The sequence below is a fragment of the Hemiscyllium ocellatum genome, chromosome 7 (genome assembly GCF_020745735.1).
Source record: "Hemiscyllium ocellatum isolate sHemOce1 chromosome 7, sHemOce1.pat.X.cur, whole genome shotgun sequence".
Lineage (NCBI taxonomy): Eukaryota > Metazoa > Chordata > Chondrichthyes > Orectolobiformes > Hemiscylliidae > Hemiscyllium > Hemiscyllium ocellatum.
The window spans coordinates 74,195,085-74,472,230 of NC_083407.1; the positions used below are offsets into that span (position 1 = coordinate 74,195,085).

Consider the following 277,146-nt stretch of genomic DNA (forward strand, 5'->3'; position numbering starts at 1 on the left):
TATCCACAAATAAAAAGAGTAAAAGCCTCTCTAAATATCTAAAGAGAAGTTAACAGAGTGACTGTTGTTCCTACAGATAGTTAGACTAGAGTATTAATAATGGAAAGTCAGGAAAAAGCAGAAAAAAAAGGGTAAGTGCATCAGCCTTCACAATAGAGTATACAAGTATCATCCCAGAAGAAGCAATAAATCAGGAAATACAAGAGTGGAAGGAACTCTGGAACGTCACAATCACCAGAGAAATGGTACTGAGTAAACTGGTGAAGCTGTGGGTTTATAAATGACCAGGTTCAGGTGGACTTCATCCTAGAGTCTTAAAAGAAGTGGCTATTAGGATAGCTGATCCTTTGACGTTAATGTTTCAAAACCCCTTTGATTTGTGGATGGTCCCATTAGATTGAAAGACAGCACATGTAACACCTTTATTTAAAAAGGGAAGGAGATGGAAAGCAGGAACACAAGGTTGTTAGCTTGACATCAGTCTTAGCAAAAATGCTGGAAGCTATTATTAGTTATAGCAGGTCACTTGGATAAGTTCAAAGTAGTCATGCAGAATCAACATGGTTTTATGAAAAGGAAATCACATTTGACTAAGTGAGTTCTTTAAGGAGGGAACACATGCAGCGGAGAAAGGAGAACTGGTTGACGTATTGTATATAGATTTCAGAAGTCATTTGATAATGTATACCATCAAAAGTTATTGCATATTGTAGGGGTCAACATAATCGTATGCAAGAAAGATTGACTGGCCAACAGGTATCAGAGAGCATGTTCAAATGGATGTTTTTCAAGTTGGCAAAATGCAACAAGTAGTGTACATAAGAATCGGTGCTGGGACCTCAAATGTTTACAATTTATACTAATAACCAAGAAAGGATGGTAAGTATGGTTGCAAAATTTGTTGACATCACAAATAAAGGTGGTAAAGTAAGGAGTTAATGGCACACAAGGCTACAAAAACATATTGCTATATTAAATAAGTGGGCAAAGATCTGGCAAATGGAGTATAAAACATAGAAAAATGTCCAATTGCCCATTTTACCAAGAATTTTTTTAAAATATCTAAAAGGTGACAGAGTGCAGAGCTCTTAGATGCAGAGGAATCTGGATAGCCTCACACATGAATCACCAAAAGTTAGTATGTTAGTGTAGCAAGTAATTGGGAAAGCTATTAGAACATTCTTATTTATTGCAAAAGGAATGGAATACAAAAGTAGGAGTTTAGGCTTCTGTTGCATGGGGTATTGGTGAGGCTTGAATATGGAGTCCTGCACACAGTATCGGTCGTTTTTTTTTAACGAAGGATGCAAGCAAATGTGTTCGATGTAGTTCAGAGAAGGCTTACCAAATGAGGAACAGTTGTACAGAGTAGGCTTGTATCTGCTGAAATTCAGAAATGTCTTAATTGAAAAAAATTCCAAAGAATGCAGAGAGTCATTGAGTACTAAGGCAGAAGTAGATAGTTTCTTGTTAAGTGAGGGATTGGAAAGTTATCAAATGTAGGCAAGAATATGAATTTGAGGTACTGTCTGATCAGTCATGATCTTATTGGATGGTGCATCAAACTCAATGGATTGAGTGGCCTACTGCTGCTTCTGATTTGCATATTTGCAAAGCAATGCGAAGTAAATGCAGCGAACAACGAAGAACATACTAGAGGAAATTGATGTGAAGGAGTGAGGGTAAGCATCAAATCTTGATAATAAATTTAAGATTTTATTCAATGAAATAAATTGAAAATGTACTGTGAAATATCAAATGTTTATAAAATGAACATGAAAGCTGATTAGAAATGGGATAGGAAGGGAATTATCACCAACCTATGAAATGGTATTGTTGAAGTTAATTTTGTGTTGGAAACAACACAGGAATGAGTTTTGTAGCAGAATTGTGGATTTAGGCATCTGAATAGATGCTAGCCATTCACTGGGAAAGTCAGCAACAGATTTGGAAAAATGGTTTGATTATGACATGATAGAAATATTGCAATGGATGTTGTTCTGCAGTTTTATCACAAGTTAGAACGTTAAGCAAATAATATTCACAGAACAAACAAGCCAACATTTAATGTGTCTGTCTAATTTTTAACGAAGTTAATGTGAGATATGCATAACAGCTTATTAAGATGAGTTATGCATGCCTGATATTACATTCCAGACTATTCTAGCACAATTTTACTTTTACATACTTCAATCGTAATATAAATATAAATCCTTATTTATTTTTGCACCTTTTGTCGTATTTTGCTGCTTTATTGTCCTCTACTGATCCACGGCACAGCAAGGAACAATTTATACCCCAGTTTACACAAGATACATTTATGGTAGATCAAAGCATGCCCCTGCATTCTAGTTGTCATCCTTCATTACTGTAAATTAATATTTCAGTTATATAAGCCAGAATGTCCTCTACTGAAACGAAACTGAAAAAAGGGTACTTGATAATTTGATATCTGAGTCAGCTTTGTGCATGCCTTTGAATCAGTTTGGAAGAGATAAAACAAAGTAGATACAAAAGACTGGCCACAAGATAACCAACATAATTGTTTTCTGGGGAAGGGGGCGAGAAGATTTGAAATTAAATGTAGTACTCCATGTTAAGAATTCCAGAACATTGTCTTCAAATTTCTCATTTGTATATTTGAACAGAAATAAAGATATCAGACTGTAAAAAGGGCATCATAAACAATCTGAAATTATATGGTGATTAAAAAAAACGATACAATCGGCTAATTGCACAACTATATTCAACCTGTGAAACATGCTAAAATGTACAAGGTATTTTACTGTGGATTATTGTTTGGCTTGAAGATCAAATTCAAACTAATGATTTTTTTGGACATTAAGTTACAGCAATTTGTGATCTTGTAAACAGCTTTTCAGAGAGAAAGCTAAAGATGTCGTGGATATTTAACTTGATAAACTGATTTAAATTCTTTGAATTAAGATAGAACCCAAAAGTAGCCAAAATTAACTTGATTTAAATATGAAAGTTGTATCTTTCATTGATATTTCACACTGAAAGAACTCATTTGTTCTGGTAAAAGCTACAGCATACAACCAACCCAATCTGAAACCAAGCTATTTGACTTTCTCCTCTAAGCATACAATTGTATTACCTTTTAAAGCCAAATTCACATTTACAAGATGATAAAATGGGCTTTCAAACTTTATCTAATAGCTAAACTATTCAAGTTACAGAACGTTTGAAAAATGTCTAATTCCTTAGTTTTCAATTAGGTTACTTTGGGATAAAGGGATTAAGGATTTAATTCAATTTCCCCATTTTCTCTGATGTAGAACACACTAAGCTCAAACTGATGTCATCTTTATTCCATGAGTGAACTGCCTGTAGAACAAAAAAGGCTGTTCTAACTGTTGAGTACAGTAATGCCTTTTTACCCATAATACAAAAAATTAACACTGTGCATACACAGACACATCCAGAACGGGAGGCCTGTACACTGTCCAGACTTTGAGCTGTTTAGAACCACAGTCTTCATGGTGCTGATCAAAGTGTGAACCATCTGGTTAGCTTCACAATAAAAAAAATCACCAAACTCTGCTGCCAGTTTGCATGATCGTCAAAAAGGGACATTTTGTTGCTTTGTCCTGTTTACTACTTCTCTTTGATGTAATTGCGCTCAAAATGTTCTTGCTAACATTAAGTATTGGGGTTAATTCTCATTCAGACTGAATTTGGCTCTAGGTTTATCATTGCCACAATAAATATGCTCTACCTGACAAATCGTACCTTATTTGTTTAAAGTAACCTGGTGATGAATAACATTACTTTACAACAGTTAAAATTCTCTTGAAAATATGCAATAATACAAAAAATATGGCTGTTAGATCTCTTGAAACTTCCTTGTGAATTCAGCATACTTTTTAAAAGTTAAATTTTGCCAAATAAGCACACGCTTAATATCGTAATTAATGTTAATAGAACCATCCACTTTCAATGCATTTCAACACTTTGCAGACAGTAAAGCTCTTTCTTTAGGACTGCTCTGGAGGCTCCTGAATCTAATGTGCATTAAATATTGTTGGGAGTTTAAAAGAGACCTGATGTTTACAACTGTAAAACAGACTGGTTCCTGACTATCTAACTTTACACACATCAAATATTAAGAATGAAACGTTGGAACGAGACAAAATTCGAACAAAAATTGTTCATTGTGATGTCTTGAGTTTCTAAACCAAAACACCAAACAGTCCACTGAAACAAAACACAACTTGCTGGTCGACTAAAATTTTCTTTGTTCTGTTTTCTGAGAAATTCTCTAAATCATATCCAAGATTAGATCTTTGGTGGTGACTATTTAAACAAATTAAAGGGCTGAGATAAACATTATACAGATAATCAAATCTTTATTACATGGCATCATGCTCTTTCATCAGTTTCAAAAAAGTGAAAATGATCACACAGAGCTGAATTTTCCCAGCCTCTGAATGACATGGGTGACAGTGAGTTGGTAAAATCATGGCAAGATTCGAAAACAGGAGTTTCTCAATGTTTTAAAAAAAAGTTCCATTTGTGCCAAAGGTTTTAATGACAAGACAAGAATCCTGCTTATGGTGGAACAGGCTTGAACATTGTCCAGTGAGCACCTGGATCATTCAGAGGCAAGGGTGCCTATAACATTTGAGTCAGGGAGTGGGTCACTGTCACTCCTGCAGGTCCAGAGCAAGCAGTTTAGGAATTAGTAATAAGTCAATCAGGGAGCTACACAGAATTTAGTTAGGGGGCCTGTTCACAAAGTTAAGGAGGTTATCACACACCATTGCTGTGTTGGGAATGCTCAGGAAGTCAATTGTGGGGATTGGAGGCAGCAGGGGGATGCAGAAGGGAGAATAATTGTGAAAGAGGGTAACTCAACATGTATACGTCGGTAGTGATTACAGAATGGGAGGGAAAGAAGTATTGCATATGTTGGAAATCAGAAACAAAAACAAATTGCTGGACAAGATCAGCAGGTCCGGCAGCATCTGTGAACCAAAATCAGAGTTAATGCTTTGGGTCTAGTGACCCCTCTTTTTTCCACAGATGCTGCCAGATCTGCTGATCTTGTCTAGCAATTTGTTTTTGTTTCCGATTTCCAGCATACTCAGTTCATTCAGTTTTTCGTTTATACTTAAATGGTTGCCATTAGGCTAGTATTTTTAATTCTTGATTTTTGTTGAACTCTACATTCCCCATCTGCCGTGGTAGGATTCAAACCCATGGTACTCGGAACACTCGCCCAGGGTTTTGCATTATTAATCTGGTGATGGATTACCAATGCCTTATTTTCACTAGGGACATCCAGTCCCTGTACACCTCCATCCCCCCATCACGAAGGACTCAAAGCCCTCCGCTTCTTCCTTTCCCGCTGCACCAACCAGTACCCTTCCACTGACACCCTCCTTCGACTGACTGAACTGGTCCTCACCCTGAATAACTTCTCTTTTCAATCCTCCCACTTCCTCCAAACTAAAGGAGTTGCCATGGGCACCCGCATGGGCCCCAGCTATGCCTGCCTCTTCGTAGTATATGTGGAACAGTCCATCTTCCGCAACTACACTGGCACCACCCCCCATCTTTTCCTCCGCTACATCGATGACTGTATCGGCGCTGCCTCGTGCTCCCACGAGGAGGTTGAACAGTTCATCAACTTTACTAACACCTTTCATCCCGACCTGAAATTCACCTGGACTGTCTCAGACTCCTCCCTCCCCTTCCTAGACCTTTCCATTTCTATCTCGGGCGACCGACTCAACACAGACATCTATTATAAACCGACTGACTCCCACAGCTACCTGGACTACACCTCCTCCCACCCTGCCCCCTGTAAAAACGCCATCCCATATTCCCAATTCCTTCGTCTCCGCCGCATCTGCTCCCAGGAGGATCAATTCCAACACCGCACAGCCCAGATGGCCTCCTTCTTCAAGGACCGCAGATTCCCCCCAGACGTGATCGACGATGCCCTCCACCGCATCTCCTCCACTTCCCGCTCCTCCGCCCTTGAGCCCCGCTCCTCCAACCGCCACCAAGACAGAACCCCACTGGTTCTCACCTACCACCCCACCAACCTCCGCATACAACGTATCATCCGCCGCCATTTCCGCCACCTCCAAAGGATATATTTCCCTCCCCTCCCCTATCAGCGTTCCACAAGGACCACTCCCTTCGTGACTCCCTCGTCAGATCCACACCCCCCACCAACTCAACCTCCACCCCCGGCACCTTCCCCTGCAACCGCAGGAAATGTAAAACTTGCGCCCACACCTCCACACTCACTTCCCTCCAAGGCCCCAAGGGATCCTTCCATATCCGCCACAAGTTCACCTGTACCTCCACACACATCATCTATTGCATCCGCTGCACCCGATGTGGCCTCCTCTATATTGGGGAGACGGGCCGCTTACTTGCTGAACGCTTCAGAGAACACCTCCGGGCCGCCCGAACCAACCAACCCAATCACCCCGTGGCTCAACACTTCAACTCTCCCTCCCACTCCACCGAGGACATGCAGGTCCTTGGACTCCTCCACCGGCCGAACATAACAATACGACGGCTGGAGGAGGAGCGCCTCATCTTCCGCCTGGGAACCCTCCAACCACAAGGTATGAATTCAGATTTCTCCAGTTTCCTCATCTCCCCTCCCCCCACCTTGTCTCAGTCGGTTTCCTCTAACTCAGCACCGCCCTCCTAATCTGCAATCCTCTTCCTGACCTCTCCGCCCCCACCCCACTCCGACCTATCACCCTCACCTTGACCTCCTTCCACCTATCCCACCTCCATCGCCCCTCCCCCTAGTCCCTCCTCCCTACCTTTTATCTTAGCCTGCTTGGCTCTCTCTCTCTTATTCCTGATGAAGGGCTTATGCTCGAAACGTCGAATTCTCTATTCCTGAGATGCTGCCTGGCCTGCTGTGCTTTGACCAGCAACACATTTGCAGATGGATTACCTTCACTCCATCACGACAGGGTGGGGGAGGCAGAAAGGAACATGAAGGTTTGAGGGAGTTACTTAAATCAAAAGGCTGATTTCACCAAAATACCAAATGTTTTGTCTTCCATTCTTATTCAAATTGCAAGTGAAAAGTAGCTACCACCTTATACTTTTCTTTCTGGCTCTAGTAGCACCCTCTACTTGTGAGAGATGTGAGGTGCTTCAAGGGCAAATCACACTAAACAGACTAATACAGAACTGGTTAAAAATAGGTGTCAGCAGAAATCACGAACTAAATATCTTGGCCACCACATCACACAAGCTGTAAAGATTCACCTTAATTTCAGTCATGTTCTATGGTTTCATAACCAGTGCAAGAGCTGCTCGCTTCACAGCCTGGACTGTAAAATGTCAACATCATTATCCTATACACCATTAAAGTTAGTATACATGGAAACCTCTACTGACATTTATTTTTCTCTAGTTGGATTTCCTTGCATCACCCATGGCCAACAGGGTCTGCCACCAATCTTGACGTAAAACAGGCCATTAGGTATGAGAGAACAACCTGGAGTAATACATACAATATATGAGGGTTTTTTTGGAGTTTGAACAACAGTTCTGGTGCTTCACAACATCATGGGGTTATTTTTAGTAATTTATCCTTAAAAATTTTTGGGGTGCCCACGGATTAATGGTTTACAAAAATGAACAATATTGGCTGCAGTGCCCATCAAAAGAAACATGGATTTCAAGGTTAATAACTAAATAACAACATGCTAGCAGGAAACCAGAACTTTGTAAAGAGGAAAAATCTCACGTCAATGTTTTATTGCCTGAAATCCCAATGAAATTCTGTTCATCTGTTATTGCACAACTTTTGATAACCATCTAATGAAGAGATGGTTCTCATAGGCTACGACAGTTCAAGCAAAATGGAACGTTGAGTGATGTCTCTTGTGGTGCACAAACACAAGGCCAATGGAGTGCTATATCTTGTAGCATAACAGCCTTAGCTGTTTTCATTAAGGGAAAGTCTGCATGAAAAAATCCACTGTTCTGTCAGCATCATGGAAACTAGAAGATCTTTTCATTGGCCAATATTCTATCGGCTATACACTGAGCTGCCAACATCAATATGTATTTTTGCATCAAGGCTTCTGGAAGTCTTTCCTTACTTGTTTGTGTACCTACCACAGTGATGTTATCTATCCACACAACTGGCTCGTCATGCCTGTGGTTAAAAGTGTTGCATTGCTAAGCATTTATTCCTCAATCCAACATGGTATGCAAAGTAGACTGGTGCTTGCTTCAAATAACATTTCCTAGATAATTTCCTACTTAACCATGTTGAAACATGAAGTATTAATGGAAAAAAACTTGCACCGATGTACCCTGAAACATTCACATCCTCATCCATCACATTAATGAAGTACTGTTGAATTATAATCAATTTTGTAATATAGGGAAACAAATCAGCCAATTTGCACATGACCAAATGGTAATGACATTAACACCCATGTGATCTGCTTTTGGTTAAGCTGGTTAAATGAATAGGTACTGGCCAGGTTACCAGATTACCTGCTCATCGTTGAACAGCGTCATCAGTTGATAAACAAAATCATAGTTTAACATCTCATCTGAAAGCTCACACCATCAATAATATTACACACACTTCAGTGCTGTGAAGAAACAGCCGTCAAAATCATGTGGTTAAGACTTTAGAAGACAAGATTTCAAAGAACAGAATCCAAATTGAAATTGAGTTGGATATCTGATCAAAAGTTATTACCAGTTAGAAAGTCATATCCAGAAATAATCACAATGTGTAGTATGTTAAATTCATTCATTCTGAAGTTGAGTTCAGTCACTTTTTACAAAGTGCTCTACTATTAGTGCAAATTCTGGTAGCTTCTTTGTATCTATCCTCACATAGTAATACACATCGATAATGTTGCTCTGTATTTAAATTACTAATGCGGGCAAGTGCTCTGAAAGTGGGATTGAAACTTCAGGTCTATCTATCTGGTGAGGGTAGAAAAATATTTACCAAGCACCATTCACCATCTCAGGACATGCTAAAGTGTGTTACAGGTAATTAAGTACTTTTAAAGTGCAGTTACTCTTAATGAGGAAAATGCAGCAGTAAGTGTCACACAGCAAACTATGAAAATTGCAACATAGTAATGATCAGTCTTTTTAGTGAAATTGATTGAACAATTAATATTTTGCACCTGCTCTCGAGATATGTCTCAACACATTTGAACTGATTGATTAAATTAACTATAATTCCCTCCTTGAAATGATGGCTGTTCTGCCTTTGGATTGTGTTGTAATTGTCACTGTTGAGGGCAATATATCCTGAACAATGTCATGGGTGGCTTAACTGGGAGTGGCTAGATTCATGAATGCAGCAACTTCTGCCCAGAAATGGTTGTCCTTTCTCTTTCATTTGAGTCTCTCCTAATCTTGTTCTGAATGATGGAAACCATGTTTAGATATTCTTCTCAAATGACTTAAAAACATGAGTCAAATAGTGGAAAGCACTGATGTTACATTTTATGAATTGAATGTGGCCAATTTATTTTATTGTCAACTTGGTTTTGAAACCTTTGATTTTGATACATGTTGGTTACATGCATCATTACAGGCAAATGTATGGATTGATAACAGTAAAGGCCAAAGTAAATTCCAAAGCATTGTGCTTTAACTCTCTTGCAAGATGTTAGCTTATTTTCCATGCTTTAATGTCTCTGCATAGGTCTAGATATTGAATGATAAATCACATTCTCAAAGTACTTAGGTTGCCTTGAGGACAGCAGCTCCAATACCAAGAAGCTCAACATCATCCAGGACACAGTAGCCCACTTGATTGTATAAAGTGATGAATGGGGTGCCATTCACATTCTTCACCACCAGCACACTATGGCTGCAGTTTGCACAATCTATAAGTGCATCACAGCAACTTTTTCAGCAGCAGTTTATAACCCTGCAATTTGTACCAGCTGGAACAAAGGCATATGAGAACGCCACTGCCTGTAAGTGCCTTCCCACATCATGCATCATCCTGATTTGGAAACTTATCACCATTCTTTTATCTTAGATCAGATCAAAATCCTGGAATTCCCTACATGAGAGCACTATGTGTACCTTGAGTATACTGACAACGATGATTCAAGATGATGGCTCACCATCATCTTTTCAAGGATAATCAGAGATGGGAAATTAATGCTGGTTTTGCTTGTATTGACTGTAACTGATGAAAGAATAGGAGAAGACTGTGCATAGAATTTGAAAGGGTACGGTTTGAGCTCAGCAGATAAAAAGGCTAAGAGCATTAAATCAATGTCCTTGCTAATTTTCTTTTATTAAGTGAGGCTCATTAAACATGGCATTATTTAGTATTTATCCCTGATGTTCCCCAACTGTGCAGAATATTCCCAAGATAAATAGTTAACCAAAAAAAATGACTGTCTCACTGACCAACAGAATATGCTTCGAAACAATGGAAAAATTAGATGTGAGAAACAAAGTTGTGCAAGTTTGAGCTGATATTGGAAATGTATTATCCATTTAAAACATTGGCTTTGAACACCTTTCCACCAAAAAACATGATAAAAATGCTCACTTACCTTGATGGCTTTTCTAATGAGTCAGCTCACGCTCATACACTCAGTTACAGTCCCTAAACCAGTCAGTATATGATCAGAACCAGAAACTGACCCCCACTCCTCTGAACCAATCAGCATATGGTCAGCACACAATCCGCTTTTCAGAAGCAGTAAGTATGATTACTCCTTGGCACTGAGCACATGATCAGCTCAAAGACAGTGAGCAAAAGACTACTGCTTAGCAGTGAAGACAAATGCTCCTGAACCAGGCAGCATGATTATTGTGGAAACAGTAAGAAACAAACTGTTCCTGAATCAAATAAACATAGGACAGATGTTTCATCCAGGCTAATTGTTTTACAGATTTATTTCCCAAACTGTCAAAAGCAGTGCACAATATCATGAAATTCTAAGCACAAATAATGTTTGGAAATCATTGTTGGAATCTGGCCTCCCCCACAAACTGACCACATCTTCAAATTAAACTTAGAGCCATGATAAGTTTCCATGAATGGATCTCATTTGAGGACCTTCAAGCAATATACACTATTGTTCACAATACACATTTAACAATTTGGATGAAGGAATTGAATGTAATATCTCCAAATCTGCAGACAACACTAAACTGGATGGCAGTGCGTGCTGTAAGAACGATGCTAAGAACTTGCAGGGTAACTTGGACAGGCTGGCTGAGTGGGAAAACACAACATGATGTGGATAACTGAGGTTATTCATTTTGGTGGGAAAAAACAGGAAGGCAGATTATCTGAAGGATGGCAGTTTAGGAAAAGGTGAGGTGTGGAATGAATATTCCCAACATTGGAGAAATCCAGAACTAGGGGTCACAGTCTAAGAATAAAGGGGTAGGCCATTCAGGACTGAGGAAGAATTTTTTCCACTCAGAGTTGTGAACTTGTGGAATTCTCGACCACAGAAAGCTGCTGAGGCAGTTGTTAGATATATGCAAGAGGGAGCTGGACACGGCCCCTGTGACTAAACAGATCAAGGGGTATGGAGAGGAAGTGGGTGTGGGATATTGAAATTGTATAATCAGCCATGATCATATTGATTGGTGCTGCAGGTTCGAAGGGCTGAATGGCTTACTCCTGAACCTATTTTCTATGTTTCTTAGCAGCCTTTTGATATTAAACTTTTCTGTATTATATGTGACACTAATATGCATTTAAAATTAAAAACCTAATTACAGACCATTACAATAAGCAAATGGTTTTGTACAGTTTCTTTACGTCATTTTCAATAACTCAGGTGATATATTAGACATTGATTAAAATGTTCATTTTTGAGCATTTATTTCCAGCTGCATTAATAAAATTGCACTGGATTATCACTCAAATATCTTAAGAAATGTTTAATTACAACTATTAAAATGTTCTAAATGCTTCCTATTGCACTGGTTGACAGTAAACTTTTACACATGTCAATATGTTAAATGAGTTTAAACAGAACTCTGAGGAGGAAACAAAACTCAGATAACAGGTATAATTTTGAACACAATCTGTGCTCAGAAAACCAATTGCTACTAAAGTGGATGTTTTGGCCATGACTACTCTTGAGATGAGGTGGTTATAGTCTTTTAATGTGAAGGGGATACACAAATTAGATCAAAAATAAAAAGGAAGGAGAGTAGCAAGTTTCTCTGAGTAATTTCAAAGTCATTGTACGTAGGTTTACAATCAAACATAAAAGCTAGCTCAGCCTCTTGAATTCAGTGCTTCAGTTTTACCCATTTAACATTAATAGTCTATAATCCAACTGGTTTTGTATCAGACTGAATGTGTAATCATCACTTTAGATCAGCTGAATAACTAAGCATTTACATACATGCACCATTCTGTCAAAATCAAGTAGGTATTACATTTAAACAAATAGACATTCTTTGTTGTGAATGTGAAGTAACCTGGTGTTTTATTGTTTGTTATGGAAGATACACTAAAACTTGAAAAATGTAAAACATATAAAAGAGGTTAAGGGCTGCCATTTTATCAATATGTGATAAATATTCATACAATCATACCATACAACAGGGTACAATGGTAGTGTGAGTTTCAACAAGCTCTCCACTGAAGTTAGTTTTATAAAAAAAATTATACTATGCTTTATACAAACATCACTTCTGTTGTTCATAGAGTAATGCGCAGTGGATTGCTAGAATTGTTTTGGAGGTTTCAGCATTCCTATAGAATTTGTAGATATTACATAATGTATTCCAGAGTAACTAATATAGCAATTATTTAAAATTAAAGGAACCAGAATTATCATAATAAATCCACATAAATGCAAATAATAACCCAGCTATCCCATTTACCGTCAAAGAAGAATGACAAGGACAATTTTTTTCTTGCCTTATCTGAAATAATTTATACACAGAAGCAAGAACATCATCTTCAAATAACAGCTTGATGAATTTTCCTCTGCATTTCAATACTTTAAGGAAGATGTCTTCAAATCAGCAGTTTCTTGTACACAACTGCTTTTTTAAAAATGTAATCAACATTGTAGTGTAATTTAAACAAATTAGCTGCTATTTTAAAGTAAAATCATTCCGCTTTGCCACTATTCAGCAAATCGTCAAGCATACCAATAACATAATATAAACCACTGCTCTACAATGTATGTTTATGAAAAATGATTCCATCTCATGACTATAAAGTGAAACAATTCTACAGTTATTAGCTTGTAAACCAGCACTGCAGAACATTTAGTTAAATTGCCTCCATTAAATACCAATTTATGCAGATGATGTGACACTTTGCTTGTAGACAGCATGGTAAGCATTTCGCAGGAGGACATAAGGAAAGCAAGATTCCAGCAAGTCCATTGTCAGGAAAGGAGACTCTTGTACAATCTGAGGAAAATTCCCAACATATGTCAGTGATAATTATATACAATGTGACATTTCAATCAGTCTTTCAAACAACCAAAGGCAGCCAGACTGTTGCTATGCTTATACAGAAGTACAAACAAACCACAAGAAGCCACAACAAAACTTATGTTGGCAGCTCAGCAAAACCACCAAAAATATTACAAACACTTTGTCTTTACAAGATCATGCCGTGTAAAGTGCAAAGTTAAAATAAACAATGTGGGTAATTTTTCAAACGCAGCCAAGCTGGTTGTTTGCAGATGGTCTCATGATATAAAACAGGACTGCCGAACGCAAGTAATTAGCCTGGGCACCTAAATTTGGTTGGATCTAAATATAATTGTAATATAATTCGACTTGTTAACGACAATCTCTCTAAAATCAGGAAAAAAGCTTGTAGGTTTAAAAAAAACTGATTTACTGTACTATTTGGATAGGGTTTACAATTACAATCAATGGTGCATTCTGTGACTACAGGAAATCCCCAGGTTATGAACGAGTTCCATTTTTAAATCTGTTTGTAAGTCGAATTTGTATGCAAGTTGGAGCAGTTAAGTACAGTTCACATCTAGTATCAATTAGTTATATGTTTGTCTTAGTATAGAGTATATATTTTACCTAAAACATTTTTAAATATAATACAGTAATAATAAATGTAACTACAGTACAATGCAGTGTTTTGAGTGTTGTGCAAAGTCGTCCGCCTGTTCATTAGTACAAACCATTGTGTGTAACGCTACTTTATTAAAGTAATAGGCTTTACAGATATCTGTTCTTAAGTCAAGCATTCGTAACCTGGGGAAGGCCTGTATTTACAATAAGCGATAGGCCAGCGTAGTATTATTCAAATGTTGCCAATGGACTTCAGAAGCACCAGGTCATTGGAATTTGAAGTTAAAAATCTTACAACACCATGTTATACTCCAACAGGTTTAATTGGAAGCACTCTAGCTTTTGGAGCGACGCTCCTTCATCAGGTGATCACACTGCAAATGTTTGCTGTAAATTCTGTTACGACTGAGCCCTCCACTATCACCTGATGAAGAAGCGTTGCTCCAAAAGCTAGTGTGCTTCCAATTAAACCTGTTGGACTATAACCTGGTGTTGTGTGATTTTTAACTTTGTACACCCCAGTCCAACACCGGCATCTCCAAATTGGAATTTGACTGAGCTACAAATGACTCCACAAATTCAGGTTGTAAAAATATTTTGAAAACAAGATGACTCCACTAAGTTCTAGCTGAATATTTGGCACAGGCCCAATGGGGACATCTTTTGCCAATGTTCAATTTCAATAATTTTATGAAATTTCTACGCTTTTAACATGATTGTACACAAGCTTAAAATGTACCAACACAATACCTTGATACTCACCATATCAAGCAGAAGATAAACAGATTCTCTGTTTCTAGTAGTCGTTTTGTCAGTCTCTTGACCTATTTTTAGCAAACTTGAAGATGCAAGCTGGAGAGGAAACAAAAAAAAAATCAGCTGAAGTACACCTAGTGTGCTTATTTGAACAGTGTAATTTTAACAAAATAGTGTCAATAACCAATTTATGCATTTAAGAATCAGAAACAACCAAAATACGTTTTGGAAACATCCAATCATAAATTATGTTAAAATGGCCACTTAGTCAAATAAAAATTCTGTACATAAACACACATCTAACAAATAAAACAGGGAATTAGAAATACAAATTTTGTTTAAAGATTATGATGCAGCAACCATTACAGAGGTCTGGCAACTATCTATGGTGTAAGGCTACGTATTAGAACATAGAACATAGAAGGATACAGCGCAGTACAGGCCCTTCGGCCCTCGATGTTGCGCCGACCGAGTCCTACCTAACCTATACTAGCCCAATAACTTCCAAATGCCTATCCAATGCCCGCTTAAATGAACATAAAGAAGGAGAGTTCACCACTGATACGGGCAGGGCATTCCATGAACTCACAACCCGCTGTGTGAAGAATCTACCCCTAACATCTGTCCTATACCTACCACCCCTTAATTTAAAGCTATGTCCCCTAGTAACACCTGACTCCATTAGCGGTAAAGGTTCTTAGTATCTACCCTATCTAAACCCCTAATCATCTTATACACTTCTATCAGATCTCCCCTAAACCTTCTCTTCTCCAATGAGAACAGCCCCAAGTGCCTCAGCCTTTCCTCATAAGATTTTCCTACCATTCCAGACAACATCCTGGTAAACCTCCTCTGCACTCGTTCTAAAGCTTCCACATCCTTCCTATAGTATGGCGACCAAAACTGCACACAATACTCCAGATGAGGCCTCACCAGAGTCTTATACAACTGCAACATGACCTCAGGACTCCGGAACTCAATTCCTCTGCCAATAAAGCCCAGTACACCATATGCCTTCCTCACAGCACTATTTACCTGGGTGGCAACTTTCAGAGATCTGTGTACATAGACACCAAGATCCCTCTGCTCATCCACACTACCAAGTAGCCTACCATTAGCCCAGTAATCCATCATCTTGTTATTCCTACCAAAGTGAACGACTTTGCACTTAGCTACATTGAATTCCATTTGCCACATTTCCGCCCAGCTCTGCAACTTATCTATATCCCGCTGTAACCTACCACTTCCTTCCTCACTATCCACAACTCCACCGACTTTTGTGTCATCCGCAAACTTGCTTACCCAGCTTTCAAGTCCTTCCTCTAGATCATTTATAAAGATAACAAAAAGCAATGGTCCCAAAACAGATCCTTGTGGTACACCGCTAGTAACTGCGCTCCAAGATGAACATAATCCATCAACTACTACCCTCTGTCTCCTTCCAGCCAGCCAATTCCTAATCCAAATTCCTAATCCATTCTCGGCTCTTGAATTGTGAGAAAGCTCAGGAAATATGGGAAAGGGTAAAGTGAGGCAATATTGATGAATGACAGAACAGCAAAAATTTCAGGATTTGAGGCAGTAGAAACATTGTGGCTAAAGAACAAGAACAGAAATAATTGCAAAACACCGACAGTTGTCCAAAAACCACCTGACAACAGTGATATATTGGGAGCTAATCTACAAATATAGGCATTAGGAAGGTGTTTAAAGCAAGAACCATGTGGTTGCAATGGAAGACTTCCATTTTTACAGTTGGGAAAGGCAGAAAATCCAAAGTTCTAGTAAGTATTGGATCTGTTTTATATACTGGTGTTTCAGAACAGACAACGTAAAAGGCCACATAGGGTCTACTGATAAACTAAAGATCAAAATGAGCGATAACTTGTGAACAGTGACCAGAGTATAACTGATCAAGGTTAGATCTCATGGAATATAGGGAGAACTAACAATTTGGATAGAGAACTGGCTCGAAGGTAGAAGACAGAGGGTGGTCGTGGAGGATTGTTTTTCAGGCTGAGGCCTGTGACCACTGGAATGCCACGAGGATCGGTGCTGGGTCCACTACTTTTCATCATTTATATAAATGATTTGGATATGAACATAAGAGGTACAGGTATTAAGTTGGCAGATGACACCAAAATTGCAGGTGTAGTGGAAAGCGAAGGAGGTTACCGCAGATTACAACAGGATCTTGATCAGATGGGCCAATGGGCTGAGGGGTGGCAGATGGAATTTAATTTAGCTAAATGCGAGGTGCTGAGTTTTGGGAAAGCAAATCTTAGCAGGACTTAAACACTTAACATTAAGGTCCGAGGGAGCGTTGCTGAACAGGACGACCTTGGAGTGCAGGTTCATAGCCCCTTGAAAGTAGAGTCACAGGTAGCTAGGATACTGAAGGCGGCACTTGGTGTGCTTTCCTTTATTGGTCAGATCATTGTGTATAGGAGTTGGGAGAATCATGTTGCAGCTTACAGGATGTTGGTTAGGCCACTCTTGGAATATTGCGTGCAATTCTGGTCTCCTTCCTATTGGAAGGATATTGTGAAACTTAAGGGTTCAGAAAAGATTTACAAGGATGTTGCCAGGTTTGAGGATTTGAGCTATGGGGAGAGCCTGAATAGGCTGGGGCTGTTTTGCATGGAGCATCGAAGGCTGAGGGGTAACCTCTTAGAGGTTTATAAAATCATGAGAGGCATGGATAGGATAAATAGACAGTCTTTTCCCTGGGGTGGAGGAGTCCAGGACTAGAGGGCTTAGGGTGAGAGGGGAAAGATATAAAAGAGACCTAAGGGGCAACTTTTTCACGCAGAGGGTAGTATGTGTATGGAATGAGCTGCCAGAGGAAGTGGTGGAGGCTGGTACAACTACAGCATTTAAAAGGCATCTGGATGGGTATATGACTAGGAAGGGTTTGGAGGGATATCGGCTAAGTGCTGGCAAATGGGACTAGATTAGGTTAGGATATTTGGTTGGCATGAATAACTTGAACTGAAGGTCTGTTTCCGTGCTATACATCTCTATGACTGTATGTCATCTAAAATCTTTGCAGACCAATGAGTGCATCTTTTCTGGAACATGTTTCTTTATTACAAAATTGCTAGGTTTTGTATCTCAAAATACTAACAGAATCAAAATGTGCTCACTCTGGGAAATGCCATGTCAAGTTGCCCATGTGTAAAAACTGGCTTAGAAATAATATTTTTTTTTAAATGTCTGACTTTGTGACTTGTTTTGAGTTGTAAAACATAGGAAATGTAATTGGGAACTGCACCCCCTGTCCAAATTAAAAAGATAGTTTTTTTTTCATTCATTCACGGGATGAGGGCGTTGCTGGCTAGGCCAGCAGTTATTGCCCATCCCTAAGAGAAGAGTCAACCAAATTGTTGTGGGTCATAGAGTCATAGAGATGTACAGCACAGAAACAAACCCTTTACTCCAACTTGTCCATGCTGACCAGATATCCCAACCCAATCCTACCTGCCAACACACGGTCCATCCTGGAGGCACATGTGGGTCAGACCAGGTAAGGATGGCAGTTTCCTTTCCTAAAGCATGTTAGTGAACCAGATGGATTTTTCTAAGAATTGATTTATGATCATTAGATTGTTCTAACCAGACATTTATTGAATTCAAATACCACCATCTGCCGTGGCAGGATTCAAACCCAGGTCCCCGGAACATTACCTGGGTGTCTGGATTAACAGTCCAGTGATAAGACAACTAGGCCACTTTCTCCCCGAGGTTAACATCTCACGAGTTCAAAATTATTTTGAAACTAACCATTTCCTTAAAGTTTGTCTGTTGCAACTGAAGCTCCTAGCATTGAAGAAAGAAGCTCCAAATGATCAATTTCTTTCCAAGGACAAGGTCTTTATGCAGAATTCAAATTTTGCCACAACATAATTGCTCCTTCCTTGAGTTATCAAAGTTGGCATAGCCGTTGGAATTAAACTGCGTAGAAACTCAAGACAGTATGGACAGTTACCACCTTCTACATCTTGCGTTTTAGAGAATTATCTTGTTAGAAATGAAGGCAATGCCAATGCAATGATCATTAAGTAACAGATTTGACAGGCAGTGAGCAATAATTGATGAAAACATGCTCATCCCTCCTCATTATTGAAGATCATCACTGATTAGAGACATGATTCATCAAAATGGTCCCAAACCATAAGTATTCTTGCACTATCCCCTTTTGGCCTGATGAGAAAATGGCCAACCAATAATCAATGGGACTGGAAAACTGAAGAGGCAAAAACAAATACTTATTTTCATATCATGACTCAGTACATCCTAACACATTGCTTTTTGAAGCACCTGAATAGGCAAATACTGCAGCAACAGAAAACTGAGGTAACAGGAGTATCATTAACTTCTGGGTGAATACAACCTTGCACCAATTTTAAGATCAGTTAAGATGACAGCTGACAATATGCTGATAGCAACCTTCAATATCTTAATACATCAAAGACAGTAGGTGAAAGATTCAAAACAAACAAGGTTCAAAAGAAATGACTAGTCTGTGTTGTATGATATGGTTTGCAAAGTTTGAATGGAAATAAACACATTACATTGGAAAACATTTATAGACTGCTTAGTATTTGTGGAAGTGACTAACGCACAAAATAAGGAATGAAGGTGTTAAACAATACTGATGAAATCTGTTCTGGCTCCATATATATGCAGTGCTGGTGAGGTCACAATTGGAGTACTGTGTTCAGTTTTGGTTACCTTGCTATAGGAAGGATGTTATTAAACTAGAAAGAATGCAGAACAAATTTACAAGGATGTTGCCAGGACTCAAGGATCTGGGAGAGGTTGGACAAGCTAAGACTTTCTTCTTTAAGAGTGTAGGAGACTGAGGGTCGGGATCTTATAGAAGTATATAAGATCATGAGAGACATGGACAGGGTGAATGCACTCAGTTTTCTTTTCCAGGGTTGGGGAATCGAGGACTAGGAGACATTAATTTAAGGTTAAAGGAGGATGATATGCATTTGGAATGTCCGGCCAGTGGAAGTGGCATTTGGAGAAATACATGGATAGGAAAGTTTAGAAGGATATGGGCTAAAGTGCAGGGAAATGGGGTTAGCATGGATGGACATTTTGGTTGGCATGGATCAGTTTGGGCTGAAGAGCCTGTCTCTGTGCTGTAACAGAAAGACAACAATGCACTAGCCAAATAAAAGACTCCCTGTGAGGTTTTGACAAAGTTGAATTGGAATAAAGAGCTAGTTTTAGCAAATTAGAAAATCAAGTTAGAAAAAACATTCTGAATATATTTCTCTTATTGGGTATGCTGAACAAGATGGCTCGTCTCTGTTGGCCATCCTGTTCGGCATTCCCAATAAGAAAAACATTTTTCAAGAAACTACATTGAGATATTTTAATAGTGCAAGAATTCTTTTGCATTTTCCCATAGGCTTTGGAGCTATACAATTGGCGTGAATACAGTGAGAACACTAATTAAAGCAATTTTTGTACCTTTTTCTGTATTACACTAAAAAAAAGTGATCATACATTTAGGAGATAGCTAGCCAATTTAAAATTTTATATTTATCCCTACCACTAATAAGAGTAGAAACGTGAAGAAGTAAATGGCAAAGAGAATGTCGAGAAGGAGAATAGAAGGATACATTGACTCTAGATAAACACATACCTGATCCAACACAGAATTCCAAAATACCAAACTACTTCACAGTCACTCCATTACACACAATCTGATCCAACCATAACATTTAAAAATAAATCTTGGTCCAAGCATAAAATGCCACTATTAACCAGGTTTTTAATACCACACTACATATAGTCAAAGAACTGCTAAATTTTACGAAGAGACAGAAGCACAATTTAGAATCTAATCACTTAGGTTAAAAAGTGTTGTTTAGACTGAATTACTGAATGAATTCACTGTACATAAATTTTAAAACATTACCTTGTGGTTTTTTAATGAATGGTTAAATTGGCTGCACTAACAGTTTTCAAATATTTGCAAAATGGCTATTTTTATCAGCAGTTTATGGAAATCCTGATTTAAACATAATCCTTATTCAAGCATAACATTTCTTGGCAATTTTGTGTTTATAATGACTTGATCCACTCTGTAGACTGGAGAAAATCTCTCAATTCTCAAACAGCAAAGTCACAAGTTAGTAAGATCTCAATGGGACTACATTAAATATCCTTCAGTTCCCCCCTATGCATCCTACTTCTATCTCATTTATCACTTACTATGAAGGACAATCTTCATGCTCATTATTTTTCTTACAGGAATTATTTCAGCATGACAATTACTGGTTTGTCACATGAATCGAACATATCATTACCTCAGGGCATTAGGTGTTCAGCAAGACTAGAGATAAAATTAAAATAGTAAAACAAAATAATGTTTTGTAAAATACTAATGTAAATTCCAAGAAATATTTTAGGAATACATTTTTTTAAAAATTTCCATTTCAAAGCAAATATAAGCAAAAGGTACATAAGCCTCTCAAAGACATAGAAGGATGCCCCAGTTAGCTACTTCAATTAACCATTATTTAACTGAACTAAAAGTGGAACCTATCTACAATACTGGCATATGTAATAGAAGGCCTTAACATGTACCATGGCTGGCAACACATTTGAGGAGTTAGTCTGCTGCCACTGTTGAGCTTTCTTGCTTTCACACGTACTGTTTCAGAAAAGTCAGGAGTCAGTTGTGATGTTACAAAAAGCATTTTACTTTGGGAAACTATTTCAAGCACACCTAATACAGGCTTATATGCAAGTGGAATGCAAAATTACAAACTGACTTCACAGAGATGGGGTCAGGAAAATTGTTTGTCAACATTACGAACTCGACAACCACGAGTGAGACTGCAAATCTAAGACCCAGCCACCTAATCTAACATTTAAATGCAGTTTTGGACATGTCAAACTATGATATTTTTTGTTAGTTATTACTGCAGTGTGATATGTATGAAAGCTGTTCAATAATTTATAGCGCAAGTATATTAAATACCCAAGTGATATCTTTATTTTCTGGTCTAATTGATAGAATTTGCAAGCTTGAATGAATGAATGACTTATTGTCATAGATCTAGGGGGATACAGTGAAAAGTGCTCGGTTGCCACAATCCTGCTCAATTTTGAGGTACAAAAGAATAAAGAGAACGAACTTAAGTAGGGTTCACCTTCATTGGCCAGGATCCCGAACACAGCTCTGGGACTTTTGCAAGGTCTCCACTCTGGGCTTACCACAGCCAGGAGCCCCCACTCCAGGCACCAACACTACTGCAGTCAACAACCTGCTGTTGACATAAAAGTCCATGTTCCAGGCCCTCCCCATCGCTGCAGCTGATGCTCTGCTACCATTTCATGAGTCTACACATTGGGCCTATGAGCTAGGAGTCACCACTGACACGGCTCCTCCCGACTCAGCTTCAGCGAAGCATCCACAAAGTAAAGCTGGATCACCTAATTACTAATTTGTTTATGTAATTTTTTTCCTTACTTAACAGGCTGAATTATAGCCTTTTTCATTCAACTATATTTTTCAATATAGGAAAAGAAAATCAGTAAATACAATAACAGCATAAATCAGGATCTCTGGCTGTCATACATAAAGGGACATTCTAAAAATGCTAGAAAAGGATTGCAAAAGAAAAAAATGAAGAGACAATTTCCAATAATTAATCTTCAAGTTCATAAATAAAAGCTTCATCTCTTCATCTTGCTTCGTCATTCACTGGCTCTAACCTCCCACACTATGGGATTACATTTCTGTAGTTGTATAGTATGCACTGCTTCAAAAGGTAGTACCTTACACTTTTTGGACTATGGTCAAGCACTCCCACAATACAAACTTTTTTTTAAAAACCTGACTGTAAAATTAACATATTATAGAACTCTGGGTTTATAAGAAAACTCAGTGAATTGGAGCTTTTTGACTTAACACAGTCACACTTTCAACTTGCAAGTTAGGAACAACTCAAAGGGCTGAAGGAAACAAAGATTCGTAATCATATCATATCTTTTGCATTTTTATACGTGCCAAGCAGATCATAGCCTATAAATTATTTTTGAAGTAAAATAAAAGAACTGTAGTTGCTGGAAATCTGAAGCAAACAGACAGAAATTGCTGGAAAAGTTCAGCAGCTCTGGCAGCATCTGTGGAGAGAAAATAGAGTTAACATTTCAAGTCCAGTAATCATTCTTCACAACTCCAAAAAGAGTCACTGGACTCAAAACTTGGAACTTTATCTTCTCTCCTCAGATGCTGCCAGACCCATTGAATTTCTCCAGGAATTTCTGTTTTTGAATTATTTTTGAAATGTTATTATGTAAAACCTGCAGTCATACTCTACATTAAGATTTTACAAACAACAGATTAAGTGTTTCACTTGATAATTAATGTGGTATGGTTGTGCTAGCTGAGAACAATTGTTGGCAGGGGAGCCTGAAGTTAATTGTGATCCATTACATCCACCAGAACAGCAGGTCTCAGCTGACCGTATCTTGATATATAGCACACAAATGTAGTTCAGTACTGTACTGAGCTATCACTTTGGGTTATGTGCTCTAGTCATAAAGTGCCTCTTAAATTGGCAATCTTTGAACATAATGGTATCATTACAAAATTAGCCTGAACTGCTATGTGGTAAACTTTGAAAATATGTACCTATATAGAGGCAAGTTACTAGTTCATTATTTCCCAATTAGTGTTATGTACCTTTTTTCATTTGTATCACAAAGAAAATTATTAACAGGAGCTAACAAAGGTTTAAGGATGTTGATACCAAATAAAACATTAAATATATCGGCTTCTAAAATTGGCACCACTGTTCTAATAGAGAGAATCTACTTGAAAACCGGATAATAACAAAAGACCATCACCCCTACATCTTGATTTCAAACCAATACAGCAATAGCTGAAAAACCGGAATGACGACAAACACAGTACAGACAGAAAATGGATTTTAACTTTTTTTTGGCTGCAGGTTTGACTTATGCCAGACAGGAGCTGAGGTGGCATTAATAACTGGAAAGTGGATATTGGAACTTCACTGTACATTTTGATTCACTTGGTTTTATTACCTGCCTTTCAGTTTTGAAGTATCATGTACTATTGAACTGAAGGGGTCATCTAGATTTAAACAAACAACCAGAATTTTACTTACGGCAAGGAATTCTTTAAGACGGTCTTCAATACTTCCTTTATGAATGGTGAACAAGGCAGCAGCAATTTGGTTTATAGCTTTGGCCAAACAATGAATATTGTTGCAATGCCCTGCATAATTAAAAAGAAAAGTTTTTTTTAAAGCAACAATCAGCATAACAGCTTAAGTAATATGTCCTGCGAGGTACATAGCATCCACTCCTGTTAATTGTTTTAGTTGTCCTAAATTTGATATGACACAGTAATGTTGACATGACAACAGCAACTCTAATTTCAAAACCCTGTTAAACCATACTAAATAAATGATATTTCGACCTCCAAGCAGAAAAAAAATATACTGGTAAGCTGAAATACAGTGAGATCACACTGGAAACATTAACCTTTTTCTTTCTCAGATGATTATGACCTTCTCCTCAGTCTTAATTCCCCTGTTTCGAGATTCTCAAAATGGTAATTTTAATGGTACTTTATGCCCTCTGCACCACTTGCAAAATTTACAGGATTCTTAACAAGTTGATTGTTTGTTTTAAGGAAAAGCAGCTGTACAGCACAAAATGGCCCTGGTTGAGATTCTCAATACTCAGGATCTTTCCATGTCACCATTCATCTTGTCAGGGTTTTGATCAATGTAAATTTACCTTAGACCAAAAGTAAGAGAACAATATTTTCCTATGCACAGCAAATAAAATCAACATCATCTCTCAACTAAATGATCAAACTTTTGGAAGCATACTACATAAAGACACAGCATAATAATTATTGCTCTGGATTGCACACTTTCATGTGGTATATAAAGAAATCCATTTCTTGAGGATGGCTTCACTCAGTTCATTGTGTATTATCCCTTAATGTGCTGAAATTCATTCCACTGAAAATATTTGCTATTCTGCATTGATACTGGATTTTGGACAGATCTATTGCCTTCTGTTCGCATGAATGGCACACCTTTATCATACTAGCTCATGACCTAAATAGAGAGCTGCTTCAGATGCAAAGATGAATAGAAAGGTCACAACTGCTCACAATCTGAGTAAATGATTTAAATGTAGGTAGAGGTTGTTCTGCTGTAACACGACAGTTGTGTTCCTCTGCACTATAGAAAATCAGACTGTAGAAGATCACAAATAGAAAATCGCTATACCTGTTCAGTAAAAGTTTGCATTACCTAAATGTCTGCTATTTGTCAATTGCATTATAGCCAATTCACACTGGTGAAAGGTGCATTATTGTAGAAGGACCTGCCCCAGTTATAAGATTTTCACATTTGCTGATGACATGAAACTAGGTAGGAATGCATGTTGTGAACAGAATGCAGGAAAACCTCAAGAGGCTTTGGACAGTCTAAGTGAAGGTACAAGATCATAGCAGATGAACCATAATGTGAATAAATGTGAAGTTATACACTTTGGTACAGACATAGAAGACAAATTGCTTCTTAAATGGGGAGAGGTTGGGACATGTTAGTCTGTAAAGGTACATCAGCATCCTTGTTCACAGACATTAAAAGCTATCATGCAGGTGAAACAATCAAAAAGAAGGCAAATGGTATGTTGGCTTCATCACAAGGGGATCTGAACAGAGGAATAGGCTCAACAGTCTTAATAACCTACTCCTGTTCCTATGTCCTACCTACAAACAATGCTTCTTTGTGTACTGCATTAAAATAACATTTCACTTGTCAGAATTGTCTTGTTAACCATTTGATAGCAAAGTAATTGCAGGAAATCAAGTATATTTATGCACCAAAAGATATATTCAATTTTTCACGCTTTACTGGACTCCCCCACTATTTATGACATCCTCAAAGACTGTTTAGTACAGATAGCAAATTGTCCTTAGGAAGAGAAAGGCAAATGCCTTCTATGACATGAACTGAAGAAGGTATTTCTAACATATTGAGGCTATGCCTTAACTGTGCTTTCTGAAAATGTAAGGCTACTTTGCTGGTACCATAAATTAGAGTCAATCATGAATTTGAAGAAACTTTCCCTTCATGAACCAAAGTAGCATAAAGTCATCCCCTTAATAGCTGCTCAAACACCTAGAGAGAACTAGTGTGGTTTAAATGAGCCATGTTCTTCAACTTGGGCAGCAACGAGATATTGCTAACAAAAGTAAAGTTACTACAGATGTTGGAAATCTGAAGAAAGAAAAATAAAGTATTGGTGAAACTTGCCAGGTCTGGCAGCATCTGTGGACAGAGAGCAAACTCTGAAGGAGAGTCATCTTGATTTTGAAACGTTAATTTGGCTTCTCTCTAACAGGTGCTAGTGAGACACTGGTACTGTTACAAATAGACAGCCCAACTAATTCCAGACCTGGATGTGACCTGATTCTATGGGGAGACATACTGACATAATAAAAGCTGTCAGCAGTCATTTACCGGCACAATGCTGTGTGTCATATGTGGGGAGGTAAAACAATAACATACAATTTTATGAACAGAATAACTTACCTTCTTAATGTGATGGCAGCAGGAAAACATTGGAAGAAATGAACCGAAAAAGAAAATATCAAGAGTGCCAGAAGAAATTAACCTAAAATATTTAACACTAGATTGGTTTTCCTTCTGATATACTGTGTGTGTGTGTGTGTGTGTGTGTGTGTGTGTGTGTGTGTGTGTATATATATATATATATATATATAGGATCACTGCCACTCAATTCACCGAGTTGGTAAAAGCTCAATTATATAGGTTTAGAAGGACAGTCCTATTCACTTGACATCTTTCTATTACTGAGTTTACTATCCTAGTAGGTGCTGACTAGTTTGTATATTGATAAAACTGAAGATGTGTCTGGAGATTTGGACTTTGGAAAGCCCAGTATAGTAGGCTCAGTATATTAATAAAGTTTGGAGCATAATAAAATAGAGCCTTTAGTAAGTTACAGTGGAGTTAAGAATAATCACTGAACACTTGACATTTTAAAATTTTTATTAGGAAATATTTCTACTATTTTTATTTAAACATTTACAGCATAAACTGCAAAACAATATGAATTTATAGTAATCATGTTGCGAATTAAAACTACATGGTATCCAATGCAGACAATTTACTCTGTCACTTGATTTTAACCTACATTTCTACGCATTGATGTTTTGCACTTGGTATCCCAGGACTCAATTTTTGACTAAGTGATACAACTTTGAGTGTGTATTGATGTTCTTGAGAATTTTTCCACGAGCCCACATTAAGATGAGCAATTGTCCTGAATAAAACTAGAATCATGGTCAGAGATTCTTACTTTCCGTGAAGTACAAATTTGAACCATTAGCAGGGTCAAGGAAAGATGTCAACAACTTTTGAAAAAAAAAAATCCTTCTCGCTCTCACGTACACACAAGCTCTGAATGCTGCAATCTAAACCTTCCCAGTTTCTTAGAAAGTAACCCACAAACCATCATTACCATTTTGAACAACTCCCTTTCACCAGTTCAATAATATTCAAAGTAACATGAGACATTGATTGCAAATATTTGTGTGTGGACAACTTGGGTGAGACAAGACATCCTTGGACCAGTTCCTGGTCCTACTCAACCTGCTTTTACTTGACAATGAAAAGAACATTGTAGTTAATGGGAAGAATGAGTTCATGTCTGGTTCCAAGCTCAACAATTTCAGATTTGGGCAAGGCTATACTTTCAACTGCTTCCGCTGTTTGCCTTCAACCCTGAAGAGCTGAAAATCTGATCTCATGGTTGTGTAAAGCAACATGAACCTAAACTTGAAGAGTTCATCTTTACAACTGTGATCACCAAATCTATTTCCGATAGATGATTAACACCACAATAACTGCAGATACACAATAATCATATATTATTAAAAAACAGCAAATAAAATTAAAATCTTTGCATCCATCACTTTGCCCTCAACATATCATATTGGAGGATCAATATTTACCTTCAATAGCAGGACTGTACTGAGACATAACATTACTGGCTAGAGTTGGAAGCGACACAGCAACAAACACCATGAGGAGGCAGGCAATTTTATATTCTTCCTCTGGACTAATGTTCTCTGTCAAGAATTGAAAGAAATATTAACTAAAATAAGAGTTTGTTACAAGCAAAAAAAACAATTACTCAAATTCATGTGCTTTTCACTCTTTTCTAAACTGTTCCATTAAAAATTCCAAATACACCTGTCAGGATATTTACTCAATATGAGCATTACTGAAATACATCGAAAAGAGTAAGTTATGTGCTGCAATGTGCAGCAATTCTGATGAAAGGTCATTAAGCCGAAATATTATTTGCATCGCTCTCCAAAGATGCTGCCAAACTCACTAAACACTTTCCAACATTATTATTATAAATGCACATCTTTCAGCAAACACATGTGAATTTAAGACATTTCACCTGAACATTGAAGCAGAGTTACATAGTCAGCACAGTCCAGCTGACGAGTGATATAATAGAATATTGTTGGGGAAAAAGTCCTGGAAGTAGAAGGAAAATGAAGGAAAACTAAGACTAAATGTGTAAATACTGAAGTAAAATTTGTGAAGGTCTTCAGAGATACTTCAGCAATCCAAGCACAGACTGTATGTTTCTTTGTATATGACTCGAGATCCATTAAGAATTACAACTTCTTCTCCAAATTTTAAGAGGTAAATATTTGGGAAAGCAGTCCCTAAAGGATGGAATTCTACTGGCAACTTGTGTTAGCAATGGTACATTATTTTACTACTTTAAATTTTCACTACCATTGAGCTTTTTTGCAGGGACAGCTATGGAAAGGTCAATAATCACAGACCCACAAATGGAAAATTTCTTCACTGCTTATTTATTAAATGCACCCACTGTCCTGGTTACAGGAAGTTACAGGTTTGTTTAAAATTTAATTAAGTCTAACTTACAGAGGTCATAAGTAAATATTTACAGCTGTACTGATACCCAGATAAAATTTCCAGCTTGTCTAAAAGACAGAAACCAGAATACTAATCAAGATGAAGAGCATCAGAATAGAATTATATTTTTTTTCCGTGCAGCAGTTATGAATCAACAACTTCCAGAACAATTGCACAGTCAACTCCTATACTGCCAAAAAAAGATAAAAGCAAGAATTTTATCTGTGCTTGTAAATGGATTTATGACTTCACAACACCATTAGAACAAACCCAAACAGAATGCCTCAACTCTACTTTCACAATACTTCATTCAGTACTCTATTTCACTTACTTCATTTTAAGAGCTTAGACTGCCATATTTCTGTCAAGTTTTGGGCAGTAAAAAGAAGAGAAAGTTTTAATCTCAATAGCCTGAGCTGACTTAAAACGTGATTTAAATTAACAAGTTTGCAGATGATACAAAGGTAAGTGGAGTGGCAGGTAATGTTGAAGAAGCAGAAAGACTGCAGAAGGACTTAGAGAAGCTAAAGATATGGTCAAAGAAGTGTCAGATGGAGTACAAAGTAGGAAAGTGTGAGGCCATGTATTTTGGTAGGAGAAGAGACAAAGATTATTTTCTAAACAGGGAAAGGTTTCAGAAATCTGAATCACACGGGACTTGGGAGTCCTGGTTCAGGATTCTCTTAAAGTTCAGCTGGCAATTAGGAAGGCAAATGCAATGTGAGCACTCATTTCAAGAGGCCTACAATACTAGAATAGAAATATACTGCTGAGATTGCATAACGGTCTGGTCAGACTGCATTTGGAATACTGAGAGCAATTTTGAGCCCTGCATCTAATGGAAGAAGTGCTGACCTTGGAGGTGGCCCAGAAGAGGTTTACAAGAACGATCCTGGGGATGCAGGGCTTGTCAGGTGAGCAACAGTGGAGGGTTCTGTGACTGTACACAATGGAGTTTAGAAGGGTGAGGGGGAATCTGATTGAAACTTACAGAATACGGAGAGACGTGGAAAGAATGGATATGGAGAAGATGCTTCCACTAGTAGAAAATGAAGTAGGACCTCAGAATCCTGACAGAGTGGAAACAGGCTCTTCAGTCCAACAAGTCCACATCAGTCCTCCGAAGAGTAACCCACCCAGATCCACCTATCCAAATATCCTATATTTACCCGTGACTAATGGATCTAACCTGCACATCCCTGAACACTATGGACAATTTAGCATGACCAATTCACCTAACCTGCACACCTTTTTGGATTGTGGGAGGAAACCGGACCACCCAGAGGAAACTCACACAGACACTGGTAGAAGGTGCAAATTTCACACAGATAGTCACCCAAGGCTGGAATTGAAGCTGGGTCCCTGGTGCTGTGAGGCAGCAGTGCTAACCACTGAGCTACTCCAAATGATGACCCTTTACTGCTGAGATGAGGAGGAATCCCTTCTGCTGCAGGCTGGTTAATCTGTGGAACTCATTACCACAGAGGGCTGTGAAGCCCAAGTCATTGAGTGTATTGAAGACAAAGACAGATACGTTCTTGATTAGTAAGGAGATCAAAGTAGGGGTAAGGCAGGGGAATGGGATTGAGAAACATATTCACGATCGAATAATGGCATACTTGTTTGGCTGAATGGTCTAATGCTGCTCCTACATCTTATTAGCAGTATGTCTTTCCACTGTACCAGCAAATGGTGCACTTCTATAGATTTTAGTTCACTTTTTAAAATATACAGTATACATTTGAGTAAATTCTGAGGGAATAAAGAAAATGTGATACATATTCATAGATATTTTGCATCGCAGGTGATGGAAAGTGCTAATTTTACTTACAGTTTCAATTCCCTTGAGTCAATTTTCATCTGATGCAGATTGGCAGGAAAAAATTGAATGAAATGATTTACTATCATATTCCAACTAGCTTCAGCTTTGGGAGGGAAGAGGAGGGACAGCTGGAAACAGGGGTATAGCCTCTTAAGTCAAAATGTATGGCGCTGGAAAAGCACAGCCAGTCAAGCAGCATCCAAGGATCAGGATAGCAGATGTTTTGAGCATATGCTCTTCATCAGAAACGTTATGGGGGTGGGGGGGATGTAACTGCACGGGATCAATGTCAATTTCACCAGTTTCATAATGTCCCCTCCCCTATCTTATCCCAGATTCAACCCTCCAATTTGGCCTGGCCTTCTTGAACTGTCCTAGCTGTCCATCTTCCTTCCCACCCAACTGCTCCATCCTCCACTCTAACCTATCACCATCACCCCTGCACCTTCATCTACCTATTGCAGTCCTGGCTACTTGCCCACCCCACTCCCTCCCCAGCCCCACCCTCTACTATTTATCTCTCAGCCCCCTTGGGGCCACACTTCACATTCCTGATGAAAAGCTTATGCTCGAAACATCAACTCTCCTGCTCCTCAGATGCCACCTGACCTGCTGCTTGTCCAGCACCACACTTTCTGACTGTGATCTCCAGCATCTGCAGTCCTCACTTTCTCCGAGTTGAGAATAGTTTCTTAAGTCTGAGACAGAGAGAAATGCTATGAATCTTGGAATTCTCTACCACAAGGAATTGTGGATATTTCTTAATAAAGATATTCAAACTGAGATAGACAGATTTTTAATGTCTCAGGAAAATTCAAGGATAGGTGAGATTAGGAAGTGGAAATAAGGCCAAAGATTAGCCATTTTGTAATGAACAGTAGAGCAGGTTGGAGTTTTGTCCTGCTCCTATTTCTTATACTCAAGTGGGGTGATGCAACCAAATGTGGGCACCACAGCATTTGAACATGTCAATGTTTTACAGTGAATAAAGAGAGAATTGAGGACAGTGTTTCCAGTGATGAGAGATTTTAATTATGTAGACAGATTGGAGAAGCTGTGCATTCTCTCTCTCTCTAGACAAGACAACGTTAAGGGGAGACGTGGAGAGGTGTTCAAAACCATGAGAGGTTCCATAGGCAGAAAGGTTGAGAATCAGAAGATACAGGTGTACTGTGATTGGCAAAGAATCAACATGAACAAGAAGATTTTCTTTTGAAAAACAAAGTAAGTGGATAAGGTTTGGACTGACTCATTAGTGACTTTCAAAAAGGATTTGGATAAACACCAAAAAGAGAAATAAATTGCAAAGTGATGGTGAGAGGGTCAGGGAATGGAATTAACAGAATGGTCGCTGTAGACGGTCAATGTGAACATAATGGCCAAAAAGGTAACTTTATATGACAGAAATAAATTTGAAAAGAAAACGTCTGGCTCAACACAATGATTCACTTGTCTCCAAAAGGAAATATTATAATGAAATGTGGTACTTTTGTTTCTCACGTGTATGAAATTGGACAAATTGAAGTCTTATTGACCCATTTACATAACATTGACTGAAATGAAATTCTTATTTACTGGTCTTCAATTTAAAAATATTTTTTCCAATATGCTTCATATTCAAAAACTAAAACAAACTGATTATAACAAACATTGTGTGCGCAAAAATGAATCAATGGTTCTAGAAGTTGCAAATACAATAAAAGGTGGCTAAAAAGTATAATTTTCTGTAAACTTTGTCCCGTTTCCACACAGTTTCCAATTAGGTGAGTTCCAGAGATTCTTTTTTAAGATCCTTGCAAGTGCAATACACAATTTTCCATTACCTGCTCTCTTTTAGCAGACATTTAATCTTGCAGTCAATATCAAATTAATGAAAGCAGAATTGAAAGAAATGTATTAATGACACTGACCATGAGACACTTGGAAATAATTCTGGAAAAGGATTTAGGTATACTCACTTTTCAGAAACATCAAATATTTTGTATTAAACAGTAAAAATATCTTATAGTTAGTATGATATCTCCAAACCCAGATACTCCAATTTCTGAGTTTTAGTGACATTGGCTTCAAATAATTTCCTTTTATGTTGGTAATGGTATGCCGATGAGTAGATTATTGCTATGAAATAAGAGAAAAAGCAGCCCACTTGCCCTTCAAACGTGCTCGGACACACAATACTTTTGTGGTTGATCTAACTGGGAAGGTAAATTTTCCTTTTAAATACTTACCTCATGAATAGGTGGAGCAAAAGTTCAACAGGAGGGGATGCTGTCACTGGGACTGTTGGGCACGTGAACAGATATATTTGGGCTCTGGCCAAACCAGAGACACTACATGTGTGTAGTGTCTCCCATCTGTCGTCCTCCCCAAAACAAAAATAAACTGTGTGGGGGGGTTGATAAAGTAAGACTTCTTTTTCAGTTATTCAATTTCTGGGCATTTTAGAGCAGAGAGGAATGGACGCTAGAGCAGTTACATGGTCCTCTTGCAGGATGGGGGAGGTAAGGATCACCACAAGTGTCCCTGCTCAGTTAGCCTGTGAGAAGTGCACCCAACTCCAGCTCCTCACAGACTGTGTAAGGGAACTGGAACTGGAACTGGATGAACTTTGTATCATTCAGGAGGCTGATGGGATGATAGAGAGGAGTTATAGAGAGGTAGTCACATCTAAGTTACAGTATAAAGGCAACCGTCAGGAGAGGGAAAGGGAATAAACAGACCGTGCAGGGACCCCCTGTGGCCATTACCCTCAATAAGTATACTGCTTTGGATACTGTTGTGTGTGTGTGGGGGGGTGGGGGGAACTACCAGGGCAAGGCCACAGTGGACAAGTCTCTGGCACTGAGCCTGGCTCTGTGGCTCAGAATGGAAGGGTAGAGAAAAAGGAGAGCGATAGAGAAAGGAGACTCAGTTGAGAGAGGAACAGACAGGAGATTCGGAGGTCGCAAGCGGGACTCCCAGATGGTATTTTGCCTCCTGGGTGCCAGGTCAGGGATGTCTCTAATTGAGTCTACAGGATTCTGAAGGGGGAGGGACAGCAGCCAGAAGTTGTAGGACACATTGGTTCAATGACATAGGGAGGGAAAGGAAGGAGGACCTGAAAAGAGTATAGGGAGTCACGTTGGAAGCTAGAAGGGAGGACGAGCAGAGTATTAATCAAGATTGCTATCAGTGGCATGTGATAGTGAGGCTAAGAATAGAGAGCGAGTACAGATGATCACGTCGCTGTCGGGCCGGTGTAGGAGAAAGTGTATCAGATATGTGGATGATTGGGATACCTTCTGGGAAAGGTGGGACCTGTAGAAAGACAGGTTGCACTTGAACTGGAAGGGCACCAATATCCTGGGTGGGAGGTTTGTTAGAACTCTTCAGGAGGGTTTAAACTAGATGGGCAGGGAGGAGGGAAATTGAGCTACAGATCAGATGATGGAGTAGGTAGTGAACAGCCAAATACAGTGTGCAGAGAGTCTGTGAGGAGGGATAGGCACTTGGATAGGACAAAGGTGCAAATCAGTGTAATGGGTTGAAGCCTGTCTATTTTAATGCAAGAAATGTCAGGAATAAGGGTGATGAACTTAGAGCAAGGACTTGGAATAATGTTTTTGTGGCCATTAAGTAGACTTGGATACCACTGGGGCAGGAATGGTTGTTGCATGTTCCTAGGTTCAGATGTTTCAAAAGGAATTTTTTCTGGGGAGGGGCTGTCAAAGTGGTGGAGTCACCGTGAAATCAGGGATAGCATCACAGCTGCAGAAAGGGAGATTGTTGAGGAGGGTTTGTCTAGAGAGTCAGTATGAGTGACAGTCAGAAACAGGAAAGGAGCAGTCACTTCATTGGGAGTTTTCTACAGCCCCCCCCCCCCCCAAAAATAGCAACAGAGGGTCTTGTCATGGATGACTTAAGTTCCAATCAAGATTAGGGAAGTTACTTATTTTAAGTAGTTTGGATGGAGCAGTTTTTGTCAGTTGTGTCCAGGAAGGGTTCCTGACACAATATGTTGATAGGCTGACTGGAGGGGAGGCCATATTGGATTTGGTGCCTGGCAATGAACCATGCCAGGTGTCAGATATTTCAGTGGGAGTGTAGTCTGGTGAGTGATCACAATTCTGTGACCCTTACTGTACTCATGGAGAGGGATAGGAGCAGATGATGCGGGAAAGTAACTAATTGAGGGGAGGGGGGGGGGGGGGGACTTACAATGCTATTAGGCAGGAACTGGGCTGTCTAAATTGGCAACAAATGTTCTCACGGAAATGCACAACAGAAATGTGGAGGCTGTTTAAGAAACACTTGCTGATAGTGCTGGACAGGTTTGTCCCATTGAGGCAAGGGAGGGATGATAGGTTGAAAGAACCTTGGGTTACAAGGTCAGTGGAATATCTGTCAAGAGGAAGAAGGTTGAGGAGGCAAAAATCGGACAGGGCTTTAGAGGATTACAATGTAGCCATGAAGGAACTGAAGAATGGCCTGGGGAGAGCTAAAAGGGAGCATGAAAAAGCTTTAGTGGGTAGGATTAAGGAAAACCCTAAGGCATTCTACACTTACGTGAGGAACAAGAGGATGGTCAGAGTGAGGGTAGGACTGATCAGGGATAATGGAGGGAACTTGCGCCGGAGGAAGTAGAGGAGGTCATTAATGGTACTTTGCTTCAGTATTCACTACTGACAGCGACCTTGACGTTTCTGAGGACAGCATGAAACAGATTGATATGTTAGAACAGGTTATGTTACGAAGGAGGACGTGCTGAAAATATTGAAAAACGTAAGGATAGATAACTCCCCTGGGCCAGACAGAATATACCCAAGGTTACTACAGGAAGCGAGGGAAGAGATTGTTGTATGCTTGGCGATGATCTTTGGTGTCCTCACTGTCCACTGGAGTAGTGCCAGATGATTGGAGGGTGGCATATGTTATTTCCTTGCTCAAAGGGAAGAGAGACAAACCTGGAAGTTATAGACCACTCAGTCTTACATCAATGGTGGACCAAGTATTGAACAGGATTTTGACAGACAAGATTTAGGATTACTTGGAAATCATAGTTTGATTAGAGATACTCAGCATGGCTTTGTGAGGGGCAGATCATGCCTCACAAACCTTATTGAATTCTTTGAGGTTGTGACGAAACACATTGATGAAGGAACAGCAGTGGATGTGGTCTACATGAATTTTAGCAAGGCATTTGATAAGGTTCACATATGGTAGGCTTATTCAGAAAATGAGATGGCATAGCATACAGGGAAATTTGGCTGTCTGAATATAAGAATTGGATGACCCATAGAAGACAGAAGGTGGTAGTAGAGGGGGAAATTATTCAGCCTGGAGCTTGGTGACCAGTGGGGTTCTGCAGGGATTGCTTCTGGGACCTTTACTCTTTGTGATTTTTATAAATGACTTGAATGAGGAAGTGGAAGGGTGGGTTAGTAAGTTTGCTGATGACACCAAGGTTGATGGAGAGGCGAATAGTGTGGAGGACAGTTGCAATGGGAAATTGGCAGGATGTAGAACTGGGCTGCTAAGTGGCAGATGGAGTTCAACCTGGAAAAATGTGAAGTACTTCACTTTGGAAAGTTGAATTTGAATGCAGAAAATAGGGTTAAAGACAGGATGCTTGGCAGTGTGAAAGAACAAAAGGATCTTGTGGTCCATGTCCATAGATCCCTCAAAAGTTACCAAAGTTGATAGGGTTGTTAAGTGGGCATATGTTGTGTTGGCTTCCATTAGCAGGGAGATTGAGTTTAAGAGTTGCAAGGGTATGTTGCAACTCTACAGAGCCCTGGTTAGACCACAATTGGAATACTGCATTCGGTTTTGGTCACCTCATTATAGCCAAGATGTAGAAGCTTGAAACGGGGTGCAGAGGAGATTTACCCGGGTGCTGCCTAGACTGGAGGGTATGTCTTAAGAAAGGATGAGGGAGCTATGGCGTTTCTCAGTGGAGCGAAGGAAGCCAAGAGGGGACTTGATAGAGGTGTGGAAGATGTTGAGAGGCATAGAGAGAGTGGATAGCCAGAGACTTTTTTCCCATAGTGGAAATTCTACCACGAGGCACATAATTTTAAGGTAAATGGAGGAAGATTTAGGGAAGATGTCAGAGATGGGTTCTTCACACAGACTGGTGGGTGCAACAAATGCACTGCTGGCTGTCGTAATGTCAGATGCATTAGGGACATTTAAGTGACTCTTCGATAGGCACGTGGAAGATAGTACAATGAAGGGTATGTAGGGTCGTCTGATTTTAGAGTAGGATAAAAGGCTGGCACAACATCGAGGGCTGAAGGGCCTGTACTGTGCTGTACTGTTCTATTTTGAATCTATCAGAATTATGATCAGGTTTGATTTTACTCTTGGGCGATCATGTGAGTGTACATATCCCCCACATCTGTGTGGGTTTCCTCTGGATCCTCCCACAGTCCAAGGATGTGCAGGTTAAACAGATTGGCCATGCTAAATTGTCCACAGCATGCAGGTTGGGTGGATTAGCCAATGGAAGTGTAAGGTTACAGGGATAGGGTTGGGCTGGATCTGGGTAAAACGTTCTTCGGAGAGTCAGCAAAGACTCAAAAGGGCTGAATACCCTGCTTCCACACAGTAGAGGCTCTATGAATATTCCTACCTAACATTTCAAGTTTGCACTAGAACTCCCAAAAATTAAGCAAATCTCCTAGGTGAAATTATGAAATGTCTCCTCTTGGAAGATGCACTGATTTGTAGCACATACCTGACTTCTGTGATGACAGAGCTACCACCAATGCTGGGTCAATTTCACATGGTAAACCAGATGCTGAAGAAAGCTCATACACATTCATTGCAACCTGTGTATTTTAAGAAACCACTTTTACAATCAAATAATGCAAACATCTTAGGAAGGAAGCTATTTAAAGAGAGAATATATGTTCTTAATCTTTTTAAAAAGAAAATCTATACTTCTACACTAATCGAAAAAAAATGACAAAAATACTTCATCACAATATATTCAAGCTAAACCCCTAATTAATTGTTGACACGAGCTTTAATAAAGCGATTGGATATGGTGTAATGATGGTGGTAGGAAATCAGAGAATCAATCTACTTACTTGGTAGGTGTCTTATTGTTTCTATGTTTGGCTATATTTATTTGTTGCAATTATTTAATAAAATTATGTTTAATTGTTAGGGTTTCCAATTCTCCAGGATGGACTGGAGTAATCAGGAATCTGAGATTAATCCCCAGGGTTTCGTTATGTAGGCAACACAGGACACAAATTATAGGAGCAATGAATGAAAGTTAATAAAAAATATTCTTCGCAAACTTTAATTCACTTTGCTGATAAAAATGATTGGACATAGTACAAAGCCTCTGATTGGTCAAGAAAGTTAATGAGTAATCTGTTCTCTTCCCTATAGGGCTGGGAAGGCAATGCACAAGTTAGGTTGCATTGTGTAAGAGGTCATGTGATGACAGCTTCAGAAATACATACTTAGTAGGCTGGCAATCCTACTCATCACCCAATTGGTGATGGTCAGAGCATATTTATTTTGTTAACCAGCTGGTGCTTGGCAAGTCCCTGTGAACTGTTTAAGAAAGATTTAATTAATAGTCGGACTAATGTTGTTGAAGTTCAATTGCTTGTTGGCTTAGTTACTTCTCTAATACCCAATGACATTTGCTGACACCAATTTCTTACATTTAACAGCTCTTCACCATTGTAATTATTTACAAATAGGGCTTCAGTTAAAAACCTCAAAATGAAAAAGCATTATTCAAGCATCATGATGAGAGGACATAACATTCACAGACAGGAGGTGTATACCATTTGCAAGAATTATGTTGACAAATGAAGATAGTTAAAATCTTACCGAAATTAAATGTTTCAAACTAATATGATAATTAGTTTTCTACAGTCTGCAGTCCTACCTAATGCTGGCCTTCATAACAAGAGGAATTGAGTATAGAAGCAAAGAGGTGCTTCTGCAGCTGTACAGGGCACTGGTGAGACCACACCTGGAGTACTGTGTGCAGTTTTGGTCTCCAAATTTGAGGAAAGACATTCTGGCTATTGAGGGAGTGCAATGTAGGTTCACGAGGTCAATTCCTGGAATGAAGGGATTACCTTACACTGTAAGACTGAAGCGACTGGGCTTGTATACCCTTGAGTTTAGAAGACTGAGAGGGGATCTGATTGAGACATATAAGATTATGAAAGGATTGGACACTCTGGCAGCAGGAAACATGTTTCTGCTGATGGGTGAGTGCCGAACCAGAGGACACAGCTTAAAAATACGGGGTAGACCATTTAGGACAGAGATGAGGAGAAACTTCTTCACCCAGAGAGTGGTGGCTGTGTGGAATGCTCTGCCCCAGAGGGCAGTGGAGGCCCAGTCGGATACTGATTAGGAATGATCACATTGAATGGCGGTGCAGGCTCGAAGGGCTGAATGGTCTACTCCTGCACCTATTGTCTATTGTTTAATCAGCACAAAAACAAATGACTCCAAATTTAAGCACATATGACCTAAGTCTATTAAAAATAAGGTTACAAACTATTCCTTTCATTTCTGGAGAAATTGCAGGTTTGGCAGTATCTGTGGAGAGTGAAACAGAGTTAACATTTTGGTCTGGTAGGACTCTTCTTCAGAATTAGTTCAGTTCTGAAGTGTCATACCAAACTCAAAATGTTAACGCTGCTACTGTCTCCACAGATGTTGCCAGACCTGTAGAGTTTCTCCAGCTTTCTCTATGTTTACTTCAGATTCCTAGCACCAGCAGTGTTTTGCTTAGTTTACCTTCATATCAGTTTCCCTTGGAATATGGTCCTTGAAATCCTCAACTGAACTCACAAGGAAGGGAATGTGGCATGACAGGACCTGAGGAAGATAAATATACAATGTATTAGATTTCAAGTAAAAGGACCACTTCTGTATTTTCTGACTGGTATTAGAGCTCCAGTATTTTGGGAGGAAATAGTGGCACCAAGAGGCATTTAGAGGAGGATCTTAGTATCAGCGAAAGACAGAATTCTATAAAGGACTTCTACCATCATAACAAGAATTATAATTTCAAAAGGAAACTAAATGAGCAATTGAGGAAAATAAACTTGCAAGGTTACAGGGTTAGTGAGGGCAATTGACTGGATTGCTCCAGAGAGCCGGCATTGATTTCATAGGCCAAATGATCTCCTCCTACACTATATTGACTCCATGCCCATGAGAATCTTGGATGTATTATAAGGGGTTGTTTCTGGGATGCAAGATTACTGGGACTGGGATTTAGAAATTACACAACATACAGGAAGACAACTCTGTACCATTTGGATTGGTGGGAACATGGTCTGGCCTCGTAAGGGTTAGACAAGGAAACAGACCTTGGCAGTGCAAATAACAATTGATGAATATTTCAACATGAAGGAGCTAGGGTGAATCTGTGAAATTTGGACCATTTTGGATCTTCATTAATCCACAACAAGTGTTTGACCTGAAATTGCAGATCTTGATAGCCACTGAAAGAAAAATGTTAATAGTTTTTGATCCCCCTGATCAGGTCAGTGGTAGCATTAGATAATAAGCACTTTTAACAACATATAAGCTAGAAATGCCATGAAGCATCAGCAAGGTAGCAGAGAAAGGCAGTAACAGCTCTGATTGTGACAGAAGCCTGATAACCATGGGCTTCAGACAACAACAGCTAGTTTTCTTATTCAACATTGCATTTTATCTGTAATTGGTTGCAGATATACCTTGTCAGCTTTTTCCTTCCAAGGTTAATTTACAAGCGAATACACCCAAAGTGGCAGTGGACCAATCTGAAACCAAACACCCCCATAAAGATAGTGGACCAGTCTGCTCAAGAGTGGGAAATACTATAGTACGAAGTAGCCCACATGCCACTTGCTAATATTACTTTAAGATTTATACATTGTTCCAACCGAGTGAGAAGGGGTGAACTGGCTCCCTTCTGCTCAACTTCCCTGATTGGTCACAAAGGTTGCAGTTCTTTTTGCAAAAGACTATAGCTAATTTTGATTGTAAAAGGTTAAGTGAGATAATAATATTTTGCTGTGAGCAATAGGGAGACAATGAACAAATTTTTGTTGAGTTAAAGAAAGAGCAAGCTTATGCATGATCAAATGTGAGGAAAATAGTTTTAAGAAGTAATAGCAAGCATACAGCCTTCATACAGTCACCGAGTTCACACACAGGTATGAAGTTAGAAGGGAACAGTATCCAAAACAAAAGACTGAAAGAGAACGAATGGTGTATTGCCCTTTGATAGACTTTGAGATGGAAGGTTACAAACGGAAGTTGATGTTGATTAGGTGTTTTCTTGAATACGTCAATAGTAGCAAGTATTGTAGTTATTGAAAATTCTTGCAGCTATGACTTTTATTCTATAGCTGTTTCTGTGGCTACTTTTACTGAGAGAAAACAATGGAAGCAGCACCTTTTCTTCAATTATCTGCCAAAACGCTCTCAAAACCTGCTTAGAAATACTCTGAATATCCAAGAAATTCTTTTGAGTTGGTCTGTCTTTGACAGCCAATGTATTAATACCGAGTAATGCAAATGCATACCTAAAACCGTGATGGGTTTTGATGGGTGTTCAGGTGGTTGGGACCCTGAGGGTGATTTTTGTATTTTCTCACCTCCACTTTGAAAAGTGGCCTTGCATTTTTAAGCAGTTTGACTTGTCCAAGTCTGACTTCCAACAATTCCAACTAGTTAAAAGTTTTAAAAAATGGAACCATCGAACAATATAGGGATATAGCCTAGAGATGATGTGTTCATTTTTTTCTTTTGTTTTTGCTAACTTGATACATTTCTACTTATAAATTACTGTTGTAGTATTGCCAAGCAACAGAAGATGCTTACTCAAGACATAACCTCAGCATAGTAAAACTTAACAACCAAATAGAACATTTAGGATGTATATTGACTTTACTTCAAAAAAATTGGTATTACTCCAAGCATTAAACTAAGTTATGATTTCATTCAGTTCAATGATGAGGATAGCTAGAACTCAGGCACTGAAGGTAGCATTCATCATTTGAATATTTGTTTAGTGCTTTATTTTAATTCTCATAATCCATGGGGCATTGCCTTAGACTTGAATTAATCATGAATATATTGCTTCAGCGTTAACAGAAGATTATAATCATTAAATTATTTGACTTGCTAGCGAGACGTGTAAAATCATTCTTTTGCTCTTGTTGCTGCTGCTTGTTTCCTGGTACATCTGTCTACTAACCCTTTATTTAAATTAATTAATGAAATGAGAATGTTACTGGCTGGGCCAGCAATATTTGTCCATCCCCAAATATCCTTCAGAAGCTGCTGGTGAGCTGCTTTCTTGAATTGCTGTCAATGATGTAATATAGACACATCCACAATGCTCTATGACCCAATTATGATGAAGGAACCGCAATATGGAATCACAGAATCCTGACAGTGAGAAAGCAGGCCATTTGGATCATGGTGTCCACATGAACCCTCTGAAGAGCAGCCCCCCCAGACTCACATGCTACCCTATCCCTGTAACCCTAATATGGTTCCAAGTCAGGATGAGAGATTTGATGGTGGTGTCTCCACATGTCTTCACATTTATGGTGCCTTTGTCTTTCTAGGTGGTGGAGGTCACAGGTTTGAAAGGTATTGCATAAGTAGTCTTGGTGAGGTATTGCAGTGCATCTTGTAGATCCAACACATTGACCTTCAAGCTGTCACTGTGCTTTTAAAGCTAAAACTTAGGTTGGTTTCACAAACCCCATGACAGTGTTCTCCCAAATGAAGATAATCAAGTCAAAGTATCAAACCCTCCTCACATAAAACCATCTGATAGATTGGATACTATTAGCGGTCTCAAACTACAATCCAGACTTCAAAGTACTGTACGATAAGGTGCAGTCATTATGTGTTGTCATAATGAGACTTGGGGAGATGAAAAAAATTAATTATCCATACTTGCTTTTAGATTTAAATTAGATGAAAAACAAACTCTTCATTCTAGATTTTCTTAAATGTGGATCCTGGGTTGCACTTAAACTCATAAAGTGATCTTATCCTTAAAGAGTTTAGAAACCACAATTGTAGATGGTACATAGTGCAACAACTGCTAGTAACAGAGGGAGTGAATCCTTAAAAAGATAGTTCGTCAATCAAGGGAGCTGCATTGTTTTCTTTGTGTGGAGTTTCCTGAACATTATTGCATCTGCATCCATCAAATGGGGCGCATTCATCAAAGACCTGACCTTTACCTTGCAGATAGCGGACAGGTTGTGTAAGGAGTAGGAAGCTGAGTTACTTGATGCCAAATTCCCAGCATCTTACCTGCTGTTGTAACCACAGTATTGATATGACTGCTCAGCCTCAGTTTCTAGTGGATGGAAACTCCCAGGATGTCGACAGTGGGGGAGTTCAGCAATGGTAATACCACCAAATGTCAAGAGGCAAATATTGCTAGTACTTGCCTGGCACAAGTGTTACTTATATACATCAGCCAAAGCATAACAGTTGACCAAGTCTTGCTGCATTTGGATACAATCTGCTTCATCAGGATTCATGAAGGATGCTAAACATTGTTCACTGAGGTTGCAGAGTCACATTTCTGATCTCATAATGGACGGATGCTCCTTGACAAAGTTGCTAAATATGGTTAGACTGAGGACAGTACCCCTGATGTAATGGCAATACCCCTACTTCAGAGCCAGGAGGCCTGGGTTCAAGTTTCAGCTGCTCCATCAGCGTGTGATAACATCTCTGAATGGGTGCAAAGAAAATATTTAACCCTGAGGAACCTCTGCATCGATGTCCCAGCAGTGAGATGCTTGACTCCCAAAACCCAGAGCCATCTTCCTTAACTGAGGTATGGCTCTAACCAGCTGTAATTAAATCGCAAGTTAAATGGCTTTGCTGCAGCCCCAACCAAGCATGATAGTTAATAGCGAATGTGACTCCACTATATTATTTCTGGCACCCACCATTATTTGACTGATGAGTAGACTGATAACCTAGTAATTAGACTGCATTCAATAGTCTTATGGACAGGACCTAAGGTAACTTCCCACATTGTTAGATGGATGCTACTGTTGTAACAGTAATGGAATAACTTCACTACAGGCCTTCAGCACTACAGCCAGGTTGCTGTTCAGATGCACAGTCTCTGCCTTATTCAGTACACTCAGTCATTGCTTGATAAGCTATGTGATAAACTGACTTGGCTGAGGAATAACTAGTGAGATGATAGGATCCTCAATAGCAGGCCAAGGTGAATCACCAAATCAGCATTACTGGTTAGACAATGGTTGTAAATGCCTCTTCTGCAGTCATGCATACCTGGTATTTCACAGAGATGCTCACATAGTCTCCTTATCATTGTTTAATTGTCTGTCATCATCCAAAATTTGAAGTGATAGGACTTGATGCAATATGTTAAATGTAGGTTTGCTTAGCTCTTTCTGTAGAATACTTTTTCTGCTGTTTAGCATGAATGCAGTTTCACTAGGATTGCCACCTCATTTTTAGTTATACCTGGTAAACACTACCATAATCCACAATGTCATCTGCAAACTTTGCCATAAAAATTGATGTTCCATTATTCAAATTATTCATACCTATAAATAGTGAAAAGCTGAGGGCATAACACAAATACCTTGATAACGCTACTTTGTGCACATTTCCTTATCTTTATTCATTATCTCAACAACCAGCCTTATCAAACCAAGGGCAATATATGTTTCAGAAGGTGTGGTGCTGAGAAGTGCTCACTGTACTCTCAGGCTTGGTTGTGAAAGTTTACTGCCTGAAAAGGTCAATCTACCCAGTGAAACTTATTGTCAGTTTGCAACCTCACCTCAGAGAAATTACAAATGATCAAGCAATTTGGTTATTTTTACCAGCCATAGACTGGGTCCTAAAATAAAATGTCCTCTCTGAGAAATTTTCAAACCAGCAAAATTATCTCAGGTTAGAATATATCAACAGATATATTGTAGCAGAAATAACTTTTCTAAATTTATTGATACCAGGTCTTCAGATCCTCATTTAAGGAATCCAGAATTATTGTGATGTGGATGTGGGTTTGTCAGGACATAAGCGTGAGACTATATCCCTTTTATATTTGATGAAAATTTAGTTTAAGAATAAATTCTAGGCTATAGTAGTAAAAGCATGACTATTCTTCTTTAAAATTATACACAATATTTAAATTCACTTTAAAAATTCTTTTGGAGATTCAGATAAAAGAAAAATAATGTTCACAACCCAGTATAATTTCTTTACAGTGTCTTTATCTCAACTTCAAGGGGAATTGATGATAAACCCTTTCATTTTGTGTTGTAAGAGGGTTGACCTCATATCGCTGTGTATGTACTAGCTTTTAGACCTTGATTGCTGTCAAACATACTTTCATTGTATACCCACAAATACATGTATATAGGTAAAAAACATTTTTTTTTAAGTCTAATCACTCTTTTTGCACAATTTTGTTTTTATGAATAGTTGAGGTTCACTGGTCTTTTGTCTGTATTTTGTCACGGGTGTTTAGTTATTTACATAGTCCATACAGCATTCAAGATTCTACAGGTTCTGCATTTCCATAGTGCTTTTTCCTTCCCACTAGCTTCTTGGTACTTTTTCAAATGCTGAAATGTAGTTGATCTTCATTCATTCCTTTTAATTTAATCAACATCTTAATTTCATTAAACTTAGTTGTTTCCTTCATATGTTCCAACTAGTGTTTTGTAAAGCTAAAGTATAACTTCTACCATTTGCATCCTAATCCTCTACATATGAAAAAAAACAGCATTCCATGAGACATTTTTGTTATTTTCTGCATTTGTTTATGGCATTTCAGTAATCTATTTACTTTGGACCTCTTTTGCTGCTAGTTTTTCATCATTTAGAAAGGATGCATGTTAGGTCCAAAGTGAAGGAGGACATCACACATACCAGCACTGAAATCAATGTGTCATCATTTTCCTCAATTAACCTAGGCAGTATCTCCCTGCAATTTCCTTATTCCATCTGCACTGTTTGTAATACTCACCATCCTAACTTGAAAATATATCACCATTACATGAGCGTTGCTGAGTCAAAATCCTGGAACTCCTTCCCTAATGGCATCGTGGGCTTACAGTAACTTGACTGAGCAGTTCAATACAACAGCTTCACCACACTTTCTGAAGGGCCAGGATGTATGGGTAATAAATTTTGGCCCAACCAGCAATCCCATATTCAATGAATGAATATTAAAAAGCCCTATTCATCTTTGTTATCAAAACGAGGTATATGGTTTTCTGACCATATTCATCCATGTCATGAATGAATGAATATAGAGAATAGTTGTGTTCAAACTGAAATTCATATGTGCCACCACAAGTGACAGACTGCCAAATGAACTATCTGCCCATTATCTCTATTCTGTTGCTCAATCAATTTCTTAACCAGATCAGGAATGAGTCTTTAAGAGCAGGAGCATCAATGTTAGCTAGCAGTGTTTTATTAGGGACTTAATCAAATGTCTTCCGGAATGCTGTAATTATCTGTAAACCGTCCACTATTTTAGTCACCTCTTCAAAAATTTTAATCAGATTTCTCAGGTACGGCCTATGTTTTGCTGTCTTTCTGATCAACTGAAAAATTTAAAGCTATTCAGTCACTTTATCCCAAATTATAAAAGCAGCAACTTCCTGACAATAGAGGTTAAGCTTAGCGATCTCTCACTCCCTGATATTCCTCTCTTTCTTAACAAAAAGAAATGTGCAACTTTCCAATCTAAAGTAATGGCTCCAAAATCACAAGAACCTGCCCCGTATTATGGTTAGGGTATGTGCAATGCTCATCTATTTCCTTTAAAACAACTTTGTCATTAAGATTGAGACCATCAGCTGCTGACTTCTCTCCTTGCCTCAGCTCAGACTCAAATCTTCCATTAGGTAGAAGCTGCTCTCACCCTGAACTGGCATTTATTTTTTCTTTTTTATTTCTCCTCATAGCCTCAGAGCTAATTTTGTCTACAGAACACACTTAACTCCAGTTCCAAGAAACTATTTACCACACAACTTCCATTTCTGGTTTACGTTATCAATGTTAAGTGATTTGTAAAACATAGAAAAGAGGAGTAGGCCACTGACCCTACAAGCCTGATCCGCCATTCAATATGATCCATACTGATCATCCAACCCAGTACCCTGTTCTCATTTCCTCCCCATTTCATTTAAACCCTTTAGCTCAAAGGACTATACCTAATACTTTCTTGGAAACAAATTGGCCTTAACTGCTTTCTGTGACAAAGAATTTGACAAGCTGCATGAAGGAAGTTCTCATCTTGTAAATGGCCCATCCTGTACTATTAAAAGGATGATTCCTGGACTCCCGGTTCTTGGGAACATCCTTTCTGCATTTGGCTGCATTATGTCTTGTTAGAATTTTAAAGGTTCCCATGAGATTAATCCTTCATTCTTGTAAACTCCAATGAATATAATCTTAATGGATTTTGTTTCTCTTCATATGTTATTCCTGCCATGCCAAGAATCTGTGCAGTAAACTTCATCCATAGTTAGAACATCTTTCCTCAAGTAAGGAAACCAAAACTGCATACAATGCTCCAAGTGCGGTCTCACCATGGCCCTGTACAATTGAAGCAAGTTGCCTCTGCTCCTTTACTCAAATACTGTGGCTATGAACACCAATACACCATTAGCTTTCTTCACCAGCTGCTACACCTACACACGATATGCAGCCACCAGTGTACAAGGACTCCCAGTGTCTTGGCGAATCTTACCTTTTTCCCAACCTACCACCATTCAGATAATAACTTGCCTTCCCGTTTTTGTTGGCGAAGTGTATAAAACATTGCCTCTTTGGAACTATTACTTTGTCTTCAAATCTATCATCTGTATTAAAAAAAACTCCTCCATTTAAGTCTTTTAAAATAGCATCACAAACCCAAACATTCTCTCCTTTCCCAAGTCTGAATGTGCTGTGGTCTCCGAAATATAAACCTATCTTTCCCACAAATCCACATTTGAACCCCTTCATTAAGGGTTCAGTGCCTGCCACAACACGGAGCATATCAAAGTCACAAATAACATCCATCATAGCATATAGTAAATTATTCTTCCTCCTCTTCCTCTTGACCTGACTGCATCCTCCGCTAACAGCAATGTTCCATTGTTCAGCTAAGTATGACACACCTAAATCCATTCTGATCAATCCAATCATAATTATCTGCAATGACTTCTCTTCTAGCTCTTAACACCTTTAAACTTTGAATTACCAGCTCCTGTCCCTTCAATCCAGTTCCACAAAACTGCTGACTTAATGAAATGAAATTACTCACCAAACATGCTGTTTTAAAATCATTTGCTTAGAGCATGTCAAGGTCCAAACCCATACCTTGGAAGTTTAGTAACTTCTAGACTTGACTAGTCTCAAGTCTTTCACATTCCATAAATTCAAGGTCGCCCAAAACTCGACTGTCCGTGTACTAACTCTCACTAAGCTCCAATCACCGAGCAGCAACATGCTGATTATATAATGTTGGTATCCAGTTCAGCAAAACATCAAAATTTTTAACTTCATTAAAAGGCCTTACCCTTCTCTGTACCCTCTTCTCACCTGACGAGGGCCTGTGATTTTGCGGGAGCGGACCGGCTCCATTGCCACTCCCTTTCAACCTGCTTGAACGCAAGCACGTCATAAATACATCAACATAAGGGGCTCTATTCCAGGAGAAAGTTCCAGTGCTCAAGATTTGATTGCAATGAGAACCTGGAGGGTTGAAGCTATTGGCTTTGGACAGCTAGAATAAATCCCACATGATATAATTCGTCCTTGGCCATATTCTCTCTGCACTGATGCAGCCCCATAGATCACCTAAAACCGTGCAATTTATGTGCATCAAGCCCTGCTAAAATATCACCAGGAAATGCTAGGAAGGAAAATTCAAGTGTTGGAAGTTCATCTCCCTGACTCTGCCTTTAACTCGAGGTTTCTGCACTTGAATTCTGGCTGATTATGCAAATCTAATTCTAATCACTTTATCATAGGCAGGTATGCTTTGTCTCCCAAGACCTGAACATTAGAGTTTTCTCCCTAAACCCCTCTCTTTATCGGTAAGGTGCTCCTTAACACTTGCATCTTTGGCCAAGCTTTTGGTTAAGTATTCTGATAACTCCTTCAGTAAATGGTGTCAAATTGTGATTAACATTGCTCCTGTTGAATGCTTTGGGATATTTTAAAATGATAAAAGGTGCTTTTTAATATGGTTGGTTTTCTTCTATTTCACATCTGCATGGTGCTCATTTCGTGACATCACCTAAAAATGCCACATTAGTAAACTAATGACACCAGCTCAATCACTTTTGTCGATTCTCCATTACTGCTAAATTATCAGATTTATCTGGTATCCTGTACAGGATTTATATATTTGTGTCATATCTATCCTCAAAATGTGATTCTAAGCTCATGTTAATGCCACTACTAACAATGCATACATCAATCTGTAACAAGGTTTGTGCGAAGATTTGTAGCTCGGGTGCTCGTTGTTGTGGTTCTGTTCGCCGAGCTGGAAGTTTTTGTTGCAAACGTTTCGTCCCCTGGCTAGGCGACATCATCAGTGCTTTGGAGCCTCCTGTGAAGCGCTTCTTTGATGTTTCTCCGGTATTTATAGTGGTCTGTCCTTGCCGCTTCCGGGTGTCAGTTTCAGCTGTCCGCTGTAGTGGTTAGTATATTGGGTCCAGGTCGATGTGTTTGTTGATGGAGTTTGTGGATGAATGCCATGCCTCTAGGGATTCCCTGGCTGTTCTCTGTCTGGCTTGCCCTATGATAGTAGTGTTTTCCCAGTCGAATTCATGTTGCTTGTTGTCTGCGTGTGTGGCTACTAGGGATAGCTGGTCGTGTCGTTTCGTGGCTAGTTGATGTTCATGTATGCGGATTGTTAGCTGTCTTCCTGTTTGTCCTATATAGTGTTTTGTGCAGTCCTTGCATGGTATTTTGTAAACTACATTAGTTTTGCTCATGTTGGGTATCGGGTCCTTTGTTCTAGTGAGTTGTTGTCTGAGCGTGTCTGTTGGTTCGTGTGCCGTTACGAGTCCTAAGGGTCGCAGTAGTCTGGCTGTCAGTTCTGAAACGCTCCTGATGTATGGTAGTGTGGCTAGTCCTTTTGGTTGTGGCATGTCCTCGTTCCGTGGTCTCTCTCTTAGGCATCTGTTGATAAAGTTGCGCGGGTATCCGTTTTTGGCGAATACCTTGTATAGGTGTTCCTCTTCCTCTTTTTGCATTTCTGGTGTACTACAGTGTGTTGTGGCCCTTTTGAATAGTGTGCTGATGCAGCTTCGTTTGTGTGTGTTGGGGTAGTTACTTTCATAGTTTAGGACTTGGTCTGTGTGTGTTGTTTTCCTGTGTACCCTTGTGGTGAATTCTCCGTTCGGTGTTCTCTGTACTATCACGTCTAAGAATGGGAGTTGGCTATCCTTTTCTTCTTCTCTCGTGAATCGGATTCCTGTGAGTGTGGCGTTGATGATCCGGTGTGTTTTTTCTATTTCCGTGTTTTTGATGATTTGAGGACTTGTGCCTCACTACACACTTTACATTCAACAACCAGATATACGAACAAATCAACGGAACACCCATGGGATCACCAATCTCAGGACTCATAGCAGAGGCCGTTATGCAAAGGTTAGAACAAATAGCCCTACCACAAATTCAACCCAAACTCTGGGTCAGATATGTCGATGACACGTTTGTAATCATCAAAAACACGGAAATAGAAAAAACACACCGGATCATCAACACCACACTCGCAGGAATCCGATTCACGAGAGAAGAAGAAAAGGATAGCCAACTCCCATTCCTAGACGTGATAGTACAGAGAACACCGCACGGAGAATTCACCACAAGGGTACACAGGAAAACAACACACACAGACCAAGCCCTAAACTATGAAAGTAACCACCCCAACACACACAAACGAAGCTGCATCAGGACACTATTCAAAAGGGCCACAACACACTGTAGTACACCAGAAATGCAAAAAGAGGAATAGGAACACCTATACAAGGTATTCGCCAAAAACGGATACCCGCGCAACTTTATCAACAGATGCCTAAGAGACAGACCACGGAACGAGGACATGCCACAACCAAAAGGACTAGCCACATTACCATACATCAGGAGTGTTTCAGAACTGACAGCCAGACTACTGCGACCCTTAGGACTCGTAACGGCACACAAACCAACAGCCACGCTCAGACAACAACTTACTAGAACAAAGGAGCCAATACCCAACATGAGCAAAACTAATGTAGTTTATAAAATACCATGCAAGGACTGCACAAAACACTATATAGGACAAACAGGAAGACAGCTAACAATCCGCATACATGATCAACTAGCCACGAAACGACACGACCAGCTATCCCTAGTAGCCACACACGCAGACAACAAGCAACATGAATTCGACTGGGAAAACACTACTATCATAGGGCAAGCCAGACAGAGAACAGCCAGGGAATTCCTAGAGGCATGGCATTCATCCACAAACTCCATCAACAAACACATCGACCTGGACCCAATATACTAACCACTACAGCGGACAGCTGAAACTGGCACCCGGAAGCGGCAAGGACAGACCACTATAAATACCGGAGAAACATCAAAGAAGCGCTTCGCAGGAGGCTCCAAAGCACTGATGATGTCGCCTAGCCAGGGGACGAAACGTTTGCAACAAAAACTTCCAGCTCGGCGAACAGAACCACAACATCAATCTGTAACATTGTTGACTTTTCCCCTACCTTAACTGTGATGTTGAAGCCTTCCTGCATGCTTTAGATCTAGATTTGACTACCTCAATCTAATCATCACTGGTATCCCACATTCTACACTCAACTTCAGATCACCGAAAACTGCGTACTTTATTTGCATAACGCCCTAGTGTATCATTTCAATTTTATAACATCTGTGAAGGATCGGAGGGTATTTTGTTGCAACACACACATTTTGGTTAACAACAGTTCATTGAAATATTCTCGAACATTTAACTACACCAAAGACACCATTTAATCACAGGACTATCATGATCCACTTGTCAGTAACCTCCTTAGAAAAAAAATCAACAGCACATCAGTCAGAACATGCCCACCTCAAATTTCGGCTCTCTTTGGTCAATACAGCTGATTAAAAAACTTAGTTGCTCTACATAAGGCTGGAGAGTTTGGTAAACTCTTTGCAACCGATCTTTCAATTCGCATGCCTATACTATCCTGGTTTCTCCCTGCCTCATGTCTGGAAAAAAATGGCGATATATTTCCAAATAATTGAGTTGAATTTGCTAGAAGTGACTATACTTTTGCTAACCTTTTTCCCCTTTGGCATCCCTTAATTCAATGCTTTCTTTTTAAAGATGCTCTCTTTAAAAATATGTTTGAGTAATGACAGCAATGCTAGCTGTTATGCAAGTTCAGTAATTCAACCATAATAGTGTGTCATAATATGGGCATATCTGTCAATACTTACATCTTTGAGTGCTTCCTGTGCTAGTGAGCGGAATGATAAGATAACACCAATTATTGTCATTCTCTTCAGTACGCTGTCAACCGCTAGATTATTTAGGGACAAAGAAAGAAGTGTCATTTATATATTTCATTCTTGAGACAGATCAGTAATGATACACAAAAAACGTGCCAGTCATTCGACACACTAATCAGTATCTGTTACATAATTTTTATTGCGTCATAAGAGTTCCAGCTGCCTTTCAGATAAATTGTTAATTACCCAATAACTGAACTTCGGCACATGACACAAAAACAATTACATGTGTGCATTTCTTCTGTTAACTAAGATTTTAAACTGCTTTCTGAAGTATTCTAATGTGAAATGAGAGTAGATCCAAGATGCTTTACTCATTTATCACAAAAGTTTGTCACACCAGAAAATTGGATTCAAAGTCTGTATCCAAGATTGGAAGAGTGTAAAACACTATCTTGAATTGAATTTGTTTTCAAGTCAAGAGTTAAAAAGAATTCAGTGACTTCCAGCTTCCAAGTGCACATTGTTTAGAAGACCTAGGTTAGCCCCTGTCTGATTGGTGTAAATGGATAAGCTGTTATGAAGCTATAAAGAAAGGTTAGTGTGAAACGGCTACAGTGTACCCTGACGTTAGGTAACAAAGTCAGCCAGGACAAGAATAATACTTTTCCTATATCAAAATCTGCTTTTAAACTGATTACCACAATAGCCTGGCAATTCTGCCCTTGAACATGGAGCTAAAAATTAATTTCCACAATTTCCTACCTTGCCTGAATGAAAGCTACAAAAACAAACCTTAGGAACGTATTACCATTTTCCAAAAAAGAGGAATAAAATGAATTGAAAAAATGAATATCCTGAACACTATCATTTGTCTTTCGTGATGTTGCTGATCAGGGCCATTCTCACTTCCATAACAGATGAATTTTCCAATGTCATCAATTATGCTTTGCCACAAATCAGCATGCAGTTAAGTAAATTGAAGGGTGTCTTCCCTTTCTCAAAATATTTTCACAGACTAAATGCAGCTAAAGAGTAGAAATTATTCAAGCATGGTAAACTATTAAAGGGTGGATTCCTTGTCTAACATGCAGATTGTGTTCGGTTATCTGGCAACATTCAATATAGTCAAGCTCAAATATTTCACAGTGAAGTAAAAGCATCGGGACTAACGTGCTTTGCAGCTAACTTATCACATTTAAGTCAAAACATTGCTTTGGCAAATAAAAATTACAGGTACATAAAGAACATGAGGGCGGCACGGTGGCACACTGGTTAGCACTGCTGCCTCACAGCGCCAGAGACCTGGGTTCAATTCCCGACTCAGGTGACTGATTGTGTGGAGTTTGCACATTCCAAAGATGTGCAGGTCAGGTGAATTGGCTATGCTAAATTGCCCGTAGTGTTAGGTAAATGGGTAAATGTAGGGGAATGGGTGGGTTGCGCTTTGGCGGGTTGGTGTGGACTTGTTGGGCTGAAGGGCTTGTTTCCACACTGTAAGTAATCTAATCTAATGAGGGACTTGTTAAACTAACGGATGCCGTCCTTACTGAGTTTTAGAAAGGGTTCTACCATTTTTGTCAAACCTCCCTTAGAAAAGCAACACAAACACCAATCTGAAACAGCAATGCCTGTATCAATGGCAATGGGCACGGTTAAGTAGTTTAAAAACTTACAATTATATGTGTAACAATGTGAAGATGAATGCTCAGCACGATAACTACATTGCAATGAGGTCGTGATTTTAAAATGCTTACATGGTTTGCCCAGTTTCTGTAACAGGAGAACATATGCTATACTCACAAGTTAATCTTTTGAAGAGTGCTGCCATCTGGTCCGGCTTGTCAAAACTGGTCCTCATTTGTGTTAGCACATCGACATTCTCCACTACTAATTTCTAGGAAGAAAAGATACTTAATATCAGACAGTTCTTCAGATAATCAAAATCAAACACATTCCAATCTGGAAAGGGAAACAAGACTCAGAAGGTCCAGATGATTCACAAATCTTCAATTCCCGAAGATTTAGAGTCTATAACATGAACACTTCAATGTTTGGTATGACTTCTGAAACAGATCATAATCTACCCTATTTCTTGGTCTTCCCACTTTTAATCCAAATTGAAACATAGCAGGATTAAACAAGTATCTGTGTTCAATATTACTCTTCTTTGTTCCTCTCCTCCTCAAACTTCCATTCCAGGATGGAACAATCAATGCCATGGAAACACTGAAACAGCACAGCAGATGACTAACTTGGCTAAACGTTGCATCATAAGTAACCTTTAAAAAAAAATACAGTTTAAAGAGATAACTTTCTATACTGTAGTCTAACCACAAAGGGAATGTTAATGTCTAATCTGCTGTACCACTTCAAAATGATTATATTTCATTACTTGTATTGCTAAATGAACCTATCCTTTCCATTTATAGATGTCAGCAACAGACAAGTGAGTACATTTTCACAGATAGTGACACTACTGCACTGCGCAAGCACTGATTCTTCATATCAGAACATGAAACAAAAGCATCCCCTGACAATTCTATTGTGGTGACTATCACAGTTGAACGCCATCAGCATTAGTATTTCTAATGAAGGTTGGGAGGAAAGTAAAGACACTGAAGTACTACTATATTGTAACATAGATGGAAATGTGTGAGGTGTTCCACTTGCTAAGTTGAGCATGCAAATTTTAATCCTGGCACATAGAAATTTCCACATTTATTATTTTATGAAGGGTAGTCTCATTCTAAATTGCAAATTTAATGGAAGTCTAGCTGCCCAACTCATTCCTTATATGTTGGCAGTCTTCGTATAAAGCAATTTTTAAAAAGACCAAATTTTAACTTATCAACTAGGTCTCCCCATACTATGCCAACCCATGTCATGGCCCTCCCCATTTTGACAGCAGCCACAAATGTAGGTTGGCCTGCTAATCGGGAGTAAGTGAGCTTTTCCAGCAACACATTTTCTGGCCTGCTAATCAATCTACTTGCATGACATCCAAAAGAAATGATATTGACTTGAGTCCAGTTTTGTGATGATTGGCTTTTGATTAGTTCTTAACAGATCTCAAGTCAAAACCTCAATTTTAGCCTCTGAAATAGTTCCAGAGCATATGGGGTTACTCTTACTAATGGCAGTTTCATGCTGAAGAGACAGTTCTGTCATAATTCAATGGGAGTCAGACATTGACTTTTAAAAGGAAATCAATTTTAATAAATGTTTTCCTCATTATACAATTAAAAGTACATATTTGAAGAGAATGAATTTCCAAAAATTTTCTTCCTTTTAGCTCAGTTAAATGAAAAATCTATGTTGAATTACTGAAAAGCCTTATAAAGCTGCAATCCTCTTTGTTATTTGGCAGAAACAGTTAAAACAAATTAACTATAATTGTATATTAAACACAAAATGCTGAAATGGAAAATAAAAGCTCAGAATTGACATGAATTCTCGCTTACGTTAGAATATTTTGTCCAAATCACACATTCTTCTGTTCTTTCCAAACCCCTCCTCCACAGAGAAATAAATTACTTTCATATGAAGGCAAAGGTTAAATGACCTTTTCTATGTAAGGAATACCAACTGCCAATAACATTTTCACACAATACAAAACACCCCTGAGGTTGATGGCAAATGAAGAATAATTTCATTTCAGAGGAGAATGCCTTGCACAGTCTGCAAGGATCACATTTCTCATGTCCATTTTTATCTGCAGGCTATTTTCAAAAAAGAGAAAGTTTCTCTATATTTTAGTCATTTTATAAATACAGCAATTTGAAAATAATGTTAGCATTAGTGCAGCATAGGAAAAATAAGGGTAACGACGGCCATCAATGGCCGATTTCTGCTTGCTAAGTCATACAGAGTTTGGTATTTTTAAACACCTTAATTTTGTTTTATTTCAGAAGAGAATGAACATATTTCATAATTCTACAATCTCACATGAAGTTTATGGAAAAAATTAAGATTAATGTAATTTAAATTTCGTATTTTAGTGGTCAATTTTTCAGGGAGGGGAGAATAGGAAACAAGGTCACAATTGCATACTGAATTACCATTTATAATTTTCAGCATCTAATGACTTCAACGGCAAACAAACATTTTATTGTACTTTTAATCAAGACTTTCAGGATACAAAATATGAAATCTTCCTCACCCCTGAATAATGTGGGCAATGGCAAGTCAGTTGGGAAATATATTATTGATATTGGGGGGAAAAAAGTAACATTTTCTATCCAAGGTTTTTCACAGCATCACGAGAAGCCACTAGCACATGGCCACTTGAATGCACTGCTCCCACATTATTACCAAATGTCACATTGTTGAACTGTAGGTTGTTATTTCACCAAGGAGGTCAGACTGACAATCCCTGACAAAGTTCGAGTGGGAAGTGTCAGCTCCAGCTGCTTGTTCTAAGATGGGGCTGCACCTAGTCAGTCATCCGCAACATCTCAGGGCATGCTCCATTGACATAAACCACCTACATCCCTCCTTCAAAGGGCAGCTAGCCTTACCACATCCTCATGGCACATTGCAACGAAAGTTGCATTATAAATGAGTTGGCAATCTGTTAACAGGCCATATTGCATGCATGGTCAGGCAACCATTAGAACAGAGTGCAAATCCAATTTTGTCGCTTGCTTTCTTAGTGCTCACTCACTATGTGCGTTTATGAATGCTCACCATCTCTCTGCCATGCTTGGGGTTTTTGTGCACACCTCCAGCATGTGAAAGCAGCTTACTTGGTTAACACAATGAACATGCTTCAACCAAAAGGTCAATCTCAAAGTCTCAGTGGACTAGTCCTCAGTGAGTTGGGGGGAAAAGTTGATAACCTTGTGCTCCCCCACAATCAGCCAAGGGAATGGTCTGATCTAAGTCGAAGAGCTTGGACATGTTCAGTTTGCCACTTGGGGTGGTTAGGATCAGGAGATTGCCTATCCTCCTCAGTCTGTGACACACTCAGTTTTCCAAGTCTGTGGATTACTGGTAAGTCAGTCATCTGCATAGAGGTTAGTCAAGGGTCTGGTCAGTAATCAGGATGAGTTGCTGTTCAAAGTCATTCGGGGGCTGAAGCACAGATAGCCCTGAGAATCTATTAACTTAAAGTTAAAGAGTACTATCACAAACCAGCTCAGTGGTGGGCAAGTCAGAGAAGTTAAATGTGGGAATTGGAGGAAGTATGCTGAGCTGCAGAGTAGACAATACTTATTATGGAGCAATTCAACATACAAAGCTGAAAGACAATCATGCATTGAAGGGACTATTGTCGAACAGGGATAACTGATGGTAAACAAAACATCCTGGTATGAACAAGGGAACAGTGCATCACAATAGTTGGCATTACCAAGCTGTAGCCCAGTGGCATAATTTGAAGAGATGAAGATTTAAATGAAACAGTTGCATGGAAATGTGCAAAGCATAGAAATTATGTATTTGACAGTGAGTGCAAGGAATGAACAAAGAGATTTGGGGATCAAGTAGTTAAAGAGGCTGAGCCCATAACTTACTCTGCAAAGCAGTTTCCATCCTTGTACAAAACCTAGAACTGAAAAACGGTTGCCACCACACCCAAAATGGTAGGAGTGAGGACAGTGTCCACTTATGAGCAGTGTCAACCTCTTCAAGAGGCAATTGCATCAATCAAGTATTTACATAATACGAGTTAAAGATATCTGTCTACACAGAATTCTGCATGTAAGATACATGCAGTGACCAACTATGTGGAATATAAATCCGACCAAAAGTAATCTTAGTAATGTTATTGCTCATTACAGGTTGATCTTAGCCATGTACGTGAAGGTGAAGTCATCCCGGTGACCTTACAAGTGGCACCAATAAGTCACAATTCATAAAGACAATCCAAGGGGTCTTGTGCTGCAGTTGGGCACTGTAGTGCAGTCCTTATTTTTGATGGCACTGGAGCAGTTAACAATAAGACTCAAATAAAGAGTTTCTACATTGTTGACAATTTTCTTAGCAAAGGTTAAAATTTTTTTCTCAAAGTTGGGAAATAATTTATAATTGCAAAACTTATTTCACCTTGTTTTTTTTATTCATTCATGGGATGACACCATCGCTGGCTAAACCAGCATTTATTGTCACGCTTAATTGTCAGAGGCCACCCCTAATTGCCCAGATGGCAGTTTAAGAGTCAAACACATTTCTGTGGGTCTGGACTCAAACATTGTTCAGACCAGGTAAGGATGGCAGTTTCCTTCCCTGAAGGATGTTAGACGTTTTCTTGACAATCAACAATGGATTCTTGATTATCATTAGATTTTTAATTGTATCCTATTTTATTAAAACAGAATTCAAATCCCACTATCTGCCATGGCAGGATTTGAACCATCGTCCCCAGAGTATTACTAGGTTTCTGGATTCATAGCTGAGTGATAATACCAGCAGGCGATCACCTCCTCTGTTTTTACAACTGCTCCTTCATTCTAGAAGAAAATTTAGGTTACACTCACAGGTTTCATTCATTAGGCCACACTGGCTCTCTTGTATTCAAAAATTACACAGTACTTTGGTTGTTTATTCAAAAATGAGAATGTGACTTCTTGGCTTTATATGACTGATTTCAACAAATCAAATTCTGAGATGATATTATTCATTCTAAAGGTAAGAAAAGCTAAGCATGACTTGGAGCATTTCACATCTTGAATGGAGTCTGTGCCCAACAGTTAACTGAAATGCTGTTCATAACAAGTCAGTCAGTCATCATTGATGCCAAATGAGTTATTGTAACCACAAAAGATAAAGGGCATGATGTAAGGCTACATATGTCATGTTGCAGACTCTTCAGAATATGCATCAAAAGGTTACTGACAAAGCTAGCTCGTGAAGTCAGACTTAACAAAATTTGCAGAGCAAAAGCCAAATCTTACAGAATCAAAAAACGTGGTAAACCAATCCAAATCAGTCTCCCATTCATTCTAGCAAATGTAAAGTAAGGTTGACAACAGATGTTTTACAACAGCACACAAATCTTTTGATGTGCTTAAAATTTACATCAGATAGTTGCATCAAACTTTAGAAATCCATCGACAAATTCCCATCACAGTAAAAAAAATCAAATTTTCACAATATTATTTTATAATACTATTTTTAAATCATTTTATCGAACACTAGCATGCTGCAATGAAACCCCTACCTTGAGTTCTGCCACCTGTGAGGAAATGTGCCACATCAAGCTTTCACTTAAAAATTTCATTCCATATGGTCCCAGAAGTTCTGAAAGAGCCCTCATTTCTGTGGGAAAATGAGTGTTGTTATCAGTCAGCATGCCATAGAACCAATAAATCTGTCATTAGATTGGTACATGCATTTTGTCAAAGATTGTCCACAATTTTGAAACATGAAAGAAAATAAGGGAATACATTTGAGGAACTCAAGTGTTGAAAATCTGTAAACCTCTACCATTACTGAATGCTGAAGTGCTAATAAAAGAGCAAATTGATGAGTTGAAAGATGGTGAACTCCATAAGGAGCATTTTTTTTTTAAACTTCAAGGAAAATTAAAAATGTGATTTACAAATAAAACAATGGAAGGAGAGAACAGAAACAGAAATAAAACTGTAGTAATGACTTGTTGCAGATGATAATGCAATTATATTGGTGCTTGTGGAAATTAGCTGTTATACTTTACAACAGTGACTATACTTTAAAAGTCAATAAGTTAGCTCTCTGTTTTTATATGTTCCGTCACCATACTAGGTAACATCATCAGTGAGAGTTTCCAGTGAAGCACTAGTGGCATGTCCCGCCTCTCTATTTATAGATCTCGGTTTCTTAAGGTGGGTGATGTTATTTCTGGTTCATTTTTTCCAAGGGGAGGTAGCACCCACTTCACATTCAATAACAAAACCTACAAACAAGTCAACAGAACACCTGTGGGATCACCAGTATCAGGGCTCATAGCAGAAGCAGTAAAGCACAGACTTGAACAAGCTGCCCTCTCTATCCAACCCAAATTTTGGTTCCGCTCGGTAGATGACACCTTTGTCATCACAAAACACAACAAATTAGAGGAAACATACATCATCAACAACAATATCCTGACAGGCATAAAATTCACAAAAGAGGAGGAGAATGACAACAGACTCTCATTCCTAGACTTGACAGTTGAATGCACAGTTAACAGAGCTTCATAGCAGGGTTTACAGAAAAACAATAAACACAGACCAAATACTTAACTTCAGAAGCAATCATCCCAACACACATCAATGGAGCTGCGACAAGACATTATTTCAACGAGCTACATCACACTGCAGTGGCAAGAACTACAAAAAGCAGAAGAAAAATATCTATACAATGTTTTCAAGAAAAACGGATACCCAATAAACACAATCCTCCGATTCCTCAGAAACAAACCTAAACAAGCAGACAAAATGCAACAAAAACCCAAGCCACATTACCTTACATAAAAGACATATCAGAAATGACTTCCAGACTACTCAGATCCCTTGGCATCATGGTAGTCCACAAACCTACCAACACACTTATAAGCAAATAATGAAACAAAGGAAACCAGGAAATTATAGACCAGTTAGTCTGACCTCAGTGGTGGGAAAGATGCTGGAGTCCATTATAAAGGATGAAATGACGACACATCTGGATAGTACTAACAGAGTCAGAGTCAGCATGGATTTATGAAGGGGAAATCATGGTTGACTAATCTTCTGGAATCTTTTGAAGATGTAACTCTGAAGATGGACAAGGGAGATCCAGAAGATGTAGTGGACCTGGACTTGCAGAAAGCTTTTGATAAAGTCCCACATAGGAGGTTAGTGAGCAAAATTAGGGCTGAAAATGTGTTGCTGGTTAAAGCGCAGCAGGTCAGACAGCATCCAAGGAACAGAAAATTCGACGTTTCGGGCATAAGCCCTTCACCAGGTATGAGGAAAGTGTGTCAAGCAGGCTAAGATAAAAGATAGGGAGGTGGGACTTGGGGGAGGGGCGATGGAGATGTGATAGGTGGAAGGAGGTCAAGGTGAGGGTGATAGGCCAGAGTGGGGTGGGGGCGGAGAGGTCAGGAAGAAGATTGCAGGTTAGAAAGGTGGTGCTGAGTTTGAGGGATTCGACTGAGACAAGGTGGGGGACAGATTACTACCTAAATGGAATTAATTTAGATAAAGGGGCAGTACAAAGACATCTGGGTGTTCTTGTACACCAGTCAATGAAGGTAAGCATGCAGGTCGTGAAGAAGGCTAATAGCATGCTGGTCTTCATAACAAAAAGGATTGAGTATAGAAGCAAAGAGGTTCTTCTGCAGCTGTACAGGGCCCTGGTGAGACCACACCTGGAGTATTGTGCAGTTCTGGTCTCCAAATTTGAGGAAAGACATTCTGGCTATTGAAGGAGTGCAGCGTAGGTTCACGAGGTCAATTCCTGGAATTGCGGGACTACCTTACGCTGAAAGACTGGAGTAACTGGGCTTGTATACCCTTGAGTTTAGAAGACAGAGTGGATCTGATTGAGACATATAAGATTAATAAAGGATCGGACACTCCGGAGGCAGGAAACATGTTTCCGCTGAGTGTCAAATCAGAGGACACAGCTTAAAAATATGGAGTCGACCATTTAGGATAGAGATGAGGAGAAACTTCTTCACCCAGAGAGTCGTGGCTGTGTGGAATGTTCTGCCCCAGAGGGCATTGGAGGCTCAGTCTCTGGACTCATTTAAGAAAGAGTTTGATAGAGCTCTCAAGGATTGTGGAATCAAGGGTTATGGAGATAAGGCAGGAACAGGATACTGATTAAGTATGATCAGCCACGATCATATCAAATGGTGGTGCAGGCTCGAAGGGCAGAATGACCTACTCCTGCACCTATTGTCTAAAGGATCGATTAGATATTACCAGCAAAAGTAACATCTTTTATAAGATACCATGTAAGAACTGTAAAAAAAAACACAACTTCGGACAAACGAGCAGAAAACTTGCCACCAGGATATATGAACACCAACTGGCCACCAAAAGACATGACCTACTATCACTAGTTTCCATATATACAGACAAAGAAGGACACCACTTTGACTGGGACACACACACATGTTGGACAGGCAAAACAAAGACACACACAAGAATTCTTAGGAGACATGGCATTCTAACCAGAACTCCATAAAAAAACACATTGATTTAGATCCTATCTATCCCTCCTTGAAAAAAAAGAACCGGAAATGACATCACTCACCTGAGCTACAAATCTTTTCAAAAATCGCTAATACTTCAAAGATATTTAAAATTGCTTCACAGCCAACAGTCTTGAAAAGGTATATATTAATACATGTACGCCATTCATTGACACATGGTCCAACAGATTATCAAGGAAGATGGGGCGGGGGGGGGGGGGGGGGGGGGGGGGGGGAGAGCGGGAAGAGGTGGAGCACGTGTGAGAATGTAAAATATTAAATCTTGTGCAATGTGCAGACTTCATACAAAAATCTGACCTTTGAATCTGGAACGCAATTTCTACATAATGGCAAGTTGCCATGAGTTTCTAATCAACTTACTTAAATCAATAAGTTTACAAGCGAACCTCAGATACATAAATACTACCAGTAATGCAAAGAAGAAAACTGGGATAATGAACAAATATGTTCATAAAATTTCCAAAGCCCACTTAAATGGAATAGAAGTAAACAAATATATAATTGAAGTTTTTCTTGTGACCTTTGAAATATTTCCTGAAGGAAATTTACTTAATTTTATAACTTTATAGTTAAATGTTAAGAATCATAGAGAGTCAGAGTCACGGAGCATGGCAACAATCCCTTTGGTCCAATTAGTCCACGCTGATCGTGTTCCTAAACTAAACTAGTCCCACCTGCCGACATTTGGCCTATATCCCTCCAAACCTTTCCTATTCATATACTTCTCCAAATGTCTATTAAATGTTGTAACTGTATCTGCATCCAAAATTTCCTCTGGCAGTTCACTCCACACACGAACCACTATGCAAAAAAGGTTGCTCATGTCATTTTTAAATCTCTCTCTTCTCGCCTTAAAAGTATGTCCCCCTAATTTTGAACTTACCCATACCCTAGGGAAAAGACTTTGGCTATTCATCTTATCTCTGTCCCTCATGACTTTATAAGCCTCTATAAGGTTGCTCCTCAACCTCCTATGCTCCAGTGGACAAAGTCTCAGCCTATCCATTCTATTTTTATATTTCAAACCCCTCATTCCCAGCAACATCCTGTTAAATCCTTTCTGAACTCTTCAGTTTAATAATATCCTTCCAACACAGGGCAATTGGAACTGCAGAGTACTCCAGAAGAGGCCTCACCAACATTCTGCACAACCTCAACATGACATCCCAACTCCTACACTCAAAGGCAAGCATGCTAAATGCCTTCTAAATTACCCTGTCCACCCTGTGAAGCAATTTCAAACAATTATGTACCTGAAGTCTTAGGTCTTTGCCTCGTTTGCCTTATAAAAACACAATACCTCACATTTATCCAAATTAAGCTCCATCTGCCACTCCTCAGCCCACTGATCCAATTGATCAAGATCTTTTTGCAATCTTAGATAACCTTTTTCACTGTCCACTATAGCACCAATTTTGATGAAATCAACAAACCATGCCTCCAAATCATTTACATAAATGACAAACAAAAATGGACCCAGTACTGATCCCTGTGGAACTCTGTTGGTCACAGGCCTGCAGTCTGCAAAATAAACTTCCACCAAATCCCCCAGTCTTGCCTGATCATATTTTTGATGCTGATCCAACAGTATAACAAATGTTGAAGCTCTCTTTCGTACAGAGTTAATGTCGAAAAATGCTCCAAGGAGCTTCACAGATGTAAGAAAAACAATAAAATCAAAAACAAAGCAGCACTAGGGATGATCCAAACAATGATTTAAAAGGTGAGTTTTAAGGAGGGTCCTAAAAAAAGCAGTTAAGATATTTACAGAGGGAATGACAATGCTGGCCCTGGACATCTAAGGTGTGCATTCACTAGTGTGGCAGAGGGAAAACAAGAGGCTAGAGTCAGAAAAATGGCAAGAGTGAATGAGAAGGGAGATTATCAAGCTGGAGCAAAGTGGCAGGGATTGAGGAAGCCATGAAAGAATTCAAATTAAAACTTAAAGCATTGGGATACCAGAACCAAAACAGGAAATCAAAGATGAGGTGATGAGTATGTGGAATTCCAGTGAGATACAAGTATTTTACGTAAGCTGAAGATTACAGATTGATACAGAGCAGAAGATGAACCAGGAAAGCAGTGGAATAAGTGATTGAGAGTGACAAAGGTTCTCTGATGAAGGTTGCAGTAGCAAGTGGACTAAGATATGAACTGAATCAGATAAGGATCCAAAAGTGAAACTAAGTAATCAGTAAACAGAATTCCGATTGATTCAGTCCATTTCAGAAGCTACAAACAAGAACATAATGAGTAATAGTGGAGTAGATAAAAGGAAATGGTGTTCCTTTAAGACTGGATTTTGACAATGCAGTGGTGGAGATGTTGATTGGGTGTCACCAACATGTACTTTGCAGCTGACTCATATCTAAAGCTGACATTACCATGTGGCTACATATAATCAACAAAGAGAAGAGGAGCAGGAGAAAAGATGCTTGGGAAAATTGAAATGATGATGCCATGGGTAAAGCATTTGAAGATAATTCCATGAAACTGAACAACAGAGGTCACAGGATGACAATTACCTTGTCAACTGTGACAGAGGAGAGATTGAGGAGCTCAAAAAGGAACATTACACCATAATCTCAGAAAACAAGAGTCTTTCATGCCTTCAATCTTTGGTTTATGTAGCAGTGGTCAAAACTGGACTGAAGCAAATTTTAATTATTTCCAAGAATGTGAGTATCACTAGCAAGGATCACATTTGTTGCCCATTCCGAGATGCATTTGAAAAGATGGTGGCAAGCTGTAGCTCTGTATTTTGGTACACTCACAATGTTGCTTGGAAAATAGCTGTAGGAGTCTGACCAAACAACTGTGAAAGAATGATAATCCAGTTCAAGGCCGGATGGAAGAGTGCTTGGAGGTGAACTTTCAACTGACTGGCTTCCCCAGTGAGTGGTCCACTTTCCTTCATGGTGGTAGGAGGCAGGGTTTAGAAGCTGCTGTCCAAGGCACTTCAGTGAATCCCTGCGATGAATCTTCTGGACGGTATACACTGCTGCCACTCTGCTTCAGTGGGAAAGTATTGAATGTAAATGTAAAAAATAGGAACTGAGAGAGACCATTCAACAAAATCATGGGTGATCGGTTTGTATTTCAACTTCTACATTCCCATCTACCCTGATAACTTCCGATTTCCTTGCCTGATAAGTAACTACTTACTGCTGCCTTAAATATAGTTGGTAAACCCACCTTCACCATTTTCTGAAGCCAAGTTCCAAAACTGCACAATACTCAGGAATAAAATTCTCATCTCATCTAAGGGGGGTCCCAATTTTAGAACCGTGATTCATATTTCAGGACTCACTTCCAAAAAGAAACATCCTTCCCATATCCACCTTATAAAATCAATCAGGATCTGATACAGCTCAATCAAGTCACCCCATATTCTTCTGAACTCCAATAGCAACAAGTTCAGCCTATTCTCATAAGACTATTGGAAATTTAATCTGGTTGATGGGGTGCCAATTATTTAGGCTGCTTTGCCCTGAATATGCCAAGTGGAAAAAAAATTCCATCTCACCCCCAACCTGTACCTTATTGATGGTAGATAGGCTTTGTAGGGTCAGCTCAGATTTTGGAGATGACAAGTCAAATATTACAGAAGAGACCATGGCTGGAAATGAATGTAAATTTGTCGAGGCAAAATAAGTGTTAAACTTTTGAGATGGGTGACAATAGCAGTTTTGAAAGTGACAAAATCTGAGAAAGAATCATTTACAATATCAGCTACAACTTGTGCAAAAGGAAGCTGCACCTAAGTTTATTAGAAATAGGAAAAGGCAAGATTAGCTGACAAAGAAAGAGAAAGGAGACAACTGACAGATTCAGGGATGAGGTAAGGCTCTTCAGGATACATCAGAGGTTCCTGAAAGAAGAGTCTCAAACGTAGAGGCAAATCCATGAGCACATAAACGACTATAGAGAGGAATTAAGTGATGATTGGCAGTAAAGAAACTGGAAGTTACCTTTGTTCTGGACGATGAGGGGAATGGGGGAGTGCACAACAGACAATGAATATTTTGAAGGAGAGTCAAGAAAAATAAAGTGCGACAGTAGGGAAGAGGTTAAAAAGTTATTTCAGATCTCATTCAAAGTTGAACAGCAGTTACTTTAAAACGTGCAAACAATGAAAACTTATTTTTGGACAAGTATCTTGTAGCACTAAATTACAGTTGAAATGAGACTTTAAAATCCACCCCAGTAATAACTGAAAAAAGTTGTAAAACATTTTTAAAATCATCCAAACGAAACTATGATTTTAAGGAACTGAACCGTTAAAACTTTAGTTTTGTATGTTAGCCAAAGGCTGATTTTATGGGATTTTTCTGTTTAATAATAATCTTTGCATACCAAAGAGCTATAACCACTTAACTTTATGACTCAGTTGAGACAGAAACATGCATTTAAAGGTTTTGCCCTGTTGATAATTCATCAGTAGTCAGTCACTTTGGTCGTATGTCAAAGATGGTGTGAAAATAATTCTGGTTATACTGTTATTTCATGAATGTTATTTCCCCCAAGTATAAACATGGTGTTGGTTATGCCTGCACTGATTGCATGCATTTTAATTCATGACTGGCAATGTAAATGTTGAGGAAACAGATACCATTTAAAAAAAACATCATCAGTACATGCCAGAGAACACTGGCAACCCTCAGCCATTCTGGAACAAAGTGTTTATGGACAAATCTTTTTCCAGTCAGTTGGATTATTTATTTAAGGGAGAGAATGCTTCATCCAATTGACTTGATTCCTACATTAAAATATTGTTTAGAAAAAAACACTTTCACTGCAGAATAAGCTGAAGCAATTAGAATGAGTTAGGTAGTTGAGATGCACTCTAAGGGATTATGAAGGAAGGGAAAACAAGTAGAATGAAGTTAGAGTTGACCTCAAGCAACAATATGGAGCTGTACAGATTCTACGCAGTCTAAATTACATACTGCTTTTGCACTAAATAGTTGCTTACAGAGGTGACTTTAGAGAGCTTGTATTTTCTTATTTCATGAGACAACTGATAAACAGATACATTTGGAATATTCTGGACCTCTTTACCCCAAACATCCTGTCCCAGTTCCACGTCCAGAGAAATTACTGAGTCCTCATAAGCCACAGAATTTGTAAATGAAGCAAAGACATTATGGGAGTTTTCTGGAACACACTATATATTTTTCCAAATAGCTTGTCTAAAAGCTCGATTGTTATTTCTGTGCAAATGGAAATTCAACTTTGAAATCTTTGCAATCAGATGCTTTCAAGGCAAAAGCATATCAAAGTCTTTTGCTCAGTTAAGAACAGGTTTAACAATCCTAAAAACAGAGACAAAGAATAAACTCAAACAAGTAGGACAGAGAATTCATTGTGCGCCTCAAAGGTAAAGCTATATTTTGTGCCCTTGTATTAAACTCAAGAACATACAATTCCCGTAGAAATCAAGTTTTGTTTTGTCTCTCATTTCAACAGCTGATCCATCTCACTGATATAAAAGTAATTCTGACTCCTGACTGTTATCTGACAGTCACTGATGGAAGTGTACTGGGTAGGCATTTAAAGGTAACATTTGGACAACTTTTTTTTTTAAGAAAGAGTACGCATCTTTGTCAAGTCTCTGGGATGTCTTGGAATGGAAAGAAGTTATTGGGAATTGCTGTGAGAAACAAGAGAAGAATCCTGGGTTTGTTGTTAAAACGTTTCTATTGCTCCATTTTTCTTAGTTCAAAATGTTTTGGAGACAGGGTGGCAAAAACAGCTGTTTGGGTAAAGCAATTGGGAAATCAAGGAACATTTAATGAAAACACCAGGACCTAACTGCAGTCAGCAACCTTGTAATTATTGGCAGTAAGCAGCAATGGAACCGTAGAGTGTAAAAGGTTAACAGTCAGGAGAAGCTGGAAATGGAGAGATCTGAAAGAGGAGACAAAGAGTTAAAACTTAAACTCCTTTATTGAAAACATTTGAAGTCACCAGTTGAAAATACATTATGGTACTTTCACAGAGGCTTCTTGGCAGTATCTGTCTGATTTCCGCTATTAATAGCTGGAGACAGGAAAACAGTGAGGCAAAGTAAGGTCACAGAGAAATGGAGGCATGTAGCGGGTTAAACAAAACCACTTTGGAAGAGGTATGGTAAGGTTAAGTGGTTTCTTCACAAAATGGAGAGATATTTGGAAGAAAGTGCTTCAACATATTTACCAGAAATGTCTGAATATTCCTCTGCATTAAATGTCAGTTCACTCTCCGTAGGCAGGTTCACAAATGCCTTCATGGCTGGAAAGTATGCAATGTGTCCATTGCTGACTTGTCGCAAAAGAGTTTCTAGATACCTGTGAAGGTGTACAGGTGGATTAGGTGGTTTTGAAACATGGAATATATCAATAAATGCTCTTTACACACATCATACACATATCTCAATACTTGCCAGTTGGTATATAAGCTAGTTATGGTAGGTTCACCATGACTATCTAAATGTTGTGTCTGCTGTAGAAGAACATTGTTAAAAACTCTGGTGATATCAATCTGCACGTAGTTTTCAATGGACTGAAGTACAGTCATGTAGGCTTTCACACTTGTGAGCAGCTCAGAAGGCTTGGCGATCTCTTGTGTTGCTTGATTGTACATAGTCATTCCCACAATTGATCTGAAATTAAAACGCAAGTGCAACCTTAAAAATAATAATTTATATCCAGAACTCAGATGCATTCTGCAACCAAAATAAGAACGATGATGTCTAAGTAAATGGCAACTGAACATTTTCACTACATTAGATATTTTAACAAATAATATCGCCACCAAATTAATCCTCTAAAACCATAATTTCAAAATGGATCCAGTACAATTTGCTAAGTAACTTTTTCATTTTACATTTTTCCACTCCTCTTGAACAAAATCTCTGTGATACATTTGGTGAGCCTATCAATGAGAAACTACTGAGTTCAAACAAACTATGGACATGCCTGACAATTAAATTAAGGACCATTAGCAAATGTATTAATGCAATAAATGTAATGTGAGAGAAATATTTCAGATGGAACTGTTCTTGAACTCAAGTGGGAATAATATATCCAATACAAGTCAAACTGATCCAGCAAAAACAATGAATGGTTTTTTAAAAATCGTAATAAGCCAAAAACCCGAACATTTGGCAGTCCATAAATTGTGTTAAGTTATTTTCGTTGACTGTAGCATCTTTAAATTCAGACAACATATTAAATTTCAGTTGAGTTTTTTTATGTTTTATGTATTAACCAAATTAATACAAATCTATAATAAAATTGAAGACTGAATGGATACTGAAGCAGCTGTATATTCCTTTTTAATATAATTGCAAATAAGATAGGTGGGAAAAGAAAAAATGTTTTAATCTTTAAAAATCATGTTAATATTCTTCCTTCTCTCAAGGCATTTTATTTTTGTTTGAGACATTTCTATACAGGACAGCTCAAGCAAACGATTGCCATGCTTGTCATCACTGTTAGCAAACTAGATTAGGAAAGGGAACAATGTGCCAGGCTCCATTCTTCCTGCCTTGAAGTTGCAGCAGAAATTCCTTAGATTAAAGAGAAAAAAAAGCAAATGGTGAGGTCTCGTCAGTACTCCTCTTCCAAATCTGAAGCCACTTAAATAACCTTTGCTCATTTGCTGATACTACCCAACTTCACACAGATATAAAATAAAATTAGGAATTCTATGTAAAGGCCAGGTGAAGCCGTACAGTGTGGAAACAGGCCACTCAGCCCAACAAGTCCACACTGCCTCATCAGAGCATCTCACTCGTCCCCCTATCCTCTCCCTGTGACCCTGCATTTCCTACAGCTAATCCACCTAATTTACACATCCCTGAACACTAAGGGCAATTTAGTATGACCAATCCACCTAGCCTGTACATCTTTGGATTCTGGGAGCAAACCTGAGCACCTGGAGGAAATCCATGCAGATTTGGGGACTAAGTGCAAACTCCAAACAAACAGTTGCCAGAGGGTGGAATTGAACCCGGTCTTTGGTGCTGTGAGGCAGCAGTGTTGACCACTGAGCCACCGTGCTTGCCCATGGTTATATGGCTTGACCTTTATTGACTAAATTGGCAGAGCAATTTCAAAAAAGATCAAATGGTCCCTTTAAAAGTCAATACACCTTGCGTTACTTCTTTCCCAAAACCAGGCTCCAAATATTCTATATTTTGAATAATGCTGTTAAAAACAACTAGGACTCAACTCTGATTCTATGCCTTTCCTGTAAGGGAAGGAACATCTGAGATCATGTACACAAAATCAAGGAACCAGTGAAGATGGTGAAACTGGTGTTTTCCATTTCACGTAGACTCATTCTTCACCATCTTGCCGTCAGTTTTATGAGCTGAATAGTTGCTAATTTCATATTTTTTCAATGACAAATTTAATATTGGCCTTATAATTTAGTGATCCTAGAATACCACATACATATGCTGCATTTTTCTTTTACAAAATTGGGTAAACATCTTACTTAGTAAAGCGTATTTCCAAATGTGAAGTCAAATACTCGCGTGGTGTAAAAGTGTGCTCCCAGACGACTAAATTAGGAACATAATTGATGGAGAAACAAAGCTCAGAGAGAGCAGTGTGAAGCTTGTCCAAACTGAAAAACAAAAAAAAATAAAAGATTTGGCTAATGCTTTCAACAAAAAATCCATAATTAGAAAAGTTATTTAAAAAATTGTTTCAACATTTCTCAAATGCCTCAAAACAATTCTTGAGTAATTGCATTAAAACATGATCGTTATGTAAACAAACTCATGTATGTAAAGCTAGAGTAACAGATTACTAATTAAATTGTCAGACTGCGTATCAAACAATTAACTTGATTTTAACCAATTAAGTATTCCTACGTTGAGAGTCACTATCTTCAGTTCCTACTACATATTGACCTGCTGCCACTTTTCTCTTTCAGTCGTTCACTCACACCAGACATTTAGTTCCAAAAGATAAGCTTTTATCAACATAACTGATCTGCCATAAAGGATGTCTATTCTCACCAAACCAGACTGCCTCAATTCTAGAACTGCTGAACTTTCGTTCGTGCCTTCCTTGTCCAACGTGATTCCCCTTTGCTCACATTACCCCAAAACTTTGGTGTGCATTCCTCTAATTCTGGTTGCTTATGTACTCCCAATTTTAATTGCTTCATTGTCAGTGGCTGTGTTTTCAACTGCCAAGGCTCTTCCAAATTCACTATCAAGACTTCTCTTTTCTCTTTTAAGATGATCCGTAAAACCAATTACTTTGCATAAGTCTTCATTGTGGAAGACACCAGCAGCATACCAGAACTTGAACAGTCGGGGGCAGAGGTGAGTTTAGGGGTCATCAACACAGAGAAGATGCTGAGGAAGCTGAAAGGTCTGAAGGTGCATAAACCATCTAACCCAAATGGATCACACCCCAGAGTCTTAATGAGATGTCTGAGGAGTTTGTGGCAGCATTGGTGATAATCTTTCAGTAATCACTAGAGTCAGGGAGAGTCCTGCAGGACTGGACAATGGTTAATGTAAAACCCCACTTAAGAGGAAGAGGCAGAAGATGGGATTTTATCGGCTGGTTAGCATGCCCTCAGTCATTGGTAAGTTTACAGAGTTCATTATTAAGGATGAGATTGCAGAGTACTTGGAACTGCATAAGATAGGGCAGAGTCCAGCACGGCCTGGTTAAGGGGCCAACATACCTGATAAATCTGTCAGAATGTTTTGAGGAGGTAATGACTAAGCAAGATGGTGTTATGGGCAAGGTACTAGCTCTACGGGCAGGTAGAGGATTGGCTGACAGGCAAAAGGCAGACAGGAAGGATTAAGTATTTTTTTCAGGCTGACAGCTGGTGACTGGTGGTGTTCTACAGGGGTCAGCTTTGGGACAACAACTATTCATGTAATACATTAGAAATCTGGATGAAGAAACTGAGAGCATTGCTGTTAAGGTTGCAGATGACGCGAAGACAGGTAGAGTGGACAGGTAGTGTTGAGAAGCCGGGAGGCTGCAGAAGGACCTGGACTGGCTAGCAGAGTTAGCAAAGTAGTGCAGATGGAAGACAATGTAGGAAAATGTGAGGTTATATACTTTGAAATGAAGACTATTTTCCAAATGGGGAAAGGTTTTGGTAATCTGAAGCACAAAAGGACTTAAGCATAGTCATAAAGTAGCTATCTACAATGGATATAAATGCAGTTTAACTTAACTAATAGTCTCAGGATATCACTGAAACAAGTAGAAAACTGTTTAATACAAGAAATCAAACTTCAGTGTTTTTTTTTCCACAATTTCTGACTTTCAAACACTTCTATTTAAACAATTAATCTGGAAAATATTGACTAAAGAAAATGACAAAAAAGTGACACTTGAAGATTCCTCACTTGGTAACCAGTAGCCTGTTCTTTCTCATACTCTCCACTCCCGGTTTCTCCCTTTCAGGTTCCCCTTTCTTTCCAGTCTGTTTTTTGGACTTTTTATTCACTGCTTGACTGATAGTCTTGGCACAATGTTTTGGCAATAACTGCAGAACAGAAAAAAACAAGCAAATGGAATCTTTAAAACAGCTTAAGAGATAAACATGCCAAAGCTAACACAATTGATATATGATTGAGGTGGGACTTCACATCAAGTGTACTGATTTTCTGAAACTCGGGTCCTGAACTTAATGAAAGCTAATTTTGATGGTACAGGACATGCACTGGCTAGGATAAGCTGGCCAAGGTTACTTAAGAGGTTGACAGTAGATAGACAATGATAGACAGTTAAAAGATTATATGGATGAATTTCAACAATTGTACAGCCCTATCTGGTGTAAGCATAAAACAGGGAAGGTGGCTCAACCATGGCTAACAAGCGAAATCAGGGATAGTGTTAAAAGTCATAACAGAAGGCATATAAATTTTTCAGAAAAAGCAGCAAACCGGAGGGCTGGGAGAAAATTGAAATTCAGCAGAGGACAAAGGGTTTAATTCAGATGGCAAAAATACAAATGAAAGCAAGTTTGCATGAAAAGTAAAAACTGACAGCAAAAGACTCTATAGATATGTGAACACAAAAAGACTGGTGAAGGCAGCTATAGGTCATAGAGACATACAGTTAGAATCAGGTGAATTCGTAACGAACAAAGATATGGCGGACTAGTTGAACAACTACTTCGGATCTGTCTTCATTAAGCAGGACACAAATAACATTCAGGAAATGCTAAAAGACAGAGCATCAAACATGAAGGAGGAACTGAAGAAAATCCTTATTAGTCAGTAAATGGTCTTGGGGAAATTGATGGGATTAAAACACTAAGTCCTCAGGATCTGTTGTTGCGCATCCCAGAGAACTTAAGGAATTGTCCCTAGAAATAATGGATGCATTAATCAAATTCCAGCATTCTGTAATCTCTTGAAGAGTTCCAATGGACTGGAGAGTACTCAAAGTTTGCGAGAAGATTTGTAGCTCAGGTGCTCGTTGTTGTGGTTCTGTTCGCCGAGCTGGGAATTTGTGTTGCAGACGTTTCGTCCCCTGTCTAGGTGACATCCTCAGTGCTTGGGAGCCTCCTGTGAAGCACTTCTGTGATCTTTCACCAGCTCGGCGAACAGAACCACAACAACTGGTGAGTACCTCATGTAACTCCACTCTTTAAAAAAGGAGGGAGAGAAAATCGGAAATTATTGGAAGGTTAGCTTGATATGAGTGGTGGGGAAAATGGGGGAGTCAATTATTAAAGATGTAATTACTGAGAATTTAGAAAGCAGTGACAGAATCATCCTAGTTGCATGGATTCACTAAAGGAAAATCATGCTTGATAAATCTTCTGCAATTTTTGAGGATGTGACCAGTGTAATGTACACGGGTGCATTAGTAGATGTTGTGTCTCTAGACTTTCAAAAGGCTTCTGACAAGGTTCCACACAAGAAATTAGGAAAGAAAATTAAAGCTCATGGTATCGGAAGTAATGCATTGACAGGAACAGAGAACTGGTTGGCAGATTGGAAGCAGAGAGTTGGAATAAATGGGTTATTTTCAGAGTAGCAGCAGTAACAAGTGGGGTGTTGCAGTACTCAGTGTTGGGACCTCAGATGTTCACAGTATACTTTAATGATTTGGACGAAGAAATTGAATGCATATCTTCAAATTTGCAAATGACACTAAGTTGGGTGCAGCGCGTGAAATGAGAAGAATGCTAAGAGGTTGCAGGGTTACTTGGACAGACTGGCCGAGTAGGCAAATACAATATAATGTAGATAAATGTGAGCTTATCCATTTCGGTTGCAAAAACAGGTAGGCAGATTATTATCTGAATAGTACCGGTTTAAGAAAAGGTAACATGCAACAAGACCTGGGTGTCACGGTGGAACAGTCACTGAAGACTATCAAGAATGTGTAGCAGGCAGTGAGGAATGCTGGTCTTCATTGCGAGAGGATTGGAGTATCAGAGTAAGGATGCCTTGCAGCAGTTATACAGACCCTTTTTGAGGCCACATCTTGAATAGTGTGCAGAGTTTTGGTCTCCTAGTCTGAGGAAGGACATTGTTGCTATTGAGGGAGCCCAATGAAGGTTTACCAGACTGATTCCTGGGATGGCAGGACTAACAAGAGTCAAGACTGGATTTAGTCAGTCAATCTTATACTTATACTCGTTGGATTCTAGATTAGTGGTGCTGGAAGAGCACAGCAGTTCAGGCAGCATCCAAAGCGCAGCGAAATCGACGTTTCGGGCAAAAGCCCTTCATCAGGAATGTCGTTGGAATTTGGAAGATTGAGTGGGGATCTCTTAGAAGCATATAAAATCCTGATGGGACTGAACAGACTAGATGAGGGAAGAATGTTCCCCATGTTGGGGAAGTCCAGAACTAGGGGTCATAGTCTAAGAATAATGGGTAAGCCATTCAAGATGGCGAAGAGATGACGAAGAATTTTTTCACTGAGTTATGGACCTGTGGGAGAGAATTTCACAGGAAGCTGTTGGGGCCAGTTCATTAGATCTATTTAAGAGGGAGCTGGACATGGCTCTTGTGGATCAAGGGGTATAAAGACAAAGCAGGAATGGGATATTGAAATTACATGATCAACCATGATCATATGGAATGGTGGTTCCCCCTATGAAGGGCAGAATGGCATATACCTACAATTATTTTCTACGTTTTGATGTCTCATATTTTCCAAAAAAGGTTAATTGAATTATTAGTCAAAAATTTTTATTGTGTTGAATCAAATATATGTAAAACATTCAATTCTTTGTTGGACAATTACGAAAAAGCTGCTAAATAATTTCAAGCAGCAAAACCTTAGATCTATTTTTCAAGAGACAATTCCATTTTTTTTCTCTTGACAAACAACTGACAAGTTTGTGTTTTCCATGTTAATTATAAATGCCAAGCAAGTGACAGTTTTCAACATTTTCCTAAAAACGAAATTTCTTTTGGATGCTCTAATGTTGTAATCCAAATTATTGCCCACATATCATGGATAACCAACTTTCTAGATTAACAGTAACTGTATAGCATATGTACTCTTGTCCTTTACTGATATTATATTTAAATTAGATTTTGAATTTTTCTTTCCAGGAAGAGTGTGGTGGCTAAAATAGAGAACCCAAAAAATAATTTATACTCTCCATCAGAAATATTAATTCTGCACCAGATATACCTTACCACATATCTGAACAGTTTATCGATAGATATTGGGGTTTTTAGCCAATGGAAGCTTGGGAGAGTAAGAATAATGTAAGAAAATCAGAAGTGCTTTTATTATTTTTGCAACAAGGAACAAAACAGTTTTTTTAAAAATTACCTTGAAAATGCATAGACAAAAGGAACAGGTCTCTACTTTTTTTCTTTTACTGATTAATTGTCGAAAGTTCTTATGGTTAAGCTTTTTGTTATTTTGTGTATTGCCCGAATGTGCAAATTTCATGTTATGAAAAAAGCAGTCCTAAAAGATATTTCCTTTACATTTTATATCGGTGCTGAGACATGCAGACTCTTAAATATCCTAATAAAACCAAACTACTCGTATATTGTACAAATATACATGTATCAATAAGCATTCATAATTTTCTCCATACCATTTTCAGTTGTTCCAAATGGTTTCCCTTTCCTTCATCCATAGCATGTACAGCTCATCAGTCTTATTTTGGCAGACAGCATGAGACTTAATCAATTCTTGCCCAGCACAACTCTCAGCATTGGTAGCATATTGGCATGGATAGAGAATTCACTCATGAGCATGAAATAGAGAGTGTGGGATAAGGAGTTCTTTTTTAGATTGGTGACCTCTGACAGTGGGGTTCCTTGGGAATCAGTACTGGACTGCCACTGTTTACTATATGAATGACTTGGAGGAAGGAAGTGAATATATAGTGGCCAAATTTACTGACAACACAAATAGGTGGGAAGGTAAAATGTGAGAGGGATACAAACAGCTTGAAAAATATTTATAGGTTAAGTGGGAAAAATGATGGCAAACAGAGTATAATGTGGAAAAGTAAAAAGTCGCTCATTTTGGAAGAGAGGACAAAAGAACTGCGTTGTTTAAATGAAGAAAAGCTGCTGAAACCTGCAACACAAAGGGGCTTGGGGATATTTGTGCATGAAATCTAGCACACAGATGCAACAGGTTATAGGGAAAGCTAATGGAATGTTGGTCCTTATTTCAAGGGCACTGGAGTACAAGAGTAGGGAAGTCTTACTGCAACCTTACAAAGGTGCTGGTAAGACTATGGCTAAAATACTCAAGAGCAGTTTTGGTCCCTTTATTGAAGAAAATATATAGTTTTATTCAAGACAGTTCAGAGAAGGTTCACTCAGATGATCCCTGGTTGGAGGGATCATCTTTGAGACAAGATTAAACAGGTTGGGACTCTACTCATCGAAGTTTCGAAGAATGAGAGAATATCTCATTGAAATATATAGGATTCTTAAGGAGCTTGACAGGGTAAATGCTGTGAGCATGTTTCCCCTCATGGGAGAGTCTCGGACTACAGCATAGTTTCAGAATAAAGGAGTGCCAATTTGAGACCAAGACTAGGAGGAATTTCTTCTTTCAGAGGGTTGTGAGTCTTCCTAACTCCTTGCCACAGACAACTGAAGGGGCAGAGTTCCCGTGTATATTATTTATGGCTGAGACAGATTCTTGATCAATAGGGGAATTAAGGGTTATGGAGAAAGGGCAGGAAAGTGGACATGAGGAATATCAGTTCAGCCATGACACTATTGAATGATGCAACAGGTTCGAAGATCAGTACGCCAACCATACCAGAAGAGCAGAAGAGAGTAGACGATGAGGAAGGCAGAGAGGAGACAGGTGCAAGAGACACCAGGGGAAGTACCTGTCAGGAACAAGTTGAATCTTTTGGAAACAGTAGAGACAGATGACACTGCTAGTCCGCGAGGTGGCCAGGTCTGTCAATCAAAAGTTGGCGTGGAGGCAGAGCAGAAGAGTCGGTCATCGCACAGAGCCATCTTAATAGGGGACTCCATAGTACAGGAACTGACTGGGGTTTTTGTGGCAGCAGGCGGGACTTAAGGATGGTGTGTTGCCTTCCTGGTGCCAGGGTTAAAGACATCACAGACAGAGTGCAGGAAATCCTCAAGGACGAGGGCGAAGAGCCAGAGGTGGTGGTACATGTCAGCACAAATGATGTCGGGAAGAAGAAGAAGAACATACTACAGCGGGACTTCGGAGAACTATGAAGGCGGCTGAAAAGCAGGACGTCCAGGGTGGTTATCTCCAGTTTGCTTCTAGTTCCTCGGGCTGGTGAGGCCAGAAACAGGGAGATAATGGACTTGAACATGTGGCTGGGGAACTGGTGCAGGAAGCAAGGATTTAAACTCTTGGATCACTGGGGTATATTTTGCAGTAAGCATAAATTATATTAGGGAGACGGTTTGCACCTTAATCGGTTAGGGAGCTGCATTTTAGCAGGCAGGTTTACTACTGCAACACAGCTACATTTAAACGAAGTAGTGGGGGGGGGGGGGGGGGGGGGGAAAGAGGGGACAGACTGGATGTTTAAAAAGGAAATTGAAGGGAAAGTTAGAACAAGGGAAGTCAAGAAAGACAACGGTGTCAATGAGGCAGAAAGTTCAAAAAGGGATCATGCTGTAAGGTTGAGTGAAATAGGAGTTGATGGGAAGGGTGGAGGCAGTAACAAATTAAAAATACTATATATGAATGCACGAAGCATTAGAAATAAGATGGGTGAACTTGAGGCTCTTTTGGAAATTGGCAGATACGATATTGTGGGGATAACTGAGACGTGGCTTCAAGTAGACAGGGCCTGGGAAATGAACATTCAAGGCTACACGTGCTATCGAAAGGACAGACTGACGGGCAGAGGGGGTGGGGTGGCCATACTGGTAAGGGATGATATTCAGTCCCTTGCATGGGAGGACCTAGAATCAGGGGATGTAGAGTCAGTGTGTATAGAGCTGAGAAATTCTAAGGGTAAAAAGACCCTCTTGGGAGTTATCCACAGGCCCCCAAACAATAGTCTGGATGTCGGATGGAAGTTGAATCAGGAGCTGAAATTGGCCTGTCGCAAAGATGTTACTAGAGTTGTTATGGGTGATTTCAATAGGCAGGTAGACTGGGAGAATCAGGATGGTATTAGACTTCAAGAAAGAGACTTTGTGGAGTGCCTCTGAGATGGATTCTTAGAACAGCTGGTACTGAAGCCTACCAGGGAGAAGGCAATTCTGGATCTGGTATTGTGCAACGAACCAAAATTGATCAGGGACCTCGAAGTGAAGGAGCCATTGGGAAGTAGTGACCATAATACAATAAGCTTCAATCTGCAATTTGAGAGGGAGGGGGTACAATCGGAAGTGACAATATTTCTGTTGAATAAAGGGAACTATGGAGCTATGAGGGAGGGGCTGACCAAAGTTCAATGCTGCAATACCTTAGCAGGTATGACAGTGGAGGAACAATGGTGGATATTTCTGTGTATAATGCAGAAGATGCAGGATCAGTTCATTCCAAAAAGGAAGAAAGATCCTAGGAGGAGGCATGGGATGCCGTGGCTGACATGGGAAGTAAAGAAAAATATAAAGTTAAAAGAGAAAAAGTATAACGTAGCAAAGGTAAGTGGGAAAACGGAGGACAGGGAAGCTTTTAAAGAACAACAGAAGATTACTAAGAAGGAAATACACAGAGAAAAGATGAGGTACGAAGGTAAACTGGCCAGAAATATAAAGGAGGATAGTAAAAGCTTTTTTTAGGTATGTGAAAGGCAAAAAAATGGTTAAGACTAAAATTGGGCCCTTGAAGACAGAAACAGGGGAATATATTACGGGGAACAAAGAAATGGCAAAAGAATTGAATTGTTACTTCAGATCTGTGTTCACTGGAAAGACACAAACAATCTCCCTGAGGTAATAGTGGCTGAAGGACCTGCACTTAAGGGAATTTATATTTGCCAGGAATTGGTGTTAGAGAGACTGTTCGGTCTGAAGGTTGACAGGTACCCGGGCCTGATGGTCTACATCCCAGGGTACTGAAGGAGGTGGCTCGAGAAATCGTGGCTGCATTGATGATTATTATCCAGATTTCGATAGATTCGGGATCAGTTCCTGCGGATTGGAGGGTGGCTAATGTTGTACCACTTTTTAAGTGGGAAAGAGAAAGCAGGAAATTATAGACCAGTTAGTCTAACCTCAGTGGTGGGAAAGATGCTGGAGTCTATCATAAAGGATGAAATTCCAACACATCTGGATAGTAGTAACAGGATAGGTCAGAGTCAGCATGGACTTATGAAGGGGAAATCATGCTTGACTAATCTTCTGGAATTTTTTGAGGATGTAACTCTGAAGATGGACGAGGGAGATCCAACAGATGTAGCGTACCTGGACTTGCAGAAAGCTTTTGATAAAGTCCCACATAGGAGGTTAGTGAGCAAAATTAGGGCACATGGAATTGGGGGCAAAGTGGATTGAAAGTTGGTTGGCTGACAGGAAACAAAAAGTAGTGATAAACACCTCCATTTCGGAATGGCAGGCAGGGGTATCGCAGGGATCAGTGCTGGGACCACAGCTTTTTACAGTATATACCAATGATATAGGATTATGGGATTAGTAATAACATTAGCAAATTTGCTGATGATACTAAGCTGGGTGGCAGGGTGAAATGTGAGGAGGATTTTAGGAGATTACAGGGTGACCTGGACAGGTTAGGCGATTGGACAGATGCATGGCAGATGCAGTTTAATGTGGATAAATGTATGGTTATCCACTTTGGTGGCAAGGACAGGAAAGCAGATTACTACCTCAATGGAATCAATTTAGGTACAGGGGCAGTACAAAGAGATCTTGGTGTTCTTGTGCACCAGTCAATGAAGGTAAGCATGCAGGTACAGCAGGTAGTGAAGAAGGCTAATAGCATGCTGGCCTGCATAACAAGAGGGATTGAGTATAGAAGCAAAGAGGTTCTTCTGCAGCTGTGCAGGACCCTGGAGTATTGTGTGCAGTACTGGTCTCCAAATTTGAGGAAAGACATTCTGGCTATTGAGGGAGTGCAGCATGGTTCACGAGGTCAATTACTGGAATGGCGGGACTACCTTACGCTGAAAGACTGGAGCAACTGGGCTTGTATACCCTTGAGTTTAGAAGACTGAGAGGGGATCTGATTGAGACATAAGATTATTATAGGATTGGTCACTCTGGAGGCAGGAAACATGTTTCCGCTGATGGGTGAGTGCCGAACCAGAGGACACAGCTTAAAAATACAGGGTAGACCATTTAGGACTGAGATGAGGAGAAACCTCTTCACCCAGAGCGTCGTGGCTGTGTGGAATGCTCTGCCCCAGAGGGCAGTGGAGGCCCAGTCTCTGGACTCATTTAAGAAAGAGTTGGATAGAGCTCTCAAGGATAGTGGAATCAAGGGTTATGGAGATAAGACAGGAACAGGATACTGATCAGCCATGATCATATTGAATGGTGGTACAGGCTCGAAGGGCAGAACGTCCTACTCCTGCACCTATTGTCAATCAGCCTACTCTTAATCCTATCTCTTATGGTCACCAACACAAAAAACTTATCAAACATCGAAAACTGCTACTCAATCACTGACTGGTAAAAATTAGGCTACTCCTATTTAAATATCCAAAACCAAGAAATTAGCCACAGGATTTTTTTTTGCCAACTGGAAAGTGTTAAATGTATTTTAAAAAACAATTATTCCATCAGAATGGTTTCACTTCAAGATAACAAGAAAAGAGGAAGAACCGGCATTTATGCAATTTTAGCAACTTTAGGACACTTCAAAACTTAAAAGCCAATGATTTGCAGGAAATTTGCAGGCTTAAATGGCCTTTGTGTGTGTTGGTAAAAATAGAAGCTAATTTATGTATAGCAATGTTCCCCAATGGTCATGAGATAAATGTAGTTAATTTTTGGGCAATATATGGGCTAGGAAACACCCTGTACTTCACCAAAAAGGCAAAAACTCGCACAAGACCACACAAAAAAAGATTAACGTAGGTACATGTCAAACTAAGTGTGCAGGCAGCTGGCATGATGCTTTCATTCTGCAGCCACTTTCAGCTGTACTTCAACCACTATAGCAAATCGAAAGACAGCTATTCAGTGACAAAGAGTATTTTCTGATTACATGGCTGGTAACACTAATGCACAATCTATGTGTACAATACTGACATTTCTACAGGATATTTTCAATTCCACTAGATAGATGGAACCTCAGTTTAATGTCAAAAAAGCAGTATCTATTCCCATCTCAATACTGCAAAAAAAAATACCAACCAGACTTTGTACTCAAATCATGGTGTGGGGCTTGAATTCACCAAAAAAAATCACAGTCAGTAAACTACAAAGGGAGTATACTGCCCACTGAGTCTGCTGGCTCTCTTGAGGAGCAATTCAATTAATCCCACTTCCCAAACTGTTTATCAAAACCCAGGAATCTTCTTACTTTTCTTCAAAAATGCAATTCCCTTTTTTAAGGCTAGCATTGAACTTTATCTACCACTTCTTATCAGGCACTGCATTCCGAATTTTAACGACTTATTGCATAAGATTTTCATGTCACCTCTGATGGTCATGAAAATCACCTTAAATGTGTACCCCACATGCATTTGAAAAGTTTTTCTTCATTTACTCACAAAATATTCAAGACTTTAAACAACTTTCAAATTTCGCCCCTTAGCCATATTTTCTCAAATAAAGACGAATCAAGTTTCTCTAGTTTATCTATGTAACATTGCTCTGTAGCACTTCTCTCTGAAGCTGCACTAGTAAACATTTCCTGTTGTCTTTCTAAAGCCATCCCATCTTTTCAAAAGTGTGGTGCCCATTATTGGACACAATATACGATCAAAGGCGAAACCAGGCTCTTCACAAGACTTTGCCGGCATTTGTGCTCTCAGCCTCTATTTGCAAAACTTGCAAGGATTGCACATGTTTTATTAAAAGCCATTTACAAAAGTTTTTGCACAAGTAGCCCCAGCTTTCTCTCTTCTTGCATCCTCATAAATTGTACCATTTCAAACTTTTTAGAAAGGATGTACTTTTATGAATTAATTATTGCGCAGTTAATGGTATTATTAATGCTGCATGTAGTTCTTGCAAGTCCAAAGGGCATAAATCAGAGTCTGACTCTCACTAGTAAACCATCCATCATCAAAACTGACTGAGTCACTCCACATTTTCAAACCTCAGTGCCCTTGGCAAAAAATTGCCAATACATGAGGACTAGCTTGGAAACCAAAGTTAACTTTGTTCAGTTTTCCTGAATCATCTCAGTAAAGTCCACTCACATGATGACAATCTATTTGTTCAGCCGTATCTCTGTTTCTTGCCTGACCAGCTTGGCTTGCTTTGGAGTTTCCTTTATTTCATTGGATGCCCTTTCTAAAAAGTAATCTTAACCCAAACAATCACCTCCTCTTCCCATTCAGTACTGACCCAACTACCTTCTAGGTCCATTGTTCGGGCATGCTGTAAATTACAACTCCCCTTCCTTTCAAAACTGGTCTCATAGTCCTTCCTCAGAAAACCCATGCTAGACCTTTCTGCCTTTGCAAACTATCACCTCACTCCCGAAGTGTTTTCATCTTCAAAGCCACTGAACACATTGTTGCCTCACTTTTCAATAGTTTTTTATCTGAATCAGTTTTTCAGCCCTGCCACAGCACAAGCCTTAGAAATATCACAAAACACATCCACACACTGATATTTCACCGAAGCTCATTTATAACCTGATCCCTTCTGCTGCTGTCGAAATGGTCAATCATGATACACTTCTCTAATATCTCTAACTGCAGTTGAACTAAGCATCTATGCCAATGACTGGCACAATTTTTACTTTTCTGATTGTAGCATAATCATCGCTAATAATCCCACCAAATGACACATCATCCTAACCTCAAACCATTTCTTCATTATCAAAATCCTGGAACTTCCTTTTTCCCAACACTGTGGGCATACCCACAACATGGATTATGGAAATACAAGGAGGTGGCTCTCACACACTCTGAGGGGCACTTAGGAATGGGCAATAAATGCTGGCCCCACCAGTGAAATCCACAGTGAGTCAATAAAATGAAAAATAATATCCTACTTACACATTTATCTGTGGAACCATCCTTCACATTTAGTAGTTGTGCCTTGTTAACAATATCTGCAAACATAGTCTCAGCTTCGAATTACACACTGATGGCAGCTATGTGCTAAGCACCCTGCCTGATTGTTCAGCTTCAGACTGCAATATGCCATCTTTTTGGTGAGGTACAGGATTTCTTTCAGTTTACCATTAGTAAGACAAAAGTTCCCACATTCCCAAGTAATCTTGTCAAGTTTTAACCCCTTCATGATTACCATCTCAGACTGAACTAGACTGCTCACAACTTATTACTGAACTGCCAACTCCATAATCTTCACTTCCAAAAGGACTACTTATTTTTATTTATCAAGTACTGTCGGTCTTAACTCATCTACTCAAAAACACCATTTTCGTCATCTGCAGACTGAATTGTTTCAATATATTCTCAGTCTGTCGCCCAACCTTTACCTTTAATTAACATTCGGTCATCATATTCTCTATCATATCCTGATCAAAGATCATCTGTAATCTTCAAGATCTACAACTTAAAAAACAATCATGCTTGCGCTTCTTTCACCTGTAACCTCTGCCAGCCCGAAAGTCTCCATCCCACCTGTGAGATGCTTACTTTCTTTTCCTTCCTTGGCAAGTGATACCTCCAGTCACCTAGGCTTCATGCATTGGAAATCCTTTTTCTCTTGCCAGTTTTCTGTCTTCAAAGAAAGGCCTTAAAATCTACTTGTTGACCAATTATTTGAGTGATCCTCCATCTCATTTCACCCATCCCTTTTTCTCTGGAATGTCAGCAAATGTTTTTCAATGTTAAAGGGGCTTTAGATTTACAAGTTATGCTCCCCATCAAAACACAGGAAGATATTTGAGTAAGTTATGATCTTGATATGTAAAGATATTGAAAATTCAAGACACATTCAGGATGGAAATGACTGGTTCACTGAGAATGTAGTTTCACAGCCAAACACTCAAATCCCAAGAATACTAGAAAGCAATTGTTAATTAACAACTTTCCTCTTTCACAGTTGTGCCACTATTGGGTTCAAAATAATCAAGGTGGAAATTGGATCACGTGACAGGTTCAGCTAGTTTCAAGCTACATAAAAGGTAAATAGTTTATTCCTTCTCATAAGATTACTTCAATATTCCAATAATTTCTCTAAGCTACAAAGGGATAAGAAGACAAGTAATTAACATTTTAGAAAATAACTATGACAAAAAACAGGTGTTTTGCAAGGTCTGATATAGAATTTCATAACCCAGTTTAAACAATGTGCTTTTATCCAAACCATATTTAAAAAAGCTGGAATCTTACCTGGTCACTAAGAGTGCACTGTTCTGTACATATGTCTGTGATGAGATTGCGGGCTTGCTTTGCCATTTCATCAAGGAACATGTTGCACAGGGACAGACTGCGATCTCCAATGTGATGCCTCTATAGTAATTCAGAAATTGACAAAACTGTAAATGCACATTGGAATACAAACAAATATACTGTATGAACTTCAGTTGGGATATTATAAATAGAAGTTAATGATTACAACTTCAAACTTTAAATAATAGGACATACCTGCATACTAAGTCAAACATAGTTTAGACCAGGCAAAACCAGCCACTTACTACAAATAAAATGCTCATATCAGATTAGATTGAGGAACTGCACTTCTGCAACCTCTCTTTTTAACACTAATCTAAAGTGAAACCTCTATACCTCATATCCATTCCACTCTCCCTTGGAAAGGAAAATTAAGCCCTTGTAAGGCCTGATGAGATATGATTAAGTGGGGTTATACATGTGGAACAACGTATCATCCGAGTGGTGAATACCAAATCAGCTAATACAAAATTTACCTAATTTAGGAGGGAAAACTAGACAACAATGCTTAGTAAACACATGGATTATTTCATGTGGCAGTCTTAAAAATAATAAAATGCAACTTAATATTAGTGACATGCTAAAAGTGTTTATGGAATGACCTTTCAACTGCTGGTTCTGCTTTTCTTTCAGCGAGATAGTAACAAATGTAGAATGCGTTAAGTTATGTACCACTTGTCATTGAACATCTGCAGTGCCAACAAAACACTGAAATCTCTACATAATGTATTACTGAAATGCAAATTGCTGCCTAGATTTCTTGAAATTTAACTTGACAAACTTTCAATGCCATTCCTGTATTAAGTGGCAATCTTTCAGGTCATTAACCCATCTCCCATGGTGGTAATCCTGAAAGGTTTGAAGCATGCCTGTGATATGTACTTGCTAAGATGAAGTACTCAAACAAAAAAACCTAAAGAACTGGTAATGCTGTAAATCAGAAACTGCTGGAAAAACTTAGGTCAGGCAGCATCTGTAGAGAGAAAGCAGAGTTAACATTTCAAGTCCAGTGACCCTTCTTCAGAATGGTCTCCTGAATGCAGCCATTAGCACTGTGCATAAATCTTAGCTCAATATTACAAAATGCTACCTGATTAACTAAGCTTGTAAATTTTAAAGGTTTGACATCTGTAATGTATCAAAATATAGTTGATGGTTACCTGCATGGACATAGTTCCTAGGATCTTTCAGAAAATATGACCCTCTTTTGAAGAATTAGATTAGTATCAAGGAGTATTATTGGACACATCTCCGCTTTTTTGAACATTGCAAGATATTCAAGAGGGGTGTGCTCTCATTGCTCCAGAGTAAGCCTTTTTCACTTGTGCCTCTATCTGCAATGCTTCTAATCAGGGAATAAAGGTACCCTCTGTTGTCTCAAATTTTCCCATCAGATTATTTCTCAATATTGGAGAACAGAACTCAGAAAATCAACAGCACATCTATTTTTGATAGTATTGAAGACTTGTGCAAGAAGTGAAATTTCTCCACATGTCCAAAATGCTGGAAAATAGCATCACTCTATTGCTCTCATCAATCATTATAATCAGAATCCCAAACTGCAGTGGGAGCCTCTTAGCAGTTTTGTTCTGGAGTATAGGATTTAGAAACACTGGTCCATAAAATGTGACTGCCTATTGCTGCAATGAGCTTTGACATGGCCTCTTGACTAGATTGGTGGGATTCTTAAAACAGCACCTGCTTTTGGCGTCATTTTCTAACCCTGTCATAATTTAGCATTAGAATAAACTTTCTAGGAATTCCTCAACAAGCCCATCAACAATGTTCTCCCACCAAAAGAAAACTGCAACAGTTATTGTTGTGACACCTCAGAGGTTACAAATTGGTTATTATACTGGTACCCAAGAATGAAATTGGGATTGACCCAGATATAGCCATGTTATTGCAGAAAGCATAACTAAAACTCATTGATGTAACCCAAGTCCAAAGTATTAACCAAAACTACTGGACACCCAGCCTGCAATTGATTTTCATTAATGGCCACTGGTTGGCTGAGAAGGAAATCATACCATTTCTTGGCAATTACTTCAAAGGTCATTCTGCTACAATGCGCATTTTGTCAATGCAAATTCTCTGTGACGTGATTGACAAATTGGGGACACTGTTTCAAAAGCGTGAACTTTTGAAGCGTGTATTGGTTATAACTTGATTCTGGCTCCATTAGTTTAAATGGTGCCGCTATTACTCGATTTTCTCATAACACTCAATTGCCCACTGGTCTCAGTGGAAGTTGTTGAATTACTGTTGTTTGATTTATCAATCAATACTATTTAGCTGAAACCATGGGAGCTTTTCAACTAATAATGTGCGATAGATTTCCCATGCTGGACAATAATAAGCAACAGGAAATGTAATTAAGTATCTCTTCAAATAAGCCCGATGAGAAAATTGAAATTAAAAAAAAGTGCTTTAAACTTCTGGTCAAAAAATTTCAAGTTTTGCAAAGAACATCAGGCAGGAGACACGTTTTGCAGATGGTTTTCAGTCAACTATTCCCATAACAAGTTTCCTTAATTCATTAACTGGGGATGCTCATTAGTTGCACGATCCAGTTAACTGCTTCCTTTGGGGGCATTGACATTTTCTTCCTTTATATTAAGACTCCCATTTTGTTGTGAAATTTCTGATGCCAGTTGAGATCCAAGTGATCTCTCAGTGTGCACAATTGGAATTTCAATAGTAAGTTGCCATCATGATAATACCAGAATGTCAAACAAACAGTGCTTCCTTTATATCACTATGTCTTGCCTTACATAACTGGTAACTGACATATTTATGTGTTCACTATTGACACACATCAGAAGCTTTTAATCATAACACTTTCCCATATTTACAGTTTCTCATCTTGACAGATGCCGAGCACAGCAATGCTGTGTATAACTGTAGCATTATATTCTTACTTTTATATTCAAATCCTTTTCTAATAAAAAGGAGAGCAGTCCACTAGCCTTCTTGACTGCATGCTGTACTGCATACCAACTTGTGACTCAAGCACAGAGACACCTAGATCGCTTCGCACTTTGGAATTCTGTGGTTGTTTTCCAATCACGTAAATTCGGTTTCTTAAATCTTCTTGCCAAAGTGAACATCACATTTTCTCACATGATAACTGCCAGATATATGCTTACTCAAACTTATTGCCAACTGTAACCTCCTTTTGGTTGTGCCACAGTAGAGTATAGCTACTATGTTTTTGCTCTCCTCACCCAAGTCATTGATGGAGATTATAAAATAGGGGCCCACAGGATGAGACCACTCATCATATTCTGCCAAATGGACAAAGACCTATTTATGTAATAATTTCTTCCAAACAAGCAATCTTTTCACTATGCTAATATGAGCCGTTCTGTATGATCGGATTCTTTTTCATCTGAAATTCTTTGCATGACTTTGAATTGCTGCTGGAACAATGTCTATTAATTAACATTCTTTTATTACATTGTAATTTGCATGTTTTGCACTTGTGCACTTTATGCTGCCCTTTGCATGATAGTGTAGTTTGTGCTGTTCATGTAGCGCCGTGGCCCTGGAGGAACATGGTCTCCTTTTTTCACTGTCAGTTGTATATGCTAGAAATGACATAAAAGCTACTCTCCAGTCCATATGATACACACTATACCATGAGATTCTATTTTCTGCAATAACTTTTCATGTGGTACCTTGTCAAATGCGTTTAGGAAATCCAAATACAGTACATCTACAGGCTCCCCTTTGCCTACATTGCATGTCCTACTTTCAAACAAATCCAGTAAATTGGTTAAACAATTTATTTTTAAAGAAACCAAGCTGATACTTTCACGTTACTTTCAAATTTTCTTTCCTCCATACGTGCCGCAATAAATTCCTCAATGAGAAATTCTAACATGTTCTGCAGCACAGATGTCAAGCTAACTGACCTGCAGTTGCTGGTTTCTTCCTCCCTCCCCTTCTTGACTAGATGAGCTATATTTGCTATTTTCCAGTCTGATGAATTTTTCCAGAATCCATGGAATTTCAGAAAATTAAAACCAATGCATTGCCTCAATAGCCACTGCTTTTAAGACTCTAAGTTGAAGTCCTTCTGGACCCAGAGTTTTGAGACTCCGGAACTCTATCACTTTATTTGGTACTGTTTCCTTATACTTGTAATGTCACTAGTTCTTTCTTCCCTTTCTCCTCTTGATTTACACCTATTACTGGAATATTTTTTGCATTCTCTATAATGAAGACAAAAGTAAAACACGTGTTCATTTCATCTACAATTTCCATATTATCAATAATTAATTACCCAATCTCTCACTTCAGAGTGTCAACACACTCATAATTCACTTTTAATTTCATAAATACTTGCAAAATCGCTTCCTATCCATTTTCACATTCTGGCTGAAGGGCTTCTTCTGTACCAAATGATGCTATAATTCTTTGATCCTGTCCCTGACTAAATGAGAAAACACTATTTTAAGTGGTGTAATTGTCTCCTGGCACAATGAACTTGCTCTTCCCTGATCCACTGTTGGGTCTAAGGTTCAGTTTATATCTCAAATTGACCCAAAGCCGAATTTCAAACACTTTCTATAGGTGTGTTTGCTCTGGATTACAATGGCATCCAGGAGTTCCCACAAGCTGCAGCAGGACATTACTTGTCCTGCCATTCTTTTAAGCTTTAATCTATTACAGAGAAACCTCGATTATCCAAATACCAATTATCTGAAAATCGGATTATCCGAAGGAGATCTCGAGGTCTCGATGGAAACATTACATCAAAGATGTGTTTCCAACAGTGATCGTGTCTTTTGTTCACAGTGATTAAACAGTCACCATCTCCAAATGACTGACTGCCTGCTCGATCTCTCTTCCCACACTTTCCCTGGAGTTCTACACAAGTGTGTACCCTAAACCCCCTGCCCCCACATAATCGCTCCAAATTTGTCCTGTACAGGGCAAAGGTGGAACCTGTCAAAAAAGTTGCAGTAAAAAGTGGTGTGCGCGCGTGCTATGTGGTGACGTACCCTACAAAGGCAACTACAGCAATCTTGTTGCTGGTGTCTGGTCCGGCTGCCCCAGAGAGGGGCCAGGAAGGTAGTATTGGAGGTGGGGTCTCATGTGCTGTGTGCTGCTGCAGTCTCCTGAACGAGGAGCAGACTTTAAAATCTCTGAGCCCCAGAGGAAAGGCGTTTAATCAATTAACCGAATAATTGATTATCTGAACGAAATACTGACCGCCCATCACGTTCGGATAATCGAGGTTCCCCTGTAATTGTTATTACTATTGTGTTTTTTTTAATATACAGTTTGACTGCACTACCAATTCACATGCTATGTCAGAACCTAAAAATAGAAAAAGTAATTAACCAATTAGTAGTAGCCTTTTGTAAAGCAAGGACCAATTCTAGTCCGCCTCAATTAATCCAGCTGTCTTCGACTTGGGATTCTTTTCTTGTCTGCTTCCGTGGGGGACACAGACTGCCTGTCTCAGGGTCCTCTCTCATTTGCGCCTCTACCACTTCCATTAATCTGCTAGTTGCATCCCCAAAAAAATCGCCAACAGGTTTGCTGAGAATAATTTACCTTTCATAAACCCATGTGAACTCTGCATAATACTACCATAGTTTGCCTAATGTCCTAATACCACATCTTTTATTGTGGATTCCAAGCATTTTCCCTACAGTGTGATATTAAATCAACAGATCTGCAATTCCCATTTTTCTCTCCATCCTGTTTTTCTTTAAATAGTGGGGTTATGTCAGATGCACAAAATTAATATCAAATGGTGCTCCACGAAGAAAAACTTTGAGCCGCTTGCCGTTTGAAGAATACATTAATAATTTTGACTTAAATAGGAGAGGCATGATTGGGAAACTTGCAGAGGATACTGAAACTGATTGGGTACTTGAAAGTGAATAAGATGGTTACTCACAGCAGGAAGGTACCAATAGTTTGTCTCACTGGGCAAAAAGGTGGTAAATGGAATTTAATCCTAAAGATCCAGAAGAGAGAGATTTTTCATTTTGGGAGGCAAGTAAATACATAATAAACTAGAGGGCTCTGAGAGTTGGTAGACGAAGTGACTGCATGTCCAAAGGTATCTGGAAGTGGCAAGACATGTTGACAAAGTGGGATGCTTTCTTTCTGTCTTGGGTGAGGAAATGAAAAGACTACAAGAGATGTTATGGTTAGGCAACATCAGGACTCATCATAGAATCCCTATAGCGTGGAAAATTGCAATTTTGTCCAACAAGTCCACACTGACTTTCCAAACATCAACCCCTGTACACACCCCTGTACCCTATTCCTATAATCCTAAATTTCCCATGGCTAGTCCACCTAACCTACACATCCCTGGGCAGTTTAGTATGGCCAATTCATCTAACCTGCGTATTTTTGGACTATGGGAGGAATCAAGAGCACCCAGAGGAACCCATGTAGACAAGAGAATGTACATTAACTCCACATAGATGCCAGAGGCTGTAATTTAACCCATATCCCTGGCGCTGAAAGGGAGCAGTGTTCACCACTGAGCTGCCTCAAGCAGGTGTGCTCTCAGTTCTGGTCATTACAGGAAGGACATCATTTCTAGCAAATGTATGGAGGTGGTTTGCCAGTATTTTCTGAAGGGCTTGAAAATTGCAGCAAAGAAGAAAGATTGAATCTGCTAGGCTTGTTTTCCTTAGAACAGAGGAAGTGGAGGAGTAACTTATTTGGAGTGTACAAAATAACGTGAGATTTGGATAGAATGGATGGGGGAAATCTATTTCCTCAATCAGTGAGCTCAATTACCAGGTATACACGTTTCACATATAAAGATAGAGGGGATTAAAGAGAAACTTTGTCACTTTTTAGTGTGGATGTCTGGAATTTGCTGCCAGTTTTGAGATTGTGACAGGATCCCTCAACACATTTAGAACAAACCTGGATCTCCAAAGTGCTGTAACCTACAAGACTACACAACAGGCACTATGAAGTGGGATTTGAATGGATGCCTGGGTTATTCGGTCAGTATGCCTGACTTGCCTCTATTTGCACTGTAACTTTTCCACAGTTCTATTTGCAACTTTGACATCTACACTGTTTCAGAGAATAAAGATTTGCTGCAAGATGGCCACCAATGCATTCTCTCTCAAAGTGCCTTGTTCAATACCTGGGTGTAGGTCAAATCCACGGAATTATTCCAAGATAAATCCTATTAATTTCTCTTGTTTTATATATTAAGTGATACCTTGCAGTGACTCTTTTACATTAATCCCTATATTGTCAAGTATATTTGGTGAGTTCAGTGTTTTCCTATGTGAAGGCAAACAGCTACAATACATTTATTTAATTGCTCTGCCATTTCCTTGTTCTCTGCTTGTAAAGAAGCCACATTTGTTCTCGCCGTGCTTTACTTTTTATATACACAAAGCAGTTTTTGCAGTTGGATTTTAAATTTCTTTCTGGTTGATTTCATTTTAATGTAGTTTCTCAATAATCTAGAGTTAATTTGCACCGCATACATTTATGCTTTCCTTTGTTTAGATGCAACAGCCAAGAATCTGAAAGAATTACATCATTTTCAAACTTTATGTGTGATTCTATCACGTATGGTCACTCTTTCCTAAAAACTACTTTTCAGCAAGATTGTTAATTTGGTCTCCTTCATTGCACCATACGAGATTTAACAGGCAGACCTAGTTGGTTCCTCAATGTAGTGCTCCAGAAAACCATCTTAAATGCATTCCAAAAGTTCACCCTTTACAACATTAGAGCAAACTAGATCTATAAGTAGACTGAAATCCCTATGATTACTGTATTACCTTTGTTACCTGCACATCTAATATTCACATAGATATTATGATTTACATTACGGATTGCTGTTCACTGGCCTACACTTAACTCCCAGTTTTCTTCCCATTGCTGTTTCTTAGTTCAACCCAAACAGATGCTATACGTTGAACTTTAAAATTATGGTCGTCTCTCAACAGTACTAATGCCCTCTAGTTAACAAAGCTTCCCACTATCTTTTCTCAGATCCCTGTCCTCCCTGAATTCTACACACCCATGGACATTCGGATCCCAATGTTGATTCCCTTGCAGTCACATCTCCATAATGGCGATCAGGTCATACGAATGATTTTATACTGAAGCTGACAAATCATCTGCATTATTGCAAATTGCAGGCAAAGTAACTGCAAAAATAAAGCTCATTTTTCATTACTTGTCTAAACTCTGGCCCCATCTGCTGGCACACTAATTTATAAACACTTTTTCCTGCAATACTCTGATTATCCTTACCTTCAATGTGACCTTTATCTAGTGCTATGTCATTACCCTTTATTTGCACAGTATTCTCCTGTGTGACCCTCTTCCTCCCTCTATTTAGTTTGGGGCTCTATCTACTTCTCTAGTTATATAAATCATTAGAACATCTGTCCCAGTACAGTTCAAGTGAAGCTCATACCAACAGTATGAGCTGGTGCCAGTGCCTCATGAACTGGAAGCCTCCTTTCTCACACCAGTTTTTCAGCCATGCATTTATCTCTTATTAGCACATGTCTGAAGTAAGGAGTCAAAGGTTACATTTGAGATTCTATTTTCTAACTTGGTGCCCAGCTCTTCAAACTGGCCATAAGACTTATTTTCTGGTCTAGGCAAAAGTGACAGTTGCAGATGCTCGAGGTTCGAGTCAAGAGGGTGGGGCTGGAAAAGCACAGCAGGTCAGGCAGCATCCGAGGAGAATCGATGTTTCAGGCAAAAGCTCTTCATGAAGAATGACGCTGGGAGCATCGGGGGTGGAGAGATAAATGGGAGGGAGACGGGACTAGGGGGAAGGTAGCTTTTTTTTCCCCTGGTCTACCCATATCATTTGACTATAATAACTGGATCTTTCCTCCTACTGCAAATTCTTGTTGAGCTCAGACCAGACATCTCAAACTCTGGCATTGTACAGGCAACACAACCCTCTGGAACCTCATTCTTGGCTGCAGAAAACAGTATCCATCCTCCTAACTACACCATTTCTTACTGTCACTAAATTTCAACTTATTCTCAGCTTCCCCCCATTATAATGGCTTCCTTTACCATGGTGTAATGGTTGGTCTGCTGATCCAAACCATGACCTGCATTTTTGTCCATTCAATCTACAAGAACTTCAAATGGGTTGGTCAAGTTCACTAGCAAAGGCTTCTCCATTCCATCAATCCCCTTATCTGCCTTACAGTCACACTCACCTGTCCCTTACCAGTGAACAAACTAAATTACACAGACCCGAGAGGTGTGACCATCTGATGGAACAGTGTTCAGGTAATTTCTCTCCTCCCTGATACACTACAATGTCCGTAGATCACTCTGCGGCTCAAAAGCTGAGCTGAAGCTTCTCAAGTAGCAGATAATTATTACAAATGTTGTTCCCATAGGTCACAGTGGCATCAAGGAAATCCACATGGTACAGCTATGACACATCACCTGCACTGGCACTGTGGTGCTCTTGTAATAGAACTGCACGCTCTCACTCACCAAATCCTGGCTTCACACTGTACAATCAAGTAGCACTAACTACTGCCTTTTCACTTCCATTTCTTCCACAAACTTTCTTTCAATCACCTCAAAATAGACTCTTTTGGCATGATCTCAATTTTAATAGAGAACTGGACAGACTTTTTAGTTTATAAAGGAGACTTGTTAGACTGTGGAATGCCCAAGTAGAATAAGTGGACATGGTAAGATTCAAGAAAAGATTAGATTAGATAAGTAGGTGAAGGAAAGAGAATCACAGGATACTGGAAGGCACATTGAGTTTAGTGCTGGAACTTGGCATGAAAGATAAACACTAACATGGACTAAATAGCCTGTATCTGTGTTGTAATTTTTTTGCAATTCTATGAAATCCATTTTCATATTTCAAATACATAAAGTAAAGAGGAGAACACAATAGGAAAATCTAACTTTGGAAGCATCTCAGTTCAGTGAGCTGGTATCAGCAAAAGACCATAAATCAAGATAAAGGGTGCTACAAGTTGTATTTAGGTCAATTTATCACTACATAATCTTTACTGAAGCAAAACTTGATATCTTGTAAATGTTTGCAACTGAAATAGAATAAAAACAACCTTACCTCTTCAGGACACAATTCATGAGTGCAACTCATAAAATGTGTGCAAACCAATGGGAAAGCAATTGAATATCGTGACTGCGAAGGCAACTCCAAGCACTGGTGAAACATCTTCTCAAAAGCACGACTGTAAAAACTTAAGAGTATTAAGCAATGTCAATACATTTCTACATAATTACATGAAACTTGATACAAAATTTCACGTTGATCCATTCAAATAAAAACTTCCCAATAGTTTCCTATATGTTGTGAAGCATTCTGTTCAAAGTTTAAACCTGACTGGACTTTGGTCAGGTATGGATACTGTTGGTTCATGATCACAATTTTACTACCCACACATTTTTAAAAAATTGTTAGCTATTTACAGTGCTCCTTAACCTTCACGCCAATCAGATGTGTTTAATTTAGCACTTGGAATAAAAAATTGGTTAAATCACTGAGTGGGTTACAAACCCAAAATACTTTAAAATAATAGCAGTTTGCACATATTAGGTAGACAGGAGGAACCGTTGCTGCTATTGTTAGTGTCACCATGGGTTACTATGATTTATGCTTCAACCAGTCTTTACTGCACCAATACGTTTTAACATCTGAACAATTTTCTCATTCAATGTCTTCATATAGAGAAGAGAAAAGGTGGCTGGCTGACAAATGAATTGCATACTGTATTCAACCTCAGTTTTGAGCTTAAAATCAATTCAGACTAACTGATTGAAAGTTAATTTTTGGCAAATTATAAAGACCCCAAATTCTAAGAATTTGCTAAGAAACCAGCAATCTGAAAGGTCACAGGAATGGATGATAATGGAAAATGTACATGTCACTTGGTAAAGTAGGTGTGCTTGAAATGGAAATTGCTCCAAACCAAATCCAAGCAAAAGCAATTTTGCCAGAGCTGAAAACAGTCATTAAATATAAACTGATTGATGATAAAAACGCACAGTGGCCAAAACTTAATTTCAGACTAAATTATAAAAGAGAAACAAAGCTAAATTTATGTTACCTGAACTAAACCTATTACAGCTTTCAATGCATAGTATTCTTTCGTTCCCTATGTTTAACCTCTAGATATTCACTGGAGTGTTTTGTATCACAACTCAGTTTTGTTGTTGCCATCTTTTCATAATTGCTATTGTGATTGGGATTTCATGTTTATCAAATACAGGATGGTCTGTTATGCAGATTTTGCATGCACATGCGAGTATTGATGAAGTCATGCGTAAAACATCAGCTGAGTAGAGAACAGTGACTGTGGCTGAATGGCTCTCAATATTTCACACAGAGAGGGAGGACTGGCAAGATTTAGTCAAATAGTTCCTGGGCTGTGACATCAAGACATGCCTGTTATGACAGTCTTTTGCCTCTGGGTCATTAATGGTTTCATGGAGAACACCATTAGCTTCAAAAGTACGTTGTTAGCCACACGCAATGTATTCACTCCAGTTGAGTGGTGAGGAGGCAGTGCACAGCAAAGTCCTAGTTCGACATCCTTTGCTCCTTTCTTCGGAGAAGAGAGCCCCACACAGTGCAGGAGCCAGTGTCAGCACTCACTTCATATTTTGCAGCTGCGACCAAAGCCCAAGTCTCAACATCAACAGCTTGGGACACACCAGGTACCTCAGAGTTTCTTACAGGAGAAGAGCAGCAGATGCCCTGTTAATAAAACTTACTTTCCTCAATACTTTTACCTAATTTATTTGTAAAGTTTAAATATTTAGAATAGCATCTCACTGTTTGATGTACTCTTGCTTTTAACTGTTTGAAATAGAGAGTTGAATCAAGTAACTTTTGCTGAAATACAACGGAATAAATGGATTTGGCATTTATCTTGCATTTTTTTTTCTTATATAGCCTGCTTCAAAAGTCAAATCAGCTTTGCCTCTGTCAAATACATGTTTCTGGACGAGATGATTCCAAATCCGGACCCACAATACAATGACATCTTAAGCATAGCACGATTGGACCGGTGGCAAAGTGCACTCCCAGGTGCTTGCCCATTTTCCCCAATTTACTGGAATAGAAAAGGGAAAAGGAGGGATTAGCATCCAACGGAGGCAGAGCAAAAGTCGATTCAGCTTTTAATACGGGTTCCAGAAAGAGAGATAGAAGCAAAACCTCCAACAAATAATTTATATGGAAGCTTTGGATGCGGCAGTCTAACTTCAAACACATATTACCCCCTTTTCCATGGGATTATGGCATTGTGTCATGATATGGGATCTGACATGGGCAATCAACTAAAAGATCGGACTAGAAAAGAAGACTGTGCTGGTGGCAGAGATTTTGATGATAGAAGTCAATAGAGCAAGAGGGAGATGCATCCATGTACAAATCCATGATCTTATTTCTCTTTCACCTCAGCTATTTTAACAATAAAGCAAATATCAATGATTTAATTCTGAATAGATTTTAATTAACCACAACTAAGCTACTTGATACAGTCAGAAAAAAAGATTTCACATAGATTTAGTAGCTTAGCAAAGAATTTTCTTTTCCTAAATTAAATCATTTATTTATAAAGGTGCGACATTGGCCTTCATGGTTAATTTTGCACTCCATCTCAAATGGTGCAGATTGTAGTTTTGAACACATGAAATTTGTAAATTTCAAAATCATTCAGATGTACTTTCTTTGTGAACATGAAATTAAAATCAACATACTTGATTTTTTTTAAACAATAGGTAGCTATGATGAAGGAATGCAAAATTTGCAGACATTATGAAGCAAACTATGGTGATATTGTGACAAATACGAAAATTAAATAAAAATATATTTTCTGAATTTGCACTATTTGAAAATAAGTAATCCGAATAGTCACTATCCAAATGATACTCGTGTCAAAATTCAGTTGCAATTATCCATAAGCTCCCATAAGTAACAATGAGATAAATGAGAACATATTTAATTTTAGTGACACTGTGTACGCATCTAAATAATTCCTATAATACCTGTGCTTTGTGCAGTCTCATCTTAAATATTGCATTGCTCTGTAGCATTCCAACAGTACTGGAGAGGTCAGTCTACATTATGTATTCAAGTCTCTAAATTAAGTTTCATTCCAGTGTTCTGACTCATGTACATCATTGCTCTCATTGAACCAAGCCTGACACTAAATAAAAACATTTACATTCATTTATCCAGTTCTCATTGGAAAACGTTTTAAGTTTTTATATACAAAAACAAAGACTATGTGCCTTCCCAAGTATCTACCAAAATGTTGAAGTTTGAAGCTGAGGAAAATAAGTAAAAAGTGTTTTCCCCTGTAAAAGAAATAGTTCCGCAGGTTTTTTTGTAAAAATATACACTTAAATTTAATCCACTCGAAAAAAAAACTTGAAAACAGGTATGTGAATTACCTGCTAAAATGTTTTCTGCTGCTCCGAGTATTATGGAGTAAATTAACAAGCTGTTATTCCTTGAAATGAGAAAGAGAACATGCACTCACCAGAAGATAGAGAGATCTGAAGTTTCCACCAGCATTTCAACCAAAGAATCCACCATTTTTGTGTGAAAAATAATAGTATTCATCATTTTTCCTAGTTCCTTGTGGTCAGACAGATTAAGAGAAGCCTTGGAAACACTGGTATATGCCTGAAACAAACAAATGTGCATTTTGGATCAAGGAGATCTTAAGGAGATAAAACACCATTTTACATTCACATGCCAATTTTCCACTTCCTGTTTGTGTTGTGCATGTTGAGTTTTCCAAAGTTAACTCAACAAACTAGTTCAAGATCTCAGCCAAGATATGACTGTTTAGGTCACTGTCACAGAATAGTACTGAACAAATGTCCAATCATCCTACTGCCCTTGTTCTAGCTCTTTACAAAAACTATCCAATTAGTTTCAGTCCCTTGATCATCGCCTGTAGTCCTGCAGTTTCTTGGTTAAATATCTCCCACTAAAATTTGACTACTCTTAGGTTCTGAAGGGTCACAGTGAACTTACAACTCTAACTTTCCTTTCTACCTCTAGCATTCACAGTATTTTGTTTTCATTCAATCAAGTACCTATTCATTTCCCTGCTGATACCCAAAGTTGCTCACAATACTTCAACTGGAAGCCAACCAATAGTGTTAAGCACAATTCCCTTGCTCATGCATTCTAGACCTCTAGTTAAAGTTAACAGCCCCATACACTTTTCTAATAAAATAGCATTTTCAACATGTTCTGCTATCCACGAAGATTTAAGCAAATGTGCCCTCAGCTATCTCTGATTCAACATACTACACCCTTTAAATGTATTGCCTTACCTAACTGTTCCTACCGAAACAAAATCTACTATAAATTTCTCCTTTGATATAATCACAAGAACAAAAGAAACAGCATCCCAAAAACCCATCAATAAGGCGATATGATCCCAGTTGACTTTATTACCAGTTAAGTCTGCACCTAAAATTAAATATGCCTTGGTAGAACATGGTTCTCTTTGTAAAAACATGGTGGTCTTTGATTGAATGTACATATGGCTGCAGATTTGGTTTCAACAATAGAACAGAAGTTTATTACACTAAAGAAATAAAAGCTACCTAAATGTAACAGTTCTAAAAATTTCAAAATACACTTCGAAACAAAGTTTCATCTGGTCACCAATGACTCAATCTAGAAAAAAAAAGTTCTTTCCCAACCAATCTGTTGATTTGACTTAACCGCTGCTTCGAAGTTGTGGACTCGTGAGCTGCGAGGTCTTTTCGTTTGACCACTCATGCAACTGAGATCGTTGAATATGTCAACAATCTCCTTCATGCTGCCTAAAAGCTTTTCAGTCTCTGGGATTTTGTTAATCCTTAATTATTGATTATTTTAAACTCCCAAGTTTTCCTAACTGGTTGCAATGCCCAAGTCAATCTATGTCACAACAAGGAATCCTTGCAAGACCATTCTACACTGTGGTTAAGTAGGCAGCCATGGATGTAACATTTAAACTGCAAAATTAGAAGATCACACTGATGATACGCAATTTATAGCACTAAATTACTGACACACAAATAGAATTCATTAGAAATTCATTAGACAAGAACAGTAAAGGCATAGTCATATTCTTAAAACTAACTAAGTGAAAATACACCAGTGACTAGAACCCTTCATTGTACCACAAAGGTAAACTTAACCATCCAGTGACCGCTAAAATGAAAATAAAAACACATACTGTAAGCATTCATACAGTCTCTCTAAACATCTGTAGGTAAATATAGATTTTTAACTGGGATTCTGACAAAACAATTCACTTCTTCTCTTCACAGATGATAGGGGACTTTTTTTTCTATATTTTCCAGATTTCTAGCATTTGAAATGTTTCTCTTCAAACTACCAATAGTCCATAGCATTCTAAATCACAAGTCAAATTTTGGCTTCTAATTTTTTTTAAATCAGCTGATTGTAACAAGGATGTGTGTTCATCCAATAGCAGAAAAAATATGATCAATGTAACTGTTCTAAAACTACTACTGGATCCAAATTGTGAAGAAATTTAACAAAGTTAAAATTAGTGCTTAGCTAACTCATCACATCTAGAGAACAAAGTTAAACATTAAAAAATAGGGGATAATAAAATTAAAGCAATCTGGATTTTTCAGTAAATTTTAACAAGTTTATTAATAATAAGAGTTAAGTAAAAAGATCATAGTTCGCAGCAGGAGGTACAGCTGTTTAGTGAGTAGCTGATATGTTTTCTTAAACTAAGGTTTAAAAGTCTAATAAAAAAAGATATGGGTCATATATCATGTTCCAATGGGATCTTCAGGGTGAATCATGGTTTTCAGAGCTTTAATTGCAGCTGGTGTCACTGCATTACATCCATGAGATTAGGTGTTTGGTGAATCCTGCATTTATAAATGTGGTCAAGTTGCAGTTCGACAGATGTAAGCAGGCAGGGAATGAGTAACTGCTAGACAGTCATGATAGTTCAGGCAGTCGGTGCACTAATCCTGAGACATCTCTCTTTCCAACCCAGTATTCTCACCTGAATATAAATGAGAGAGATGGTTCCTACAGGCAGTGTAGCCTGAAGCTAGTCCATATCATCATGGCCAGCTGGATAAAATGCAGGCAAAGATCGGCAAATCATAGTTAGGGCAACAGACCAGTAGTTGTGTTCCATTTCAGTACCAATATTGGTATAATGAGTAATGGAGTCTTGCAGGCAGAGGTTAGGGAGCAAGAAAACAAAGTTTTGGTACAAATCTGAAAGTAGTAATCTCCAGATTACTCCCAATACCACATGCAGGTGTATATAGAAATAGAAAAATTGAAGATGAATGTCTCACTGGAGAGTTGGTGCACGATGGAGTGCTTTGGATTCTTGAAACATTAGGACTGTTTGTGGGAGATGGGGGTTTGACGTTAAAGGTCAGATGACTTACACCTGAATTGAGCTGGGAATGATTTACTTGTGTTATAGGGAAGGGCTAAAACTCATTTGACAGTATACTGGAATCAGGAGGTAATATCAGAGAAGACTAACTAAACAGAGGATTTTCTGGATGATAAGAGCTGTAGAATAATCATGAATGGCTCTTTTTTGGATTGGAAGTAGTATATAGCAGGACTTAAAGATTAGGACCTCTGTTATTTCAATTTATCTTAACAAACTAGACTTGTGCAAATTTTGAAATTGTGCCTGTAAACCCATGACAAAATTTGGGAGTATTGTGAACTGTGAGGAAGATAGTGTTAAGTTTGAAGATGACAGAGAGAATGGTGGATAATGAAATTTAATGCAGAGAGGCGTCAAGTGTTTTAGTTTGGTCATAACAAAGAGAGGCAACATAAAGACTGCAATTTGAAATCAGTTCCAAGAGCACAAAAATCTGATGGCATATGGGCACAAATCCTTTAAGATGGCAGATTACTACAGCAATGGATAAACCAACAGGATACCAGGCTTCAGAGTATAAAACAATAAAATTACCATAAATTGTATATAACATGAGTTTGGTCAATTCAGAGCATCACATGTCAGGAAAGATGCGAAAACATCAGAATGGGTGCATAAAATATGTTTGAGAATGGCTCCAGAGATGGAGGATTTCAGCTATGTGACTAGATTGGAGAAGCTGGAATGGAAATCCTTAGACAAGATTAAGTAGAGATTTGACAGAGATGTTCAAAATCACAAAGTGTCTGGACAGTGCAGCTCGGGAATATTCCCATTGGCAAAAGGGATGCAGAATCAAAGGACACTGATTTAAGCTGACAGCAAAAGAGAAAAAAAAAGTTTTGTGAGAAAAAATATCCATGTGTGTATGGATAGGATCTGTAACTCACACCCTGAGATGGAGGAAGATTAAATTAAGACTGAAATAACTGATCTTTATCTGAAGTGAAAAAAAGTGCATGGAGATGAGAAAAAGGCTTGGAAGTTGCTCTTCCAGAAAGTCAGTACAGAAATCATGACCCAAATGGTCTCCTCATCTGCTGTTAACATTCTATGATTAGACAAATTGCAGATCAACATCAATGGCTGTGATTTCATTGTATAAATTGGGTTTTTATTAATAGTATACTTGATTTAATTGCTTGTACTACAGGTGGAATTTATAAACCCTAATCTCAATTAATTGTTCAATAAAAAAGCATTTCTTCAAATCTGCAGCATATTGGCCTTATTTTTCCTCTTCTGCTAGATAGCTAGCACTGACAGTCTCATTATGCATGCAATTACAGAAAAAAACACATAGTACAAGTTCTATGAAGTCTTGAGTCAAATAGTTATGTAACATTCAAGTATCACGACTGACAGTACTAAAGAGGCTACACATACTCAGAACAGTGCATGTTTGCTAATGGAGAGTTAAAAACAGATTTTATAAAATCCTATATCAATTCAGAGGTGAAGGAATTCTAATCTTTCCAGCTATTCAATTTCATTCACTGTATACAAGAGAATACAACAGTTAACACAATTCCTCCTCCTTAAAAAATACATTAGAATGCAAAATAGTTAAAATCATTTTGCTTTATTTCCCATGTAACACCATGTACTTTAATACCATTTACAGATCACCTGAAATGAGAATTTATGGACAGATCCTGAAAAGATGTAAAACAACAAGATAGGTCTTTCAAGTTCCTAAAAATATACTAATCGCAGAAGTTAATTCTTCTAATTAGCCAAATCATAATTTTTGCTTTGACTGTAACAGACAGAACATAGTTAGCTGGTGAACTAACTCAGGAGGAAAAAGGAAAATATGCAACAAGAACTTCCCTACTGATCTTATTAATTTTGCAAGTTACATTTGAGCACATATTAATATGCTGTTGCAACAACAGCATTCATTAAAACCACACTGTTCTTACCTGCAGCCGAAACCAGTCCAGTCTCATCCCTCGGAAATCAAATACTTCTCCATCTTCAACTGTATTATGAAAAAAATAATGTTTAGCATTACCCAAGAAAAATGAAATTTCACAGTGGAAAATAAAACAATTCTTGATTCAGCCTCAAAGTATGCAAAATATTGAAGTATCTGTTAATATACATCAAAAGTAGTGATTGGTTCACCTTGTTTGACACTCAAGGAAGTCATAGTATTCACAAAGGAAGACATAATGATAGATTCATCTTCTGGACACACTGAGAGGTTCTAGGATGGAAAAAAAATCAAAAAATATTCAATAATATCATTACTCTGCTTTTTAAGCAGGGATGAAAGGAATAAGATGGAAGGGAATTGCATAATAAATGCACTTTAAAAAAGAATTTCCTTTATTAGAACCAATATGACACTACAATTTGTTTGTTTTTGCGATATGACAGAGGAACTTAAATTCTACTGTATACATTATACAAGCAAGTTTAAAAATCTACAACACCAGAAGAAGAGCGCACACAATGTTTTTGCAATTGAAATGATTGTTTATAAAATCATAAGCAGTTTTACCATATACTTTGACAAGCAATGGTGAAACCTCCAAGCAACTGCATGGCCATGCAGCTTAGAGGGAACTTTGCTGGCTAGGATACCAGCTTTTTGATTGCTGTTTTGTGGGGAGAGGGGGGCAGTTTGGGGATGTTGGTGTCTTGCATCTAGATTAGGATGTGGTGGAGGGAGAGTAGTGTGTAGAGTGGGGTAAGGCAGAGCATGTGCAACGGAGGGGAGACTGGCAGTATCAGGTGCAGAGCAGATTAAGAGGGGAGAGTGTCTGGTGGCAGGGGCAATGGGAACAATACTTTGGCATGCTGATCGACATGCATAGAGCTTGCAGTGGCCATGTGAACATCTTTTAATTATTAAAATGTTCTTGAATAAACTATTTACGTAATTCCATCATAATCCTCTGAATTCTTCAAATTAAATGGAGATTTATGGATGTTTCCAGCCCAGAAGGTGCTGGAAGACTGGAGATTGACTAACGTGGTGCCACTGTTTAAGAAGGTGGTAAGGACAAGCCAGGGAAGTATCGACCAGTCAGCCTTATGTTGGTGGTGTGCACGTTGTTGGAGGGAATCCTGAGGGACAGGATGTATATGTATTTGGAAAGGCAAGGACCAATTAGGGATAGTGAACATGGCTTTGTGCATGGGAAATCATGTCTCACAAACTTGATTAAGTTTTTTGAACAAGTAACGAAGAGGATTGATGAGAGCAGAGCAGATGTGATCTATACGGACTTCAGGAAGGCTTTGACAAGGTTCCCCATGGGAGACTGGTTAGCAAAGTTAGATCTCATGGAAAATAGGGAGAACTAGCCATTTGGATACAGAACTGGCTCAAAGGTAGAAGACAAAGGGTGGTGGCGGAGGGTTGCATTTCAGACTAGAGGCCTGTGACCAGTGGAGTGCCACAAAGATTAGTGCTGGATCCACTACCTCTCTTTCATTTGTAGAAATAATTTGGATGCGAGTATAAGAGGTATAGTTAGTAAGTTTGCAGATGATACCAAAATTGGAGGTATTGTGACAGCGAAGGTTACCTCATATTACAAAGGAGTCTTGATCAGATGGGCCAATGGGCTGAGGAGTGGCAGATGGAGTTTAATTCAGGTAAATGTGAGGTGCTGTATTTTTGGGAAAGCAAATCTTAGCAGGACTTGTACACTTAATGGTAAGGTCCTGGGGAGTGTTGCTGAACAAAGAGACCTTGGAGTGCAGGTTATTGAAAGTAGAGTCACAGGTAGATAGGATAGTGAAGGCGGCATTTGGTATACTTTCCTTTATTGGTCAGAGTACTGAGTACAGGAGTTGCGAGGTTATGTTGCGGCTGTGCAGGACATTGGTTCGGCCACTGTTGGAATATTGCGTGCAATTCTGGTCTCCTTCCTGTTGGAAAGATGTTGTGAAACTTGAAAGGGTTCAGAAAAGATTTACAAGGATGTTGCCAGGGTTGGAGGATTTGAGCTATAGGGAGAGGCTGAACAGGCTGAGGCTGTTTTTCCTGGAGCGTCAGAAGCTGAGGGATGACCTTACTGAGGTTTATAAAATCACAAGGGGCATGGATAGGATAAATAGATAATGTCTCTTCCATGGGATGGGGAAGTCCAGAACTAGAGGTCATAGGTTTAGGGTGAGAGGGGGAAAGATATAAGAGAGACCTAAGGGGCAACTTTTTCATGCAGAGGTTGGTATGTGTATGGAATGAACTGCCAGAGGAAGTGGTGGAAGCTGGTACGGCTGCAATATTCAAAAGGCATTTGGATGGGTATATAAATAGGAAGGGTTTGGTGGGATATGGGCCAGGTGCTGGCAGGTGGGACTAGATTGGGTTGGGATATCTGGTCGGCATGGGTGAGTTGGACTGAAGGGTCTCTGTGCTGTACATCGCTATGTCTATGAGAAGAATTGTCCAGCAGAACCTTCACATTCTTGATCAATTCTTTTCGAGTCTGCGAGGATGAGGATTCAACAGGATGCCCATGTGCAACTCCTATCTATGCTTGAATAACTATCATCTGGCCATCAGAAAATCCAGACCAATACTTCAGTTCTGAACTGCCTAGTGATAAAATTGCATTATAATGTGTTGTCTAAAATGATATCAAAATATACAGAAAGCCCAAGAAGAATCCCACAGTCTCCTTATTCAGAATCCCAAATTAAACAAGTCTGATTTACAAATGACCTGTAATTCACTCACTTGAGGAATCCAACACAGTAACAGCAGTGTAATTTTCTGTAGAAGAAACTCTGACATTCAAATATCAATTTGCAGCTTTCCCTCCCACCTCCTAAATCCCACTACAACTGTTAATTCAAGAATCCTGGATATATCTTTTTTAATGATTAATTTCTTTCATTGCTGCCTCACTTTGTCTTGCATTGTGATAACCATTTCATTATCTCCTGCCCTGACCAGAGACCATTTCACTTTAATTTTTCATTGGCTCATTTCTGCACGTTTTGATGAAAGGTCCTAAGATCTGGAGCGTTAACCTGACTTTTCTTTCTCCACAAGTACTACCTGACCTTCAACATTCCAGTATTTTCCATTAAAATATCAAAGGACTTTGACTGATGCAGATATTAGTTTGCAAAGAACTAAATTAAGATCTCAACTGGAAACCAGTGCAGATTTAACTGGGTATATTTTCTAATTAGCTCGCATAACACTGGACAAAAAGAAGTGACCCCCAAACACAATACAGAGGCCATGACTAATTCATAATTTAGTTATATCAGTGTTGAATTTGGATTGTCATGTGGACATCAAAATGAAGTGGAACAAACTATTATTACAGGGCATTAACATCACTCCTTGTTGTATAAGCTATATTAATAGTTGACCGATTGTGATTAGTCAAGGTCATTATCATTTGGACTGAAAGACTAATTTCACAGCTGACAATATTAGAGTGGGCAATGAAGCAGCAATTTACTCAACCCAGTCTTCTGTATTCACAGCTCACAATGTGGTCTGCCCTACATTGGAGAGATGAAGCAATGTGGTCAGCACTGCTGCCTCACAGCACCAGGGACCACGGCTGTGTGTGAAGTTTGCACATTCTCAGCAATTCTTCGTGAGTTGTGTGTTCCGAGGAAGGGTCAGTGGACCTCACACAGGAGGTAAAAAACAAACAATGAGATAAAAACAATGACTGCAGATGCTGGAAACCAGATTCTGGATCAGTGGTGCTGGAAGAGCACAGCAGTTCAGGCAGCATCCAACAAGCAGCGAAATGAACTGATTCCTCTTCACAGATGCTACCAGACCTGCTGAGCTTTTCTAACGTTTTTTGTTTTTGCTTGGGTTTTCACTGGGTTCTTTGGTTCCCGCTCATAATCCAAAGATGTGCAGGTTAGATGGATTAGCCATGGAAAAAGCAGGGTTACAGGATTATGGTAGTGGGTGGGTCTGAATGGGATGCTCTTCAGAGGAGCAATGTGGATCAGATGGCTGAATGGCCTACTTCCACATTAGAGTGATTCTATGATTCAATGTAACATAGACTGGATGACAACTTTGCAGATCACTGTACTGTCTGCGAAAATGACTTGGAGCTTCTCGTTGCCTAGCTCCCCGCCCTGCCGTGTTTGCGCCATTCCCCCTGACTTCCCCCTCACTAAGGATGAACGATCAGTCCTCAGCAAAGGCCTCACCTTTATCCCCCTCCATCCACGCATCAATGAATTTAACACCTGCCGTAACGTTGAACATTTCTTCCGCTGTCCCCAAGCTTACTTGTACAATCAGGACTCCCGACCACCTTCCGAGGACCCTTTTGCCCACCTCCAACACACTCCATCCACCTGGACACCCCGTACTAGCCTATTACCTGCCCTTGATCTCTTCATTTCCAACTGCCACTGAGACATTAACTGCCTCAACCTGTCTACCCCCCTCTCCCACTCCAACCTCTCACTCTCACCCTCATAAACCGCAGCCCGCCACTCCCTCTGCTCCAATCCCAACCTTACCATCAAGCCAGCAGATAAAGGGGGCGCAGTGGTAGTTTGGCGCACTGACCTCTACACAGCTGAAGCCAGACGCCAAATCGAAGATACCTCCTCCTACCGCCCCCTCGACCATGACCCCACACCTCCAACACCAAACTGTCATCTCCCAGACCATACAGAACCTCATCACCTCAGGAGATCTCCCACCCACAGATTCCAACCTCATAGTCCGGTTGGAACAACCGCACCGCTCGATTCTACCTCCTTCCCAAGATCCACAAGCCTGACCACCCTGGCCAACCCATTGTCTCAGCACGCTCCTGCCCCACTGAACTCATCTCTACCTTCCTTGACACTGTCCTTCTCCTCCCCCCCCCCAACTGTTGGCTACACAGAACAGTCCATCTTCCGTACTTACACCAACACCATTCCCCACCTCTTCCTCCGCTACATCGGTGCCACCTCGTGCTCCCGCGAGGAGGTTGACCAATTCATCAACTTCACCAACACATCCCAGCCAGACCTTAAATTCACCTGGACAATCTTTGACACCTCCCTCCCTTTCCTGGACCTCTCCATCGCCATTAATGACGACCAACTTGAAACTGATTTTTTTTTTTTACAAACCCACCGACTCCCATAGCCACCTGGATTAAACCTCTACCTACTGCAAAAATGTCATCCTGTATTCTCAATTCCTCCGCCTCATCTGCTCCCAGGAGGACCAGTTCCATCACAGAACACATCAGATGGCTTCCTTTTTTAGAGACCGCAATTTCCCTTCCCACGTGGTTAAAGATGCCCTCCAACGCATCTCATCCACATCCCGCCCCTCCACCCTCAAACCCCACCCCTCCAACAAGCACAGAACCCCCCGGTGCACACCTTCCACCCTACCAACCTTCACAAACCACATCATCCGATGACATTTCCGCCACATCCAAACGGACCCCACCCACCAGGGATATATTTCCCTCCCCACCCGTTTCCGCTTTCCACAAAGATTATTCCCTCAGTGACTACCTGGTCAGGTCCACGCTCCCCAACAACCCACCCTCCTTTCCTGGCACCCTCTCCTGCCACAGCAGGAATTGTAAAACACCACCTCCCTCACCTCCAACCAAGGCCCCAAAGGAACATTCCACATCCAAAGTTTTACCTGTACATCCACCAATATCATTTATTATATCCGTTGCCCCCGACTGAACACCTCCTCGCAGAGCGCTTTAGGGAACATCTCTGGGACACATGCACCAATCAACCACACCGCCCTGCGGCCCAACATTTCAACTCCCCCTCCCATTCTGCCGAGGACATGCAGGTCCTGGGCCTCCTCCACCACCGGTCCTTCACCACCCGACACCTGGAGGAAGAACACCTCATCTTCCGCCTCAGAACACTTCAACGCCATGGCATCAATGTGGATTTCACCAGTTTCCTCATTCCCCCTTCCCCCACCTCACCCCAGCTCCAACCTTCCAGTACAGCACCACCCCATGACCTTTCCTACTTGCCTATCTTCCTTTCCACTGATCCACTCCACCCTCCTCTCTGACCTATCACCTCCATCCCCATTCACCTATTGTACTCTATGCTACTTTCTCCCCACCCCCCTCTCATTTATCTCTCCACTCTGCAGGCACCCTCCCGACACACCATCTTCAGCATATATACTCCAACCTTTTCCTTGCTCCAATCAGTTCACTGCCAGATCTGCTGAGTATTTCCAGTAATTTCTGTTTTTGGGGTGAATGTAAGCAAAATGTTTCATGCAAGATGAAACATATTCAGTGATGAACCCAGCCTTAATTTAAAAGAAATTTATTCTGAATTAACATAGATTACTCACAGCAAAATCCAAATAACTGTGAAATGTGAAAACAAGTGAATGTCATACATTTGCAAAGTTGAAAAAAAACCACAAACTGACACACACAACTTCTATAACATGTAAATGTGGTTCAATACAGTAACAATGCCACCTATCAAATGAATCTTTCCATAGAGCTACTTTGTTCACAGATCTTCCAGTCAGAAGTGAAGCTGCACATGTTGCCACGGCTCACGAAGAGCTCCGTACCCCAAACGTTTTGCATTCTTCCAGACAGGACTTTCAATCCAGCTGCAGCAATAAATGATCATTACAAACTTTCAACCAGCGATGGTATAAAAGATGGGTGAACTGGGGCCATTCAGCCGACATTTCCCTTCTTCTAACATTGCGTTCAGTATTCAGGTAAGTTTTAAAAACCAGTTTAGTGGATTAGAGAGAGAGAGAGCATGGAGAACAGGAGGATATAGGTGAATGTGAGTATACTTCAGGTGTGTATAGCTTGCTCCAATGCAGTGAAGAACAAGAAGAGAGATTTAGTTATCTTGGAAATAACAGTTACACCAGAAATTAAGTAGACTCACTTTTCCAGGTAACTATCTGGCTAACCACATATTTGCCCAAATGTACAACACTTAACGTGAGCAGAGACTTTTTGCATTGTATCCTGTGTAATACAAATTAACCCAATATAAGATTCAACGTCCCAGACAACTGCAGCACTTATGAAAGTTAGGACTTCCAGGCACATTTCACAGACTAAAGTCCAGATTTCTTTCCTCTTTTTCTTGAAATATTTGGGCCATAACTTACTTATAAAGTAATCTCTAGCTCAAAGTTTGGGAGAAGATTTGTAGCTCGTTGTTGTGGTTCTGTTCACCGAGCTGGGAATTTGTGTTGCAGACGTTTCGTCCCCTGTCTAGGTGACATCTTCAGGGCCTGAGAGCCTCCTGGGAAGCGCTTCTGTGATGCTTCCTCCAGCATTTATAGTGATTTGTATCTGCCGCTTCCGGTTGTCAGTTCCAGCTGTCCGCTGCAGTGGTTGGTATATTGGGTCCAGGTCGATGTGCTTATTAATTGAATCTGTGGATGAGTGTCATGCCTCTAGGAATTCACTAAGCTCTAGCTTTTTGAACATGAGACATGTGAAATGCCAAATGAAAATATCTTGAGCACTGTCACAATGAGTTGAGAAAAACAGGTTTATTTGAGAGCATTCCAGACACTTTAGTGAGGTACAACTGTAAACTATCAATATAAACTGTACAGCAAACAGATTTTCCAGAACTGGAAATTTTAAACTCTTTTTGCCCCTATAACTGGACAAGATACAGAATAAAATTGCCTTCTAGTCCTTTGTTCTGCCCAGTTATCATTGAAGAAGTGGTAAGATTTATACTCCATCTACTGGTATACAACAACACTACATGTAAAAGTTTTAGGAATACACCCCACTTCATTTAGAACATAAGTGCTCAATGGTTCTTAAAGCTTTAACAAATATTTCTTAAGGTTCCACATCACAAAGTCACTAACAGGTGCCATTTTGTACCTTTGCTACTAAAGATATGCATAAATTGCCTTATGACTTTCCTTATTCCAGCTGACTAAGGACATTTCATAGATCCTTTTAGCTCTCCCAACTTTCTTTTTGAGCTCTTTCTATTTTCTCTGTATTCTTCAAGAACTTCTTCTGTTTTTAGTTGCCTAGACCTTAAGTACTTCTTTTTTTGACAAAGAAGTTGATTTCCCCGAGGAGAAAATGTGGACTGCAGATGCTGGAGATCAGAGTCGAGAGTGTAGTGCTGGGAAAGCACAGCAGGTCAGGCAGCATCCAAGCAGCAGGAGAATTGACGTTTTGGGCAAAAGTCCTTGATCAGGAATCAGGCTTGTGAGCAAAGGGACTGGAAAGATAAATGGGAGGGGGTGGGGCTGGGGGGCGAAGGCAGCAGAAATCACTTAAATAAAGTATAATAGTGACGTACACACACCCGTCTTAAGTTTCTATTACTTTGTGTTTTTACATTAATTATGTGGACCTCTTGATTAACTGGAAAACATTTGGTCCCATAGGTGCCAGTTGATAAAAGGTTTTCTGTGTATTGTGGGAAAATGTGAAGTTATCCATTTTGACAGGAAAAAAAGAAAAACATCCAAATGGTGCCAGATTTGCAGAGCTCAGAAATGCAGGTTGATCTGGGTATCCTTGTGCGCAATTTGTAAAAGGTTTGAATGCAGGCACAGCATTAGGAAAACTGATTGAATGTTATCAAAAGTAGGTGGTTATGCTTCAGTTTTACAGGGTACTGCTAAGACCACATCTGAGAGTACTGCAAGCTTCATCTCATTTAAAGTAAGACATAACAAACACAATGGAGGCAGTTCAGAGAGGTTTACTAGAATTAAATGCCTCAAATGGGGCAGTTGTCTTCTAGGAAAGGTTGGACAAGCTAGGCTTATATCCAGTGGAGTTCACCAGAGTAAATGGTGACTTCATTGAAAGATCCTTAGAGGTCTGTATGGGTTAAATATAAATACAATGTCCACTTTCAAATTAGGGTTTATTGCGTAAAACTGAGAGATTGTTTATTTAAAACAGGGGTGAAATCTTTTCTTTCAGTGTCACAAATCTTTGGAACTTTCTTCCTGAAAAGGCTCTGGAAGCTGAGTCCTTGAATACTTTGAAGGAAATAGAGATATATTCTTGTTAAGCAAATGAGTTAAAGGTTATCAAGGGCGGTAGGATTGCTGATTTAAAGTTGTAATCAAATTAGTCATGATCTTATTGAATGGCAGAGCAGACTCCAGTGATCGAATGGCTTACTTCTGCTCCTCCTATGGAATAAGCAGCACAGCCTTAAGGAATGACTTTGTCAAGACTTTAATACAACTTCTGTCCAATGAATATTTTGCAATTTCTTTACCTGCACAAGTTCATTCAGCACGACTGCATCAAAACCAGACAGATATTGCACATAATATCTCTGCATCACTGGTCCATATTTGCGCACATGTGCTCTGAGCTCTTCCATGTAATAGATGAGTTCAGCAACGTGTCTAGAGGATTTAAAGTAATAGTTATCTTCAAAAAAATTTTGAAGTTCTCTAACTGCACAGAAGCAATGTTTTAAAGCAACAGATATGCATACTACTTCAAAAATAATCTAATCCCTGGATGTAGGTTTGCTCACTGAGCTAGAAGGTTCATTTTCCGACGTTTTCTCACCACACTATATAACATCATCAGTGAGCTGCTGGATGAAGCACTGGTGGCATGGCCTGCTTTCTATTTGTTTAGGTTTTTTAGGTTGGTGATGTCATTCCTATTCTTTTTCAAAGAGGGTGGTAAATGGGATCCAAATCAATATGTTTATTGATAGAGTTCCAGTTGGAGTGCCATGCTTCTAGGAATTCTTGTGCGTGTGTCTCTGTTTGGCTTGTTTTAGGATGGATGTGTTGACCAAGTCGAAGTGGTGTCCTTCCTCACGTGTAAGGATACCAGTGAGTGTGGGTCATGGCTTTTTATGGCTAGCTCATGTTCATGTATCCTGGTGGCCAGTTTGTCCAATGTAGTGTTTGTTACAGTACGTGCCTGGTATTTTTGTAAATGACATTAGTTTTGCTTTTTGTCTGTATAGGGTCTTTAAAGTTCATTAGCTGCTGTTTTAGTGCGTTGGTGGGTTTGTGGGCTCCCATGAAGCCAAGGTGTCTGAGTAGTGCTTCACCCAGAGGCTCACTGGTGATGTTACCAAGTATGACGACAAAACATCTGAAAAGGAACCTTCCAGCTCTGCGAGCAAACCTACATCCAGAACCTCAACTTGAGATACAAGTCTTCTCAAAACTCGCTAATAATCTAAATCCATGTTGTGACTTGACTTCGTGCTAGTTGGTAAATTTATTAATAAATTAAACTAACTATAATTGAACCATAAGCAGTTAAACTTGCCAGGCCTGCTTCAAAAACATAACAATTAAACAATTACGTGTAATATGTTACAAAAACAATTAGGATGTTAAACAAGCTCCCATGATATCTGGACAATCATGACTTTCAACCACTGTCATCTCCACTTCCTGTAGATCAGTGTTGTAAGACCGTAACATTATAAGATCGAGTCTGCTCCATACGATCATGGCTGACATGTTTCTCACCCCGGTCTGTTGCCTTCCCCCCATAACCTTGAATTTATCTTTTTCAGACTTTAAGACACTCAATGATTTGGCCTTCATAGCCATCTGTGGCAATCAGCTCTTCAGATTCACCACTCTGACTAAAGTAATTGTTTCTCATCTCAGTTCTCGAGGGTTACCCCTTCACTCTGATGCTGTCCCCTTGGGTCTTTAGTCTCTTCAAACATTTTTTCCACGTCCACTATCCAGGCGCCTCAGTATTCTGCAGGTTAAAAAGATCTCCTCCCTTGCCCTGCCAAATCCTTCCAAACATCATTGAGTATGATCCCAGAGTCCTCAACTGCTCTTCACTCTTGCGATCATTCTTGTAAACCTCTCCTAAACCCTCTCCAATGCCAGAACATTATTCCATAGATACAGAGGGGCAAAAATAATCACAGTATTCCAAATGTTGTCTAACCAGAGCCTTTTATAGCCTCAGCAGTCCATGCTTACTCCTGGATTCTATCCCTCTCAAAATGACAGCTAACAGTGCATTTGCCTTCCTAACTGCCAATTGAACCTGCATGTTAATCTTAAAAGAATTAATCTTAAAAGTACAGATTCCCCCACTCTTCCACATTGTATTCCATCTGCCACTTCTCTGCCGAACCTCCTGATTGTCTTTCTGCAGCCTCCCTGCTTCCTCAACATGACCTGTGTATCCATTTATTCATGTGTCATCTGCAAACTTAACATCAATGCCCTCTATTCCTCCATTCAGGTTATTAATGTACAACGTGAACAGTTGTGGTTCCAGCAATGACCCCTGCAGAACTCCACTAGTCATAGGTTGCCATTCTGAAAAAGACCCCTTTACCCTCACACTCTACATTCTGTCAGTCAGCCAATCCTCCATCCATGCCAGTGCCTTGCCCCTAATACCATGGCTGTTATCTCATGGAAAAGCCTCCTGGAAATCCAAATAGATCACACCCACTGTCTCTCCTTTATCTGACTTGCTTAAAGATTCCAACTGATTGTCAAAGGATGGTCAAACTTGACCATCCTTTGACAAAGCCATGCTGACTCAGCCCTATCTTACCTTGCATTTCCAAGTACTCCACAATCTCATCCACAATAATGCACTCTTAAAATCTTACCACTGATCAAGGTCAGGCTAACTGGCCTTTGTTGCTTGACTTCTGCCTCCCTCCCTTCCTAAACAGAGGTGTTATATTAGCCATTTCCAGGCTGTGCCTGAAGTTAGATTCCTGAGCCTTTCCATATTTTGTCTTAGTGCTTATTTAGTAAGATTTAATAATCACTCCTCGGACATCCCCATAACTAATTTAAATCCTTGTAACCATTCTATTTAGCCTTTTGACTCAGATCCAGATCCCAGATGGATCTGAGTCCATCCCTAAGATACAGTTCTGACCTGCCCCAATATTAATGCCAGTGCCCCACAAAATGGAAATCCTCTCTCCCACATCATTCCCTTAACCACATGTTTACTTCCTGAGTCTTTCATCTTTGCAAATTTTCACTTGGCTCAGGAAACAAACCAAAGATTACAATCTTTGAGGTCCTGGTTTTAAAAATTTTGCTCCAAATTTCTGAGATTCCCCAAACAGGAGTTTTTGCCAATGCTGTCGGTACCAACATGGGTGATTACAAATGACCCCCCTCGCACTCCAGTATCCTTTCAAGCCAACTCCGGGTGTTGTTTTTCTAGGCACCAAGGCGGCAACATACCAGGCAGGACTCTCAATCCTGTTCACAAACTGGCTTACAGTAATCACAAATTCTAGCATGAAGATTTTTTTTTATCTTGATAAAAGCATAAAATACCAGAATCTGAGAGATAGAAAGTGAAGAACAACAATATTGGGCTTGAAAAATTAACACTTTCTCTCTCCCCAGATGCTGCTACATTTGATAAATTCCTCCAACATTTTGTAGTTTTACTTCTGCAGTATTTTACTTTTGTTTAGAAAGTTAGTAGTTGGTAAAGGGATACTTGGAAAACATCAGAAATTAGAACACAAGTAAACCATAGGGCCATTAAATCCCATTTCACCATTCAACACTCATCACTGAATTTTCAAATTATCTGCATTTTCCTGCTTTTTGTCAGTATTCATTGATTCCCAAAATTCTATTAATCTCAGTCTTGAATATATTTAATTGCGGAGGACAGTCCGCTGGGTAGATGTTCCAAAAATTCACGTCACATGTGAAGAAATTTCTCAATGCATACTCCCTTAAACTGAGACTATGATCCCCAAGAAGAGCAAACAGCCTCTTTAGTAACTTCTCATGAGTCTCTTTTAGCTAGTCTAAGTCCTTGTTATCATCCTATTTAGCCCTTTGGCTCAGATCCTGATCCCAGTCAGTTCGGGTGGAGTCCATCACAAAGCAAAAAGTAGCTACTTTATCATGTCCTCAAAACTCTTACAGTCGTCAATGAGATCACTTTTCATTCTTCTAAATTCGAGACGTTACGCCCATTCTTTTCAATCTCTCCTCAGAAGGCAATCTCCTAATCTCAGGAATCAAATCAACTTTCTTTTGCACTCCCTCCAAGATAAATATCTGGTTTCTTAGGTAAATTAAATCTCATGTAGAATATTCTCAGTGTGGCTTCAACAAAGTACTTGTTACCTGCAAGTTAGGTTTCTGTCATCTTTGTAGATTTCCAATATCTAATAATAATTTAAATTTCCAACCATCTCCTCTTTGCTTTAATTGTATCATGCAATGCTCAAAGAACTCAGGATAGATATAGCTAAAGCGCTTGAAGAATAAAGCTTCTGCTAATCCACAATGAAATCTACTACAAACTAACTTTTCCAACTTTGCACACTATCAGTTTTTATGCACATAGTGTAAGACTGCTAATTTCGTCCCAAGTTACGTCTATACCACCATATACATTCATACCCAATTGAAATTGCTTTGAGAACAAGCCTACTCATTTCTTATAGACACCCATCAACCAGCAGAGATGAAACACTTGGGTTCACATTAAATCTAAGTACTTGAAGGCTGGTGAATTGCATCAACAACTCTGGTTGGTAACACAACTGAACCTAGATTTTCAATGTGCAAAAATAACGTCTTTTTTGCCCCTACTAGGCATTGTATCAAACATCTCAGCCGTCCCCTTCCCCAAAAGACACATCTGGAAGCCCCTCAAGTCTGGACTAGCATTTAAAAGAATTGTTACAGTGCATACAAAATTAATCCAATCATACATACTTGTCTATAAAGTCATCACTGTTTCTTGTTCTTGGAATGTTGTCTGCATGTCGAAGTAGCCAGATAATTTCATCACGTGCAAAAGATAGAGCCATGAAGACAAAGAGTGCCTGTAAAAGAGAAAGTCTGCATTATAAGTCATAAGGATTAACAAAATTATGTTCTGAATGTATGTTTGCTTGCTAAACTGGAAGGTTTGTTTTCAGAGGTTTCGTCACCATACTAGGTAACATCATCAGTGAGTCTCAGGTGAAGCACTGGTATCAGTGACCCACTATCTATTTGTGCATTTAGGTTTCCTTGGGCTGGTGATGCCATTTACTAACCTGAGAAGAAAACCAGGAAATGACATCACCAACCAAGAAAACCTAAACACAAATAGAAAGCAGGCCACTGACAGCAGTGTTTCACTGGAGACTCACTGATGATGTTACCTAGTATGATGACAAAAGGTGTGAAAATGAACCTTCCAGCTTAGCAACCAAACTTATATCCACAATCTCAACCAGAGCTACAAATCTTTGTAAGATTATGTTCCCCTGGTTTGGAAGTTTATTTGTTTTAATTTGCCATAGGTGGTCAACCTGATTGAGGAATGTCTTGCATTTAAAAATCTTAATTTTGTTTTCTCCTCATAGTCTTTTCCCTCCTCACTTCGTAATATGCTTAGCTACAAATTCTCCAATATATCTGTACTCAACTAATATTGGTGTCTACAGCATCGCAAACTTTAACTCCTGTAGTACTGATGGTAGTGGTTTTAACTGCCTGGGCCCCAAATTCTCTTTCTTCCTTTGAGGTGCTTCTTGAAATCTAACACTGGCAAAGTCCTTGGCCACTTGCCTTAGTGTCATCTTCCATTGATCCCTGTCTAATTTTGCTTTATCTACTTCACAAAGTAACTTGGGGCATTTTATTCAGTTTGAAATAATAGTGTTTTGCCTGATTGTTTGACATCATATATCTGTCATTTTCTTATTAACCATTACAATTTTCACTTGCTCTCTGCACTGATGGACACATTTATTTTGATTAACCTTTTCTGGTTTAACATATCACTAAAACATTAAAATTCAGTTTTTGTCTCAAAATATAAATGTATGTATGAAACATTTTGTAGGACACATCTTAAGCAATTGCTGCTAAATGACACATTTTGACCAGGTTTTCGATTTTGTATTCATCAGAAAAAACGGCGTGAAGTAACAATCCAAAGGGAAAACAACATTTATATGGCAGAAGAGGATTATTCTGATAGGTTGGCAAGTGGACCCTGAATGGTAGAGGCACTGCCATGGAAAGTGATGACGACTAACAGATGACGGACTGTATTAAACAGCATATCTCTGCAACTGTTCACAACAAGCCAAGTATAAAACTTATCCAATCAGCTCACACTTGTGAAACCCAAAAACACTATTCAACATTAGATGTGATTGTGCAATAGGATTATTTAGTAAATGTGGTCCAGAGTGTGTGAAGAATTATGCTGACACCAATTTAAGACTGTTAATCAGGTTTGCAGTGTAAAACACTAGTAGGTACTGGAAGTGACATTTATTAAAATACAGGGCCTTGTTCTTTGTAGACAGAAATAACGTGCAGACATGTTGCATCTGTTTCAAGTAAACAAGGGCAGTGACACCATCTTTGTTTTTTTTCCTCAGTGAAATGCCTGCCTAGCATAAAATTTAAACAAAACCTTGTAGTTAAACATCAGTCACCATCTCATTTATGTATTTCCATAATAAAGCCTTGACCAGAGTCTATTTAATAACCTATCAGCATTCGCCTCTCGCATAATATAAATGTTATTTTTACTTTGCATTGTTCTTTTTTGCAAGTGCATGATGAAAGGTTTCAACAAAAGGTGTTTTTTGAACTATTTTTCAAGTTCACAGCTAGATTGCTGGATCATATACCCAAATTTCATTTGGAGCTTTTATGGTGTAAAAGATTTGATAAATATTTAAAACAGTTCACTTCTCAATTCCCAGTATGAAAAAAATCAAAATGATAATTTCTTAAACCTATTTGACAGATTATGGATTTTCCTAACATTTTGATCAAAGAGTTTCACCAAGGAAACCACTTGCTCATCATCTACATTGATGTCACCTCATTTGCGATGTCAAAGCATATCAGGATTAGCAAATGCAAATGAAAATATTACACATTCAGTCACTATTAAAGGAGCAAGTTAAGGTCCGGATTTGAATTACAGCATTTTTCTAAATCAAATATAAACATATTTGGAGGATTGTGGAGAGTGGGGAGCTTTGGTTGGGGCTGCAGGGACGGGGTCCAGCCAGAGAGGAAATCAATTTTCTGATTTAATTACAAGTATGATAAAACTTTTACAACCTAGAGATAAAATTAACAGTACATCTTTGTACACATCAGGATATGAAACTCAAAAGCTAAGTGCACTTTTGTCTTCAACATGTTAAATATTCCTGGTATTAACAGGAAAAACAGACACTATCAACAAGAGCTTCGCAAAGAATATTTATTTAATGAGAACTCTATTGGAAGAGCATAACTTAGTGTCAATATAAATTCAGTACCTTAGGACCTAGCAATCCTGGTTGGTCAGCAAGAACAGTGGCAAGTTCCTTTAAAGCAGACCGCAAAAATTTGCGCCGCTCTCTGTGCAGAGGGCCACTAGAGGGGGGGGTTATAAGTAATGAAAATAAATATAGTTAACATTTAGAAAAGCAACATGGTAACGTATAGAAATATGAACAAAATACTGTAAAGACCACATCTTCTGACTTGTATTTTTGTACTGTGGACTAAAATGGCAAACGGATACAGCTTTAAACAGAGGATACCGCCCTGTGGAAGGAGATGGTGCAGTTTTAAAGCAAGCCATCGTGACTTGTTTTTACGCGGTTGTCTTGTCCAGGAATGGGGGAGGATTAATGAACAACATAGGTTATTGATTGAGATGAGGGAGCTAAATGATATACCTCAAACTTTCAGATGACACAAAGTTAAGTGGAAGGGTAAGCTGTGAGGAGGATGCAGAGATGTTGCACCGTGATTTGGACAGAGTAAACGGACAAATGCATGGCAAATACAGCATAATGTGGATAGACATGAGGTTTTCCACTTTTGTTGCAAAAATAGGAAGGTAAATTATTATTATTTGAAGGGCTGTAAATTGAGAAGGAGGAGCGATTCTTCAACAAGTCCTGTGTGTCCTGGTACACCAGTCATTGAAAATAAAGCGCAGGTGCAGTTGGCAATAAAGCTGCCAAGTTGTATGTTTGCTTTCATAGCAAGAGGAATCAAGGACAGTAACAAGGATGTCTCACTTCAATTACACAAGGCATAGGTGAAGTCACACCTGGAATAGTGGGTGCAGTTTTGGTCTCCTTACCCGAGGAAACGTTCTAGCTATGTAGGGAGTGTAGCGAATGCAGGTTTACCAAATGGAGTCTTGGGATAGTAGGACTGACATATAAGGAGAGATCGAATCGGATAGGATTGTTTCCACTTGAGTTCAGAAGAATGAGGGGATCTCCAAGAAACCCCCAAAGTTCCAACAGGACCTGACAGGACAGATGCAGGAAAAATGTTCTCAATGACTGGCGAGTCAAGAAAAAGGGACAGAGATGAAGGTGAATTTTATTACCCAAACAGTGGGTGAGTCTGTGGAATTCCCTACCACAGAAAATGGTCGAAATCAAAACATGATGTTTCAAGGAGGTAGACATAGCTCCTACAGTTAAAATGGTCAAAGGATCTGGGCATGAGTGGGATTGGGTATTGAGCTCAATGATCTGTCATCATGATACTGAATGGCAGAGGTTGCTTGAGGGGGCAAATGTCAACTCTTGCTCCCACCAATGTTTCTATGGACCCATAATCATCATGGATGCATTCAGGGTAATTTTGCCAGCAACAGCCTGCTTAGTGGTTTTTCAATGAGGAGCAATTGCGTAGTTCAGGAATACTCACAGAATGACAACAGCTTTTTGACTCCTGAATAGGTAGATATGCAGTGTGTGAACAGAACAGTTGCAGAAAGCCTCCAGCTTGTAAACTGACAGCACTGTCCCTTTCTCCTTGCAGCGAAGGAAAGGAAATTAGTATGTGGGTAACTATTCACACTCACTGTTTGCTTATAAACTGTTGTCTTTCATTTATGACTGTGAGACTGAACTGAGACAGCCTGCTGCCCTGTGTCATCAGTAATAAAGTGAGGGGACTGGAACATGATAATTAGAAATCAGGACTTGGAAGAAGTAAAAAGAAACCTACTGAATTCTGTGGACAGATGTTATGCAATTGTGTTCCCTTAATACTTTCTTTTCCACCTTTCACTTTTTTCTGTGTCAGTCTGCAGGCAAACATAATGGTTTAAGGAGGAGTAGAGTTTCGGCAAAAGTGTTAAAAATTATGATTTGGAGGTGCCGTGTTGGACTCTGGCGTATAAAGATCATACGCCAGCTTATAGTCCAACAGGTTTACCGGGAAGCAGTAGCTTTCGGAGCGCACCGAAAGCTAGCGTTTCCAAATAAACCTGTTTGACTATGACCTGGCGTTGTATGATTTTTAACTGTTAAACATTGTTGATGTTACATTTTGTTCGCCTGCGATTCAGAATAATTTGTAATAAAACTATAACTTCCTGCTAAGTATAGAAGTCTAATAGTGTATTCTATTAACCTGCGTATGTCAGGCAAGGAAACTGGGAACTGAGTAATTTGATTAAATTTTTCTTTTTGTGATGACTCGACTGTCAGCACAATTTCCCATGTGGATCATGACAAGATACAATAAATACTCCTACTAAACACTACACATACTCATTGTGCAATCAATTATTTTAAGACAGAAGTTATGAAATTTACTTTTACAGAGTAATTTTTCTGAAAGATTGACTTAAGTGCAATATTTGTGCTCAGAAAAGGTGCCACTGGATTACAGTAAAAATGAACACTACAGAATTCATAATAATTTGCTTACATTGCTTATTTGATAGCACTATAAACTATGCATTCCTTGGTTGTTTCACAGGATACCAATTTCATTTGCTAGTTAAGTACTTACTGCCTATGCCTGCAGCTCTCGAAAAGGTGGTGGTGACTCTTGAGCTGTCTTTTTGAATCACTGCAATCTTGAGGTACACTCACAGTGCTATTAGGAAGCTCTGGGATTTTGACCCATCAACAATGAAAGACCAGAAACAGAGTTCCAGGTCAGGCTGCCAAGAGTAACTTGAAGGGATATTTGCTGGTGGTGATGTTCCCATGTACCTGCTGCCTTCATCATTTTAGGTGATAAGAGATCATATGTTTGGAAGGTGCTAACAAAGGAGTTGTGGCAAGTTACTGCAGCGCAGCTTGTACGTGATGGTATTTATGGTTACGACTGTATGTTAGTAGAGAAGGGAGTGAATGTTGATGGGAGTGGATGGATGCCAATCAAACAAGATGCTTTAATCTTGATGATGCGGAGCTTTGAGACTGTTGTTGGAGGTGCACTCAGCCAGGCAAATGGAGAGAATTCTATCAAACTCCTAACTTGCACATAAGACATTTAGGGGTCAGGTGGTGAGTTACTCTCAGAATTCTTACACTCTGACTTAGCCTTGTAGCCACAGTTTTAAATAGCTGGTTTGGTTTAATCTCTGCCCAATGGCACAACCCAGCATATTGACAGTAGAGGGTTCAGTGATGATAATGTCATTGAACACCATGGGGTGATCGTTAGATCATCTTTTGTTGGAGTTGCTCATTGTTTGGTACTTACGTGGCACAAGTGTTACTTGCCATTTTTCAGCTGTAGCCTGAATGTTGTCCAGGTTTTGCTCAATGTGGACATGGCCTGGTTCAGGATCTGAGGTGGTGTAAATGATGCTGAATATTGCACAACCATCACCAAACATCCCCACTCCAGACCTCATGATGGAAGGAAGGTGACCAATGGAGGAGCTGAAGATGGTTGCACCATTGACACTAGCCTGAGGAACTCTGCAGAGATGTCACATGACTAAGATGACAGACTTCTAAAAACTGCAATCATTTTCAATGTCGATGACTTCAATTGACTCCCACAAATAACACTTTTGCTAGGACTCCTCAATAGGGTACAGTCAAATGCAGTCTTTATGTCAACGGCAGTCATGCTCACTTCCCCTCGAAATCAGCTCCTTTGTCTGCAGTTGTTCCAAAGCCATAATGAGATCAGCTATTGAGTGGGCTTGGTAGAACATAAACGGAGTGTCAGTGACCTTACAACTGAATAAGCTTCACTTGATTTAGCAGTGCTGGCAACGCCTTCCAACGCCTATGATTGAGTGTGTTTGGATGACTGAATTTGCAGGATTGGGTTTCTCTCATTTTTTTTTAGCTCGAACACATTTGGGCAATTTTCCATATTGCTGGATCAATACCAATGCTGTAGCTACATTATAATGTAGAAACATAGAAGACAGGAGCAGGAGTAGGCCAGACAACCCTTTGAACTTCCTCCACCTTTTGTTATGACCGTGGCAGGTTATCAATCTCAATGTACTAATCCTGCCCAACCCTAATTCCCTTGATCACTTTAGCCACAAGACCTATATCTACTTCCTTCTTGAAAATACAATGATTTGACCTCAACAACGTTGAATTCCACAGGCTCACCACTCTCTATGTGAAAACATTTCTCCTCATCTCAGTCATAAAAGCTTTACTCCTTATTTTTAAACTATGACCCCTGGTTGTTGACTCCCTGCCATTGGGAACATCTTTCCTATAACTACCCCGTTTAGTTCTATTGGAACTTTATTGGTTTCCATGAGATACCCCTCATTCTTGAGAACTTCAGTGAATACAATCTTAACCGACGCAGTGTCTCCTCAGTGTCCGTCCTGCTATTCCAGGAATCAATTTATCAAACCTTCGCTGCACTCTTTCTATAGCAAGAACAGAGCTGAAAATGTGTTGCTGGTTAAAGCACAGCAGGTCAGGCAGCATCCAAGGAACAGGAAATTCGACGTTTCGGGCCAGAGCCCTTCATCAGGAATGAGGAGAGGGTGCCAGGCAGGCTCAGATAAAAGGTAGGGGGGAGGGATTTGGGGGAGGGGCGATGGAGATGTGATAGGTGGAAGGAGGTCACGGTGAGGGTGATAGGCCGGAGAGGAGGTGGGGGCGGAGGGGTCAGGAAGGCGGTGCTGAGTCCAAGGGAATCGACTGAGACAGGTGGGGGGAGGGAAAATGAGGAAACTGGAGAAATCCGAGTTCATCCCTTGTGGCTGGAGGGTTCCCAGGCGGAAGATGAGGCGCTCTTCCTCCAACCGTCGTGTTGTTATGTTCTGGCGATGGAGGAGTCCAAGGACCTGCATGTCTTCGGTGGAGTGGGAGGGAGAGTTAAAGTGTTGAGCCACGGGTAGTTGGGTTGGTTGGTTCGGGGTCCCAGAGGTGTTCCCTGAAGAGTTCTGCAAGTAGGCGGCCTGTCTCCCCAATAGAGGAGGCCACATCGGGTGCAGCGGATGCAATAGATGATGTGTGTGGAGGTGCATGTGAATTTGTGGTGGATATGGAAGGATCCCTTGGGGCCTTGGAGGGAAGTAAGGGAGGAGGTGTGGGCGCAAGTTTTGCATTTCCTGCGGTTGCAAGGGGAGGTGCCGGGAGTGGAGGTTGGGTTGGTGGGGGGTGTGGACCTGACGAGGGAGTCACGAAGAGAGTGGTCTTTGCGGAAAGCTGATAGGGGAGGGGAGGGAAATATATCCCTGGGGGTGGGGTCCGTTTGGAGTTGGCGGAAATGGCGGCGGATGATACGCTGTATACGGAGGTTGGTGGGGTGGTAGGTGCCGGGAGTGGAGGTTGGGTTGGTGGGGGGGCCGGGAGTGGAGGTTGGGTTGGTGGGGGGGCCGGGAGCGTATACCTCCGTATACAGCGTATCATCCGCCGCCATTTCCGCCAACTCCAAACGGATCCCACCACCAGGGATATACCCTCCAGCCACAAGGGATGAACTCAGATTTCTCCAGTTTCCTCATTTCCCCTCCCCCCACCTTGTCTCAGTCGATTCCCTTGGACTCGGCACCGCCCTCCTAACCTGCAATCCTCTTCCTGACCTCTCCGCCCCCACCCCCTCACCTTGACCTCCTTCCACCTATCACATCTCCATCGCCCCTCCCCCCTACCTTTTATCTGAGCCTGCCTGGCACCCTCTCCTCATTCCTGATGAAGGGCTCTGGCCCGAAACGTCGAATTTCCTGTTCCTTGGATGCTGCCTGACCTGCTGTGCTTTAACCAGCAACACATTTTCAGCTCTGATCTCCAGCATCTGCAGACCTCACTTTTTACCTATAGCAAGAACACCCTTCCTCAGATAAGGAGACCAACACTGCACACCATATTCCAGGTGTAGCCTCACCAATAGTCTGTATAATTTCAGCAAGACATCCACGATCCTGTACTGAAATCATCTCACTATGAAAGCCAACATAAAGTTTGCCCTCGTTACCACCTGCTGCACTTGCACACTCACCTTCAGCAAATGGGGCACGAGATCATCCAGGTATTGTTAAATATTCCTCTACCACCACCGCACCGCTCCCCCCTTTCAATAATAATCTGCCTTGCCAATTTTGCCAAAGTGGAAAATTTCACATTTATCCACATTTTACTGAATCTGCCATGCATTTGCCTGCTCACCCAGCCTATCTAAATCAACTGACTTCTGTCATTCTCACAGCTCACCCTTGGTTGGCGAGAGCTGGAGCATGCCTCCAGTACATGTAATACTTGCCAGAATCCTGCTCAAACTTTATCAAAATATTTAGCACAATATAGGGTCACGTCTTCTATAACATGATGGTTGCGTCCTTGTGCAACCCTATGTTGATGTAATTGCATTACAGCCAGATGTTTTAAAAGTTCGCACTTTACAAATAACACCCCCAATTCATCGATCACATTACAGCAAATTGTGCTGAGGAAACAGGCATTCTAGCAGAACGACCTGTATATGTTGACTACCACTGATTAGCTGTTCCAAGATAGTAATATCTCAAAAACACACCATTGGCAGAGGCAAATTCAGTACAACAGATTGCCTCACATGCAATGTGTTTCCAGTTCAAAATGGAAACATCAAGAGAAAATGCTGAGGGAGGGAGAACTCAAGCATTTTGTTGTATCATGGAGATAAGTACAGCAACTTCCAAACCTCAATAGTTAATAAAAGCCAAACTAAAACTTTGGTTCCGTGGGAGCCTGACCGCACCCATTCAGGCTGCTTCTATTGTTCCAACTTTTCAAAACAAAGTCCCACGGTCTCACTTTATTGGCTTGGAAAAGACCATTCGGTACCTCTGGCTCAACCTCTCTTTATTAAAAAGACAAAATACACCTCTTAAAGCAATAGTATCTTCACAAATCAATGCCCCAATCATACTCTAATCACATTCAGACACGCAATCTTTGACATGCAACTTGCATCCACCATTCCTTCCACCTGAGCATCCTCCACGTCTCCCACCTAACTTCTCCCCAACCTTGTACTCATTTAGCTGCCATCTGGCCCCCTTGTCCACCTACCTTGTTCAGTTATATACACTTCTTAAAGAGGTTGTAGACGTTTAAACTTTGAAAAACAGTAGTTATTACTGTGAAAAGTTGGTACAATGTGGTTTTCAGTGCTGATCCCACATTGTACTAGTCTTTTCTGACTGGATACACTATTTCTGAGGAGTCCAAAATCAGAAGTTCTAGTCAGAAATGCAGAGTTCCAAAAAATAGTCAGGAAAGCAGTGCTAAATGATCATTGAAGACAGATTTCCAGTCATCAGAATATTCATCCCACTGGGATCAAGTTGATTTCATGCATCTATAACCACTGGCACAATGCTGCTACTGAGGATGCTCACATATTTCCATATTTATGAATGTTTTTTCATCTTCCAATATCCAAGTTGTTCCAGTTATTCCTGGTCAGTGATCTTTACAATGAGGTAGCTTTTAACCAATCTTGTTGACACTTGGGTTAAACGACACGTCAAAGTTTATTGGTGTATCATACATCCTTTTAAACTCGTCTAATTAAATCAACAATCTTTTCTCAGTGTCAGTTGACACAACAGTGGAATCTTGGAGCTGAAATGGCAAACTTCATTAAATTTTCATTTTGTGATAGAATACCAAATTTGTCTTTTCACAACCATTGTGCATCACGGGATACTGGTTTTGAATTCTGAAATGTACCCTTTGTTCCTTTGACAGCCTCCAGTCAGGCAGCTCTGCAGGTGATAAGATGACTGTTTGCCAATGATTGTTAATATTTCCTTCATTTTTTCTCTCCAGTTTAACTTGAACTATATACATGCTTTTCCTTCAGGGCACCATGATGGATCAGGTGGCACACATTAGTCTTTTCACTAAACGATTGCTATTAGAATTGGTGGAATGAACAAGTTCCTGCATGTGCAGTTACATTAAATGAACTGTAGTAACACCTGGCAAGTAACTCAATTACAACACGATTCAATTCCTAAAATTCTTGGTCTATCAGTAAGATGAAAAGTTCTGTTTTTCTTAGGTCAAATCTTACGTGGGTGACTTTTACGTAAGTGGGTTATGGTACTAGTTATTCAATGAACTAAAATGAAATTTTCAAAAACTTTCTGTATTATGTCAAACAGTCAGAATACATCAGAACGGAACTCTCCACAGGAAAATAAGAACAATGAAATGAATAGAACTGATCAACACATTACTCATTTCAAGCCTCAGGATTTACTTTCATTCACAGTTTGAAACTGGAACTTATCTGCTTGTTTATTAATTATTTGCCAAATTTGTTGAATTCCAAGGAGTTCAGGAGGCAAACAATATGCACTTTATTTACTGGTCAACTTACTAACACAACATTTCTGTAAGGGTTCACACAAAATCACTGTGTAATAACAACAGTTCCATGTTGGAGAAAAACATATTGGCTCATTTAGACAGCAATCTGAGGCAGTGTCCTCCTTATGTAAGAGCCAGAGGTTTTGCATTGTTTTTGTACATGTCAATATTATCTCTAAAAATGACTCAACAGCAAGCTAAAGTACAACTTATTGTAACCCACTCAATTTTAGTTCAGGAGTGCTGTTATAAAAAATGGTATTCAGATAAATTCAGATTAAGTAAGTGGGTAACTGCCATCAAACTTGAGTTGTGATTATCTAAATTGATAAAGAAGCACTTATTACTTGCAAAGTAATACTATGAACCTAGTATTTTAAAATTAATTTTGAAGTCTAACAGGAGTTACCAGAATTACTTTTATCCTTAGACATAACCAACATAAAATACTTGTCAACAGAACTGGACTATTTTATTTCATAATAAACTTTGGATAATTACTAAATAACTTATTGATCCTCCAAGCCTTTAGAATGAATTATGCAACACACTTGCAGCTACCCAGTCCATCTGCTAAAAGTTTTGGGACAAAACTGCAACAAAAGCAGCATTAAGTCAGATGAAGAAAATCCTAGCAGATGGGCTATAAGCAAGATACTTTAAATTTTCAACATGATAGATGCCTTGTGAAGGGCCACAGAGTGAAGGGAAATAAACTATTTCCACTGTCCACACAATAACAACACATTATAAACTGAAATTAATAAAAAGAGTATTTGGTCTTGAAGCAGAAGTTACTTGGAATTGGAATTTCTACTACTCCAAAACTATTAAAAAACATAGTATCTAAGGATTTCAAAAGGGAATTTAACAGTTGCATGAAAGGATCATGAAAGGTTCGTGGAAGCGAAATAAATATTAGCTTTATAAGGTGGTTTATACAAAAAGAATAATTAGCCAACGAGTGGTCAACTGAATAACTAGTACTGTATATGTGCTACAATACTCCACATTTTGGATGTCACACAGCTCACTTACAGTCATCCTGGGTCTAAGCTGTTTATAGTGAAATGCGGAGATGATATTAACTATATATGACTTTACAAACATCCAGAGTAAATGTAAAGATTTGTGTCCAATTGATGATAAATATTATGAAATGTATTTTAATTTCACCTTGATTGCTATGATTGCCAAATACTTGAGACTTTTTGCTATTGAAATGTTTTAGATAATTTTGAAATTATGTACTTACGCATGCGATAATGCTGTCTCTCGGCATTCACGTATATCAGCTATACGTTTATTGTAGCTGTGAAAATGAAGTACAAATTCATGCTGAGATTACCATTGCTGACGGATTTAAATTTAGAACACTGAAATCCAAACAAGAACCCAATGAAATTTCCACGATAAAAGTACATTTAGAGGAGAACTGAACAATTAACAATCCGCTTGTTGGCAAAGACAAAAAACACTTTTTTAAATGTTTAACCAATTTGTTTGAGCTCGAAAGTCAGCATTTAGAACGGTATTAGAGAATCAGGATTTCTTTTGTTTAATGAAGAAAACTTGAAAACCATCCCATATTTGTTTCAACTTCAAAACTCAATTTCATTGTGCTTGTTTTGGAAATACAAACAGTAAACAGCAGCAGAGTTTAAAAAACAATGGAATTTCATCCTATATCCAAGTTTATCTTATTTGGTTGGATAGCAGTCAAGTCCACTTAGCTACAGCTATTTATGATTATATCAGTATCATGTTTCCAAACATAATTATCCCCAAGGCCATTTGGGGAATACAACATGTTAAGCCTCATCAGATTTTCTGTACAAATTATTGAAGAAACTTCAAGAAATAGAAAATCTTAAGAGTGGTTTTAAATACTGCTGCATTTAAAGTACCAAGATTTTAAGAAATCTAATTGAATTAGATAGTTTAACTTCAATAAATTTGACTTTTATAGCCCATCCTAACAATTTGGATGTAAACGTGATTACACGACAGTTGATATTTATTCAGGGGAAAAAAGATCACCAACAGTTGTCCTCTGAAACAAAAATGTGAAAAGCAAATATAGTAATGAGTATTCTGATTGCGTGAGCAAGCACTGGGAAATACTTATATTATGATCTTAGCTGATGATAATCATGGACACATCAAATTCCAGAATGAAACTTAGTTTGATAGATAAAGGTTTATTTTTGAATTTGGTCCCGCATAGTGGTTAGTTGCTAAACAGATACACACAGGGCTGCACATGTTCTTCAACAAAAGAACATAAGGTTATTGCATAGAAGAACACAAACAACGCTATTAAACAAACAGTTTATAAAGATCTTCAACACGAAAACAAAGTTTCAACTTTTTTCCAACAAAATCCCTCTCATATCTCAAAACTATCACTCCGACCTCAATGTTTTAACTCTTACTTAACAGACTCTTTTTAGTTCTCTTTTTTGGACAGTGAGAATTTTAGGACTTCTGTCCAAGTCTGCTAGCATGGAATTCCTGATAGCCTAAAATGTCTTTCAGTTCTGGCAATTTGAGAATTTCTGTTTAACTCTCACCATTTGGAGCCTCCACAAAATAATAGTCCTGCTAGGGTGACCGTTTCCCTGAACTGAAACCTTGATTCTTACATCCACAGTATACTAGCAGCCACTGATCAATTTCTAACTGCTGTGAACAGTATAAACATTTAATTCAGTAATAGGACAAATATTCTGCTGGGCAGCTGACCAGATCACATGCCTTATTGGAAATTATTTAGGAAATTGTTCCAAATGACTTTGACCTTAAAAATAATGTATTAACTGCAAAGAACTTAAAACACACTTCTGCCTCAATTTTAAATTCCCAACCTTTTATCAGTTATAAACTAGAATTTATGGAGAACACAGGTTTAATTTTTTGATTTGCTGTCACCATTGCGAATCACAGCAACTGTACAATTAATTTGTTTCAAAATATACCTGTCAAGTAAACAACTCACGCTCATCTTTCAAATACTACAAATCTCCAAACATAATATGTACACCATGAATACTATTCACTATTGTCATGCATCAAAACTGCATAATCTAAACTTGCTTCCATAATTATTAATAATGTATTTGCAACATTTTGTATGTTATAAATTACACATCAATAATCAATGGGATTTTGTACAACTACAAAACTCAAAAGAAAAAACAGTACCCTTTTATGTTCATGAACAAGTCTTCTGCGACTTTGTGAACATGGAAAACTTCATCCCTGAAGAGAGCAAGACAGGAACTGCTCTGCAGGGCAATCTTCCACAGGCTCAGAGCTGCAGCATCTGAATTCAGGTTTCCATGGCAAAGGATAAAACCAACTAACAAAAAGGTAAAATGTGTGTTAATATCACTTTTGCATCAACATTTTTTCCCCACAAAAGTTTATATTTATAAAATGTCTTTAATGAAATAAAACATCCCCAAATACTTTATAGGAAATTTATAAAGTGAAGGTTGACGCCAATCTAGACAAAGGATCAGGTGGACGGATTTGTTTTTGGTCCAGCTTTTGGCTGAAACTTTAAGCAGTGTCTTGAAGGATGAATGTTCATGAGGAAATTCAAGAGCTAGGCAGGTGAAAGTACAACTAGTAACAATGGATCAATTTATGTTCTGTTGAGGTCAGAATTGATGAGTACAGAATCGTAGAGGGTTGTTGGTTTGGAGAAGATTACACAGAAAAAGAAAAGGTAAGGCAACTGACAGACTTCAAAACAAGGTGAATTTTAAAACTGAAGGTTAACATGACCTCTATATTTTCAACTAAGTTCCAATGTCAGTCAACAAATACAGTGATGTATGGAACAGCAACTGTTGCAACTAACACTGTGGATAAAGTCTTGTCTCATCTCAAGGTAATGGATGGCAAAAGGTGAGGCTATCCAGGTGGTGTTGGAATGCTGAGACAAGTAACTATTTTATAGTGCAACACAAACCAACTCTATCTGCTTTACCATCATGTGAAACACACTTTCTAAAAAATTACTAAAAATGGAACAATAATTATTTCCCTGGAGAACTGCAAACTTGACATCATTGTTTGAAAAACTAACAAGGATAAGCTCAGCAATGACAAGCTAATCAATTTAACTTTGGTAAGCCCATAGGAAATATGAACTGGAGTGAGTGTAAGAAAGTGATGGTCTAACGGTATTGTCACTGGACTATTAATCCAGAGATCTAGGTCATGTCCTGAGGACCCCGGTTTGAATCCTGCCACAGCACATGGTGGAATTTGAACCTGACAACAAAAAATTCTAAGTGGTGACCATCAGTCCATTGTTGACAGTTAGAAAAACTTATCTGGTTCATCCACATCGTTTAAGGAAGGAAACTGCCATCCTCAGCTGATCTGGCCTATATGTAATTCCAGATCCACAGTAAATTTGACTGTTAACTGCTAGTGATAGACAATAAATGCTGGCCAAGCCAGTGACACCCTCATCTCGTGAAGCAATTTAAAAAAGACATTTGATCCCTTGAACCCACTCATGGCCGATTTGACATTCCTCATGTCCACTTTCCTGCCTTTTTCCCATTCTCCAATTGATCAAGAATCTGTCTCAGTCTTAAATATTCTCAAGGACTCTGCCCCCACAGTTCTTGGTGGTAAGGAGTTCCAAAGACACTCAAGTCCAAGAGAAGAAATTTCTCATCTCAGTCTCAGATTGACACCCTTTAGTTCTGAAGCTATGCCCTCTGTTCCCACACCCTGTCAAAACCCTTAAGAATTCTGTATGAGATCACCTCTAATTCTTCTAGACTCCGTTGAGTCAAGTACCAACCTGTTTCACCTGAGACAATCCATCCACTCCAACAATAAAATGATATCTTGCCTTAAACAAGGGGAGCAAAAATCCCCTCAAAGTACTCCAGCTGCAGTCTCATCAACAGCTTTTGCAGTTGCATTAAGACTACTCTCCTGCACCAATCCCCTTGAAATGAGGGCCAACATTCCACTAACCTTCCTGATTACCTTCTGCCCTTGTTTGCCAGCTGTGTTCATGCACAAGTCACCCTAAGTCCCGGTGTGTTGCAGGTTTTTGCAGTTTTTAGCCATTAAATAATTTTCTGTTCTCCCAAAGTGAACAACTTCACATTTTCCCACATTACACTCCATTTGCCAACTTCTTGCCCACTTACCTAACTTATCAATCTCTCTCTAAACCATTCCTAGCCCCCTCATAACCCTGTGGTGAGCAAACTACTAGAAAAACACTAATTCAGAGCAAAATTAATAATTTACATGTATTTGTTCTTGTGACAATGGAAAATCAGCTTGGATTTCTTCAGGCAAAACTCAAACATGACTAACTTGGGAGTTTACCTGAGGAGGCATCAGAAGATTGATATGATGTATATGGATTTCCAAAAGATATTTGATACAGTGTGACACACCAGACTTATTAAAAAAAGTTTAACTCAAGGAATAAAATGGATGCTAACAAAATGGCTTCAAAATTGGCTGAGTGGTAGGAAACAGAGTGGGTAGTTAATGAACATTTTACAGCTGAAGAAAGGTTTGTAGTTTTCCAGGGATCCATGTTGGCACCATGGTTTTCCTGATAACAATCACCAGGGGTGGGGACAGAGTGGCATACAGTCAGGAAGGAGTTACCCTTAGAGTCCTCAACATTGATTCTGAACAAAATGAAATCTGTTGACATCAGATCAAAAATGCGCAGGCAGTGCTTTGGTGGTAATGTCACTAGACAAGTAATCCAGAACCCTGTGCTAATATTTTGGGGGCTTAATTTCCACAATGGTTGATGGTGAAATCATTTAGAGTCGGAAGGTATGGAATCTGTGTGGACAGAGTTGAAGAACCGCAAAGAAAAAAACGCACTCTGATGGGAACCATGTACAGGTCCTTAGTAGTAGTCAAGATTTCAAGAAATAAAATCATAAGATAGAAATGACATAAGAAAAGTGCTATTACAATAATCATGGGAGACTTCAAAACTCAGGTGGACTGGAGGAATCAGGTTTGTAGCAGCTTAAAAACATAAGAAAAATTACATAATGTGGTAAAGATTAATGGGAAGTCATTAAAAACTAGATGATAGAAGAAACAAAATGAAGGGGGAGAAGGTGAAATATTAGAAAAAGCAAGCTCATAATATAAAATAAGATTGCTAGAGTTTTTTTTAAAAAGAGATATCAAAAAAGTAAGAGAGGGGCAAGAGTAGCCACTAGACCACTAGAAATCAAGTAGTAGTAATGGGAAGCAAAGAAATGCCGGAATAACCTTTAGGCACTTTCCATCAGTTTTCACAGAGGAAAACACCAGGAGCATAACAGAATTTCAAGAGAGTCAAGGGACAGGGGTGAGTGTAGTGGCCATCACTAAGGAGACGATGTTGCATCAGGTGAAGGTGGATCAATTACCCAGGTCAGATGTACTACACCCCAGGGTTTTGAAGGAGAGTACTGAGGAGATTGCAGGGGGATTGATGATCATTTTTCAGGAATCACGAGAGTCAGGGAGGGTGCTGGAGGACAAATGGCTAATGTAACACCCCTGTTTAAGCAAGGGAAGCAGAAATTGTAGGCAAGTTAGCCTGAACACACTCATTGGTAAGACTTTAGAGTCCATTATTAAGTGTAAGATTGTGGAGTACATGGAAGTGAATGTTAAAATAGGGCTGAATCATCACACTTTGTCATGGGAGGTCACGCCTGACAAATGTTTTAGTATTTTCTTAAAGGAGGTAATAAGTTAAACGAAGGAGACCCAGCAGACATGATTTCCAGAAGACCTTTAGATAAGGTGCTGCACAGAAGGTTGCTCAGAGACCAAGATGTTGCGGCAAGATACTGGCAATGGAGAGAGGACTGGTTGATTGGCAGAAGGCAGAGAGTGGGGAATAAAGGGGTCCTTAACGGGATGGCAGACAGTGACTCGTGGAATTCTGCAGGGGTCAATATTGGGACCACAACTGTTTGGTTATACATTAATGATCTTGATGAAGGAACTGAAGGCATTGTTGCTCAGTTTGCAGACAGATGGAGGGGCAGGTAGTGTTGAGGGAATGGGGGAGACAGGAGGGGGATTTGGACAGGCCAACAGACTGACAGATGGAAATCAAGGTTTTGCACTTTGGTCAGAAGAATGGAGGCATAGACTATTTTCTAAATAGGGAAAGGCTTTGGAAATCTGAAGCACAAAGGGACTTTGCAGTCCTAGTTCAGAATTCTCTGCAGGTTAATATGCTGATTCAGTTGGTAGTTAAGAAGGCAAGTGCAATATTCTCATTCATTACAAGAGGTCTACCATACAACAGAGATGTACTGCTGAGGCTGTATATGGTTCTAGTCAGACTGCATTTGAATATTTAAAGCAATTTTGGGCTCTATATCGGAGGTAAACGTGCTGGCCTTGGAAGAGGTCAAAAGAAGGTTTTCAAGAGTTATCTTGGGGTGAAGGGCTTGTCAAATGAGGTGCAGTGGAGGACTCTGGGTCTGTCCTCAATGCAGTTTCGAAGGATGACAAGGAATCTGAATGCAACTTACAGAATACTGAGGAGGCCTGGATAGAGTGAATGTGGTTTCCAAGAGGAAACAAAGGAATAGCCTCAGAGCGAAGGGACAACCCTATAGATCGGAGATGATGAGGAATTTCCTTAGCCAGAAAGTGGTTAATCTGTGAAATCATTGCTGTAGAGGCTGTGAAGCCTAAGTCATTGAATGTATTTAAGACAGAGATAGATAGATTCTTGATTAGTAAGAGGACCAAGAGTTACTGTGAGAAGGTATTAGCGATGATTAAATTGAGGAGCAGATGTGATGTGCCAAATGAAAAGTGTAATTTTGCTCTTATATCTTAAGATCTTATGGAAATTGGAATTCAATAAGATCTGGAATTAAAAGTTTGGTTAACCATGACCATGCAGTCATGATCAGTTGCAGTATAAGTGTATATCACTGATTTCCTTTAGGAAAGGAACTCTGCCATCCTTGCCTGGACAGATCTTCATGTGACTCCATCCAGATCTAGAGCAATGTGGTTGACCCTTAAAAAAGTGAATGAGCGGATCGTTTACCTGGCATCAAGCTATACATCAGAAAAGATAAGTCCTTACCAAGATCTGGGGTCTCTTTTGAAGCAATGACTCCAAAGCTATTGAAGCAACAACCTGATATATTAATAATCATGGAAACATACAATGACCCAGATATAACTGTCAACATCCCTCCATATGTCCTGTCAGGTCAGCAGGACAGACTCACCAGAGGTGGCAACACAGTGATACACAACCCAGAACAAGTTACTCTGGGTGCTCTCAACAATGATTTGAGATCCTATGAAATCTCAAAGTCAGATCAAATATGGGCATGAAACATCTGGATAAACACTGGCTTGTCCTCCACCCAGAAGATATTCAATTGAATCAATATTTCTTCACATTGAACACCACCTGAAGGAAGCGCTACGGATTGCTAGGGTGCAGAACGTACTTGAGGTGAGGGACTTCAACATCCATCACCAAGAGTGGCTCTGTAGCCCCACTAAAAAAAATGGACCGGCTGAGTGCTAATGGACATGGCTGCTATAACGAGTCTGGGACAGGTCTAGATTACTTGTCCAGGGACATTACCACAAGGCACAACGTCCACATGTTTGACCTGACGCCATGAGTTTGCATTTTGTCTGGAATCCATGTTAATATGGAAACCAAGAGAGAAAAGCCTATGTGACTTCATTCACACCAATCGACCTGACAGGAATAAGTCTATCTTTGACAGAATCTGGAGGTGACTTCTGCACAATTCTTGTGGAGATGAAGTCCTGTTTTCACATGGAGGATAAACTCCATTGTACTGTGAAGCACTATCACTGCATGGTCTGGAATACATTTGAATAGGTCTAGCAATTCAAAACCCGGCAATCATGCGGTACTGTTGGCTATCGGCAGAGTTATACTTCACTACAATTTGTAGCCTCATGGTCCAATGTTTCCTTTACATTGGAGCAAGGCACAAAGTGCAAGAGGACATGCTAGGATACACCAAAAAAAAGCTATAACACAAAAGCATTTGCACATCATATAGCAGAAGCATCAATGGGGCTAAGCAATCCCAAAACCAATGAATCAAATTTAAGTGCTGCAGTCCTGTCATATTTAGTTGTGTATGATGAGAACTATTAAACTCAATGGAGGAGGATACCCCACAAATCCTCAATGCCTGGAGGAGCACAGAAAATTAGTGCAAAAGGCAAGGCTGTAAAATTTGCATGTATCTTTAGCCATGACGCTAGGTGGGCCATGGCCTCCTCCAGAATCCCAGCATCACAGATGCCCAGATTTTAATGAATTCAATTCACTCCATGTGAAATCAAGAAACGGCTAGAGATACTGGGTAGTGCAATGATATGGGCAATGACAATATTCTAGCAATAGCCCTGAAAATGTGTACTCCAGAACTAGCTGCACCCTCAGCCGAGCACTTCGACTACACTGGCATCTATCCAGCAATGTGAAAAATTGCTCAATACATCCTGTACACAAAAAAAAGCACAAATCCAAACGAATACTGACCTTCAGCAGTTTACCTTCATTCACCAGCATACTCATGGAAACATGGGACTCGCAAAGCAAATGTTCATCGCTTTCAGTGTGGGTTGTGTCAGCAATCTCATTATAGTCATGTTCCAAACATGGACAAAAGACCTGAATGCCAGATTCGGAACAGGTGACTGCCCTTGTCATCACTGTCACATTTGACAGAGCATGGCATCAAGCATATTAATTAGTTCAACCCTAGGACATCTCTGCAGGAATTCCTCAGGCAATGTCTAAGGCCTGACCAGCTTCAGCTACCTCATAAATCACCTTCCCTCCATCATAAAGTCAGAGGTCAGGGTGTTAGCTCATGATTATACAATGATCTGCACTATTCACATCTCTTCAGATAGTGAAGCAGTGTCCACTTGCAACAAAATCTCAACAACTTCTAGGCTTGAGCTGTCATGTAATGTCTAAGAAATACACGCCATACAAGTGCCAGGCAATGATTGTCTGCAACAAAGAATCTAATCAACGCCCTTGACATTTAATAACAATCATGTTACTAAATTACCCTACTGTCAACATAAAGAATTCCCCAGTGAGTAATTCACTTCTTGTCTCTCCAGTACCTGTTCACTATCTAGAATTTACAAGTCAGGAGCATAATGGAAGGCTCCCACTTGCCTGATCAAATGGAACTCCAGTAATATCTGAGAAATTTGATATTATTCTGATAAAAGTAATCCATTTGACTGGTATCCCATTCACCACCACCAATATCTGCTCTCTTCAGCACCAATATATCAACAGTATTTATTATTCACAAACTGCATTAACTCACCAGGGCTCCAAACACCACCCAAACCCACGACCACTACTAGCTGGAAGAATAAAGACAGCAAATGCCTGGGAACACCTGCACCCGCAAGTTCTCCCAAGACCCACTTTGTCCTGGAATTATATCATTCATTCACTGTTGCTGGGGTTGAAATCCAAAAACTCCCATACTAACAGCAGTGTGGGTATCCCTCCACCTATAGGGAGTTCAGGACATCAGCTCATCACCATTTCTTCAGGGCAATTTGGAATGGAGAATAAATGCTAGACTGGCTAGTAACACCAACATCCCAAGAGTAAACAAAAAGAGTGATTTAAAAACTTCGGTAGTAATGTACAACCTGGAAGCATTGCCAATAGTGTAGAACATTGAAAGGATGTAAACAAGTTGGTGGAATGGGTGGACAAATAGATGGTGAAGTTGAATGCAGGGGAAGTGATTCATTTTGGGAGGTGAACTTGGAGGGACTATAAACTAAAGGACATAATTCTGATGTGGTGCAGGAGCCAATGGACCTGGGTATGTACATGCATTAGTCGGTGGCATGGCAAGACAGGATGAAAGCATAATAATACATACACTATCCTGGATTGTATTAATAGGGGCAATGAGTGCATAAGGGAGGAGCGTTGTTAATTGTGTAAGATACTAGTTCAGCCACAGCTAGAGTATTGCATCTAGTTCTGGGCATCATACTTGTGATGTGGAAACAATTGAAGAGAATCGTTCCAACGACAAGGAATTCCAGTTGTGAAGACATATTGAAGAAGTTGAGATTGCATTCTTCCAAGAAATGTTAGCACAAGTTTGGAACTCTTCCCCACAAAAGGTAACTGTTGTAAGTCAACTGTTAATTTTAGATCTTTTATTCTTATTAGCTGATTGTATTTAAAAAAAGGACAAAGCATTAGAACAAAAATCAGTCAGTCAATCTCAGTGGCAGAACACTTTTGACAGATTAAACAGGCGATGTTCCCACATATAGTTTCTAGGCTACATGGCAAACCTATGTTGTTCTTGTGACAATTCAAATCGCGTATTTAGTACTTACAAACTATCCATTTCTCCATAGTGTCCAAAGATAGATATTCACATGGCATCTAAAACAATGAAGCAAAAAAACTGACTTATAAATGGTTTAAAGTACTAAAACAACATTTGCTAGATGTATAGAATTTGCTTACTGTGTCAGATTGTGCAGGATTAAGCATGGTACTTGGAGCACTTATTAGGCTTAACAACTGAGCATTTCTCCATTGTTCTGCTGAAAGGTTCCGCCGAGGATAAACCATTTGGAGTGAAATTAGTGCATCTGACAAAGACTTGAAAGTAGTAAGATAAACAATAAGATTACTTTCACATCAGACATTAGAAAAATAATGCAATAGTTATTAAGACAGAGCAATATATCTGTGAGATAAAACATTCACAAGTGATTCACAGATATACTATAGAAACGTTCAAACTCAATGCAGTAGGCCACAAAGCCTTTCGTCCAGATCCACTATTCAATAAAGATCATAGTTACTCTGATAATTCTTTCTTTGCATTCACATACACGTATGCAGTATTAAAAAAAGTCAAATGTTTTAAAACATTCAAAACAAATTACTTTGCTATACATGCTCTTACAATTTTCAACACATACTTTGAGTCAATTCTTCTTATTTTATGTGCTTGCTAGCATTTATTATTCTTTTTAAAAATATATCTTGGGCATCATTCTACTTTTAAGTCGAAATCCCTCATACTAGATTCTCCCAATAGAGAAAACATCCGTCCCCCATCCCCCTGTTAAATCTACTCAGGATCTTGGATGTTTCAAATCAAAAGAGACCTTGGAGTGCAGGTTCACAGCTCCTTGAAAGTAGCCCCAGGTAGATAGGATAGTGAGGGCGGCATTTGCTATGCTTTCCTTTATTCAGTACAGAGGTTGGGAGGTCATGGTGCGGTTGTACAGGACATTGATAAGGCCACTTTTGGAATATTGCATGCAATTCTGGTCTCCTTCCCATCAGAAGGATGTTGTGAAATTGAAAAGGTTCAGAAAAGATTTACAAGCATGTCACCAAGGTTTGAAAGTTTGAGCTATAGGGAGGGGTTGAATAGGCTAAGACTGTTTTCCCTGGAACGTTGGAGTCTGAGGGTGACCTTACAAAAGTTTATAAAATCATGAGGGGCATGAATAGGGTAAATAGACAAGATCTTTTCCCTGAAGTGGAAGAGTCCAGAACTAGAGGGCATAGGTTTAGGGTGAGGGGGTAAAAGATATGAAAGAGACCTAAGGGGTAACATGCGTATGTGGAATGGGCTGCCAGAGGAAGCGATGGAGACTAGTATAATTGCAACATTTAAAAAACATCTGGACAGGTACATGAATAGTAAGGGTATAGAGGGATATGGGCCAAGTGCTGGCAGGTGGAACTAGATTAGGTTGGGATATCTCGTCAGCATGGACGAGTTGGACCGAAGTGTCTGTTTCCGTGCTGTAGTATCGTGTGTAAATCACATGAAAGAAGTGAAACTATCACGTATTCTAACAGATGAAAGGCTTAACAGGCAATCAATTTTTCAATGTATAATTTCAGTTACATCACACTGTTAATTTTTGCTATAAATTCTGTGTGTTAGGATTGAGCCTTCCACTATCACCTGATGAAGGAGTGCCGCTCCGAAAGCTAGATGTGCTTCCAATTAAACCTGTTGGACTATAACCTGGTCTTGTGTGATTACTATTGTTAGGGAGTGTGTAGACTACTTGCAGAGTGACTTTTTGCCTTTACCACTTCTATCCTGCGAAATCACTTCTACATTCTAGTTTCCTTAAAGTTGGTCACTCTTATCTGTTGTGATATCATTAAATAACAAAGCCACCCGCTCCCTTTTTCTAACTTCTTGTCCTTCCTGTCATGATCTGCTTATTACTCCCCATACTAACACCTTACTTTCTTGCTTTACCTCTTACACTTACAAGATCTTATCAAATTTGCTTATAAGGCAAAATAGGATATGAAACTACATTAAGAGTTATTGGGTCAGACAACTAAAAGTTTGGTCAAACAGTAGGTTTTAAGGTGTGTCTAGAGGGGTAGGATTGAAGTCAAGAGCAGGAATTCCAGAGCTTAGGATATAGGCAGCAGTAGGCATAGCCAATGGTACAGCAATTAAAACTGGGTATGTTCAAGAGCCCAGAATTGAATAAGCATAGATATCTTGCATACTGTTGGAGAAGTGATGAATGTGATGGCGAGATAGAGCTTGGTGTCATCATCATGCATGTGAAGATTTTTTAAAACTGTTTCATTAACGATCCACATATAAGAGGGGCAAAAGGATAGAACCTTAGCAAATGCTTCGAGGTAACTGTTCAAAGGCAGAAGGAACTACTCTAGTTATGGTTAAATAGATAAAAAATGTAACCAGGTGAGGATAATCCAAGCCAACTGTATGGCAATGTCAAAACATGCAAATAGATTGAAAGAGTGAGGCATAAAAGTTTCCTATTGTCATGGTCACTAAGCATTTTATTTGTGCCTTTAAAGATTCAACTTTCCATACTTCAACAGGGCAGAAACTTGGTGAGATGGATTCAAGCACTGGATTCTGGGATTAATGAACACTTACTTGGAAGTTGGCAACATGCTCAATGACTTGGTAAAGAAAGGTTGGAGACGTGCCAGCAGTTTACAAAGGACAAAAATGTGATTGCTTTGAAGTTGGGAGATTTCAGAGAAAACATTTCTAACATTGGTTAATATGAAGAGCGGGGGGGGGGGGGGTGGAGTTGGATGATCAGCTTCTCAATTGTAAAATGGTCAACTGACAAAGGGATGGGTCACATTGTGATGGTGGACTTGGAGACAGCATGCTGGTAAGGTAAAAAAAAAGGTAGAAGAAAAGATAGCTTTGTGACGAGGGAAGAGTGGAAATTAGAGGAATAGTGGGTGGGCTACTGAAAGGAAGAATCCAATAATAGCAAGAAATCAGGTTGTCCCAAATGTAGAGATAAATAAGTCCACGAACTGCATACATTTCTTTTCTGAGATTAGGGTCGAGAAGGCAGGGCAAAGGGATTTAAGAAGAGAAATGGCATGAGAAAAAAAAAGAGAGGGCATGAGAAAAAAAGAGTGCACCAAAAAGTACAACAGTTCAAACAACTCCTGAACAAAATGGCTCCCTCTTATCTTACCTTACTATGTGGTACAAATTCTTCCATCATTTTCTTTAGTGGGTTCTCGTAATCTACAATCATCTGGCCAAGTCTTGGATATTCACGGTCACTGTCAGAAACATTATATATTTTATTTTCAATCACAACTTAAATAGTTTTGATATTAAAAAGATCCAAGCCACCAGATAATTATTTTTCACGTTTTTTTTTACAGATAGCATGCAAGAAAAATTCCATTAAGTAGCTAAATAAACATATACTGACAATGCATCTCTCACTTGAGCAAGTTCAGGAGACAGCAAATGCTGAGAGTTCTGAATTATGTCATTCTGCATTTAGGGGAAAATAGAAAAGAATCAAGTCTAAACGAAAAGGTGGATATGTTGATAGACTAAGAAGGGTTCAGTATAATCACATGCAAGGCCCAGTGGGACTTAATGGTCTATTTCTGTGCTGTATCTTGTATAGTGTAGAATCCAGATAGCAAAAAGAACCAACTTAAACCAAGTTAAAAATCACACATCACCAGATTATAGTCCAACAGGTTTAATTGGAAGCACACTAGCTTTCGCAGCGACGCTCCTTCAGGTGATAGTGGAGGGCTCGATCGTAACACAGAATTTACAGCAAAAATTTGCAGTGTGATGTAACTGAAATTATACATTGAAAAATTGATTGTCTGTTAAGCCTTTCATCTGTCATAGGCAGAACACAGGGGGCTAACACCTTCAACATATTGTCTAGCTATCACCATTGTTAACAGCTAACCCGAGAATGCAACTTTTAAAAAAAGGTTTTGTGATTTACACATGAAAGATGTGAAACTATCACTGTATTCTAACAGATGAAAGGCTTAACAGACAATCAATTTTTCAATATATAATTTCAGTTACATCACACTGCAAATTTTTGCTGTAAATTCTGTGTTACGATCGAGCCCTCCACTATCACCTGAAGGAGCGTCGCTGCGAAAGCTAGTGTGGTTCCAATTAAACCTGTTGGACTATAATCTGGTGATGTGAGATTTTTAACTTTGTACACCCCAGTCCAACACCGGCATCTCCAAATCACAACTTAAACCAATTAAGTCTTGAGCACCAACTCTACAATAATTAGAATTACTGTCCAGTTCCCAGGAAGTAAAAGCCTACTCTTGTTGATTTGACCATTCTTTGATGGATTTGTGTTTTTAAATTATGGCTTGGATCACACTTGGTAGTCCCCAAAGCATTTACAACAGCATTGATTCAACTGATACTAGCCCAACTTGTGGATCAACTAATGTTGTGAATGTTCAGAAATGCTTTTCATGAAAGGAAATGTCAAAATATACTGCCTCATCTGTGCAGCTGTTTAGTTGTTGATGTTGACAGTATACTTGATGAATCAGCATTCTCAGATGGAAAGCATTTTTGGTGCCAAATGTCATGATGCTACTGCTTATTGGAACAATTCTTGACGTAATATTCTTTTTAAAAAAAAGACAGCAATGTTTCATGAATTATTGTTGCTATGCTATCTTGGTAAATCACTATTATTACTGAATGAATGCAGTGATTTAATTTTATACTTACTTTTGTTTTAATCCTGTGTATCCAAATAAAAACAAAACTGGTTTTTGTTCTAGAGGTTCACTGAATATTGCTGGCCCTGAATGATGAGAGGAGCAGCAAGGAGAAACAACCAATGCAACTCTGCAGTTTGCGTGTTTTGTAGAAAAGTGAGTTGCAACAAGCATCATGCTATGGATTTGTTTCCTCAAACAAACTTTTATGCCTCTGCATGGATGGCACTTAGGAATAAGCACCTATATGTAGGTTACAACTTATTGCATTTTAGTATTAACTGAACAAGCCACACATTTGAAATTGTCACAAGTCAGATATCAAGATAGCATAGGATTCTGAACCATAACACACATGCTCTGTCTGATATTTAGCACAACCATCTTCCTGTATTAATTTCAGATTCTAATATTATCACATCAATCATGTACCTTATTAGTGATATTTTAAATGCTTCAAATTAAGAATTTTCAATTCATTGTTATTTATGCTGACAAAACTTAAGTGGAGATAGGTGTGAGGAGAAAAATGTGAAATATCGTGTGCAGTCCAAGACATTTACGATGGACTGAACACTCGAACAACAAACTCAATATTTGAACATGTTACAGTAACCATCTATGATTAAAATTTATGTTCTGCTTGAAAGGGAGAAGAGTGGGACTAAGACTAGTGTTTTAAACTTAAATAAGGACAACTATGTGAGAAAGAAACCTGGATAGCTGAAGTGACCTGGCATACGACGCCTAGGAATACACAAACAGTGAAGCCATGGCAGATGACCAATTTGGCTTGGAATTTAGAAGTGAGGAATGACTTAATTGAAGCGTATAAGGTTCGGAATGGTCTTTACAAAGTGCACATGCAAAGGACAGCTCCTCTTGTGGGTGATGCCGGAACTAGGGGACATTCTTTAAAATTAAAGGAGTGTCTTTTTAGGTCAGCAATGAAGATCTTTTCTTCCTATCAGATGGTCAGACACTTTTGACTGCTTGCCTCAGTAGGCTGTGGGATGGGGTCATTAAATATTTTTCAAAGTGGAGGCAGATAGATATCTGCTAAGCAAGGAAATCAAAGGTTATCAGGGTGGATGAGAATGTAGAATTCAAGATACAAATAAATCAGTCAGGGCCGCTCTGTATGATACTCCACACTTTCAAGAATGAATAGCCTACTTCTGCTAACTTATGCTCATGAAACACACACCAGATAAGCTACATTTAAATAAAACAGACAGACACTAAAGATTTAACCCTCACCTAGCTCCATGCAACATTTCATGTGCATAATTGTAGAGGCCCACAATTGCCTTTCGTTCTTCAATCCGAGACACCATTATCATTAGTGTTGTGTAAGTTACAACCAAATCCAAGTAGTTTTTGGTTAAATCAAAGTTGACAGTCTAAGTGCAGGGGATAACAAAACAAAGGAAGAAAAAATTAAAAATATTCCAAATTTGGGAACTTTCCTCCCCCCCCCCCCCCTCAAATGAATATCAACTTCTGAAGATACTTACGATATCAAAAAAAACTTGACAGGCGTCAATAGTGTTTAGTAGTTCGCTCACGTGATCCTATAGGGGAAACAATTTATACAATCATTTGGCACTATTATTGGCAGCATTATTTAAAACAAAAAGGAAAGAGACAGAGAATTCCAGGAAATAAGATCTGAGGAGCAGAAGAAATAATGCAATTGGTTATTAAACAATCAGCAGTGTGCAAAATACAAAATAATTCTTGCTGAACACGATTGCAAGGGCACACAGACACGACAAAGCAAGATGTCATAATGGCCTAACGAAGCCAGTATTAGTGGAACATCCATTGAGATAGAAAATGAGGAATAGGAAATTTAGCTCACCAAAGTGCAATACAGAGAGAGACAGAATAAATAAAACACAAGAACGAAAGAAAATATCACAGCCATGGATGCAGGGAAGGTCAGCAACAGAACTTTACTCCAAAGCAAAATGAAGTTAATTCAACTGGCTAATATCAAATTTACAGTCAAATATTTGATATTTCATTAAGCAAATAAACAGTAAGATCGATAAGCATAAACATTTTCATCGATTACATGTTTGTGTTTACAAAATAATGATTGCATCCATATCCAAGCAGGTTATTTACATAGTAAAAGGGTGATTGGAATAGCCACAGCCTGCAATAGCATGCTGCAAATTTCTTCCAGGGAAACAGGAGTCGTCAGAGTCACATAGAAGTAATGCATGTCTTGGTGAACAAAGCTAGGCACCGGGCATGAATTAGTGCATGTCAGATTACAGTAGTGAACTCGTAAATAGAAGGAACAGAAGTAAAACTAACCAAACAGCCGAGAGGTAATTTACATGATTAAGACAGAGCTAGTTGAGAAGTTAACAGTAGGGAGAAAATATCAGTAAAGAATATGCAAATTTCTGTTTTATAAGAATATCCTTGACCCAGAAAAGTACCTGAGCCACAACACGTGGTAATATTAAATGAAACAAGTCTTATCTGTGCGGGAGTCTAGTTCTTAATGTTTCTGTTTTCATTCATTCATTGAATGTGGGTGCTACTGCATAGACAAGCATTTACTGAGCATCCAAAATGCTCTAGTGAAGGTGCTGAACTACACTCTTGAACCACTGCAGTTGCTGGGTTTTTGGGACTTCATGGTGATGTTAGGAAGAGTGCTCCATGATTGTGATTCAGCAACCATGAAGGAATCATGATAAAGTTCCTCGTAAGGATGATGAGAGTTTGAACTTGAAGGCAGCGGTGTTACCTACAACTTGTGCGCTCATCTTTCCAGGTGATAGAGGTCATGAACTTGGATTATGCTGTCAGAGGAAACTCATGAGTTACTACAGTGCATCTTGCAGATGGTATACACTACTGCCATTGTGTATATTCATTCAAGTGTTGTTGGAGGATTTAGTGTTGGCAATACAACTGAAAGTCACAGGGTGATGGTTAGGTTTTCTTTTGTTGAATATAGTTATTTATGGCATTTGTTTGATGTGAATGTTACTTCCCACATCAGTTCAAACTGGGATTGACCAGGTCTTGCTGCCTATGGATATGTACTTCAGTATGTCTGAAGTTGCTAGTAGTGCTTAACGTCCCCACATCTGAGCTTCTGTTGGAGTGAAGTTCATAGATGAATTAGTTCAAGATGGTTGAGCCTGTAATACTACTGGGGAACCCCTGCAGCAATGACTTGAACTAAGAGGACTGACCTCCAAAAACCACAGCAATCTTCCTACATGTTCAATATGATTGCAACCAATGGAGTTTTCCCGGATTCCTGTTGATCCAGTTTTACTAGGGATCCTGATGTTACACCTGGTCAAATGCTGCGTGGACAGTCAGTCACTCACACCATGCCTTAAGTATAGCTCCTTTGCCATGCTTGAACCAAGACTACAAAGAGATCAGGAGCTAAAAGACCTTGTTTGAACTCAAATGGAATGTCAGTTATCTGGTTATTGCTTTATAAGTGCTGCCTGATGGAACAGTTATTGACAGCGCTATCAATTCGTTCATGATTGAGAGCACACCACTGGGGTGATAACTGGCCAGATTAAATTTGTCCGACGTTCTGCACATAGGACATAATTGAACAAGTTTCCATATTGCTAGGTAGATGCCAGTGTTATTTTATTAGAGGTGTGGCTAGCCTTGGAGCACAAGAGTTCAGTACTGTTGCCAGAATGGTGGCAGAACCCAGAGTTTTTGCAGTATGCAGTGTCCATTACATGGACCGAACCAAATTGGTTTAAACTGGCATTTATGACAGTGGATGCCTCAGGCAGAGGCCAAGACAGATTATCCACTCACCAATTCTGGCTGAAGATGGAAGCAAATGCCTCAGGTCTGTCTTTTAAACCGATGTGCTGGGCTACATCAGTGAGAATGGAAAATCTTGTGGAGCTTCCATTTCTTGCTCGTTCTTTACTTGTTCAGCACCGCATGTGACTGGATGTGGCTGAACTGCAGAACTTCGATCTGATCCACCTGTTTTGGAATCACTTGCTGTTTCGTATGCTGCTTTATTATTTACTAAGCAAATAGCATTATGTTGTAATGTCATCAGGTTGACACCCAATTTTTAGGAATGCCTAGTACTATCCTCCTGCGGTCTTAACTGAAGCAGGGTTGGTCTCCTAGCTTGAAGGGATTGATACAGTGTGGGATTTACTGGGCTGAGGTTAGAGATTTTGGTCAAATACAGTTCTCCCTCGCTGATGGTTCAAAGTGATTCATGGCAGTCCAGTTGAGTGCTGCTGGATCAGTGTGAAGAGTTTCCAATTCAGCACAGTTGCACTGCCATCCATGATATGCTTGACATTAATATGGAAATTTATCTCTTTGACAAATGTGTGATGATTATTTATATTAATACTATAACAGACAGATGTATCTATGATAAGTAGACTGGCAGAATGAGGCCAAATAACTTATTCCCTCCTACTGGTTCCCTTACCACCTGCTGCAGACATTTTAGACAGCGATGTCCTTGAGGATCCAGTCAACTGGGACAGTTGTGGCACTGTTAAGTCACTCTTCATGATGGACATTAACATCCTCCCTCCGTACCCTTATCATCTTTGGTGCTTACACCAAGTTGTCTTCAATATTGAGTTGTATTAACATTTCAGCCACAGGGGTGGCAATCTAAGGTATTCAATGGGATGTTTCCTTGCCTGTGTTTGACCTGATGCCTTGAGATATCATGGGGTCCAGAATACATGTTGAGGATATTTTATGTTTGAAGTAATAGCAAACAAAGATCAGAAAACAGAACTGCAAATCACTTTAGACAATAATGTAATCACTACACATTAAGACGACATGGAAATCATTTCACAAATATAGCATTCAGCTTTCCAATCAACAAATAGGAAAAGGTTATACGCCATGTCACTGAGCCCAAACTATTAAGACTTCAAAGTTAATTCTTATATTAGCCATCAGTTGAAAAATTGTTTTGACATTGTTATTTATAAGAACTTTATAATGAGCAACAGTTCTCAATTATAACAAAATCTTCAAAGCCTAAAAAAAAACCTTGAACATTGGAGTACAAAACAGAATGTGACTGCATGTGGGTGATTGCTAGTTTGAAACATCACTGCCATTAGATACCAAGGATGGTGTAACTTTAATTTCCAGCCATCTTTGCATCGCAGCACATATCGCCTGCTTGGTGCCTTATGCCCAGTTTTAATGTGCCACTGAGTAAAATATGGACTTGTAGGGAGGTAAACAAATGAGCCCACGGACGAATATATAACATGTCATGGCTGGTGTAACTTCCAAACTGACATGGTTGCCAAGTATATCCAAAAACATGACTCTTGGGCTATGAGAAATTGAATCATCTTGAATGCCAAAGCAACCTGAACACCCCAACGTGCAGTAATTCAAGATTCAAAATACCTTCGCAAACTATTTAAATTAATCTACATGTTTAATAGATATGCATTCTACCTTAAATTCCATGACATCCACAAATGTGAAGTAATAAAGTGCCAGGTTCTTCAGAATTTCCTGTTTCTCCTTATGTAGTTGTGACAACTGTTGCTAAAGGGAGAAGAAAAAAACATTTTTACTAGACAACTTACCCTGAATGTATTATACTACATATTATGAAAGTTGAAGCAATCTAACATGAATGACATTGTTAAAGCAGTTGAATTAGTAAAGCCAGCAACTGCAGATGCAGTTCAGTTCTTCAACCAGCACCACTTGCTCCACTCTCCAGCATCCAAAAGCCAACATAGTAGTTTACTGGACTGTTAAAACATCTGCTTGCTAGCGTTAAGAGTTTTAAAATAAAGACAAAAGTCCAAAAGAACACTCAGAATTTTCTTGAAGTTCCCTGCATATAAGTTTGTGGAGTTCCACAGTGGAGCAATGAGTAGCTTTTCCAGGTGGCTTCAACCACCTGTTGAAACAATAAAACAACTGTTTCCTTTACTCAGAAAGTGTTGCAAAGCTAAAACCATAGCAGATTGAAGTAAAACTAGCAATAGAACAAGCACACAATAATGCATCCTTTTTCTCTCAAATTGGTGCTGAGAATTTGTATACCTTTTTGTACCTTTCACTATTTTATGCAATAGCATTACTTTGTTGCCAGGGGAACAAAGTTTGGAACTGGAATAAAATTTCCACTGACGTTTCTGCATTACCTTTTCATTAGGGAATTCAGTTTTTTGCAGATAAACTGCACCGATAAATAGCCAGATTTTACAGGCCAGCTTTTAAAATACAAATCTTGCTTCCAGTCATTACCTTTAACAAAATTCTAAGAACAAATTTAGCCAAAATGTGCTTAGGCCAACCAGACATCGAGCTCCGTACTCCAATCACACAAAGTACCCATTGTATGAAAAGCAGTAACAGACACTCACCAGAACACTAAATGGGTAAATGTTCCCATATTAATTGCAGGTTTATATCAAGTTTATTTTGGAAGACAAGGAATGAGACTATACAAATCCTACTTCAGTTTATACAGGACTTTACACATCTTTGAAAAACAAAACTGAGTTTAACATCAGTAAATGAGTCCAATATAGCAAACGTTCTAAAGTTCAGTTAAAACAAAATTACTATTCCTTGTCTGATTTGCATTTACCTGTTTTCTAAACCAACAAAAAAGAAATTCAACAGCTACATTCTAGTTTGTTCAGTGGATATCTATTTCATCCCTTCAATAGAGAATACTTTGGTCAAATGATCCCCTCATTTACAAGGCAGCACCGCTACAATAAAACTCGTACAAAACAATATTAACCTTTGTAATCATTAGGTAGCATGTTACACCACTAGAAGTATATTTGTCATGCAGTGCCAATCTAATTATTTCTTTACAAGAAATGTAAAATTTGTACAGAAGGAAGCGAATTATACAAACCAAGATAGGTAGAAAGTCGGCCATTGCTCTAAGACATTATAAATTCTCGAAAAAATAAGGTCTAGGTTTTCATAACCTATAAGTAATATTTTTGGCTGTGTTTGCTGCCACTGCAACTCCAAGGAGGGCACAAACCACACATGTAGGTGCAGTCTATCTGGTGTCATTACAGCTGCTGAACAGGTAGTTAGACTTTCTCAAAGAATAAGATCACTCTTGAAATTTAGCAATCCAAAAAGATATTTAACAAACATACTGTCAATCAAACATGAAATTTTTCAAAAGTTTCTATGGCGCTCAGATTAAACCTCTCATCACCATATTCTGTCAACCTATTACCCATGGTTAAGGAGCAGTTTCCAGAGAATATAGTATCCAAAGTAGGAGTTAAAAATCCTGGGATCACAATCTGCTTGCTGTCAAACTCCCAATAGTTGATCATCCCATTTGCCAGCCCTCACTGGTGCCCATTCTAGATCCTTCATTGTCTTCTCGCTGATCACTGCCCTGTAACAATGCCCTTTACTGCTCCAGAAACAGGGCAGCCAGAGAGGCAATGAATGAAGTGGACAACCAGGTGAAATGTGTAGCAAACATTCAATGAGTGCACAGCAATGCTGCTATATGTGCCAACTTCCTTCTTGGTACACAATGACAACGTCAGTGGCTCCAAATTACTGTTCCAGTGCGTTAGCAGAAGATAGTGAATATTTAAAGTATTTTCAAGAGAATTCGTCAATGTCAGCTGAAGTGGATACTTTAAATTTCAAACATGAAGTAATTCATGATAGTTAGAATTAAGTAGTTAAATCAGAATGAGCAACTATTAGAAAAGCAAAATAGTTGGCTGGTCATAAAGAACTTTAGTATTGCTGAAAAGAATTGTTCAGGCATTTTCTTTGTACTCATCTGATAATTTACAAGAATACCAAATAATGGAATCACATTTGCACGAGAGGACAGTGCTGATTGTTTGGCAAATGGGCTGTGATTAGGACAAGGATTGTTATGAAGAATGCAAGAATTAATGATGCTTGACAGTTAACTTCTAGGCCAATGTAAACAAAGCTGGTAGTTGACTATCAATAATCGCTAGTTGTTGTATTCGCCATTGCAACATGCCCATCATAGCCTACTTGCCAACTAACTTTAGCACTCTCCTTTCATGGAGCATAAATGCTGATTTCTCTTTGAATTGGCATTTGTGAGAATTGTCCTGATGAATACGTGACAAAATGCTTCAAAGTGTCTTTTTTCAGCAATACAAAATCAAAATACTGCAGATACTAGAAGTCTAAGCTAAAAAAACACAGGAAATGCTCAAAAACTTCAGGTCAGGCATCACCTGTGGAGGAAGAGAGTTAATGTTTCTGTTTGACAAACCTTCAGAATGTGTCAATACTAGACTTGCCATCAGGAGCTTACAACACTATGATCAGCTACAGTTTCCAAACTGCCAATAGGATGAACACTACATTAATGTGAGCGCTGCATTTTGAGTTAGGTGAAAAATAATTTAAAATTACTTCATCTAAAATGGCAAAAGCACATCAAGGGTTACAGAGCTATGGTAATGATGTTCAACTCATAGGAGGTTTTACACAGCAAGAGAATCCACACTTACCAAATTATCCAGGAAAAGTCAAGTTAAGCATGCAAAAAAATTGAAAGACACGATGTAAAATGAAAATTTTAAAGTTTAGTGTCACTAGACTGCAGCAGAACTCAGTAAATTACATGCCACTGACTCAGACTTGAACTTGCTTTTCACTCGAAGGGCCATGATCTTTCTTCATAAAGTATGCATTTCCTAGACCATTCATTGACAAGAAAGTTCCCTCCATCCAAAGTCATAGTGAAATCAGAGCATTATCCTTCTTTATTGTCTCATCTTTGTTTATTCATGACCATTAGAAAACAAAATGAAGAGATTCATGCAACAAGAAATGGTTTCAAAACTGTGGAAGGAATAAGCTCACTGCAAAAGATCTTTCCATTATTATTTGGATGGAATGAAAGACTAAACAGAAACAAATTAACACTTCAAAAAAAATTTAACACGTTAAAGATTTTACAAGTAGTAAATTTCAATAACATGCAAGCACAATAGCACCCCAGACTTTTCAACATTGTAGCCTGAGTTTCATGCTTTTAAGTCACAATAACACCAAAAGGAGAGTGTGGAGGTAGGGAGAGAATTGAGAGAGAGTTGAATGGAGGGGGAAAAAATGTATTGTCAGTTTAAGGGGAAGTGGGAGTTGCAAATGTTTTTGAGGGTTCTGAAGACACTGATAATGGGTCGAAAGAGCTTTTTCTCCATGGCAAATGAGAGTTTGCTAACTGCAGGTGACGTGTTCACTGCCACAACTTCAATAAATAAAACTCCTTCAATGCTCATGCTATCAAAACTCATTTATTCAGTAACATAAAACTGATAACATAATGCTGTCAATCTCCATTAACCCACTCCTCCTTCTTTGAAATACATAAACAATAATAATCCTTCAGACTGATCAAATCTTGCTATAATCAGCAAAAATCTCAACACAAAGCATACCGCACATGATGGTTCTATCAAACCGGCACACAACAGAAGCTCCACTAAGGCCCAGTTTTGTTTCCACAGTGGTCATTGCTGCCTTGAAGGAAAGGAAATTTATGACCCCAACTGCTTACCCAGTGACCCAGCAGGGGTCACGAGCCACAGTTTTGCAACTCTTCACCAATGGATTGCAAATGCATGTGTAACGTTCTGGATAATCAAGTTAAAAGCTATCTGCACAAAATCCCTTCTACTTGCGCTAGGAGCCATTTTTGAAAGCATAGGACTCTTGGTACATAGCATTAAACCAAAATAAGTCACAGCAAGACAGAGGTGGTGAGGAGAATGGGAGTAAAGCAAGGGTAGGGATGACAGTGAGGGCGTGAACACAAAGAGAGGGAGCATGAGAGAGAAAATAATGACGAACCGAGACAGGGGTTTAAAGTCATTGCAAACCTACATTGCTTGGCAACTTAAATATCTTGAATATATTTATATTTTTATTAATACTTAAAGCCCTCCAGGCCTAATACCATATTTTAAATTTGGCTCTAGTCTTATTAATCAAACACTTCTTATCCTAAAGTAATCACGCAACATGAAGATGCCTTAATGTTTTCCTTTGATATTAACATAACTTATTAGTGTTGCTGAAAATAAGTTCAAACCACCAAGTCCATATCGGCTTCTTCTATTTTCAATTCTGCATTTTTGGATGATTTCAGAAATGCTTCTCTCTGAAAAACAACATCCGACAGAAACATGGCTTTTTTTGTCAACTGATCTACACTCATGAATACACAGTCAAAATTGCTAGAGATTTTCAAGATTACTTTTCCAGTAATGGGAAAAGTTGTGGGAGAGTCCACTTGAACATCTGCAAATATTATTTGGGGCATGGATAGGAAAAATAGACAAGGTTTTTCCCCTGGGTTGGGGTGGGATGGGGGGAGTCCAGAACTAGAGGGCATAGTGGAAGTGGAAGTGACTGGTAAATTATGACATTTAAAAGGCATCTGGATGGGTATATGATTGGAAGGGTTTAGAGGGATATGGGCCTAGCGCTGGCAAATGGGTCTACTTTCATTTAGGATATCTGGGCAGCATGGATCAGTTTGACCGAAGAGTTTGTCTCTGTGCTGTACACCTCTATGACTCCATAACACCCAGATACATTCCATAATACATACTAGCTAGCCTCTCTTCTGTTCTATAACTTCCAAATGAAATTAACTTTTCAGTGTAAAACAACCTATTTGATTTAGTTATGAGAATACATTGGAAAGGTTGAGATTACTTTCTTTGGAGTCAAGGCACCTAAGATTAGATCAAATACAATTTTCCAAAATTACGAGGGGAGTGATTTAAAGAATTGTTTGCACGTGACAGAGGCAGAGTAATAGCGATTTGCAAGTATGACTTGAGAATAAAATATTTTTACATGACAAGTGGTTCAGGAATGCACTATCTGGAAGGAAGGTGGAAATTAGTTCAATTGAGGGAAACAGAGGGTATCTGATCATTACTTGTCTGGAAATAATGTGCAAGTGTACAGAGAAAAGACGAGAATATCACTAAGTCAAAGTCATAGTTCTCAATGGAAAACCAGAACAGACATTATGGGCTAAATGGCTTTTTTCTGGATCATGATACTTCTTTAGTTGTGTAGTTATCCCCGATCAGGTACCTTACATTCTCTATCCAATCATCCAATTTTCTTTCTTTTGCCCATCACTTTTCCTCAAGTTTATTGGCAGCCACTACAGCTTCATAATCATATTTACACTTTTGCCTTTTTGGACTTCTGCCTAGGTTAAAACCCTGTTCCTCTGTGTAAAATATTCAAATAAACAACAAAAAACCCAACTAACTGTGGGGCATCTCCCAGATCAGATGATCTATCACACAGCACAGAAAACAATTTGTGATTTTATCCACCGACATACTAGGACTATATCTTGCAATCAACTAAAGAGAATTCTTAGCATGCCACTGTCAATTCACAAGCTGATTATCAACCAGAATTTTATGCTGTATTTCATTGGTCTTACATGATCACTTCCACAATGCTCACGATGGTTATGTTTTCACATCGACAAATACTCTTGTAACATCAATTGTTGGAGTCCTATGTGCGTTCCTCAGCACCTTTCTCCATGATTTTCTCCTTACTAGGTTTTTTTGCAAAAAGGTTAAACCTAGCTGCCGTGACCACAAAACAGAGATTGAAAACTCTTCTGTCCTGTCCTCTAATTGTAAGAATTCACAAATTAATGCAAGGTTAACAGCAGGGCCAGGCATTATCCAATACTTTATTTTAAATATAGATTTCAAACTTCTCACTTAACAGCATAATAGGATCACATTAGAGATTGTTTAATTATACTGAGAAAAGGGTTACTCCTGATATTTGACAAAGAATTCTACTTTCTTTTATGACCTTGCATGTTTTCGGCACCAAAGCTCAAGCAAGTAGTAACTTTGTAGTCCTCAATCCTGCTTAGCTCCTCACTAATTATTAAATATAACATTTTAACCAATATGTTCCACATACTGTTAACTGAAAGCATCACCTAACATTGCTTGGTTAAGTCAGTCCACTAAACTCTCAGTCAGGGGACTAAAACTCATTGTGACCAGTATAACTTGCCCGAATTCATCATTAACTTCAAATTTCACATTTTCTTCTGATTGTATCATTTCAAGACCTGCTTTTTACTTTGGGCAGTGATATATCAAGTCATAACCAAAGCACTTGGCATTTGCTGAGATTAGTTTACCTATTATTGCAGTTCCATTATTGCCTTCTGCCGCAATAGCCAGTTGGTGGATCTCCAATAGGTAGCTTCATCTTTATTCTGCATGTCTTTGATCACCTGCCTCTGTACTGACACCTAGATTTAATTTTGGGCCTAAATTGAAATCTGGCAATCATCAGGTCCTTCATTAGTTGCGACAGAATGAAATGTTCTGTGAATGTTTCCCAGCCATATACTTAAAGCATGATCAGTTAGGTTCTCCTTCTCAGAGAACCAAACATCAGTTGGAGAAGCAGCTTAATGACAAGACATCTTGACACAGCACAACAAAACTTCAAATGCAAGTATTGATCAAGGGATCCTCAAATTAAATTGACAATGTTTGAATCTTTTCCTCCATGAATTGGCTATCTGTTTGCTGAACACAAAAAAAGTCATGTCTGCCTCAGGCACAGAATGGGTCACTTTCTATTTCATAAATTTCAGCCAAATAGAAGGTCAAAAGCTTCATTACTATCCAGTGATGGCTCAACAGCTCACAAGATCTTCACTTACTATTTTAATTCTAGAAGGAAGTGGCAACAGCAAAGTGAGGTAAAGGTAATTGTTTTGAAATGATTAATGTTCGCCTAATTGCATGAGGGCTTCACCCAATCTGCTAGTAACATAGAGTCTCAAGTAGAGAATGAAAGGTCTAGCATGAAAGCCTGATGGGGGCAGAGGTATTAACCCTGATTCCTGATTAATCTCAATATGAACATTGGAGGAGTGCATTATATTCCTCTGGTCCCACTCCTCCATAAGGTAACAAATTAATTGTTTACCTGGTTCCTGATACAGTCACTTGTACATTTTCTCTCTATTAAATATAAACTTTTTGTTAACGGCTTCAACGCATCACAGAGTTTCAGTGATCTTCTTAGTGGCTGAACTGTAACTTATTGTATTGTAAGAAAAAAACAGATTCATTAAAATTGCAAAACTGTTTAATTCATAATATGCAAAGATGATGTTGTACCCCAGAACACACACAAAAGTACAATAGATAAAGGGAAATAAGGCATCTTTGGAAGAGATTCACTTCACCGTGGGAGGGGGGGTGGGGGGGAACCTCCTGATTAGTAAGATTTGTTTGTTTTTGTCATTGACCAATATTTAAACGGACTTTCAAACGCAAGCTTTTGTCTCTGGAGCCTTGACAGATGCAGTTTGCTCAGGAGACCAAATATCAAAACATCGTGCAGTCAAACTTCCAAGACAACGATCAAGTTTTGGGCTGGATTTATAACAAAGATGTTTTAGAAACAGGAAAGACAAGCTGAACGGCCTGTTCTTTAACATGCTTCCCTAACTGAAAAATCCAAAAATAATTTCCAAACATGCCAAATACTGTTCAAACAAAATAGCCATAAAAACAACTTAGAAATCAGTCAGATGTATCCCCTTAAGTGAGATTAAGCAACTGAGATCAGCAATTATCTAGAGGCATGTGGTTTCTAAGAAAAGTCTTCCTTTCCAAGTTCCAATGGTCTTTGCATTAACTTTTTCAAAACAACACGATCCAGGTACTTCCACAATCCCTCAAACTCAAGTCCACAATGATGATTAAATATGAAAGCATCATAACATATAGATATCACTATAATGTGATAAGCTAATTCCTACTGTTAAGACATGCCTCTTCATGCCAAGACTCATTGTTCATCCTTAGGCTGAGTACAAAGCTGCAGACTGTGTTCCTGTGGTGTAGTGTACTGGCCCTACCTTTGATTCAGGAGGCCCAGGATCAAGCCCCACTTGCTCTGGAGGGATGTTACAAAATATCCAGAACAGGTTAATTAGGAGAGACATTGAGAATCAGGTTTGGCATGTATGCTCTACATGGCCATTAGCTGATAGTGGTTGGTTCTGCAAAGCATATTACATGGTCAACAATATTGTAATCATAATTAAAAATCTTAAGTTGGCAATAATGACAAAAATTCTATTTGACCCAGGAGAACGAATTTTCAGAAGTCAAGTTAAAGAAATTGCTGCTTGTCAGCAGCTAGAAGCACTTGGATGAGCAGTCAGCAGGACTTGCAGAAGGAATGGCAAAGCAAATGCCGTACTCCAGGGTAAACCCTGAAGCTCAGAAGAGGTGCAGGAAAAAGTGTGGGCTTGTAAAAAAGTAACAATAAAGCTGTCACATTTGGCAATTAGAGAGTCCTTTGCGAAGACGGCCAACAGGACCAATCCATTTTATAAAGTATAAACAGACACTCTACAAACACACATAAGCCAACATAACAAGCAAACCAAACAACATATACGAAACAGTCAGCCTCAGCAATGTGGAACAAGCCTCACGGACATAAGCAGTGTCCAATCATGGAAAAAAAACCTCGTAATATAGTAGTGCAATCACCTCTAGAAAAGAGGAAGGCATTCCAGAGGAAATCAAAGTTTGGAGATCTCATTAACTCTAAGCACCATACAGAGTTCAGTCACTGCCTTATCAGATCTAACAATGATTGAAAAAAACATGTTGCAGCCTGTAAAAATGAAACTACGCTGTGTCCACATGGAATAACTCTCGAGGCAACAGTGACTTTGCAACACAAAGTGCTTGAAAAAGTTGAAAATGCATAGCGATTCACATTTTCTCATGCATGCTTTGACCTCAACATCCTTGAGGTAGGAGAATGGGATCAACTAGTTCCAAGAGAACAATTGGTCCAGGAACAAATCATAATCAACCAATAAGTTATGGGACAACCATTGGAAGCTTTCAGTGTATATCCTAGAATCATGGCAGAATCCAAAAATAAGACAGAATCCACCATTACCAATGTTGTCAAAAGAGAATCATTTCATCCTGTCAACAGGAAGTTTGTGACTTTAAAAGAGTGACACAAAGGTACCAAAAAACCTTGTTCTGAATATAAAATCAGTAAAGTTTGCCAGAAAGAGCAGTAATAAGAACAAGAATGAGTATTATGACTGAGTTCAGAAATCTTGAAATTATTCATAGAATTACAGAATCCCAACAGTACAGAGGCAGACTATGCAACCCACTGAGTCCACACCGACCCTCCAAACAGCAACCCACTCAGACCCACACCTCTACCCTATCCCTGTAATCCAACATTTCCCATGGCTAACCCACCTAGCGTGCACATGTTTGGATTGGTTGGCAAGGTTCAGATGTGGTGTCAATCCTAGAGTCCCAACTAGCCTAAAAGGCAGGACACAAGTGACCCCATAGGAGACTTGGGAGTCTTCTCCAACGTCCTAGCCAATATTTATCCCTTAATAAATAGCACTTTGAAAACACACAGAATTCCTGATCAACTTATTGATATACGTTAGACAGCAAAAGCAAAGTTGTGATCGAGTTGATACAGCAGACTTGACTTTATTGTCAGATGATGCGCTGACTCAAGTTCAAGAATAACATTTTAATCTTTTGTCGTTCAGAGTTCCCACGATCAACAAAGTTAGTGCTAAGTAAGCAACAATCCTCTTATAACAGAATTGAGGGTGTGAAAAACATCTAGTTTACCAGGAAGACATCCACAGAGAGTGAATCGACATATCTTACTCAAATTGAAGCTATCAGCTTAAGTATTTCAACAAATATCTGTCAGCAGATGGAAGATAAGGGTTAACTGAACAAAATGAGCTGCATGCAACTCCATGAAAGCCAAACCAACATCTACAGATTCAGAACAAACAAAAATTAATTTTCTAGCCTATGAAATCCAGGATACTGTGAGAAACAATACACTTTTCTCAACTGAAAATCTGTCTTCCTTGATGAATATTCAGGAGTTCAAGGCCTCCAGATGCTGTTATGGGACAACTACCTTGGTAGCACCATGGCTCAGTGTTTAGCACTGCTGCCTCATAGCACACGGGACTCAAAATTAAGCCAAGCCTTGGGTAACTATCTGTGGGGAGTTTGCACATTTTACCCATATCTGTGTGGGTCTCTGTGGGATGATCTAGTTTCCTCCCACAGACCAAAGATGTGCAGATCAGGGGAATTATCCATGGTAAAATGTAAGGTTATGGTATAGGGTAGGGGGCTGGGTTTAGGTGGGATGCTCTTCAGAGAATTGGTACTGACTCAATGGGCTGAACAGTGTCTTTCTGTACTGTAGGAATTCTTTGACTTCTCAGTTAGCAGGGATTGGATCCCCTGCAAAGGTAATTTCAGAAAATATGTGCCTTCAGGCTCAGGTAATTGACCAACCAATATCATCTCTTGGAATCTTTTGTAGATAAAAGTCATCCAGAGAAAATCACTTACAGACAGACAATCAGAATAGAGGTCAAGATTCCTCAAGTAAGAGAGATACAAATCTTCCAAGGTTGAAGAAAATGCATTCTGGGAGAATTACAAAACTTCTAAACCACCTGAGATAAGAAACTTGGAGAGAAATCAGACCGTTAGAAATATGCGACAACTTCTCCAATTCTATGTCCAAATGCGATGGAGGGAAATATTGTACAGGATGATGCTTCTGAAAGGACATTACATTAGGAATCACTAAATATGATAATGTCCAAAAGACCTGGGTGCAGAATGAAGACAGAGATCCCAATGGGGTCATGTGCATCACAGCGTCACGCCCGGATCAGTGTTGGGGCCATTGCTGTTTGTGGTACAGAAACAATTTAGAGTTGAATGTAGGAGGGCTGATCAAGTAATACAGAAGTTAGTAAATAGTTAGCAGGTTTGCCTTAGATTGCAGGAGAATATGGATGGGCTGATCAGTGTCAAATGGAATTCAATCCAGACAAATGTGAGGTGATGCACAAGGGCAGGACAGCCAAGGCAAAGGAAAACATGATGAATGGTAGGATCCTCGGAAACACCAAATATCAGTGGAACCTGTGTGCGCATGTTTGCCAGTCCCTGAGGATAGCAGGACAGGTAATAAAATGGTTATGGCGGGATACTTTGCTTTGTTAGCTGAGGCACTGAGTTAAACAGCGGGCAAGTTATTTTGGAACTGTAAAGAAGATTTGCTTAGGCCACAACTAGAGTACTTGAAAGCCAAGTTACAGAAGGACATACTCTTCCACTCTCTTCCGTCATGTAAAAGATACATAATTTTTTTAACAAGTACTAACAGATTGAAAAGCTTCTTGCCCACTTAAGACTTTTAAACATATCTCTTGTACTAAAGTCGATCTTTCTCTACATCTTACTGTTCTATTATCCTGATATATGATATTATTTTCCTGGATAGCATGCAGAACAATACTTTTCACTGTACCTCAGTACATGTGACAGCCTTAATAAATCAAATCAAATGCGATTGCTTGGGAGAGGAGATTTACAAGAATGTTGCCTGGGCTGGAGACCTCTAATTATGAAGAAAAATTAGGCAGACTGGGATGGCTTTCTTTACAGCAGAGGAGACGGAGTGGGGACATGATTGAGATGTAGAAAATTATAAGGGGCATAGACAGGAAGGAATATTTGCCCTTGGCAGAGAGATCAATGACAAGGAGGCCTAGATTTAGCTAAGGGGCAGCAAGCTTAGTTGAGATATGAAGAACTTTTTTTCACTCAGAGGTACTGCAAACCTAGAAGTCGCCACCTGTAAGAATTGATACAGAAAGCCCTTACAAAAAAAAATCTAAGTAGTGTTTAGACGTACACTTGCAATGCCAAGGCCTACAATGCTGTGGACCAAGTGCTGGAAATTAGTATTAGAACAGTTAGATGGTTCTTTTTGACTGGCACAGACTCGATAAGCTGAAGGGCCTTTCTGTGCTACAGACTACAATTCGATGCCTTCGGAAATGTCCAGTATGACTAAGATTTTAGTTTTGTGTATAATTTTGATTTTCTTGGCCTCCAACCTTCATCTTTAAGCAACCATTCTCTGCTACCATATTCCATTCCAATCACAATTCATGAAGGTTAGAAGTTGAAACAATCTTAACAAATTTACAAAGTTGCAGATTACAAACAAAAACCTCCTCACTAAAACACTAGAGCTTCAATCTCAATTTCTTCGAACGTTTACCCGTTGTCTGCTTTGAACTGTACATAATTAAAAAACAATTAACAAACAAAGCAAAGTGGGCAAAAGCGGTGAGGGAGCAAAGGTCTCCACTTCGTCCTTGAACATATCCATTTGCACAAGTATTACCGTAATGAACATGCCAAGGTCAGGGCCCTGTTTTCCTGACCATCAAGATTCTGGAGCTGGCCAGAAACTTGGCATAGAATGAAGTGACAACCTACAACATCTGTACCACCTCCAGCTCCCCATGTTTCTGGAAGGGGTCCCGCTCAACATTCCAGCTGTGCAACTAACCAAGGAAAGTGGATATCTAGTGGACAAAGTCAGAAAAAAATTGATGGGAAGTGAGATTTGAAGAGCTAGAGTTGCAACATGGCAGACAGAAACTGAGTTTCTTATTTAATGTAATATTTAGTGTACACAGTACAGTTTATGTAGTTTCACACTACAACATCAAACAGTAAGATAAATTTCACAAATACCTGATAAGATTGGAAAGAATGGTAACTCCTGCATGTTGAGCTGTCTTGAATCTAAATTACATTTGCTTGCTAATGTGTGGAAAATATCCCAAGTAATTCAAATATAAAATCCAGAATAATATTCAAATTTAACAGAAAGAAAATCTCTTTGCTAATGTTGTTTATGTCTAGTGATGTTCTGCCGTGGAAAACATCTAACATTGTTCACGGGAATATCAGCTATCAAGACCATTCAGTCGACTAGGCTGCAACTATGGGGATGGACAACAATTGCAAATATAATGTAATGCCTAGTTTTTATAGGTGAAAACCCCTATTTATTCACAATTCTTTGATAAACCTCTATGTACAATTGTTCTGAATTGGTTGCAAGGCTATCAATTAAGTTCAACAATTGCTACAATTAAAATAATTGTGCAAAATTCTCCACTAATCACGGGGTGTGGCACTGAAAATAACTTCCTGCATCTTGTTACTGAAACTTTGACCTGCTGTGGTTGCATTTAATATTAACGTTAACAAGAACATGAAATGACATTTAACTCTATGCATAAATAAATATGATTTTGTTCAAAATCTTCCCCTCATCTTAAGTTTTAGAGTTTGAAAGCTGTGCCAAAAAAGCTACCCAAAAGCATGGAGACATGATGTCATTATCTCAGAAGAGCAAATTAGTGACTGCACATCATAGCAGCTGCTGATGCAAAGTTTAAGCCACTGTGAAATGCAGCCACTTGCCAGCAAGATGGAATGACAGCAGCATGGAAAAAGTAAGCCAATTCAAGGCAACAAGTTTCATTTCCCCAAGCAACAACACACCCATAGTGCAGAAAATGTTGGGAATTCATAATTGGGCTCATCAGTCATCTGAAGACTTGCTTAGCTTGACAGATGACATCTTCAGTTCTGAGACACCACCACTAATGACTGAAAATTCAATCTCACAGTAAATTATAAAATGGAGGAACCACTCTTAAATTCACTGGGACTCTACCATTCAATGAAAACGCTATTGTGACACTTGAAATACTTAATGCTTAATAGTGAAAATATTGCAATTTTTAGTGTTGTGTAATTCCAGAAATATATGGATTTGCATTATATTACTTCTCATGTAGTATCATAGAATCACGGAATCTCAAAGTCCCTAACACGTGTGAGTAAGTGAGTGAGTGAGAGAGAAAATGCCATGCATTTGCTGCTGATTTCTTCTCATTGCTTTTGATTACACTAGATGCTTGTTCTCTCAGCACTGTACTTCAGGGCAACCACAAACAAACATTTGCAGGCTGGAGAAGGTTTGGGAAAGAGAGAGAAAACTTACTTAATATTAAAATCACTGAGGTGGTTGTAAAATTCGATTTTAAAACACATCAAGAAGCCCAATTTTTAAATTGGAAAATCTCACATAGCAAATTCCGTGCTTCTAAGTGGTAGCAAGGGTTTTTTCTACTTCAAATCTCACTAAGTTAGCTCTATTATAATGGCTACAAAATATAAAGGGTTAAAACTGAAAAATTTGGAATCTGGATGTATTGGTCAGATTCAGCCACTTGGTGACACTGTGGAATGCCCTAACTTTGTCAACCAGCAGCCATAAGGGTGGAGATAAAACATTCGTGATCCTTTAAGTGCATAGTCATCAACAACAACTTTTGTTTATGTTGCAACGTAAAGTAAAGCTTCCTAAGCCACTTCATAGTTTCAAACAAATGTACAGTGAGCAACATAAGGGAATTATCAGAGGTTTAGTGACAGATATTCTTGGTGATGGTCATTTAAGTCTCATCTGCCTCCCCACAAATGCAAGAATATTGCTACTACCCTTAGTTCCTCCAAATTATTTTTTACCCTGTGGCGAAGCATTAACTCATCGACCAAGGGACAGCATTGATTACAGATACGTCTGTCCAAAACAGTATTGTCAAAAGAACTGGTAAACAGGACAACACTCAAAGCAACTGATAACTAGCAAGTAACATCTGTACCACATAATATAAGGGAATGACTCCACAAAAGAGGACACATCCATCTCCCCTTGATATTCAACGGTATTAGCATTGCTGAACCATCTAACATTCTGGGAGTTAACCATTCATCAGAAACTTAAAGGACCTGCCACGCAAGTACAGAGACTACAAGAGCAGGTCAGAGACTGAGTGTTACTGGAATCCTCTGAACTTTTACTCTGTCCACCGCTTATGCAGAGTGGCAGCAGAATGTACGATCCACATTGCAGCAACCAACCAAGGCTCCTTTGACATTGCCTTTCCAATAGGTGACCTCTCCTACCCAGAAGAACAAAGCTAGTAGACTGTTTGAGAAAACTACCATTTGCAAGTTCCCCTCTCAGTTACGCATGTTCTTGACTTGGAAGTGACTATAATTATTTCTTCAACCTCCGAGTCAAAATCCTGAACATCCTCCCTGACAGCAGTATGAATGTGTCTACACAAGGACAGCAGTTTTCAGGGTGGCAATTCACTGCCACCTTCTCAGTAAGGACATAATCCTTCATATAACATAGCACTATCAGCATAACATATTATGACTACAATGTGTAATCTCTCAAGACAGTACACCACTTGGGTCAATGTAGAAAATCAACACACATTCAATGTGGGCTTTCCAACAGCATGTCATGAATCACAAAAGACTTTCCAACTCTTCATACTTTCTCTACCTACCATTCCAATTTTATTGTTGTGGACTTTAAAGAGTCTGTTTTGTAAAATATTGTTTTTGGGATATTAGCATTGCTGGAAAGGTCAGTATTTATGACCTACCTAACTGCCCTTGTTGTAGTGGTAATTGCACGATGCAATTATCTCTTACGCCTGACATTCCCCTGGATACAATTAATGTTTTCAATCTTTTAAATCCAAGGACTGAAAAATTGGGAATATCTGGTACATATGGTACAGTGGCCTTTATTAAGGCACTAACCATGAGCCCCATTTCCCCCAGCAAACAAATCTCAAGAATTTCCAGGACCAGCCCACAGGACATTAATAACCTTAAGTTTTTCTTCAACACAATGAGCCACCCCTTTACCATTCCATGCGCCTTCTAGTCAAGACTTCATGGTTTTCCTCGCTCACAGCATTCCTATTCATTTAGCTGCCTCTGCTAATCTTCCTCTTTGATTCTTCATTTTACATCTCCTACCAATAATTTAGCTTTGATCCTCAATATTAATTTCTCCCCATCGCTGCTCATGGTTCTTAACATGTCACTTCTCATGTTCTTTCTCCCATCAACGCAATCTGTCAATTTCTCTCCTGATGTTAATGACTCTTAAGAGTCAATATAATCTCATTCTTTCAAACCAGTCATCGTAATACAACAGTTTACCATCAACTGACCAATGCTCTTAGATTACTCCTCATTCCAAACTCTCCTTTTCAAAGGTTTTAGAATATTATCTGCCACTCTGAAATCTAAATCATAAAACTATCCGAATTCTCTCAGTCTGAATTTCGGTGACCCCACAAAATCATGGCAGGAGTGGACATCAATGTCCTAGATTAAGACAATTTATCGCTTCCACAACTGAGATTTATCTTTGTCCTTTTCAACTAATACATAAGGTTTAGAATAGTTGCAGTCATCCTTTTTCACTGCTCAACTCTCAAGATTACAAACTTACACATCCAAAGAAAACAAGCCTAGTTTTCAACACTAATTTCTTCTTATCTTCAGTCTGTCACTTCAAGTCTTCCAAGGCTGGGATGAAACTTTAAGTTTCATCAACTTACTGTATCTCTGTAATAATAACTAGAGGCATGGGTCATCTTCCATTTGCTGTCAATGCCCAGTTTGACAGAAAACCACATTTCTTAAATTCATAATCATCCACAAGATGTCGGCTAGCCATCAAGTCATGGATAATTAAGAACTTCCTGACAAAGACAGAAATCTGTTTTCAGTCCCCACACTAAATGTTGCTCCCCAACTAATGATACAATCTTCCTTTGGTCATTTGTTAATAAATATATTGTTGAATTCCTTCAAGTCCTGTTCAACCTACAGCTGAGTTTCAATCCTCATTTTTCATACTAAAGACACACAATCTCATCTTTATTACAGAACGTGTTTCCACACTTTACTGTCCTAACGCACACTTGCATTGCCTCTTAGCTATCAGGCTAACGTCACATTTGCAGGTCTCAAATTCTTCAAACTCTAAACTACCTAAAATTCTATCCTGCTCAAGTGCAGTGACCATCCTCACCTAAAAGTGCTTGGAGCACGAGAATATATCATTTGAATTCCTCAGTCCCTGTTTTCAAATCTCTCCACAAATTCCTCCCATCTGATTTAAACTTCCCACAGCTTCATGAATTCTCCTCTCTGTTCAGACTCTGCTCTTTTGTGTAGTTGCTCAACATTCACCCCAATATTAGTGGCACAACTTTCAACTGTCCTCTTACTTTCTGAAAAATTCAACACTTCTCCACTGCTCTCCCAGCTTTAAAGATCTGCTCAAAACCCATCTCATGGACTACAGTTATGTGAATGTCCAAATTCCTCCCACTGTGTTTCAAGGTAGTGTTCCCTATTTAATTTTCATTTCAAAAGCCTGATGATGCTTTCAAAATAAGACTAACATGGAATGGAAATGCTTATTCTGGAACAAAAACAGAAATTGCTGGAAAGGTTCAGGTTTAGCAGCACTATGCAGAGAAGAGAGAGTTAACCTTTCAAGTCCAGTGATCCTTCTTCAGATCTTTCACAGTTCAAGTTTGCTACTCTGGGCTAAATCTCCAACACAAAAGGTATTTTAATAAAAAAGTAGGGATCAGAATTGTATGTCGTACCCAAATAGTCTAGTATTGAAAACAGTAACATTAACTCCATGCACTTGTATTCTGTGTCCCTGTTAATGTGAAAAGCATGCCATATAGCACATCATTCAACTCATCAACCTGTTCAATCACATTTAGTATTCTTCCATTCACTTAATATTCCTTTGCCTTGTTACAATTCCCAAGATGTGATTTTCTATTTTTCTGACCAATAAACCAGATCATCAATTGCTTTCTGCAGTCGAAAGCGTTCTTCTTGCTAAATACCGAGTTAGTTTTTATTTCTGTTCCAATGTTCTCTGTCATGTGCCCTACTTGAGTCTAAATAATTAACTACAGAGAAAGAGACTGAATAGTGAGGTCTGAGAGACTCGGCATTGACAGTCTTTCAGTGGGGAAAAAGCACCAACATTACCCTTGGCCCTTACCACAAAGCCAGTTTTAGGTCCAATTTGCCAGTCTCCATTTGAATGCTTTTGTTAACACTCTAATATATTTTGAAAACATGTGAACATCACTTACTAGTGTGATGTTCATTGCTCATCGATAACAGCCCTGGAGATGATGCTGGTAAGCTGCCTTCTTGAAAACATGCATTCTATGCAATACAGGTATACCTGCAGTGCTGTTCGGCATCAAGTTCAGGATTTTGACGTTACAGTGAAGGAACAGCAAAACTGTCCCAAATCAGGATGCTGTACAGCTTGGAGGGAAATTGTATGCATTGGTGTTCCAACGTATCTACTACCTTTGGCCTTCCAGGTGATAAAGGTCACATGTTTGAAAGGGTTTTTGAAGGATCCTGGTTTTGTTACTGGAATACAGCTTGTAGATGTACACACTGTCCCCACTGTGTCTCGGTGGCAGAGGGAGTGAATGTTGAAAGTGGATGCTGTGCCAATCAAGCAGGATGCTTTGTGCTCGATGGTGACAAGTATCTCAAGTATTGATGGGGCTGTATTTAATCAAGTGAAAAGTATTCCATCACACTCCTGACTTTACCTTGTAGATCATGTGCAGACTTTAGGGAGTCTTGAGCTAAATTACTTGAACAGAACGCTCTCATTTGCTCTCGTATCCACAGTATTTATATAGCTAAAGCAGTTCACTTTTTAGCTAATAGAAACCCCAGACATTGGTGAATTCCTTACTGGCAATGATAATGCCAGTGAATGTCAAGTTGTGTTGGTTAGATGTTTGCCTTCGAAGATGGTCATAGTATGGTACTTAGGTTGCCAATAGCATTGTGCCACATCAGCCCAAGCTCAATGTTGCATAGGTCTAGCTGCAAGGAAAGATGGACTGCTTCAGTGTCTGATCATCAGCAGACATTCCTCACTTCTGACCTAAGAATGGAGGGAAGGGTATTGATGAAGCAGCTGAAGACAGTTACACTTAGGACATTACCCAGAGGAACTCCTGGAGTGATTTCTCGAGACTAATGAATTCAACAGCTTAAAGCTTTGACAGCCACCAACAGTGAAGTGATCAAAATTTGACACAGTCCGGATGTCAAAACTGAAGTATGGATGTTCTAGAGTATTACAGGACTGGAGGATACAGCAGAGATAGAGAGCAGTGAGGACACGAGGAACCTGAAAACAAGTTCAATGATTTTAAACTGCAAGTGTTGGTAAATCAAAAGCCAAGGAAGGGCAATGAGCATGGACAATGGGTGAACAATTCACAGTGGGAGTTAGCACATGTGCAAAGTTTTGAACGAACTCAAATTTTCAAGAGGATAGAATGTGTAAGGCATGCAGGGGGTGGGTCAAAAGAGGTAACTCTAGAGGGACCAAAGGGACGGAAATCGGTTTCAGCAAACATGCTGAGGCAAGGATGGACTCAGACAATGAGACTCGGGGAAGTAGTTTTAATGATTGCACAATTTTGTGTTCAATAGATTATACTGGGTTCAAATATGAAAAGGTTACTCACAGTCTGGTTTAGTTTAAGGTAACTGTCAGAGAAAATGATAGATTCAGTTTCCAGTAAAGTGATTGCAGTTACAGCGTTAAGGTAATAGCTCCTGTCTTCCCATTATTGAGGTAGAAGAAACTTCAGATCAAGTTTTGTATGTCAGAGAAATAGTCTACCAAGTTAGAAACTGTGGGGAAGTGATGAACAGTGGTGGTGAGGAAGAACTGAATGGAACCAGTTTACAAGGAAAACTGACAGGTTTCTGGACGATGCTGGCTCAGGGCTGCATGGAGATGAGACAAGAGGAGGATCAAGGTTAGATCCTCGAGGAGCACCGGTAGGACTGTTGGTGGGGCGGGGGGGGGGGGGGGGGGGGGGGGGGGGGGGGGGGGGGGGGAGAAGAAGAGACATTGTAGGTGATTCTCTAGCTGCAATTGGGACAGACAAAAATGGAAATTGGAAGTTCAAAGATATAAGACCGATAGTGAATGAGAATAGAATGGCAATCAAAATAAATGGATACCCAAAAATCTTCTAATAACATGTAAACACCAAGCCATATAAAGAGGATGTGAGGGTCCAATTAGGAACAAAGTGCGTGACGGTAGCCTAAAAGTCCAAGACAAGTCAAGAATCCTAACTCAGTACTTTCTTTCAGTGTTGACTGAGGAAGGGGGGATTCTGACAAAATATTGATAGAAACAGAAATCATAGAGGTAATGGATGGGGCAAAAATTCAGCAGAAGCAGGTAAATCACCAGATTTCTAAATGAAGTATGAATAATGGGTGAACAGGTCATGGTGCAAGTTAGCACATATGCAAAGTTTTGTATAAATTCAATTTTTTCAGATGATAGAATGTGGAAAGCCTGCAGAGGGAGGTTTCATTCTGGAAATACCAAAGGGACGGACAATAACCTTTCTATAGAGGGAAACTGGAGAGTGGCAAATGTGACACCCTGAAACAAAAAAAAAGCATATTAGTGTGTGACTAACTATAAGTGAGCCAGTCGAACATTAGTGGTTATAAAGTTTTATAAACATTACATTGGGAATGCAGGAACAAGAATCAATAGGCTCTCAGAGGTGTGCGAATTAATTAAGGAGTTCGAGAATGAATCTGTAAACAGATAATCAGACTTGAACAACATAATTAAATTGTGTTATTTGATGATGTAAACAAAGAAGTTTAAGGAAATGCTGTTTTTATGGATTTGACAAAAACCTTCAGAATAGTGTGTGCAATTATGGTCTCTCCACTACAGAAACTTCAAAGTTTTCAGAAAACATGTACAAAGATATGGTCAGGGCTGGAGGGTTAAAGCACATAGGGAGAAGCCAAATAGGCTGGTGCTGTTTTCCCTGGAGCAGCAGATGCTGAGGGGTGACCTTACTGAAGTTCATAAAATCATGAGGGGCATAGATGGGATAAATAGACACTGAGGTGGGAGGAGTCCAGAACTACAGGGCACAGCTTTAGGGTCTTTTCCCAGCTGCTTCAGTTCTGCCGAAGGGTCACTGGTCTAGACATGTTAACTGTTTTCCTCTCCTCTGATGCTTCCAGGCTTGCTGATTTTCTCCAGCACTTTGTTTTTGTTTCAGATCTCCAGCATCCACAGTATTTTGTTTTGTTTGCCTCAAAATCTTGGATGTTTCACCTGATTCATCTAAACTCCAGCAGATCAACATTTCTTTAGCAGGTAAGCCCTTCATCCCAGGCAGGAGTTGAGTAATCTTTTCTGAACTACTGAAGAAATTCTATTTATGCTTCAATAAAGGGACCAAAACTGTACATAGTACAGTCTCAGATTTGGTCTCAGTGGCAATCCTGTTGGCAACACCATCTATTTGGGCATACGTAGTGCTGTTTGAGCTTTTTTTTTAAAACTTTCGGTTCTTAAAATTACTCAGTCAATCTTGAAGCGCAAGGTATCGCTAACCAAATAAGCCACAACTGAAGCCAGCCATTTCAGGCTGCTACTATCCAATCGCAAGACAAATGGTGATTGCCATTACACAATGCTCCTGTCAACCAAAAAGATGTGATACCCATCACATAGAAGAGTGAATTTCAGTGTTGGTGTGCTCTAAGATATGTATGCTGTACATCCCAAAGACCAGTGCATCATATCAAGCAACATATTTCTTCTGATTAAGTGTCACTGGACTCAAAACATTTAACTCTGCAATCCCCCAGACCTGGTGAGTTTCACCAGCAATTTCTGTTTTTGTTGTAACATATCTCTTACGTTATTTGCAGCCACCAAAATACCAACCGTACCCCAACCAGCCTGTACTTGCAAAACATGGCACACTGTCTAACATTAAATTGCTGTGTATTCTTGAAAATGCTGTGAATTACACTGACATCTCTAAACTGGTTGTCAAGCTCGCAGTACGGCTCAATTAAGTATACTGGAAGCTGCATGTTAGTATATAGGATTTTATTCTTTGCAAACATATACACATACCAAGCCTGTTACATTGCAACAGAATAGGTGACAATTATTCTGTCTTCATTTCCTGGGACAATGCCTTGACCAAGAAGGCATATTGCCCCATTTATAATTTTAGCAAAACTGACATTTAACTGGCAGCTGTGCATTACTTTACTTATTCTCCATAGCAATCAGAATTCACATGCCAACCAATCAACTGACTCCTCTCACACTGTGTAAATGGTGTTTTCCTTCAAATTTTTAATTTCTTGCAAATTACCCTGATGAATGCAAGATGAACAGTTTCCAGCCGTACTCAGTCTCGTTTCTCCACTTTATCCACATAACACTTGCACATTTATTTCCTTCCAAAAAGCTGAAAGAGCCAAATAGTCCATTCCTGTTCAAGTCTTAGGGGCTAGATTTTCAAAATGGCAACAAGTGAGATTGCTCCTTTGCTCTGATATATCTTCTAGTTACATGATATATTTGGTTACTTCTCTCACTATCAATTGCTTTGGCCAAGTCACTGCAAATCCTGTAATTTAAATTATTCCTGTCTTCTAATCTGTTGCCCCTCCATTTTGTTATTTTCCCACTTTTGCTCATTTTATCTGTTTTTAAGTTATGTGTTTCTACCCTCTCAGAACAAATAAATGGTCATTGAGTTGATATTTTAACATATTTTCTCTCCAAAGATGCTTCCAGGCCTGGTGAGTATTTCAAGCATTGTGTTTTTATTTATGAAAGAATGCTGAGTGGATCAGTACTAATCATTTTCTCAACATTTGATATAAAAATTCAAAATGTATTAGCGTACAACCTAAACTTCAGTTATGTGCAGATCTGTGCTGCCATGCAATTTATAATGATTCCTTCCAGAAATCAATCAGATCTATTGCTAATCTGTGTCTCAGATATAGATCAATCAGTGGTACTCCTGCCTCTAACTCATGGTTCGAACTTCAAATCACAATTCAGAGTGCAAAATCTAAACTGATATTGGGACGTGAGTGCTGCACTTTGAAACCACTACTTATCCAATAAATCTTTAAACTTTATTTGCTCCAATTGTCCTCTCAAGTAAATCTCAGTTTCCATAAAACAGAGTTGCATTTACCTCTCAATTAACATCACTTTAAAAAGTTCATCTGGTCACGATCTCATTGCAGTCTGTGGAAGCTTAGTGGATGTAGTTGGTTGTCACATTTACTAAGAATATAAGAAACATTGTCACAATTGTCTAAAGACCAATTGCTTGGAAAGGTGAAAAAAAATCAAACACCCAGCTGATAGGATGATAAGATTTGATTTTGAAGACTTTTACCATAAAAACTGAACTAAAAGTAAAACTGACTAAACACATTTTTTTGGCAACTACAGAAGCCACAGAATAATCTTTTCCCTTTTACATTTATCACAATCAAAAATCCCACACAATGGTTAATAGTTTATACTATTCCTTAAGTAGATTCAATTGTTTTGGAACCATGCCAAAGTGATGCTTCGCTCCCAAAGGTTTGCTTCTGTTACTTTCCCATCCTAGCCTGTTATCCTTTAACCACAGAGCCATCCATCAGAGCAAGGCCTTTCCTGAAGATCCTTTCTGTCTAGCTCAAGTGAGGCAAATCTTCCAATTTGGTCTTAAATTCTCACAAACTGAAGCCAAGTATAGGCTCTCATCCACATTCTGGAGATGCACCGCACAAATTTACAATCTTGAACTGCTTTCTTTTTCTCTCAGATCCTAGCAGATTTTCATCCACATGAGTATTTCACATATTTCATAAAGGTGTTGGCATAGTCGGCTAAATGGCCTCCTCTGTGCCACGTCAATTGTTTGGTTTTGTGACAAACCTTTCCCGTCTCAAAGCAGATTTCCTTGGCAACATGACTCACATGGGCCTTCCATCTAGCTGGAAATGCTGATTACCTGTTAGTCATCAACTCTATTCTACCTTGAAATTAAATCAAGTATGTAAAAACAATGACTGCTGGAAACCAGATTCTGGAGTAGAGTGGTGCCGGGAAAGCAGAGCAGTTCAGGCAGCATCCAAGGAGCAGTAAAATTGACATTTCAGGCAAAAGCCCTTCATCAGAAATACAGGCAGAGTGCCTGTATCTCTCCACCCTTCAGGTACTCTGCCTGTATTCCTGGTGAAGGGCTTTTGCCATTAAATCAAGTATGAGTATTTACGTCCTGAAATTCTTCACAGCTTTCTGCAAATTTGGAGACTCAAGTCTATCCACTGTGAATACAGATGTTTTTACCATTGTCAATAAGTGAGAGCCCCTTGTATTTCTTTCCAACAACCTCGGCCCTCCTTTAATCTTTAAAAATCCAGCTTTCCAGTTTTGCTGTCGGCACAATTCAGAACAAATCATTGTGACCACACCCACTTTATTTTATCCGAAAGCAATTGCATACTCCCTAATCCAAAAGTATCACCTAAGTCATTAGTCAAATTATACTCATATCTCAAACATAAATTTCTTTTCTCAAGTATACTTAATAACAGGTGACCAAAACTTTCAAGAGGAGAGAATCCTAAAAGATCCACAACTTGATGACTGAAATTTCCTCTCATCTCAGTCACAAACTACTACTCCCTTAATTGGAGGGGTGACCCTAGTTCTACATGAGTCAGCCAGAGGAAGCATTCTCTATAGCCCCTGAAGAATTTTATGATTCAATCACACCAACCCTAACTATTTGAAATGAAAGGGACTATTGGGCTAATCTATCAAATCACTTCCTGTCAGACAAACCCCACATTGAACCTCAAACCTCTACTGCACCCTATTCATAGCAAGGAGATCCTTCTGGAGTTAAAGAAGCCAAAATTTTATGCAGTACTTCAAGTGCAGTCTCACTTAGGCCTTACAAAGCTGCAGTCAAAGTTCTTCACTACTATACCCAATTCTTCTGAGAGAAAACCAAATGCTTTCATAACTTTATAATTCTTGCTGTATAATTCTAACTTTTAGTGGTTTGTATAAAAATAAACTTGTACCTCTGAATGCCATTGTTTCCAGTCTTTCATCACTTAAAACTCTGCTTTATTTCAATTCTTCCCTCCCAAACATCCTCACACTACATTCCATTTGCTTTTTCTGATTTATAACCTGTCTATATCCTTTTGCACAACTTACTAAGTAGCTTTGTAATAATCAAACGTGGACAGATTACCCACTCCTTAAATTGCTGAAGCTCTAGCAATGATCCTTGTGACACCAACCTAGTTATGGCCAGACAACAGCCCATTAATTTTGACTGCTTTCTGTCCATTTGTGCATTCTCATTGAATGCTTAATTTATTAACCCCATAAACTCCAATTTCCTATTTTAGAACTGCAACACTCTTCAAGTCATTTTAATTAGGTGCAAATTACACTGAGATGTCCTAAATATATCAAAGATATTTTTTCTATAAATATGAAATACAAATCTTTCATACTTTAAATGTGACATAAGAAAAAAATCTTTTACAAGATAAACGTAAGATTCTTGATGAACAACATTCCAGTCTAAATAGACAATAATCATTTTAAACCTATCCAACCATCTCTACCATAGTCCCCCACTCCATCAAACCTACAAAGGTGACAATATATTCCTCAGTCCAAAACAATCCTACATGCTTTTTAGGGACTTAAACCCAATAGCTTGAATTTCCAATTGCAATTCTGTTCAAGATTATTAAGTGAGAAAGATAAAATTGAAATCAGGTGTGGAATGGAAAAATTCTTTTAAAGTAAACATCCAAGATTCTGAAATAAATGCAAAGTACTGCAGATGTTTGGAATCCTCAGCAACTATGGTAGTACCTGTGGGAGAGAGAAACAAAGTTGAAGCTTTGAGTCAAGCATGACTCTGCTTCAAAAGACGACAAGAAGAGGTTATATTCAAATCAAAATTTTAATTCAGTTTCTCTCTCCATTGATGCTACCAGGTCAGCTGAATATTTCTCCAAAAAAAAAGTTTAATTGAGTTTTGTCACATTTTTGAAACGAAGAAAAATAAATTTAAACAGAATAAAGAAACCCAGAGCCTATGACATGTTTCAGGACATCAAGTTACCATCAGAAATCAGGTACTTAGCATTACTCAATGTAATCTTGAACAACAAGACTACTTACGTGTACTTAGAAAATTGCATGTTGAAATGCATTTTGAAATTAATTATGCAAACTTTAAACCAATTATCTAAAAGTAAATTCAAGTTCAGGTATATTGCAATTTTCATCAACATTTCATAAGTCATGGAAGTTATATTATAAATCCATTCAAACTTTTTCAGTACTTACACTGTTGTTACGAGTATCAACAACGGGAAACTTTTTGACTATGTATTTGACAGCAGATTCCAAGTTTTTGTCAATTAAGTATGAAGGTTTCGCCTTTGGATCCCCACATGCCTACAACAAAGAATAAAAAAATAGATATTACAATGTCTTGGAGAGTCTTCCATTAATACTAAACAATTAAATGTTTGAGCAGTCAACCAGCAAACTAAGGACTTTAAGACCGCTTTCAGTGAACAGGTGACAGAATGAATAGGCAAGTGCAAGGGATCGTCACAACTGAAATATGCAATGGGAGATAGAGAACAAGAGATGTGCTACAGAAGTGTTATAGAACACAGTAGTATAGCAGAGAGTTAACTGGTTCACTCCTTAAAAAGAAAAATGCATAATTTAATCTAAGCACTACTAAGGTAGGGACTAAAAGAGGTTATTCAAAACTGGCAGATTGCAAACTTCAAACCTTATACATCATATTGCTTTCACACTGCTTTGTGAATGCTTTACATGCTCAATTTAAACCTAAAATATGTTAATAGGGGAACATTTTAAAGCAGTGCACACTTCTAAAGTTTTGCTCTATCATCATCATCATCAAACATTTTCCTCTTGGAAAATAAGTTCCTTGCTGATCTCAAGAAATTGTGTTTTTGTTCTTTCATTGTTGGGTGCTGTTTTGAAATGAAAGGTTTCAGTGGCATTCCTAAGGGGATGCAGAAGCATATGCATGTGACAATTAGAAGGAACCAGATACAGCGTGTAACCCAATCTAAAAGTATGAAGCAAGAATCCGAACAGTTAATTTTATCTCGCCTTCTACTCAATGATTTTGAATGGCTCATTCAATGTCCTACATGTTGTGAATCACAAAGAGAAAAGTTATGGGTGATGAGACTGGTCTGATAGCAGAGGGAAGGTGAAAAGCTTTGCAAACCTTCCAAACTTGTCCTTGCTGTGGAAGCATTGTAACAGAAAAAGAGAACACATGTAAAACACAAGTTTCCAACATCTGACATGCGTCTGCACAAAGTTTAGGGAACAATACTTTAAATGCCTAATGACATGTGTAAACAGAAAAAGTGCAGAGATTCAAGACAAGGAATCATAGAGATATCAAATCATTGCCTGTCCATGTAAAACTTTAAGAACAAGCTCCCTGACATGCACTTGCATGCACTTCAGTTTTGCCGTGGAGTCTCAAATTTATGAAATTTATACTAATTTGGCACCATACAGGAAGATAGATTGCTAAATTATAATTCGGTTCACAGATTCAGAGACAGGAATGTGCATGCAAGATCACTTCAAAGGCAACATGAAGGACATCTGAGGAAGTCTGCAAGACCTCATTCATAAAATTATAAAGGCATTACAAACAATTAATGACAGAATCTGGACAGAAAATTTGAAGTTGCGAAGGAAAAACAGTTATAAAATAATTTGCAATCCTTTTGAAATGCTGAATGGTGTCTAATATGGATTGCAGTAACAAAACTATTAACAGTTTCTTAAACCTGCAATTTTTTTTACCTCAATTAGGATTTCATCATCAATGTTTCACATAATTTTAAACTTTAGGTACAAGTTACTAAATGTCCTTAAATATTGTAATTGAAGAAATATTTGACTATACAAAATAACAAACATGAACAAGTTACTTACAACATGCAGTTTCATACAAACAATAATGTGGTTTATGGTCACTATATTTTTCTTTCTCATATACTGACATAAAAAGAGCTGTTTGACATCTGTAATGTCATGCTTTCATGTAAACTGTACATGCTTTTACAGCAGCACTGCTCAAGGGATGTGTAGAAATATAAATTGTAGCAAAACGTACTGCTTACATTTGTGCCTGCCTAAGGTTGCCTACACTCTCAAACAAAAGTAACATTTTTGCTTTGAAGGCATTTCAGAATCGTAACAGGATGCAATTATGGTCATAAAGCATCAGACCACCCAGACCAAATGGCAATCATATGTGCATTGATTTGAACTAACTGCAAATAAGTAGATTGTTATCTTGTGGAAACAGAGAATTGCACTTTCAGCGAAGGAAATTCAGGTTTACCCCATTCACCAGCAGTCATTTCTTAATCCATGTGCAAGTAAACAAATCAGTAACCAATTAAAATTGTAAGTTTTGCACAGATAAATGTTGAGAATGGAAAATTAAATTTTTCACAATAACCTGCACTTTATAAAGTACAATTTAACATTGTTATACAAGAAAAAATTGTGGCAGATGCCAAAACTTGGTCAAAAAGTGTCAAGGACAATCTTTTAGGGAAAAATAAAAGTAAAGGCAGAGAACCTCAAAGAGGGATCTCCAAAAGCTTTGGGCTTTAGCAGCTGGAAGCACCACCACAAAGAGGAGTGCAAATATCAGTGAGGGATAAGGTTACAGACAGATTTCAAAACAAGGATAAGAATCTTAAAACTGTAGCACTGTTTACCCAGGAGCAACTGTAGATCTGCAAGCACAGGGATTATAGGCCAACAGAACTTGGTTCAAATAATGACCTGAGAAGCAAGGTCATAAATAGTCAACATTAGCTTTACAAAGCTTGGAATGAGAAGCTGGCCAGGAGTACAGTGAAATATTCGAGTATAGAGATAGCTAAGGTATGTATGGATGAGGGTTCAAGAGAAAATTAGAGGTGTTTTGCTCAAACGGAGCTTTAGAAGGCAGTAGAGGAGGAGTCTTCAAATATTTTTAAAAGATAAAGTAGATAGATTGTTGTTAGGCAGGGTAATCAAAAGTTGTCTGAAGTAGACGAAATGTGGATTTTAAAACAAACAGACCAGCCACAACCCTATTGAATGGCAAAGCAGGGTTTACATGCTGAATAGTGTACTGCTGCTCCTATTTCCAATGTTCATTATCCTACCTCAGATTTAAGTCAAAAATACATTAAGCATATTTTCTACAAGAATTTAAAAACTTACTCAAATGTGAAACTGGCAGCTGTGTTATGGAGACATCTCTCAGTTGATAAACTATTGCATCGATTGATGGTATTCTAAACCAAGCGTTACTGGGCTGAAATTGGAATTGGATGACTTATCACCACTTCTCTGCATGAGCTTCCAGAATATCCGTTAATATGAAAATAAGGTGTTTGCTTTTGATGAGCTATGGCTGACTATATTAGCATTTTGGTTTTGATGACACTGACTCCTTAAATGACACCACCTCACTTGGCCATATATTCCACCAACTTCCCTACCCACTATGGTGGCCACTATCAAATTTACAGGCCTGATGTTCTCCAACCTCACTGGTACCATCTTCATCTTTGAGCTTCTTGGCCTGTTCCACTCCACTCACCACCTTTCAAAATTCCCTTTCTGAGCTGTATACCTACAGTACCAATTCTCTTGCAGAGACATCACCATGGTTTCTCTCCCTCAGCCTCCACATCAAGTGACTTCTCACTCATACCGTTTTCAATTTCTATCTCAGCCAGCGGGACACTTGATATTTTGCAAGCACTCAGTGGTGATTGTGCTCTCTCCTCTGAATTACTCCCTTAAATCGCTCTTTCCATATAAACTCCCATATTCACAGCCATAAAGAAGCTAAAACATTTCCAACTTTTGTTGCCTATGGTGCAATCAGGGATACATACTCAATGAAAAGTGCCATAATCCTCTCAAAGGCAGAGGTCTCAAGTTTGTCAGCACGCCTCCAATATGGCTTTGTTTGCTTCAACATGTTGGAAAACAACTGCATTACCATATTACTTATCCTGGAATTTCCTTCCTAAGGCATTGTGGTTCAACCTACAGTATGTGGACTGCAGTAGCTCACCACCTTCTCAAGGGCAACTAGGGACAGGCAACCAGTTAGTTGATGCCAACATCCCATGAGTGAATAAGCTTGCCGGAGTCAAATAACCAGGAAGCTGCCCAAAGCTCCTCTATGACAATGCTTCCAAGTGTGAGATGAAAATCTTAAATATCAGTTGTCACACATGGAAGCCACTAGCTGATGACAGAGTAATGTGCTGACACTCCCATAGGCTGGCATGACCACAACCACCAGTGGTCACTGCCGCTGGTCCACAGATGCCAATGTCAAACCATATTGCAGTTTCATGGAGCCTGCCTCTCAAGGATTGGTTCCTCCAGCCATCAACAAAGTGCTTCACATGAAGCCACATCACTCAAAATGGATGTCATTTGCATGTCTCTAATCTTTGAGGGTAAGATGCCAACAACAATCCCTTCATCTACCCAGCTCTCATAGCTACTCTTCCCTTCATGCTAATTACAGCACATAACTTTGACAATGATCAGTTTCTTCTTTACCTCTGCATCTACATTTCCTTCCTAATGATATTTTCACTGTCTCTGCTGCAATTTACTTCCAAGTACCCTCAATGGTCTGGACTGGGCTCTTGACCAGGAGCTCCCAACATGCTCAAACACATCCTTGTCTCCATCTTTCATGTCACAGTAAAATCAGAACTCTTTCATCACCTTCATATAACCTGACTCCATTCAATCAAGATGTGTGAATGCATAAGAAACCACTGGTTCTAGCCATTCACCATCATAAGGTCCACATAAAGCACTGTTAGGTCCTGCTTGCATTTGCTGAAGTACAATTCCAGGCTCATGAAGAATGCAAATATAACCCCCACATGGTTGCTGTACTACACAAACTTTCTTGAATGTTTTGCTACCCAACTCCAGATTTTAAAAAAAAAGAGATTGCTAGCATTAAAAAAAGGGACATAAAAAGGAGGGGGCACAATATCTGTTCAAGAAATAATTAACATTGGAAGACAGTTATGAAATAATCTTGACATTGTATGGGCTCAACTGAATTAAAAAGGAGATATCACACTCCTGGGAATGTGTCCCCCAAACTGTCAGAGGGAGCATGAAAAACAAATGTGCAGGCAAACCAGAAAATTAATAAAGATAGCAATCATGAAGGGTTTCAGTATGCTAGTATTAAATGGGATAGAATTAGTGTAAAAGGCAGAGATGAAATCTTAGAACACTTTCAAAACAACTTTTACAGCCAAAAGGCAGCAAGTCCAACTAAAGGGAGGTCATGTTGTGGCTGTACAGGATGTTGGTTAGGCCACTGATGGAATATTGCGTGCAATTCTGGTCTTCTTCCTATCGGAAGAACGTTGTGAAACTTGAAAGGGTTTAGAAAAGATCTACAAGGATGTTGCCAGGGTTGGAGGATTTGAGCTATAGGGAGAGGCTGGATAGGCTGGGGCTGTTTTCCCTGGAGCGTCAGAGGCTGAGGGATGACCTTATCGAGGTTTACAAAATTATGAATGGCAAGGATAAGATAAATGGACAAAGTCTTTTCCCTGGGGTGGGGGAGTCCAGAACTAGAGAGGGCATTGGTTTAGGGCGAGGGGGGAAAGATATAAAAGAGACCTAAGGGGCAACTTCTTCACACAGAGGGTGGTACGTGTATGGAATGAGCTGCCAGAGGAAGCGGAGGAGGCTGGTCCAATTGCAACATTTAAGTGGCATTTGGATGGGTATATAAATAAGAAGTGTTTGGAAGAATATGGGCCGGGTGCTGGCAGGTGGGACTAGACTGGGTTGGGATGTCTGGTCGGCATGGACGAGTTGGACTGAAGGTTCTGGTTCCGTGCTGTATATCTCTATGATTTTATGGTTATAGATGGGAGACAGTTTGTTTCAATGAATGAAGCTGCAGTCGTGGTAAAGAGTACTAGTTGTATAGCACTTTTGATGAAAGTGATGCTAATTCTACCAAGTTTAGATAACTTATGGAAAAAAACAAAAGATAGGCCATTTTTTATGTAATGAAAAGCAAGTGCTGACTGGTTGGGTCTTAACTGGCTTGGAGATTAGACCAAAACAGTTAACTCTCAGATCAGACAGATAGATTGGTCAGCATTTTGCTTTGGGATGCAGGGGAGTTTGTCTCCATGATCTGTTCTATTGAAAAAGTTGCATTGTTTGTACAAATTCCTTTCGCCTACACAAAGAGAGCACCAGCAACACAGCACAGCAGAGTGAACCTGGGAATGAACAGCAGCAATAGCTATCAGATAAACACCTGAGAAGTAGGGTTAGTCAGAATGGGACTGGTTTAGAGACTAAGTGAGTAGTGTCAGGAGGAAAATAAAGTACTTTTGTCATTATAGTTTGTTAGGAATAAAGAAACAGTGACAGTGGGAAGTATGATTTTGACGAGTATTGGGTAAGGTTGCGTAATTGATTCCTTTAAGTTGTTGCTGAAAAGCAAAGCAAGGTCAGGCAGCATCCGAGGAGCAGGAAAATCGACGTTTCGGGCAAAAGACCTTCATCAGGATATTTCCTGATGAAGGGCTTTTGCTCAAAACGTCGATTTTCCTGCTCCTCGGATGTTGCCTGACCTGCTGTGCTTTTCCAGCACCACTCTGATCTAAACTCTGGTTTCCAGCATCTGCAGTCCTCACTTTTGCTTCCTTTAAATTGTTGTCTGCAGTTCATACGATTTAAAAGAGCAGGCAAACTCAGCCCTGTAGAATGATCCTCCTGCAATGTAGGAAATCAGGGACACTTCCAATGTCTTTGCTGACTCTCTCTGTGGCACATGTGTTCAGCTACACGTGGAGCACCCATGAGGCTAAGCATGTTGTGGACAGCATGTTTAGCTAATTGGTCACTCCACGAGTGAGAGCTACAGAAAAGAGTTAGATGGCCACCAGAAAGATGACAGTGGCTCAGTGGTTAGCACTGCTGCCTCACAGCGCCAGTGACCCGGGTTCAATTCCTGCCTCAGGCGACTGTGTGGAGTTTGCACATTCTCCCCATGTCTGCATGGGTTTCCTCCGGGTGCTCCGGTTTCCTCCCACAATCCAAAAATGTGCAGGTTAGGTGAATTGACCATGCTAAATTGCCCGTAGTGTTAGGTGAAGGGGTAAATGTAGGCGAATGGGTGGGTTGCGCTTCGGCAGGTCGGTGTGGGCTTGTTGGGTCGAAGGGCCTGTTCCCACACTAAGTAATCTAATCTAATGAGTAAGTGTGAGCTGGCAGTACAGGGGTCGCCTGTAGCCACTTCTCTCTCTCCCCAACAGAATGCCTTTGATACTCATGGAGGGAGTGACCTCTCAGGGAAAGCAACAGCAGCAGCCAAATCAGTGACACGACTGGCCCTGTTATGCAGTAGGGAGGCCCAAGTGTAGGCAAGTGGAGTGATATTGGGCTGTATAGCTCAGGGCACAGAAAGGTGTTTCAGTAGTCAAAAATGAGAGTCCAGGATCGTGTGTTGTCTACCTGGTGCTGGATCAAGGTTGTCTCTAAGAGGGCACAAGATAATCTGAGGGGAGAAAAAAAATGAGCAGCCAGAGGTTATGGTCCACATTAGTACTAAGGACATATGCAGAGAGAGAGAAATTGTCTTGCAAAAAGAGCACAGGGAGTTAGGTGGGAAGTTGAAAAGCAAGACCTCTTTGGTCCCTTGGGGGCAGCATGGTGGCTCAGTGGTTAGCACTGCTGCCTCACAGCACCAGGGACCTGGGTTGAATTCCAGCCTCGGGTGACTGTGTGTGGAGTTTGCACAGTCTCATGCCTGCACAGGTTTCCTCTGGGTGCTCCGGTTTCCTCCCACAGTTCAAAGGTGCGCAGGTTAGGTGAATTGACTATGCTAAATTGCCAGTGTTCAGGGATGTGTAGGTTAGGTGCATTAGTCAAGGGTAAATATTGAGTAATAGGGGAAGGGGATGGGTCTGGATGGTTTACTCTTCGGAGGGTCGATGTGGACTTGTTGGGCCAAATGGTCTGTTTCCACACAGTAGGGATTCTAAAAAACGGCCTGTAATGTTGAGATTATTCACAGTGCTACAAGCCAGTGAGGCCAGCAATACAAAGATAATGCAATTGAATGTGCTGCTAAAGAGCTGGTGTAGAAGGGATGGACTCATATCAGGATCATTGGGATCTCTTTCAGGGCAGGTGGGACCAGTACAAGGAGGACAGGTTGTGCATAAACTGGAGGGGAACCAACATCCTGGCAGGAAGGTGAGCTAGGGAGAGTTAAAATAGTGTGGCAGGAGGTTAGGAACCAGACCAGTAGGGCAGCATATGGAATGTTTGAAGAGAAGAGATTTGTAACCAAAATCACAAATCACACAACACCAGGTTATAGTCCAGCAGGTTTAACTGGAAGCACTAGCTTTCAGAGCGCTGCTCCTTCATCAGGTGGTTGTGGAGTACACAATTGTAAGACACAGAATTTATAGCAAAACTTTACAGTGTGATGTAACTGAAATTATATATTGAAAAATACCTTGACTGTTTATTAAGTCTCTCATCTGTTAGAATGACCATGATAGTTTCACTGCTTTCATATGTAAGTCACAAAACTCTTTTTTAAAAAGTTACGTTCTCAGGTTAACTGTAACAATTGGTGTCAGCCCAGATAAGATGTTAAGATGTTGAAGGCGTTAGCCCTTTGTGATCCCTGTCTGTGCCATAACGTTTAGACTGATTCTAATCTAAAAAGTGCGTTAACAGAGTCTTAGATGGATTCATGTAGTTTTTGAGCAAAGTACAATGCAACTCCGCAAGTACAAATTCTGGGGGGGGTGTCTCTCTCACAAACACCCACAACCCCCCAACCCAGACACACACACACTCCCACATGCACCCTCTCACAGACTTAGACCACTTTACACTCACACACACATATACACTCACTCTCACAGACAATCACAAACTCCTATTCCAGACACAGACACAGACACAGACACAGACACACGTTTGTGGGGTGAACTTGTACTTACAGAGTAACATTGTACTTTGCTCAAATACCGCATGAATCCATGTATGACTCTGTAAACTCACTTTTTAGATTAGAATCAGTCTAAACATTATGGCACCGACAACAGAACACAGAGGGGCTAACACCTTCAACATATTATCTGGCTGATACCAATTGTTACAGTTAACCTGAGAATGTAACTTTTTAAAAAAGTTTTGTGATTTACTTATGAAAGAAGTGAAACTATCATGATCATTCTAACAGATGAGACACTTAAACAGTCAAGGTATTTTTCAGTGTATAATTTCAGTTACATCACACTGTAAACTTTTGCTATAAATTCTGAGACTTACAATTGTGTACTCCACAACCACATGAAGGAGCAGCATTCTGAAAGCTCGTGCTTCCCATTGAAATTGTTGGGACTATAACCTGGTGTTGTGTGATTTTTAACTTTGTACACCCAGTCTAACACCAGTATCTCCAAATCATGGTTAAATCAAGCAAATCTAATAGGAAGAGGAGGCAGGGCTGGGTTAATGAACACAGCAGGACGAGCAGCTTGAAGTGATTTTATTTTAATTCAAGTAATGTAACAGATAAGACAGAGGAGTTTAGAGCCTGGATTAGAATGGGACTACAATCTGGGGGTCACAGAGGCTTGGCTGAGAAAAGGGGCAGGATTGGCAGCTCAATGTTCCAGAGTTTGTTTCAGGTGTGGTAGAAGATGTAAAAAGGGTTGCAGGATTGCATTACTGATTAAAGAGAATGTCACAGCTGCACCAAGAGAGGGCATCATGGAGTACTCATCCAGCAAGGCAATATTGGTAGGATTTAGGAATAAGAAAGGTACAAGCACTATGATGGGGTTATTCTAGAAGTGGTTGTCAGTTTGCTCGCTGAGTTGGAAGATCTGTTTTCAAACATTTCGTCACATACCAGGTAACATCATCTGACAGCCTCCAGTGAAGTGCTGGTGTTACGTCCCACTTCCAATTTATGGGTCTTGGTTTCTTAAGGTGGGTGATGTCATTCCTGGTTCTTTTTCTCAGAGGATGGTAGATGGGGTCCAAATCAATGGGTTTATTGATGGAGCTTTGGTTAGAATGCCAAGCCTCTAGGAATTCCCATGCATGTCTCTGTTTAGCTTGTCCTGGATGTGTTGTCCCAGTCAAAGTGGTGTCCTTCGTCTGAAGGAAAGGATACTAGTGAGAGTGGGTCATGTCTTTTGGTGGCTAGTTGGTGTTCATGTCTCATAGTGTCTGTTTGTCCGACGCAGTGTTTGTTACAGTCCTTGCATGGTATTTTGTAAATGACATTCATTTTGCTGGTTGTTTGTATTTGGTTCTTTAGGTTCACTAGCCGGTATTTAAGTGTGTTGGTAGATTTGTGGGTTACCATGATGCCATGGGGTCTGAGTAGTTTGGAAGTCATTACATTACATCAAAGACATCTCTGAAATGTGTCTAGAGTTTTCTTGGCATGCTGCATCTGCTTGTTTGGGTTTGTTGTTGAGAAATGGATGGCACGGTGGCTCAGTGGTTAGCACTGCTGCCTTACAGCACCAGGGACCCGGGTTCAATTCTTGTCTCAGGCAACTGTCTGTGTGGAGTTTGCACATTCTTCCCATGTCTGCATGGGTTTCCTCCCGGTCCTCTGGTTTCCTCCCACAGTCCAAAGATGTGCAGGTTAGGTGAACTGGCCATGCTAAACTGCCCATAGTGTTAGGTGAAGGGGTAAATGTAGGGGAATGGGTCTGGGTGGGTTGCTCTTTGGAGGATCGGTGTGGACTTGTTGGGCCGAAGGGTCTGTTTCCACACTAAGTAATCTAATCTAATTTAATCTAATTTAAAATTGGCTGACTGTTTTATTGTGTACCTGTTCTTCCGGAATACACTGTATAGGTATTTTTCCTCGACTGTTTGTAGTGCTTGGGTGCTGCAGTATTTTGTGGCTTGCTGAAATAATGTCCTGATGCAGCTCCATTTGTGGGTGTTCAGATGATGATACTGTAAGTTTCCCAACGGTTAATGGGAATTAGAGGAACAGATATGTAAGCAGATCATGGAAAGATGTGGAAACAACAGGGTTGTGGTACTGGTGATTTTAATTTCCCCAGTATTCTTGCTATCCACCCTGTCCATACCTCTCATGATTTTGTAGGCCTCAGTCAAGTCCCTCCCCAACATTAGTCTTTCCAATGAAAATAATCCTACTCAACCTCGCTTCATAGCCAACACCCTCCATACCAAGCAACATTCGGTGAACCTCCTCAGCACACTTGCCAAAGCATCCACATCCTGTGGCGACCAGAACTGTATGCAGTATTCCAAATGTGGCCAAACCAAAGTCTTATACAAGTGTAATATGACCTGCCAACTCTTGTACTCAATACCACATCCAATGAATGAAAACATGCCATAATCCTTCTTGGCCAATCTACTGACCTGCAATGCCACCTTCAGGGAACAATGGATCTGAACACCCAGATCTTTCTGTACATCAATTTTCCCCAATACTTTGCCATTTACTGCATAGTTTAGTCTTGAATTGTACCTTCCAAAATGCACCACCTCACATTTGTCTGCATTGAACTCCATTTGCCATTTCTCTGTCCAACTCTCCAATCTATCAATATTCTGCTGTATTCTCGGACAGTCCCCTTCACTACCTGCTATTCCACCAATCATAACGTTATCGGCAAACTTGCAAATGAGGCAACCTATACCTTCCTCCAAATCATTTATGTTTTTCACAAACAACAGTGGTCCCAGCACAGATCTCTGTGGAATACCACTAGTCAAAGGTCTCCATTTTGAGACACTTCCTTCCATTACTGCTGTCTCCTGCTGGCAACCAATTCTCTACTCATCTAACTAACACCCTGAACCCCATGTGATTTCACCTTCTTCATCAGCATACCATACTTATCAAACACCGTACTGAAGTCCATGAATATGACATCTATATCCATTCCCTCAATCAACTTTGTCATTACTTCAAAGAATTCTATGAGGTTTGTAAGACATGACTTTCCCTGCACAAAACAATGCTGCCTATCACTGGTAAGCCCATTTTCTTCCAAATGGGAATAGATCCTATCCCCTCCGTTTCTTCTCCAGCAGTTGTCGTATCAGTGACATTAGGTTCACAGGTCTGTAATTACCTGGATTATCCCTGCTACCCTTCTTAAACAAGGGGACAACATTAGCAATTCTCCAGTCCTCTGGGACCTCCTCGGTGTTCAAGGATGCTGCAAAGATATGTCAGAGCCCCGGCTATTTCCTCTCACTTCCCTCAGTAACCTGGGATAGATCCTATCCGGACCTGGGGACTTGTCCACCGTAATGCCTTTTAGAATACCCAACATTTCCGCCCTCATGTCGACTTGACCTAGACTAATCCAACATCTATCCGTAACCTCAACATCTGCCATGTCCCTCTCCTCCATGAATACAGATGCTAAGTACTCGTTAAGAGTCTCACCTATGTTCTCTGACTCATATCTTTCCTCCTTTGTCCTTGAGTGGCCCAACCCTATCTCCCTAGTTACTCTCTCGCTCCTTACATATGAATAAAATACTTCAGGGTTTTCCTTAACCCTTCTACAAGGATATCTCAAGGTCCCCATTTAGCCCTCTTAATTCCTTGTTTCAGATTGGTCCTACTTTCCCAATATACTTCCAAACCTTTGTCTGTCCTCAGTCGCCTAGACCTTATGTAGATATCCTTTTTCCTCTTAGCTAGTCTCACAATTTCACCTGTCATCCACGGTTCCCTAATCCTGCCATTTCTATCCCTCATTTTCACAGGAACATACCTCTCCTGAACTATAATCAGCCCCTCTTTAAAAGCCTTCCACATATCAAATGTGGATTTCCCTTCAAACAGCTGCTCCCAATCTACATCCCCGAACATCTGCCAAATTTTGGTATAGTTGGCCTTCCCCCAATTTAGCATTCTTCCTTTAGGACCACTCTCAACTTTGTCCACAAGCATTCTAAACCTTATGGAACTGTGATCACTATTCCCAAAGTAATCCCCTACTGAAACGTCAAACACCTGGCCAGGTTTATTTCCCAACACCAGGTCCAGTACGGCCCACTCCCAAGTTGGACTATTTACATACTGATTGAGAAAACCCTCCTGGATGCTCCTTACAAGTTCTGCTCCATCCACATCTCTAACACTAAGTGAATCCCAGTCAATTTTGGGAAAACTAAAATCTTCTATCACCACCACCCTTTTGCTCCTACATCTTTCCATGATCTCCCTATATATTTGTCCATCTATCTCATGTTCGCTGTTGGAAGGCCTGTAGTGCAATCCCAACATTGCTATAGCACCCTTCCTATTTCTGAGCTCTGCCCATATTGCCTCACTGCTCAAGTCTTTCATACCGCCCTCCTTCAGCATAGCTGAGATATCCCCTCTGACCAGTAATGCAACTCCTCCACCCCTTTCACCTACATCTCCATCTCACCTGAAGCATTGCTATCCTGGGATATTTAGTTGCCAATCATGCCTTTCTCTCAAATAAGTCTCAGTAATAGTAATAGTTATTCCCAGTGACTAATCCAAGCCCTCAGTTCATCTGCCTTACCTATTATACTTCTTACATTAAAACACCTCAGACCACCAGTCCCTCTGCATTCCTCCTCTGATCCCTGCCTATGCTTCCCCTTAGTCACGCTGACTATACAAATGATGATTTCAGCACACTTGTTATTACACAAGATAGTTTTGATATGCCCAATCTCACTATCAGGCTTACAGTCAGCAGATGGCTGGAGTCCTATTCTTGGAGGTTGCCAGTGAGATTGATCTTGGAATTTATAGAATTGTAGAAATCCCAATATGTACATCAATCAGTAGTTAATTCAGTCGATAAAAGCTAAGAATTTTCTGATTTCACTAATACGTTAAGGAATTGAACTGACTGCTCCATTCTAATTGTGAATTTGAGTAAAGGATCGAGTCTATTAAACTGTCAAGAAATTCTTTAGTGTGGCTGCAAACTGAAATATTGCAAATGCACCAAAAGGTTCATGAGTTTGATGAACATATTCAGATACAGGTGGTGCACTTAGGTTGCCACAAAATAATGTCAAAGTACAGATGTCAATGGCTTATTTGAGTGATGAGCTGGCAAATAAGTTGATAATGTTGAAACAGAACACAGACATGCTATTACTTTCAGTATGTAGTGATGTATGGTTTTAGCAAACGTGAAGGAATCCTTCATTCTGTACATTGAACATTTATTTAAACCTATTAAGTCTGTTTTGTGCATCTTAGATTTGATGATGAAGATTAAAAGCATCAATTTCTAGTCTCCTTTTAATAATGCTCAAGTTCTGTGCTATTAATAAAATTTCTTAGTGGGGAAAGCTAACTTTACCAAAACCAGAAAGTGATTTAGCCAAGTGGACTGGAAACAGTTGTTAAAGATAAATCAGTGTCAGATCAATGAGGGATAGTCAAGGAGAGATGGTGAAGATTCAGAACAGGGAGGACTAAATCCACAGGCACATCGCCATTTAAAGGAGAATATAAAGAAGGCTAACGATGTTTAAAACCCAGATTATAAAAAGTGTCAAGGAAATTCAGAAAGCAAAGAGAGGGCGGGAATAATTTTGACAAGTGAAATAAAGGAAACCCAAAAAATATTTTAAAATACAACAACTGCAAATGGATAATTAAAGAACAGAAATGTTACTATGATATTCTCTAATCAGTCCTCTGTGTGGAGATACAGTAAGTTGATATGATTCTTAATGAATGCTTGTGTCTGTTTTCACAAAACAGAGGGACAACACAGACATTACAATCAAGGACAAAGACTGTAAAATATTAGATGAAATGGACATTGGGAGGCAGAAAATACAAAGGGATTGAACATTTCTAAAAGTGGATAAATTCCCAGGGCAGGATGAAATTCACTAACTTGTTAAGGGAATCAAAAGAGACGAGACATTGGAGTCTCAGACCAACATTTTCTGGTCCTATCTGGCTACACATGTGGTGTCAACCACTGGAGTACAATAAACATTTGTATGATTGCTTAAGAATCTGTCTAATCTTGGAATTGGAAAAAAATTGAGGGGCAGGATATATTTTCATCTAGAAAGATTAATGAAAGATAGTCAACACAAACTGATGAATGAAAGATCACATCTGGTCAATATGACTGATTTTTGAGAAGCAATAAGGAGGACAAATGGGGGTAGTGCATTTTATGTTTTAGGCTACTTTGAAAATCCAATGAGGTCTCCCATATTCAGCTATAATACTTTTGATATTGTTAGGATAGTATTATTTAGAGTGTGAATAGATCACTATTTCCAAAGTGAATTTAACTAATTTGTAATTACATAATGACATTAAAGCAAGGATAAAAATTTTCCATATCATCCTGCTTTCTGAGAATAATACAGGCATATTATGTAAAAATTATCAAGAGTGTATCAGTAATGGTAGCAATGCTAATAAATAGGCTAGCATAAATTGCTGGTAACCCAGATAGTAATTAGTTCAAATCTTTCTCAAGTATTACATCATTATTGCAACATCAATGCCAGATGGATTTCACCAAAGCAGATGATAAGTCCCATAAGTCACAAATAGGTTATAAAAATAAAAGCCCATTGGGATTCAAGGCAAAGTACAAATTAAGGAAACCTATCATATGTTCATTTATTGTGGGTACATGGTGAAATTGGGATTTCCTCTAAATTACTCAGCACATAGCAAGGACATGAAATCCCAATAAGGCGTAAGAAAAGGAACAGTTACCCTCAAATTTTAGTCAGTGAACATATACACGTCACAAACTAGCATATGCATACTGGATAATATATTACTTATTGATCGTAAGTTGTCTTTAACACAAGTGATTATAACATGACTTCTTTTTAACAGTAATGTACTTCAAGTTAATGGAGATCTTTAAAACTCTGATTGCTTTTAATAAAACCACATTTTACTGAATAATATTAAAGTAGTGTACGATTCTAAAAGTACTGGATTTGATACTTTGGTAGAAACTCTGCATCAGTAAAGACAAGTCACTTAATGAGTAGCTAAATCAAGTTCTATTATATAATTGAGATTCTGAAATTTCTCAGGAACATTAGAGGCACAGATTGTAGGTTTTACAGGCATATTAATGCATAAGCTGTCCATTGCTAATGCATGTTGATTGACACTATGGTTTTGCAGTGGACAACCTGCAGATTAAAAATTGGACGGAACACATCATTCAAAATATTGATAAAGTATAGTTACATACTGTTTTCAGTAACATAAAGGGAGTTAAGCTCTGGAAAATAATGCAATGACTGATCTCCTAAATATCTTCATCACAATCTCAAAGACAGTAAGTTAGTTTACTCGGCACCTTTAAATTCTATAATTGGGGGGTGGGGAAAGAGGGGATTCATATGTTGTTAGCTCAATTGACCATAGCATCCTTCTGTCCAACACAAAGTAGCAGATGAATTGAAGTTCAAGACAGGAAGATAATTCGCTTCCAAATGTTATTTCTCAAATACTTAAATGAAATGAAAGATTCAGTAAGTCAATCACAGTCTGTCATTTCATTTGTTTTCCTGCTGAAAATGGGAAAGTACTTTTGCTCATGAGATTTTTTTTAATGTTTAGCAAAATACAGGGAAAGATAGCATACAAACTGTGATGAGGAAGCTGTTGGAAAATCTATTTTTAAAACACTCCAGGAACAGCCACAGACAGGACTTTTTTTATTTTAGACTTATTTGAGGATGTAATGAGGTCTCCCATATTACTCTGGATATGGTTAGTAAAGCATTAATTAGGCTATGAATGGATTAGTACATCATAAGTGAAATCAAGTAATTTGTAATTACTTCAAAATATAGATAAAATTCTCCATACCATCCCGCTTTGAGATATCAAGAGGATATCAGCCAACTCCTCTTAATAACAGCAGCAACATTAATAAATAGGCTTGTACAAGTTGATTGTAATCCAGACTGTAATTAGCTCAAATCTTTCTAATCATTTATTATTTCATTATTGCAACAACAACGTGCAAGTCAGTGCAACTCAAGATGTGTAGTCTGCTTGCGTTTTTTTTGCTGTGAAATACTCACATGGTCACAACTAATTAAAACACAAACATCAAAGGCCAATGTCTTAAGACAACAAAAACCTTCAAGATATCTTCCTGCATGTACTGAACTACCTTAAAATCTTGAAGTAATTGCCACTTCCATTGGCAATATTTGATGCCTCTGAACTTGAAACTGTAAATTAAACTAATTCAATGAGTACAAGTTATTTCCAGATGTTGCTGAAAAAAGTCTCATTTACTGGAGCTTTACTCTTCAAACAATAAAGCAACTTTCGTACACTGAAACAAAAAAGCCTAACTTAACAGGGAGAAAAACTTATAATTAGTTGTGTTCTTTAAAACTAGTGTTGCATGTGGATTGGTGAGTATGATTCATCACACATTCAATCTTTATTCTGGATCTTACCAGCTTTTTCTCAATTTCCCAAACTGTATTGAAAATACACTTTCCTCAAAAGATGCAGTGTTGAAGCTGCTGCTTAAACTCCCACAGCAACATTGCCATTATATGTAAAGTACCAAACGCCATCAAGAAGGTCAAGCCACACACTGTTTGGTGCCCTGTATTTATTCTTTAACATGGGATGTTTACTGATTACTTAATATTTTGAACTTATTTCTAATCAATAGGCATAGCATTCTATTCTAACACGACCCAACCCAGCTAATTTTTGTAATCTCAACATTCTCATTTCACAAAGTGACAGAAGAATTCCAGTTCAGTTCAATAGGCCATTTACAGTTCACTAGTTATATTCAAAAGACCACACCAAACTCAAGCTAAACAAACTAGTTTCATGCACTTCAGTCCTGAGCTAGGAAGTGATTTGCAGGCGTTTCGTCCCCTATCCAGATGACATCTTCAGTGCTTTGGAGCCTCCTGTCGCCACATACACAGATGACAAGGACCACAAATTCGATTGGGACAACACAATGATCATAGGACAAACCAAACAGAGGACAGCCAGAGAATTTCTAGAAGCATGGCACTCATCCACTGATTCCATCAAAAAACACACCGACCTGGACCCGATATACTGGCCAATACAACGAACAACTGGAATCAGCAACTGGAAGTAGAAGGAACGGAACCAAATAAATTCTAGAAGACGGTACAGGAGCCCTTCATAGGAGGCTCCAAAGCACTGAAGTTGTCACCTTCACAAGGAATAAAATGTCTGCAAATCAACCTCCCAGCTTGGTGAACATATTCACAACTACAACAGCTGGCACCTGAGCGACAAATCCTCACGCAAACCTTGAACTTCAGTCCCATTCACTTTCTAATCCTGTACACTTATCTTGCTCAAGTACCTGTCCAATATATTTACCACTTGCAATTCCTCTCCATCCCAAAGCAACATTTCCCAAGTCATTAGCATATGGTGTGCAAGGTTTTCTCCAATTTTGCCTGCACCATATCCATCCTATAGCTCTTGCTCTAAACCTTATATCGGTGTACCACAGATCATATATTATGAGCTAACGGATACAATTTTTAAAATATCTTATCTAAACCTGTCATAATCTAATCCACCTCTATCAAATCTTTAAATCTCCATTCGTCCATGGAGAACTACCTAGCTTCTATAACCTACTCTTAAAACTATAAGTCCCCTCATCCCGAGACCACTCTGGTTAATCTCCTTTGTAACTGACCCAAGGACAGGTTCTTTTAGAAAAAAAACCTTCCATTGACAGGGGAGCTGTTTTTGAACTTAACACTAACTGATGAACTATATTGCACTGACCTTGCTAGGATAGTAACAAAATAGTCAGGATTCATTACAGGCAGTTTCTGGGTTACAAATGGGTTCAGTTCTCGGCTATGTTCGCAAATCTATTTGTGCACAAACCAGAACACAATATAGTACAATACAATACAGTACAATATAAAATAGCCTTTCCTAAGTATGAGCAAATGTTCACATCAGATCTTTGAATCTCATTTGAGTGCTCATAAGTTGAGTGTTCATAAATCAAGAACCACATGTAAGTTGTGTATTCCACAGAAATATTACAATTTGGAATCTAGCTTTGTTTTTCTCAAAATAGAGCTGACTTCCTCTCTACAATGAAAATAATGCTCAATACCAGTAAGACCTACACGCTAAATTCACAAATGCATGATATACTCTAAAACTTCTTGCACATCAACTCTTAGCAGCTATTTTCAATTGAAATAAGTCACATTTTCTTTGTGTCGAGTACCAAATCAAGTACAGAGGAACCTCGATTATCCAAATATCAGATTATCCGAAGGAGATTGAGGTCCCGACAGAAACATTACATCAAAGACGTGTTTCCAAGTGATTTTGTTTAGTGATTAAACAGGCACCGTCTCCAAATGAGTGGCCTCCCGCCCGCTCTCTCTTCTCCCCCCACACTCCACACTTTCCGTGGAGTTCTACAGAGGGGTGTACTCTAAACCCTGCTTCCCCAGATAATCTCACCAACATTGTTCTGTACAGGGCAAACGTGGAACCTGTCAAAAAGTTGCAGTAAAAAGTTGTGTGTGTGGGGCTGTGTGCATGATACTTGGAGACTTACCCCACAAAGGCAGCAGCAGCCGTCTTGTAATTGGTGTCCTGTCTGGCTGCTCAAGGTGGGGGGGCGGAGGGGGGGGGACATCTCTCATATCTCATATACGTGTGTGATATCCTGTCAAAGGCTTTTGCCTGATCCAGGCTGATCAGGCAGGTGTCCAACCCTCTGTCCTGCACGTAGGCGATCGTATCCCTGAGGAGTGCGAGACTCTCAGCGATCTTCCTGCCCGGTACAGCACAGGTTTGGTCAGGGTGAATCACCGACCCCGGAGATCAGACTGCTCTACACCAACATTGTCAGTGCAGTCTCAATCAATGGGTGGGAATCAGATAGCTTCCCAGTCAGATCTGGAGACAGGCAGGGCTGTCCTCTCTCTCCTGCCTTGTTTGTGTGCTGCATAGAGCCATTTGCAGAGTCCACCAGGAAGGATGAGAGCCGGAGAGGGGTGACTATTTCTGGCAGCAGGGGCCTGCAGGTTAAGGCCTCCCTGTACATGGATGACGTCGCCGTTTTCTGCTCAGATCTGCTGTCCGTGCACAGACTCAAGTGCATATGTGACCAGTTCAAACGGGCCACGGGGGCCAAGGTAAACTGAGGCAAGAGTGAAGCCATGCTCTTCGGTAACGGGGGGGGGGGCTGTTGGGAGGAGCATATCAGCAAAGTGAGGCAGAAACTGGGCAGATGGAAGCTACGGTCACTCTCCATTGCGGGAAAAAACTGGTCATCAGGTGTGAGGCACTATCATTGCTGTTATACATGGCACAGGTCTGGCCTATTCCCAGAACCTGTGCCACTGCAGTCACCCGGGCCATCTTCCAGTTTATATGGAGATCAAAGATGGACCGGGTCCAAAGGGACTAGAAGTATAAAGATCTGGGCAACGGGGGGAAATAATACACCCAATGCTGCATAAAGCTGTGCGTGGATCCCCGGTACACAAACACCAAGTGTCACTTCGTACTGAGGTTCTACCTGTCCCCGGTGTTGCGAAGGATGGGCCTGGCCTCGCTGCTGCAGAACTCTCCGAGTAGTTGGACCGTTCTGTATCACCTGTCCTTCGTGGAGAAGTTTATGAAGAAAAACACCTTTGACCACAAGTCCATCAGGAAGTGGTCAGCACGTAGTGTCCTTGAGACCCTTCGGGAAAAGTAGAGGGCGGATCCTATCGAGCGGTTCCCCGAGCAGACTGTCAAAGTCATTTGGCAGAATGCCTCATCGCCAGAACTTTCCAACAAGCACCAAGACATGGCTTGGCTGGTGGTGAGAAGGGCTCTGCCTGTGAAATCCTTTATGCACGCCCGGACTCTCAGCCACACCGCATGCTGCCCTCGAAGTGGCTGCGGGGGGTACGAGACTGTCACACACCTCCTTCTGGAACGTGTCTATGCAGAACAAGTCTGGAGAGGAATACGGTGGTGTTTGTCGAGGTTCGTCCCGAGCAGCGCCATGACGCGGGACTCCATGTTCTACAGCCTATTCCCCGGGATGCACACCGAGACGAACATCAACTGCGCCTGGAGGATCATCAACTCAGTGAAGGACGCTCTCTGGGCGGTCCGAAACCTGTTGATCTTCCAGCTGAAGGAGTTGACCCCGACTGAGTGTTGCAGACTGGCACATTCCAAGGTCCAGGACTACGTGTTGAGTGACGCGCTGAAGCTTGGGGCTGCTGCCGCCAAGGTGCGGTGAGGAAAGACCACAGTGTAACATCTGCCTGTCTGAGAAGAACAGGGGGCCCACGCAGTCATTTGGGCTCTGCTGACGCCTCAGCTAAATATATGGATATATGATTGATAAATGTACAGACCTGTATATAAAAATGATAAATTCTGATTTCCGTATGCAAATATTTACGTATGTATGGCATGACCAACAGTACAGACCATCAAATTATTTTATGAATAAAGTATATTTTTGAAATTAAAAAAAGTTTGGCTGCTCCGGGGGGGGTGGCAGTCTTCGACGGGGTTGGGGGCAGGGTCTCGCATGATGTGTGCTCGTGCAGTCTCCTGAACAGGGAGCAGACTTTAAAACCTCCCAACTCCAGAGGAAAGGCATTTAATCAATTTACCAAATACTCAATTATCTGAACAAAATAGTTTCCTTACAGCTGTTAATCTAACTGATCTGGAGTTAGGCAGCTGCATTCTCTGTCTGCTTTTTTAAAAATAGGTACTACATTATCAAAAAATGACTCTCCATTCTTTCACAGCAAATAAGTAGATTCAATAGAAACAGAATCAATTTTCGATATCACCTCCCTCAGGCTCTAATGGTTTATTTGATTATGCACTGGCACTTTCCAATAGCTTAAACAATAAAAATTATCCTTTTCTTCATTATAATACTGCTCATCTTTGCATAATTCATAGTCACAGGTGAGGTGCTGGAAGACTGGAGGCTGGCTAATGTGGTGCCACTATTTCAGAAGAGTGGTAAGAACAAGCCAGGGAACAATAGATCGGTTAGCTTGTGGTGGGCAAGATGTTGGAGGGAATCCTGAGGGACAGGATTTACATGTATTTGAGAAGGCAAGGACTGATTAGGGATAGTCAACATGGCTTTGTGCATGTGGGAAATCATGTCTCACAACTTGATTGAGTTTTTTGAAGAAGTAACAAAGAGGATTAATGAGGGCAGACTGGTGGATGTGATCCATATGGACTTCAGTAAAGTGCTCGACAAGGTTCCTCATGGTCGTTGGTTTGCAAGGTTAGATCACATGGAATACAGGGAGAACTAGCCATCTGGATACAGAACTGGCTCAAAAGTAGAAGACAAAGGTAGAAGGTGGTGGTGGAGGGTTATTTCTCAGACTGTCGGCCTGTGACCAGCGGTGTGCCACAAGGATTGGTGCTGGGTCCACTGCTTTCCGTCATTTATATAAAATGATTTGGATGTGAATGTAAGAGATATGGTTAGCAGGTTTAAAGATAAAACCAAAATTTGAGGTGTAGTTGACAGCAAAGATCACATCAGAATATAACAGGACTTAAACAGATGGGCAAATGGGCCAAGGAGTGACAGATGGAATTTAATTCAGATAAATGCAAGGTGCGACATTTTGGGAAAACAAATCTTAGCAGGACTTATACACTTAATGGTAAGGTCCTAGAGAGTGTTGCTGAACAAAGAGACCTTGGAGTGCAGGTTCATAGCTCCTTGAAAGTGGAATTGCAGGTAGATGGGATAGTGAAGGTGGCATTCAGTATGCTTTCCTTTATTGGTCAGAGTATTGAGTACAGGAGTTGGGAGGTCATGTTGTGGCTGTGCAGGACATTATTCCAACAGTGGTCGAACCAATGTGTGTAATTCAGGTCTCCTTCCTATCGGAAAGATGTTGTGGAACTTGAAAGGGTTCAGAAAAGATTTACAAGGATTTTGTCAGGACTGTGGGTTTGAGCTATAGGGAAAGGCTGAATAAGCTGGGTTTTTGTTCCCTGGAGCGTCAGAGGCTGAGGGTGTGACTTTATAGAGATTTATAAAATCATGAGAGACGTGGATAGGGTGAGTAGCCAAGGTCTTTTCTCAAGGGTGGGGGACTCCAAATCTAGAGGGCATAGGTTAAGGTGAGAGGGAAAAGATTTAAAAAGGGACCTAAAGGGCTACTTTTTTAAACAGAGGGTGTTGTGCATTTGGAATGAGCTGCCAGAGGAAGTGGTGGAGGCTGGTACAATTATAACAGTAAAAGGCATCTGGATGGATTTTTGATTAGGAAGGGTTTACAGGAATAGGAGCCAAATGCTAGCAAATGGGATTAGATTTAATTAGGATATCTGGTCTACAAGGATGAAGGGTCTGTTTCCATGCTATACAACTCTAGGACTATGACGTAGAAAATAGCTGAATTTTAATATTAAAAAATCAAAATTAATGGCTCTTTACTTGCATATAACATTGAGAATAAAATAAATAAATTCATAGCACAAAAAATGTTAATGGGAGATGTTATGGCTATAAGGGAGACCAAAACTGGGAAGTAAATATTAAGGGTAAATGACCTTTCGAAAGGATACAGGAAATGTAAAATGGTGAGGTGGTGGTGTTAGTTCATGAAGGAAAAATTCCCATCTATATTTTATGAATTCCAATCCTTTCGTCACCTTGTCATGTTCTGTCCTAATTGATAATTGGACAATTAAAGTCTTACAGAATAGTAATTTAGTTACTTCAATTCCCCTCTTCAATACGGCTGTATGTCTTTCCCATTTCCTTTGCCTAAATGTAAGGTCAGCATTACTGGCATAATAATCAGTTTTCTAAAATGCCAACATATTCATGCCCCTTCTTTGTAATCAGCCACATCTAATGCAAGTTTCACTGTTTACCAATGTTGCTACTCCCTCTCCAAAAAGACCTGGATAGTTTGTTATGTCTCATTTTTTAGAATGACCATGTTGGTATCAGATCTTTTTTCAATATATCATTTCAGTTACATCACACTGTAGACTTTTGCTATAAATTCTGTGTCTTATAATCTTATTCTCCACAACCAACAGTGCTCCGAAAACTAGTGCTTCCAAAGAAACCAATGGACTATACCTGATGTTGTGTGACTTATATCATTGAGTAGCACACATCTACAGCACACAAAAAGACTTTTCAGCTTGAGTATGTGCCAGTCTAAAACAGCTACAACTAATATTCAGATCCCATTCTCTCGCATTTGGCTCATTATCCTTGTATGCCTTGGTATCGCAAGTGTACATCAAAAATACCTAAATGCTATGAAGGCTTCTGCCTCTATCACCCTTATAGGTAGAGAGTTCCAGGCCTCCAGCACCCTCAGAAAAACGTTTTCCTTACATCTGTTCTCAGCCTCCTGCTCCTTACCTTAAATCTATGCCACCTCATCACTGATCCCTCCAACAAAAGGGGGAAGAGGTAATTCTTCTGTGTAGCCCCTCAATTTCCTTAGAAGGAAAACAACCTTGGCTTGCGAATCCCTTTTCATAACTAAAATTCTCCAGCCCAAGCAACATATTGGTCCTCTGCACTCTCTCCAGTGCTGTCACATCCCTCCTATAATGTCGATTTCAGAGCTGCTCTTAAAATTCCAGCTGTGGCCCAACTAGTGTTTTATACAGTTCCAGCATAACCACCCTAATCCTAAATATGCATACTTAAACTCAGATTTCAGTGGTACAGAAAATTAGTATGTCACTTCATGAGAGTTAGGGTATATCAAATTTAAAAGAAGGCCATATCAGGAATTACGAAGAAAGAATGTCAAGGTTTCGTGTTTGCCCAATTTGCTGCCAAGTTTGTGTTAAAATTGTTAACACCAATAGTCCTATGAAAATAATTGTTCCCAGTTCACTCATCTTACTTCCAAAACTCTTACATTTATTTCATAGACAGTTACTTATTCCTGGAGAAAATCATTCAATCCGCTTTTTATACTGATGTCATATCCACTTTATTTTACAGATTAATGTGATAATTTAACATGATCTTATCTTGTTTAATGGTTTTCTGTAGGATTATCCTAATTTACTTTGACTAATCCTCATCAGTTTTATTTTTCCAATTACATTCTTTTCTAGTTTAAATACCTATTTCTGCTCAGATACAACAGGTTTTTATTGAATAGCTCCAAATGGCCCTAGAATAAGCACTGATGGTAGAAAAATTGTATCCTGTTTCCCACAGATACATCTTTAGCTATGAAGTGATTCTCATAAGCTTCCTGCATTTTCCTATTCTAACTGTGGCTTTGCAATTCCAGCAAAAGGTCCTTTCTGAAATCTGAAATTAATTTGGCAAAGTTTACATGTGTACCTAGCATCTCTTTCTCTTCTACACTGCTAGCAAGACATAAAATATAAAACTACATTGACAAACATTTGTTCAACTATTAAACAAATGGTCTTGAGAAAGCTGAAGAAAAAAAATCAGAAGTACATTAGTCCAATAGTTTTAATGGAAAACAAGACATGCCTGCCTATGACTAAGCTCCAACTTTCAGCCGAGTGACAACATTCCAAGAACACAAAATTGAAATGATTGCAAGGAAAGGCATAACAATTTAGAAACAACTAACAGGACTCAGAAATATCCATTCTTCAAAGACTTGTTCATAGTTTAAATTGAAATGAATACAAATTGACTTTTAACACTCGAGCTTACAATCCTATGTATTTCAAATGCGATTTATTGTCAAATCACAGATCATGTGCTCACTTGCCAAAATCACCACAAACCAATGCTGACACAATGGCATCATAATAGCTACCTCAAGAAAAGTATGTAACAACATACAAGGCTCAGATTTTCCAATAACCACAGTCGTTTCTGCAGTGGGTAAAGACCCTGTAGGATTCCTCATATAGCAGGCTCTAAGGGAACGGCCTGGGAAATTGAAGGTACTGATGGGCAATTCTCCTGCAGCTGCAGCTCACCTAAAGTGTTTAGTTGATCACAGAATGGGGCAGATTCCACACCAGTTTAAGAGTTACTCAGGAAAAGTTAGTCAATTAAGAACTAGTCCAACTAGTTCCCGACTCAGGCGACTGACTGTGTGGAGTTTGCACATTCTCCCCATGTCTGCGCGGGTTTCCTCCGGGTGCTCCGGTTTCCTCCCACAGTCCAAAGATGTGCAGGTCAAGTGAATTGGTCGTGCTAAATTGCCCGTAGTGTTAGGTAAAGGGGTAAATGTAGGGGAATGGGTAGGTTGCGCTTCAGCGGGTCAGTGTGGACCCCTGTTGGGCCGAAGAGCCTGTTTCCACACTGTAAGTAATCTAATCTAATCCAATGTCTGGACAAATATTAAACTGAATTCCAACTTACTCCAAACTGTACAACCTCAAGACCTTAACATCGCAATATTAATCCTCCCCAATTTAGCCTACACACTCACATACATGACGCCCTTTCTATGTTGCATCATGGCAGCCTATCCACCTCACACTCTCATTTTGCAGTTACCCTTTCAAGAGGTGGCTAAGGGTCTGAAATGTTCAGCAGCAAAGACAAGGAACCAGCAACCCCTGCTATGAAAAAGGGAGTATTGCTTACCTGACAGACTATTTAGCACTGTGAGCCCATACTTGGATTGAAGGATGCTCTGAATTCATGCAGGAGCAATGACTTGAATCTCCTGCTGGAAACATGGAGCCTTTTCTTCACATACAAGTCTGAATGTAGTGGCAATATGGCCAGTGATTACTGATCCTCAGAAAATCCAGCCCATTGTAATGAAAACCAACATACCATCATCCAACAAAGCCTCAAGATCCATGAGCTGGTTATTAAATGAAAAATGCATCAACATTACACCATGACAGACACCTCACAAAGATGTTTCTTACTGGCACCTTCCTGCTCAGTAAGTCCTCCACCTTGAGCTGCACCTTTCATGGCTTGCACTGCCAAAGCATGGTAGTGATGGTGGTGCAGTTCTTATGCACTAACTGCTTTCTCCCCTCAGCATCTACTTCAGGGGATCTCACCCCAGATGATTTCAGGTTCCATTGCAATTCCTTACACTTTGCTCTGAGTTCATGGCCTTCCAATCTCTTCCTTAATCCACCTGCCCACAGACACCTCTACTCACTTTGCAACCACACTGCCATTTCATGGGGCCTCACAACATACAACATTGCTACTCCATTACTTATGTCTGCTTCACTATTCATTAAGACCTTGTATAATCGGATTGTAACCTCAAATTCACATTCTCACCTGTCCCTTATAACCATTCATCCAGCTGCAAGTTTAAAATTATTCCAGGATTTTCCTCCTGAAAAGATGGTGGAAGCACAGTTCCAAAGGTTCATAGCCCTCAAAAAATGCTAGTCACCTCTTTTAAATGGGCACCCACTGATTTTTAAACAGGGAACTGTAGTTCTGAATGTTTCCATAGAAAAAATAACCTCTCCACATCAAGATCTCTCAAGATCTGTTTGTTTTTGTCAGGACAACTTTACAGTGAATGCAAGCCTAGCTTGTTCTATTTCAATGAGTAGTCTGTTTCGCCTTCTCTGAACTGCTTCCAAATGCATTTACATCCTTCATTCAGTAAGGTGATCAATATTGTGCACTGTACTACCCGTCGGTTTAGCAAGGTGTCCGCCCACACATAATCAAAAGGTAATTATGAATGTGCAATTAATGGTAGCCTAGCCAATTATGCCCACGTGCTAAGAAGGATGATATTAAACAAAATCTGAATGAAAACACTCAGCTGGAATGAGATAATTGAACTTAATAATTTACTATACAAATAAGTAAATATATAGAGCAACAGTTATAATCTAAACCCATTTCACTTAACTCAGGTGCACTCATTATTTTCCTTACACTGTATTACACTGAATGAAAACAATATCACATGTTGAGCTTGAATGCGGTTAACCAACCTCCTAGTTCTGGCCATTTCAGATCTTAAGATAGCAAATTTTCCTACAAAAAGCCAGGCTTCATGCCTAGATATGGTTTGATTTTGTGATGGACCCATCCAAACTTATTTTTTTTACATAATACAAAGAATACTGAAATTCTTGAGGCTGCAGTAAAATATCATTCTGATGCTGATTTCAGTGCCTCGGGGATGCCCAGCTTTGGCCCACTGGATCTGATCTCAATCTATCAATGGCAGTGCCACAAAGACCACAACGTTGCTCTCAGATGTGAAGGTGTTTCGATCTCGGTGATAACTGTGCAGTGTACATTCCATCAAAATTATCATTAGCCTATGCATCAATGGCAGGCATTGGACCTGCAAGCTTTGCTTTTCCTGATATATAGTAACAATTTGCTCTTGGCGTACAGAGGTCAATTTCAAAGTTTGCAGATGATAAAATGTGGAAGCACTGTAAACTGTGAAGAGCACAGTGTAGAATTCCAAAAGAATACAGAAAAGTCGGTTGAGTGGGCAGGTAAGTGGCAGATAAAGTTCCATGCAGCAATGCGTGAGGTGATGCATTTTTGGTAGGAAGAACGTTAACAGCCAATATAAATTAAAGGGGATCAATACTTAAGAGGAGCAGAGGAATGTGGGTGTACATGTGCATACATCAAAGTGACAGGCCAGATGGACAGCAGGTAATAAACCATACAGCATCCTAGGTTTTACTAACAGGGTCACAGAGTACAAGAGCAATGAGGTTATGCTGAACTTGTAGTACAAGACATCTGTTTGGCATTAGCTGGAGGTTCTCGTCAATCTCAGGCTAAAATATTTCAAAACAAACTCAAAAGGAGGTTTGAGCCCCCTGATGTGCAATGTATAGGCCCACTAACATGCAGACAGAGCCTAGCATTCCCGAAACAAGCTTCCAACTGTGGGTAAACAGTTTTGCTGCGCAAAGTCTTTACCCCTCCTGAAATATAAGGGTATAAATCTGAACAAAAATCTGCAGTGGAACCAAAGGCATACATATGCCGTTTATGACAACTCCTGCAACCAAGCGAGTGCAAAAAGGTAGTGTACTGCATTCCTTGAGAATCAAATGGAGACATTGGATGGTTTAGTGTGTGTTTGGGCAATCCAGTATGTCTACAAACTTTGTTCAGTCTTGTGCCCTGGATAGGACACCACAGTTACACTGTAGAGCATCATCATAGGGATCGCATTTGAGTGATAAGCCCAACCAAACTAGCATTGAAAATGGTGGTGGTGGCTGTCTACATTTTCATATCCACTTGCAATACAGATCTTTCCTCCTCACGGAGAAAGTGAGGACTGCAGATGCTGGAGATCAGAGCTGAAAAAAAAGTGTTGCTGGAAAAGCGCAGCAGGTCAGACAGCATCCAAGTCGTAGGAGAATCAACGTTTCGGGCATGAGCCCTTCTTTAGGATTCCTGAAGAATCATGCCCGAAATGTCGATTCTCCTGCTCCTGGATTCTGCCTGACCTGCTACGCTCTTCCAGCAACACTTTTTCAGCCCTTTCCTCCTCACCTCCTAATTTAAAAAATACATCAGTACAAACAAGTGGGAAAGAAAATAATCTTTTCAACTGTAAATACACTCAGCCCATCACAAAATGGCCATCTGACTGCACATCACCCGAATGCCTCTGTAAACATTACTTCAGTACACTCCTGGAGATTCCTTGACAGAACTTAGAAAAGAAAGCATCATTACCCAGTAAACTAGTGTTCCCACCAACAGAAACATTAATAATGCACCGTAGGTTACCAAATACAGAACTTAGACATAAATGTAAGATCAGATATCTTTGGATGCCTGTGATCTCCTTGTGCAGCCTGGAGTCTCCGGATCTCAACTGGGAAAAAAAAAGCAACACAGTGGTAAGCGCTTTTTTTTTTGCTTCTGAGTACCTCATACTCGGAGTCCAATTATTTTCCCAAGCACGGAAATAAAACATTTTGGCTTAAATTAACAAAACGATTAGAATTTTAATACCTTCAGAATCACAAAGAACTACTAAATAACAAGGAGTTAATTTTAAATTATATTAATTTAATGCAATATCACAGTTCAATGCTGTAACATAATTAAACAATAATTATGATCTTGATATTATTTACATGTTTATTGTTAATTCATTATCTACAAAATGTTTAGAATTGCTCCATTTCCAGGCCCAAATTTCCTCAGGCACAGTCAAAAATGCAAATCCTAGTGTAAATCAAATATTCACAAAGGACTTTGCACTCAGTTGAAGTTATCAGACAAATCTCAAAGTTTTGTGAAAAGGAAATCCTGGGTGTTGATTTGTTATTCTTCAAAACTGAAGTCAAGAATGTACTAAATTCACTATTTTGACCATGGCTATATTTCATCAGACATCTGAATAGCAACATCTGTTTAAAAATCCAACATTGTGAACTTACAGAAAGTCAAATTTGATATTTAAATCCACCTGAAAAAGATAATGGACTTAAAAAAAAAGGTATTTTTACCTGCTCAATTTTTCAATGTTTAAAATGGAAGAATCAAATTAATTCTACATAAAAGAGCACCATTACAGAGGTAAATGCAAATAGTATTGCAAACGTGTTAAAAACTAACATGACAATTATAGCATCCAGGTCTGAGTTCATCATTCTTTACCAACTGTCCTTTAACCCATCAGTTTATATCAACTGTAGTAACTCAGTACATTATTGAATTTATTACATTCAGTACCATATCCTGTTTAAGAAAAAAATCTAAGTTTCCAATGTAAAACAATTATGCACACATGCACAATGCATTCTTTTTTCAAATGCCTCAAAGATTCTACATTTTATTAAATGTTTGAAGAATTGGTCAATTGGATGAATTTTCATAGCCCTGTGCTGAAACCTATGATCTTGTGACGGTTAATGAGAATCCACTTGTCAACATTAACATTACTGCTAAGGAATTATTAAATGAATATTTTTCGCAATAACAAAATCCTTCTGACTTTGTTGTGGTTCTGTTCGCCGAGCTGGAAGTGGAACTTCCAGCTCGGCGAACAGAACCACAACAACGAGCACCCGAGCTACAAATCTTCGCACAAACCTCCTTCTGACTTTCTCCACCAATGTCTCAAAGGGTAGGCTCCTCATAAATGTTTTGACATTCCATTCAGCAGACACATCAGGCGAGCATTTCACTAATCTTCCTTGATCTAACCTGGCAGAGAAGGAAGTCTTTCATTCCAAATTTCCTGCCTAGCACAATCAAAATTCAGGCTCTTGAAGAAACACAACTATGTTACTTAGGTTAAATGTGTAACCTGAGCTCTTTCACAACTTGATGGGTTGAAATGCCTCTTATGCTGTAATGACTGTCGTGGTAAACACCTTTTTTAAAAAAACATGGTTGCTACATTCAGCAAGAAAAAGACACGGGAAGTGGGCTGGACAGGAAAAATGTCGTGCACTGGCTCTCAATTATTTGTAAAGAGACATTCACAAAAATGTATGAATGACAAAGAGATTGCATTGATTTCCAGCTCTGCACGGCTAACATGAAATATAGAACATCACAGCACAGTACAAGCCCTTCGGCCCTTGTTGTTGCACCAATCTGTGAAATTAATCTGATGCCCATCTAACCTACACTGTTCCATGATTATCCATCTGCAAGTCCAATGCCTTTAACGTCAGCTAGTCTACTACTGTTGCAGACAGGCTGTTTCGTGCCCCAACTCAGTGAAGAAACTACCCTTGTTATCTGTCCTAAATCTAATCACCCCTCAATTTAAAGCTATGCCCTCTCGTGTCAACTTCATCATCCAAGGAAAAAGGCTCTCACTGTCCACCCTATCTAACCCTCTGATTATCCTATACATATTAATTAAGTCACCTCTCAACCTTCTTCACTGCAGTGAAAACAGCCTCAGTTCCCCTTCATCATAAGACCTTCCCTCCATACCAGGCAACATCCTACTAAAGCTTCTCTGAACTTTTCCCAAAGATTCCATGTCCTTTTCACAATGCAGTGACCAGAACCATAAGTAATTCTCCAGGTGCGGCCTTACCAGTGTCTTGTACAGCTGAAGTACGACCTCATGGCTCCAAAACACAATCTCCCTACCAACAGACGCCAACACACCATGTGCCTTCTGAACAACACTATCAACCTGGGTAGCAACTTCCAGGGATTTATGCACCTGGACACCAAGATCTCTCTGTTCATCTACACTGCAAGAAATTTACCATTCGCCCAATACTCTGCATTCCTGTGACTTCTTCCGAAGTGAACCACCTCTCACTTTTCCACATTAAACTCCATTTGCCACTTCTCAGCCCAACTCTGCATCTTATCTATGTCCCTCTGTAACCCACAACATCCTTTGGCACTATCCAAAACTCTGCCAACCTTAGTGTCATCCGCAAATTTACCAACCTATCCTTCTACGCCCAGATCATTTATAAATAGGACAAAGTGCATTGGCTTCAAAACAGATTCTTGCTGCAAGGATCTGAGCTCTAGCATGAGCATTTCCCATCAATCACCACCCTCTGTATTCTTTTAGCTAGCCAATTTCTGATCCAAACCGCTAAATCACCTTCAATCCCGAAACATCGCATTTTGTGCAACAGCTTACTGTGTGGAACATTATCAAATGCCTTACTGAAATCCATTTACACTACATCAACTGCCTTGCCTTCTTCCACCTGTTTTGTCACCTTCTTGAAGAAGTCAATAAAGGTTGGTGTGGCACGGGCTACCCTTCACAAAACTGTGTCGACTATCTCTAATCAAATTATTTCTTTCCAGATGATTATAAAGCCTATCTCTTATAACCTTTTCCACACAACTGAAATAAGGCTCACTAGCCTATAATTACTAGGGTTGTCCCATCTACCCTCAAACTAGGGAACAACATTTGCTATCGTCCAGTCTTCTGACAGTATTCTGTCGACAATGATGACATAAAGATCAAAGCCAAACGCTCTGCAAACTCCTCCCTGGCTTCCCGGAGAATTTGAGGATAAATCCCATCCAGCCCAGGGGTCTTATTTTCAGATCTTCCAAAATTGCTAAAACCTCCTCTTTGTCAACCGCAATCCCATCTCATCTAGTAGCATGTATTTCCGTATTCTCACTAAAATTGCCCTTTTCCAAAGTGAACAGTGACGAAAGTATTCATTAAGCACTTCCCCTATGTCCCCAGGTTCCACACACTCCCACGACTATCTTTGATTGGCCCTAATCTTACTCTAGTCATTCTTTTATTCCTGATATACCTTTAGAAGGCCTTAGGGTTTTCCTTGATTCTATCTGCCAACAACTTCTCATGTCCTCTCCTTGCTCTTCTTAGCCCTCTCTTCAGATCTTTTCTGGCTAACTTATAACTCTCAAGCCCCCTAACACCACCTTCATGCCTCATCCTCACATAAGCCTTCTTTGGACAATAGCTTCAACTTCTTTAGTAAACCATGGCTCCCTCTCTCGACAACTACCTCCCTGGCTGATAGGTATATACTTATCAAGGACCCGCAGTAGCTGTTCCTTGAATAAGCTCCACACTTCAAGTGTATCTAGCCTTTGTAGTTTCCTTCCCCATCCTATGCATCCTAAATCTTGCATAATCGCATCATAATTGCCTTTTCCCCCGTCATACCTCTTTCCCTGGATATATACCTTACAACCGAATTGTGGTCACTATTGCCAAAGTGCTCACCTGCCTCCAAATGTAACAACTGGCCGGTTTCATTCCCCAGTATCAAATCCAATATGGCATCACCCCTTGTTGGCCTGTTCACATACTGGGTCAGAAAACACTCCTGCTCACATTGAACAAAAACTGACCCATCTAAACTACTTGAACTATAGTATTCCTGGTCAATATTGGGGAAGTTAAAGTCCCCCATAACAACTACCCTGTTACTTTCGCTCCTGTCGAGAATCATCTTTGCTATCCTTTCCCCTACATCCCTTAACAATTCGGAGGTCTACATGTTTGGATAATGATGATATTTACAAAACATGTTGAGTAAAGTCACTAAGAGCTGACAATATTTACAAAACATTGAGTAAAATTATTAACAGTAGAAGTGGACACTGCATTATTTTACAAATTTTGAACAATTATCTTTTTGGTGCTCCTTATTGCCAGTTGGAAAATAATACAATTTATAAGAAATACCAATAATTATTGGTACTACTCTATCCATAAATTACATAACCAAAATATTTATGTTAGCATTATTTGTGGAGATTTGGCAAATATATAAATTAAGAACATCCAGGATTGAATCCATACTCACTAGGATCACCTAATTACACCACCGTAACATCACCTGCACTCACTCTGCAGCTAAAATCTAGAGAAAGTACTTATAAATGAAGATTTAACTGGTCAGCTTCCAATTTATCTTTGAAAGTTGAGTTCATCTAAAACTCTAGGAGAAAGTGAGGACTGCAGATGCTGGAGATCAGAGCTGAAAAAGTGTTGCTGGAAAAACGCAGGTCAGGCAGCATCCAAGGAGCAGGAGAATCGATGTTTCGGGCATGAGCCCTTCTTCAGGAAGGGCCCTTCAGTTCCTGAAGAAGGGCTCATGCCCGAAACGTCGATTCTCCTGCTCCCTGGATGCTGCCTGACCTGCTGCGCTTTTCCAGCAACACATTTTCAGCTTCATCTAAAACTCGCAGAGTCATGGAGATGTACAGCACAAAAACAGAGAGTTTGGTCCAACCCATCCATGCCGATTAGATATCCCAACCCAATCTAGTCCTATCTGTCAGCACCTGGCCCACATGCCTCCAAATCTCTCCTATTCATATACCCATCCCCAGATGCCTTTTAAATGTTGCAATTGTACCAGCCTCCATCACATCCTCTGGCAGCTCATTCCATAAATGCACCACCTTCTGCATGAAAAATTTGCCCCTTAGGTTTCTTTTATATCTTTCCCCTCTCATCCTAAACCAATGCTCTCTCGTTCAGGACTCCCACACCCCAAGGAAAAGACTATTTATCCTAACCATGCTTTATGATTTTATAAACCTCTATAGGGTCACCCCTCAACCTCTGACGCTCCAGGAAAAACAGCCCCAGCCTATTCAGCCTCTTCCTATAGCTCAAATCCTTCAACCCTTGCAAATCTTTTCTAAACCCGTTCAAGTTTCACAATGTCTTTCCGATAGGAAGGAGACCAGAACTGCACGCAATATTCCAACAATGGCCTAACCAATGTCCTGTACAGCCGCAATATGACCTCCCAACTCCTGTAAGATGAAATCTTCACCATCATCCACACATACTGGTCTGCTTAATTTGGCAAAGCCAATTTTCAAGTTCTCAATGTCTTCAAAACCCTCAAAGTATCAACATTTTTACACTAAACCTGATGTTTTGCATATGCTAAACTTTTATTGAAGTAGGACTGTTAGTTCCTTCAAAATGCCTTATATTTTAAGCTAAATGCAGATTGTTTAGTTACATAACATGCAATAATCTGAAAATTTTTTAAACCAATTTAAATTACAACTACAATTGAGAATAGCACTATAAAATGATATCAGATTCTAAGCTCATCTCTCACTTTAATTAAGAAAATTAAATGCAAGTGTAAATCAAGCGCATTCAGCAATAACAAATTTAAAACCTCAATTTCTTAATTCTTCTGGACAACCCAACTGATGTCGCAGTTTCCCTAGTTCCGATACTTCCTCATGCAAATAATAAAGTATCATTGTTAATATACACTGTCATACTTTTTTTTAAACCTTCCACACCATATTGAGCATTTGACAACAGAAGTTACAGAATAACTGGTTTAAATTTAGGAATGCTAAATGAAAACAGGCATAAGTATGTGCTGGCTATAGAAACAATTAAAACGGAGAAAGAAAACTTTAAAATTCATCAATGAAGATGCATCATTATCATCTACTGGCAAGAATGGAGGAGTAAGTGCAAACGAAAGAACAAGCTCACAACTCGTATAACAACTAGAAAATTGTAAGATTCCTAAGTCGCTTTCACATATCACCATTCTTTTAATATTTGAATTATGTAATTTGCCACATCACATTTCTACAATCCTTTAGCATATAAATATGAATAAATTCCAGAACACCAGGGAAACACAAGTGTTTGAGCCATGAATCAACTATTGTTTTGGGGGGGGGGGGGGGGGGGGGGGGGGGGAGAGAGAAGGAGGAAGTAAAACCAGAAACCTACTAGGAGAGGTTATTAAAAGACATTTTCAAGGGAGACAGTAACGCAGTAATGGAAGGAAGGAAGGGGAATGCTTTTCTTAAACATTTACTTCAAACCTTTAGAAAATAAACCCAAAATTAAATTATGCCAAGATATCAAAATACTTAACCAGTTTGGCAAAAATGCCTAGATTAGGATTTCAATATAGTGAAAGCACAAGGCAAGGAGTCAAAATCAGGCGACTTCCAATCAGACTATAAATTTTGTTTAATAAAATTTTGCTCAAATACCTGTAAAGAATAAATTAATTTGTCTCAATAAATTACACTTGACAAAACAAGCACTGAATCTTGCAATCTGATTAAGAGAAACTTAGTGAAATACCAGTCAATTTAAAATTATTTAAAAGTTATGACATTACTATAACAACTCCCAGAGACAAAAAGACCCACAAGTGACAAGATACCAGGATTTCGGGTTGAAGGAATTAAACTGCTGAATTATACACAAAAATGTTATATATCTTTAGAGTCACAAATATTGCTAATGTACAACAATACCGTAAACATACTTCAGTACCCTATTTCCTCCCTCCCCTCCCAAAATCCATCAAACCAGTCACATCCCACAATTTAGAATATTGGCAACTACACTACTGTATTCTCATCCAGTGAAAGACTCGCCCACTCGAGTAAACAAACCAAATTTTCCTTTTAATAAGCTTATATACATCCCACAAAGCAGTTGGTTCAGAATTTGTGCATGCTGTTGTAGCACTTCCTATGTGAAACAATCAGAAACCACATATATCCGGCCATAAAAAAAACTTGGTGAATGTCAGTATCCTTTGGTTTACTGATTTTGTTTGATGTGTTTTGATTCATTAATACTCAAAAAAGACAACTTTACATTTACTCACCACAAAACATTAAAAGAAAAATCCCAACAAAATGAATCCATCACATCTTCCTTCATGTTCTGTGACTACACTGCATATTTGTGTTTCCTTGGGTGCGAACTAAATAGGGATCGAGACAATTTGTGACGGCCACAAAATTTGCTGCCGTGTTTCGACAGTTGATAGCAGTAACTTAAGCATCATTCACTTCAACTTAACTCGAACGAAGAAACAGTCCAACGTAATAAAATGCAAAAAAAAATTGTGCATAAGAGTACATTGAATGCAACAGGCTCAAATATCGCACAAGACGAATGCTAACTCTTCTACCTCACTGCACTGCAATGAAAAAAAAACAAAATACATATATAATTATTTGGGAACACGATGACAAAAAAAAATCAGCCGTATTTCAATCTGAAATGAGTCTCAAAACTGGTTTTATGCAGAAGGCGCCTGAGTGAAACAACTGCAGGCCAGACGTGGAGTATATAGATTGCATCTGATAGGGGTGTGTGCGTGAATTTATCGCCAGGATAATTTGGATGAAATCATGAGTCGGGGAGTGAAACCCACCCATTCAATGCCTGAGGAATGAATGCGTTCCGTTTTTCGGTCTCTCAGGCAGCTCCAGTGCACTTGGTCAGGAAGGACCTACCTTTTTGATGTTATAAATTCGAGTCAGCATACCAATCCCCCTGTCGTTCAGGATTGTCAATTTCTCGGCGATCTTCTGCTGGCTGGACATCACGGCCCTGGACATGGTGCCGACACAAGTTTCTCTATGTGTTTCAGACGAAGAGGAGGGCTTTTTTCCCCCCCGCCCCACGGCAGGCCGAGTCTTAGGAAGAGAACGAAATCTCCATCACACAAGGCACCTCCCTTTGCTCACCCTCAGCTCCTTCTCTAGGTGGTGGCCCTCTCCCCAAAGCGAGGCTGCTTCCTCCAGCACCAGCTCCGGCTCACGTGACCGCACTGAGCCGCCCGCTCCCGAGCCCGTGCTCGCTAGCGCCCCCGCCGCTGGCTGAGTCATCCGCCGCGCCACGGTCCCTCCTCTCTGTCCCAAGGGGAGCAGATGTTGAGCTTCCCCCCCAAATGTACAGACCCAATGAGAGCACTGTACCACTCTCCAAAATAAGTTTTTCAAACACATGGACCAAGGGTGAAAAGTTTGACTTTTTCTTGTGCGTGGCTTGAGAGAAAATAGGCAAATTATTTGAATGGAAGGAATATAATGCTTTGAACCCAAAAGGAGGAACTGTGGGTTGAGAGGGAGAGTTTGTATGCTGCAGTTTTCACATTTAATAGCTTAATATCAGGGAGAGGAACCGAGATTTCTAAAGGAAATTAGATGGATGCTTGAGAATGAAATGAGTTTGAAGGACTCCAACAATTTATGGGAGTAACTCCTCTACGGGGAACTGGCATGGACTGAACGGGTGAAATAGCATTATAGACCATAGAACAGTACAGCACAGGCCCTTCAGCCCACGATGTTGTTCGGAGCATTTTCAGAATCTAAGATCAACCTAGCCTACACAACCCTCAATTTACTGCCATCCATGTGCTTATCCAGCAGTCACTTAAATGTCCCTAATACATTTGAATCTACTATCATCACTGGCCATACATTCCATGCACCCACCACTCTCTACGTAAAGAACCTACCTCTGACATCTCCCCAACACCTTCCTCCAATCACCTTAAAATTTAGATCCCTCATGACAGCCATTTCTGTCCTGGGGAGAAATCTCTGGCTATCTGCTAGATCTATGCCTCTCATTACCTTGTACAGCTCTATCAAGCCACCTCTCTGCTTCCTTCTCTCCAGTGTGAAAAGTCCGAGCTCACTCAGCCTCTCTTCATAAGAGAAGCCCTGCAGGCAGCATCCTGGTAAATCTCCTCTGCACCCTCTCTAAAGTATTGACATCCTTCCTTTAATGAAGCAACCAGAATTGGACACAACATTCTAAGTGTGGTCTAATCAAGCATTATTTTGTAATTAGTCAATGACAGCGTTCACAGTATCATAAGTTTCAGTTTCAGTTTGGAAAAGACAAGTAATTTCGAGCAACAGTTCTTAATTGGAAAAAGGAGAATTTCCATAGGTTGAGAACAAGCCTGTTCCAGATAAATTCAACTTAAACATTGACAAAATTACGAGAAAAAGAGGCTGCCTTTGAAGAGAGCTGAAAATGTGTTGCTGGAAAAGCACAGCAGGTCAGGCAGCATCCTGACCACTCCCTCCGTGACTCCCTCGTCAGGTCCACATCCCCACCAACCAAACCTCCACTCTCGGCACCTTCCCCTGCAACCGCAAGAAATGCAAAACTTGCGCCCACACCTTCCCCCTTACTTCCCTCCAAGGCCCCAAGGGACCCTTCCATATCCACCACAAATTCACTTGCACCTCCACACACATCATTTACTGCATCCACTGCACCTGATGTGGCCTCCTCAATACTGGGGAGACAGGCCTACTTGCGGAACGTTTCAGAGAACACCTCTGGGACACCCGGACCGACCAACCCAACCACCCCGTGGCTCAACACTTCAACTCCCCCTCCCACTCCACTAAGGACATGCAGGTTCTTGGACTCCTCCATCGTCAGACCATAGCAACACGACGGCTGGAGGAAGAGTGCCTCATCTTCCGCCTAGGAACCCTCCAACCATAAGGGATGAACTCAGATTTCTCCAGTTTCCTCATTTCCCCTCCCCCCACCTTGTCTCAGTCAAATCCCTCAAACTCAGCACTGCCTTCCTAACCTGCAATCTTCTTCCTGACCTCTCCGCCCCCACCTCCACTCCGGCCTATCACCCTCACCTTGACCTCCTTCCACCTATCGCATTTCCAACGCTCCACCCCCACCCCCAAGTCCCTCCTCCCTACCTTTTATCTTAGCCTGCTGGACACACTTTCCTCATTCCTGAAGAAGGGCTCATGCCAGAAACGTCGGTTCTCCTGCTCCTTGGATGCTGCCTGACCTGCTGCGCTTTTCCAGCAACACATTTTCAGCTCTGATCTCCAGCATCTGCAGTCCTCACTTTCCCCTGCCTTTGAAGAGAAGATTGTATGGGTGCAAAACAGATTTATCTGCACCATGTCAAGATAAGGCAATAAAACTCAGGCTTCCTTAATGAGAAGAGAAATGGTAAGATGATGTAGAAAACCAGTACATTTCTTTATCTGTGTCACTGGTTCAGGCTTGAATCTATGCAGCACAATTTAAACAATTCAAAATTTACACATAACATAAAACTTGGAAATGTAAGGTGAGAAAATATGGCGACAAGATACTATTCCCAAATGGATGACAAGCTGGCGACAAAAACAGGGAATCTTAGTTCTAGGTAGTTATTCAGATGAGTAAATGGTGGGAAATGGGCAGGCCTGTTCACTGCTTAGATCAATGTTTTAGAATTGAAAAGAATCAGATTTGTAGATTGAGTATCAGATACTGCATGCAACTTCCATAAGAAACTAAAAATAATTTGGATACCACTCAGAAGGCAGATACCATTTGCAGAACAGTAAGAAGCAGTCTCCATTAAAGCTTTCTTGATTTTTGCTAATGAGCTATCTCTCTGTGTGTGATGATATGATGGCTTTAAGAGGTGTAGTTTGTCTCTTGTTTTAATTCAGAAATGTTGGGACGGAGGTGCTGAGCAGTCTGTCTCAAAGCTCATAAAGCAAAGAACTTGTGAGGCAAAGGCTTTTGTTCCCTAAAGTTAGATAGTTGCAATGTTTCAACTCAAAGTCTGGCCTGCAGTTGTTTCAGTCAGGCATCTTCTACATAAAACCAGTTTTGAGACGCATTTCAGATTGAAATTTGGCTGATTTTTTTTTGTAATCATGTTCTGAAATAATATCTGCAGTGCATCTCTCCCTACTACTCTGTCTCTGTCTATCTTTCTGAGTTTTCTGTTGATCTTTTTCCTCCTGGACTGGAGCATTGCCTGTGAGACAATCTATTTTACTGAATTTACATTGACCAAGGGCGTATTTATGGGATGTTACTATATTGGAGCTGTTACTGTTTAGAAGTTAAATAATCTATTATTCTGTTATGTTTTCCAATAGAGTTAAGTTATTCCAATTTCTTTCTTTAGTATTTTAACCATAGTGTATTAATAAAGTGTGCTTTGATTACAGACTGGTAGTTTGACAAATCAAATTGCAACCAGAACTCAATGCCTGGCACTTGCCTTTAAAATGAGAAAAAGTTAAGGATTCGTTGTCTTCTCAATATATTTTGAGGGGGTTTGGTCCTGTCCTTAACAAACTAGGGCTCTTGTCGTGATCAAAATCTTGAATTCTAGGTTTAGGATTGTTGAACTCAAAGGCAGTGGGTGGTGAGTGTTGGTGTTTTTTATTTCAGGTGTTGCATTCACTTAGCTTAAACGGGGTGTGCCTTGTGTGATAATGGCTTTTTCAGTCACTGAGAGTTTCCTGGGGGTGGAAGAAGTCACTTGGGAGTTTTACAGAATGTGAGCAAGGCAAAGCTTTTGGAACTGGAAAACATGCTGGAGTTGGTGTTGCCTATGCCTGTGAGGAATGGTGAGATAATTATGTAGCATTTCTAAATGCCTGGAATGCCATCGCAATCTTTGGAAATGGCTAAAATTCAATTGTAAATGAAGCAGCTTGAACATGAAAGGGAAATGAAACAGTTTGAATTCCAATTAAAATCAAGAGAAAGGGAGAAAGAGGGAGTTTTTGAACTTCAGAAGTTGGAACTAAAAACTCGAAGTTGACCTAATGATGGAGGTAAAGGTGACAAGTAGGAGTAGTATTAAGGACGTGGTGGAGTAGTTATGAGGCCTGCTGGGTATTTGCTTAAATATGTCTAAGCATTGCCCCAGTTTGACAAGCAGGATGTGTAAGCCCTTTTTCATTTCATTTGATCAGATTATACATTCTGTGCTTTCCTTTACTACTTCAACAAAACTCATTGGCTCATCTTATTTTCTAACATCCGTCTTCCCAATACTTTTTATAAGCCACCAACACTGCGGATTCATGTAGCCTACTTTATTACATTGAAATACCTGAGCTTTTTTTACTTCTCTTTCCCCCTCATTGATTTCATTTTTACCCTGTGGTAAATTATCTTTACTATCTTCAAGGTGATCGCCTTTCCCCTTACCACCTGAAAATTTATCTGTAGTTTAGCCATTTTTCTCATTTGTTTAGCCACTTATTCAAATGAAATGAAATGGCTGGTGGCCAAACAGGTATAAGTGATTCAAACGGAGTTGGTATGTACAGTAAGTGAGGTATTTGCATCATTCTCAGAGGAAGTATCAGAGGGAGGGGGGTATGATGTGGTGAAAATAGTCATGTTAAGTGCACATGAGCTAGTGCCAGAAGCCTACAGATAACGTTTTAGGACTGTAAGGAGGGAACGAGGTCAAACATGCAGAGAGATGAAAGGGTCAAAGTAATTTTGATAGGTGGGTAAGGACATTTAAAATAGGTCAAACAAACAACATTCTTGGAGAGACAATTATTTTGGAGCAGTTCAAAAATTCGCTTCCTAAAGTAATGAGAACTCATGGAAGAGCAGAGAGTTAAGACTGCAAGTTTAGCAGCAGAAATGGCAAAGTTTGGCTTCTGACATCAATTTCAATCTGAGGAATAGAAATTGGGGAAAAAAGAAATCCTCAGGTAGTAAGGGGAAAGGAGATCACCTTGAAGATAGTATAGATAATTTACCACAGGGTAAAAATGAAACCTATGAGGGGGAAAGAGAAGTAAAAAGGTTCAGGTATTTTTACTGGAATAAAGCAGACTACGTGAATTTGCAGTGTTGGTGGTTTAGAAAAAGCATTGAGAAGATGTATGTTGGAAAGCAAAATGAGCCAATTAGTTTTGTTGTAGTAGTAAAGAAAAGCACAGTGGAAGCTAAAAAAAAACTGCAACAGAATGTACGACCTGGTCAGGGGATGGTTGAAAAGAAAGTTCCCAATTTCTTTCAAGAATGTGCAAAGTTTACTCATGCATGCCAGGAGGATCAGGAAACGATACTTAGATTTTAAGAGATATGGAAGCAAGCCAATTTTTGATGGTGAGAAATGAGGAGATTTATAATTTATAAGAAGTATTGTCAGAAAAAGTGCTCATATGTGGGATTTGTGGTGAGAAGAGCAGCGCTCCATCATGTAAACTGCAGTTGGAGAGTCAGGTGAAAAGTGGTGAAGTGCTGGTAGGAGTAATAGAGCAATTCTCAGTTCCAGAATTATAGTTTATACTTGGTAATATAGCTGGATCATACGTGGGATTGATGCCTACTGTGGTTGAAATGTCATGGAAAATCAGGCAACTGAGATATTACAGGAAGTATATCCTGGCTGATTGGTAACAAGTTGGCAGAGCCACAGGTGGAAATAGGAGGAGAAATCAAAGAATAAAGATAAGGAAGTTGAAGTTCAATTATCAGGGACTGATCAAATGGTTGAGAAAAAGTAAGAACAGGTGAAGGTCAAAATGGATATTTTTAGTTCAGAGAAATTAACTGAATTACAACAGAAAGGCAAAAAACAAAAGCAGTTGTATGAACAATCAGAGACAGAAAAAGAATCTGAGTGTATTCCAGAATGCTACTAAGTTAAAAATGATGTCTTGATGAGGAAAGAGAGACCATCACATTCAGACGGATGAAAAATGGGGAGATGTTCATCAACTTGTATTACTGGTGATTTTAGAAAGGAGGGGTTGTGGGTAGCACATGAATTACCAGTGGCAGGTCATTTAGGATTAAGGAAAGCACAAGCAAAAATACAAAACTACTTTTATTGGCCTGGACTGCATAAGGATGTGGTTGAATTTTGGCAGACATATCATACATGTCAGGTATTTGGAAAGCCTCAGATTGTGATAAAACTAGCACCCTTAATAACCATTCTGCATTTGAGGAACTTTTCACAAGAGTTTTAATTGATTGCGTAGGATCCCTACTTAAAACAAAAAGTGAGAATCATACTTGTTGACCATAATGGATGTGTGTACTAGATCTCAAGAGGCCATTCTATTGCACAGTGTTATGGTCAAAAGATGGCAGCAGAGTTACTCAAATATTTTCTTTGGATGCAGACTACCAAAGAGATATAATCAGATCAAGGGTTACATTTTATATCAATGTAATTCAAGGAAGTTATGGATAGTTTAGGAATAAAGCAATTCAAATCCACTGTATACCATCCAGGATCCATATAGGTACCAGTGTCATAGGTAGGAAAAGGGATGGGGATCTAAGGCAGAAATTCAGGGAGCTAGGGTAGAAGCTTAGTGCTAAAACAAACAGAGTTGGTTTTTTTTCTGGTTTGTTATCCATGCACTTGCTGGTGATATGAGGAATAGGGAGAGAGAGGAGTTGAACACACGGCTACAGGGGTGGTGCAGGAGGGAGGATTTTGGGTACCTGGATAATTGGGGCTCATTCTAGGGTAGGTGCAACCTTTACATACAGGTTGGTCTACACCTGAACCAGAGAGCTATCGATATTCTGGGAGTGGGTAGGGGGTTGGGGGAGGAATTTGCTAATGCTATTCAGGAGGGTTTAACCTAATTCAGCAGGGGAATGGGAACCTAAATTGTCATTCTAGTGTCCAGGTGGTTGAGAGTAGTGAGGTCAGAAATATGGTTTCAAGGTCGCATGTGTTCACCGGCAAGAAGGAAGTTGGTTTGAAGTGTGTCTATTTCAGTGCCAGGAGCATCCGGAATAAGGTGGATGAACTTGCAGCATGAGTTGATACCTGGAACTTTGATGTTGTGACTGTTTTGGAGACATGGATAGAGCTAGGGCAGAAATGGTTCACACAGATTCCGGGATTTAGATGTTTCAGTCAGAACAGAGAAGGTGGTAAAACAGGGGAGGTGTGGCATTGTTAGTCAAGGACATTATGACGGTAGCAGAAAGGACGTTTGAGGACTTGTCTACTGAGGTAGTATGGGCTGAGGTTAGAAACAGGAAAGGAGAGGTCACGTTGTTGGGAATTTTTTAGGCCTCCAAATAGTTGCAGAAATGTAGAGGAAAGGAGAGCAAAGATAATTCTGGACAGGAACTAGAGTAACAGGGTAGTTGTTATAGGGTACTTTAACTTACCAAATATTGACTGGAAATACAATAGTTTGAGTACTTTAGATGTGTCAGCTTTTGTCCAATGTGTGCAGAATGGTTTCCTGACACATTATGTAGACAGGCCAACAAGAGGCGAGGCCACATTGGACTTGGTACTGAGTAATGAACCTGGCCAGGTGTTCTTGGAGTTAGGTGAGCACTTTGGTGACAGTGACCACAATTCGGTTATGTTTACTTTAGTGATGGAAAGTGATAGGTATATAACGCAGGGCAAGAGTTGTTGCTGAGGGAAAGGCAATTATGATGTGATTAGGCAAAATTGAGGATTCATAGGGTAGGGAAAGAAACTGCAGGGGATGGGCACAATTGAAATTTGGAGCTTATTCAAGGAACAGCTACTATGTTTCCTTAATAAGTATGTACCTGTCAGGCAGGGGGGGGGGAGTGGTCAAGTAAGGGAGTCATGGTTTATGAAAGAAGTTGAATGTCTTGTCAAGAGGAAGAAGGTTTATGTTAGGATGAGACATGAAGACTCAGTTAGGGTGCTTGAGAGTTACAAGTTAGCCAGGAAAGAAGTGAAGAGATCGGAGGGGCATCAGAAGTCATTGGCATGTAGGATCAAAGAAAACCCCAAAGCTTTCTATAGGTATATCAGGAATAAAAGAATGATGAGAGAGAGATTAGGGCCAATCAAGGATAGTAGTGGGAAGTTGTGCATGGAGTCTGAGGAGTTGGGGAAGTACTAAATGAATATTTTTCATCAGTATTCACGCTGGAAAAAGACAATGTTATGGAGGAGAATACTGAGATACAGGCTACTAGACTAGGCGGGATTGATGTTCGCAAGGAGCAAGTGTGAGTAATCCTGGAAAGTGAAAATTGATAAGTCCCCTGGGCTGGATGGGATTCTGTGGGAAGCCAGGGAGGAGATTGCAGAGCCTTTGGTTTTGACCTTTATGTCGTCATTGTCTACAGGAATAGTGCCAGAAGACTGGAAGATAGAAAATGTTGTCCTCTTGTTCGAAAAGGGGATTAGAGACTGCCCTGGTAATTATAGGCCAGTTAAGCCTCACTTCAGTTGTAGGTAAAATGGTGGAAAAGATTATAAGAGATAGGATTTATAATCATCTAGAGAGGAATAAGGTGGTTAGGGATAGTCAACATTGTTTTGTGAAAGGTAGTTCATGCCTCACAAACCTTATTGAGTTCTTTTGAGATGGTGGCCAAACAGGGGAATGAGGCCAAAGCAGTTGATGTGGTGCATATGGATTTCAGTCAGGCATTTGATAAGGTTCTCCATGGTAGACTATTGCACAAAATATGGAGGCGTGGGATTGAGGGTGATTTAGTGGTTTGGATCAAAAGTTGACTAGCTAAAACAGGACAGAAGGTGGTGGTTTATGGGAAATATTTATCCTGGAGTTCAGTTACTAATGGAGTACTGCAGGAATCTGTTTTAGGGCCACTGCTCTTTGTCATTTTTATAAATGACGGAGATGAGGGCATAGAAGGATGGGTTAGTAAATTTGTGGATGACACTAAGGTCAGTGGGTTGTGGATAATGCTGAAGGATGTTGCAGGCTACAGAGGGACATAGATAAGCTGCAGAGCTGGGCTGAGAGGTGGCAAAAGGAGTTTAATGTGGAAAAGTGTGCGGCAATTCAGTTTAGAAGGAGCAACAGGAATAAAGAGTACTGGACTAATGGTAAGATTCTTCGTAGTGTAGATGAACAGAGAGATGTCAATGTCCACACACATAGATCTCTGAAGGTTGCCACTTAGGTTGATAGGGTTGTTAAGAAGGCATATGGTGTGTTAGCTTTTATTAGTAGAGGGATTGAATTTTGGAACCGGGGGTCATGCTGTAGTTGTGCAAAACTTCTGGTGCGGCTGCACTTGAAGTATTGCGTATAGTTCTGGTCACTGCATTATAGGAAGGATGTGTAAGCTTTGGAAAAGTATTAGAGGAGATTTACTAGGATGTTGCGTGGTATGAAGGGAATGTCTTCTGAGGAAAGGCTGAGGGAATTGAGGCTGTTTTTGTTAGAGAGATGAAGGTTGAGAGTTGACTTAATTGAGACATACAAGATAATCAAAGGGTTAGATAGGATAGACAGTGATAGCCATTTTCCTCAGATGGTGATGGCTATCACGAGGGGACATAGCTTTAAATTGAGGGGTGATAGATAAAGGACAGATGTCAGAGGTCATTTGTTTATGCAGAGAGTGGGGGGGGGGGGGGGGGGGGGTTGTGGAATGCCCTGTCTGCAACAGTAGTAGACCCACCAACGTTAAGAGCATTTAAATGGTTATTGAATAAACATATGGATGAAAATGGAATAGTTTGGGTAAATGGGCTTCAGGTTGGTTTCACAGGTCAGCACAACATCGAGGACCGAAGGCCTGTACTGCACTGTAATGTTCTTTTCGCAGGAAGTATTTGAACAATGCTGTCAAACTTTAAAGACCATGCTGAGGGCTTATAGTCCAGACTATACAGAGTATTGAGATAACAGAATTCCATTTGCACTTTTTTACAATTAGGGATACACCTAATAAATCCAAGAAATTCAGTCCATTTGAATTAGTGTTTGGGCGTGAGGTGCGAGGACCACTGAAATTGAGGATAATTTAGTGAGTCAGAGTTCAGAGACCACATATTTAGACTATGTGTCAAATTTTAGGGAAAGATTAAATAGAGTGGGTGAGTTGGCTAGACAGCATTTGACAGTAGCACAGCATATGATGAACAGGAAGCAGACATGATATCAAAAAATTGCAATTTTGTGAGTGAAGGTAGTGTTAGTGAACCTTTAAAGGCAAGTTTTAGTGGGCCTTATCAAATAGAAAGGAAATTGAGTGAGTTGAATTATTTGATAAGAATGACAGATAGAAAGAAATCTAAGTCTGTCATGTGAATATACTCAAAAGGTGTTTTGAAAAGGAAGGAAAGCAAAAGGAAAATGCTACTGGATACAGCAGAATGAAGATCCAAGTTCTGATGGTTCTGAATTGGACATTCTTAAAATTAAATTGGACAATAAGGAAGTTCTCAAAAACTGGTGGTAAATTATTGAGTTACCTGCAATAGTTAGTACAATCATTTGGGGAGATATGTGGAAATAAGCTGTGAAGTACTAATCTAATTATGTGTGATATAGGAAATGGCATTCTCTATGTTCTATGACATTGAAATGATGCTACTATATTGGAGTGGGTCCTGTTTAGTAGTAGTAATGTATTCTGTTAAGTTTTCCAATAGCCTTACATTATCCCAATTTCTTTCCTTTTGATTTTAATTATGGTGTATGAAGAAAGTCTGTTCTGATTCAAGACAGGTGGTTTAACCAATTAAATTGCATCCAAAACTCATGCCTTGCACTCGCCTTTAAAATGAGGAAAAGTTAGAGTTTGGACGATCTGAATATATTTTGAGGTGGTTTGGTCTGGTCCACAACGTGTAACTAAAATGTGTTCTTCCAGTCTAAGATGTGCTCAAATCAGAAACAGAACTTGAAAATTTACTCATGAGAAAGTTTGTCAAAGTGTTTTTGTAAATTCCACTATTTTAAATTTATTGCATTATCTACTCTGTCTGCCAATTCTTCCAATCAGTCAAAATCTGTGCTATTATATTTTTAGTTTCAAAATGTTTTTCTGTTATATCTTTGAGTAATGATTCAATTATAGAATCATAATAATAGAATGATTAAAGTACAGAAGGAGGCTGTTCAGCCCAACAAAGACAATGTAGGCTCTCTGCAACAAGGATTTAGCTCAACAGAATTCCTTGTTCTTTTCCTGCAACTCGGCAGTTTTCTTCTATTTCGAAGCTTTTATGATTTTGTTTTGTCAGCTAACACTGGCTATTCCTCTGCCATAATTTTCAGTGTTGCATTCCAAGTTCTAACTACATCTTGCATAAAAATATTTTTTCTCTTGTCCGATGGTTCTCGATCTTTCCACCAATCAGAACAATGTTTTTCTATTTACTCTGTCTAGATCCAGAATGGGACTTAATATTCCAGTTGAGGTTAAATGAATGTTTTATTTTTAAAAACACATAGCCTACTTTGCTTTTCTAAGTTATGCTTTGCTTATCACGCGCAGGGTGTTGGCTACAGTGATAGTGAAGTAGGGTCTCATGGTATCGTAAGTCCAATGCATGAACCTTGCAGAAGTCCTGGACCTGTGTTTGGGTCTCTGGTCGATGAAGGTGAACTCTATTTAAGTTTTTTTTATTCTTCTTGTACCTCAAACTAGTTCTGGATTGTCATCACAGAACACTTTCCATTTTATCTCACTAGATATATGTGAAATAAACCAATTATTCATTTATCAAACCCTTAGAACCACTTTCCCACTTTGCTTTATCATCATCAACAATGTGTGTATATGTATGACCAGTTTTCTCTGTTCTTGCTCCCATATCACTTTCCCCACCACTTTAGTATTGTACCCTTTAGTTAGTACTGTACCTCTCCATTCTTCTTGCCAAATGCATGACTTCACACTTTTCTGCCACTTGTCCATCAATCAATTTCCACCCACTTGTCTCTGACCTCTTGGAGTATATCACTCACCACTTTAACTTCTAAGTTTGATAATATCTATAAATTAAGAATTGTTTAAATTGTGCTGTATACATTCAAGTCTGAACCATTGACATAGATGAAGCAATGTAGTCTGACAAACAACTATTTACTGCAACTGTTCTTGAAGGATATTATTAAATTGGAAACAGTGCAGAAAATATTTACAAGGATGTTACTCGGAGTAGAGGGTTTGAGTTATAAGGAGAGGCTGGTTAGGCTGGAATTATTTTCCCTGGAACGTAAGACGTTTATAAACCTCTTTAAGTGACCTTATGCAGGTTTATAAAATCATGAGAAGCGACCTTATAGAGGTTTATCAAATCATGAGAGGCATAAGTGAGGTGAATACCTAAGGTCTTTTCTCTTGGATAGGGCAATTCAAAACTAGAGGGCATAGGTTTAAGGTGAGAGGGGAAAGATTTAAAAGGGACCAGAGGGGCAATTGTTTTCAAGTAGAGGGTGGTGCAAATGTGGAATGAACCGCTAGAGGAAGTGGTAGATGCAGGTACAGTTACAACATTTCAAAGACATTTGGACAGATACATGAATAAGAATGGTTTAGAAGGACATTGGCTTAATGCAGGCAAGTGGGACTGGGTTAGTTTGGGGAAGCCTGGACGGCATGGATGAGTTGGACCAAAGGGTCTGTTTGCGTGCTATGTGACTCTATGACTCTATAACACAAAGTTGGAGATGTAGTTAATACAGAAGAAGATTACAATAGAAATAGGAAGATCTTCATAAAGTGCAGAATGTGCATGTAATTGGCAAACATTGGTAAGTATGATTTTCTTAATTTTAGTAGAGAGATAAAGAGGTCACATACTCTTTGAAAAGTATGCGTCTAAAAATGGAATAGAGAAACAGAATATGTGCCAGTACAGATATAGCTTACCAAAGAAGATACCACCTACAGTGAAAAAATGCAGACATTGCTAGAAATTTATATTTGTTACTTAGATTGTTGGATGTAAATTGACTCGGTGTTTAAGACAACGCAATCTGATGCTTTTGCATATGCTAAGCAGATAAATCAACCCCCTTTTCAGCCACAAATGACATTGGTATTAACAGTCAGCCTCAATTTACTTACCTTGCACTCTGAGTTAGCACATGGATCAAGCAGGCAATCTAGGCTGTTTTACAAAACAGATGCAGCTGAGCTTTAAGATCCATCCTTGTACAGTAGTATATCTGCTTTGTCAAATAAATGGGACCTCCATCAAAAAAAATTCAAGTACAAAGCTCCTTTCAAGTTAAAAGTTACAACATTTGTTGATTCACTAAATAACTGCTATGATTGAATGATTTGGAGATACCGGTGTAGGACTGGGGTGTACAAAGTTAAAAATCACACAACACCAGGTTATAGTCCAACAGGCTTAATTGGAAGCACACTAGCTTTCGGAGCGACGCTCCTTCATCAGGTGATTGTGATGAAGGAGCGTTGCTCCGAAAGCTAGTGTGCTTCCAATTAAACCTGTTGGACTATAACCTGGTGTGTGATTTTTAACTATGATTGAAGGAATTCAATGTGAATGAAAAACTAATGGAAAAATGGAAGAAGATGGGATCTGTACTGAAGATGATATCCAAGACCAATTATGCCATCAGAACAGGATTGGTCTACCGGCCTGATGTGGAGAAGTATATACAGAGTCTTGAAAGTTGTGAGATTGGTTACATTGTTGCCAAAAGTACAGAACCAAAGCCTAACTCCAGCAAAGGTTTCAGACCAATACCATGTTGACCTAATGCTTGATGGAATTAATGAGTTGTAAAGGCTGCCCATATTTGAATGGCCAACAAGCAAATAAACAGAATTTAAAAAGCCTGCTCCAGCATTTACTTGAAACACAATGATAACTGTGAAGAGGAGTTACTCCGAGGTGAAAAAGGGCCCAGCACAAACAACAACCAGAGAAATTTTGATTAGAAAACATCCAAGAACAGACAGTTTGAAGATTTGTAACAAACATTGAAGCAGGAGCTAAACATCTGCATTAACAAGCACAGATGAGTTCATGGGATTGCGGCTCATAAAAATCTGAAGGATCAAACAAGTTCATTAAACTATGACAAGTGATTGATTCCAGTATCATTAATGAAAGGATGTTGTCCCATTAGGAGAACCACACGACTTAGGACAAGGAGTGTAAATCTCATTCCAGGAGACAGCCAAATGATACAGCCTAGCTCATCATGCAGCTATGAAAACAGCAGCTAAAGTCAACTTACAGTCATTAGCTATTTGTTTGAAACTATTTGCAATATTAAGAAATGGGTTCTAGTTAAAGATTCTTCACATAGTCACAGAGATCTCAGTGTAATTATAGATATATATTTAAGGTTTTTGTGAAGATCTATAGCACGGGAGCTGGTTGGATTCATTGTTAGTCTGGTAGGTTTGTTGGCAGACGTTTCGTCTCCTCTCTTGTTGACATCATCAGTGCAGTTTTGCCTCCTGTGTCTATGTACATTTCAAGATATACTGATTTGCATAGGGGAAAAGATTCAAACAGATGTAAAAATTAATTAGTCTTAGAGAATGTTTTCTTTATCACTAAAGGCATATTCTGTAAGAAACAAATTGCTTGCAACTCATTAGCTAAAGACTGCTAATTGTAGAACTAACTATAAAACTTTACATATCACTAACTTACGAATCTTATAGCAGCTAGTTAGAACTTTTGTATCTTGTATGAGTCAAGAATTTGAAAGGAAAACAATGGGCAACAGAATTCAAGCTGTATTTAGAGATAAGCAAGTCTAGGACATGTCTGAAGGTGTACAGTGAGTAACTTTGGAATGCAAATTAGTAGGATGCATGGAAAGATCCCAGGGCCTGGAGATTACTACTCTACATTGAGGAGACAGGGCGCCAATGTTTAGAGTACTTTTCTGAGACACACGCACCAAGCAACCCCACCGCCCAGTGCCCAACCACTTCACTCCCTCTCCTACTCTGCCAAGAACATGCAATCCTAAGCTGCCCCCCACTGCCAAATCCAAGCCACTGGACACCTGGACACCTGGAGGAAGAATGCCTCATCTTCCACCTTGGGACCAAACACATGGTATCAACATCAATTTCACCAGTTTCCTCATTTCGGGACCCTCCCCTCCCCGACCTCATTCCAATTCCAACCCTTCAACTCAGCATTGCTGTCTTGAACTGTCCTACCTGGCTATCTTCCTTCCCACCTATCTGCTCTACCCTCCCCTCCAACCTATCACCATCACTCCTACCTGCATCTACCTATCACCTTCTCAGCTACTTTCCCACAGCCACACCCCTCCCTCCTATTATTTCTCAGCCGTGTTCTGACCCCCCCCCCCCAACATTGCTGATACAGGGCTTGTATCCAAAACGTCGATTCTCCTGCTGGTCGGATGCTGCCTGACCTGCTGTGCTTTTCCAGTACCACACTTTTTGACTCTGATCCCCAGCATCTGCAGTCCTCACTTTCTCTTGGAGATTACAATGTCTGTTAAAATCATGAAATCATGGGAACCTAGAACTGTCCATAGGTGTGTCCATAATTGATTAGGCAGCTCACAGGATTGTATGTATAGAATATGGGGAAGGGTACATGTTCAGATCCCAAATAACTAAAGAGATCAAGGAGTCTTCGAAGAACTAACACACAAATTGCAGTTGTGCCAGAGGTTTAATGTCTACCATTTGTTATTCAGATATTTGGCTCATGACTCTTTCAAGAATTGTGTCCACAGTGATTGAATTAGGTTGATGGCTGACAGAGATAAAATCTTCATAAAGAATACAAAGATGTGCTCTGCTCCAAATGATATTTTGTATGGTTATCAGAGCACAAAGTATTATCAGATCATTCAAAACATGTGTTATGCCCAATTCATTGATTTGAAGATGATTTGTTGTGGAGGGATGGTTCTGAAAGTGAAAGATACATATCTGATCCAGAATGAGACACTTATGATGATATTACAGCCAAAGTGACTCAATATATTATTTGCTTTGAATGCTGTAGACAATGAATTTGCTGCTTTTAAAATTATTTGATTACAGAGGGAGGGTTCCCAATTTACAGACGCTCAACTTATGAATGTTCGTACAAATACAATCCCAATTAGGACGTAATTTTAAAAATTCAATATTTGAACAGTTCCTGAATTTACAAATGGACTTTATGCATTGTTCTGCATTGTGTTCCGACTTGCATACCAATTGACCTCAGAACAGACTGAAGAATGGATCCCATTTGTAACCTGGGGACTGCCTGTATGCTTACCGATATCTTTTTTTTTGTAAATATATTTATTAGCAAATTTTCTTAACTTTACAAACAGTTAGAATTATTAAAAAATACAATCAATAACAAATATCAGAATAGTAAAAGAGGGAAAAAATACAAATTACAATACAACTACTGTCTATTAACTACTAACCTACCCTATAATATAAAACAAACCCTAACACTGTACAAAGCAACACCAATAAATAAATAACTAATAGATCAAAAAAAGAAAGAAAATCAAAAGAAAGCACAAATAAAACCACACAAAATACAAAACAGCTTCACTTGGCGCAAAGCTTCCAAACACAGGAACGGGAGCATTGTATATGTACCCGTATAAATTCAGGTGTCCCACCTCCAGGGTCCAGGGCTCAACAAACCTAACTGTCCTGGTTAAACAAACGCCCTAGTTAAGATAGCCAACAAATCTATATCCAAATAACTCAAGTTTGGCTGCCAAGTCTTATAAAAATGGTCTGTTATGTGGTGCACCATGTTTGTAAAAAGATCCAAATGAATATGCTCCATAATTAATTTCTGCCATCCTAGCCAGCTCAGCGGGTTCTCAGGCACCCAGTTCATCGGAATATTCTTCCATGCACAGTATGCAAGGATATTAAATAGTTTCTTCCCAAGCCCATCTAAAGATGGTAAATTCGGAGACCTAAGAGTAGAGATATCGGGTCTATTTTAACTTCAGTCCTCAATACCCTCCCTATCTCTCCCGCCACGGCACTCCAATAAACACGGAGCCTGTGGCATGTCCAGAAGTAATGGGTAAGAGTACCTACAGTTATTTTATATTTGGGGCACATTGGAGATGCCCCTTTTTTAAACTTCGCCAGATGGTCTGGTACCAGATGAACCCTGTGCAGAACTTTTAACTTCGTAGCGCATGTCCTATTACAGATTGCGATCTTTTGAGTGTTCTCCTATGTTTCAGAAGAGATCTCCACTCCTAACTCTTGTTCCCAGACCTCACATAACTGGTTAATATCCTGCCAGGCCCTGCCACCCAGCAGGTGATAGGGGGCACTAACCAAAAGGGTGCTTGTGGAATGTAGCAACATCCTCTCTGTATTGGGCTTATAGGGCTTAGTGAGAAGCGTAGTCTTCTTCTGGATAAAATCCCTAACCTGAAAAAAACGGAAAAGATCTCTGCTGGGTAACCTGTATTTGTGGGTCAGTTGCTCAAAAGACATCGTAACCTCCCCTCAAACAAGTCTCCCAAATGGGAAACTCCTCTCATTGCCATAGTTTGAACCCTGATACCTTCTGATATCTGGGAAATCAACTCCTCCCCCTCCTTGAGGCAACTGCAATTTAGTAAGTTTGATGAGGGGCTGTCCACGATGCCAGACAAAGGAACCAAACTATCCCATAAGTTTCTGCAGCATTGACCTGGGAAACATTATAGGGAACATACGCATGGGCTAAAGCAAACAAGGAAGAACATTCATCTTAATGAGAGATATTCAGCCCAGCCATAAAATTGGAAGAACCTCCCATCTCTGGAGATCCCACCAAATGTGGTCGAGTAAGTGAGCAAAGTTAGTCCGAAATAACCAATCAAACTTGGGTGTAATAAAAATACTTAGGTATCAGAACCCCATCCGTGACCACTTAAAAGGGAACTTAGGGCCACCTTCAACTTCTGGCACATCCTTGAGGTTCCCCAAAGGCATAGCCTCCGATTTTGCAAAGTTGATCTGATATCCTAAAATAAACTGAAATGAATTGATACATTGTATCAAATGGGGTATGGAGGTCATCGGGTTCGGTAAAAACAGAAGGACATCATCCGCACACAGTGTAATCTTGAGTGCCTTCGATCCCACTTCCAGAGCGGTTATGTGGACGTCCTGACAAATTGCCTCTGCCAACGGTTCTATCACCAACATAAACAACAACAGTGAAAGTGGACAGCCTTGACGACTACCCCTACCAATCCTAAAATTCCCAGACTTCATCCGATGATCGCGGCCAGAGTATGGTGATATAAAACCACCACTCACCTAGCAAAGACCCCAACCAACCCAAACCGTTCTGAGACATAAACAGAGTCAGCTGTTCCACCTGGTCAAATGCTTTCTCTGCATCTAAGGAAATCACTATCCCTTGAACTGATCATTGTTGACAGACGTGGACCATATTCAGCAACCTTCTAATATTATTGAAGGACCTATGGCCCCTTATAAAGCCCCTTATTAACAATATGGGCAACACCTTTTCCAATCTCAGCGCCAGGATCTTAGACAGAATCTTGAAATCTGAATTTAATAGAGAGATGGGCCTGTATGAGGCACAATCCTCGGGAACCTTACCCTTCTTAAGAATTAAGGAAATATTAGCTTCTCTCAAAGATGGTGGTAGGCATTCATGCATGTAGGAGTTATAGTACACCTCCAATGTCAGCCCTGACAGCGTCTCTATAAACTCCTTATAAAACTCACCCGGGAGACCATCAGGGCCAAGCGCTTTCCCACTCTGAAGTTGCCTAGCTGCCTCCTGTATTTCCTGAACTGTCAAGGGGGTATTAAGGAGAGAGGCCTGTTCCAAGTTTACCCCTGGGAGGTCAAGGTTCTTAAAAGAGGCCTCCATTTTAGGCCTCCTGTCCTCGCAACCTTCAGACTGATACAATTCAGAGTAAAAACTCCGAAAAACCTCATTAATCCTTTTGGCATCGTACGTAAGGACCCTGCGTTGTCTAGAACTGTAGTAATGGATTGGAGAGCATGCTTTTTCCTAGTCAGGTATGCTAAATACTTCCCTGACCTATCCCCATACTCAAACAGCCTTTGTCTAATGAAAGCAAGTTCTTTTTTTGCATTTTGTGTAAGTATTGAATTCAAGGCAGCCCAGAGGGCTGTGAACCGCTGTAGCTTAGTCACTGAAGGCCGCGCAAAATGTGCTGCCTTGGTGGCTTTCAACCACGTCTCAAGTAGATGCTGTTGTTCCCCCTTCTGTCGTTTCTGGCTAGCCAAATAGGAAATAGCCAATCCCCTAGCAAAGGCCTTAGCGGTCTCCCATAGCATAGACGGACTACTAGCTGTGCCTGAGTTGATAGTCAAGAATTCCTGAAACTCCTTCAAAAAGTGTTCCACAAATTTGGAATCCTTAAGGAGAAAAGGGTCCAAATGCCAGTGACACAAACCTAGCCCCTCCCTCTTGGCCTTAACCTCCAAATATACCGCTGCGTGATCAGAGATAGCTATATTCCCAATTTTACAACCCATAATCGAATCCAGAAGGGCCAAGGGAGCCAGGAAGACGTCAATCGTTGTGTGACATTTATGTGGGCTTGAAAAAAAGGTGAAGTCCCTGCCGGTAGGGTGAAGACATCTCCAAATGTCCATCAGCCCCCACTCCTCTCATAAGTCAGCCACCTGTTTGTTCTGCGAAGAAAGAGTTGGGGGCCCACAAGGCATCCTGTCCACTGTCAGATCCAAAAGAAAATTAAAATCCTCCCCCCCACCCATAATAATGTGCTGTATTCCAAGGGCACTCAGCTTAGAGAAAGCACTGATCAAAACTTTGACGGGATGTGCCGGAAAACAGTAGACATTTAAAATGCCACATTCCTCCCCATGTATCAGGTCTTTAAGTATCACAAACCATCCCTGCACATCTTTCACCCGCTCTAATAATGTGAATGGAAGGTTCTTCTGGATAAGTACTACCACTCCCCTACTTTTAGTAGTAAAGGATGAAAAGAATACCCGTTAATAAACCCCCTGTTGTAGCTTCAGGAGTTCCCCATCATCAAGATGGGTTTCCTACAACAAAGCGATATCAACCCTCTCCCTCTTAAGGCCAGAAAGCACTTTTTTCCCCCTTTTAACAGGTGAATGACTTCCCTTGATGTTCCAGATGCCCCATTTAATAAGACGCTTAGCCATATCCCCTTTAGAGACCCTTGAACTCCTGGGAGGGAGAACCCTGCTTACAGCCGCTGAGCGCAAGTAAATAAAGACTCATAGAGTCGAAGAATTATGTGTACAAAAACTACTCTATCATAAATACAAACAAGTATTACTACCAAAAAACTACAAAGAAAATCAACTATAAACCTTGAAAGGAAGACTCTTCCCCCCCTCTGCCCATAGGGGGCTCTTACCCTACCCAACCCCTCCTTCAAGCCCGGACTGTGTCCCAGCCTTAGGCAAAAAAAGACAAGGAGATGATCCTTAAATCAGCAGAAAAGGGACAAAGTCAACCCATCCTGGCTTCATGTCACCCCTACTTGTGACTAAAAGAGAAAGAGAGCAAACAAAAAAAAAGTGGGAGACAACAAAGAACATCCACAGAATTTCCCATTATAAAATCCAGTTTATAAAAAATGAAACAATATATTCCAAGATTTTTTCCAAGAAAAGAAATTATTAGGGAGAAAAAATGGGGAACAATGTAGGGGAAAACATAGGGAAATAAAGACAAGAGGATGAACATTAACCATATTCTCAGGCCAGTCTGTCTATTTTAAAGTGTCTACAAAGTTTTTAGCTTTATCCTCTAAGTCAAACGCATAAACTGAGTCCTCGTGGCTGAAACAGAGCACTGCGGGGTATCTCATGGAGTACTGAATGCCCAGGTTCCTCAACTTCTTTTTAACTTCATCGAAGGAATTTGGGTGCTGAGAAATCCTGGAAAAACATGACTTTTGACCCCTTGTACAGTAGTGCCTGCGGATCTTTTCCCAGTTTGCTTGTCCTTATATGTTGGAAGTGCACTCAGACCGGTCGAGGCGCTGTACCAGCCCAGACCGGCCGAGGCGCTGTACCAGCCCAGACCTGTGCACTTTAACCTGATAAAGCCTTTCAATCTGCAGCCTGCTGGATTCGATCCGAAGGCCCAAAAACTTCAGCAGCCAGTTATCAAAGAAGCTGACTGGCTGCTCACATTCCTCACCTTCCGGGAGCCCAACAAATCGAATATTGATCCTCCAACCTCGATTTTCAAGGTCGTCGATATGGTCTTGCACGGCCCACATCTCTCGCTCCAGCACCTGGATCTGACTGCATGAGAACTCCAACGCCGCTTCCAAGGCCTTCATTCGACCCTCCACCTCTTCCCTGAGGCCCTGGATCTCCCGCTCATGCTTCTGCGGCATGGATGTGATAGGTTGGACCTGGGCATAAATCTCCCCACGGATCTCCTCAATTACAGCCCCAACCTTCAAGATAAGTCTCTCCATCGCCGCAGCCAATTCCTGTGGGTCTGTCCTTGGGGGGGGGGGGGGGGTGTTCAGGAGAGACTGCTGCTGCTTCAGTCTCTGGTTTGCTGAGTGCTGTAGGGGAGTGTCCTCCCTGCTGCTGTTTGCTAGCTCCTTTTCCCTTTGGCATCCTTCCCACTCCCAAATGTTAACAAAGATTTTTAAACTAATAATTCCTGCATATAAGTTGGCCAGAGATGGCAAAAAACACCAGTATGCCTTGGCTGTTAGGCAGAGCTGTCCACAGCAGTTCTACAGAATTGCCGTCATCTTTCCGAGTCCCTTAATGGTATCTCTTAGCAACTAATTTATTTGATGAACCATACAGCATTATATTAAAATAAATGATGGTCTTACATTCCATTTAACATTGCAAGATGGCAACCACCCACACCGACTGAACACATTTTGAATCTGCGTATAAGTCAACCTTAATTTTTGGAAGGATTTTTGGAGGTTTCATTGGTCAACTTTATGCTATCATCTCAGGTAATATCTTGCTCCTTCATTGTGCCATACTTCATTTTATTCTTTCACGTGTGTGTCCCTCATTAGGCAAATATTTATTGTTTCATGAAAAATGTGCAATATAGTTTGGATTTCAAAATAATGCCATAAGTGTTTTGAAGAGTACTTCAAAAAAAAATCATTGGATCAGACAGTTTTTTCAGAACAGTGTTCTATTCCCATACACATGAAAGGGCGGGTGAATGTGAGCTCCTGGAGCGTTAACGAAATAACCATTTGGTGTGATTTATGACGAGTAGAGCAAATATGAAGGCAATCAACTTGCTTTTAGTTCAGAATAATCAAAGACTGGTATTAATTTAGAAAACCAGAGATTGAAAGGGCAGTCTAGCAGAGACCTGATTAGGGTCAAGTATACACTTTTTCTGAGAAAGGAAATGTTTTGAGGCAGGTCAAGGCAAACAGTCACCTCAGTAGAAACATTTACTTTATGCAGCTCCTATACAAGAAATGCTTGGTTAGAAATCTGCAAGTTATTTAAAAGCTAAGAAAGTTTAATTTAATCAGTTTTGTAGCTATTCATGTAAGAAGATGAATTGCTCTTGAATTTCAAGTTGTGCAGAGAGGGGGGAAAACATCGATAAAGTCAAAGATTACAAATGCTGTTTTATCTGATACCTGTTTTACTTTTTGCCCTAAACTGTAAGAAGCGTTTCAGCTAAATGCAGGCAGCAAAACAAATTAAAATAACACTACCTTTATTTCTCCATCTGTCTGTTTCTTTATATAACTTTAAACTATTTGAATCTTTTTATAGATTAGGCTGAAAATAATGCAAGTGAAGAAGTGTTGTGGAGAGAGTACCACCTGTTGAATTGAAATGTTTTGATAGAAATATATATTGGGCATGAAAACGTCTGGCTTGTGATAGACATTCAGATGCAAATTTTCTTGTTCCAGTGTGTGGACTGACAGAGTTCTGCAGATGTAGGGAAATCAGAAAGTAAGGAACAGATTGTTTCACACAGAACCATATTAATGGATGGAAAATCAAGTGAGCTTTGATATGAACCTTACAGACCTTCATTCAATTTTCTAGAGTTCACATAAGCCAATAACCCTTGTCTACTATCTATGTACAGCAGTGTTAACACACAGCAGTCTTCAGCCAGACGTGCCAAGTGGATACTACAGAACACACCAGATGGCCTCCTTCTTTAGAATCCATCTCCATTAATAACGACCGACTTGACGCTGATATTTTTTACAAACCTACCGATTCCCACAGCTACTTGGATTAAACCTCTTCTCACCCAACCTCCTGCAAAAATGTCACCCCGTGTTCCCAAATCCTTTGCCTCCGCCGTATCTGCTCCCAGGAGGACCAATTCCACCACAGAACAGGGTTAGGATTAGAGTTAGTGTTCCTGGGCATGTAACATGTGAGCAGCAATCCCTGCAGCAGCGCGTGGACTATGCCCAAGAAAACCGTAAGCAGTGGCCCCTGGAGCAGCGCGTGGGCTACGTGCCGAGGAACACTGTGAGCCACAATCCCTGCAGCAGCGCATGGGCTATGCCCCAGAATACTGTAAGCAATGATCCCTGGAGCAGCGCATGGGCTATGCCCCAGGACACTGTAAGCAGTGATCCCTGGAGCAGCGTGTGGGCTATGTGCCCTGGCACACCATGAGCAGCGATCCCTGGAACACCGAAGGGGCTACACACCCTGGAACACCATAAGCAGAGACCCCTGGAGCAGGGTGTGGGCTATGCCTCAGAAGAGATTGCTGGAAAATGGAAAGCCTTCAGAAATGAGATAACGAGAATCCAGAGAAAGTGTATTCCTGTTAGGATGAAAGGAAAGGCTGGTGGGGATAGGGAATGCTGGATGACTAAAAAATTGAGGGTTCGGTTAAGAAAAAGAAGGAAGCATATGTCAGGTTATAGACAGGATAGATTGAATGAATCTTTAGAAGAATATAAAGGCAGTAATAGTATACTTGAGAGAAATCAAGAGGGCAAAAAGGGGACATGAGATAGCTTTGGCAAATAGAGTTAAGGAGAATCCAAAGGATTTTTACAAATATGTTAAGGACGAGGGAGAGAACAGTGTCCCTAAAATATCAGCAAGGCAGCCTTTGTGTGGAGCCGCAGGAGATGGGAGAGATACTAAATGAGTGTTTTGCATCAGTATTTACTGTGGAAAAGGACATGGAAGAAATAAAAAGGGAAATAGATGGTGACATCTTGAAAAACGTGTATATTACAGAGGAAAAGTACTGAATGTCTTGAAACGCATAAAAGTGGATAAATCCCTAGGACCTGATCTGATGTACCCTAGAACTTTGTGGGAAGCTAGGGAAGTGATTGCTGGGCCTCTTGCTGAGATATTTGTCTCATCGATAGTCACAGGTGAGGTGCCGGAAGACTGGAGTTTGGCTGATGTAGTGCCACTGTTTAAGAAAGGTGGTAAGGACAAGCCAGGGAACTATAGACCAGTGAGCCTGATATTGGTGGTGGGCAAGTTGTTGGAGGCAAGGACTGATTATGGATAGTCAACATGGCTTCGTGCGTTGGAAATCATGTCTCACAAACTTGATTTTTATTTTATAAATATGTTTATTGAAAAAAATTATAGGTTTTTTACAAAATTACAAAACCAATACAAAATAGTATGACAACTTTATAATATAATAGCAATAATAGGAAACAAACTACTACTACCACAGACTACAGAAACACAAAAAGAAACAAAAAAAACCTTGTAAAAACTACAGTTCAATGAGTAACCAAGGAAAAAGAAGAAAAAAAAAGATGAAATAAAATTAAACCAAGTTATAACAAGGTAACTTAAATGATATTCAATTAATTTACTGCACTCAGCGCAATTTCATCACAGCTCCCCACCACTGGAAGCAATTAAGTAGACCTGTATTTGTTTGGGATTTCTCCTCCCCAGGGCCCCGAAACAGACAGACGGACAGTCCTCATGGCTAAACAAAGGACCTGAATAATATAACCGATATGTCTACATTAATATAATCGAAAAAGGGCTGCCATGTTCTGTAAAACAATTCCATTTTCTGGTGCACCACATTCCTAAGGAAGTCCAGGGGGCTGTGTTCCATGACTGTCCTATGCCAACTCAGAGCCCTGAGGGATTCTCTGACACCCAGCTCATCAGAATATTCTTCCTCGTGCAAAAAGAAAGAACATTAAACAATTTTTATCCCATGCGCATCCAGGGAGGGAAGATTTGGGAGACCCAAAAAGAGGGATACTGGATCCAAGCCAACCTCAGTTCCCAAAACCTTTACCAAAGCACTTGTTATGTCATCCCAATCCCTGCGGATCTAGTGGCATGACCACAAGCAGTGAGTAAGAGTACCAACCTCCGTTTTGTACTTGGGGCACATTGGGGACACACCTGTCTTGAATTTCACAAGCTGTTCTGGTGCCAGGTGAGCCCTATGGAGTACATTCAGTTAAATAGCCTGGGTCCTATTCCAAATCAAGATCTTCCTAACATTTTCCCAGGTATTCTCCCGCATCTCCGAGGTTTCCACCCCTAATTCTTGAGTCCAAGTTTTATATAGCCATTCAATGTCCTTCGAAACATTAGTACCTAACAAGTGAGAGAGTGTGCTAACCAAGAGGGCGCCTGTAGACCGGAGCACTCTCCATGTCCGATTTGTACGGATTAACCATCAATGCGGTCTTTTCTTGTACGAAGTCTCTAACCTGGAAGTAACAAAAGAGATCTTTCCTCGGTAGCTCGAACTTCTGACTCAGCTCATCATGACCTCTCCATCGAACAGATCTCCAAACAGGAGATTACTCTGGACTCCCAGAGCTTAAAGCCAAAGTCCATCGAACCTGGCTGGAATGTCAACATTTCCACTATGGGAGTGAAAGGGGAAGTGTTTTGCAAATTGCCCTTGCCCTGCAGCATCACTGTCCATGCTTCAACTGTGTTTAGGACAATCGGGTTTTTACAGTGATCCATCTTGTCCATAAACAACAAATTAATGAGGGGACATTTTGTCTGGGAGGCCCAATGTCTAGCCAAATTGATTGTAGATTGTGACAGGTCCATTCAGCCACAGGAGATAACAAGGAACTAAATTGGTATCTCCTAAAGTCCGGAAAATCCAGATTCCTCCTAGCATCTCCCCACCCCCCCACCCCACCCCCGTCTCACCCCCCACCCACCTCTCCTCCCCACCCACCTCTCCTTGCAGAAGCTGCAATTTATCCATCTTAATAAGAAGCCGCCTATGATGTCAAATAAAAGATCCAAACCAGCTGTAAGGCCTGCGCAATGTTTGCCTTGGCAGCATCAAAGGGAGCATTCTTATGGGATATAATAAGCGAGGAAGAACATTCTTCTTAACCAGAGCTATCCTACCCAACTGAGATAGCAGAGGATCTTCCCAATGCCAAAGGTCCTGCCTGAATTTCTCTAGCAGCTGCCCATAATTGGCTTTATATAACTGACCGAAAACTACGGTAATAAAAATTCCTAAATACAGAAAACCTCCCTGTGACCAGTGGAAGGGAAAACAGGTTCCATCCCCAAACTTGAATAAGCTAGGAAGACACCCCCCCCCCCCCCCCCCCCCCAGGCATGGCCTCTGATTTCATGAAATTGATTTTATAGACTGAAAACAAACCAAATAGATTAATCACTTGTATTAAATGGAGCATAGATGTCATTGGATTGGTTAAAAAGAGAAGGACGTCATCCTCACAAACGGTGATTTTATGCCTGCCTGACCTTACCTCTGGGGCAGTTATATTGGGATCTGTCCGGATGGTTTCCGCCAGCAGCTCGATCACCAATGTAAATAATAGTGGCGAGAGAGGGCATCCTTGATGGCAGCCCCTGCTGACACTAAAACTATCTGACCATATAACATTAGTGAGAACCACTGCTTTCAGATCACTATACAGCACTGTCACCCATTTGGTTAAAATCTCCCCAAGACTAAACCATTCCACGACATAGAAGAGGCACAATCACTCTATCCAATCAAATGCTTTCTCTGCATCCAGGGAGACTGCCAAACCCGGAATTGCGCTTTGCTGACATATTTGGACCATATTTAATACTCTTCTAATATTATTGGTAGATCTACAGCCCTTAATAAAACCTGTCTGGTCCTCCTTTACAATAAAAGGCAATACCCTCTCCAGCCTTAACGCTAGCATTTTCGACAGGATTTTAAAATCCACGTTCAGTAACGATATGAGCCTTGATGAAGTGCAATCTTCTGGGGCTTTTGCTTTCTTAAGGATAAGAGAAATATTTGCTTCTCTCAAAGAAGATGGGGGGCAGCCCTGACTGAATGAGTAATTGTACACATCCAAGAGTGGCCCAGCCAGCTTGTCTATAAACTCTTTACAACACTCTCTTTGAAATCCATCCGGTCCAGGTGCTTGACCACTCTGGAGCAGCCTCACCGCCTCCTGTACTTCCTGAATTGTCAGGGGGACATTCAGACAGGGTGCCTGCTCTGAGGTTACACCCAGAAGGTCCAGGTTCATAAAAAAGGATTCCATCTTCATCATTCTATTTTCACAGCCCTCTGACTGATACAGCTCAAAATAAAACTTTCTAAATGCTGCGTCAATCTTTTTGGCATTGCAGGTAAGAGTACCAGCACTCTCTCTGATGAATATAATAGATTGGGGGGCATTCTTCTTTCTGACTAACCGGCTTATCACCATTCTCAAATAATCTCTGTTTTGCAAAAGAGATATCCCTCTTTGCTGTTTGGGTAAGTGCAGCATTCAAAGTAGCCCTAAGGGCTGTAATCCGCTGTCATTTAGTTATCGATGGCCTTTCAATATATGCTGACTCAGCCGCCTTCAGGTGAGCCTCAAGCAAACGTTGCTGTTCTCCCCTCTGTCATTTCCGAGTCGCAGAGTAAGAAATAATTAAACCCCATGCATAGGCCTTGGCAGTCTCCCACAGCACCGCTGGGTTGCTGGCCGTGCCTGAATTTATATCCCAAAAAATGTTAAACTCCCGTGAAAAATATTCTATAAACTTGCTATCTTTCAGGAGGAAAGGGTCCATGTGCCAGTGCCGGGAACCCACCCCACCACCTCCGGCCTTGACCTCCATGTACACTGCCGCATGATTAGAAACATCTATATTCCCTATTCTGCAGGACAGAATTCAAAAAGGCCGATGGGATTAAAAAGATGTCAATTCTGGTATAGCACTTATGTGGATTATTTAAAAAAAAGGTAAAATCCCTACCTTCAGGGGAGAGACATCTTCATACATCCACCAACGCCAACTTTTTGTTCAGATCCACCAACTGCCTGGATTGCAGAGACATATCCACAAGACTCCAAGGCATCCTATCCACCTTGGGGTCAATAACGCAGTTAAAGCCTCCCCCAATAATTGTATGACGTGCCACCAATCTAGAGAGCATATCCATTACAAATTTAAAGGGATGTGCCGGGGGATTATATACATTCAGAATCTCATATTCCACTCCATGTGTTAAAGCTTTAATTATCATGAATCACCCGGACTCGTCCTTAATTTGGCCTAGCATTTGAAACGGATGAGAATAGTCACTCCTCTGCTTTTCGAGTTAAAAGATGAGAAAAACACCTGGCCGAATCAACGTTATTGCAACTTCAACTGCTCCTTATCGGTTAAGTATGTTTCTTGTAAGAAGGCTACATCGACCCTCTCTTTTCTAAAGCTTGACAGTATCTTTCTTCTCTTAATTGGTGAGTGACTCCCCTTAACATTCCAGGTGCACCTTTTAAACGAATGGCTTGCCATGGTCATCTGAAACTGTCCGAGACCACCCGGGAGCAAGAACCCTACTCATAGCGTGCTGAGTGAAAACTATAAACAGTACATGTAAGTTTAAAATGCAACTTCCAAAACTTCCAACAACTACTTCTACAACATAACAGCATAAAATATAACTGAAAGGAGACTTTCTGCCTTGTCCACAGTGTATGCTCATACTACCTATTAATCCCACCATGACTCCTTCTAGCTGAAGCCATGACCCTCCCCCAGACAACACAAAGTAAGGAAAATAAGTACCAATATCTTATGACAAAGTTAAAAGTGGGCACTCAACCCATTCCCTCCTTACTGTAATCCCAGGCACTCCTGGTAGAACAAAAAAAACCTTTCCCTGTTTCCCCCAACCGCCCTCTCTCTCCCCCCCCAACCCCCCCCCCCCCCCCCCCCCAACACCACCACCACCCATCCAAACAAAGATAACAGGGAGGGGAAGAGAGGGGAGAGGGAACAAAAGAAAAGGAAAAGAGATAATTATGACCCCGACATATATTAAAAGGAAGACCACGATCACACCTCCCCCCGCCCACCCCCCCCCGCCCCCCCCCACCACTGACAACGAGGTAAACCAGGCAAATCACAGAAACAAAACAGAATAGAATAATTGTCTATATAATTCAGGCCAGTCTATTTTAGAGAATCCAAGAGGTCCTTTGCCTTTTGTGGCAAATCAGAGTTGAACACAGACCCTCCGTGGCTGAAATGGAGTATCGCTGGATATCTATTGGAATACTGGATATTCAGGTCCCTCAGCTGCCGTTTTACATCATCAAAGGCCTTTCTCTTGTAAATCACAATCGGAGAGAAGTCCTGAAAAAGCATAATTCATGATGCTTTATATATCATAGCCTGGGGATCCTTCCCCAGTGCTCTGGAGGCTTCCAGCATCATTTGTTTGTCGCTTTAGTTCTGAAGTCGCACGAGGAATGGGTGGGGACAGTGGTCCAATCCGGACATGCACACAGCAACCCGGTGGGCCTGCTCGACCCACACCCGGCCTACCTCAACCTCTAGCCTTAGAAACTGTGGCAGCCATTGTTCCAGAAAGCTGATAAGCTGGCCTTCTTCCTCCTGCTCGAGAAGTCCCAGCAACTGGATGTTCTTCCGATGATCTTTATTTTCCAGGTCGTCAACCTGCTCCTCCAAGGCCCACACCCGATGTTCCAGGGTCAGAACCCAACCCAATGATGATTCGGCTGTGTTTTCAGAAGCCGAGGCCCATTGCTCTGCTCCCCTGACACGCTGCCTGAGAGGCTGGATCTCCAGGTCATGCCTCTGCAGCATGACCGAGATTGATTCCCTGGGTCTCCTCCGTTGATGAGTCGATCTTCTCATGGGGTTTTGTGAACTCCGAGATCAGGCTCCACACTGCAAATGAGTTCTCTGGGGCGGCCGTGGCCACAGATGTGTCCGTTGCTGCAGGGTGGTCCCTGCCTGATGCAAGCCCCATGCTCTTTTCCCCTTATTCATCCTTTAAACTGCACCAAACTGTGCTGAACTGGTGCGAAGTAGTTCCAAGGGTCAGGAAATAACTAATATCAACAATTGGAAAGTGAAGGAAGGGTGAGTTCCCACTTTGTCTGGGCTCTGGTGCAGAGATCAGCAAAGCTGACCTACTGGATCACCACCATCTTGAATCCCCTAATTGAGTTTTTGAAGAAGTAACAAAGAGGATTGATGAGGGCAGAGCGATAGATGTGATCTATATGGACTTCAGGAAGACGTTCAACAAGGTTCCCCATGTGAGACTGCTGATGTAGAATACAGGAAAAACTAGCCATTTGGATACAGAACTGGCTCAAAGGTAGAAGATAGAAGGGTGGTGATGGAGGGTTGTTTTTCAGACTGGAGGCCTGTGACCAATGGGGTACCACATGGATTGGTGCTGGGTCCACTACTTTTTGTCATTTATATAAATTATTTGGATGTGAGCATAAGAGGTATAGTTAGTAAGTTTGCAGATGACACCAAAATTGGAGGTGTAGTGGACAGCGAAGACAGGTACCTCAGATTACAATGGGATTTTGATCAGATGGGCCAATGGGCTGAGAAGTGGCAGATGGAATTTAATTTAGATAAATGTGAGATGCTGACTTTGGGAAAGCAAATCTTAACTGGACTTATACACTTAATGGTTAGGTCCTAGGGAGTGTTGCTGAACAAAGAGACCTTGGAGTGCAGGTTCATAGCTCCTTGAAAGTGGAGTCGCAAGTAAATAGGATAGTGAAGAAGGCGTTTGGTACGCTTTCCTTTATTGGTCAGAGTATTGAGTACAGGAGTTGGGAGGTCATGTTGCAGCTGTACAGGACATTGGTTAGGCCACTATTGGAATATTGCATGCAATTCTGGTCTCCTTCCTATTGGAAAGATGTTGTGAAACTTGAAAGTGTTCAGAAAAGATTTACAAAGATGTTGCCAGGGTTGGAGGACTTGATATTTGGAGAGAGGTTGGAAACGCTGGGGCTGTTTTCCCTGGAGTGTCGGAGGCTATGGGGTGACCTTATAGTGGTTTATAACATTGTGAGGAGCATGGATAGGATAAATAGACAAAGTGTTTTCCTTGGGGTGGGGGAGTCCAGAACTAGAGAGCATGGGTTTAGGGTGAGAGGGGAAAGATATAAAAGAGACCTAAGGGGCAACTTTTTTATACAGAGGATGGTATGTGTATGGAATGAGCTGACAGAGGAAGTGGGGAGGCTAGTACAATTACAACATTTGAAAGGCTTTTGGATGGGTATATGAATAGAAAGGGTTTGGAGGGATATGGGCCGGGTGCTGGCAGATGGGACGAGATTGGTTTGATATATCTGGTCGGCGTGGACAGGCTGGACTGAAGGGTCTGTTTCTGCGCTGCTCATCTCTATAACTCTATTAAGAACATCATGAGCAGTGATCCGTGGATCAGCATGTGGGCTATGCCCCAGAATACAGTGAGCAGCGATCCCTGGATCAGCACATGGGCTACATGCCCTGAAACACAGTGCAGTGATCCCTGGATCAGCGCATGGGTTATGCCCCAGAACACCGTGAACAGCAATCCCTGGATCAGCACATGGGCTACATGCCCTGGAACACAGTGGACAGCGATCCCCGGAATAGCACGTGGACTATGTGCGCTGGAACACCGTGAACAGCGATCCCTGGATCAGCACATGGGCTACATGCCCTGGAACACTGTGAGCAGTGATCCCTGTAATAGCGTGTGGGCTACGTGCCCTGGAACAGTGAGATGTGATCCCTGGAATAGCGCGTGGTCTACGTGCCCTGGAACACAGAGAGCAGCAATCCCTGGAATAGCACGTGGGCTACGTGCCCTGGAACACTATGAACAGCAATCCCTGGAATAGTGCGTGGGCTACGTGCCCTGGAACACAGTGAGCAGCAATCCCTGGAATAGCGCTTGGGCTGCATGCCCTGGAACACTGTGTGCACAATCCCTGGAATAGCGCGCCACGTGCCCTGGAACTCTGTGAGCAGCAATCCCTGGAATAGCGCGTGGGCTCCATGCCCTGGAACACTGTGCGCAGCAATCCCTGGAATAGCGTGTGGGCTCCATGCCCTGGAACACTGTGAGCAGCAATCCCTGGAATAGCACGTGGGCTCCATGCCCTGGAACACTGTGAGCAGTGATCCCTGGAATAGTGCGTGGGCTACATGCCCTGGAAAACAGTGAGCAGCAATTCCTGGGATAGCGCGTGGGCTACATGCCCTGGAACACTTTGAGCAACGATCCCTGTTGCAGTGTGTGGGCGATGTCGCAGAACACCGTCAGTAACGATCCGTGAAGTAGCACGTGGGCTCTGTGCCTTGCAACACCACAAGCAGCGTGAGCAGCGATCCCTGGAGCAGCACATGTGCTACATGCCCTGGAATAACACCGTGAGCACCGAGCCCCAGAACACTATCCAGCGGGGGGAAGCACCCCGGAGCAGCATGCATGCAATGATTCCTGGAGCAGTATGTGAGCTGCAAGCCCAAGAGCAGCAGGGCGGGGGGAAGCAGTCCCAGAGCAGCGTGCACCCAGTGATTCCTGAGCAGAGACTGACGTAGCGAAGGCAGTCCTGAAACCTGCCTCAGAGCAGCTGAGTCTTCAAGTGAAGCGGGGACGGCTGTTGGACTGGGGGTCTAGCGCAGCTGGTCAGACCACACGCAGAGGCTCTTTGCTGAGCTCCCACACTGTAACATTTATTTTAAATTTCTGAGTTTACTGAAGTGTCAACCCGTTAATGTTGTCCTATTTTTAACTTACGTTGTGTAATGCATTTACTTTTATTCCTCTGCTTTATCCAAGAATTGTACCTCGGTACTTGTATCTAAGATGTTGCCATAATTACGTGTGACAATAAAAGGATATTGATATAGATTGATATTTATATTGACTGACCCTATTTAGGCCATGCTTTTCTAAGTGTGCATATATCCTATCCCTAAGAATTCTCTCCAATAGTTTCCCAAGATGTGAAACTCATTGTTTATAGTTTCTTCTAGATTGTACCTGCTGCTGCTACAGTATTGGTGATAAAGGGAGTTGATCTTTGAGGAAGTGGTGCCAATTAAGTGGATTACTTTGTCCTGTATGGTGACATGCTTCTTGAGTGTTGTTAGAGCTGCACTCATCCAGGCAAGTGGGGAGTATTCCATTTTACTCCTGACTTGTGCCTTGGAGATGGTGAACAGGCTTTGGAAATCAGGAAATGAGTTATTCACTGCAGTATTTACATGGCATGTCCAGTTGAGTTTCCGGTCAAAACATTGATAGTGGGAGATTCAGTGATTGCAACACCATTGAATGTCAATGACTGGTGATTAGATTCTCTCTTAGTGGAGATGGCCATTGTCTGGCATTTGTGTAGTGCAAATGGTACTTGTCACTTTTCCACTCAAGACTGGATATTGTGTAGGTCTTGTGGTATTTTGACATGGACTGCTTCACGATCAGAGGAGTCATGAATATTGCTGAACATTGTGTAATCATCAGTGAACGTCCTCACTTCTAACCTTTCTGATGGAGGATAGGTCATTGATGAAGCTGGTGAAAATGTGACTAGTGCTATATAAGTATCATAAATTGTGTTCATGTTTTTTTCTTAATGTCCCAGTCAATGTTTTTGTAAGGTGTGCAGGCTTTCTGACCCTCTTTGTGATTCTCAAAATCAAATACACCAGCATCAAGCCTTTTGAGTTTTGATGTTGAAGAAGGTTATGTATTTGCAAACTTTGACCCCAGATATTAAAATACACCATCTCACCCATTTCTCCCGCACTTCTGAACACACACACACACACACACACACACACACACTTGTATGTAATCAATGAAAATAAGACAAGACAATAACCTCCTAACAATGTTTTGGAGGTTACCATTGACCTGAAACTCAATTGGACAAGCCATAAATACTGCAGTGAATAACTCATTTCCTGATTTCCAAAGCCCGTTCACCCTCTACACGGCACAAGCCAGAGATCATTCAATCTCTTTGTTGCAGACCTGTTTTGTTAGATGAATTGGTTCATTAGTTGATATGAAGATCTGGTAAAGCAAAAGATTCTTTCTAAGTGCCACATATCAATTGGTCTTAATTCAGGGTGTTGCTTCTTAGGTGACCACAAAGTTGGAAGAGGTTGTTTGGGGAGGTGGGTGGGGTGCTCTTTTCCTGCTTTCAAGGTTCTGCTGCTTATTAACTTGCTTGCTTCGATGACTTGTAGCTGATTGGATGGCTTTCAGCTGGAACTCTGTCCAAAATAGTTTCTTGCTATTGTTTTAAAAGCAGACAACAAAATTATTTCCTTATCATATGCCTTCAAACAGTTCAAAGTCCTTTTTCATGTAAGGTGGTGATTAGGTAGATTGTGTACTCTCAAAATGTAAAAGGCACAACACAGAGTTTAAACTAGCTTTTTTTTTCTTACATGAAAGACTCATTCAATTGATGATAACCTTTTTGATTTAGTTTCCACAAAAGACATTGATATCACATCAGTCTGGAAGGTTCATTGAGGCGATGAATTGTATTAAACCACAAAACCTGACCTTCAGACAGCCATCTGTCTGCAAACATTTATGGCCAGTTTTAAATCCATGTGAAGTTCATAAAATACTGGGACATGTCAACAATTAAATGAAAGGTTTGCATGTATCCATCACCTTTTATGACAATCAGATGCCCATTGCATTATGGGCAAATGAAGTACTTTTTGAAGTGTCTTGACTTTTTGACTGTTGAAGTATAAGAAATACTGCAGCCAACTTGTGTGCATCAACTTCCACAAACAGTAAAGTGACTCTGATCAGACAATCTGTTTTTTTGATGTTAACTGAAAGACAAATATTGGCAAGAATACTAGTGATAGCCCTGTGAAGGGGGGAAAAAAAACTGATTTCAGGAGGTTCATTCTTATTTGTTTATCAGAAGGAGTGACTGAACAATAGCAGGTTTATCAAGTGATTAAAATGTCTGCAAACTGGAAAAATGTTTTATTTAACTGTTGGAATTAGTCCCAATTTTAACTGCTTCCTACTGGCAACTGTAGTAATTATAGTGAGGTCAGTCAAATAGACCTCATAGAATATGAGTTCTCCAATTGATGCTGTTAATCTGGTCCAATCAGAGAGCTCTGGCTCACAAAGAAAAAGGGTGAGTGTCAGACTCTGGTACCTGACTCTGTATGAAGCAGTACTGTGGCCAAGGATGGTTTGTGTAAATAAAGGGTGATTTGGTGATGGAATACAGGCCTCTTTGGAGTTATTTCAGCAACTATCTAGTGAAGAACGAGATTCTAACTCTGGTCCTATTCTGCATGCAAAATTATGACTCCTCTCACAGGATCACATGGGTTGAAAAATGTTCTTCCCTATCAAATTTTCTAAAATCTTAGGAAAATCCAACCTGATATTAGTAAGACCTTTATCTTTCAGTAACAATGCAGTGTGCATTTTTAAAAAATCATTTCACACATTCACATTTAAGCTCCAGTTCAACATCAAGTGCCACACTCTAGTTGTAGAAGCCAAGGCAGAAAGAGCAGACAGGAGGTTGGGTATTCTGCAGTGAGGGATTTGCCTCTTTCTTCTCCTAAGCCACTCTGTCACCAACAAGGCACAGGTCAGAGGTGTGGTGGAATACTCTGCATTGGCCTGGATGTCAGCAGACTGCAGTAATATTCAACAAGTGCATTACCATCCAAGCCAAAGCAGTTTGGTTGATCCTTAGTGATCTGACAACATAAATATCCGTTCCTCTCCCACACTAACACACTAGGGATGCAGTTGGTACTCTCTCTCGGGTGCATGGCAACAAGTCAGCAAGATTATTTCACAGCCAGGCAAATGTGAGGACTGCAGATGCTGGAAACCAGAGTTTAGAACAGAGTGGTGCTGGAAAAGCACAGCAGGTCAGGCAGCATCCGAGGAGCAGGAAAATCGATGTTTCGGGCAAAAGCCCTTCATCAGGAAAAATGATGAAGTGCTTTTGCCTGAAACGTTGATTTTCCTGCTCGGATGCTGCCTGACCTGCTTATTTCACAGACATTTCAGCCCATAATTTGATCACGTAAAGGAACTAGAACAGCAGGCACATTGGAAGAACATTTCCTTTACATGACATCATCCTGATGTGGAAATATAGTGCCTTTATTTGAAGGTCACTAAGTCAAATCCCTGGAACTCCATGACTCCTCATTCCTGAAGAAGGGCTTATGCCCGAAACGCCAAATCTCCTGTTCCTTGGATGCTGCCTGACCTGCTGCGCTTTTCCAGCAACACATTTTCAGCTCATCTTCAACTGTGGACCTGTTCAAGAAATATAGTCAACAACACCTTGTTCGGGAAAGAAATTGAGTGATAATAAATGCTAGTGTTGCTAACAAGACCTTATCGCCCCAATGAGTAAAACAGAAGTCCCAAATTAATTGTAAACAATTCCAGTCAATGTCTACAGCAATCATTAAAGAATTGTGGTAAAAGTTCCAAACATTTTACAATTGTTATCAACGCACTTCCAATTTTAACAGTAATGTTGCTTCATTGGAGCTGATTTGGAATGGAACTGCCATTGCTTTTTGGTCATGGCACTAATCTGTCAAGAAGTGTGGACTTAACTTTTAAGAAGTTGAGGTGTATTGGGTGACTAAGAAACAGCCCATTATATGAAATGGGTGAGAAGAGCAAAAAATAGTAAGTTAATATGGCTTTGGTCAAGAGGCATGTGGAGGTATAAAAAACATTGAGACATTATTCTTTTGAGAAGGATGGAATACTCTCTACTTACCGAGATGAGGCAGTTCCAACAACACTCAAGAATCTCAACACCAACCAGAACAAAGCAGCGCTCTTAATTGCACCTCATTCATTACCTTCAAAATTCACTCTTTACCATCAATGCACATGAAGAAAATTCCTGGAATTCCCATCATAGCAGATGTGGGTGTCCCTACACCCCAAGGAATCAGCTGTACAAGAGACAGCACACCACCACTTCGTCTTGTGGAGGGGCCAAGGATGCTCACAACTCATAAACAAAATATAAGAGCCTTTCCGTTTCTAACAGGGATAATTGGTCCACAACAACACATAGTAAAAAGCGAGGACTGCAGATGCTGGAGATCAGAGTTGAGAGTTGAGAGTGTGGTGCTGGAAAAGCACAGCAGGTCAGGCAGCATCTGAGGAGCAGGAGAATTGGCGTTTTGGGTATAAGCCCTTCACGAGGAATGAGGCTTTTGGGCTGAGGGACTGAGAGATAAATGGGAAGGGGGGTGGGGCTGGGGGGAAGGTAGCTCCCAGGACCTGCATATCCTTGACGGAGTGGAGGGGAAGTTGAAGTGTTCAGCCACAATGCGGTGCCATTGATTCCCCTGCTCCTCAGAAGCTGCCTGAACTGCTGTGCTTTTCCAGCACCACACTGTCGACCCACAACAATACATGGTAGTTCTGGAGGTGCAGTGCATCCGGAGGTTTTGATTCTCCATGGATATTGTCACTGTGTTGTGTCATATCCTGCAGGTAGTACAGAATTGTTTATTGCATTCAGGGCTACTGCGGTACTAAATGTCTTTGCTCCTAGTGTCCATTCTAGCTACCACAGCATATATAAACAATGTCATTCAGTCTACAGTACACACATATTAAACAGAAAACCAACGTCTTGTTTGCTACAGAAAGCACCTTCACATTTTAGACAGAAGAATACATCACAGTAGATTTTTGGGATTTGGAACACATTGCAGGATGCCCCTAATTGATCAGTGTTACATATGACCACCATGAAATACAAGGCTTTTCAGTCTATTAATATATAATAGGACAGTTTCTTTTTGATTGTGAATTTATTTGGGAACTGTACAAATTTAAAGCAAAGGCCCAAGGAAGGAACTGCTGTACTTTTAAAAAGCAAGTCACTGAAACTCATTGTAAATTGGTTTACACTATTGCTTTGCAAGCAGTGGAAGAAAGTGTAAGAGGAGACAGCAAGGCTCCGGTGTGCGTATTGAAAGTGTGGTTCAGCTGACAACTGGTAACTCATTGGCTTGTGGAATTGTGACCAGTTGTGAGTGCCAAAGGGCATCAGTCTGACGCCAACTATCTGATTGGTCCCTGGATAGCTGAAAAGCTTGAGGGTCTGAATGATCCTTGTATAAGCCTTTGGAATGCTAAAAGAGCAGGTGGTGTGTCTCTCCAGTAAAATACCAAAAGCTTGAAGAAAACCAGTTTGTTTTTTCTCTCACACCAGTTGCTATAAGTCACATATTTTACTCCTCCTGTGAAGAAGCGTAGGTATCCAAAGGAAAAGATCAGAGAACTGAAGGACTTGGGAAACAAAAGGAACACCCCATCGAATCCTGCTTCCCTCAGCCTTTTGTTACCACCACACATAGCACCAATTTCTTTTGTGTCTGTCTCTATATATGTGTAGGAAGGGATTTATAATGGGTTTGATCGTTAACTATAAGAATTATGTATCAACAATTCATAGTTATTTACTTGTACTTGAAACCTTATTTATTCATAATACATAGTAATTGTTGTTCAATTCAGAAACCTGGATCATGTTTTCTACAAACCTCAATCTATCAGCCAGGCAAATTGGGGTCCTTTCATACTTTTGATAATTTTTTTCAACTTTTGTGACAAATCTGAGAATCGTGGGGCTTGATGTCCAACGTACAATATGGTATAACACTGGTGTGTGATGATCTGTATCACACAAGCTTGTGTCTTTTTTACAAGCCTATGCTTTTGTTGTGGACAGAGAGTTGGGGTTGTTTGAATTCCTTTATTTTTCTCCTCTTTTGTCTGTAAACAGATTTTTTTAAAAAAAATTATTTTTGTTCCTTTTAAAATGGGCTGCTGTGTCTTCTCCCAACTGAAAACAAAAAATGTTGGAAATCACAGAGGGTCAGGTGCCATCCATGGAGAGAGACAGAAAGCTAACATTGAGTCTAGATGACTCTTCATCAGAGCTAAAGTGAAGTGTGGAGGGGATAACATTTGTTCAACAGTGGGAAGGTGGAGTGCTGTGCTAGGAGAGAAAGGGTGTTGATAGAGCAGATCAAGTGATGGTGTATGAGAATGGCAGAACAACGGTGTTCTAACAATGGTGTTCTTCCAAACCCTGCATGCGTAGACCAATTTTGTAAAATGACTCAAAACAAATCCTCTTTACAGTTTACAACACAAGCACAGATTATTCATACATCAAATCCAGTGGCTGACCATCACAATACAAACACCACACACAGCATATAAAAAAAGGCAAAAAGGAAAGACAGCATGATGAGGTTTAGTTTATGGGCAACGGAGCCACGAGATGGAGCATGGAGTGCCAAAGTGCAGAAACGGAGTGACTGTGCTACATCACTGCCAAGCAACTGAGTGCCTGCTGCCTGTCATAAAGGTGGCATTGCCCACATAGTCCATTAGTCTATACATGCAGATTTCTATCATTGGAGATTGATGTCACTGAGCACACAGATGGCTCTCAATGAATATCTTGAATAGTGACCTGCATTGGGAACACGCACTGTATTAAAATTAAGTATATCTTCTCAATCAAAGATATACAAATTAATCTTTGAAATTGTTGTCTGAGTCCAGACAGTCAGTGTGCAGTGAAGATTCTTTTCTGTAAGTGTTCAGATTCAGCATTTCTTTTGAAGTTGACAAAGGTAAAGCAAGATGATGTTGGTGTGTAGACTTGGCCCACTTTTTCCACAGAACTAGGCTTTGAGGAGATATCAGACCTGAAGCAGGCATAACTGAGCGTGGAGTCTGATTTTCTGAGGAAAGCCTTGCAGGCAGACAGGATGTTAGCAATAAGCTAGATTTTACCATCATGATGTGATGGGGTAGAGAGATTATTGTTAAACTCTCCGTAGACCGGGAGGATTTTGGTCATGTATGGGCAATGAAGGCATCAGTTTATGTGTTTTTTTCCATTTAGTAATCAGCTTCTATCCCTCTGGCCAAGAGTCCAGTACTATGAGGTAAATAGAACCATTAGCATCTTCAAATGTATACAAGGTTAAACCTTCATGCTCCACCAATTTCTTTTGTGGCTGTCTGTGTATATGCGTAGGGAGGGTTTATAAGAGGTTTTGAGTGTCAACTGTGCATAGTTGTTTACTTATAGTTAACACCTATTTATTCATAATAAATAATAATTGTTGTTCAGTTCAGAAACACGGTCCATATTTCTATAAATCTGAATCATCGTTCATTGTTTGAGATAAATGGTGACGTATTGGCAACATTTCAGGCATAATGAATTGCAACAGATTCCACTTTGATCTCAGTTCCTACCGGGAGATACCATGGCCACGCAATTAAGGTGTGAGGTTCCAGAAGGGTAGTGGTTTCGGAGCTCTGTCCTGGCAATGACTGATTGGATCTTTCTCAAAATGTAGAATACTTGCATTATCTGATTGGTGACTGCCATACTTTAACATAGCAATGTCTATAACAAATTTAAAAAAGTAAGTGTAGCTTTTAAAACAGTTTATGGTGTCTTTCACATCCTGTAGACCGAAGACTTTTCTATTTAAAAATGCCCATCCCTGACTGTCTCAGCATGCAAGCTAAAGCCTGGGCTGCTTTGAAACAGAACAATTACGACTCCCTTGAGAAAGTATTGTGCAATCAGATCCATGAACCAGTTACACGCTCAGCAAACAGACAATTGAAGTCTGTAAACAACAATTCATCTGCCTGGTCAAGGCTGCAATACAGTCCAGAAAGAGTGACCGATATAAATGAAGTTTGTCAAATGCTGGATGGCTTTGTTCTGCAGCTGCCACTAACAGAGGAAAGCCTTCAACATAATGAAGAGGAGACAAGTGACAGAAAAGAAGGGTAGGAACCCAGAAGAGTCTCATAGTTGGATGGAGCCAGAACAGTTGGCAGCAGTCACTGAAGAGAATTTCAGCTGAAACAATCTGTGCTCCTCTGCAATAACATTGTATCTTTTCACCCTAAAATAAAATACCGAAACTGATATTTATGTAACCTAGTATTGCAAGATCACCAAGTTTTTGCAAGAACTATCTCTACTTTAAAAACGTAAACTTTTCTATGACATTGGGCAGCATGGTGGCTCATGGTTAGCACTACTCCCTCAGAGCGCCAGGGACCCAAGATCGATTCCACCTTCGGGCGACTGTCTATGTGGAGTTTCTGTGTCTGCATGGGTTTCCTTCAGGTGTTCTGGTTGCCTCCCACAGTCCAAAGATGTGCAGGTGGATTGTCCGTGGAGGCTAGGTGGAAATGCAGGATAGGGTAGGGTGGTGGGTCTGGGTGTGATGCTGTTTGGAGGGTCGCTGTAGACTTGATGGACAGAATGCCTGCTTCCAGTCTGTGGGTTAGATTAGATTAGATTACTTACAGTGTGGAAACAGGCCCTTCGGCCCAACAAGTCCACACCGACCCGCTGAAGCGCAACCCACCCATACCCCTACACTTACCCCTTCGTCTAACACTACGGGCATTTTAGCATGGTCAATTCACCTGACCTGCACATCTTTGGACTGTGGGAGGAAACCAGAGTACCCGTAGGGAACCCACGCAGACACGGGGAGAATGTACCTGAGTCGGGAATTGAATGGGGTCTCTGGCGCTGTGAGGCAGCAGTGCTCACCACTGTGCCACCGTGTCGCCCACGGGGATTCTATATTTTCTGGAAGTATGGAAATAATTATGTTTGCCTCCTTGCTCTTGAGTTCCTAGTTCCCACACAAAGCATTATTTTCTCATGGTTCTTTGAGATACTCCCTGAGGAAACAGAAAGTGGCTACTATGACTCGTACAGGGTCTCATGACAACTCATTATCCAGACCTCTGTTAGCTAAGGCTTGAATTTCCCTGCTGCAGATTGTACCAACTTGGATATGCCAGAGTAGACTGAGCCAGATGGCACTATGCTGACCATTTGTTTGGGAGTCCCAGATATCATGTTTATTGGCATCCTGTTCAATAAACATGGCATGGCTAACTTGGTATTCAGATGAGGTTTAGCAACTCTGCTGATCTTCATAAGTGGAAAACCTGGAGATCTATTTTTGAACTTTTATTCATTTGATTTCCCAGTCTCTGCATGGTGGAAGAGATAAATATTTGAGACCAGAACTTGGTGAAAATCTTTAACTGGTGCGTTTACATGATTTCAGTGACAGACAATTTCCCAGTGCCTAAATTCTCAAGCTTGCCAATGGGCAGCAGCTTGCCAGCATTTGTCAAATAACGTCCAATCACCAATTGCACTTATGCTTCTCCCTCAGCAGATCAGGCATGTGCGCACTGTTGTCTCTGGCACTATGTCAATTTCTCTCCAATTTTCTGTTGAATGTTTCCTGCAAATAAAGTATGTTTGTCTTTGTGCACCAGATTGAAAAATCATATCATTTTGGCATTGTGTTTGTACTTTGGGCAGGGTTTTGGCATTACAGTGAAGAGTGAAGTTGATCAGTCGCAAATGCAGTTGCTGAATTTATTTTATTATTTGTATTTTGAATATTAACTTTTCTATATGCTTGTAATGTGCTGGAATAAATTGTATTTTTGCATGTCATATGTAGAAACAAAGCTGAAAATGTGTTGCTGGAAAGGCAGCATCCAAGGAGCAGGAGAATCGACGTTTCAGGCATGAGCCCTTCTTCAGAAAGGAGGGAGGTGTGCCAAGCAGGCTAAGATAAAAGGTAGGGAGGAGGGACTTGGGGGAGGGGCATTGGAAATGCGATAGGTGGATGGAGGTAAAGGTGAGGGTGATAGGCCGGAGTGGAGTCGGAGAGGTCAGGAAGAAGATTGCAGGTTAGGAAGGTGGTGCTGAGATTGAGGGTTGGGACTGAGACAAGGTGGGGGGAGGGGAAATGAGGAAACTGGAAAAATCTGAGTTCATCTCTTGTGGTTGGAGGGTTCCTAGGCGGAAGATGAGGTGCTCTTCCTCTAGCCGTCATGTTGCTACGGTCTGGTGATGGAGAAGTCCAAGGACCTGCATGTCCTTGGTGGAGTGGGAGGGGGAGTTGAAGTGTTGAGCCACGGGGTGGTTGGGTTGGTTGGTCCGGGTGTCCCAGAAGTGTTTTCTGAAACGTTCCGCAAGTAGGCGACCTGTCTCCCAATCGGGTACAGCGGATGCAGTAAATGATGTATGTGGAGGTGCAGGTGAATTTGTGGCCGATATGGAAGGATCCCTTGGGGCCTTGGTGGGAAGTGAGGGGGAAGGTGTGGGCGCAAGTTTTGCATTTCTTGCGGTTGCAGGGGAAGGTGCCGGGAGTGAGGTTGGGTTGATGGGGGGGTGTGGACTGACGAGGGAGTCATGGAGGGAGTGGTCTTTTCAGAATGCTGATAGGGGAGGGGAGGGAAATATATCCTTGGTGGTGGGGTCCGTTTGGAGGTGGCAGAAATGACAATGGATAATACGATGTATATGGAGGTTGGTAGGGTGGTAGGTGAGGACCAATGGGGTCCTGTTCTGGTGGCGATTGGAGGGGCGGGGCTCAAGGGCGGAGGAATGGGAAGTGGAGGAGAAGTGGTGGAGAGCATTGTCGATCACGTCTGGGGGGCATGTTGCGGTCTTTGAAGAAGGAGGCCATCTGGGTTGTACAGTATTGGAACTGGTCCTGCTGGGAGCAGATGTGGCGGAGACAAAGGAATTGGGAATATAGGATGGCGTTTTTACAGGGGGCAGGGTGGGAGGAGGTGTAGTCTAGGTAGCTGTGGGAGTCGATCGGTTTATAGTAAATGTCCATGTTGATTCGGTCGCCCGAGATAGAAATGGAGAGGTCTGAGATGGTCCAGGTAAATTTGAGGTCAGGGTGGAAGGTGTTGGTAAAGTGGATGAACTGTTCAACCTCCTCGTGGGAGCACGAGGCAGCACCGATACAGTCATCGATGTAGCGGAGGAAAAGGGGGTGTGGTGCCAGTGTAGCTGCGGAAGATGGAATGTTCCACATATCCTACAAAGAGGCAGGCATAGCTGGGGCCCATGCAATTGCCCATGGCAACTCCTTTAGTTTGGAGGCAGTGGGAGGATTGGAAAGAGAAGTTGTTCAGGGTGAGGACCAGTTCAGTCAGTCGAAGGAGGGTGTCAGTGGAAGGGTACTGGTTGGTACAGCGGGAAAGGATGAAGCAGAGGGCTTTGAGTCCTTCGTGATGGGGGTTGGAGGTGTACAGGGACTGGATGTCCATGGTGAAGATAAGGCGTTGGGGACCAGAGAAGCGAAAATCATGGAGGAGGTGGAGGGCGTGGGTGGTGTCCCGAACATAGGTAGGGAGTTCTTGGACTAAAGGGGACAGGACCGTGTTGAGGTATGCAGGGATGAGTTCGGTGGTACGGGAGCAGGCTGAGACAATGGGTCGGCCGGGGCAGTCAGGTTTGCGGATTTTGAGCAGGAGGTAGAAACGGGCGGTGCGGGGTTATGGGACTATGAGGTTGGAGGCGGTGGATGGGAGATCCCCTGAGGTGATGAGGTTATGGATGGTCTGGGAGATGATGGTACGGTGGTGGGAGGTGGAGTCATGGTCAAGGGGGCAGTAGGTGGAGGTGTCCGCAAGCTGGCGTTTAGCCTCAACAGTGTAAAGGTCGGTGCGCCAAACTACTACCGCGCCTCCCTTGTCTGCCGGTTTGATAGTGAGGTTGGGATTGGAACAGAGGGAGTGGAGGGCTGCACATTCCGAGGGTGAGAGGTTGGAGTGGGTGAGAGGGGTGGAGAGATTGAGGCGGTTAATGTCGCTGCGGCAGTTGGCTATGAAGAGATCGAGGGCAGGTAAGAGGCCAGCACGGGGTGTCCAGGTGGATGGGGTGTGTTGGAGGTGGGAGAAGGGGTCGTCAGAGGATGGGCGAGTATTCAACACGGACATTTACTATAAACCGACTGACTCACACAGCTACCTAGACTACACCTCCTCCCACCCTGCCCCCTGTATAAACGTCATCCCATATTCCCAATTCCTTTGCCTCTGCCACATCTGCTCCCAGGAGGACCAGTTCCAGTACTGTCCAACCAAGATGGCCTCCTTCTTCAAAGATTGCAATTTCCCCCCAGACGTGATCGTTGATGCTCTCCACCGCATCTCCTCCACTTATCGCTCCTCCGCCCTTGAGCCCCGCCCCTCCAATTGCCACCAGGACAGAACCCCACTGGTCCTCACCTACTACTCCACCAACCTCCATATACATCGTATCATTCGTTGTCATTTCCGCTGCCTCCAAACGGACCCCACCACCAGGAATATATTTCCCGCCACTCCCCTATCAGCGTTCCAAAAAGTCCACTCCCTCCGTGACTCCCTCGTCAGGTCCACACCCCCCATCAACCCAACCTCCACTCCCAGCACCTTCCCCTGCAACCACAAGAAATGTAAAACTTGCGCCCACACCTCCCCCCTCACTTCCCTCCAAGGTCCCAAGGGATCCTTCCAAATCCACCACAAATTCACCTGCACCTCCACACACATCATTTACTGCATCCGCTGCACCCGATGTGGCCTCCTCTATATTGGGGAGACAGGCCGCCTATTTGTGGAACGTTTCAGAGAACACCTCTGGGACACCCGGACCAACCAACCCAACCACCCCGTGGCTCAACACTTCAACTCCCCCTCCCACTCCACCAAGGACATGCAGGTCCTTGGACTTCTCCATTGCCAGACCATAGCAGCACGATGGCTGGAGGAAGAGCACCTCATCTTCTGCCTGGGAACCCTCCAACCACAAGGGATGAACTCAGATTTTTCCAGTTTCCTCATTTCCCCTCCCCCCACCTTGTCTCAGTCCCAACCCTCGAACTCAGCACCACCTTCCTAACCTGCAATCTTCTTCCTGACCTCTCCGCCCCCACCCCCACTCCAGCCTATCACTTTCACCTTTACTTCCTTCAACCTATCGCATTTCCAACACCCCTCCCCCAAGTCCCTCCTCCCTACCTTTTATCTTAGCCTGCTTGGCACACCTTCCTCATTCCTGAAGAAGGGCTCATGCCCGAAGCGTCGAATCACCTGCTCCTTGGATGCTGCCTGACCTGCTGCGGCTTCCCAGCAACATATTTTCATCTCTGATCTCGAGCATCTGCAGTCCTCACTTTCTCCCATATGTAGGAACAAAGCCAATTCCAAGGATATGTTTTAAGTAGGGACTTGTAATCGCCTTTACTGTATGTTTAGCTCAATCAATATCACTGTCACTTAGGTTACAGATTCATGCTAATTTCAGCAAGTGAAGTGAAAATTCTAAGCTGAAGGATTGCTGCACTGTTAGAGATGCTGTCTTTCAGGGCAAAAATTAAACAGCCTTCTCAGTCGATTGTGAAAGAACCCATGGTACTATTTTGAAGAAAAACATAGAATTTCTCTGTGGTACTAATCTATATTTATTCATCACTCAAAATTACTATGACATATTACTAAACCATTGCGTAATTGTTGTTAGTACAATGTAACTGTGTCCAAATGTCTGCTCTGTTTCCCATGTTGCAACAGTGACAAAAATATTTAATTGGCTGTAAAGTACTTTGGAACATTTTGAGGTTGAAATGTTGCATAGAAATTCAAAATCTTCCTTACTTTAACCAAATTCTGCTTTTAAACATGAAGATTCATTTGGAGGTGAAGTAGTCAAATCAATTGAAAAAGCATCTCCTGAAATTTGTCATTATTTCCTTCCCACATAGGATTTTTGATTTTTTTATTGATGCATGAAATGTGTAAATCACTGACAAAACCAGTATGTACTGCTCATACTGAATAACTTTTTGCAAGGTGGCAGTGACCTGCCTTCTTGAATTGCTGCAATTCATGTCATAAAGGCACATTGTTGTCCAATGGGGAGTTCCAGGATTTGAAGGAACAGTGATTGTATTGACAAGATCATATGTGGCTTGGCAGGCAATTTGTGTTTAGTGTACCTATTTACCATGTCCTTCGAGGTGACAGAGATCCTAAGTTTATGATGTGTTGTTAAAGGAGCCTCAATAACTTGCTGTAATACACCTTGGAAGTGGGATATACTGCTGTCACAATCACCAGTTTTAGCAGCAGTGAATGTTTAAATTCTGATGAAAGGTCATCAATCTGAAGCTGTTTTGCTCCCTTCAAATAGGGAAAAAAAATCTACTGAGAGCTTCAGCATATTCTTTTTGATTTTGGATTTCCAGCACCCACAATGTTTTGGTTTTATGTTAATGTTTCAGGTGCTGGCTGGGTGCACAACAATGCTTTGTCATGGATGATGTTGAGCTTTTTCAATGATTTCATGTCTGTACACATTCAGACAATTGGAAACTATGCCATCATTTTCCCGATGATGCCTGTGGGGTGCTAGATGACTCAGTCTCTGGCTTGTTCTTGTAGTCATATTTTATGCCTTGACTAGGTAAACTTCTGGACAATATTGACTCCCTTCCCATAATATTGACAGTGAGAGTTTGGATTACAGAACTGCCATTGAATATCAGGGGAAGGTGATTTAACTTGCTGGGTGACATTCAACCTTGGACTGTGTTGTGACCCATTTGAGAAAATGTGCTGATTCTTAAAGCTATGATCACCACAAAATTTAGTGTTTTAATCAAAGCAAGTTACCTGTCTGATGGAATCAAGTTAACAGAGAACTGAGACGAGATTCCTGTGCTTAACAAACAATTCATTTAGTGATTTTTATTACAAATAAACACATTCTAATCACAAGTAAACCACGATGAACTATCAACATATGGCTCTCCTAATTAAAATTCTAACCCTTTTTTATAACACTGAGACACACATACAGTCACTTTGATTTTTATGGGTGTTGGAAAAATAAAATGGGTACTACAGTTCATTAGCAGCAGTGCACGCTCACTGAGATGATCCTTTTGGTTTGCCAGGAAATCTTATTCAACAGTCGTTTTTCTCAAATTTCTTTCACTTCTTTGCAGGAGGCACAAAGCCACTGGGATACTAACTACAAAGTCTCTAGTTATTGGTTAACAGCAATTGGTGGGAAAAATAATTGTCTTTCTTCAAGCTTCAGGTGTTTTTATTACAGAGATGGAGACACACAACCTGTCCTTCCAAAGGTCTGAAGTCTACTCCCTGTGAAGTTCACAGTCTCCAGCTGTTCACCTACCCAGGAACGAATAAATGAGTTGTCACTGGGATGGTGACTTTAGTTTCCATGGCTGTTCACAACTGTACAAACCAGTCAGCTACATGTTGCTGGCCAAATCTCAGTTTAACACCCAGTGCCAGGCCTTTCACAAACAGTATCTCCTACTGCTTGAACAAAGCAGCAATGTAAACATCGCACACCATCAGTTTTAATGATGTGGTTTTAAAAGTGCAGCAATTCCTTCCACAATCCTTAGCTTTAAAAAAGTCCATTTCCATTTTAGTCCAAATCAAAAATACAAATAAAGCAACTTAGTCTTTACAACTGAAAGATGACAAGTAATATTTGTCACACAAATGTCAGACAATGACCTTCTCCAACAAGAGAGAATCTAACTATCTCCCCTTGATAGTCAGTGACATTACCATTGCTGAATTGCAACATCCCAGGTTTTACCATTGACAGAAAATAAGTTGAACCAGTCATATAAACATTGTTTCTGTAACAGCAAGTCAAAGGCCCGGAAACCTAATGTGTGTGACTCACTTCCCGACTCCCCAAACCACATTCACTATTGTATTCTGTTTCATTATCAGCATTTCAGCGTACGATTAAGACTCATGCCCATGATATCATCATTGTAGCAGAGCATATAATCTAGGCGGGGTGACACAGTGGCTCGCACTGCTACCTCACAGCACCAGGGACCTGGGTTTGATTCCGTATCTGTGTGGGTTTCCTCTGGGTACTCTGGTTTACTCCCACAATCCAATGATGTGCATGTCAGGTGAATTAGCCATGCTGAATTGCCCATAGTGTTAGGTGCATTAGTCAGGGGTTAATATAGGGTAGGGGAATGGGTCTGGGTGGGTTACTCTTCGGAAGATTGGTGTGGACTTGTTGGGCCGAAGGGCCTATTCCATACTGTAGATAATCTAATCTAAGGATATACTGGGGCAATTCTCTACCTTATTCTGAGATGATTTAAATTATGACAAGCCACTAGAAGCACGTTACACAATTACAATTGAATGTTTGTTTTTAGTAGTCAGCTGTAATAAATATGTTAAATTCTTCAATGCCACAATATCCACATCCAGTTTCTTATTAAAAGGAACAGCATTAGCATTGCCACATCTTGAGATATATGAAGGATCACTGGACTTAAAATTTCAACTCTGCCAGACTTGCTGAGCTTCTCCAGCTATTTTTGTTACACATCTCCAGTATGTGCACTTCTTCATTTTATGAAAGCTAACTAATGCCTTTTAAGAGGTCCTTAATTCAAATGTTGAAGTTACAAAAATTTTAAAAACTAAAAGCAACAAACCTGTACTGAAGAACAATGACTATTTCTCTCTCTCTCATTAAAGAGAAACAAGCACAACAGATGCTTGATCTGACTTTAAAATTAATGACATTAAATGGTCATGAAAATAAAACTTTAAAACTCTCTTTGAAGAAGTTACAGCATTAACATAAAATAGTAGTTGTCTACTTTTAAAAAAAGGCTAATGCAGCCTCAGTTGGGGTTTCACCATTTTTTCTCCAAATCAAGTGATCGTCAAAACTGACATCTTCCTCCTTATTTGGTATGACTGCCACCTAGAGGCAGAAACTAGCAACTTCCACCTGCAGTTCTTACAGGAAGAAGAACAGAGAAAAACAAATAGAAGCAAATAAAAACAAAAATAAAGAGGAGCGAAATTAATGAGATTGATTTTTAAAAATGCTGCATGGCACTGTACCTCTAATAAAGACACAACGATCCTGAAATGAGGAATGGCACACTTATTTATGGACTGAGCATGTACTGACACTTCGACTGAATTACAACTCTTAAAAAATTATATTGATTTCTATTTTACAGATCAATTGACTGGTGGGCCTGAGAAAATAAAACTAAAAGTCTTTCCTGCATGATTAGAAAGATCAAGATGTGGAACATTTTCAAAGATCAGCTAAAGACAATAATTATCTTCAGAATTAACAGACTTCACCTCATGTTGTAAAGATAGAAAGCTCAAAAGTCCATTAAACAGTTTGCCCAAAGTTGCTGCTCAAATGGACATGGCTGTGACTTTTCCAATGGTGAATTGTTGATTGAATTTGTGATTACTTCAACATTAATTAAAGCCTTTAGGCAAGATTTTCTGGGCAAGAGAAAGAGCTACTGATGCATATTCCCAAGTATGAAAACATAATGACAGGCCAACAGCAATTATATGCATCCAACACCATTGCAATGATCAGCAATCCACATCAAATAAACAAAATCTGTAACAGATACCCAAAAGCTATATGATGTCTGCAAAGCATGTGGCATCAAGTGACATTGGGCAAAACATTATGGCAGCATTGCAGGTAATGATACTCCGGATTTGACAGGAAAAGAGAGAGTGTACAAGCACTATACAAAGCAGCAAATAGGCTCAAATGGTAAAAATGCAAAAATAATGACTCTTTATTTGAATTCACATGGTATTGGGATCAAAAAATAAATATTAATGGCAAAAATGGCAATTATAGAGTATGAATTCAAGACCATTATGGAGGCATGATAACAAGAAGATTAAAAATGGCAAGTAAATATTTAGTGGCATGTGACTTTACAAAGGGATAAGCAGAAAGGAAAGAATGGTGGCAAACCTTTGTTAGTATGGAATAGAATAAGTATGATAGCAAGAAAGGGAATAAATAGAAATTGCTGGAAAAGCTCAGCAGGTCTGGCGGCATTTGTAGCAAGAAATCAGGTCATGTGACCCTTCCTCGGAACTGATGGCAGCTCGGAAAATGTCGGTTTTTATGCAGAAGATAGGGTGGGGGTAAGGAGTAAATGATAGGTGTGGATAGATCACAAAGAGAGAGAAGAGCAGTTAAACAGACATAGGCGTGGATAACGATCTGGCTCGGAGGGTGAATAGTTGTTCATGGGTAAAAGCAATTTACTGTGGATGCTGGAATTTGAAACCAAAACAGAAAATGCTGGAAAATCTCAGCAGGTCTGGCAGCATCTGTAAGTAGAGAAAAAAGCTGATGTCTCGAGTCTAACTGACCCTTTGCCAAAGCTAAAAAAAGGGAGAAATAGGGAGGTATTTATACTAGGCTGAGAGAAGGTGAGTCGTGGCTCCAGAAGCAAAGGTAGCAATAAAGAGGTGATAATGACAGTGCATAGAGAGATTATAGGGGGATTAGGGACTGTGAATGACCAAGGCTGAAGCCAGTGCTATGTGACAAAATATGTGGGGGATGGGGAAATAGGGGAAGCAGAGGCAAAATGGAAAACAGGGGAGGAGGGTAGCAAAGGGAGAAGAGGAGAGGAAAAAGGTAATGAGAGACTGGGGAGTGAGAGAAAGAGAGACAATCAAGAAATAAGAGGTACAGAACAGTGAAAAAAAAATTAAAAAGGCATAATTAAAATAAATGAAATAAAATTACGGAGCAGAATGAAAACAGAGAAGTCAAGATGGGACCTCTTGACCTTTAACGTGCCTAGTCGGAAGATGAGATGCTGTTCCTCCAGTTTGCGTTGAGCTTCACTGGACCATTGCAGCAGGCCCAAGAACAGACATGTGGGTAAGGGAGCAGGGTTGTGTGTTGAAGTGGCAAGCCATCGGAAGGTCCGGGACCTGATTGTGTACAGACCGAAGGTGCTCAACAAAGCGATCACCCAGTCGGCGTTTTGTCTCTCCGATATAGAGGAGACCATATTGGGAGCAACAAATGCAATAGACCAAATTGAAAGAGGTACAAGTGAAATGCTGCTTAATCTGAAATGAGTGTTTGGGGCTTTGGATGGTGAGCATGGAAGAGGTAAAGGGGCAGGTGTTGCACCTTCTGCGATTGCATGGGAAGGTGCAGTGTGTTGATGGGAGAGGTGTTAGGTGTGATGGAGGAGTGGACTAGGTTGTCCCGGAGGGAGGGAATGATCTCTGCAGAATGCAGACAGGGGGAGGGAAGGGAAGATGTGTTTCGTGGTGGTGTCGTGCTGGAATTGGTGAAAATGGCGGAGGATTATTCTTTGCATGTGAAGGCTGGTGGGGTGAAAGGTGAGAACAAGAGGGACCCCATCCTTGTTCTGGGAGGGGAGGGAGGGGTGAGGGTCGTGGTGCAGGAGATGGACCGCACAATGTCAAGAGCCCTGTCAACAACTGTAGGTGGGAAGCCACGGTTTGAGAAGAAGGAGCACATATTAAGAGCACCACTTTGGAAAGTGGCCTCATCGGAGCAAATGCGGCGGAGGCGAAGGAGCTGAGAGGCGAAGGCGAAGGACTTATTAATGGGGATTGTTGATGGCTAACAATGGGTGATATGTAATAGTAGGCTGTGTGATAACAAAGCTTGGTTGTGGGGATTGGGGTAAGGACATGGGAGAGCTCAAGTCCTAAAGTTATTGAACTCGATATTAAATCCAGAAGACTGCAGGGTCCCCAGGTGGAAAATAATTTGTTATTCTTTCAGCTTGTGCTAGAGCAGTAAGCCTGAGACAGAGAAGTTGACCAGGGAACAGGGTGGCGTGTTGAAGAGACGATATGAGGTAGCCTTGGCCAATAAAATTAAGGACAATCCAAAGAGACTGTACAAGTACATTAAGAGCAAAAGAACAACCAGAGAGAGATTAGGGCCCCTTAAGGACAAGAAGACCGACTGTGTGTTGAACCTCAGGAGGAGAGAGAGATTCCAAATGAATAATTCATGTCAGATTTTACTGTAGAAAAAGAAATGGAGGCAAGAGAGCTTGGGGGAATAAACATTGATTAGATTAGATTAGATTTCCTACAGTGTGGAAACAGGCCCTTCGGCCAAGCAATCCACACCGACTCTCCGAAGAGTAACCCACCCAGACCCATTTCACTCTGACTAATGCACCTAACACTATGGGCAATTTAGCATGGCCAATTCACCTGACCTGCACATCTTTGGACTGTGAGAGGAAATCGGAGCACCTGGGGAAATCCACGCAACTACGGGGAGAATGTGCAAACTCCACACAGTCACCCGAGGCTGGATGTTTTGAAAACAGTTCAAATTACAAAAGAGAAAGTTCTGAAGGTCTTAGAAAACATAAAGATGGATAAATCTCCAGGACCTGATCAAGTTTACCCCACAATATTATGGGAAGGTATGGAATAAATTGCAAGGCCCCTCGCTGAAATATTTATGTCATCTATAACCAGGAGTGAGGTGCCGGAGGCCTGGAGCGTGGCTAATATTGTAACTTTATTTAAGAAAGCTAAAAGGAGAAGCATGAGAACTACAGACCTGTGAGCCTGACAGTAGGGGTGTATCTGTTGGAGGTGATTCTGAAGGATAGGATTACATGCATTTGGAGAGGCAATGAATGATTAAGCAGAGTCAGCATGATTTTGTGCAAGGGAAATTGTGTTTCGCAAACTTGATTAAGTTGTTTGAGGATGTAATCAAGAAGATTGGTGAGGACAGAGCAGTCAATGTTGTTTATATGGACTTTAGTAAAGTTTTTGACAAGGTTTTGCATGGTAGACTAATTAATAAAATCAAAACACATGGGATTCAAGGTGAGTTTGCCAATTGGATACAAAATTGGCTTGATGGTAGGATAAGAGGATGGTGGTGAAGGGTTGCTTTTCAGACTGGAGGCTTGTGACCAGCGGTGTTCCACAGGGATCTGTATTGGGTCCACTTTTATTTGTCATTTATATAAATGATTGGGATGAGAATATCAGAGGCAAGGGTAGTACGTTTGTCAATGACACCAAAATTGGTGGTCTCGTGAACAGTGAAGAAGGTTATCTAAGATTACAAAGAGATCTTGATCAATTGGGTCAATGGACTGAGGAGTGGCAGATGGAGTTTAATTCAGATAAATGCGAGGTACTACATTTTGGTAAAATAAACAAGGGCAGGACTTATACAATAAATGATAGGGCCAAGGATAGTGTTGTAGAACATTTGGTATGCTTGCCATCATTGATCAGACCTTTCAGTGTAGCAGTTGGAATCTCCAGGTTGTACAGGATGTTGGTGAGGCCTCTTCTGGAGTACTGTGTGCAGTTCTGGACATCTTGCTAAAAGGATATTATTTAATTGAAAAGGATTCAGAAAAGACTTACAATGATGTTGCCGGAAATGGAGGGTTTGAGTTATATAAAATAGGTTTATTGGCTGGGATTTTTTTACTGGAGCATTGGAGATTGAGGGGTGACCTTACAGAGGTTAGTAAAATCATGAGGGGTGTAGATCAGGTGAATAACAAGGTTCTTTTCCTAGGATGGGGAAGTTCAAAACTGGGGCGCATATTTTTAAGGTGAGAGGAGAAAGATGTAAAAGGACATGAGGGGCAACATTTTTACACAAAGACTGATTTGTGTGTGGGATGAACTGTCAGAGGAAGTGATGGATTCAGGTACAGTGACAACATTTAAAAGACATGTGGATAAGTACTTGAATAGGAAAGGTTGGAAGAATATGGGCTAAATTCAGGCAAGCGAGACTAGTTTAGCTTGGTTCTGGATTAGTGGTGCTGGAAAAGCACAGCAGTTCAGGCAGCATCCGAGGAGCAGTAAAATTGACATTTTGGGCAAAAGTCCTTCATCAGGAATACAGGCAGAGAGCCTGAAGGGTACCAAGGGTCTGCTTCCATGCTGTATGACTCTATGACTATATGATTCAGATAGACAAAACTTTAATCAATTATAGAGATAAGGCAAAATAATAAACTTGAGAATTGTCAGATCATTCATGACCTTATTGAAAGGCAGAGCAGACTGGTCCAAATATCTAACTTCATGTCTTTTCTTATGATCCTGAAAGACATGTAATTTTTCCATGGAACAGCCTAAGAAGGAGAGTCTTGTGGTTTATATTAAATCACTGGTTCCGTGCATTGACAGAATCACACTGCAGTCCCATTGCAAGGCAGTCTAACCTTCGACCCAGTGGATAGCAGTGGTCCAGCAGCAGAAGGAATACCAATGTCTGGATAAAGTCACAGTTCATGAGATTCAAACTATGCTCACTTTGGAGGAACAGACCAATCACAACACAGTCAAATCTGTCAAGAATCTCAAATACCTGTACCAAATGGATTTACTGACATGTTAAATATGATGCAATTTTGCATCTTAAAAATGATGCAACCCAGTTTATTGATCCTGCAAAGAAGTGCAGTATGCATGTTCTCCAGAAACTTTGAGTGGATCTAAACAAGATGGACTGATTTGGTACCGTTCAGAAGTCTATCACAAAGATTGAAGTGACTCCATCATTAGTGTCTTAAAGAAAGAGTAGAATATGCCTAAATCCAAGGTGTTTCAAACTGCAATTAAAACATATCTACACAAAATACCAATTCTGGAAGAATTAAATCCGAAACATTCCAGAGCAATTTCTTTAGAAAACCTAAATGGGAAGCATGGCCTCAGGTCTGTCCTTTTAACAAAAGAATCCCAAGAAGCTTGCAACATTTGGATCACACTGTTTCCAACAGTTACTCTTTGAGCTTTCAGCTAAGACATCTACTATCAAAATACAATAGGATTATTGAGAATGTACCTGGTTTTGTTTGCATTACTCATGATATCACAATCATGAATAAGACAAAAGTAGACCATGACCACAATCTTCATCTACAGGTGACAGCATTATGTCAAGTATTGTTTGATAGTGCTAGGTCAACATCAGCTGGATAAATTTATTTGGTTTCATTTATTCTATCCATGGAGCTAGTCCTGGTCCAAGGAAGATCAAGGTGTTAATCAAATGCTGATCCCACAGGATAGAGAAGATCTGTAATATTGTCTCAGAGTATATTCCCAACTTTACAGATGCAGTATTTTCACTTAGAGATCGCTCAAGAGGGTGTCTCTGCTAAGTGGGCAAGGTGACCACCAATATATTTTAATTTCTATTGATCAGGTTCTGTCAATAAAATCTTGCTGATCACAATACTACACCCTCAGGAAAGTCATAATTCTCAAATTGGATGCATTGCAAAAAGTAAATGGGAACATGGGAGAAAACTCTCCAAAGGTTCGAGTCATTCCTGGAACAAAGGAAGATGTTTGTGTTCTTTGAAAGTCAGTCATTTCAACTCTGCAGGTATTATACAGAGTAGTGTTCTAGACCCAACCATCTTCAGCTGCCTCATCGATTATAAGGTCAGAAACAGGGTGTTTACTGATGATTCCTCAATGTTCAACATCATTTGTGGCTCTTCATACTAAAGCAGTTCAAAAGCAGTAAGACCAGACAATATCCAGCTTGAGATGAGATGTGGCAAACAATATTAGTGCCACAAAAATACCAAGCAACAAACATTTCCAACAAGAAATAATCTAACCATTGCACCCATGACATTCATATCGCACTAGCATTGCTGAATCCCCCACTGACAACATCCTAGATGTTACCATTGACCAGAAATTGAACTGGACTAACCATACAAATGCTATGGCTGCAAAAGCAATTCAGAGGCTAGGAATCCTGTAACTCACCTGCGAGTAACTCATCTGATTGTACAAAGCCTGCCCACCATCTGGAAGGCACAGTCAAGTGTTGGATGAGTGCAGCTCTCACAACACTCAAGAAGCTTGACACCATTCGTTAGAAAACAGCTCATTCTATTGGCATCACATCCACAAACACTCACTCACACCATCCCCCGAATGCTAAATAGCAGCAGTGTGCACCCATCTGGACAGTGTACTGTGGAAATTAACCAAGGCTCCTTAGATAACACCTTCCAAACCAATGACAAGGACCATCTAGATTAGAAGGGTGGCAGGTACATAGGAAAATCACCAGCTATATAAACTTCTCTGTTCCACTCAACTACCTGACTTAGAAATATACTGTTATTTCTTCAATGTTTCTGGGCGAAAATATAGGAACTCCCTCCCTAATGGTATTGTTGGTCTACCTCTATCAAATGGACCGTAGCAGTTCAAGAAGGCTGCTCACTATTACCTTCTTAAGAGCAATGTGTGATGCTGCTTTTTGGGTAAGCAAATCTTAGCATGACTTATACACTTAATGGAAGGTCGTAGGGAGTGTTGCTGAACAAAGAGACCTTGGAGTGCAGGTTCATAGCTCTTTGAAAGTGGAGTCACTGGTAGATAGGATAGTGAAAAAGGCATTTGTTATGCTTCCCTTTATTGGTCAGAGTATTGAGTACAGGAGTTGGGAGGTCATGTTGCGGCTGTACAGGACATTGGTTAGGCCACTGTTGGAATATTGCATGCAATTCTGGTCTCCTTCCTATCGAAAAGACGTGAAACTTGAAAGGGTTCAGAAAAGATTTACCAGGATGTTGCCAGGGTTGGAGGATTTGAGCTATAGGGAGAGGCTGAACAGGCTGGGGCTGTTTTCCCTGGTGTGTTGGAGACTGAGGGGTGACCTCAGAGGTTTCCAAAGTTATGAGGGGCATGGATAGAGTAAACAGACAAAGTCTATTTACTAGAGGACAAACGATGAGAGGGGAAAGATATAAAAGAGACCTACGGGGCAACTTTTTCACACAGAGAGTGGTACATGTATGGAATGAGCTGCCAGAGGAAGTGGTGGAGGCTGGTACAATTGCAACATTGAAGAGGCATTTAGATGGGTATATGAATAGGAAGGGTTTGGAGGGATATGGGCCAGGTGCTGACAGGTGGGACTAGGTTGGGTTGGGATATCTGGTTGGCAAGGACAGGTTGGACCGAAGGGTCTGTTTCCGTACTGTATATTTCTATGACTCTATGACTGTAATTAGGGATGGTCAATAAATGCTGGCCTGATGAGTAACCTCCATTTCAAATGAATCAATAATAAAAAAAATGTATTTATTTCAAAGTTTAAATTCTGTTTTCTTTCATAATGGATAAACTTTCTGGAACCATAAAACTTGCTGAGTTTGATCACATGATCATATTTCCAGAAGTTTCTGAACACCATGCATTGTGTCGACATTACAGCTAAAGCAGACAACACCAGCAACAGTTCTCTTTCAGGATCCTCCACTCCACGCTTGCAGCAATGCGCCGGCACCTAACCTCTCTACAGTCAGCCCTGCCTCAGCTGAGGGCCACACTCTCTCAGAATTGCAAAGGAGCCACTCTGTACTACATCCTTAGGAGAATTCATACTCTCAACAAACAGTATTTCAATTCCATCTCAAACATCAAAAACTGTAAGTACAACAAACTTTTATCCACCCACCTCCATAATCAGCACTCCTCAAACATTCCAGAAGATTCCCCCGCCTCGGAAACACCATTAGACATGCAGCTGATGCAGCTTCCACCCCCACGCTGATTGATGATGTCACTTCCACCCCCATCATGGCCACTCCCAAAGCCACTTCCGGCCCTCGCATCATCGCTGATGCCACACATTCAGTGACTTCCGCCACCCCGACTGCCGTGTCTGCCACCACTTCTGCCCCCACCAGCGCCACTCACTTGCAGTCTGCTGACACGCCCCCCCACAGACCCCACTGTCATTATCCCCCCCCTCAGAACCCTAAGGGGCACATGACCCCTGCTCATGACTCCACCCCCATTCCCCCCACCATCACACCCACTCCAGGTACTGGCTCCGACCCCACTCCCAGCTCCACACCCACACCAGATCCCAGCTCCCAGCCCTGCCGAGTTTTCACCATCCCTCCAGACCTCCCCCTCACTGAGGACGAACGATCAGTCCTCAGCAAAGGACTCATCTTCATCCCCCTCCGTCCACGCATCAATGAATTTAATACACGCCGTGACATCTAACAATTCTTCCGTCGCCTCCGCCTCCGAGCTTACTTTCACAATCAGGATTCCTGCCCACCTTCCGAGGACCCCTTCGCCCACCTCCAACACACTGCATCCACCTGGACACCCCGCGCTGGCCTATTACCTGCCCTCGATCTCTTCATTTCCAACTGCCGCCGGGACATTAACCGCCTCAACCTGTCTACCCCCTTCCATCACTCAAACCTCTCACCCTCACAACGCGCAGCCCTCCAATCCCTCTGCTCCAATCCCAACCTCACCATTAAGCCAGCAGATAAAGGGGATGCAGTGGTAGTCTGGCGCACTGACCTCTACACCGCTGAAGCTAAACGCCAACTCGAGGACACCTCTTCCTACTGCCTCCTAGACCATGACCCCACCTCCCATCACCAAACCATCATCTCCCAGACCATACAGAACCTCATCACCTCAGGAGATCTCCCACCCTCAGCTTCCAACCTCATAGTCCGGGAACCCCGCACTGCCCGGTTCTACCTCCTTCCCAAGATCCACAAGCCTGACCACCCTGGCCGACCCATTGTCTCAGCATGCTCCTGTCCCACTGAACTCATCTCTACCTACCTCGACACTGTCCTATCCCCCCTAGTCCAGGAACCCCCAACATACGTTCGAGACACCACACACGCCCTCCACCTCCTCCGAGACTTCCGTTTCCCCGGCCCACAATGCCTCATCTTCACCATGGACATCCAATCCCTCTACACTTCCATCCACCATGACCAGGGCCTCCAAGCCCTCCGTATTTTCCTCTCCAGACGTCCCCAACAGTATCCTTCCACTGACACTTTCATTCGTTTGTCCGAACTGGTCCTCACCCTTAACAATTTCTCCTTTGAATCCTCCCACTACCTCCAGACCAAAGGGGTTGCCATGGGCACACGTATGGGCCCCAGCTATGCCTGTCTCTTTGTTGGCTACATAGAACAGTTGATCTTCCGTAATTACACCGGCACCACTCCCTACCTCTTCCTCCGCTACATTGATGATTGCATTGGCGCCACCTTGTGCTCCCGCGAGGAGGTTGAGCAACTTCACCAACACATTCCACCCTGACCTTAAATTTACCTGGACCATCTCTGACACCTCCCTCCCCTTCCTGGACCTCTCCATCTCCACTAATGATGATCAACTTGACACTGACATTTTTTACAAACTCACCAACTCCCACAGCTACCTGGATTACACCTCTTCCCACCCTATCTCTTGCAAAAATGCCATCCCGTATTCCCAATTCCTCCGCTTCCGCCGTATCTGCTCCCAGGAGGACCAGTTCCACCATAGAACACACCAGATGGCATCCTTCTTTAGAGACCGCAATTTCCCTTCTCATGTGGTTAAAGATGCCCTCCAATGCATCTCGTCCACATCCCGCACCTCCGCCCTCAGACCACATCCCTCCAACCGTAACAAGGACAGAACGCCCCTGGTGCTCACCTTCCACCCTACCAATCTTTGCATAAACCAAATCATCTGCTGACATTTCCGCCACCTCCAAAAAGACCCCACCACCAGGGATATATTTCCCTCCCCAGCCCTTTCCACCTTCCGCAAAGACCGTTCCCTCCGTGACTACCTGGTCAGGTCCATGGCCCCTTACGACCCACCCTCCCATCCTGGCACTTTCCCCTGCCACCGCAGGAACTGTAAAACCTGTGCCCATACCTCCTCCCTCACCTCTATCCAAGGCTCTAAAGGAGCCTTCCACATCCATCAAAGTTTTACCTGCACATCCACTAATATCATTTATTGTATCCATTGCTCCCAATGCGGTCTCCTCAACATTGGGGAGACTGGGCGCCTCCTAGCAGAGCGCTTTAGGGAACATCTCCGAGATACCCGCACCAATCAACCACACCGCCCCGTGGCCCAACATTTCAACTCCCCTCCCACTCTGCCAAGGACATGGAGGTCCTGGGCCTCCTTCACCGCCGCTCCCTCACCACCAGACGCCTGGAGGAAGAACGCCTCATCTTCCGCCTCGGAACACTTCAACCCCAGGCGGCACGGTGGCACAGTGGTTAGCACTGCTGCCCCACAGCGCCAGGGACCTGGGTTCAATTCCTGCCTCAGGCGACTGCCTGTGTGGAGTTTGCACGTTCTCCCCGTGTCTGCGTGGGTTTCCTCCGGGTGCTCCGGTTTCCTCCCACAGCCCAAAGATGTGCGGGTCAGGTGAATTGGCCATGCTAAATTGCCCGTAGTGTTAGGTAAGGGGTATGGGTGGGTTGCGCTTCGGCGGGTCGGTGTGGACTTGTTGGGCCGAAGGGCCTGTTTCCACACTGTAAGTAATCTAATCTAATCTAATCAATGTGGACTTCAACAGCTTCCTCATTTCCCCTTGTCCCACCTCATCCTAGTTTCAAACTTACAGCTTAGCACTGTCACCATGACTTTTCCGGACTGGTCCAACCTGCCTATCTTCTTTTCCACTCCACCCTCTCCTCCCTGACCTATCACCTTCCTCTCCTCCCCCACTCACCCATTGTACTCTATGCTACTCTCTCCCCAGCTCCCCCCCTCTAGCTTATCTCTCCATGCTTCCGGCTCACTGCCTTTATTCCTGATGAAGGGCTTTTGCCCGAAATGTCGATTTCGCTGCTCGTTGGATGCTGCCTGAACTGCTGTGCTCTTCCAGCACCACTGATCCAGAATCTGGTTTCCAGCATCTGTAGTCATTGCTTTTACCCATTAAGGATTTGGAGACTGCTTCCTGTCAGCTCTAGACAATGGAGAACATTAAGACCTATTATGCTAAAAATATTCACCAATTCTATACTGCAAACGTATCACCTTGCAATGAAAACTTGAATGAGGGAGGTCAAACTACTCTGATAGCTTAACAAACATTGGTTCCTACTGGACCAGAACGACAATACTTGAAATGTCTTTCTTTCTCATATGACAAAAATCTGAGCCTGCTGAGTTGCTTAACTTCTGGAATTCAAAGGGAGGTGCTGGTTGACCTTCATAGGAAAAGCAAGACTCCACGTTGAGCTAGCACCCTGTGTCACACCTTCCACCTCTATCTTCTAGTTGCTGGATGGAAAGAATCCTACAGTTTGCCTGCGAGAAGAACATTTCTGGGACCAGGTTACTGTGGAAAATGTTATTGAATACTGATCCTCCAGGACATTATAGCTCAAGGGAACTTTTTTAATATCTCTGGATTTGTCAAAACCTACAATCTATATCTTATCTCCTCTCCTGTCCTGTCTTCCTTAATTTATCAATTACCTGTTTGCGTCAATAGAATAGCAATGTGATTCTCTTTGAGTTTTGAATATTTTGTTAATGAACCCAACCATTGACTTCATCTTGAAGGTTTTTTTACTGTGGGTTTATTACATTAACTGGAACTCAAAAACTGACTTTTGTGGAACACCTTTTGGCCTACTTTATTAAGGGCTGTGAATTTTAAAAAAAAATCCAAACAATACCTTAATGTGTCGGTGGTTAAGAGGGGAAAAGCAATCCTAATTTAATTTCATTATATCCCTTTTTCTATGACAAGATGCTTTCTAATTCCTCTCCCTCTCACTACATCAAGATGCAGGTCCGAAGGCCACAGCTTGGGTTTTTAGATTAGATTACTTACAGTGTGGAAACAGGCCCTTCGGCCCAACAAGTCCACACCGATCCGCCGAAGTGCAACCCACCCATACGGGCAATTTAGCATGGCCAATTCACCTGACCCGCACATCTTTGGACTGTGGGAGGAAACCAGAGCACCCGGAGGAGACCCACGCAGATACGGGGAGAACGTGCAAACTCCACACAGTCAGTCGCCTGAATCGGGAATTGAACTCGAGTCTTAGGTGCTGTGAGGCAGCAGTGCTAACCACTGTGCCACCGTGCCGCCCACAGGGTTAGAAGAGCCTAGATTGTGTTTATCCTTGTTGACCTGGGAGACTTGGACAGTCATCCCCTGATGCCTTAGTGATTACAAGTG

At 40.3% G+C, this 277,146-nt stretch overlaps 1 protein-coding gene across 1 annotated transcript; it reads right to left on the reverse strand.

The window, feature by feature from the left end:
• Positions 1–12,436: 12,436 nt before the first annotated feature.
• nckap1 (NCK-associated protein 1) lies at positions 12,437–214,350 on the reverse strand. The gene is made up of 31 exons (XM_060827346.1): positions 214,048–214,350; positions 176,525–176,635; positions 149,810–149,902; positions 145,849–145,905; positions 145,592–145,734; positions 142,786–142,876; positions 139,781–139,918; positions 139,648–139,696; positions 131,410–131,566; positions 129,461–129,517; positions 119,920–120,016; positions 117,353–117,462; positions 112,900–113,032; positions 103,816–103,897; positions 103,611–103,669; positions 98,755–98,900; positions 95,313–95,445; positions 85,166–85,285; positions 72,672–72,811; positions 70,778–70,909; positions 68,718–68,936; positions 68,492–68,622; positions 59,294–59,391; positions 53,935–54,028; positions 52,120–52,202; positions 39,397–39,477; positions 37,352–37,445; positions 27,863–27,979; positions 23,964–24,073; positions 14,806–14,895; positions 12,437–13,413 (listed from the first exon to the last, which is right to left on the reverse strand). Exons 1-31 carry the CDS (start codon positions 214,150–214,152, stop codon positions 13,297–13,299), a joined length of 3,387 nt encoding a protein of 1,128 aa, XP_060683329.1. The 5' UTR covers positions 214,153–214,350; the 3' UTR covers positions 12,437–13,296.
• Positions 214,351–277,146: the final 62,796 nt, after the last annotated feature.

Bases quoted from the DNA above. Each gene is read 5' to 3' on its own strand.
- nckap1 (XM_060827346.1), bottom strand. From the start codon at position 214,152: ATGTCCAGGGCCGTGATGTCCAGCCAGCAGAAGATCGCCGAGAAATTG. The intron at 142,877-145,591 runs GTGAGGGTTAAA...TGTTTCTGACAG, and splicing joins GAAATGTTGCATGGAGCTAG to TGACCGTGAATATCCAAGAC. The intron at 95,446-98,754 runs GTGAGTGCATGT...AATACTCTTAAG, and splicing joins TCAGATCTCTCTATCTTCTG to TTTTTACAGTCGTGCTTTTG.